Source organism: Macaca fascicularis, chromosome 15, assembly GCF_037993035.2.
Source record: "Macaca fascicularis isolate 582-1 chromosome 15, T2T-MFA8v1.1".
NCBI lineage: Eukaryota > Metazoa > Chordata > Mammalia > Primates > Cercopithecidae > Macaca > Macaca fascicularis.
Genome location: NC_088389.1, coordinates 100,945,504 through 101,186,515, shown reverse-complemented (window position 1 = coordinate 101,186,515; position 241,012 = coordinate 100,945,504). Strand labels below are relative to the sequence as shown.

The window sequence follows — 241,012 nt, the reverse complement described above, 5'->3', positions numbered from 1 at the left end:
CTTCAGCCTCCCAAGTAGCTGGAACCACAGGTGCATGCCACTATGCTCAGCTAATTTTTTAGTTTTTTGTAGAGACAGGGTTTTGCCATGTTACCCAGGTTGGCCTCAAACTCCTGGGCTCAAGCAAACTCCTGGTCTTGAGGAGTTCCTGGACTCTTTCTACCTGGGCCTCCCAAAGTGCTGGGATTACAGGCCTGAGCTACCATGCCTGGCCTTAAATTTTTTCTTCCCTGGGGAGATCACCTCCCTTCACTGCCCTGACCAGACCCTCCCTCAGAGAAGGCCCTATTTAAAATTTTGGCAGCAGAGAACCTGTCTCAAAAACACTTTTCTCCCAATTGAAGTTATTTGCCAAGGGCTGGTGCCAACTCCAGCCAGTCGTAGATAGAATTTCTCAGGCCAGGGTGTGCCTGGGGAAGTAAATGCAAAACCTTAAGGATCTGACCTGGACAAAGCTAAATAAATCCAGGAACTGGGCAAGTAACCAAGATCTCAGAAGGAGTAAATGAAGGGGAGTTCTCAAAGAATTAGCAAGAGTTTGCACCGACCCACACACACCTGGTGGGAGCAAAGACCTAAGAGAATGACATTTGTTGATCACACATAATGTATCAGGTACTTTACATGCATTCTCTCATTTCATCCCCACAGTAATCCTGTAGGGTAGGTGGTGATATCATCCCTGCTATAGATGAAGAAACCAAGACTCAAAGAGCTTAAATAACTTGTCCAAGATCATGCAGCTGTGGACATGGAAGAGCTGGTACTTGAACCCAAGTCTATCCAGGTTGAAAGCCCAGATTCCTTTGATTACACTATTCTGCCTCCCTGTATGCAAGAATCTTCTTTTTTTTTTTTAACAAAGTTTTTTCAAAAGAAAATGTTTTTCAGAATTGTGCTCCAGAGAATCTTATTAGAATACAATTAGAATTATCTTGTATATTTATCTTGATTTTTCAGAGACTGAGATCTCAAGTTGAAGTTCTGAGACAAAGTCCCACTCTCCAGTCTCATATAGTTTACCCTATCTCAGTATACATAATCAATCAGCAATAGTTACTGAGCATCCACAAGACCTTCTACTATGTTCTATAGGGGATAGAAAGGTGAGTTAAGCGTGTCCCCTGCCCTCAAGGAAATTATAGTCTGTCTGGATAGGATAGGTTGTGCTGCAGTAACAACCTCTGTATCTGAATGGCTTAACAAGGTATATTTACTGCCCTTACCAGATGCCCATTGTGAATCAGCTGACCCAGGCTAATGGGCAAACTGCCACATATCTCAAACATTGCTAATCAACATGCCAGAGGAAGGAAAGTGTGGTCGATCGCTCACCAGCTCTTAACATTTCTTCCCCTGAAAGCTTCTTTTCCAAAGGGACTCATGCCAATTCTGCTCACATTTCATTGACCAAAGCAAATCAGCCACACACAATGCCAAGTTATATACAACCCTCCTGCAAGTCTGGAAGTGGAGAAAACCTTGAAAAATGTTGTGAATAGCCCTAATAATGACCACAGTCTGAGAAGAGGAATGGCCTCAAAGCCTCATCCCCCACATTCCACAACAGAGCAAGCCAAATAACTAAGTGCCCTTAGAGTGAGTGCTTTCAAGGCTTGTATCCCAAGGACTTGACAGAGACTCATGCCTGGGCTGGAGACCTCAATGAAGTATCCGGAGGGATGAAGGCCTATGTTGAGTCTTGAAGAGTGGAAAGGATTTGGGTGAACCTACAAGACCAGACAAGTTGCATCCACTTTGAATTTCAATAGGGTGATGGTAACCCACCATCAATCACACTCATAAATGACATAGATTACTCCAGGCATGAAGGGGCAACCCAAACGAACACCTGATGGAAAGAATATGCAGTGTGGGCTTAAGGGAAAGAGGGCCCATCATTGCCGAGCAGAGTGCTGGAGTCAAGGAGAAATGGCAGTTGAAGCCAAGGCATTAATTGAGAAGGTGTAGAAAATCTTCAAACAGGAGAAAACCATGATTAGAGTAGAACTTTAGGGATTCTAACAGGTGGCTACATTCTTCTCTTTATTTCACAAACATTTAAATATTTTGCATTAGAGATGCAAAGGTGTATGAGGCTTGATTCTTGCCCTCAAGTTGCTCCAGTCTCTAGCAAGAGGAGAATACATTTGTTGCCTATTTACAATACCCTTGTACTTTAAGAGGGATTGATCTCAAAGAGATCTGATAAATATAATCTAAAGCTTCAAGGATGCCAGATAATGAAGCCGAAAGGGCTGAGTGCACTAAATTGCTAAATGGGATTGAGGTAGCTGTGAAGAATCCCGGGGTGGGAGGAGACTAGAGCCAGTGCAGCTGGAGGAGTGGAGAGAGGAGCGTTGGAAAGGATAGGGGAGATAAGGCAGCTGGCAGTGGGAGAAAAGGCTTTGGGAAAGAAGGAAGATTTTTAATGGGGATTTTTATAAAGTTTGGCCATATGGTATTCAGTGTAAGCCCTCCACTTTTCCCCCTTGTGAGCATTTCAGTCAAATCCACATTGCTGAAATGCTTTTGGGGTGGCTTGAGAGGTCACAAGGGGGTAAGTGGGTCTCAATGAAGTGTTGATTATGGCTTCCACGTGGGTACAGGGTGTGGGCAGGGACTTCCCAAAGGGCCCAGTCATTTCTTATTAAATAGATATGTGCAATCAAATTTGGACAGGATAGAGTGGCTCATTCTGGGTGTGGGAGAGTTAACCAAGAAAAGCTTCATAAAGGAGATGACATAAAGGAGATGACAGACAATCCTGGTGCCAGGTGTCGAAAGATCAGATGTCCTCAGCCCACTTGGATTAATGGAAAGCATTCCAATCCAGGCACCAAGGGCAGCACATGCAAAGGTACTGGGGTGTGGAACAGCCTGGCTTGTTCAAGCAACTCCAAGCAAACCTTGATGGACAGGTAAAGTCAGGAGGGGCAAGTTCAAGAATCTGACCCAATAATCAGGAGTACCTGTTCACCTTTGAAATTATTCATTCAGTATTTACTGACCCTCAACTACTTTCCAGCTTATACAGAGTGTCACAAAAATCTTTTTTTTTTTTTTTTTTTTTTTTTTTTTTTTTTTTTTTTTTTTTGAGACAGTCTTGCTCTGTTGCCCAGGCTGGAGTGCAGTGGTGCAATCTTGGCTCGCTGCAAGCTCTGCCTCCCGGGTTCACACCATTCTCCTGCCTCAGCCTCCCGAGTAGCTGGGACTACAGGCACCCACCACCACGCCTGGCTAATTTTTTGTATTTTTAGTAGAGACAGGGTTTCACCTTGTTAGCCAGGATGGTCTCAATCTCCTGACCTCATGATCCACCCACCTCAGCCTCCCAAAGTGCTGGGATTACAGGCGTGAGTCACTGTGCCCAGTCTTTGTTTTAATTTAGTAAAAACCTGAGAAATTCATGATTTCCTATTAGTCTATTGGTAAGGAAAGTGAGGATTCAGAGATAAAATTTTCTAAAGATGTCCTGACTTACTTATACTTGCCTCTCATATACACTGTATGACAATATTTACCTTGCTGCTAAGCACCATGTCTCCATGTGCAGTGATGACAAAAAGCCAAGATCCTTGAGGTCCTGTGTCCCAGCAGGTGAATGATTGCCTGAGACAGCAGCAAACAGGAGCAGAAATCTGGTGACTATTAAAACACACTGATTGATTTACAGTCAACTGTCAGGTCGGAAAATTTATCTCCACTGATCACAGCCTAAAGTATCCTGTGTGGGGGGTGTGAGTGTACATATGTGCCCACGTCTGTTTTAAGTATCCACCTGGGAAATCTCTCAATCAGCATTTATTTCAATAATCTCATACAGAGCTCTGGCACTTTTTTCCACAAACGCTTCCAAAGCGTTTGTGGAAAATTTTATATAGCCGGGGAGTTACTGCGGCAGGAATAGAAGGAAATAGATATTTATCAGCTTCCTAATGAGAACTGGGGACTCGGTGTACTGTTGTTGAGAAGAACAGGGATCCACGCATGTGTATTTCATTCAGAATGTGTGTGTATTTAAATGACATAGTATTTCATTAACAGGTTTTTCAGATTTCCGCCTAATCATCCATTCAAATTCTACACAATTTTCAAGGCCCACCCTCTAGAATCAGCTTCTAGTTGCTTAATTTTGGTCCTCTGGAGCAAAATACTGTCACGCTGCCCTGGATATTGCATTTCTGTAAACACCCCCAGAAGACTGGCAGGAGCGGGGAGACCTTGTGTCCCTCTCAGGGGTTTTATACTACGCATTTCCGGCTCATTTCTCAGCAGAGGCTGAAAAGTACTCATCCAGGAGGCCAATGGGCACCTGTGAGGAAACTGGAGAAACTTTAGATCATTCGTTCAGTCAGTCAACATTTACTAAGCAATTACTATGTTCTAGAAACTATGCCAGGGTGCTAGAGATACAGCTAAGAGCAAAAGACATGGATCCTGGCCTTCCAGAGCCAGCAGTCTAGTAGGGGAGATGGTCATTGATAGGATAATCACCCAGATCACTGTAAATCTAGCACCAAGATAAAGGGAAGCAAGGAATAATCTGAGAACATAAGCAGGGTAGCTGGGTTTCCTGGCCCATGCCTGTAATCCCAGCAATTCTGGAGGGCAAGGAGAGAGGGTCACTTGAGCCCAGGAACTTAAGATCAGCCTGGTCAACAAAGGGAGACTCTGCCTCTACAAAAAAAAAAAAAAAAATTTTTTTTTAATTAGCCAAGCATGATGGCACATGCCTGTAGTCCCAGCTACTTAAGAGGCTGAGGCAGGAGGATTGAGACCAGGAGTTCAAGGCTGCATGATAGGCCAGGCACAGTGGCTCACGCCTGTAATTCCAGCACTTTGGGAGGCCAAGGTGGGCAGATCACCTGAGGTCAAGAGTTCAAGACCAGCCTGGCCAAAATGGTGAAACCCTGTCTCTACTAAAAACACAAAAATTTGCCAGGTATGATGGCGGGCACCAGTAATCCCAGCTACTTGTGAGGCTGAGGCAGAGGAATCGCTTGAACCCAGAAGGCGGAGATTGCAGTGAGCCGATATCATGCCACATGCATTCCAGCCTGGGCAACAGAGCAAGACCCCATCTCAACTCAGCTGCATTATAGCTGAGTTATAATCATGTTACTGCCCTCCAGCTGGGTGACAGAGTAAGACCCTGTCTCAAAAATAATAATAAAATAGAAAAAGAGAAAAAGTAGAACATAAGCAAGAAACATTACCTAGACAAATGGATTGGAGAAGGCTGCCTAAGAAAACTTATCTGGAGGCTCAGCAGGAGTTATGGAGATGCATGTGTGTGGAACAGCCTTAGTTTCCTCATTTGCAAAATGACTGTACTAACAATACCTTCTCCAAGTGTGGAGTCCCTAGAAGTAGGCCCTGAGATAAGGACTCAAGATGAGGTGATTTATAAAAAAAGTGTCCCCCAGGGCTGGGCGTGGTGACTCATGCATGTAATCCCAGCATTTCGGGAGGCCGAGGCAGGCGGATCACGAGGTCAGGAGTTCGAGACCAGCCTGGCCAACACGGTGAAACCCCATCTCTACTAAAAATACAAAAATTAGTTGGGCATGGAGGCGTGCACTTGTAATCCCAGCTACTCAGGAGGTTGAGGCAGGAGAATGGCTTGAACCTGGGAGGCAGGGGTTGCTGTGAATTGAGATCGTGCCATTGCACTCCAGCCTGGGCGACAGGGTGAGACTCTGTCTCAAAAACAAAAACAAAAAAAAGAAATGTCCCCACTTGAACCTGGGAAGCAGAGGTTGCAGTGAGCCAAGAAGGCACCACTGCACTCTAGTCTGGGTAACAGAGAAAAAAAACAAAAAGTGTCCTTAAGGGAAACTGGTAGAGGAGGTAGAGAGTGGGACTAGGAAAGGAAGAGAGGCGTCCAAGCAAGGTTGACAACCGAATAAAGTTCACGCGGAGGCGTGATGGAGACAGGAGAGGTCACATGGGGAGCTGGGAACGTTTGTCCCACCATACCTGGTAGTCACAGGTGACGTCCCAGGCACTTCTGCTCTCTAGACTGAGAAGCAAAGCAGTTCTAGCAGCTCAAGGACCATCCTCCAACACAGAGCCATGGTGCTGGCTGCTGGGTGCGCAGCACAAAGTAATGAGGGTATACAGGACTATGCAAGAGCACACAAGAGGGTGTGGGCAGGGCATTGAGGCGCTGGTTACATAGGTACATAGGGAGGTACAGATGCAATGAAACAATGCATGAAAGGAACACAGCACAGTGCCTGACTCATAATAAGTGCTCAAGCAATATTAGCTCTCATTGTAATGTTTCTTTATTGAATATGTATCGATGCAGCCTGACACAGACTCTGCTCTGCCCAGTTATCTCTGCCTACTCAAATCCTCCAGGAAACCCACCCTTCCACCCGCCACTCCCCGCCAGGCCTCCCGAGACAAACACACATATAAATATAGCAATATATATTTATATTTCCCAGGATTGTCACATTTTGCTGAGCTCTTAACAGAACTGAACAAATAGCCCTGTCATCCTCTATAATATAGTCTATCATTCACCGGGGCTTCATCTCTCCCTGTCCTCCCGGGCTCCCGGAGCTCGGAAATTCATGTGCTCGGCTGCTTCTTCAGTGTGATCTGTACTAACCTGATGTAATTCTCAGGCCTTCATTTCCTGTGCAAGTTGATAGAATTTTTAGACCAGAGGGACTGCCTAGGTCTGCTCATCTTGCCGAGCAATTGGTTTGCTACTTCAAATATCTGCATTTTAAATAAAAAAGAATGAACTCTGATACCTACAACAACAAGGATGAATCTCGAAAACAAAAGAATACTCATGGTATGATTCCATTTATTGGAAATTCTAGAACAGCCAAAATTAATCTATGGTGACAGAAAGCAGGTCAGTAGTGCCTGGGGCTGGGGTGGGGGCAACTGCAAAAGGCACCAAAGAACTTTTAGAAGTTGAAAATGTCAGCATTGGCCGGGCATGGTGGCTCACGCCTGTAATCCCAACACTTTGGGAGGCCGAGGCAGGTGGATCATGAGGTCAGGAGTTCGAGACCAGCCTGACTAACATGGTGAAACCCCATCTCTACTAAAAATACAAAAATTAGCCAGGTGTGGTGGTGGGTGCCTATAATCCCAGCTACTCAGGAGGCTGAGGCAGGAGAATCACTTGAACCCGGGAGGTGGAGGTTGCAGTGAGCCAAGATGGCACCATTGGACCCCAGCCTGGGCTATAGAACGAGACTCTACCTCAAAAAAAAAAAAAAAAAAAAAGAAAGAAAGAAGGAAAATGTCTGTCTTGGTTATGGAGTTGTTACAGTGGTGTATACATTGGTCAACATTCATAGAACTGTATGCTTGAAATGGGTGCACTTATTGTATGTAAATTATACCTCAATAAAGTTGGTTTTAAAATTAAACAAATAGGCATTTTATTGCCTGACCAAGAGGTCAAAAGTAGATCCAAGACTAACCATAAGAAACAGCATAGACCAGACACACAGAAGCCTTTGTGTTGTTCCCCATCCCCACTCCGTTTTTTCTTTTGGCAAGAAGTTGGTCTTTATCATGTGTACTAGTGGAGGGGAACAATGGCAAGGAAATTCTAAAAAGAGAATAATGCACAAGTCATTTACATCTGGTGGCCCTGGAATGTGTTTTGCTGCTTTATGGAATTTGAACAGAGATGTGCCTGCTTGACATCCCAAAAAGACACTTCAAATGAAATAATAAAGTTTCCTATAAAGACCTGAACTACTTGTATCCAGGAAGCACTTTGCGTATCTTGCCTAACTTCACTTCTTCTTTCTCCTTTTTCCAAGCAGGAAATGCAATGATTTGCCTAATCCCAAACCTTCCTTCAAGCAGGCTCTCCAGTTTGGTGCCTCCACCTACGTTAGATTGGATGCCTCTGCATTAACGTGCAGCGTAAATAAAGGAAGTTGAGATGCTCAAGCCTTTGTAAAGAGGCTTGAAAAAAGTTTTCTTGCAAGTTGCTGAAACAATCTACTTGCAGACAATTGAGAACAGATTCTACAAGAAATAGTTTCTTATATCTAGCATGCAGTTTAGCTGTCTCTGGCTCTGGACAGTCTCTCCTGGCATACCACACTCCCCTCTCCCCTCTTCAAGCCCTGTCGCTTCTGAGATCGGGTTGGCTGCCTGCTATTTGCACCCCACCTCCCATCCCCAACACCCTGGACTTTGTCCTTCATGGCATTTACCACGTGGAAGCCAAATGCCTGTTTACTAATCTTTGTCCCAGACCAGACTGAGAGCTTTCTGAAAGCAGGGTCGGCTGAGGTCACTATTGTATCCCCAGCTGCCAAAACAGTGCCAGGCTCGTAGTAGGTGCTTAATAGTTGTTGAGTTGTTATTCTCCTGAACACATAACAGAGTTTATTTGAGGTTTTGAAAATCAACCGCACAAACAGGAAAACTCTGGCAACTTCCAAAGGGAACTCCACCCAAGCCGAGCTCCAGCAGGAAATACCAAAAAGTAAGTATCTAGCACAAAAATCACCATGCGTGTGCTTCAAGGCAATTCTCATGAGCTTATCTCCAAGAAGCTGTGGAATAGTCTGGAAAATCCAAGGCTTTAGGTCCTCCAAAGGCAGATGACTTATGAGGATGGAGGGAAGGGAGGAGAAGCTTCTTGTTATCTTGACACTCTGGGGCTGTGGAATAACACTGAGATTGGAGTCAACAGGCTACGCCAGAAGGCCTAGACTCTCAGAGCCTCTGTAAATGACCATACTAATACCTTCTCACATCTTACAGTCGTACCTGTAAGTTCTTAAGGGTGATACAAATTTTAGCTGCCTGGATTATCAGAAACATCAATAACAAGCTGGGCATATGGTATGCGCCTATGGTTCCAGCTACTCCAGAGGCTGGGGCAGGAGGATCACTTGAACCCAGGAGTTCGAGGCTGCAGTGAGCTATGATGGTGCCAATGCACACAGCCTAAGAATAACAGAATAAGGCCCTGTCTCAAAACAAGGCAAAAAACAAACAAACAGGCCAGGCATGGTGGCTCACACCTGTAATCCCAGCACTTTGGGAGGCCGAGGCGGGTGGATGACTTGAGTTCAGGAGTTCAAGAACACCCTGGTTAACAGGGTGAAACCCCATCTCTACTAAAAATAAAAATTAAAATTAAAAAATATTAGCTGGACACGGTGGCATGCACCTGTAATCCCAGCTACTCAGAAGGCTGAGGCACAAGAATCGCTTGAACCTGGGAGGCAGAGTTTGCAGTGAGCCAAGATAGTGCCATTGCACTCCAGCCAGGGCAACAGAACAAGACTATCTCAAAAAAAAAAAAAAAAAAAATGACCTTGTGAAATTAACAGATTCCTGTGGCCCATACCTGTCAAATAACTTACCTGGAATTTAGATAATAAATCATGCCAATACTTGAATACTTGGGGAAAGGCATAAAAGTTTCAGATCCTCAACAATTACATCAACTCCTGGTGAAACTTCAGCTTGTACTCACCACTGTGGTATCACCAGTCATGTACTCATTAAATCATTCATTCAGCAAAGGTGTAAGAACTTTGGAGTCTGATCTGAACCCCAGTTTAGCTTTTTACTAGGAATATATCTAGTCAATAGGGATAACCTTAGTCAAATGGCATGTGTCTTCCTTTGTAAACTGTAGGTCACAATAATTTCTACCTTGGAAATTTGCTTGTGAACACTAAATGAGTAGTTGTAATTATTTAATAATAATAGCTGGGCACGGTGGCTCATGCCTGTAATCCCCAGCACTTTGGGAGGCCGAGGTGGGCAGACCACCAGAGGTCAGGAGTTTGAGACCAACCTGGCCAACATGGTGAAACCCTGTCTCTACTAAAAATACAAAAAAATTAGCTGGGCATGGTGGCAGGCACCTGTAATCCCAGCTACTCAGGAGGTTGAGGCAGGAGAATGGTTTGAACCCAGGAGGTGGAAGTTACAGTGAGCTGAGATCGCACCATTGCACTCCAGCCTGGGCAAAAAGAGGAAAACCCTGTCTCAAAAAAAAAAAAAATTAAATTAATAACAATAGTAGGAATAACTGTTGCTCAGAGCCTAATGCATACACCAGAGACCAAGAGCCATTTTGCCTTCCCCTCAGGAGTCCCTATCCACGCATGGCAATAGTTGGGGCAGAGCTCCCTGCTGTTCACTTGGCACTTCACACTTGAAGACCATCCTTTCCAGCCTTAAGGCCTTCTGTGGATGTCACTGCCCTCCTGCTCATGTGCCACATGTGGACATTTAAGGGAATCTAGTACAAAACAAGTTTTGCAAAGTGCTGTGTTTCTAGCAAGAGGATGACAGGCCCATTAGACGTAGCCATCTGACTGGTTTTGGAGGGAGAGAAAAAGCTCACATGAGGAGAAGCCAGAAAAAGAGAAAGAAAGAAAAATAAAGAAAGAAAAGAAAAGAAAAGGAGAGGAGAGGAGAAGAGAAGAGAGGAGAGGAGAAAAGGAAGAAAAGAAAAGAGGACCAAGGCAAATGCTTAAGAAACACAATTTAAGAATCTTAAGTCAGATCTTTCTATCACAGGGTTGTGGTGGCACAAAACATTCTCTATACATGTCCCTGCCTAACCACAATTTAAGTACAGTGTTTTGTAAATAACGGGTGCCAACACAGTCAATACATATCCACTGCCTTCCCTAGGATAGGCAAGGTGAGAACCAAACAGGAGTCATATGGGGCCCTCCCCTGAAGAAATTTGTCTGGTAAATGCTTGATGACTTACATAGAAAGTTTTAGAAATCAGTCCTAGTTTATCAAAACTCCATAGTACTTTATCGGTCCCATTCTTAGGGAGCAGCTTCTCCGAAGCTTGCAGCTGACATCCCTTGCCAGAGATGCCAGGCAATTGTGAAGGGCTCACTCCTGTGTCCCTCATAAGAGTGCCAAACACACAGTGCATACTCAATACAGATTGTGCACTCTAATGAGAGTGTACATCTACAAAACTAAGAGGAACCGATGTAGCACAGCCACAGCCTGTACTTAATATGCAGTGACTCTCAGGCAGAGGAAGGAGGTTTGGTGCTCCAGGTCACACAGCCAGCAAGGTGGTCAGAAAAAGGACTCTGGTCCTTAACTTCTTGCTTTCCATATCCTCTCCTTCCAAGGAAATTAGATCCCAAGCTGGAAGAGGGATTTGTCCAAACCATAAGGACAGTAGAAATGTAAAAACAGTCCCATCCTTGTCTCTTTTGACATTGAATTTTTTTTTGAGACAGGGTCTTGCTATATTGCCCAGGCTGCAGTGCAGTGGCATCATCATAGCTCACGGCAGCCTCAACTTCCTGGGCTCAAGCAATCCTCCTGCCTCATTCAGCTTCCTGAGTAGCTAGGACTATAAGTGTGCACCAACACGCCCAGCTAGTTTTTGTACTTTTTGTAGAGACAGGGGTCACACTAGGTTGCACAGGCTAGTCTTGAACTTCAGGTTCTCAAACAGTCCTCCTGTCTTGGCCTCCTAAAGTGCTGGGATTATAGGTGTGAGCCACCATGCCCAGCCTCTGCCCACTCTTCTAGTTCTTTGTTCCTGAAGTCTCCTTCCCCCCCTATGGTGTTAGTCAAGCAGAAGATGCTGCCAGAAAGGTCTGCAGCTGCAGCAGCAGCAAAGGTTAACCTCCCATGGAGGGAAGGGAGCAGCAACTGTCAGGGAGTGCTTGGCAGTCCGCAAGGCAGGCACATGAAGAAAAGGGGATTGGTCCAGTGCAAACTGCGTAACGGCTGAGCCAAGGAAATGCAGTCTGTTTCCTCCTGGCCGGTTCAGCCAGATCAGCCCCCACTCCTACTGAAGCACTAGACTTCAGCTGTTGAGATTTGAAGAAGTCCCTTTTCCACCCAAACTTGGAACCGATTAAGACAGTCACAAGAGTCAGGCAGATGGAGATGAGACGCCACCCGTATTACTCATAAAGGCTGGGTGGGGAGATAGGCTGTAGGTGTACAGCAAGAGTGAGCTTTCTAATACTAAATCCCAGAATCAGGCAGACTCACCCGCCCAGTCACAGGCCGCTCTGGAGGCCTGCAGGCCCCCGCAGAGGCAAAGGTAAGTGGTGCTGGAGCAGAGCCTGATAGGTGCTCTCTGCTGGCTGGCCAGGCCCATGACAGGGAGGAACTGAGCCACAACACTTCCCACTACGAAACTCATCGCTCTATTAAGTCACCCATCTTCTCCTGGGAGGGGTGAGTCAAAGGATACGGAAAGTCCCGAAGATTACTGTAATAGAAGGCCCTGCTACATGGAAGCAACATCATGAGTGGTAAGCAAGCCCTCCCCCAACATGAGTCAAGACAAACCAAGCTGCATGTAACGGCGGAGGTTGTCTGAAAGGCTCAGGAAATAACGCTCTTTACTGGGCATGGTGGCCCATACCTGGAATCTCAGCACTTTGGGAGGCTGAGGTGGGAGGATGGGTTGCACCCAGGAGTTCAAGACCAGCCCGGGCAATGTGGCAAGATTCCATCTCTGTAATACACAAATAATAAAGAAGAAAATGGCCAGGCATGGTGGCTCATGCCCGTAATCCCAACACTTTGGGAGGCTAAGGTGGGCAGATCACTTCAGGTCAGGAGTTCAAGACCAGCCTAGCTAAACACAGTGAAACTCTGTCTCTAATAAAAATACAAAAATTAGCCTGGTGTCATGGTGCACGCCTATAATCCCAGCTACTCGGGAGGCTGAGGTGCCAGAATCACTTGAACCCGGGAGGTAGAGGTTGCAGTAAGCAGAGATCGTACCACTGCTCTCCAGCCTGGGTGACAGAGCAAGACTCTCACTCAAAAAAAAAAAAAGAAAGAAAAAAATAAAATGATGCTCTTCTTTTTCCCTAATCTTCTTCCTCTTCCCACAAACCATACTCCTGACTTTCCGGTACTCACTCTCCTTACAGCTGCCCCTCTGTAATTTGGGTCATGGCACTCTTGCATGAGGGGGAGGAGTAACAACTAAACCGGAAGTTTTTACTTCAGTGATGGTTGAAGCGGCACATTCCACAAGGTAGAGAATGAAGAAGTGATACAGGAGTGGGGGCAGGGAAGTGCTGGGAGGAGAAGGGTGGGGTCTCTGGCGAGGGATCCACCCTCGGGTCTGTGTCCACGCACCTAGGTGAGGACAGGCGCTCCTGTTTTTGCACCCAAATGTTGCATTTTCCAAGATGACCCTGGCCTGCCATGCCCCATTCTGTGCCTATAAAAACCCCAAGACCCTAGTGGGCAGAGACACAAGCAGCTGGCCGTCAGGAGGAGCACACCGGCAGAACACACTGGCAGGCACCAGCAGACCCTGGCAGGTCATCCACCGGCGGAACAACACAGAAGCCAACGGGAATTTGGCCGGGGTGGCTGGAGTTGAGTCTGGCTACTGAGCAGCAGACTCCAGGGAAAACCACCTTCCCACTCTGTCTCCCTTCTGGCTCCCCATCCATCTGCTGAGAGCTACTTCCACCATTCAGTAAAACCTTGCACTCATTCTCCATGTATTTTTGTATGTAGGATAAAATTCAAAACACTTAACTGTGCCCACATGTGATCCAATTTTTCTGATATACTAAGGCAAGAACCCCAAGACGAAAAGCCCTCTGTCCTTGCAATAAAGCAGAGGGTCTAATTGAGCTGGTTAACACAAGCCGCCCACAGATAGCGAAACTAAAAGAGCACACTGGAACACACGCCCCACTGGGGCTTCAGGAGCTGTAAACATTCCCCCTAGAGGCTGCCCTGGGGTCACAGCCCCACAACCCGCTCATCTGCCTGCTCCCCCTAGAGGTTTGAGCAGCAGGGCACTGAAGAAGCGAGTCACACCCCCATGGCATGCTCTGTGAGGGGGACGAGGAAACTTTTCCCATTTCAGACGGAGGAGCAGGTCAGATTGGTGTACTGGCTAAGGAGGACTGTCTCCTAACCTCTTCCCTTTCTTCCCAAAAGAATGCAGAACACAAGCAAAAATAATCTAAAATCATTTCATATTGCTGTTCAGAGCCAGAGGGGAATTCTGGTATAATATCAAATATATTTGGTGCTCCTGAAACTCTTGGAATAATTTCCTGAGTTACAGGAGTATATTTTGTTATTCATAATAAGCCCCTTTGGACCACACCTGAGTTTATGCTAATGAGGTGACTTAGGGTAGGGCCCCTGGAGAGCCTCAGGATGGGGTCTGTCACCAGAATAACCAAGTGATCAAAGGGCTGGAACTTGCAGCTCTCTCTGCAGATCTCTGGGAAAGAGAGGAGAAGAAGCTGGAGGTAAAGTTCTATAGAACCTGTTATACAATAAGATTTGAAAGCTTTAGGTTTGTGGAGCTTGTGGACATGGTTGGAGAGTGGAGCCCGAGGGCATGGAAGCTCCATGCTTCTTCTCACATACCTATGTGACTCTTCCATCCAGGCTGGAGTGCAGTGGTGCAATCTTGGCTTGCTGCTGCAACCTCTGCCTCCCGGGTTTAAGCAATTCTCCTGCCTCAGCCTCCCAAGTGACTGGGATTACAGGCACCCACCACCACGCTTGGTTAATTTTTGTTTATATTTTTAGTGAAGACGGGGTTTTCATCATGTGGGCCAGGCAGGTCTTGAACTCCTGACCTCAGGTGATCCGCCCGCCTTGGCCTCCCAAAGTGCTGGGATTACAGGCGTGAACCACCTCACTCAGGCTGTAATATCCTTTATAATAAAGTGATAAACGAGTTTTCCTCAGTTTTGTAAGCCATCCTGGCAAATTAATCAAACCCAAAGAGGGATAAGGAGAGCCATGATTTACAGTCAGCAGTTCGGAAGTACAGGTGATGGCCCTGCCTGGTGGTTAATGCGTGTAATCCCAGCCCTTTGGGAGGCCAAGGTGGGAGGATCACTTGAACCCAGGAGTTCAAGACCAGCCTGGGCGACATGGCAAAACCCCATCTCTATAAAAACTACAAAAATTAGCTGGGCATGATGGCATATGCCTGTAGTCCCAGCTACTTGAGAGGCTGATGTGGGAGGATCGCTTGAGCCCAGGAGTTCAAGACTACAGCGAGCCATGATTGCACCACTGTACTCCAGTCTGGGCTACAGAATGAAACCCTGTCTCAAAAAAAAAAAAAGAAAAAGAAAAACAGAAGTATAGGTGACCATTGGAGGTTGGCATGTGAGGATGTGAGGTGGGAAGCAGTCTTGTGGGACTGAGTCCATCATCTGTGGCTAATTGAACTGAAGTAGAGGACGCCCGGCAGGGCTGTGCTGGAGTGTTGTTTGGTGTGTGTGGATCTCCTCACCTCAGCCCCACTCACACATCTCATCATGGAAGTGTGCAGTGTTGAATGAGAGTAGACAGAGGAATAAAAGTTTGTTTTTTCCTCCCAAGGAATCAAATGAGTCAACCCTAGAGCACACTTCAGGATTTCCAAAGCTCAGTCTTCCCCTGTAATCTTCACTTGTGCGTTCATTCTATAAACATTTTCACGGAGCACCTACAAAGAAGGAGGCCCTATACTAGGCGCTGGGGACACATTGCAGCCCTCGTGAAATTTTTTTCAATCCATGAGTCAAACAAGAATCTGCTGAGCATCTATTACGCACCCCACCGTGCCAGGTACTCAGTGAACCCCTCTGAGACTTGCCCCCTCCAGTCTGCAACAGTAAAGCACCTGAAAGCCTGGTTTCCTTTACTTTGAGGAGAGATTTCTTCTTCACAGATTGCCTGGGGGTGGCAGACAGTTTAGGAAAACAATATACATGGCTGATCCTAGAAATTAAATGACGTGTCTCTCATGGAAGATTGCACAAATTCTGAAGAAGGGTTGGTGAGCATTACCCTTAAATAGGTAAAACCATTCTAAAAAATAACACCTTAGTGGCTTTAAAAACGTTAAAGGGGTGAAACTCTGCATCCCACTCTTTATGGGGGCGCAACTGCTGACCCCACCATGGCTCTTAGAGAGATAGATCTGTACATTTTTAGATACATAGAAAGAATTCTTTCTGCCTGAGCTTCTTCAGAGCATTGTACATTTTTATAAAATTGTAAAACAACACAGCAGGCAAAAGAATAAAAGCTTTTTCCCCCCTTTAGTCTCAATATAACTGTGTACGAAGGGCGGAGAGCCAAAAAGTTCACGTTCAGAAACTCAGGTGCTATTTGTAGCTCCCTAATAACCAAAACTTTTTTGGCCATCTACTCATCCATTCATTTTGTTATCTCCAAACCTCAAAACTCTGAGGGTAGGCACGTAGTAGGTGCTTAGTGAGGACTTATTGAATGAACAGATAAATGAATGAATAGATGGCTAAATGAATGAACGAAATATCCAGAGATCAGTCCATAGTAGATCCACCTTCCCACAAGCACAGAGTAACTTCGGGAGTGGGCATCAGAAACTCTTATTTACACCCCACTGGAGACTGGAAGCAGAGAAGTTCTTGTGTGCTGATCCTTAAGGGGAAGAAATTGAAGAGAGAAATACAATGGACTCATTCAAAAAGACTGCTGAATCCAAGAACTAGAGAACTGGAGAAACGTGCGATTCAATCTATTACCCACCCTCAGGTCAGTAATTACCTGTTAAGCTTGGTGTATAAGGCAGGAGGTCAGCCTGGGCAACACAGTGAGATCCTATCTCTAAAAAATAAAAATAAATAAATAAATATATATATATATATTTTTTTTTTTTACAAATTTTCATTACAAATATTCATTGAGCTTTTACTATGTGCCAGGAGCTATGTCTACCAAGGTTAATAAGACCACACACTCCTATTCCTCCAGCTTACATCCCACCATCTTTTCTCTGACCAACTGCTCATTCCTGCTTTCATTTTCCTGTCTATGAATTTAGAGTCCTTAGTTCAACATTACGCTAACCACTCCCTTGCAAATGTCTTCCACTCCCTTGCCCTCTCCCCCTGCTGCACAACGTAACAAACCTTTGCTTATGAATGAAATCTGAGACCCAACTCCTCTATGCCAACTCAGCATTGCTGGAGAAAGTCACACAACTGCGCCAACTGATGTCATTTATAATACATGACCCAAACTGATCCCTTTCCCAGTTATCTCATTTCAGTAAATGGCACCATGGCCCACCCAAATATTTAAACCAGAAATCACTCTTGAAATTCCCTTTTACCTCATACCCAATGTTCAAACCATCACCAAGGTATTGATACTATGTCCAACATAAATCTGAAGCCCACCTGTTCTCTCCATCTTCATCTGCCACCACCTTGTCCAGGTCTCTAATACCTCTCACCTGCACCACTGAAATGGACTCTGAATTGGTCTGCTGGTTTGTTCACTGAAAGAATGAAAGAGAAGTATTAACTTCTAAACTGGATTACGTTTGCAGCAGACACTATCTGCCATGTATCTTTACCTTTACCACTTCAGTATTCACTAACCTGACTTCCAACACCAGAACCCATATTTCTTTGCCAGAAGATTTTCTCTGGTAAAGAAGCTGTTTTGTCTACCCCTTGCAGCAGGCTAGAAATACCTGCTTGTGCCTCACAAGACATTTTCTTGTCCCTCAGACCTCAAGCAATGGCTTACAGGATTGGGTGGATAAATACTCCAGTTCTGGGCCAGTTGCAGTGGCTCACACCTGTAATCCCAACACTTTGGGAGGCTGAGGTGGGAAGACGACTTCAGGTCAGAGTTTGAAATTTGCTTGGGAAACATAGCAAGACTCTGTCTCTGGAAAAAAAAAAAAAAAAAAAATTAGCAAGGCGTGGTGCCCATCTGGGGTCCTAGCTATTGGGGAGGCTGAGACGGAAGGATCACTTGAGCCCAGGAGTTCCAGGCTGAGGTTAGCTATCATCATGCCACTGCACTGTAGTCTGGGCAACAGAGCCAGACCCTGTCTCTAAAATAAACAAAATAATTAATAAATAAATATATATTAGATGAGTGCAGTGGTTCATACCTGTAATCCCAGCACTGTGGGAGGCCGAGGTGGGCAGATCACTTGAGGTCAGGAGTTCAAGACCAGCCTGGCAAACATGGCAAAACCCCATTTCTACTAAAAATACAAAATTTAGCTGGACATGGTGGCACGTGCCTGTAACCCCAGCTGCTCAGGAGGTTGAGGCACAAGAATCACTTGAACCCTGGAGGCAGAGGTTGCAGTGAGCCAAGATTGTGCCACTGCTCTCCAGCCTGGGCAGCAGAGTGAAACTGCATCTCAAAAAAACAAATAGTAAATAAATAATAAATAAATAAATATCCGAGTTCTCTCAAACTCAAGTGGGATAACTTGAGAGGTACATTCAACAGTGGTTCCCAGAGCTCTTCAGAGGGATTAAGCTTCAGTTGTCCACAGTGATAACTTGATTTATAACTCATCCTTTGTTGGATTTCTTCCCCCTCTTGCCTCAATTTCCCACTCTTCTATTGATGCTTCCTTACACCACCTCCCAAACAGACTACTTTGATGTGGTCTTCTTCTAGGAGAAACCAGACGAAACCACTCTCTCTTTATACAGTCCTAACCACGGCATATTTATCCTTTAGGATAAAATTCAAAACACTTAACTTTTCTCCAGAACATCCCATATGCTACTCCTACATTCCTGCTTTAACTCCCTTTCCCACAACACTGGTTATGGGTTCCATATTGCCTCCTTTATTTTTTTCCCCCCAAAGCAGGTTCTTGCTCCGGCACCCAGGCTAAAGTGCAATGGCATGATCATAGCTCACTGCAGCCTCAACCTCTTAACCTCAATGAATCCTCCCACTTCAACCTCCTGAGTAGCTGGGACTACCCAGATGAGCACCACCATGCCTGTCTAGTTTTTGTATTTTTGTATGTAGAGACGGGGTTTCACCATGTTGCCCAGGCTGGTCTCGAACTCCTGAGCTCAAGCAGTCCTCCAGCCTTAGCCTCCCAAAGTGCTAGGATTACAGGCGTAAGCCACCACATCCAGCCTGCCTACTTTCAATCCTTTGAACATTCTCAGCCCTCTGCCACCTCAAGGCCTTTGCACACCCCATTCCCTGGGCCTGGATCACCCTTGCCCAGCTCTTCACATGCTGGTTTGGCCCTCTTCCTCCAAGTCTCAGTTCAAATGTCCTTTCTCAAAGAGTTAGTAAAGGCCTTCCTTTATTAATTCATCTAGTTTTTCCTGTTATTCTCTTCCTTTATTGGCTTCATGGCACTTACTACAACTTGTAATCCTGTTTGTGAGTTTGCTTAAGGTTTGTCTCCCAACTAGCCTGGAAGCTCCAAGGAAACAGAAATCTTAGCTTTCTTAACAAGGACATGGCAGAGGACCTAGCATATTGGAAGCCACCAATGCCAATTTTATTTTTAAGATCAAACAAAGGCATGGTTCTTAACCTCAAGGGGGGTTCACAGTACAATGGAAGAAATTTGTGTACAAACATGTAATTTCCATGGAGTTAAATTGCCGTGGAGAGAAGGCGCTAATGGATCACAAAGCTCACAGTGTCGGATAAAAGAAATGACACCTCATTTTATTGATCCAATAGTCTTTAAGTCCCATGAGGTACTGTGAACCCCCAAAATCTGAGACAGATCTCAGTTAATTTAGGAAGTATATTTTGCCAAAGTTAAGGACGCATGTCAGTGACATAGCCTCAGGAGGTGCTGACATGTGCCCAGGGTAGTTGGAGCACAGCCTGGTTGCCTTCTGCCGTGAATGTAAGCTCCCTGAGGCCTCCCCAGAAGCTGATGCTGCCATGCTTCCCATACAGCCTGCAGAGCCATGAGCCAATTAAACCTCATTTCTTTATAAATTACCCAGTCTCAAGTATTTATTTATAGCAGTTTGAGAACAGACTAACACAGATGTAGAGTTACTTTAAAAGAGCTTTACTACACAAACCATAACTACTCTCTCACCCACATTTATGTAAGTGCGCAGAAGCATAACACTCTGTTGTCCCACAATTCCCACCCCACTGCAAATATTCAGACCGTGTTCCTCCCTTGGCGTAAAAAGTCAGCAAATAGTTCCTTCCTTTTCTCCCCCTCTAACCCAACGTGGGACTAGTGCTAATGATTATTATGACAAGTATGTCAACTGATCACAACTTCACAGAATTGTATACTCAAAGAATCATAGGATTACAAAGAGCCGAATGAGATTTGTCTGATTATAAATTTAATAAAGGTAAAAATTATATGCCCAACTTGAGAGGAAATCCTTATTATTTTTTCCCTCCCCTACCAAAGAAAGTTAACAGAGGTAAGCATCCATTTAGGTCCTTCCTTTTTAAATTTGCTTAATAAAAATTTTCATCACAGAGAATTAGAGAGAGCTGGGCACAGTGACTCACGTCTGTAATCCCAGCACTTTGGGAGGCTGAGGTGGGAGGATCCTTTGAGCCCAGGAGTTCGAGACCAGCCTGGGCAACATGGTTGAGACCCCATCTCTGGAGAAAAAGGAAAAAATTAGCCAGAATGGTGACACACAACTGTGGTTCCAGCTACTCAGCAGACTGAGGTGGAAGGATTGCGCCAGAGACGTTGTGGTTGCAGTGAGCCATGATCACTCCAGCCTGGGCAACACAGCGAGACCCTGTCTCAAATAAAGAGAAATAGAATAATATCATGAAACCATCACTCCTGTATCCATCACTCATCTTCAACAATCACAAGGACCAATTTTATTTCATCTCTAACCTCCCTTCCTGCCCCCATACATTTAACCCCCTACCTTGACACTTTGGGATATATTTTTTAAATTTCAGATATCACAGATATCATGTCATTTCATCTATAAATACCTCATCTGTAATACATATCTCTTAAATTTTTTTTAACATTACTACAATCTAAATTTTTTAAATCTCTTAATGTCATCAAATATCCCTATGTACTTATTTCCCTATGTAAACCAAAAATAAAATTCTAAGGCCTCCCAACCATCCAAATGGACCCCTCCTCTCAACCAAGGGCATTTCAAAGTTAACCCGAAAAACTAGTTCAGGCCATAATGGAAGAGGGGGTCAAACATGTCTCATTATATCCTCCAGCATTAATATCAAAACAGAGCTTAAGTCTGAAAAGAAACATTTACAATCTACTCTCTCTGAAGCCTGCTACGTGGAGGCTTCAGCCGCATGATAAAACCTTGGTTTCCACAACCCTTTATCATAACTCAGATATTCCTTTCTATTGACAATAACTCTTTCAACCAATTGCCAATTAGAAAATTCTAAAATCTAGGCTGGGCGTGGTGGCTCACACCTGTAATCCCAGCACTTTGGAGGCTCAGGTGGGTGGATCACTTGAGGTCAGGAGTTTGAGACCAGCTTGGCCAACATGGTGAAAACCCATCTCTACTAAAAATACAAACAAACAAAAAAAATTAGCCGGGTGTGGTGGCGCATGCCTGTGATCTTAGCTACTCAGGAGGCTGAGGTGTGAGGATTGCTTGAACTCGGGAGGCAGAGGCTGCAGTAAGCCAAGACTGCACCACTGCACTCCAGCCTAGGCAACAGAGCGAGACTCCATCTCAAAAATAAATAAATAAAATCTACTTCTGACCTGGAAGCCCCCCTACTTTGAGTTGTCTTGCCCTTCCAGGTCAAACCAATGTAAATCTTCACATGCATTGATGGATGTATCGTGTTTCCCTAAATGCATAAAAGCTAGCTGTACCCCGACCACCATGGGCACGTGTCCTCAGGACCTCCCGAGGCTGTGTCATGGGCGTGTCCTTAATTTTGGCAAAATAAACTTTGTAAATCAACTGATAACCTGTCTCAGATACTTTTGGGTTCACATCTAATTGTCTCATGTTGTGTGTGTTTGTTTTATAGTTGGCTTGTTCAAATCAGGATCCAAACAAGGTCTACACTTACATTTGGTTGATAAGCCTCTTAAATCTGTTTTAATTTATGGCTTTTGCTTCCATTTGCCATGGCTCCCCACCCACCACACCCTGTACCAGGATTACATTTTGAGATAATCTTTCCAAGCCTTGTGAACACACAGTTTTCCAGTTTCAACTGACTCATCTCTCCTGCTAAACAGATAAAAACCTAATAGACAACCTTCTTTTTATTTAAATTTTTTTTTTTTTTTGCTGAGAAAGTGTCTCACCATGTTGGCCAGGTTAGTCTTGAACTCATGGCCTCAAGCAATCCTCTCTCCTCAGCCTCCCAAAGCACTGGGATTATAGGCGTGAGCCAACATGCCTGGCCTAGACTCCCTTCTTTAAGATATAACTTTCAGAGGTATGCTTGGATTTAGGTCCATGTTAAAGTATTAACATCTATCAATGAAAGATAGTCTGATTATACCTTATACTGGAGGAGATAAGAGTCAATTTCACACAACAGTTGCTATAACACTTTTTAAAAACTCTACTATCAGGGGATGTTTCACAAAAGTCAACAAATATTTTGCTCCATTGACGGTGCCTTTGCCATAGCTTTTAAATAATAAATAGGAAATGAGAAAATGTTTCAGTGGCAATACACATCAGTTACTTCCTGATGATGGTACCCTTTCTCCCTAGACCTCCTTAAGGTTACTTTTGTATTCTTCTCTCTACGAAGTGGCAAAAACTAATAGCTTCACAGGAAGAATCTCACTGAGACCTCTTGCCAAGTTTCCCCAAAGCTGAGTCGTATCTGTGGAGAATTGGTGTGAAGTGAAAACACAGGGGGTAACAGATATCTGTGAATTTATTTGGGTCAACTTGACTGTTAACTGCAGGCTTTGACGGAAATGCTGTGAGCCCTCCTCCCCGGTCTGGTTTCCTTGCGTAGGACCCAGGAGGAAGCACATTCTCAAGGTCTGTTTACTCTTCAAACCTGGTTCCCCTGGGCTTGCACCTCACCCCTGCACTTAACACCTGAACAGGCAAAGTTTTGCACTGTAAACTTGGAGGTGTGAGTCTCATTATTGGTTTTCCTATCGTGCTTGCCTGGGATTTGTCCAGCACTAGAGCAGGCAAGAGTTCAAAGCAGCCTTGATGGTACCTTTTCATGGCTTGAGTCAATTAGCAAGGGATTCCAAGCTGGCCTGGAAGTCCTGGCTACCAGAAAGTCCCCGGAGCAACAGTTGGAATAAAAATAATAAACACAACTACAGAGTCATTTGTGAAAATGCCAAGTACAGCGCAAACACACTGACTCTTGTAAACCTTGACATGAACTTGGAGAGGTGGGGCCCAGCATGCCTTCAGGATGGCACAGACGGGAGGCTGCTGCCTTCCTGCCAATTCTCCAGCCTTTCCAAATCTTCCTAACACCTTGTTCCATCGTCCAACCAAACTCTCCTACACCACTCACTCTACCTGACCAGACATCTGGGTCATCCCGTCTTTCATCTAAGCAGGCCCTCTCTCCACACTACGCCTTTCTTCCACAAATGAAAATGTTGCATGTATAAGGTAAGCCCAGAACCTGCGATTCTAACAGCCCGTTAAAAACAGCAGCTTTAAAAAGAGGGCCTGCTAAATAGCTCTTCAAGCCTCTAATGACTCCCAGAACCTAAATAAGTCAATATTAAACTTCCAGGCTCTACAATTTATCCTTTTCTCTTCTCCTTCCTCCCATTAAATGGTTCGGGATATACGCACCACTGTTTACAAAAAAGCAAATACTTCTCTTAAGATAAATGGACTTCTCTAAGCTCACAGCTGTGTAAGCTACAAAAAGCTACAGAAGTGATTGATAAACCACCACAGCTTAGTTTATACAGACACAATTAAAGCTAAGGACAGCCCAAATCACATTTTGTTAGTACTGTATATATTGAAATAAGGGCTATTTTAGGATCCCCACACTTGACCATATTAGGAAGGTGAGGAAAAAATAATCTAAATTGGAAAGGGGGAAATAAAGGAAGATTTGATTTTATTTCATATACATTTGCAATTTTTTAACTTTATTATTATTATTATTATTATTGAGACAGGGTCTCACTCTGTCGTCCAGGCTAGAGTACAATGGCATGATCTTAGCAACACTGCAACCTCTGCCTTCCAGGTTCAAGCAATTCTCCTGCCTCAGCCACCCGAGTAGCTGGAATTACAGGCATGCCGTGCCAGCCTACATTTTCAATTTTTTTTTTTTTTATCCTCATTGCAGTCCAGGCACAGTGGGTCACACCCGTAATCCCAGCACTTTAGGAGGCCGAGGTGGGTGAATCACCTGAGGTCAGGAGTTCAATAGCAGCCTGACCAATATGGTGAAACCCCATCTCTACTAAAAATACAAAAATTAGCCGGGCATGATGGCACATGTCTGTAGTCCCGGGTACTCAGGAGGCTGAGGCAGGAGAATCACTCGAACCTGGAAGGCAGAGGTTGCAGTGAGCTAAGATCGTGCCACTGCACTCCAGTCTGGGCAACAGAGTGAGACTCCATCTCAAAAAATAAATAAATAAATGAATAAATAAAAAATCCTCATTGTGGTTCTGCTGGGGGCAGGCCAGGGGACAAGAAAAAAGGTAGCAACCAACAAGAGACATAGATGGCGCTTCCAGGGGATCTGGTGATGTTCCCCATTTCTGAACTGGGATTTTTTTGTTTGTTGTATAGAGTCGAGGTCTCACTGTGTTGCCCAGACTGCTCTTGAACTCCTGGGCTCAAGCCATCCTCCTGTCTCAGCCTCCTAAAGTGCTGGGATTACAAGCATGAGCCTCCGCGTCTGGCCAAGGATCATTCTTGGTTTTCTGCCTTAGATAAGCTCCCAAAATACCACTTTCTCCCTTTCCTTCACCTCCCCCAAGTCTGTCTCAGTTGGGCTGGGGTGGGATGCAGCTATCTGCTTTTATAAAAGTCATATAATTCACAGGTTCTTGGGATTTGGAAAAATTAATAATAATAATAATAAAAGTCATATGAGATAACTTCTGAGCAGTTGGTTTAGGAACACACTAAGATACAGTGACTTCTTAGAGGCCTCCATAAGAAATACTTAAAAATAAACTTTTGCAATATAAATGTATTTATTACCACTACACTGAACACTTAAAAATGGTAAAGATGGTAAATTATATATGTATATTTTACTTCAATAAAAATAAATTTTAAAAAGTTAAAAAAGTTAAAAACTGTTCTGTGAAAAAAAAATAATAAACTCTACTCTAAATGTATTTGGGTGTTATAAACGCAGACCTCTGGATTCCACCTCAGCCCAACTGAGGTGGACTTGGGGGAGGGAAGGGAAAGGGGGAAACTGGTATTTCTCTAGTTTATCTGAGACAGAAAACCAAGAATAATCCTTGGCCAAATGCAGTAGCTCATGCCTGTAATCCCAGCTCTTTGGGAGGCTGAGGCAGGAGGATCACTTGAGTCCAAGAGTTGAAGACCAGCCTGAGCAACAAAGCAAGACCCCATCTTTACAAAAATAAAATGAAATAAAAAAAATTAGCCGGGCATGTTGGGGCATGCCTGTAATCCCAGCTACATGGGAGACTGAAGCAGGAGGATCCCCTGAGCCCAGAAGATTGAGGCTGCAGTGAGCTATGATTGTGCCACTGCACTCCAGCCAAGGCAAAAGAGTGAGACAAGACCCAATATCTTAAAAAAAAAAAAACAAAAACAAAAACAAAAAAAAAACCACCTTCCTCTCACACACACTGCCCATATCCAGACAGGCAACAGATTCATCCCATGGCCTAGCCTCTAGCCGCTGCCTCTCTTTCTTGATCTCCTAATATGTGTTCTGATTTTATTCTTGCCCTCTGCCTATTTGCCCTCCATATGGTTTCCAGAATAATATTTCAAAAACACAAACATGACTATTTAATAAAGAGCTCCCTTTACTAGCCTCCTAACACACACACCAAAATACACACAATTAAGCCCAGCTCCTTAGCAAGGTCTGCAGCCCTGCCTCTCCACCTTCCTCTCCCCTGAGTGTGCTCATCATCCTCACATCTGTAGCCTGCTTTCTGGTTCCCAAACACATCATGTTCTTCTGCAGCTTTTTGCCTTTGCTAATTTTGTCTCCTCTGCCTGGAAGGCCCATACATTCCCTTCTCCCCCTGGCAGAGTTCTACTCAAATGTCAGGCTAAGGCCACATCAAACGTCACCTCATCTGCCTTCCTTTCCTGCTGGAAGTTCCTTCCCTTGCTATCTGTCACCACTAGAATGAATAGAATGAATATATTACGTCTGTTTTTATGAAGAACTTCTCTACTAGATTATCATCCCCTAAAGAAATGGATCAATACCTTCTTCTCTATGAAGTTCTAAAACCTTACATAGTTTCTGATTGTATATTAGGTGCTCAATCAATGTTTCATCCACTGAATTTAATCAACTCTAACAAAAGAAAACCAAAAAAATCTATTACTTGGGCTGCGCGCAGTGGCTCATGCCTGTAATCCCAACACTGGAAGGCTGAGGCAGGCAAATCACGTTGAGGTCAGGAGTTCAAGACCAGCCTGGCCAACACGGCAAAAATTCATCTCTACTAAAAATACAAAAATTAGCCAGGAGTGGTGTCGTGTGCCTGTAATCCCAGCTACTTGGGAGCCTGAGGCAGGAGAATGGCTTGAACCCAGGAGGTGGAGGTTGCAGTGAGCCGAGGTTGCAGTGAGCCAAGATTGCACCATTGCACTCCAGCCTGGGTGACAGAGAGAGATTCTGTCTCAAAAAATAAATAAAATAAAATAAAATCTATTACTTGGCTCTTCAGTCTTGGGCTCTCTTACCTAAACTGCTTCCTTTCAGTTCCCTTTCAATTATGGTGAACACTGGTCATTTCTGGCCTACGAAGATGCTGCTGCAGAGGCCATCCTTCTTTGCTAAGCCTCTTCTCATTGGCCAGGCTTGGGCCTGAGCAGCTAACACCGGTGCCAGCAACTATAATTACACGCTTCTCCTGTTAACAGCAGCCATGACCCAGCGGCAAGGTGAGCACAGGAACTGGAAAGTGCTCCATCTTTGCCAGTTGTTAGACCCTTCTTCTGTCACCTTCTGAAGCACCAGGCAGCAGATAGAATTACCTCACCCAGAGCAGACATGTCTTATAGGATACTTAACTCCCTCCAAGCCAAATCACATTTTCTTCCAAACCTCACCTTCTCAGAGGTTGCTTTTCCAGCCTGAGATGTAGAGAATCATCTTGGAATGATTTGGGTTCTATGGGTAATCACACTGACTCAGTGGCTGGGCACAGCTTGGGGAGGCCCATGGCTGAAAACAGGTTCAGGTGGACAAGCACTGGGTCCATAGACAGCATTTCAAAAAATTAAGATGATGAACAGCTTTCGAATTATAGCATGTTCACATTTGAAAAGGACATCTAATAAATATCAAGTATCATAGAAGCAATTTAGAGATCAACAAGTCCACACCCTCATTTTACAGATGAGGAAACTGAGACTGAGACAAAGGGGGTGACTTGCCCAAGGTCACCCAGCTATTTGGCACTGAGCCTCATTCTATTCAGCGTTCTTTCCAGCTTCCACACTTAAGCCTGGGGACTCACTGGCAAAAACGAAATCCAGTGTTCCCCAGCATCTCTACCCAGTCCCTCTCTCATCTACTCACTTGTCTTTAAGAAGGTTGCACTTCTGGTCCCACAGCCTGTTTATTTAAACTGCACATTAGACCCCTCAGCAAATGCACAGGATGTCCCCTCTCCTACACACTTGGAAGCTTCCACTTAAGCCACGGTTTCTATACCTGCACCAGCCCACCCAAAGTGATTTTTTAAATTACAGAATTCTGGCCCTCTATATTAGTATTTTCCATTTCAGCAGATCTGGGATGGAGCTCAAGCAAGCATTTTTTTTTTTTTTTTTTTTTTTAACTCCTTCACTAAGTCTCCTGTGACTCAAAATTTCAGGACCACTAAACCAGCTGCCCTTTTCGGGTCCTTCCTGACTTAGAGATCTATGCTTCTACAGAATATGGAATCCCCCAACTGAGATTCACTGGTGTTCCATTATTTCTGATATTTCTTTAAAAAGGATAAAATCAGAAGTATGAGTTTGTTATCCAAACTTAAAGCAAGAAAACGGGCATCCAGAGAGAATGTGAAAGTTACTCAAGGTCACCGACAGACTGCCTCCATCGGCAGTAGGCATTTTAACTCAAAGACCACGAGGTGATGCTGTCCTATAGAATAAGCAGCAAAATAAAAAGAAGACCTGTGACCCTGAATGACTCAGCCATTGCCCTGCAAGGTGAAAGTCAATTAATGTCTGTGCACCATCTCTCCATCCATGACATGACAGTGATAATGTTTGCCTCCATTTCAGGCAACAGAGATGCTTATGAAACACTGAAAGGATAAAAGTGTTATGGGAAGACACAACTGCCTTTTTAAAATAACTCAGATGTGATATTCCCCCTTAAGTGGCCACATTGAGTAAAGTTTCCATTTAGATCCAGCATGGTCATATGAAATATGAGAGCACTGACATCTTAAACCCCTGTTCGTATAACTTAGGCTATGGCTAACCTCACTCAGTATGGTTACTTTAATTTATAATTTATAAAAATCAGCCTAACACCAAGATACAACTTTCTTAGGTCACTAGATTCTTAGTCTCCAGCAAATCCAAAATCCTATTATGAACTTTGCAAAAAGGGGGGTGCCTCCATGGGAAAAATCATAAACTTTTTCAACTATGAACACTGGACTCTAGGGGCTGGAAACCGAAGAGCTGGCTGAGGATCCTTGCTCAGTGACCCAAAGAATGTCCCTGGAATCATCACACACCCCTAAGAAAACCTTTATTTTAGCTTCATACACTGTCTTGTCCCAAATCCCACCAATTTATGAGCAAACAGAAACAGTGCTGTTCAATACAATGCCTTAGGTAGGATTGAAAGCTCAAGAAAGCCTTGAATACAATTCCACTGAGTGATATGAGATTTCAGTGGCTACCATCTCCTGGGACTGCAGCTTCTACAATGCTAAGGCTGTTTTGCAATTGATCATGTTCTTCCACCTCCATGCATGTAAAGCTCATACTGAGAGTTCCCTCTGGTCGTCAGGATGGGAAGCTCTCACTGATCTTCACTTACATACAGTGGGAAGCCCCAGAGACAGCAGTATAGAAAAAAGAGGCATCTGAAAAAATGGAGCACTGGGACAGAGCAGAGAGAAGTGGACACACAAGTTGAACAAGCTCATGGGCAAATACCAGAGAACCAATTGCAAAAACAGAGAAGGAGAGAAGAGGAAGAGAAAGGAGAATAAGGTATCTATTTTCGAGATAGATGGTAAGTACAAGAAATAGTTCTCAATTCCAGATTGCTTTGAGCTGAGGCAGTAGGAATAGAGGTAAAGGGTGATGGGTGACAGCTACAAGGAAGAGAAAAGTCATGTCATCCCATGCACTGACTGTACCAAGGCAGTGCTGGGACCAAGAAAGCTATAGCTGTCAGGCCTGGGTAAGTTCAGGCTGACCTGGCAGACTGAAATCACACAGCAGTGTGGCTGCACACGAGGTACCCGATATTCTAGTTTCCAAGCCCACAGGGAATACAGGGCCACAGCCTGTCCTAGGCCAGTCTTGGGGGAGGACAGAGAACTCCCAGTGGGCAAAATACATGAGTTTTTTCCCCTACCAAATGGACTGGAAGCTTCAGCAGATCCCAATTCTGCTCAACCTACTATGTGAACTCCAAAGAAGGTTTTCTAGAACAGGCACATAGAACAAGTCTCATCAGAGTGGTAAAACCAGATAATGTGCCTGTGCTCTCTGGAGAGCCTCGGAGGCTCTGGGAGGAACTTGAGGCTTGTGGGGGAAGCCACAGGTACCCACTTGTCCTAGGCGGCTTGGGCTACTATAAGACATGACAGACTGGGTGACTTGAAAAACAGAAATGTATTGCTTATGGTTCTGAAGGTTAAAAGTACAAGATCAAGGCACCACCAACTAATTCTGTTCATGGAGAGGAACCTCGTCCTGATTTGCAGCCAGTGATATCCTCACATGACAGAGAGAGATCCCTCTCATGTCTCTTCTTACAAAGGCACTAATCCCATTCATGAGGGCTCCACCCTCATGACCTAATCAACTCCCAGAGGCCCCACCTCCAAATATCACACTGGGGATTAGGGTTTCAACAGGAATTGGGGGCAATGGGGGAGATGACTGAACAAATATTCAGTCCATAGTATCACCAGTATTTTTCTCTTTTGTCTTACAAGGAAAGATGTCAACCTACAAAAAGGTGTAACAAACCAGTTTCCACCATGCAGATTTAACAAATGTTAATATTTTGCCCTATTACCTTTGCATCTTTATTCTAAATGTTACATCTACACTTGAACCTTATCTGGACTTTTCCCTGATCTTGTTTCCTGAGAAGTAGCCACAGTCACAAAATTTGTGTTTATCCTTTAAACCCCTCTTTTTAAATTTTTACTACATATATGTGTCTGTATAAACATTATTTGCTATTATTTGGAGGTATTTTTTAAATTTGCATAAAAGGTAGTACATATGATCCTGAAACTTGCTTTTTTAAAGTCAAACATTCTGTTTTTAAGATCTATCCATATTGCTACATGTAGGTATTTATTTATTTAAAGATAGGATCTCGATCTGTCATTCAGGCTGGAATATAGGGGTGTGATCATAGTTCATTGCATCCTTGAACTCCCGGGATCAGATGACCCTCTTGCCTCAGCCTCCCAAAGTGCTGGGATTACAGGCGTGAGCCACAACGCCTGGCGCATTCATTTCATTGTGGTATGTTCTTTGAATAGCCCTTGATTTATTCATTCATTCTTCTTTTGACAGACTTTCGGTTTTCATTTTTGCTGTTACAATACTGCAATGAAATCCTCGTTTCTCTAGGATATATGCCTGGTGATATATATTTACCTTCCACAAAAACTACCACATTTGCCCTGTAATGGCTCTTCCAATTTATGCTGACAATGTGTGAGGTTTACTTTTTCTCTGCACTCTAATATTATTGACCTTTAATTTTCATTGATCTGATGAGTGTGACATAACACCTGATTTTTATTTTAGTTTGCATTTCTATGACTACTGGTAAGACTGATCATCTTCACATATTTTTTCTTCAGATCAGCCTCTTCCGGGAATTGCCTGTTCGTAATCTTTTCTCATTGTTTTTTTTTTTCGGTAAGTTGTTTCTCAGTCATTTACAGGAGTTCTTTATATTCTTTGCGTACTCTGGATGCTAACTCTTTGTTGATTGTGTAGAACACAAAGTATTCTCCCAAAAGGTAAGTTGTATATTAACACTGTTTTGGGTATCTTTTGTCATTCAGAAGGGTTTTATTTCTTTTTTTTTTTTTTTTTTTTTTTTTTTTTTTTTTTTTTTGAGACGGAGTCTCGCTATGTCGCCCAGGGTGGATTGCAGTGGCCGGATCTCAGCTCACTGCAAGCTCCGCCTCCCGGGTTTTTTTACGCCATTCTCCTGCCTCAGCCTCCCGAGTAGCCGGGACTACAGGCGCCCACCACCTCGCCCGGCTAGTTTTTTGTATTTTTTAGTAGAGACGGGGTTTCACCGTGTTAGCCAGGATGGTCTCGAACTCCTGACCTCGTGATCCGCCCGTCTCGGCCTCCCAAAGTGCTGGGATTACAGGCTTGAGCCACCGCGCCCGGCCCAGAAGGGTTTTATTTCTTAATATAGTCAAGTGTATCGACTTTTTCTTTACGGTTATAATTTTTGTGTTTTATATAGAAATTCTTCCCTATCCTGCATGATAGTCTCCTATAATTCATTTTAGAGTTTTGCTTTATATAATTAGAGCTTTAGTTATTCTAAACTGTATTTTTGTGTGTGATAGATTATAGACATATATTTTTATTTTTTCTCATATAGCTATCCAGTTGCCACAGCAACATTTATTGAATAGGCCATCATTTTCCCTGATTTGTAATGTCTCTTTTATCACACGTCATGTTTCGTGTATGTTTGGGAGTCTTTGTGGGCTCTCTATTCTTTTCTATTAGTCTTTCTGCTTCATCATTCTGCCAGTATCACACTGTTTTTGATTAAATAGCTATTTAATGAGTCTTGATATCTGCCAAAGCAAGACTCCTCCCTTTCCCCTCCCATTTTCTTCTATTTTTTTTCAAAATTCTTAGCTTATTCTTAGCTTCTTCATCTTCCAAATTAATTTTTGTGTTAGCCTGTGAATTTCAATGAAATTTCTGTTTGGGATTGTGTTAGTTTAGGGGTTGATCAGAAACACAGGACCACTGTGAGTGATATAGAGTAAAGGATTTATTATAGGGCTGAGACCTCCTACAATTGTGGGAGGTAAACATTTTATGCAAGGTCATTGGTTCTATGTCTGGTGTCAGACCTCAAGTCACCAGAGCCAGCAGTAGGGAAAGAAGATGAACGGGAAAGACCAGGAATAATTAGGAACCTGTAAAGGCAAACCCATGTCTATCTGTCACTGTCTTCAACCTTTGTGATGACCAGCAGCATACACCAGCACCCTTCCTCATGGAGCTGCCACACAAAGCTGGTCCAGCTGCTATTTCATGAGCTGCAACAGGGCCTGGCCCTATACTGACCTTCAGGGCATAAAAATGGTTACTACTTCACCTCTACCTTCCAATCCCCAAGAAAATTTTTTCTCACGGCTGACCTTAACCCACAACCATTCAATGAAGGGATGCCTGGGTAACAAAATTCCTACTTCGCTAAGCTGACACTGTTCAAAGCTATCTCCAAGATTTTATTTGGAATGGCTTAAATGTATAGATGAATTTAGACCACTTGACAGCTTTAAAATATTGGCTCATTTCATCTATAATATTAGTTTATGTTTTCTTTTATTCAGATATTTATGATCCTTGAAATGTTTCATACATTTTTCCAGAACATTCTTACACATATTTTGAAACTTAAGAACTTTATAATTTTTTTAAGATGCACCTCACTATGTTGCCCAACCTGGTCTCAGACTCCTGGGGCCAAGTATTCCTCCCCTATTCGCTTGCCAAGTAGCTGAGGTTACAGGCATACACCACTGCACCCAGCTCAGGACCTTACAGTTTTTGTTTGATACTTTGAATGGGACCTTTTAAAATTATTGTTTTAATCTATTTTGTGCTCTCATAACAAAACACATGAGACTGGAAAGTCTCTCTGAACCTATTCTCGTCCAGGGGGTTGCCCAGAAGAAGAAGAAAAAAATATGTGAGACTGGTAATTTATAAAGAAGTTTCTTTGGCTCATAATTCTGGTGGCTGGGCAATCCAGAATTTGGTAGCCCATCTGGTGAGAGTCTCATGCACTTCAACTCATGGCAGAAAGCAGAAGAGGAAGCGGGCATGTGCAAAAAGACCAAATGTGAGAGGCAACAACCCGATCTCAGATAACCAATCCAGTCCCCAGAGATGGCATTAATCTATCCATGAGGGATCCACCCCGATGACTTTAACACTTCCCACTAGGCCCTACCTCCCAACACTGCTGCATCAAAACTTGAATTCCAACATGAGTTTCATCAGGAACAAACTACATCCAAACTATAGCAATTATGTAGACTAAATGATTTGTAAGAAAGGTTTTTATTTCTCTAAGTCTGTTGAAAGTGTACCTACTAGTATCTCTATTATTAGGTCTAATTGTGCACCTGGATTTTTCTGTTTAGACAATCCTATCATGTCCAATGTTGAAAATTTTGTGACCAGGTGTGGTGGCTCACGCCTGTAATCCCAGCACTTTGGGAGACGAGGGAGGATGAATCACATGAGGCCAGGAGTTCAAGACCAGACTGGCCAACATGGTGAAACCCTGTCTCTATTAAAACATGAAAATTAGCTGAGTGTGGTGGTGCACGTCTGTAATCCCAGCTGTTCAGAAGGCTGAAGCATAAGAATCGCTTGAACTGGGAAGGCAGAGGTTCCAGTGAGCCAAGATCGTACCGCTGTATTCTAGCTTGGTTGATAAAGAGTCTGTCTCAGAAAAATTTAAAAAAAAGAAGAAAGAAAATTTTGCCTCTTTTTCATTCCTATGCCTTTGTTTTTTTCTTGTGTTACTGCATTAGCTAGAACTTCTACAATTTTTTGCGGGGGCGGGAGGGAAACAGGGTCTCCCACTATCACCCAGGCTGGAGTGCAGTGGCAAGTTATAATAACTCACTGCAACTTCAACCTCCTGAGCTCAAGTCATCCTCCCACATCACTTTTCCTAGTAGCTGGGATTATAGGCATGCACCACCATGCCCAGCTGATTTTGTATTTATTGTAGATACGGGGTTTCACCATGTTGCCTAGGCTAGTCTCATACTCTTAGGCTCAAGCCATCCTCCTGCCTTGGCCTCCCAAATGCTGGGATTACACGCATGAGCCACTGTACCCAGCCTACGATCTTGATTAGTAGTGGTGAAGGGAACATTCTTGTCTGGTTTCTAACTTTAAGGATAAAGCATCTAGAATTTCACCATGAAGTATCACGTTTCTTATAGATTTTTAGAAACTATTAGTATAAAAACTTCTATTCCTAAGTCTTTTATTAATACATTTTACATTCTAACTAATGTTTTCCTTTCCTCTATAAGGTTAATTACATATTTTTCTTTATTCTGATGGTTGGTAGCCAGCCTGTAAGGTGCCCCCCAGTAATCCTGCCTCCTGGCATTCACACATTTCTGTAATGTCCTTCCATAATGAGAATGTGGCAGAAGTAATGTTATATCATTCCTGAAATTAGGCATAAAAAGATTTTTCTTGGTTTATACAGCAAATTAGTTTTCTATATTTTGCTGTTCTATAAACAGTTTTACAAAAAAAATTATTTCTTAAGATATGGTCAAACTTGCCTGTAAAATTATCTGGGTATCATTAAAATGATTACTTTTTTAAACTATCAAGCCACTATCTTGAATAGTTACTGATAATTATCATCAATTCACTTTTAATGTGTTACATTTTTCTAGAATATTATCCATTCTGTCAGAGATTCTATTTATTTTTTGAGACAAGGTCTCACTCTGTGACTCAGGCTGGAGTACAGTGGCACAATCTCAGCTCACTGCAACCTTTGCCTCCCAGGTTCAAGCAATCTCCTGCCTCAGCCTCCCAAGTAGCTGGAATTACAGGCACCCACCATAATGCCCGGCTAATTTTTGTATTTTTTGTAAAGATGGGGTTTCACCACGTTGGCCAGGCTGATCTTGAACTTCTGATCTCAAGTGATCCACCAGTCTCAGCCTCCCAAAGTGCTGGGATTGCAGGCATGAGCCATCCCACCCAGCCTGTCAGTTTTTAAATTTAGCATCATAAACTAGTTCATATTCATATTCATCACTTGTGAATTTTAAAAATCTGTATCTTTGGTATAATTTTACTATTGTTTATTTATGCTTTTCTCTTTGATCCCTTGATTAATCTTGCTAGAATTTTATTTTATTAAACTTTTCAAAAAGTCAGCTTTTGCCTTCCTGAGATCCTCTATTGTTCCTTAGTTTTCTATTTTATTTAATGTTAGCTTTATCATGACTATTTTCTTCATTCCACTTTCTTTAGATTTGCCCTATTATTCCCTCTTTACATTCTCAAGTACAATAATTTATTTTAAATCTTTCTTGAATGTGTCGAATGCTATAAATTTTATCGTTTGTTTTGTTTTGTTTTGTTTTTGACACAGTCTCACTCTGTCACCCAGGATGGAATGCAGTGTTGCAATCTCAGCTCACTGCAACCTCCACCTCCTGGATTCAAGCAATTCTCCTGCCTCAGCCTCCTAAGTAACTGGGATTACAGGCATTCCCCCATGATGCCCAGCTAATTTTTGCATTTTTTTTTTTTCCAGTAGAGACAGGGTTTCACCATGTTGGCCAAGCTGATTTCGAACTCCTGACCTCAAGTGATCCGCCCGCCTCAGCCTCCCAAAGAGTTGGGATTACAGGCGTGAGTCACTGCACCCGGCCCCCAATTTTTTTTTTTTTTTTGAGATGGAGTTTCGCTCTTGTTGCCCAGGCTGGAGTAATGACAAGATCTCAGCTCACTGCAACCTATGCCTCCAAGGTTCAAGCGATTCTCCTGCCTCAGCCTCCCAAGTAGCTGGGATTACAGGCATGTGCCACCTTGCCCAGCTAATTTTTTTTGTATTATTAATAGAGATGGGGTTTTACCATGTTGCCCAGGCTAGTCTGGAACTCCTGACCTCAGATGATCCACTGGCTTCAGACTCCCAAAGTGCTGGGATTATAGGCGTGAGCCACAGTGCCTGACTTTTTTGAGACAGAGTCTCACTCTGTCACCCAGGCTGGAGTATACAGTGGTGCAGTCTTGGCTCACTGCAACCTCTGCCTCCCAGGTTCAAGCATTTCTCCTGTCTCAGCCTCCTGAGTAGTTGGCTTTACAGGCGTGCAACACCACACCTGCCTAATTTTTGTTTTTTTTAGTAGAGACAGGGTTTTACCATATTGGCCAAGCTGGTCTTGACTCCTGACCTCAAGTGATCCATCCACCTTGGCCTCCCAAAGTGCTGGGATTACAGGTGTGAGCCACTGCACCCAGCCTATGGTCATTTTTAAATTGCTTTACTATTTTTATGTCACTTGCAATGAATTAATTTATCCACTATTGATTTTGTTTCTTCTTTAGTTTTTGCTTGCTTCTTGTGCTGAAATTTTTGGTTTGCAAGTTTATTTTTTATGGGAGGTTTTTGTTGTTCTCTCTCCTCACCATTCCTGGTCTAACAGTCTTGGAATTACCTCAACCCAGACCTACAGGATCCCCAAACTACAACTGGGTTTTATAATTGACAGCTCAGGAAAGATGTCCTAGGATAATATTGGTGATGTTGCTGTAAGGGGTTTCGTTTAGGTCCTAGCCAAAAGGGTCTGTCTGCTTCCCCCTACAGCACTACTCTGCCTTATATAACCTAGGGAATGGTCAGTTTCATTTATTTTAGACCCTCCTTTCAAAGATGTGGAGGGATAGAGAGTGCCTTTCTCCAGGCCCTGGTTTTAAGCAGTGAACATGTTTTTGGTTTTGTTGTATTTTGTTTTTAGAGACAGGGTCTTGCTATGTTGCCCAGGCTGGAGTGCAGTGGCTATTCACTATCATAATCACAGCCCACTGCAGCCTCAAACTCCTGGCCTGAAGCAATCCTCTGACCTCAGTCTGCCAAGCAGGCAGGACTACAGGCATGTACCACCATGCCTGGTTTGAACCTGGTTTTGATCACCTGCCTGGCAGGACACTTAGGGCCACATTTCAAGGAAGAGTTGATTAATTAACTGCTTCTGCTTAATTTTGTGCCTAAGGCCAAGCTGACCTATTGCTTCTTACTATTTTTCTGCTGCATTTCTGATTGACAAATGTTTATCTTATTTTTTAAAATAAAGACAGGGTCTTGCTATATTGCCCAGCTAGTCTCAAACGCCTGGGCTCAAGCAGTCCTCCTGCCTTAGCCTCCCAAAGTGCTAGGATTACAGGCATGAGCCACTGCTCCCAGCCTTATTTGTTAGCATGACTGTGTTATACTTTCTCATTATATAGTTTGTCTATTATTGGAATCATTGAAGCAAAGATAGTGATTGGAGCATAAATTTATAATACAGGGGGCACACCCAAGATGGTCGAATAGGAACAGCTCCAAGCTCCAGCTCCCAGCATGAGTGACACAGAAGATGGGTGATTTCTGCATTTTCAACTGAGGTACTGGGTTCATCACACTGGGGAGTGCTGGACAATCGGTGCAGGTCAGCTAGTGCAGCCCGACCAGCGAGAGCTGAAGCAGGGCGTGAGAGCTGAAGTAGGGTGAGACATCGCCTCACCTGGGAAGTGCAAGGGGGAAGGGAATCCCTTTTCCTACCAAGGGAAACAGACACAACACCTGGAAAATCGGGTAACTCCCACCCCAATACTGTGCTTTACCAAGGGTCTTAGCAAATGGCACACCAGGAGATTATATCCCACACCTGCCCCGGAGGGTCCCAGGCCCACAGAGCCTCCCTCATTGCTAGCACAGCAGTCTGAGATCTAACTGCAAGGCAGCAGCAAGGCTAGGGGAGGGGCACCTGCCATTGCTGAGGCTTAAGTGGGTAAACAAAGCTACCTGGAAGCTAGAATTGGGTGGAGCCCACCACAGCTCAAGGAGGCTGGCCTGCCTCTGTAGACTCCTCCTCTGGGGACAGGGCATAGCTAACAAAAAGCAGCAACCTCAGCAGAGGTAAATGCCCCTGTATGACAGCTTTGAAGAGAGCAGTGGATCTCCCAACACGGAGGCTGAGATCTGAGAACGGACAGACTGCCTGCTCATGTGGGTCCCTGACCCAAGTAGCCTAACTGGGAGACATCCCCCATTAGGTGCAGACCCACACCTCACACGGCAGGGTACACCCCTGAGACGAAGCTTCCAGAGCAAGAATCAGACAGCAACACTCGCTGGTCAGCAATATTCTATCTTCTGCAGCCTCTGCTGCTGATACCCAGGCAAACAGGGTCTGGAGTGGACCTCAAGCAAACTCAGACTTACAGCTGAGGGTCCTGACTGTTAGAAGGAAAACAAACAAACAGAAAGGACACCCACACCAAAACCCCATCAGTACATCACCATCATCAAAGACCAAAGGCAGATAAAACCACAAAGATGGGGAAAAAGCAGTGCAGAAAAGCAGGAAATTCAAAAAATCAGAGTGCATCTCCCCCTCCAAAGGAACACAGCTCATCGCCAGCAATACAACAAAGCTGGATGGAGAATGACTTTGACGAGTTGAAAGAAGAAGGCTTCAGTTGATCAAAATTCTCAGAGCTAAAGGAGGAACTACATAACCAGCACAAAGAAACTAAAACCTTGAAAAAAGAATGGATGAATGGATAACTAGAATAATCTGTGCAGAGAAGACCTTAAAAGAACTGACAGATGAAAACCATAACATGAGAAATACATGACAAATGCACAAGCTTCAGTAACCGACTAGATCAACTGGAAGAAAGAGTATCAGCGATTGAAGATCAAATGAATGAAATGAAGCGAGAAGAGAAGTGTGGAGGAAAAAGAGTAAAAAGAAATGAACAAAGCCTCCAAGAAGTATGGGATTATGTGAAAAGACCAAATCTACGTCTGATTGATGTGCCTGAAAGTCACAGGGAAAATGGAACTGAGTTGGAAAACACTCTGCAGGATATCATCCAGGAGAATTTCCCCAACCTAGTAAGGCTGAACATTTCCTGAACATTCAAATTCAGGAAATACAGAGAATGCCACAAAGATACTCCTCGAGAAGAGCAACTCCAAGACACATAATTGTCAGATTCACCAAAGTTGACACGAAGGAAAAGATGTTAAGGGCAGCCAGAGAGAAAGGTCAGGTTACACACAAAGGGAAGCCCATCAGACTAACAGCAGATCTCTTGGCAGAAACTCTCAAGCCAGAAGAGAGTGGGGGCCAATATTCAACATTCTTAAAGAAAAGAATTTTAAACCCAGAATTTCATATCCAGCCAAACTAAGTTTCATAAGTCAAGGAGAAATAAAATCCTTCACAGACAAGCAAATGCTTAGAGATTTTGTCACCACCAGGCCTGCCCTACAAGAGATCCTGAAGGAAGCACTAAACATGGAAAGGAACAACAGGTACCAGCCATTGCAAAAACATGTCAAAATGTAAACTCCATGGACGCTAGGAATAAACTGCATCAACTAGCAAACAAAATAACCAGCTAATATCATAATGACAGGATCAAGTTACACATAACAATATTAACCTTAAATGTAAATGGACTAAATGGTCCAATTAAAAGACACAGACTGGCAAATTGGATAAAGAGTCAAGACCCATCAGTTTGCTGTATTCAGGAGACCCATCTCACATGCAGAGACACACATAGGCTCAAAATAAAAGGATAGAGGAAGATCTACCAAGCAAATGGAAAACAAAAAAAAAGCAGGGGTTGCAATCCTAGTCTCTGATAAAACAGACTTTAAACCATCAAAGATCAAAAGAGACAAAGAAGGCCATTACATAATGGTAAAGGGATCAATTCATCAGGAAGAGCTAACTATCCTAAATATATAAGCACCCAATACAGGAGCACCCAGATTCATAAAGCAAGTCCTTAGAGACTTACAAAGAGACTTACACTCCCATACAATAATAATGGGAGACTAACACCCCACTGTCAATATTAGACAGATCAATGAGACAGAAAGTTAACAAGGATATCCAGGAATTGAACTCAACTCTGCACCAAGTGGACCTAATAGACATCTACTGAACTCTCCACCCCAAATCAACAGAATATACATTTTTCTCAGCACCACATTGCACTTATTCCAAAATTGACCACATAGTTGGAAGTAAAGCACTCCTCAGCAAATGTAAAAGAACAGAAATTATGACAAACTGTCTCTCAGACCACAGTACAATTAAACTAGAACTCAGGACTAAGAAACCCAATCAAAACCACTCAACTACATGGAAACTGAACAACCTGCTCCTGAATGACTACTGGGTACATAATGAAATGAAGGCAGAAATAAAGATGTTCTTTGAAACCAATCAGAACAAAGATACAACATACCAGAATCTCTGGGACACATTTAAAGCAGTGTGTAGAGGGAAATTTATAGTACTAAATGCCCACAAGAGAAAGCAGGAAAGCTCTAAAATTGACACCCTAATATCACAACTACAAGAACTAGAGAAGCAAGAGCAAACACATTCAAAAGCTAGCAGAAGGCAAGAAATAACTAAGATCAGAGCAGAACTGAACGAGATAGAGACACAAAAAAAAACCTCCAAAAAAAAATCAATGAATCCAGGAGCTGGTTTTTTGAGAAGATCAACAAAACTGATAGACCACTAGCAAGACTAATGAAGAAAAGAGAGAAGAATCAAATAGATGCAATAAAACATGATAAAGGGGATATCACCACCAACCCCACAGAAATACAAACTACCATCAGAGAATACTATAAACACCTCTATGCAAATAAACTAGAAAACATAGAAGAAATGGATAATTTCCTGGACACTTACACTCTCCCAAGACTAAACCAGGAAGAAGTTGAATCCCTGAATAGAACAATAGCAGGCTCTGAAATTGAGGCAATAATTAATAGCCTACCAACCAAAAAAACTCCAGGAGCAGACGGATTCACAGCCAAATTCTACCAGAGGTACAAGGAGGAGTTGGTACCATTCCTTCTGAAACTGTTCCAATCAATAGAAAAAGAGGGAATCCTCCCTAACTCATTTTATGAGGCCAACATCATCCTGATACCAAAGTCTGACAGAGACACAACAAAAAAAGAGAATTTTACACCAATATCCCTGATGAACATCAATGAAAAATCCTCAATAAAATACTGACAAACTGAATCCAGCAGCACATCAAAAAGCTTATCCACCATGATCAAGTGGGCTTCATCCCTGGGATGCAAGGCTAGTTCAACATATGCAAATCAATATACATAATCCAGCATATAAACAGAACCAAAGACAAAAACCACATGATTATCTCAATAGATGCAGAAAAGGCCTTTGACAAAATTCAATAGCCCTTCACGCTAAAAACTCTCAATAAATTTGGTGTTGATGGAACGTATCTCAAAATAAAAGAGCTATTTATGACAAACCCACAGCCAATATCATACTGAATGGGTAAAAACTGGAAGCATTCCCTTGGAAAACTGGCACAAGACAGAGATGCCCTCTCTCACCACTCCTGTTCAACATAGTGTTGGAAGTTCTGCCTAGGTCAATCAGGAAAAGAAAGAAATAAAGGGTATTCAGTTAGGAAAAGAAGAAGTCAAATTGTCCCTGTTTGCAGATGACATGATTGTATATTTAGAAAACCCCATTGTCTCAGCCCCAAATCTCCTTAAGCTGATAAGCAACTTTAGCAAAGTCTCAGGATACAAAATCAATGTGCAAAAATCACAAGCATTCTTATACACCAATAACACACAGAGAGCCAAATCATGAATGAACTCCCATTCACAATAGCTTCAAAGAGAATAAAAATACCTAGGAATCCAACTCACAAGGGATGTAAATGACCTCTTCAAGGAGAGCTACCAACCACTGCTCAGTGAAATAAAAGAGGACACAGACAAATGGAAGAACATACCATGCTCATGGATAGGAAGAATCAATATCGTGAAAATGGCCATACTGCCCAAGGTAATTTATAGATTCAATGCCATCCCCATTAAGCTACCAATGACTTTCTTCACAGAATTGGAAAAAACTGCTTTAAAGTTCATATGGAACCAAAAAAGTCCCCGCATTGCCAAGACAATCCCAAGCCAAAAGAACAAAGCTGGAGGCATCACGCTACCTGACTTCAAACTATACTACAAGGCTACAGTAACCAAAACAGCATGGTACTGGTACCAAAACAGAGATATAGACCAATGGAACAGAACAGAGGCCTCAGAAATAATACCACATATCTATAGCCATCTGATCTTTGACAAACCTGAGAGAAACAAGAAATGGGGAAAGGATTCCCTATTTAATAAATGGTGCTGGGAAAATTGACTAGCCATAAGTAGAAAGCTGAAACTGGATCCTTTCCTTACTCCTTATACGAAAATTAATTCAAGATGGATTAGAGACTTAAATGTTAGACCTAAAACCATAAAACCCCTTGAAGAAAACCTAGGTAACACCATTGAGGACATAGGCATGGGCAAGGACTTTATGCTAAAACACCAAAAGCAATGGCAACAGAAGCCAAAATTGACAAATGGGATGTAATTAAACTAAAGAGCTTCTGCACAGCAAAAGAAACTACCATCAGAGTGAACAGGCAACCTACAGAATGGGAGAAAATTTTTGCAATCTACTCATCTGACAAAGGGCTAATATCCAGAACCTACGAAGAACTCAATCAAATTTACAAGAAAAAAACAACCCCATCAAAAAGTGGGCAAAGGATATGAATAGACACTTCTCAAAAGAAGACATTCATGCAGCCAACAGACACATGAAAAAATGCTCATCATCACTCACCATCAGAGAAATGCAAATCAAAACCACAATGAGATACCATCTCACACCAGTTAGAATGACAATCATTAAAAAGTCAGGAAACAACAGGTGCTGGAGAGGATATGGAGAAATAGGAACACTTTTACACTGTTGGTGGGACTGTAAACTAGTTGAACCATTGTGGAAAACAGTGTGGCGATTCCTCAAGGATCTAGAAATAGAAATACCATTTAACCCAGCCATCCCATTACTGGGTATATACCCAAAGGATTATAAGTCATGCTGCTCTAAAGACACATGCACACATATGTTTATTGCGGCACTATTCACAATAGCAAAGCCTTGGAATCAGCCCAAATGTCCATCAGTGACAGACTGGATTGAGAAAATGTGGCACATATACACCATGGAATACTACGCAGCCATAGAAAAGGATGTGTTCATGTGCTTTGTAGGGACACGGATGCAGTTAGAAATCATCTCTCTCAGCAAACTATCTCAAGAACAGAAATCCAAATACCGCATATTCTCACTCATAGGTGGGAACTGAACAATGAGATCACTTGGACACAGGAAGAGGAGCATCACACACCAGGTCCTATTGTGGGGAGGGGGTAGGAGGGAGGGATAGCATTAGGAGATATACCTAATGTAAATGATGAGTTAATGGGTGCAGCACACCAACATGGCACATGTATATATATGTAACAAGCCTGCACATTGTGCACATGTACCCTAGAACTTAAAGTATAATTAAAAAAAAAAATTGTAATACAGTCTTGACAGAAGTCTCCTGCTAATTCTTGTGCCAGGCCTCAAGATGCAGAAGTCTTTATCTACATGGAAAATTTTAACATTCAAGGATGGGGCAGAGATATGCCAGAAGTTGACTCAAAACCTGTGTTTTGTAGGGCTGCAAACATTCAATGTTGGCCTGCATGTCCTCCTTAAGTGGGGGACATTTGTTCAGCTTTGCCACTAATTATGTGCCTGACCATTGAAGTGGTGGTGGCCAGTTACCATCACAGGGTTGACCCCAGTGACCCACTGCTTAATGATCCCTTGGTCTGGTAGAATCACCCTTCCCTGAGGTTTCCAGTTAAAGAAAAAGGAACAGAACTGCTGGTAAGTAAATACATGTTTAAAATGTTAAAACAACACTCAAATATTGATTTACCTTTCAACTCATAAGGATATGCATCCCAAATTAGGAATATGTGGTAATGACACAGCAATGGGGTGGGAGCTACATGAAAAGCCACCAGATAAATACTATCCACCAAGTCTTCCCGAGGTGACAATTTTACAATTAAATTTTGATAAGAAAATTATTTTTATACTAAAACAAATACAGACAGGTAGTATTAATACTAAAGCCATATGAGTTTTTATAACAAAGCACCACTCTTCAAAGAAATGAGATAAAAAAAATTGCTGTTTTCCTTTGAGTTCAGCCCCTAGAATCTCACAAGTTCACTCCTCTGCAATATTGGGATATTTTGGTGGAAAAGTTAGACAGGAATCATCATAAATGAATGAGTTAAAATACAAGACTAAAAGGTGGAATGAGAATGCCCACTTTGGGCCAGGCATGGTGGCTCACGCCTGTAATCCCAGCACTTTGGGAGGCCAACGTGGGCAGATCACTTGAGCCCAGGAGTTCCAGACCAGCCTGGGTAACATAGCGAGACCCTGTTTCTTTTTTTTGTTTTGTTTGAGACTGAGCCTCACTCTGTCGCCCAGGCTGGAGTACAGTGGCGCAACCTCGGCTCACTGCAACCTCCATCTCCCGCGTTCAAGCAATTCTCCTGCCTCAGCCTCCCTGACCTCAGGTGATCCACCCACCTTGGCCTCCTTTTGGTATTTCATCATTGCCACCATTACATGCTTCCCAGAGCTCTAAGCCTTCTCTAATAGAACAAAGCTTCCTACTGACAGGGAGCCCTACTGAGCATTCATTCATTTACCAAATCATTCATCTTTTTTTGTTTTATTTGTTATTCTTAGCCTGTTACTGTTTCATGGATTTACTCATCTTTTATATTTTCTCTTACATGTTAGCAATTTTTCATCATAAAAGCTCCCCAAGTGTTATGCCACTTTGTGACTTTCTTTCCTTTTCTTCCTTTTCTTCTTTCCTCCCCTCCCCTCTCCTCCCCTCCCCTCCTTTTTTATTTAAGTCTTTTGACTCAAAAACTCATTAAACAATGAACAAGAAGTAATATATCTTCACTGGGATTTCAAGCAAAAACCCACTCACCTTTTTTTTTTCTTTTTTGACACAATAGTTTATTTTAGAAAATACTATTTGGAACACATTTAAGTTGTGAGTCATGTTAGGTTAAACTCAAGATGTCTTGTGTGTACATATGCCCAATGAGAGGACTGAGAGGCAGCATCATCTATGGCTCTTTGATCTGCTGGGAACAGGCACTGTTTCCATATATTTCAAAGCACTCACACCTTTAACTTTTATGCTGTGTTGCCCTAGAGATAGTTTTCTGTGCTATAATTTTATTTTTAGTTCAGTATGGTGCAAAAGTAACCCAAAGGTTGAAAAATTGAAAAAGAGGAAAAAAAGAATAAGTACAATAAACGTTTAATATGTTACCTTTTATGTATAAACTATATTTAACTTTCTTTCTTTTTTGAGACAGAGTCTCACTATGTTGCCCAGGATGGTCTTGAGCAAACCCTTGGCTTAAGGGATCCTCCCACCTCAGTCTCCCAGGCAGCTGAGAATACAGGCACACGCCACTGCAACCAGCCTATATTTAACTTTCCAACTGTTGTTTATTACTTAATTTTTTTCATTCTTCTATTGATATATTTTTCTATCTGTGAAAACAGGCATCTTGGAGTGGGACACAGCATAATTTTTCCCATTAAAATGAATAGAGCTGTTTTTATTTTTATGTAACAGCTTTTGACTTGGTAGCAGAATTATAATGTACAAATTAGTCATTTGGTGGGAGATGAATATACTACGTTCGGGGCAGCCTATGAGGCACTGGAAATGCAAAGATGAATTGAACGCATATCCTGCCTGGAATGCAAAATCTAATAGGAGAAAGTGATAGGAAAAAGGCAACTTAAAAAGCAATGACACAAACGCTATACTAACAAAACAGGGAGAAACATTTCCTGCAACCAGAAGGAGGATGAACTTCAAGTGGACATATGAATTTGAGGTAGGGGGAGATGATTCGAGGCTTTTGCTTAGTCCCCTCCAGTAAAAGTACTTATATCTTACTCCTTTAGGACTCTGCAAGTTAACTAGGCTGCTAATCTGTAATAAAGTAACTTTAGGTGAACAGTTAGTAGCCAATAATTATCCAGCTCTCTACTAGGCAACTCCATGTGATGGTCCCACAGAGATCTCAAACTCAACTCCTCCAAACCCAATTCCTCCTCCTCACCTATAGATTTGTGATTTCCACAGTTGTCCAAGCCAGAAACCCAGGAGTCATCCTCATCCCTTCTCTTGCCCTTATCCACCAAATCAGATTCCCATGCTTCATCCATCTTTTTGCCATTCTCCTATTCCAAGGTACTTCCATTTGTTTTAGACTCTTATCTCCGCTCCTTGGTGCCCTTCAATTCAGCTTGCAGACAGAGAGGTATTTCTAAACACAAATCTTGGCTGGGTACAGTGGCTCAAGCCTGTAATTGCAGCACTTTGGGAGGCTGGGGTGGGAGTATATCTTGAGATCAGGAGTTCAAGACCAGCCTGGGCAATATAGTGAGAACTTGTCTCTATAAAAAAAAAAATTAGCCAGGTGTGGTGGTGCTTGCCTGTAGTCCCAGCTATTAGGGAGGCTGAAGCAAAAGGATTGCTTGAGCCCAGGAGTTGGAGGCTGCAGTGAGCTAAAATTGTGCCACTGTACTCCAGCCTGACTGTACTCCAGCAAGACTCTGTCTAAAAATAAATAAGATATAAATCTTACTTCTCTTTCCTGATTAAAGTCCCACATGGCTTGCTATTGCCCTTGGATAAAAGTCACAAATATGGGTATTCAAAGCCCCATAAGTTCTACCCAGAACCTTCCTTCCCAGCCTCCCCTCTCTCCACGGCTGCCTTCCTGTGAGTCACTTCCTTCAGTTCCTTACATGCAGCATAATTTCTCACCTCAGGAACTTTGTACTTGCTGTTCCCTCTTCCTGGAACATCCATCCCCCACCCATTTCCCTGCTTGCTTAGCTAACTCCTCCTCAGCCTAGCTCTCAAGTCCTCCCTGATCCTCTGACAAGATGTTATGTTTTCCTCCCAGCACCCTTGCATTCTCCTGTTACAGCCCTAATCACAATTGCTGCAATTGGTTATTTTCCTCTCCTTGTAGACTGTGGCATTTGGAAAGGCAGGGCTTATGTGTGCTCTGTTCACCATTATATCCCCAGTGCCAAGCCCAATGCTGACATAGAGGGAGGACCCAGCCTGTTGCTGACATAGAGGGAGGACCCCATCTGTTGAAGAATGAATGAATGAATTGCTTCCTTCACATGTAATTATAGAAAATTACCTACACCTCTATGCTTGCTTTTTTTTTTCTTTTTCTTTTTCTTTTTTTTTTTTTTTTTTTTTTGGAGACAGTTTCGCACTTGTTGCCCAGGCTGGAGTGCAATGGTGCAATCTTGTCTCACTCCAACCTCTGCCGCCCGGCCCAGGCTCTATGCTTTAACCTAAAGACAAGGATTGTCAAGAAGTACATTCTAGGCTGGGCGTGGTGGCTCCCACCTGTACTCCCAGCAGTTTGGGAGGCCAAGGTGGACAGATCACCTGAGGTCAGGAATTCCAGACCAGCCTGGCCAGCATGGCGAAACCCTGTCTCTACTAAAACTACAAAAATTAGCTGGGCATGGTAGCAGATGCCTGTAATCCCAGTTACTCAGGAGGTTGAAGCAGGAGAATCGCTTGAACCCAGGAGGCAGAGGTAGCAGTAAGCTGAGATTGTACCACTGCACTACATTCTGGTCAACACAGCAAGACTCCATCTCAAAAATAAAAATAAATACAATTAATTATTAATTTTCAAAAATTCAAAAATAAGTGGCTAGGGCCAGGCGCGGTGGCTCATGCCTGTAATCCCAGCACTTTGGGAGGCCGAGGCAGGCAGATCACCTGAGGTCAGGGGTTCAAGACCAGCCTGACCAACATATTGAAACCTCATCTCTACTAAAAATACAAAAATTAGCCAGGTATGGTGGCACACACCCATAGTCCCAGCTACCAGGGAGGCTGAGGTGGGAGGATGGCTTGAGCAACAGGAGGCCAAGCCTGCAGTGAGCTGTGAGTGTACTACTGCACTCCAGCCTGTGTAATAGAGACCCTGACTCAAAAAAAATAAAAATTCCAAAAGTAAACTAAGGCTAGGCATAGTAGCTTATTCCTGTAATCCCAGAATTTTGAGAGGCTGAGTTAAGAGGATCATTTGAGCCCAGGAGTTTGAGATTATGGTAAGCTATGACCATGTCACTGTACTCTAGCCTGGGTAACAGAGCAAGACCCTGTCTCTAAAATATAAATAAAGAAAACAAAATAATAAATTATTGATATAATTCACTACATTAACAGAATAAAAGCTCCCCAAAAAGTACAATTATCTCCATGGATATGGAAAAAGCACTTGTCAAAAATTCTTAGTAAAATCTCCCAACAAATTAGAAATAGAAGGGTACTTTCTCAATCTGATAAAGGATATCTACAAAAACCTACAGCCAACATCATACTTAATGGTTATGGTTTCCTAGGCAACTCCATACACTGCAGAGGAGTTCAAATTGGCATAAACTTTGTGCAGAGCAATCTGGTAAGACAGCCAATCAGTCATGTGCTGTTTGCTCTCAGGTAAGATCAAAAACAAGGTAAAAAGGCTCACTATCTCCACACTAGTCAACATTTTACTACAGGTCTTAGCAAATACAAGCTAAGAAAAAGAAAGCCATAAAGCTCAGGAAAGAAAAACTGTCTCTATTCAGACATGGCATGATAGTACATGTAAAAAATAAAATCAACACATGGGCCTGGGACGGTGCCTCACACCTGTAATCCCAGCACTTTGGGAGGCTGAGGCAGGAGGATCACTTGAGGCCAGGGGTTCAAGATATCATCTCTGTGAAAAATGCAATAAATAAATAAATAAACACATGGAATTGTGACAACTGGGTATCATTTGGAGAAAATTAAGTTGGGTACATCCTCACAAATTACACTAGAAAAACTTTTTTTTTTTTTTGAGATGGAGTGTGGCTGTGTTACCCAGGCTGGAGTGTAGCGGCATGATCTGTGCTCACTGCAACCTCTGCCTCCTGGGTTCACGCGATTCTCCCACCTCAGTCTCCCAAGTAGGTTGGACTACAGATGTGTACCACCATGCCTGGCTAATTTTTGCAATTTTTGTAGAGATGGGTTTTCACCATGTTGTCCAGGCTGGTCTCGAACTCCTGACATCAGGTGATGCACCTGCCTCAGCCTCCCAAAGAGTTGGGATTACAGGCATAAGCCACAGTACCCGGCATAGGAAAAACACTTTTTAATAGATAATGAAATCAAAGGCACTAGAGGAAATCATGGGACAATTATAATTTGTATGTGAAGGCCTTTCCAGAAGAATAAGAAACTAATAAATACAACAATAAAAAAAACTTCTGCATATCTTATTGTAGAAGGTAAGGGGGAAATAACTGCATGGCTAAAATACAATAAGTAAAGTTAAATGGCAGAAATTGAGAAAAATATTTGTGACTCATACCACAGGCAAAAGGCCAATATCCTAATATAGAGAGACTCTATAGGGGAAAAGCCTACAATCCAAAAGAAAACAGGCATAGATGAAAAAGGAAATACCAAAAGCTCTCAAGCATATGAATATGAAAAGCTTCTCAATCTCACCCATAATGAAAGAATGAAAATTAAAAGCACCCTGAAATACCATTTTTATCAGTAAGATTGGCAAAGCTCAAGCTTTTTCTTTGGGAACAGGGTCTTGCCATGTGCCCAGGCTAGAGTGCTGTGGCTGTTCTTCACAGGTGCAATCACAGTGCCTTGAATTCCTGGGCTCAAGTGATCCTCCTGCATCAGCCTCCCCAGTAGCTGGAACTATAGGTGCACACCACCTTGCCTGGCTTCAAACACATTGTTAACATACTCATTGCGGAGGATATGGAGGAACAGGCACTTTTATACATTGCTAGTAGGACTATCAACTTGTACAAACTCTAAGGAAGACAATCTGACAACGTCCATCAAAATTACAAACACGTGGACCTTTTAACCCAGCAATCAGATTTCAAGAACTTTATCGTACAGGTGTGCTGCCCCAATGTGAAAGAAGGTTATTTGCTGAAGTATTTTTGAAATTCCAAAAGACCCAAAGTAACCTAAATGCTGGGCAGTTTGTTAATAAATTTGTTAAATTAGGGTATATTTACATCAGAGTTCTATGGCAGCATTAAACATGAGAAAACGATTTATCAAAGTTCGATATATAGAGGACCTTCATGTAGTTACCCTGAAGATACATTATGTTATTAGGCCGGGTGCTCATGTCTGTAATCCCAACACTTGAGGAGGTCAAGGCCGAAGGATCGCTTGGGTCCAGGAGTTCAAGACCATCCTGGGCAACAGAGTGAGACCAGGAGACCCTGTTTCCATATTTTTTTTAAAAAAGATATACTATGTTAATAAATAAGGTGCAGAACAGTTTTTTAGTAACCATTTGTGTATAAATGTGGAAAATATATGTATTTGCTTGGATACACATAAAATATCTTGGGAAGGATTTAGAAAAAATTAATATTTGATTGCTTCTGGAAAAGGCATCTAGATAGCTGACAGAAGGTTGGGAAGAAAATTTTCCATTACATATCCTTTTATACTTTTTGAATTTTGACCTACATGAGTGTTTACTTATACAAAAGATAATTATTTTATTTTTATTTTTTAGAGATGAGATGAGATCTAACTATGTTGCCCAGGCTAGAGTGCAATGGCTATTAAGGTGTGACTATTGCATACTGCAGCCTCAAACTCCTGGCCTCATGCAATCCTCCTGCCTCAGCCTCCCAAGTAGCTGGCCCTATAGGCATATACCACTGTGCCTGGCTAAAGAAAAGCTATTTTTTAAATAGGGTAGGAGAATGTAAAATGAAGTAGAAAACATTCATAGAAACCTGTTAGCTAAAAAATAGATTTAAAAAAAAAGCCTGTGTTTTTAAAAAATGTGCTGTCAAAATACCAGTGAAATTCTTCACAGAAATAAGAGGAAAAAATCATAAAATTCATATGGAACTGGAGAAGGTCCCAAATAGCCAAACCATTCCTGAGCAAAAAGAACAAAGCTGGAGGCATCACACTACCTGACTTCAAAACATACTGCAAGGCTATAGTAGTCAAAACAGCATGGACCAGGCATAGTGGCTCATATCTGTAATCCCAGCACTTTGGGAGGCTGAGGTGGATCACTTGAGGTCAGGAGTTCGATACCAGCCTAGCCAACATGACAAAACCCCATCTCTACTAAAAATACAAAAATTAGGTGGGTGTGGTGGCAGATGCCTGTAATTCCAGCTACTCGATAGGCTGAGGCAAGAGAACTGCTTGAACCCAGGAGGCGGAAGTTGCAGTGAGCCAAGACTGTACCACTGCACTCCAGCCTGGGTGAAAGAGTGAGACTGTCTCAAAAAACAAAATGAAACAAAGAGAAAACGCAGGATACTGACATAAAAACAGGCTCACAGACCAAGGAACAGAATAGAAACCCAGGCCAGGTGCAGTGGCTCACACCTCCGTTTAAAAAAAAAAAAAAAAAAAGTTAGAGAACCCAGAGATAAATCCACATATTTGCACCCAATGGATTTTCAATAAAAGCACTGAACATTCAGTGGGGAAAGGACAATATCTTCAATTAATGGTGATGGAATGGACACTTAGGTTGATTCCATATCTTGGCTTTGTGAACAGTGCTGCAATAAACATGGGCACATGGATCTCTTCGATAATGCTGATTTCTTTTCTTTTAGGTATACACCCAGCAGTGGGATTGCTGGATCACATGGTAGATCTATCACTAGTTTTCTGAGGAACCTCTATACTGATGGGAAGACCTACACTGGGAAAACTGGATAATCATAGGCAGAAAAATGAAACTAAACTCCCCCATCTCTCACCATATATAAAAATCAAATCAAAATGGATTAAAGGCTTAAATGTAAGACCTGAAACTATGAAACTATTAGAGAAAAACAGTGGGAAAACACTTCAGGATACTGGTCTGGGCAAAGATTTTTTGGGTAGGACCTCAAGGACAAAGGCAAGAAAAGCAAAAATAGATAAATGGGATTGCATCAAGCTAAAAATGCTTCTGCACAGCAAAGGAAACAATCAGCAGAGTGAAAAGACAACCTTCAGAATAGGAGAAAATATTTGCAAACCATGCATCTAACAAGGGATTAACAACTAGAATATGTAAGAAATTCAAAGAACTCCATAGCAAAAAAAAAAAAAATCTAATTTTTAAAATAGGCAAATGATCTGAAGAAGACATACAAACCCAACAGGCTGAGCAGCAGCTCACACCTGTAATCTCAGCACTTTGGGAAGCCACGGTGGGCAGATCACTCGAGGTCAGGAGTTCAAAACCAGCCTGGCCAACATAGCAAACCCTGTCTCCACTAAAAATACAAAAATTATACAAAAATTAGCCAGGTGTGGTGGTGCTGTAATTCTAGCTACTTGGGAGGCTGAGGCAGGAGGATCACTTGAACCCGGGAGGTGGAGGTTGTAGTGAGCTGAGATCATGCCACTGCACTCCAACTGAGGCAACAGAGCGAGACTGTCTCAAAAAAAGAAAAAAGGAAAGAAAGAAACTATGGTACATACACACAATGCCGTACTATTCAACCTTTAAAAAGAATGAAACTCTCATTTGCAGCAACACAGATGAAACTGGAGGTCATTATATTAAGTGAAAAAAGCCAGGCACAGAAAGACAAATATCACATGTTCTCACTCCTACGTGGGAGCTAAAAAAGGTGATCTCGTGGAGGTAGAGAGAAGAATGATGGTTACCAGAGGCTAGGAAGGGTAAGGGTGGGGGAAGAGGATGAAGAGTAGTTAATGGGTATAAAAATATGGTTAGATAAAAGGAGTATGTTCTAGTGTTTAACAAAGCTATTACTCATATGGAGTCAACTCATTCTTTAGACAGACAGAACCTGTCATGTGCCAGGCACAGAGTAAGGAGATATAAATAATGTGGTTCATCCCAGTGACAGGCATTCCAGACAAACCCTTGCCGCTCTGCTCATGTCCTCCACCATATTCCCCATCACCTCACTTGTACATGCTACCACGCTCCAGTCCAACTTCACAGAAAAAACGGATGCCACCAGGCATGAATTCCCACGGCTTTTCTCTTTTCCATCTCCAAACTTCTCCAAATTTTCAGCTAGGCTCACATCCTTTTAAAAAAATAAAATAAAATAGGCCAGGTGCGGTGGCTCACGCCTGTAATCCCGGCACTTTGGGAGGCCAAGGCAGGTGGATCACTTGAGGTCAGGAGTTTGAGACCAGCCTGGCCAACAAGGTGAAACCCCATCTCTACTAAAAATGCAAAAAATTAGCCAGGCGTAGTGGCACACGTCTGTAATCCCAGCTACTTGGAAGCCTGAGGCAGGAGAATCGCTTGAACCCAGGAGGCAGAGGTGGCAATAAGATGAGATCATGCCACTGCACTCCAGCCTGGGTAAAAGGGCAAGACTCGAGCTCAAAAAATAAAAATAAAAAATGAATAGTGACGAGGTCTCATTATATCACCCAGGTTGGTCTCGATCTCCTGGGCTCAAGCAATCCTCCCACCTCAGCCTCCCAAAGTGGTGGGATCACAGGTGTGAATCATTGCACCCATCCTTCTTTCTACCTCCAAGGAAAACATGGCTTTCCTTTTCCTTCCTGGGTCCTTGAGACTCTGTTCCCTTCTCTACCTTGTTTTACCAATGATCTCATCCTTCATATATTTTTAATTTCTTTCTAATGACTAGCTCCTTTCCGTCAATTGAAACATATTCAAGTATGTACAATCTAGAAAATTATTCCCATCATCTTCCTTCCCTCAATATACCCCTACATCTGCTATTCTCCTTAACCTGCCATCTTCTTGAAAACTCATGCCATAGTCTCTGATGATATGTGTTTACTCCAGTTCACACCTCAGGTCATTGGAGTTTGACTAATGTCCCCACTAATCTACTAAAACTTTTCTTCCTAAATGTATCTGTTAGGGCTTGGCAGAGCAGTTCACACCCATAATCTCAGCACTTTGGGAGGCAGGAGGATACTTTGAGGCCAGGAGTTCAAGACCAGCCTGGTCAACATTGTGAAACCCTGTGTCCATCTAAAAAAATCAATCAGTTGATCAATCTATATATCTTTTAGGAATACTTTTTGGCTGCAAATAAGAGAACGTTCAACCAGCAATGGTTTAAACAAACAGTACGTAGGATCTTATATGACATGCCCAGAAGTAGGTCATTGCTGGCAATACTTAACAGATGACAGCGCTCTGGGTTGATATCCCAGAAATCCTCTTGACTTTCTAATCGTGCTCATAACAAAGCTAAATATCATATCCTCATGCAACCGCATTCCAAGGCAGGAGACCTGAAAAGTGGTTCAGTGAACGGAATTTCCCTGCATGTACCCGATTGTCAGCATGGAGGAAAAGCTTTCCTAGATGCTCTTACATAAACCTTACCCTTATCCCTCTGCTATGATCTGAAGGTTTATTTCCCTCCAACAGTCTTATGCTGAAACCTAATCACCAAGGTGATGGTATTGGAAGGTGGGGTCTCTAGCAGGTGATTCCATCATGAGAGCTCCACCCTAGTCAATGAGATTGGTGTCCTTATGAAAGAGGCTTCAGAGAGCTTCCTCCCACTTCCACTCCTCCCCCAAGTGAGAACACAGCAAGATGCCATCTTGAAAGCAGAGAGCAAAAAAAAAAACAAAAAGAAAATAAACAAACAAAAAAAAGAAAGCAGAGAGCAAGCCTTTACCAGACACCAAATCTCCCAGAACCTTGATCTTTACTTTCCAGCCTCCACGAGTGTGAACAATAAATTTCTATTATTTATTTATTCAGATGGAGTCTGTTACCCAGGCTGGAGTGCAGTGGCACAATCTCAGCTCACTACAACCTCCACCTCCCAGGTTAAAGTGATCTTCCCACCTCAGCCTCCCAAGTAGCTGGGACTACAGGCATGTGCCACCACACCTGGCTCATTTTGGTTTTTTGGGTTTTTTTTTTTTTTTTTTGAGACCAAGTCTTGTTCTGTCGCCCAGGCTGGAGTGCAGTGGCACAATCTCGGCTCACTGCAAACTCCACCTCCCGGGTTCAAGCTATTCTCCTGCCTCAGCCTCCCAAGTAGCTGGGACTATAAGCGTCCACCACCACACCCAGCTAATTTTTTCTATTTTTAGTATAGACAGGGTTTCACCATGTTAGCCAGGATGGTCTCGATCTCCTGACCTCGTGATCCGCCCACCTCGACCTCCCAAAGTGCTGGGATTACAGGCATGAGCCACTGCGCCCGGCCTCATTTTTGTATTTTTAGTAGAGACAAGGTTTCACCATGCTACTCAGGCTAATCACAAACTCCTGACCTCAAGTGATCCGCCCACCTTGGCCTCCCAAAGTGCTAGGATTACAGGCATGAGCACCTGGCCCAAATTTCTATTATAAACTACCCAGTCTGTGATATTCTGTTATAGCTGCACAAGCGAACTAAGACAAGGCCCTTCTTGACAGGTTTATAGTTCCTACCACTCCCAGAGGTAGAACTGGATGACTATTGGTGCTCTGACACATTCTGTACCATTTTGCTCTCACTTCTTTGCTCATGCTATTTGCCAAATGTGGGATGCCTTTCTTCTCATCTTCTAATCATCCTTCACAACTTAGCTCAAATACAACTTCTACTGGGAAGCCTTTACCTACCTACCCACAAAGGGCGCTAATCACGGATTCCTTGGAATCCTAGAGCTCTTTGTATAACTTTTCATGTTGCACATACCACACTGTGTTGTAATTATTTGGACGGATGTCCTCTTCTACCACACTGAACTATTTGGGAAGATATAGCATGGTAGTCATTAATTTGCTGTACATACAATATGTCCACTTGAAGTTAATATTATACCATTCATATACAATTTAGAAAATTTATCACAGTAGGTGGGGCACGGTGGCTCACACCTGTAATTCCAGCACTTTGGGAGGCCGAGGCGGGTGGATCACGAGGTCAGGAGATCGAGACCACCCTAATACGGTGAAACCCTGGCTCTACTAAAAATACAAAAAATTAGCCAGGCGTGGTGGCGGGCACCTGTAGTCCCAGCTACTCAGGAGGCTGAGGCAGGAGAATGGCGTGAACCCGGGAGGCAGAGCTTGCAGTGAGCCGAGATCGTGCAACCGTACTCCAACCTGGGAGACAGCGAGACTCTGTCTCGAAAAAAAAAAAAAAAAGAAAGAAAATTTATCACAGTAAACGTCCATTTACCCCTCTCCTATCCTTTATACTATGATGGTGATATATAGCGCATTTATTTGTTATAAACCCCACAAGACAATGTTATAATTTGGGTTTTAAATAGTTAATATGTATTTTAAAGAAATTTCTGTTGGTCAGGCGCGGTGGCTCATGCCTGTAATCCCAGCACTTTGGGAGACCAAGGTGGGTGGATCACCTGAGGTTGGCATTTCGAGACCAGCCTGACCATCATGGAGAAACCCCGGCTCTACTAAAAATACAAAAAAAGTAAGCCAGGCATGGTGGTGTCTGCCTGTAATCCCAGCTACTCGGGAAGCTGAGGCAGGAGAATCGCTTGAACCTGGGAGGTGAAGGTTTTGGTGAGCCGAGATCACACCATTGCACTCCAGCCTGGGCAACAAGAGCAAAACTCCGTCTCAAAAACAAAAAAATTGTTTTGTCTTCACCCACACATTGACCATAGTTTTACCTAACATATCCTGATAAAGACCTCACTTGGTTCACATTCGTATTAGCTTCTATAGCTATGTCACAACTTACCACAAACTTAGTGGGTTAAAAATCTCAAAAACATATTACCTTACAGTTCTAGAAGCCAGACGTCTAAAATGTGTCTGCAGGGCTTTATTCCTTTTGGAGGCTCTGGGTGAGCCTGTTTCCTTGCCTTTTATGCTACCAGAGGCTACCTTCATTCCTTGTCTCACAGCGGTCCTCCATCTTCAGAGCCAGCTGTATGGCATCTTCTCTCTCTCCAGCCTCCCACCTCCTTCTTATAAAATCCTGTGATTACATCAGGCCTACTCTAATTAGCCAAAATAATCTCTCCAGCTCAAGACCCTTAATTTAGCCAGGTACAGTGGCTCACACCTGTAATCTCAACACTTCAGGAGGTCAAGGAGGGAGAATTGCTTCAGCTCAGGAGTTTGGGACCAGCCTGGGCAACATGCCATCTTTAAAAATAAAATTTGGGCCAGGTGCAGTGGCTCACACCTGTAATCCCAGCCCTTAGGGAGGCCAAGGGAGGTGGATCACTTGAGGTCAGAAGTTTGAGAACAGTCTGGCCAACATGGCGAAACCCCGACCCTACTAAAACTACAAAAATTAGCCGGGCGTGGTGGTGGACATCTGTAATCCCAGCTACTAAGGAGGCTGAGGCAGGGAAATTACTTGAACTCAGGAGACAGAGGTTGCAGTGAGCTGAGATCATGCTACTGCACTCCAGCCTGAGCGACAGAGCAAGACTTCATCTCTAAATAAATAAATTGAAAAACAAAGACCCTTAATTTAGTTACATCTGAGACGTTCCTTTTACTACCTAAGGTGACATTCACAGATGGGGGATTAGGATGTGGATATCTTTGGGAAGACATTAATCAGCCTAGTATTATTCACAACATTTATCACTAGTATCTAGCACAGTAACAAAGATACATAGAAGGTGGTTGATAAATGTGCATCAATTAAATACATCTTTGCTAAAAAGTGGTCTGATGACCGTTAGTATTAGCATCACATGGGAGCTTGTTAAAATGTAGAACTCTGGCCCACCCCAAACATACTGAATCAAAATCTGCATTTTTAACAAGATCCCCAGGTGATTCTTATGCACAGTAAAGTATGAGACATACTGAATTAAATGATCTCATCTAACAGTTAAAATAACAATAGAAACAATATATTAAGCATCTGTAACAGATACTTTGCGTGTCTTCATGTGCTCTGACCCACCTCTAATTTCAGCCATGGCTGCATTAAAGATTGCTGGGAGAGTGCAGATTTCTGGCTGACTCCCTCCTCCAGTGTGTACTTTCTGCCCCAGGGACTTCACCAAAGGTATGAGAAGCTAGTGCAAGGGACAACACTCCTGGGACAACCCTTCACCAGTGAGGGCCCGGTGCTGGAGGGCAAATCCCTCTGTCTCCCATTCTTGGGATGGGCAATTCTAAGAAGCATTTCTATATCAGAGATTTTAATAATGCTCATGATGGTCACAGTGGCTCACACCTGTAATCCCAGCACTTTGGGAGGCTGAGGCAGGTGGATCACCATCTCTACTAAAAATACAAAAATTAGCTGGGCATGGCACGCTTGTAATCCCAGCTACTCAGGAGGCTGACGCATGAGAATTGCTTGAACCCGGGAGGCGGAGGTGGCAGTGAGCCGAGATCGTGCCACTGCACTCCAGCCTCAGTGACAGAGCTACAATCCATCTCAAAAATAAAGAAATAAAAGAAAAAATAATGCTCCCAAATATTGGCTTTTCTTCCTTCCCTGTGTCACTCTTCTTGCTCCCTCACCCCTGCTTCCTGGGATCACCTCCCAAATAAACCACTTGTCCCCAAGTCTTTGTCTTCAGCTTGGCTTTCCTGGCAATCTAAACCAAAGCAGTGTTTATTAAATACCAGGCACTCTACCATGAGTTTTATATGATTTATCTCATTTTATACTCACAACAACACTGTATTTCTGCCCTATTTTTACCCTCTTTCAGATGAAAACACTTTAAAAGCAGTTAAGTAATTTGCCCAGTTTCACAGAACTAATGTAGGACAGAACTGAAATGCTAGAGTCCAGGCAGCTTGACCCTGGGGTTTGTGTACTTCCTCAGCAAGTGCCTCCTCATGAGAACACACTGAGTCTTACATTTACATAGTATTTTCCAGATTTAAACTGAAAAGAATAAATCTCGTCATTCTCTAAACTGCTGGTCAACTGAAAGGAGAAATGGACTAGAAGTCCCCAGTAATACTGAAGACTAAACTTAAGCATAAAGCAAGTTCATCTCCGGTGGCCATGGAGAGAAACAGTGAACGAAGTGGATGGAGCATGCCGCAGAGGACCAGTGGGTTGGTTGCAGAGGCATAGTGGGAAGAAGGATGAGTTCTTCCTTTCTAAGAACATCCCATCTGCCATACCTTCCCGATGTAACTCAGGAGAAGGAGATCCACCTCCAGATCCAGGAGTACCTCCCAACCAGGACAGACCTCTCTTAGGAGGGGACATGTGAGCAAAGGCTCAGCGAAGGTCAGGGTGTGAGCCATGCTGAGATCTTGGAGAAGGGCATTCCAGGTAGAAGGAAGAGCCACTGTGAATGCTTATGAGACAGGAGTCCAGCTGGTTAGTTCTCAGATGAGCAAGGCGGGTAGTGGGGCTGGAGCGGAGTGAGGAATGGAGTACAGTAGGGGAGATCAGGACGTCTCCTTTCGGGCTCACAAGGAGGCTTACTCCACTGTGAGGACAGCAGCAATTTCTCTGAGTGAGACTAGAGTCACAGCTGTATTTTGAGCAGAAGAGTGCTGTGACCTGACATGTATTTTAAGAAGAGCACTTAGCTCTTAGCAGTTGTGTTGAGAAGAGAAGCAAGGTCAAGGGTGGAGGCAGGCAGAGCAGCTAGAAGGTTCCTGCAGTTATCAAGGCAAGAGAGGAAGGGACAGAAGGTGAGAAGGGCCAGTTTATGGAGATATTTGGAACACAGGACTAATAGGAGTTCTTGATGGATGATTAGCTATGGGTTACAGGTATCCATTTAAAAGAGGGATGAAGGATAACTCATTGGTTTTTGTCCTGAGCAACCAGAACACAGGAGTGTCTCTATCTAACATGGGAAACGCTGCCAATAGAGTCATGCATTGGGAGGGAATTATCGGCAGTTCAATTTTAATATGTTGAGTTGGAGATGCCCATCATATATTCAAGTAGAAATGATGACTAGATAGTTGGATGGTCATGTGTGAAGCTCAAGAGACAGGTATGGGCCGGGCACGGTGGCTCATGCCTGTAACCCCAGCACTTTGGGAGGCCAAGGCAGGTGGATCACTTGAGGTCAGGAGTTTGAGACAAGCCTGGCCAACATGGCAAAACCTTGTCTCTACTAAAAATACAAAAATTAGCCGGGAATGGTGCTGAGTGCCTGTTATCCCAGCTACTTGGGAGGCTAAGACACATGAATCTCTTGAACTCAGGAGGCAGAGGTTGCAGTGACCTGAGATCACGCCACTGCACTCCAGCCTGGATGAGAGAGCAAGCCTCCAAAAAAAAAAAAAAGAAAAGAAAAAAAGAAAGAAAGAGGTGTGAATTGAAGATAAAAATTGGGTAATCCCTGGCATGTAAAAGGTATTAAAGCCTGTCACCCAAGCTGGAATGCAGTGGTGCAGTCATAGATTATGGCAGCCTCAAATTCCAGGGCTAAAGCAATCCTCCCACCTTGGCCTTCCAAGGTGTTGGGATTATGGGCGTGAGCCACGGCACCAGCCTTGAAGGTATTAAAGCCTTGAGGCTGCATGAAACCACGAGGGGAGTGAGTATGGATGTGGAAGAGAGACAAGGACAAGGCTCCAGGTCAACTCGAGTTTAAGACAGCATGGAGAGGCAGGGAGCGGTGGTTCATGCCTGTAATCCCAGCACTTTGGGAGGCTAAGACAGGCGGATCACCTGAAGTCAGGAATTCGAGATCGGCCTGACCAACGTGGTGAAACCCCATCTCTACCAAAAATAGAAAACTTAGCCGGGCATGGTGGCACATGCATGTAATCCCAGCTACTCAGGAGGCTGAGGCAGGAGAATCGCTTGAACCTGGGAGGTGGAGGTTGCAGTGAACTGCTGAGATTGTACCACTGCACTCCAGCCTGGGTGACAAGAGTGAAACTCTGTCCAAAAAAAAAAGAGCCAGGAGAAGAACTGAAAGTAGCAAAGAAGAAAAAGAAGGAATCCACCTCTCTTCCTTTTCTTCTCTTGGCTTCTAGGATACCATAGTCTCTCTTTTCCTCTAGTTCACTGTCCAATCCTTAGTCTTCTTTGCTGTGATGTGAAGTGAAATAACTGCCCAATAGATTTGGCATCATGGAGGTCATCCGTGATCCTGAGCAGTTTCAGTCCAGTGACAGAAATGAATGTCTGGCACGGGATCAAGGGAGAACAGGAAGGTCGGACATGGTGGCTCACGCCTGTAATCCCAGCACTTTGGGAAGCTGAGGCGGGTGGATTACCTGAAGTCAGGAGTTAGAGACCAGCCTGGCCAATATGACGAAACCGCGTCTCTACTAAAAACATAAAAATTAACCAGGCGTAGTGGTGCATGCCTGTAGTCCCAGCTACTCGGGAGGCTGAGGTGGGAGAATCACTTGAACCCGGAAGGCGGAGGTTGCAGTGAGCTGAGATCACACCATTGCACTCCAGCGTGAGCGACAGAGTGAGACTCCATCTCAAAAATAAAGATAAAAATAAAAAGAGAACAGGGGTGTGCACATACAGACAGTACATAGAGGTAACTTTGAGATGTCTGCATACAAGGAAGATGGCAAATGGAGTAACAGTGCAGGAGGATATGGGGTCAAGGCGTCACACACACACAAGTATACATAGAAAGACAGGAGGGAGGACACTTTTTTGTGCTGAAGTGAATGATTTAGAATAGAGCAACAACTAGATAAGCAAGAGATGGGGTCATTTTAGAAACAGTCATTAAATAGCCCAGAGGGGAAGGGAACCTGGTGCCACATGGGAGGATTTGCCTTAGACAGGAGCAGGAACAGTGTATCAGGTGACAAGTGGGAAGGCAGCCTCTGGGTGGAGAGGTAGGTAGGATGGAAGCTATGATGGTAGGAAGAGGAGGTAGTTCTTGTCAAATTGCTTTTATTTTCTCAGTAAAATAAGCAGCAAGTTTCTCAGCTCAGAGTGAGGAAGGGAGGAGTGTTGGAAGTTTGAAGAGAGAAGGTGCAATGTAGTCATTTCAGGGTGCGGGAAAGTAAACTGACGAGGGAAATGCACACGGACAGTGTTGAGAGCCCACTCGAGATGGATGATCATAAATTTAGAGTGACAACAGTTAGCCCTGTCATTTTTGTCCAGTGTGTTAAGCTGGACGGAATCAAGAGTTTGGCCAGATGGTCCCAGGAATGAGAAAGTAGGGGGAGGTGCATGCAAAGGAATGATACAATGACAGACCATGAAATCTTAAGCTGGGTAGGAGAGATGTAAGAATGAAATGCCAATGACAGACGGTGAAAAAGTAGACTGGAAGTCAAAATAAGGTCAAAGAATTGTTCAAATGTGGTTATTTGAGCAAATAAGCTGGGAGAGAAAGAGGTGTTGGTCAGGAAAGAGGATGATGGTCAGAGGTGGTGCTGTTATTTGGTGATGAAAAGATTGAGGATACCCACATGACAGTGGGGTGGAGGAAAACAAGGATTGCAGTTCAGGTACTAGGGTTTCAGATAGGCCATTAATCTACTGGGATGCTAAATTAACCAAAAATGTTAATAGGAGTTGGGTGGAGGTTGGGGACTGTGAGTCAGGTGCTAGAATCTTCGGAGAATGAGGAGGAGTGCAGGAGAGCCTGCAGATGACAGCCACAAAGCGGAGGTGGTATAGTCTGATGGCAGGTACTTCAAAGCAGCTGGGGTGGAGGGGGAAGAAAGAAAGAGTCTAACTTGGGGAATAATTCTCCTGCCAAAGGTTTGTTCTGAATTCCACTCTCTAGTATCTCATCAAGCTTCCTTCCCTCTTTTGGCAGCTGAGAGGCCATCCAGGGTAAGGATTTTTCCAGGGTCGTGGGGTCAGAAGGAAACCAGCAAACAGTCAGGACTTTTATTCTCTCTTCTCTGCTACCAAAATACCAAGGCAGTGTTTTGGATATTTAAAAGAACATTGTAAATGTCCTTGTTTGTTTCTGTCTCTGTGCAACACTGTTCTGGGAAGGACAGGGAGCTGGTAACCATGGCAGTGGAGCAGAGGGTGGTGGTGAAGAGGTGGTTTTTAAATGGGGTGAACTTCAGGCAGGCAGCACCCAGAGCTGGAACCCCCACGGCCTCCTTGGAGTTCTTTGTTCATTCAGCTTACTTAGGGAGAGAGGCTGCATTCTTCCCCGCTGGGAAGCAAGCTTTGAAAGGAAAGGTTTTGCCAGACTCCATAAGGAGAGGGTGTGTCCCTAGGAGCAGGTTTTGGGGTTATGCCTGAAAACCTTGGTCGGCAGGGAACTTTGGGCACCCTGTTACGAACAGGACAGTCTCTGATGGCAAAGAAGCCAGCTCTGCAGCATCCTGGATGCAGAGTTCTTACACACCGTTAGCTGTCTCACCACTTCTCCCTGGACAGGTGGCCACTCGCGGGGGTGGCCCAGAATCCTGGCCAAAAAAGACAGCCAGGCAGGGCCCCCACAGGAAGGTAGCTGGCAGGGGAGCCAGGAGGAGAGGAAGGAGGAGGGAAGCAGTCACCTCTTCCACGTTCCTGGATAGGGAGCCCCAGGACCCTTTTCAGGACGAAGAAGTGCCCCCAAACAAGCGGACACAGGGCAAGGCAGGACAGGACAGGGCAAACCTGGGGCAAAGCTCGGGGCCAGGGAAGTCCCATGACTGCAGTGTTCAGCTGCAGGTTTCCCAGCTGCTCTGGGCGGGAAGCAGCGCTGGGAGATGGGGGCGGGGAGAAGGGAGGGGAAAAGAGGAGGAGGGAAGTAAACAGGAGACCACAGAGAGAGCCAGTTCCCGGCGTTCAGAGAACACTAGCCGCCTCCGGTCCCCGGTGGGTGGCTGTATGTGTGGAAATGAAACTGGGAGGAGGAGGGAGAGAGGGAAGCGCAGGCACGCACTTCTCGGCTGTCATCCACCTTGCCTCTCCCGACCCTCCAGCCCACTCCCCACCGGGGTAGGGGGTTGGGGGAGGTGGGAGGGAAACGGTTCAGCAAACGCTCACCCCCAAGTACCAGTAGCTGGTTCAGCTGTCGGTGAATCAGACACTGTCTCAGCAGCTCGTCACCTGCGCTCGGGAAGGGAACAGAGGGCAACCTTGTAACTTGGGAGGGGGAGGTTGGGAAAGTGCAGGATCCAGCACTGGGCCTGGGCCTGGGCGTAGGGGTGACGCCTACGGCTCGGAAAAGAGATATCCACCTCCCAACACCCACACACGTCTCGACCCAGCACCCGGACGCCGAGTAGAGGGGGTGGGACAGGAGCATGGGGGCCCTACAGAAGGGGGAACTGCAAGCAGGGGAGGGGAGAAGAATGGGGTGGGGGTGTTCTGCGGCGCGAAGCGCTGGGGGCGGGGTGGGCGCGGCCGCGGCCGCGGCCACGGGGAGAGCTGCTGCCCGGTGCCTGCCCGCGCGGGGTTATGCGAGGTAACCGCGCGGAGAGGAGGAGGGAGGCGGCGGGGGCCGCGGGCCGGGGTGTCTGGCACTCGTTGGACAAAGAGATGATGAAACGTGAGCGCTATATTTACCAAGGGGGTGGAGACGGGGCGGGGGGGCGGGGAGTAAAAAGGACAAACTGTTCCACAACAACCACAGGAAACACAGCCCATCTGACTCACTGGGAGGGCAGCACCGACCCCCTCGCAGGCTTATCCTGGAGGCAGACGCGGGGCGCGGGTGCTCCCGGGACCGGACCGAACCTGGGCACTACGGCTGGGGCTGAGTTGATTTATAAATAAAGGCACATTCGATCCAAGAGTGCGTGTGTGCGTGCGTGTGGTTCTTGTGGGGTAGGGGAGAGCACGGAATGGCAGGAATCTTTCCTAACCCCTTGGCCGGGCCATCGCGGGAGAGATCTGCCTGCAAACTCTGGGAGCACAATTCCTGCAAAGTCATCTCCTCCCGCACAGCCTGGCCGGCCTGCCCGCCCCGCCCCGCCCGGGGAGAGCAGCACCCGCCTCCCCCACTCCCTCCCCACTCCCGCAGCCCTTGGAGTTGGGGTGCGGTGCGGTGCTGGCTATGTTTAGAAGCTGATGTCATCTCGACACCCTACTCTGCAGTGTTCCCAGGAGGACCGCAGGGCAGGTTTTCCTCTTCCTCGCGGGCGTGGGGGATGGAAGGTGGCCAAGGTGGCCTGCCCTCTCCCCAACACACTCACCCCACACCCATCTACCCGGGAGATTAAAAGAAAAAAATGCAACACCGCCAGAGTTATGAAACAGAGTGGCGGGGGCGGTACGTGCACGCGGAGAGCGCAAAGCAAGGGCCCGGGCCGCACGGGGCTCCCCCCGGGTCCCCACCCACTCCCAGCCCCGCGCTCCCGGGTGCAGGGGCTAATTTCAAGGTTAGCTCACGTGGGCGTGGGCGCCCGGAGCTCCTTGCACGAGTTTGGGGCGGGTTCCTTGTCCCCCAATCTAGGGCAGTTTGTTCAACTGCAGTAAAGGGAGCTTGATGTTCCAGCAGGGAAGGGATTTCTGAGAACTGGGACTGTCCTCAGATGAACTCGCCTCCTCAGGCTGCTGCGGCGGCGGCCGCCTGCGGAAGACTTTTTAAAAGGGCGATGCCAGGCCGGGCCGCGCGGTCCGCGAGTGGCTGAGTCGCCCGCCAGTCCGCGGCCGGAGCCGAGCGCCCGCCCCCGAGCGCGGGTGATTCACCGACTGCCGCGCTGGGCCGGTCGGAGCGCGGGGGGCTGCGAGCTAAACTTATCCTCCTGCATATGCATGAACGGGCGGCCTTTCTGCGCTGCAGAGGAGGGCTGGAGTTTTGCGGAAGGCTGCTAAGTGGGGCAGGAGCAAAGTAGGGCGGCGTGCAAGTTTTCGCGCTTGCCTGAGCTCCCTTCCCCCTCTAGCCCCTGGGGTGTTAACTGTCATTATGGCCACGGGCGTTCCACCAGATCGGGCTTTACCTGATTGTATTTCAAAATCCAGGAACATCGCCATTGTTGGAAGCCTTATCCCTTTAGCCCCGCCTCTCCCCTCCTCAAGCTCGTCTGCTTCCCTAATTCCCCTTCTTTCACCAAAATGAACACTGGTTTCCTCCACATATGTTCCGTGTGCCTAGGTGGGGTCGCTGGAGCCGGAGGGGCTGGGCCCTGAAAGGGAGAGGTCTGGATCAAGCCCAGAATGAGGTCCAACACGTGATCCTCTACCCCCAGTGGGCCATCTGTTCTCCTCCTTCCTTCCCGCCTGGAGGCTGGCAGTTCTGCCCGGCACGGTCCACGTTTCCCAGCAGGAATGAGTGAGAAAAGCCAGAATTGGCAGAACCCAATACCTACAGAGTGTGATTTTAGCCTGAACTTCCCTGGTCCTTGAGCAGGGGTGACACCCGGCAATCTGTATTTTAAATCGAGCGCCAGGTGATTAGCTCCACCCTGCAAGGTGGGGAAACCCTGCCTTGGGGCACAGTTTGAATAAAAATCTCCAGGGGAGGGGCCTGGGAATCTGTGATGCATATGCCAGGAAATACCTTACTCCCCTCTAGGGTGAAAAATTTACCTTGGGCCAGGCGCGGTGGCTCACGCCTGTAATTCCAGCGCTTTGGGCGGCCGAGGCGGGCGGATCACCTGAGGTCAGGAGTTCGAGACCGGCCTGGCCAACATGGCGAAATCCCATCTCTACCAAAAATACAAAAATTAGCCGGGCATTGTGGTGCATGCCTGTAATCCCAGTTACTGGGGAGGCTGAGGCAGGAGAATCGCTTGAACCCGGGAGGCGGGGTTTGTTGCAGTGAGCCGAGATTGTGCCATTGCACACCAGCCTGGACGACAGAGCGAGACTGTCTCTCAAAAATAAATAAATAAATAAATATATAATAAAATTTGCCAGGGAAAAAGAATAGGTTATTTGAACCTCCATTCCACTTTCTACGAACCAGCTTGAAGAAAGAAAAATCGAGACCATAAAATTAAGGAAGGGATTTTGAACATTTATATTTGTGTCTGCTATCCATTAAATGTTGATTTAAGGTTTTCTGACCTTCACTGCCATAAAGAGCAGTATTTCTAGATGTACAGCAGATGAGATGGTATTTAAAGAACCCAAGTCTTGCTCCAGTTTTTTTCTCTAGGTTTTTTTTTTTCTTTAGATTCCTTGAGGTGTTTGGAGTTTGGGAGGAACTACTGGAGATGTATTAATCTAATCCCATCGATTTACAGATAAGGAAATAGCTCCTAGAGGTTGCCTGAGGTTACAGAGTTTATCTCAGACCCAGAGGCCAGTTCCTCACAGTGGTCTACAACCCTGAAAGAAACAGCTGACTGTAGGCACTACTGCTTATTAGAGCTAATAATGATAATACTGTAATTATTTTAGGATGCACAGAAAACAAGGCTTATATATTCTGGCTACAGGCACATAAGCCATTGTTTTGAGAACTTGGATAGTAAAGCAAATTGTTAGGCAGAATTTAGAGAGGAAAGCATAAACTAGAAGCACACTTACAGTCTGAATTTTCATGCTCCTTCCGGTTGGTTTGTGTGGATTTGAAAATGTGTATTTATAAAGACTAACTTGGGGGAAAACAGAGCTCTTACATCTATGTGGCATAATATATACTTCAGTGATATATTATTTTAATTGGGAATGATTCATATTAATTTGGGATCGTTTATTTTGCCAACATTTAATTGGGACAACCACATGCTGGCAAAACAGCCCAAGCTGGGTTTTAATCGTAAAACTATTATAAAACACATTCCAACACCCTCAAGGAAACTTCACTGTTGAAAATACAAGAAAAAAAATCCTGACATAGAAATTATTATTTGCTGATATGTTATTTTATATATATGTTTTTAACATATAAACTTCATGGAGGACAGAGTCTCTTTTCATTTCTGTATTCCCGCATGCCCAGCTCATTGCCAGGAACATAAATACTGGAGAATGAATGAGTGGAAAAGGAGAAAAAAGAGAAAGCATTCTACAGTTCTAGAATTGCTGGGTTTAAAAAGATAATTCTAAATCAAGTCAAGCAGCAGTTATGTTTGTAAATGTGTGAGAAATTCATGTGGATGAAATCTCAGTTTTCTTTTATTACTTTCTTTTATAATTCTGAAATGAGTGAGTTTGGAGAATTCAGTGTTTATGTCCAGTTCAAACAAAGTGAAAGTAAAGTGAATTAAAGAAAAGCTGGCAAGGAGTAAGGAAAGGAAAAGTTTATATTTTTAAAAAACCTAAAGTGATTGATGTATTCAAATTCCTGGATTATATAATCTTCAAGGAAAGATACAGACTTTTCCTCTATTCTGGAATAATGATGATGGTGGTCCTAGGGCTATCTATAGATGTCCAGGTCTGAGCAGTCTGTTTCACCCGTACAATCCCAGTTAAAATGCCAGTCTGAGGGGTTGTACAGGCCATGATCATAGGGATCCTGGAGAGATCCCGCTGTTATGTGCACTGGGCCTTAAGGAGGCAGGCAAAGGTGCAATTTCTAAGCGATCATGTATCCTACGGGACAAAATTTGTCCCAGAAAAATCATGAAGTAGGCAAACTCCCCTGGGCTTCAGTGCATTCTTTTCTAAAATTAAGAGATTAAGTTCTAAAAATGCAAGAACTCCAAGATGGCTTGGAGTTTTTTATACACTGTATAGCTACCTTACAGGGCTGTTGTAAGGGTGCATGCAAGGTGCTTGGTACAGGGCCTGACACATAGTAAGCCCTCCACGAAAGGGGTCAGTGATAATGATGCTGATGGTGATGATATTCTTGGTTGCCCAGTATTCCCCATCTATACCTTTCTTCCACCTGCAGTCACCTACTGCAATATCTTCCCTGTACCACTTTAATATTTTTTTGTTGTTTTCTTTATTTAAGGTGTGCACTTTTATTGAACTGGTCTCATCAGGTTTTTTGGTTTTTTTTAATTAGAATGTATTATACTCTTACTTACCTGAGCCACCCTTAATTATCATCATTATTATTTTTTTTATTTTTATTTATTATTTTTTTTTTTTTTAAGAAAAACAGGGCCTTGCTCTGCTGCCCAGGCTGGACTACAGTGGTGTGATCAGGGATCACTGCAGCCTTGACCTAGGCTGATGCAGTCCTTCAGCCTCAGCCTCCTGAGTAGCTGGGACTACAGGTGCGAGCCACCACGCCTGGCTAACTTTCTTTTTAAATTTTCTTTTCTTTTCTTTTCTTTTTTTTTTTGATGTACCACTTTAAAAACAAAGTCAAAAGAAACTACTGTAGACATCAAACTGGTAGAGTCAATTTGAGACCCTTCCCTTAGAGACCAGAACCTGGTGTAACTTTCTCTTAACAAAGGTTAATAGCCAGTGGAGGTCAGGGTGGGAACTCACTGAATCCGCATCACACAGAATCAGGTACCTCTCACATTCACGAAAGTGAATTATTTTTAATCAGTTGTGCTGACAGTATGCCTCTTGCAAAAAGAACTAGCCCTAGAGGCCGGGCGCAGTGGCTCACGCCTGTAATCTCAGCACTTTGGGAGGCCGAGGTGCGCGGATCACGAGGTCAGGAGATCGAGACCTTCCTGGCTAACATGGTGAAACCCCATCTCTACTAAAAATACAAAAAAAAAGTTAGCCGGGCATCGTGGCGGGAGCCTGTAGTCCCAGCTACTCGGGAGGCTGAGGCAGGAGAATGGCCTGAACCTGGGAGGCAGAGCTTGCAGTGAGCCAAGATCTTGCTACTGCACTCCAGTCTGGGCGACAGAGTGAGACTCAAGTCTCAAAAAAAAAATAAAATAAAATAAAAAATAAAAAAAACCTAGCCCTATATTCTTTCCTAGCTATCAAGATGGAAAACAACCACATCATTAATTCAGAGGAGGGGTAAACCAAGTTAATCAGACTCCAAGACCCATACTAATTGCTGACCAAGTAATGCCACAATATTTCATGGCTAAGGATCTCCGACTTGTTCCAGTCCCTAAAAATCTGTTCCGCACAGTTAATATTTCACAAAACCAAAAGGGCTTAGTTGCAATCACAAAGAGCTAGAAATCAGGAGACTCGTGGTTTCTATTGAGTTCTGTCATTATCTGTCTAATAAGATAAATAAGTCACTTTTCTGTATCTCAGTCTCCACATTTGTGAAGTGAGGGAAGAGAAACATGTCCTAAAAACCAAGCAGGGGCTCTGGAAAGAAAAAGAGCTAAGAATGGTGGGTTTTTATTAAAAGTTACACAAGTTAATGGTTTTTGTCTCCATTTATCTGAAAGTGGGTTAAAAATAGCTTCCAAATAAAGCAAAAAGAATTTATTTAGACTAAACTGCACCGGAGAAGTAGAGGAATTAAGAGATAGGACAAGCAAAGATGGGATGTTTCAGTGGAAGAATTTCAGGGAGTAAAAAGGCTATGCTGTAAAACCAGAACTTTTGTTAGCACTGCTTTTTTAAGATGAATTGGTCATAGTTAATGTATTGGATGGAAGAATTTTTAAACATCTGCCCCCAAAGTACGCTGCATCCAAAAAAATATATAACGAAACGAATTCTTACTCATTTGTGTTTATTCTTGGACTTATCCTGACATAATGGGGTTTTTAAAATTATAGACTCATACTGCGTTTATTCATCGCCCCTGTCCTCTCATCCATAACTCAAATTTACTACCAGCAACACAAAATACAAAGATGTGTCCAGTTTCACTACAGCTCTTCGCGTTTACAAGTATCGAGCGCTTGCTTTCGGAACGCCCTTCTGATTGGCCGAGCCAATGCCAGTGACATCAACCAACTTACTTTTGATTGGAAGGCTGGTTGCTGGGACTGTAGCGTTTGCAGGAAGTCACTTAACTGTTTGGGAGCTGGAAAACCGAAGCTGAAGTTCTCTTTTGCCATAGGAACGAGCGCAACTGACTAGGGAAGATGTGTCCCAGAGCTCCGCAAGCTGGAACGTGAGCCAGGAGGCCCGGACCGACCACGGGACCGCGAGGCACTCCGAAAGTGTGCGGCTGCTCCTTCCCTGCCTCCCAGCTGTTACCCTTTTAAATGTCAGTGTTCGAGGCTGTAGGGGTAGCACGAGGCAGTGAAACGGAACAGTCGGATTGGCCGCACGCCTCAGTTCTAGACGCACCTCTCCACTGAAAGGCCGTTCTGACTGGCAGGGGGAGAAAGTAAACAGAGTTGAATCACCCTCCCCACTGGCCAATTGGAGGGGGTTTGGTTTGTGACGTGATGGGATTCTGCGAAATTGTTACTGAGCAAGAGAATGCCGGAACGGTGCGGACCGGCCGGAGCAGGGGCTCAGAAGCCGTCCGTGGACTCGGGAAAAAGTGTCTCTTAGACCTGGCGCTCGGCGGGGCCCTCGCCACCCGCGTCGGGGTGATCGGGTGAATGTCCTGGGGCTTTGGCTCGACGGAGAGGCGGCCGAGGGCGTGCACCTCTCTTGCAGTTTCCTCTCCCAGCGCCTCGGGGGCGTTTTCAGTCGAATAAACTTGCGACCGCCACGTGTGGCATCTTTCCAAGGGAGCCGGCTCAGAGGGGCCGGCGCGCCCGTCGGGGGATCGCGGCCCGCGCGGGGCAGGGGCGGCGGCTAGAGGCGGCGGCGCGGCGGAGCCCGGGGCCGTGGATGCTGCGTGCGGAGGCGCTGCCGGTTACGTAAAGATGAGGGGCTGAGGTCGCCTCGGCGCTCCTGCGAGTCGGAAGCGCCCCGCGCCTCCGCCCCCTTGGCCGCCGCGCCGTGCCGCGCCGCGCCGCGCTCGTCGTCCGAGGCCAGGGCAGGGCGAGCCGAACCTCCGCAGCCACCGCCAAGTTTGGCCGCGCCGCCTGGGCTGCCGTCGCCCGCACCATGTCCGCGGCCGCCTACATGGACTTCGTGGCTGCCCAGTGTCTGGTTTCCATTTCGAACCGCGCTGCGGTGCCGGAGCATGGGGGCGCTCCGGACGCCGACCGGCTGCGACTACCTGAGCGCGAGGTGACCAAGGAGCACGGTGACCCGGGGGACACCTGGAAGGATTACTGCACGCTGGTCACCATCGCCAAGAGCTTGTTGGACCTGAACAAGTACCGACCCATCCAGACCCCCTCCGTGTGCAGCGACAGTCTGGAGAGTCCAGATGAGGATATGGGATCCGACAGCGACGTGACCACCGAATCTGGGTCGAGTCCTTCCCACAGCCCGGAGGAGAGACAGGATCCTGGCAGCGCGCCCAGCCCGCTCTCCCTCCTCCACCCTGGAGTGGCTGCGAAGGGGAAACACGCCTCCGAAAAGAGGCACAAGTGCCCCTACAGTGGCTGTGGGAAAGTCTATGGAAAATCCTCCCATCTCAAAGCCCATTACAGAGTGCATACAGGTTAGCGGCGTCGCCCTCTCCCCCGGAGCTCTGGGGTTAGTTAACCTTTGGCCAAGGCAGTGTTCCTGGGCATTCGGGACACTGCACTCGGCCGAAAGGGTGCAAACATGTTGGATAAGATGCGGTTTAACTCTTTAAATAATTTAAATGTGCATTGGCGGAAAGCTCACTCTCTCCTTAATTGTCCCCGGCCTTCGGGAGCCACGGAGAGCCTTAAACTGGCGGGCAGAGCGAGTGCGGTGCGTGGCTTCGCGGGGAGTGGTGTCCGCCCCTCCCCTGTCCCGCCCCGCCCCCGGGACTCCCGCACCCCGCGACGGTGGGGCCACCCCACCTGGGAAAGACGCTGGCAGCGGGGAAGTCAGATGGCGTATCTTTTATTTAATTCCCTTGTCGGGTTGCAGAGAAGTGGTTGAAACCGAGGGGGGACGCGGCGCACTTTACTTCGAGCCTTTTAGGGATGACTAAGGACTCATTTAGCTGGATGCCTGCTACTTTTCTGGGCTTGCCAAGGTGGTTTTAAATTTGGCCAGGAGTCCCCCGAGAGGTTTAAAATAACCCTGCTTCAGGCAGCAGAGGAGTTTGATCAAGTAATGGTGGTTAACTTCACTCATTAGCCTTCCTAATGAGCCAGATTTCAGAGCTGAGTTTTTTTTTTTTTTTTTTTTTTTGGCCATGTGACTTAGGTCGCACCCTCCACCCCTGAATCAGGCGGTTTGCAGGGAGGTGTGGTCCTTGCCGGAGGTCAACCTTGGTAATGAATGTTGGGCGGTTCTGGAGGCCTCAGGGAATAGTTCCTCCCAGGGAGGATGAGAGGAAGGGCCGGACAAGAATGTGGCCAGAAAGACATCTATCTGCCTTTTAAAATGGGCGTTGGAGACTTGCAGGGACCTGGGTCATCCAGTTCTCTTGGTTGTGTCTAACATGCACGGTGAAAGTTGGAAAGCATTCACATTTGGATATGCTGTCTGACCATCTTCCGAACGCTTCTCTCACAAACGCTATTCAGACGAGGTAGCGGGGCTTGGTCCTCTCAGATAAGCCTTTTGCTTCTGTCCTGTGACACCGTGTTTGAGGGGGTATTGTTGGAGTTAGTTGGAAAAGTGTTGTCATTTTTTGGTGTAATACTTCGATACTTTTAAGATGAGGTCTTGGGCCTGTGGTTTAAAAATGATACACGGAAAAAAAAAATGATACTTGATTGGGGTTTTTTGTTTTGTTTTGCTTTCCTTTTTAAAAGAAAGGTCACGTAACTGCTTCTCATTCCATTTCCTTTGGAAACTTCTTCTTGTGGAGGTGGCTGCTGGCACCGGAATCAGACTGAATTTCCTCCATGGTTAATGCAAAATCAGGTTCTGTTTGGGGTCATCATCTAGGTTGCCATAAAGCAGCACGTTTTAAGGTTTGTGTCTGTAAGGTTGCTGAAAGGCATGTGCCTGTGTTGGGGGATGTGACCTTTAGTGTGGCTCTGGGGGTGAAGTAGGGGTGTATTAACCGGAGGATGTTACTCACCAACAGCTGCTGGGCGGGCCTGGCTGTGTCAGCCATGTTCCCCGAGTTCGGTTGTTCCCATCGGCACCCACTGCCACCTTGAGCAAAGACATTTTCTCCTTCAGGGCGCTGCCCAGTCGTGCAGCCAGGGAGGCCTGCAGTGCCTCTGTGAGCTGCCAGAGTCTGTCCGACTCAGGAATAGGGTTTCCAGCGTTCTGGGCCATTCGGCTGAGTGATTTTTCTCAGGCATTTATAGAAATGGCTGCTTATGTGTGCGTGCATGCGTGCTGCTCCTTAATTCTCCATAAGGCAAGTCATTCGGCTCAGCTGTTTCAGGAGAACCTTTTTCCCAGTCAGGAGTGGAAAACGAAGTGAGATGTTCATTCAGCTTTAAGTGCTACAGTCCTTTGAACCTAGGGGATATGGTGATTGCAGGTGTCTGTGTTTTGGGGATCTCTAATCTTAGTGAATGGTTGAACAAAACCTCAGCCTGGGTTAATATTGTCAGAAGTGTCTTCCTGCTAGAGGAGGTATGTGTTAAGGTTACTTTAAATAAGAGACTTGGAGGTCTCATGCATTTGGAAGTTTCAGATACAACTTCAATTTAAATTGACTTTAGGGTAGGGTAAGGAGCTTTCCTAATTTTCTTTCTGCTGGTGTTAAATCAAGAAGGTGGGCAGAGATGGCATTTGGAATGTCTGCATTCTGTGAAGATTTTAAGAGCTGAACTCCCTGCCACACCCCCTTGTTCAGTGCTGCTAACATTCCTGTAAGAAACCCTCCAGCTTGCTCACTTCCTTATAGAGACACATACAGCTGCCACTTCCATAGACCACTTCTACACCAGCTTTAGAAGTTGAATCATTCAAACAGATTTTCTTCTAATTCAGTGCTGCTACTTCTGTAGTGTGCTGGGAGGAAAGACACAGTTGAAGCCGACTGAGCTGGGTTCTGATTTGTCCTATTGTGTTCTCGTTTGAGACCATAAGCAAGTTACTTTAATTCAGAGTTTGCAAACTGGAGGCTTGCTGCTGAATTTGCTTTGCAGATTTGTTTGGCTTGGCCAACACAGGGTTTATAAAAATTTAATTAGTTACCAACATCTAAAAATCAGAGGATTATGGCATGAGTCCAGATTTCTGACTTATCTGGAAAAATCAAAAGATCTGGCAAAACTGGGCCTGAATTCCAGCCTAGCAACAATTGGCTTGAACTGATCATGATATGGGGGCAGTACCTCGTATTTTAATAATTTACATGATGTCTTTTAGCCTTTAAGTTTGCAACCTCTGCTTTGTTTAAGCCTCACTTTCTTAATCCACAAGATAGGGCTACTGTCCTCAAGTCACAGGTTCTTGTGCAAAGATAACATCTGTAAAGCACCTAGTAGGGTTCCACACACAGTAGCCCCTTGAGAAATGCTGGGTCCTGTAGTTTGTGTATAATATACAGAACTTCACCTCAAACATCAGGAAACACTGGATAAACTTGTTTTTTGTTGTTGTTGTTGTTTTCTTTTTGAGACGGAGCGTCGCCCTGTTGCCCAGGCTGGAGTGCAGCCGTGGGATCTTGGCTCACTGCAAGGTCCGGCTCCCGGGTTACGCCATTCTCCTGCCTCAGCCTCCTGAGTAGCTGGGACTACAGGCGCCCGCCACCACGCCCGCCCGGCTAATTTTTTTATATTTTTAATAGAGACGGGGTTTCACCGTGTTAGCCAGGAAGGTCTCGATCTTCTGATCTTGTGATCCGCCCGCCTCAGCCTCCCAAAGTGCTGGGATTATGGGCGTGAGCCACTACGCCCGGCAGATAAACTTATTTTTAAGCAGTATGTTAATTTACATTTTCGAATAGTGTGTTCAGTTTGTTTTTCTTCAACCAGACCAGATCTTTTCCGGTGACATACCTCTAAAGTTTAAGCAGTGGATCCATTGTTAATCTAAAGAAAAAAAGATGCAACAAATATACTGTTTTTCCTGTTTCTAGACTTTTTGGACACTTTATGATGTATTTGTACTGTTTCAGATTAATTTTAGAACTATTGGAGTATTTTATGTGAAAATATATCAAGCATATTATTTGAAAATGTAATTAACATGAAGTTTATCCTAAGTCTCCTGACTTTGCGCATACCCTTCACATAGAGTATGGGCAGATTTTGGGGGGTGGGTGGTAAAGGCAGTGTTATCATTTGGAGAAGGAAACGACTACATTCTAATTCCAGCTCAGAAGTCATCAGAACAGGCTGATGTTGAATCATGCTGGGTTGATATCCGGATGATAGAAACCTTAGGCCTTGTTTCTATGCCAGGTGCCATCTTATTCTCTTTTTGGAGGGACTTAAGTCAGCTATCGCCAAGTGTTGACAATGGGTTGAGTTTGATAACACTGATTATAGGATTCTGAAGATGAGAAAACCCCAAATTCCAACATCACACCCGAGTTCTATGAAAAAATATTTTTGTGTATATATATTCCGTGTGTGTGTGTGTGTGTGTGTATATATATATATAGTGCAAAAAGAGGCTCATATAAAAAACCAGGAGAGATGGGAGCTACAAAAGCCCCGAGTGGCGGCTTGTGCTTCTCCTTAGCCTCTTCGAACACATTCTTGGGATCCTTGGCATACTTGGTGTGAGGGACCTGGACAGCCTCTGTTAGTAGAAGTTGTCCTCCAATATGGAAAACAGATTTTTTTGGCCCCTCTAGGAATGTTCATCACTGGCTAACTCTAACTTAGGTGGGAATTTGCTTAAAGGCATGAGGTTGCCCTGAGCTTCTTGCACTCTTCTCCCTTAATTACTGTAAAAGGCTTTGGAGTCAACTGTTTGGTCAAGGAGAGTCTGATGTCATCAGAGGTATGAGGAAAAACTCACCTTCATTGCCTGGGAGGTGGGGCCTTAGAGACAGGGCACGGCTTTGCCCTAGACTAGGGAGCCTTAGCTTGCTTGGCTGCCCATTAAGTAGGCCCTGCCCAGCCCTTACCGCCATTTCTTCTCTTCGTTAGTAGAATGGAAGCCCTGTGCCTGGATCCTTAGGGACACATTATCTCTACCCCATTTTTCTTTCCAGAGGGCTCCCCAAAGTGATGTGGAATGGCATTTCATAACCCAACTTGCTTCATCCAACATAGATTTACAACTAGGCCTGAGTGGGGCTTGCACAGGTAACCGTTTCTCTACCCTTTTCCCATAATTGACCCCTCCATTACTGATTCTCCTGCCTCAGCCTCCAGAGTAACTGGGATTATGGGTGTGTGCCACCACACCCGACTAATTTTTTGCATTTTTAGTAGAGACAGGGTTTCACCATGTTGGCCAGGCTAGTCTCGAACTCCTGACTTCAAGTGATCTGCTCACCTCGGCCTCCCAAAGTTCTGGGCTTACAGGCGTGAGCCACTGTGCCTGGCCTCCCCCATTACATTTTAATTCCACAGATACACTTGAGCTGTTTATGGACTATGCCCCTTTCTGAAAGCGACAAATCGTTGTAATAGCTAAGACTTTTTTCACCTGTCACAGAACCAATTTTTGCCCCCTGGGAGATGATACTGCCCCACCCCACTCAGCAATAGGAGTGATATCAAGTATCCTGTTAGGTAAGAGTAACAAGCTATGCAAAAGGCTGCATACACATAGCTTCTAGCTATAGAAGATGGGTTTCTAAGGCTGCAAGGGTTTGCTATAGGGTTTGCTTCTGGGTTTTAGACAAGAGGCTAAAACTCCCTTGAATATATTCTTCAGCCCGAGCTTTCTGCAGAAATCTGACCCTGGGGCTGTAGGCTGTCAGGACCCTACAGTTCTTATTGCTAGTGGCAAGGTAGGAGCCACCGGTTGCCTTTCTTCCCTCATTTCCTGCGTGTCCTGTGTCATCCTCCATCTATCTGCCCTAGCAAAAACAAAGTCAGGGAGCCTCTGAGAATCTTCTGCTGGCAAGATTACTGTTTCACAATAGAAAACACAAGTGGGGTCAGATTACAGAGTACGCACACTGTTTCCCTTGATTTTCCTCTCACATCTTCTGTGGGTGGTAAGAAGAGAGAGGGCAAGGATATAAGTGGGTTCCTGCGTGACAGAGGGAGATACCAGAGTAAATACAGTGCCGCTTGAATGGTGACACCCCATTACCTTCAGACACAAAGATGTAAGCTGAGGGAAATGAATTCTTGGATTCTGAACATGAGGGTCAGATTTACATTCCTGTCTCAATTGTTGACGCTTATCCCAAGGACTAGTCATTCTGCAACATCTGTGGGAAATTCCCAGATTGAACTTCCCAGGGAGAAACATCATATGACATATTGGGAAAATGACTGACAATGGTTTTCCTTAATAAGTTCATTGAGAAGAAAAGTGGGCGGATGATTTCCCGGTCTTCACTCTTTCAGAAGCCCCTAAAACAATCTGACATGCTCTAGTTGGAGCCTGCTTTCTATCCCATCAGTTTGATTTCTGAATGACTTATGATCATTACCATTCTTCATTTAAAAAAAAAAAAAAAAAGCTTTGTCGCATTTGTTAGTCTTGACTTCCAAATCTTCCGTGTTCTTTTTTTTTTTTTCTCTCTCTCTCTTTCCCCTTGGCTGTTCTCAGGCTTGGAGAAAAAGCTTGTAGCATGCCATTCCTTCCTCCACTGCTAGAATCCTCCCCCACATCCGACCCTCCCACCTTTTCCTAATGTTTCTCCAGCAAGCCCAGCGCCCACTGAAGAGCGTAAATTAGTGCCTAGTAATTGGTACAAAGGCACTTTCTGTTTCTATGCAACACACGCAGAAAGGAGGGGCAAAAGGAAGACGAAGAAAAAAACCCCACAGATGGTTAAAAAGGGAGAGAAGTGAGATCCTCTTTCAGTGGTCTTTGAGCAATCCTGGCTCTCTCTCCGCCCCACTTTTTGTTGGAAGTTAGTCACAGGCCTAGGCTTAACTCAGAGCACTTGGTGGCAGCAGTTGTTAGTATCAAAAGAATAGCACTTAGAGGTTGGAAGTGACCTTGGGAGGTCATCACATCCATCATTTTGTCTTTAAGAAAGCACATCCCCACCCTCTCTCAGAGAGATGGGGATTATTCTCTTGAAACGTTTTGGGGGGACTTGGAGGGCTTCGAAGCACACTACCAGGGTTCAAAAGCCACCTCTCTGCCTTGACTAGCATGGGAGTGGTCATACTGTGTAATCTCCCAGAGCCTCACCAGCTCATGAGGGTACTAGACAGTTGGAAGCATTTGTCAGCAGAACATGCTAAAGCCCCTAGCTTCAAGCTTGGCTCTCTGGGTGCCTAGAAATTTTTCCTTCCTTTTGAATTCTTTGCAGTACTTTCATTTGAATTCTTTTCCCCCCTTGCTCTCCTGGGACTTCAGTCTATGGTTAACATTTTTCTTTTTCACCTTAAAGAGCTGCTTCATGGAATTAACCAAGTGAAAGGGCAGAGGTGGAGTTAGGTGGGGTGGCCTATGCCCTTTTTATGGGAGCAGCACTCTCTGAAACAGTCCAAGGCAGAGCTGCTGAGAGGTTTCCTACCACTGCCTACCTGGAATCCTCCTGAAACTTTAATACCTTTTTGATGCATTAAGGCCACAAGTAAACATTTGTTTTATCCCAGCCTCAAGCAGTCCCCTCAGCAAATAATAGGACTAACATTATTATTCATAAGAATGTGATCCCCACTGAAGGAGTGAGATGCACCCAATTTTTTTTTTTAAATACGTGATACCTTCCCAGGGCATTCATTGCTGTGTGTGTCCAAAGCCTTTTTGATGGTGTGCCCGAAGGCTTCTCTTTTAATCTCAGTTTCTAGTGTGGCATAATTGACTTCAGAATCCTGAGATGAGAATTGAAGAATCTGGATCTGAAATCTAAAGGTTCTAGAGCTGAGAGAACCAGTTTGCTCACGATCTAAGCCAGAGCTGCTGCTACTGGGCCTTTGAATTTGTTTATTTTTATTTATTTATTTATTTTTTTTTGAGACGGAGTCTCACGCTGTTGCCCAGGCTGGAGTGCAGTGGCGCGATCTCGGCTCACTGCAAGCTCCGCCTCCCGGGTTCCCGCCATTCTCCTGCCTCAGCCTCCCGAGTAGCTGGGACTACAGGCGCCCACAACCGCGCCCGGCTAATTTTTTGTATTTTTAGTAGAGACGGGGTTTCGCTGTGGTCTCGATCTCCTGACCTTGTGATCCGCCCGCCTCGGCCTCCCAAAGTGCTGGGATTACAGGCTTGAGCCACCGCGCCCGGCGAATTTGTTTATTTTTTAATGAAACTGAGAATGATCACAAATTTGAACAGGAAAAAGGAATCTAGGAGAATTTGAACAGGAGAAAGACCAATCCTTAACTGGCCAGATTGAGTCTTTTTAAAAAGTGGGGACATTTATTTAAATAAGAGACGGGAGCTTAAGCCATACAAAATTAATGACAAGGATTTGAAATGCAGTCCGTGGTGTTATGTCTTCAATGAAGTTTGAACATTTTTCCAAGCTGAGCCTCCGTCGTTATGGAAGGGAGTGCCTCCCAAAGGGCCTGACTTGAACCAAAGTGGGAACCAGTGGAATAGGCAAGGGACAAAAACACCAAAGTCTCTCTTTGGACATTTTAGAACTGGGAGCAAAGTTACAGATCATCTTGGCCCAAAGAAATAGAGGGAGAAAAAAGGTTTCGCCGTCTCTCTCTTCCAGAGAGCGAGCTGTGATAAGACAGGCAGTTAGAAAGGAAGAGTTAAGGCCTGACCCATTTCATATTGAACAGCCAAGACTGAGGAACTGGAATGTGAGGGGTCTTTACGTTAGTACAGAGACAGTAGACAGAGTCGTCAGAGCACAGGCCTTCGGGTGCCTCAGACATGGGTTTTTGAATCCTGTCTTCACCATTCTATTTATGACAACTCATGCTCCACTTACCTTCTCTGAGCCTCAGGTTTCTCATCTGTAAAATGGAGCTCAGTAATTACATATTTATGAAGTTGTTATGAGGCTTAATTCAGACGAGGTGTTTAAATCATTTAGCACACCATTATAATTAAAAATAAAGAATTTATATGAGTGTCCAGGAAACCCTTGATTCCTAGAATTTTTGTTTAGAATTCCAGATTAGTCCAGCACTGCCTCATTCACTTATTTATTATTATCATTATTATTATTATTATTGTTTTGAGACTGAGTCTTACTCTGTCACCGAGGCTGGAGTGCAATGGCATGAAGGATCTTGGCTCACCGCTGCCTCTGCACTCTCCCCCTACTTCCCCCTGCCCCTCACTCAAGCAATCCTCCCACCTCAGCCTCCCAAGTAACTGGGACCACAGATGCACACCACCACGCCCAGCCTATTTTTGTATGTTTTGTAGAGACTGGGTTTCACTATGTTGTCCAGGCTGGTCTCAAACTTCTGAGCTCAAGCCATTTGCCCACCTCAGCCTCCCAAAGTGTTAGGATTATAGGCGTGAGCCACTGCACCTGGCCATCTCATTCACTTAAATTATTTATTGAGTGACTTACCTGCAAAAAGCTATGTAAAATGCTGGTACCAGGCACCTTGGATTTCGTGACTAATAGTGATGATAATGATAATATCTAACATTTATTATATGTCTGGTTCCAAGCTAAATGGTTTACATGCATTGTCACATTTAAACTCAACAGCAATCCTGTGAGAAAGGTGCTATTCTTCTCATTTAATAGGAGGAACCAGACTGGGAGTTGGTTAACCTAGTTCAAGGTTACACTGGAATTTTCCTAGTCTGTCTCTAGGTGGGTGGAGTTGGGCATGAGTGCTTGCTGATCTGGACCCCTTGGGTTTCCGCCAGTGGGAAGAGACCCTGTGTTTTACGTGGTTCTCTTGGGTTTGGTCCCAGAGCCACCAGTCTTCAGCTGTCTACTCTTTTGTTGTTCTAACTCTGGCTCGTGGTTGGTTTTCACGAACCTCAGTTAGGAGTGTCAGCAGAAATCTTGGACTCTGACCACACCTACTCTGTATTTTCCATAGTTATCCAGAAGCTGCTTCCTTCCTGTTGAAAAATAACCTGGTTGTGGGCCCGAAGCTGTATTAGTCAGGACAACAGAATCCAAACAGGGACTGGCTTAATAAAAAAAAATGAAACTTTATTGGTTCAGGTTACAAACACATCTAGGGGTAGCTCTCGTTTCGGTGTCTGTGGATACAGGCACTCAGTGTCTGCCTCGCTATGGCTCCGTTTTGCTGCCTTTTGCTATGGCCTCAATCGTGGGGTTGGCAGGGCTGTCTCCAAATAGTGGCGAGATGGCTGCCCACAGTTCCAGACTCATATCCTGCCACTTAAACCCCAAGGAAAGACGGTTTTCCATTCGCAATGATTCCAGCAAAAGTTCCAGGCTTTAAGCTCTATGACTAGTTCAGATTGTGTGCCCCATCCCTGAAATGAATCACTATGGCATGACTGGGTCACATCCAATCTCTGAGTCTGGAGGTGTGGGGTCACCCTCCCTGGAATTACATGTACCCAGAATGGGGAAGGAGTTGTTGCCAAAAGGAAATTTAATGTGTTATTTATTCTTCAAAAGGGAACAAATGCCAGACAGGCAAAACCCACACCTATTCACTCCATCTTCCCATTTCGTTATTTATTTATATCTATTTGTATTTTTTTGAGACAAAGTCTCGCCCTGCTGTCCAGGCTGGAGTGCTGCAGCACGATCTCGGCTCGCTGCAACTTCCACCTCACGGATTTAAGCCATTCTGGTGCCTCAGCCTCCCGAATAGCTGGTATTACAACCACATACCACCATGCCAGGCTAATTTTTGTATTTTTAGTAGAGATGGGGTTTCACCAGGTTGGCCAGGCTTGTCTTGAACTCCTGACCTCAGGTGATCCACCCCCCTCAGCCTCCCAAAGTGCTGGAATTACCCGTGTGAGCCACCATGCCCGGCTATCATCCGATTTAGAACTACCAATAGGATTTTCCAAAGAACAGAGTTTGACAAAATGAGAGGCAAACAGTGTGATAATTTTTTTTTTCTATATGTTTTTCTTTCTTTTGATGGGAAAGAGCTCTGAACTATCTCTGGAGTTCAGCCTGAAAGACAGATAGGCCATAAGTGAAGGTACAGAAGGGTCTTTGCAGAAGATAGATGGTTTTGACAGGTATTACATATGCTTGGGCAAACACCCACTGGCCCTCCTGAGTGGATGTTCTAGAAGCCGATACCAAAAGCCTCACATGGAACAAGTATAACAGCAGCAGGGTGAACTTCAAAGCCATTGACTTAGTTTTAATTCCAGCCTGTCCATTTTAATGTCCAGAGAAACAAATCATGTTTACAGGAACATTTATTATCCTATGTGCTAATAGATAAAAGCCTAGTCTGTACAAAGACGAGCTGTTTATATGGCAGTTCCCACTGAGGTTCGGAAATGTATTCAGTGTGCACAGTGCCCAAGAAAAACACTGTAATAAATCATAAGAGGCAAAAAGTCGAGCTTAAAAACAACTTAACAAAAACGCATAAAAGTGACTTAACTCCCTGTGCTACCGTAATTCTACAGTAGTTTTGTACCATTACCATTTTAATGAAAATAAGCAGAATGACAACCAAGCAGCTGGCTTTCTCTCGTATTGCAATCTATAGTCATGGCCAGCCCCAAAATGCTTGTTCAGTGAGCATTATCGCACTGAAGTGGGGGTTCCCAGTGTGAAAAACACAGGCTATTTTCTCTAACCTGAGGCATTTCTTTTTCTTTTTTTTCTAATTGATTTTATTTTATTTATTTTTTAAATTTTTTTAATTTTTTTTTTTTTTTTGAGACCCGGAGTCTCACTCTGTCGCCCAGGCTGGGGTGCAGTGGCCAGATCTCAGCTCACTGCAAGCACCGCCTCCTGGGTTTACGCCATTCTCCTGCCTCAGCCTCCCGAGTAGCCGGGACTACAGGTGCCCGCCACCTCGCCCGGCTAGTTTTTTGTATTTTTTAGTAGAGACGGGGTTTCACCGTGTTAGCCAGGATGGTCTCGATCTCCTGACCTCGTGATCCGCCCGTCTCGGCCTCCCAAAGTGCTGGGATTACAGGCTTGAGCCACCGCGCCTGGCCTTTTTTGTTTTTTTTGAGACAGTCTCACTCTGTTGCCCAGGCTGGAGTGCTGTGGCATGATCTCGCTCATTGCAACCTCCGCCTCCCAGATTCAAGCAATTCTCCTGCCTCAGCTTCCTGAGTAGCTGGGACTACAGGCACGTGCCACTACATCCAGCTAATTTTTGTATTTTTAGTAGAGACGGGTTTTACTATGTTGGCCAGGCTGGTCTCGAACTCCTGGCTCATGTGATCCACCCACCTTGCCCTCCCAAAGTGCTGGGATTACAGGCGTGAGCCACTGCAGCCAGACTAATTTTTTTTTTTTGTAACGGAGTCTTGCTCTGTTGCCCTGACTAGAGTGCAGTGGTACAATCTCTGCTCACTGCAACCTCCGCCTCCCGGGTTCACATGATTCTCCTGCCTCAGCCTCCCAAGTAGCTGGGATTACAGGTGCCAGCCACCACACCCAGCTAATTTTTGTATTTTTAGTAGAGACAGGGTTTCATCATGTTAGCCAGACTGGTCTCGAACTTCTGACCTTAAGTTATTTGCCCGCCTCGGCCTTCCAAAGTGCTGGGATTACAGGTGTGAGCCACAGCACCCAGCTAATTTTTGTATTTATAGTGGAGACGGGGTTTCACCATGTTGGCCAGGCTGGATTTCTTGAGACAGGGTCTCGCTCTGTTGCCCAGGCTGGAGTACAGTGGCACAATCATAGCTCATTGCATCCTTAAGCTCCTTGGCTCAAGTGATCTCTCACCTAGGTCTCCTGAATAGCTGGGACCGCAGGCACGCACCACCATGTCCAGCTAATTAAAAAAAAAATGTTTTTATTTTTCTTTTAGAGATGAGATTTTGCTATATTGCTCAGGCTGGTCTCGAACTCCTGGCCTCAAGTGATCCTCCTGCCCCAGTCTCCCAAACTGTTGAGATTACAGGCCTACACCCAGCCTAACCGAGGCATTTCTTCTCAAAGCCCTGCTTGCTCCTAATTTTCAAAACATGCCCAAAGGCATACATGCCTTTAAAACAACTTAATAAAAATGCATAAAAGTGACTTATGCCTTTGGGCATGTTTTGAATGGAATACATGCCCAAAGAGGGGACTGTGTTCCTTTTCTGAGATCTCCGGGGGAGGGTTGAGTGGGGGCTGTTTTGTGAAGGGTGGACAGCTCCGACCTGCAGTTCTTTGTGGTCTTTGGTGCCAAACACCAAGCCATGTGACTTAGTGGCTCACTTCATCCCAGGAGTAGAAGGGTTAAAAGCTTGAAAAGCTGCTGGTGGCCCATGTGGCATGTCTGAGTAGGATTTATGGTCACTGCAGCCATACTGTGGTGTGGGGGTTACATACCATACAGTGTGCATACAGTGTGCAGAGGCTGAGCCCAGAGGGAAAAAGCTGGATGAAACACTTGTTGGAGTGGCATCACTTTTCACCATGAGTCCTTATGAATGCCACAGCCCAGCAGGTAGAGTAGATGTTGACTAATCAGGCATCGGTCTCTCCATTTCTGCTGCTGGGGGACAATCATTTTCTTGGCAATTCAGGGTCTCAGTTACTTCTGTATTAAATTATATTCTCTTTTGGCTAAATGTTTGCAAAATCAGGTTCTCTCTGTCTGATTTAGGGTCCCTTGCCTTTCCTTCCCCTGACAGTGATCTTCTGTTTGGTGGGCTTGGGGCTCATCTCTTGTTTCAGCTGCATGGGAGAGCCATCCATGTTGCATGCTGTCCTTTGACCTTGTGATGATGTCCACTGAGATGTCTGTCATGCACTTGCCTGTGTCCCCATCCTCACAGGCTGACATCAGTGGCTCTAGGTGTTAGATCCTTGCACTGTGACCCAGTCCTCTTGTAGATTTCTCCAACAGCACAGTTTGGGGCTCAGGAACTCCATCCTTTTCCCCACCCTGCGCTTAGAAAGGTGCACGCACTGAGACCCCTCTCAGCTGTAGCTCCCCAACTCCTCAGGTGTCACGGCCTGTGCAGGGCTTCCGAGAGGGCCTTATTTGTATAAGACACCTCTGTGTCTCTAATACAGTCCTACCAGCTCTTTCTCTTTCTCTTTTTCTGCCCCTCATGTCTTAGTTGGAAGATCTGGCAAATTGAGAGTTTTTGAAGCTCACGGACTTTTTTTTTTTTTTAAACCAGAAAATAAACACCAACTTTATTAATATAATAGCAACAGAAAGAGTTTCCAATTTCTCAAAAGGAAAATGACATGACACCAGCACAAGTGTTAAATGAGTTTTCTAAATGCTACTTTGAAAATTAAAGCTCAGTGGCAACTTATTTATTCTAAACTATGTCTGACCACCCCCCTCCCCCGAGGCAACGCATATGGAAGGAAGGGCCTGGAAGGCAGAGAATTAGAAAAAAAGGCACTGTGAAAGGTCAGTCTCTGTGCTTTTAGTTTGAGTCTGGGCTCTTCTTTCACATCTAATCCCATTTTGTGCATAAAACTGAAGGAGCAATTTGAAACCTGGTTTTAATTTGGTCACACACTGTTGTGCAGGGCGTCCTTGGGCACATCATCTGCCCTCTGAGTTGGCTTCATCTAAAACATGACAGGTTTAATTCCCTGGTGATAAAAATCATCAAAAATGCAAAGATTCCAAGAATCTGTTCTTGGGATAGCTTTGCCATTAGGCATTTATATCTTGTTCAATATTTAATGCCTAGGTGGATATTTATTATCTATCTTTCCCACAATTAGCTGGACAGAGGCAGCAGAGTCTGGGATGGTGGGAATTACCTAGTCTGGGCCAGGATCTGGTCTTTGAAGGGCTAGCTGTGTGGTTGTGGGGAGGTTGCATCATCTCTCTGGGCCTTTGGAGGATCACTAAGATTTCATCCACCTCTAAATTCTGTGACTCTGACTTATATGGTCTTTTATCACACTACACCACGAGGCAGATCTTCATTGTGTTAAAAATGTATGTTTAGGGTCCGCATTTTGCCTCTGCACTATTTTTAGTTTTCAGGCAGGGCCATATAACTGAGACTTCAAGACCGCTCTTGGCCAGGTGCAGTGGCTCATGCCTGTAATCCCAGCACTTTGGAAGGCCGAGGCAGGAGGATTACTTGAGCCCAGGAGTTTGAGACCAGCCTGGACTACATAGTGAGACCCCTGTCTATACAAAAAATAAGCAAAATTAGCTGGGTGTGGTGGCATGCACCTGTGGTCCAGCTACTTGGGAGGCCGAGGTGGGAGGATCACTGGAGGCTGGGAGGTTGAGGCTGCAGTGAGCTGAGATCATGTCACTGGGTGACGGAGCAAGACCTTGCCTCACAGGAAAAAAAAAAAAATGTATAGCTTTTACTGAATCAAGAACCTAAAGAGTCAGGAATCTGTTGTCAGCCGGGCACGGTGGCTCATGCTTGTAATCTTAGCACTTTGGGAGGCCAAGGCAGGAGGATCACCTGAGGTCAGGAGTTCAAGACCAGCCTGGCCAGCATGGTGAAACCCTGTCTCTAATAAAAATACAAAAATTAGCTGGGTATGGTGGCAGGTGCCTGTAATCCCAGCTACTTGGGAGGCTGAGACACAAGAATTGCTTGAACCTGGGAGGCGGAGGTTGCAGTGAGCCGAGATCGCGCCACTGCACTCCAGCCTGGGTGACAGAGCAAGACTCCATCTCAAAAAAAAAAAAAAATTCTGTTGTCTGCTGTCTTTTGTTTGAGGTCTGCTGGGACCGCATGTGCTGTCTCACAGATAGCTGAGTTGGGAACGTGTGAATGATATTTGGATAGGCTTGCTTCTTAGACTCCAGCATGCTTCAATGAGGAAGTGGTGCGTACAGATGTCACAGACACACCCACTTACCATTTCAGAACCTAAAGCCTAGGACAAGTTGCTCTCTACAGATAAACATAGAGATCCAGAAGTAAAATCTCACACCTAAGCCCTACACTGTCTCTGTTTTATCAACAAATAAAATATAAACGGAAGCCAAATCACAAAAAGGATTCAGTGAGAGGTCAGAAGCAAATGGTAGTAATATGATGGGATGGCATTCAGGCAAGATTATTCTTACAAAGCCTATCCAACATTTTTATTCATTCAAAACATCTATATGCAAAGCAATATTTCTGCTAAACAGGAGACTTTTGAATGAATGATTTTTGAGTTCAGTGTTCATTGAAACGATGTATGCAGAAAAATGTGGACTCGTCTGTGCCCAGGAACGGCCTGCACACCTCTTCTGTAATGTGTTTTTTTTTTTTTTTTTTTTTGAGACGGAGTCTCGCTGTGTCTCCCAGGCTGGAGTGCAGTGGCGCGATCTCGGCTTACTGCAAGCTCCGCCTCCCGGGTTCACGCCATTCTCCCGCCTCAGCCTCCCAAGTAGCTGAGACTACAGGCGCCCGCCACCACGCCCGGCTAGTTTTTTGTATTTTTTAGTAGAGACGGGGTTTCACCATGTTAGCCAGGATAGTCTCGATCTCCTGACCTCGTGATCCACCCGCCTCGGCCTCCCAAAGTGCTGGGATTACAGGCTTGAGCCACCGCGCCCGGCCCTCTTCTGTAATGTGTATTGGTGGTTCTGCACATGAGGGTAATGGAGAATGGGAAAAAAGCAACTGTTCATGTTTCATACCTGCATGTCGACATTGCTTTTTGGTGGGGAGGGAAGCCAGATGGTGATGGACAATGGGGTGCTTGAGGCCTAGGGTCAGGGCAGGTCTGTGTGGATGCATGCCCCACCAGCCTGGCCCATGAAAAAATGCTTAGACTCAAATTTTTGCACTTCTTCACGATCTGACTCCTCATCTGCTTTCTAACTAGGATGCTCCTTTGATGGGCAACCCTACTGTTGCTGTTTGTGCAGCAAAGGAAGGAAGGAAGGTTCCTGTCCATTCTTATAAGAGGGCCATGTCCCTTTCACATATGGAAAAAGTAGGAGAGGTGGAAATAGAGGAGTGAGAAAACAGATATAGTATATTCAGGAAGTTTCTGACTTTCTCCTTTTTTTTTTTTTTTTTTTTGAGTCTGCGTCTCACTCTGTCACCCAGGCTGGAGTGCAATGGCACGATCTCAGCTCACTGCAACCTCCACCTCCTGGGTTCAAGTGATTCTCCTGCCTCAGCCTCCCGAGTAGCTGGGATTACAGGCGTGTGCCACCACGCCTGGCTAATTTTTGTATTTTTAGTAGAGATGGGGTTTTGCCATGTTGGCCAGGATGGTCTCAACCTCTTCACCTCAAGTGATCCACCTGCCTTGGCCTCCCAAAGTGCTGGATTACAGGCGTGAGCCATCACACTGGGCCAGAAAGTTTCTGACTTTCTGACAATAAATTTGAGAAGAAGACAAAATGACTCTTCTCCTCTCTTTGGTCATGGATCAATTACTGAAGTGTCCAGTAATTTCTCAATAGAAAATAAATCACCCCCTGCCCTCCACTTCCATGCCCATGGAATCTATTCCTTTACAAATTTTTAAGAGATGAGGTCTCACTAGGTTGCCTATGCTGGTCTTGAACCCTGGGCCTCAAGCAGTCCTCCCTCCTCAGCCTTCCAAAGTGCTGGGATTACAGGTATAAACCACCATACCTGGCCTGGAATATATTCTTGATCAAGCCATTTGTGGAACGGTTTAAACTCAGATGTACCACTGTTTTCAGTAAGACTTTTAAAAAATATTAAAATAACTTTTTCCGACCTTTTCTCATAAGAGAAATATATACTCACTGTTTAAAAAATCAGAAAACATAGGGAAAAATTACAAAAGGAAGTATAAGTTATTCTTTATCTCCTCACTGGAGGTAGATAGTAACTGTTCAAATTTTGTATATATTCTTTTTACTTAAAAAACTTTTTTTAAATTTTAAGTTGTAGTAGAGATGGGGTCTTACTGTGTTGCCCAAGCTGGTCTTGAACTCCTGACCTCAAATAGTCCTCCTGCCTCAGCCTCCCAAAGTGTTAGGATTACAGGCGTGAACCACCTCACTCAGCCCACATTTTGGGGGACAACAGGATATTTTCTCTCCATATATATTCACACACTTATGCAGCTGATCATACATCATTCTTCTCAGTTAGTAGTGTAGGGCTAACATCTTCCCATTTCATGATATAACAGTCTGGTACCTTTTTCACAGGTACATATTAGTCCCCTGTAAGGACATACTGTATGTATTAAACCAGCCCTTTATTGTTGAGCATTTAAGTTGTTACTACCTTTTAGCTCTCATGAGCAATGCTGGTATCCCTTTTCGTGTCTCTATCTAATTATTTATCAAATTAATTGCCAAAATAATCTGCAGGAGAATATTGCCAGATGGCCCTGGATTAATTATAAATCCCACCAGTGTGGTACAGGGCCTGTTTCCTCCTGCCTCCACCAGTGGTTGGTGTGAACAGATTTTTTAACGTTTTCACTGACCTCACAGATATCTTGCTGGTGTCTTCTTTGGCATGTTTTGATTACTTGTGAGATTGAATATATTTTCATATTTATTTCTTGGTCATTAGTATTTTATTTATTTATTTGTTCGTTTGTTTGTTTATTTATTTATTTAGAGGCAAGGTCTGGCTCTGTCACCGAGACTGGAGTGCAGTGACATGATCTCAGCTCACTGCAACCTCTGTCTCACAGAGATCAAGTGATCCTCCCACCTCAGCCTCCTGAGTAGCTGGGACTGTAGGTGTGCACCACAAAGCCTGGATAATATTTGCATTTTTAGTAGAGATGAGGTTTCGCCATGTTACCCAGGCTGGTCTCAAACTCCTGGGCTCAAGCAGTCTGCCCGCCTCGACCTCCCAAAGTGCTGAGATTACAGGCATGAGCCACCACGCCCGGCCAGTATTTCTTATTTTATAAATTATTTATTTGCATCCTTGCCCACTTTTATTAAGTTGGGCTATTCTTTTTGATTTGCAAGTCTTTTCTGTGTTACAGATTTTAACCTTTTGTCATATGCTACAATTTCTTTTATTCATTTATTATTTTGATTCTTAAATTTTTCTACCTATATATATTTTTAACATTTTTACGTATTCAGAACTATCCTTCAAGTAGGATTTTGCTTTTGGTTTCATGTTTAGAAAGTCTCTCTTCATTCCAGGATTCTAAAAATATTCACCTATATTTTATCGTTATGGCTTTATTTTTTACATTTACATTTATAACCCATTTGGAAATCATTTGAGTGAAAAGTATGAGGTAGGATTAAGATTTATTTTTTTTTTCTTTTACCTGATGTCTAAGCCACTTACTGAATTAAACATTTTTTGTTTCACTGATTTGAAATTCCCCATTTACCATTTACAGAATCCCTATAGATTCTTAGGGTTATTTTCAGACCCTACTCTGTTCCACTGATTTGTCTTTTCCTGTGCTGCTATCTCACTATCTTAATTATTACAGCTTTAATAATACATTTTAATAACTACTGTTGCAAGTGCTCAGTTATTATTTGTTCTTCTGCAAAATTTTCTTGGCAAGTTGGGCATGTTTATTCCTCCAAATGAACTTCAGAAATAATTTTGTCAAGTTCTAGAAAAAGAAATTCTTATGGTGTGTGTTAATTTCATAGATGAATTTGTACAGAATTGCCGTATTCACACCATTGAGCCTTACCATTCAGAGGCACAGGGAGCATTTCATTTGTTCATTTTCTTTTACATCAAGGCTTTTGCATTTCTTCACCAAGGTCCTGAACTTTTATTGTTAGGCTTATTCTGACTGGTTATGGCTAGCATGTAAGAAAACCAGTGCTCTTTTGTATAGTTACACCTGTGAATGCACTTTTAATTTAGATTAGATTTTTCAGTTATCTTGAACTTTTTTCAAAGAGAAAGTTATGTCAACTGCAAATAATTCTTATTTTATAAGCCCCCTTCTTCTCAATTTACTTCTTATTTTATCCAATTGCACTCATTAGTATTTCCTGGAAAATGTTAAATTATAGCAATGGGAGTGGGTGTCCATTTATGCTTTGGGCTAGACTTTAGTAGTAATACTACCTTTATTTTACTGTTGACCTTGCCGAGGAAAGGTTCCAGAGCTGATCTTTTATCCTGCTGAGGAATTATTTTATTTTCCTGAAAGCTTTTATTAGGGATGGTTGTTCAATTTTATCACATACTATTTTGTACATGATAAGTGTGTATATGATACTGTGTGTGTGTGTGTGTGTGTATGAGCTATTAAATGGAATATCAGTATGATTTAATAACATCAAGTTATCCTTTTGAAAATTACATTTCTTTTGTAGAGTTGGGGTCTTACTCTGTTGTCCAGGTTGGTCTTGATCTCCTGGGCTCAAGCAGTCCTCCCATCTCAACCTTCCAAAGTGCTGGGATTACAGGTGTGAGCCACACAACCAACCCAAATGATTCTTTTATCTATGGAATCCTAGTGCTGTTTTTGCAATCAGAAATACTCTTTTTTTTTGAGACAGGGTCTCACTCTCACCCAGGCTGGAGTGCAGTGGCACAATCACAGCTCACTGCAGCCTCTACATTTGGGCTCCAGCGATCTTCCCGCCTGAGCCTCCCAAGTAGTTGGGACCACAGGCAAGCACCACTATGCCTGGCTAATTTTTTGTATTTTTGGTAGAGATGGGGTTTCACCACATTGCCCAGGCTGGTCTTGAACTTCTGTGTTCAAGTGATCCATCTTGAACAGCTGAGCGTTATTTTTCTTCCAAAAGAAGACTTGATTTTGTACATCTGCAGGAAACCTTAATGCTTAATTGGCACTTTTTGAGTTCTCTTCTGAAAAGGAGGCCTAAATCCCTTAGATTTGTCTTTTACCAGATTGGTTTACTTTTGCTAGATGCAATGGAAGCTTTCGATTTTGTATTTTTGACCTTCCTGCCTCCATTCAAGTTAGACCCATCCCTATATTTGGGTGGGGCAGGGAAGATGAGAAGAACCAGGTAGGAAAGAGACGACATTCAGATGGTAGGCCTCCCTGACCCCAGGCAGGACTTCAGTGGCAGCCTGGACAGCTCAGGGAGCCTGGGGAGGGTTGCCTGTGTCCAGTGAGCAAGGCTGGCACTTGCCAAAGGCCCAGCCTCTGTCTTCTCTATGGAGATCTCACCTCCATTCATTTCAGGACTGCCCACAAAAAAATAGGCTTCGTTTGACATCATCAACTAATCAGCAGTTGAGGAGGCTCCCTCTCAAAAGCAGCAAGTGTCCTTTTGTGCTAAGTAGGCAAGCACAAAGCCAGGGGCCCCAGTCCGCTGCTCTCGCACCCTCCGTAGGCCCAGGAGAATTCTGGAGGCCTGATCTGTCTCTGCAAAGAAAGTCTTTTACACATTGTGCGCAGTGTTCAGTAGCTTTTTTGATCACATTTATTTTATACTCTGAACTGAGTCAGTCAGCGAGAGGTGCTTAGCTTGTTACTGAAAGGGGTGGGGAGTGGTATATAAATAATGAGAACTCAGAGAAACTTGTGCTGTTAACAGCTGTTCTCCAGTAAAGCAGAGTTTATTGTGTCACTGCCTCTGGGTGTGTTTTCCTGTGAAGGCCAGAAATAATGCAGTGGTACAAGTCTGTTGGGTACTTTTTTCCCTTTTCCCAGGAGGATGGTAACTCTCTCATTAATACTAAAGACAGGTTTAAAGATTCTCTAATTGATAATTGCATTGCTGTGTGGTTTGTTCGGCATGAAGGCTGACCATTCTCCTTTAAACCTTAGCACTGAGCCTCAAGGAGAGGGCCTGACTTGGTTTCCCCCAGGCTGCCAGCTGAAGGTCAAGTCGCCGTCTCTCTAGGCCAGTCCTCTCCCCCTCTGCAGATCATCTCTGGTCCCATTCAGCCTTAATTCTGTTCTTGTCTACCTGTGACTTCCCCATTCCATGCTATCTTAAGTGCAAAACATCTATCATTTTCTAAATAATGCCTTATTATATGACTGTCATTAACTTATATGCCGGGATGTTAGATTAAACATCACGGCCTCTTAGATCCAAACTCTCCACTGTGTTAAAAAGGTGGGAGATTTTTCAAAGGGCTGCAAATTGTAGGTCCCTCAGCAGAATCCAGCCTGCATACACACCACTGGGTGGCACCATAATTTATAATGTTGAACTTGAATGCCTCTAAGTAGCGGAAGCACCCTTCAGCCCACCATGGAATCCATTACGATCTATGATTGAATGCACCTGCTCCCACCCTGCCCCTGACCTTTTTTTAATGTGTCTGGCTCCTGAAGACATTTGCATTTACAAATTCTGGTGTATGCCAGTTAGAAGTTCAAGTCCTCTGTTATTTATTTATTTATTTATTTATTTGAGACAGGGTCTCACCCTGTTGCCCAGACTGGAGTGCAGTGGCGTGATCTTGGCTCACCACAACCTCCGCCCCTCGGGTTCAAGCGATTCTCATGCCTCAACCCCAGTAGCTGGGATTACAGGTGTGCAACACCATGCCCGGCTTCAAGTCTTTTGATTGAGATCAGGAATCAACTAACTTTTCGCAAAAGGGCCCGATAGTAAATATTTTCAGTTTTGCAGGTTGTACAGTCTCTGTGGGCAACTGCTCAACACTGCTGTTTTGAAAATGCAGCTGTAGATAATACTTAAACCAATGAGCATGGCTGTTTCCAATAAAACTATATGCAGACAAGGAAATTTTAATTTCATATAATTTTCTCCTGTCATGAAATATTCCTTTAATTTTTTTCAACCACTTAGTAAAAACCGAATATAAGAATCGTATAACTTTTCTTAGCTCATAGCAGGCCAGTTTTGGCCAGTGGGATGTGGATTGCTAGCCCCTGATTTAGATCACTGACCAAAAAGTTTTTAAAGGTTTTCCAAAGGATGCCAGATAAATCAAAATGATCCCGGGCCTTTTATACTAGCAACTCACTTCCAAGCAGATCTTTTTTAAATGCGTGAAAAACGGTAAACTTGAATTATACAAATTACATGAGCCTAACAAAGGCTTCTATTGGCTCTAGATTTTCTTGAGGCTCTGTGGGTGGCCCTCTCTGCTCTCTGTGAAACACTTCAGGGATAAGGATGCTAGGTCAATGACAGCACTTGGATTAGAAGCAATGAGAACCATCACAAAATGACAGCTCCAAGGGGCAGTCAAGAGAGTATCACTGTCAGCTAGATCGAAAGTGAATTCAGTGGGAACAGACCCTGATTACACTTGAAATATATGTAAGTCACAAGCATAGAAACTTAATAGTTCTCCTGTTCTGATGGCTTCATGCCAGTTTTCCACGATCACTTCTATAAAGCCATCTTCCGAACACAGCGAGAGTATCTTATTTCTTTTCCAATCCTAGCCCACAGCTGAATGGTCTTCTGTTCCATTTTCCCCGCAGTGGACACAGATCCCCTCAACTAAATGAACCCCCTCCTCTCACGACTCACTTGAAAGAAATGAGTACCTGCCAGTGAGGAGGCTAAGCCACATTAGCGCTCCTCCAAGAAAACCACTTCTAATGAGCTTTTGTCTTAACAAGCATTGAGAAAACACTGAGCTCTTCCTTTCATTGTTCTCCTCCCCGCCACATCAGAAAGGAGTGGAGAAAGGGCTCCAAAAAGGACCGAGCAGAGAGGGTATTTTGTTTTGGTTTGGTTTGGCTCTTTGCAACTTACCATTCTATGAGTTCTGACCCCTTGTTATATTTTTAATAGAACATGTTTAGAAAAACATTTCCGCCATAGCTGCTTCACTGGGGTTAAAGAGGACTTCACTGCAATCTAATTCTGGAATGGCTCAGGTTTCTCCAGTAACCAGTAATATCTGAGCAGATTTCAATGTGAGTGACCAGGAGAGAGAGAGAGAGAGAGAGAGAGAGAGAGAGAGAGAGAGAGAGAGTGTGTGTGTGTGTGTAAAGTTTGAGCATTTACCAAATGCTTGGCACCATGAGTAGGACAAAAGTCATCATACATGACATTGTTTTAGCCTCAAGAAGCCCAGCCTTGTTGGGTTGTAACAATCTGTATTTTGACTTTTGCTCAAAGGTCTGGTGAAGTGGGTTAAAATGCTGTTTCTCTAATAGAAGTTGCAGAAGTGTAGTTTTCAACTCCATGTCTTTGTTGAGTTTTTCAGGGGAGACTTTTTTTTTTCCTTTTTGCAGCCCCATCCCCGAGCATCAAAATGCATTAATAACCCTATCTCCTACCTTGAGTAGGACCCAGCATTCACTGGTCTGCTATTGCCTTTTGCTGCCGTAGCTTTTCAACTCAGAGTTCCATAAGGGTTTATACGTAGATCTGCACATAGAGAATCAACTGCTACAGATTCATTTTACCCACATTGGGTTTCCTCGAAAAGTACTTTGTACAGGGTGTTGTTATGACTATCATTCTGCTTAGAAGACAGCAGAGAGCCTTCATCATGAATAGATTATCACAAAGGTGATAGATTTGGTTGGTTTTGTTTTGTTTTATCATATTTCTGCATCTCATCAGCACAGGTTAAGAGAAGCTGGGGAAAATAGAATGAATAATTTTGGATGACTCAAATGCACCACACTGGACAGCTCCCAGCCTCTGCAGTTTCTCTATGGGTTCCAGGAAGGCCGGGACAGGAGTGAGAAAATATTCACTCCTCACACCTAGCCAAGGAGTGTCTGGAGAGTTCTGTGGAAACCAGGAGCCTGTGTGTCCTCTGTCTGTGCAGCAGCTGTTGTCGGCTGTGCTTGGAAAGGTGTAAAGAGTAGGCAGAGGCAGGCTTTTGGGAGCCGGGCGATGGCAGTCACTTACAAGGGGAGCAAATGAGGTTCTTATCTTCAACAGCTCGTCTGCTTGTCTGCCTGTGTGTGTCCTCCCCAAATGCGGACACAGACCCTCCCCTGCCTTCACCTTGTGGGTGGGGCACAGTAGGAGGTTCTGGATGCTGGCCTGATCACATCTGGCAGGCAGGGCTTAGCTGCATTTTCAGTGGGACACAGATGTTAGCATGAATCCAAGGAAAGCAATCGGAAAGAGGGATGTGGAAGCTGTCAAGTCCCCAGGACCCCCAGGAGTCAGGACAGCCATGTGGCCAAGAGCACAGGCCTTGGTAGACAGGGCCAGTTCATGACTCTGCTTTCCAGTTATGTGAGCCTGAGTACACAGTCTAACCCTCCAAGCCTCAGTTTTCTTATCTGTGAAATGGGGCAACCTTGTGGGGTGCTTGTGAGAATTCAGTGAAAAGGGCACAGGAAGCCCTTAGCTCTATGCTTAAACAATGTTAGTTTGTCTTTTATGAGGAATATGGAAGAAACTGGAATTGTTTGGAAACTGGAGAAGAGATTAGAGAAAGACGTATCTGCAGATTTTTAAAGGATTAATGTGTGGCACAAGGAACAAACTTTTTTTTTTTTTGAGACAGAGTCACTCTGTCGCCTAGGCTGGAGTGCAGTGGCATGATCTTGGCTCACTGCAACCTCCACTTCCTGGGTTCAAGCAATTCTCCTGTCTCAGCCTCCCAAGTAGCTGGGATTACGGGCACATGCTACCATACCTAGCTAGTTTTTGTATTTTTAGTAAAGGCAGGGTTTCATCATGTTGGTCAGGCTGGTCTCGAACTCCTGACCTCAGGTGATCCACCTGCCTCGGCCTCCCAAAGTGCTGGGATTACAGGCATGAGCCACCACGCCCAGCACAAACTTATTTCTGCTGTTAAGACAATATGACTTAAAGTATGGCCTTTGCAGGAAGGCAGATTTTATATCACTAAAAGATGTGACAGAGATGCTCAGGAACGGAGTGGCCCCTGCACTCAGGAGCTAAGGGAGAAACGCTCACTCCAGATGGGAGGTTGGTTGGACCCAATGCCAGTTCTCTTCCATCCTACGACACCAAGAAATTTAGCAAAGAGGCTTAGCTTTTTTACTCTTGAAAGAATTTATGAAACCAGCAATTGTGTGGAATAAAACAGAAAAAATAATTTCCAAGGGACCCATTGGGGACCAAATGGCAAGCTCATTTGCTTAGAAGTGTTAGTGACTTCCTCATTGTATTAGTTTGGGCTGCCGTGGCACACAACCACAGACTGGGTGGCTGAAACAACAGAACCTTATTTCCTCACAGTTCCGGAGACTGGGAGTCCAAGGTGGAGGCGGGGGACGGGTTGGTTTCTTTGGAGGCCTCTCTCCTTGGCTTGTAGATGGTGGCTTCATTGCTGTCTTCCCACCGTCTTCCCTAATCTTCACATGTCTGTGTCCTCGTCTCCTCTTATAAAGACACGAGTCGTGGATTAAGGCCCGCCCTCATGACCTTGTTTAACATCAGTTGCCTCTTTAAAGGCGTTAACTTCAAATGCAGTCATTTTCTGGGGTGCTGGGGGTTAAGGCTTCAACATAGGGATTTTGGGGAGGGGGACACATGACAGTCATCTCCAAGGGATTTATCCTTTGAGTCGTGGGGACTATTGACCATGACAGCCCTTCGGAATTTTTTTCATGTTCTTTAAACTGTATCCTGTCTGATTCCTTTCTCTTAGGTGAACGGCCCTTTCCCTGCACGTGGCCAGACTGCCTTAAAAAGTTCTCCCGCTCAGACGAGCTGACACGCCACTACCGGACCCACACTGGGGAAAAGCAGTTCCGCTGTCCGCTGTGTGAGAAGCGCTTCATGAGGAGTGACCACCTCACAAAGCACGCCCGGCGGCACACCGAGTTCCACCCCAGCATGATCAAGCGATCGAAAAAGGCGCTGGCCAGCGCTTTGTGAGGTGCTGCCCGTGGAAGCCAGGGAAGGATGGACCCCGAAAGGACAAAAGTACTCCCAGGAAGCAGACGCGTGAAAACTGAGCCCCGGAAGAGGCACACCGACGGCACAGGAAGTCACTGCTCTTTGATCAATGTTCTGATTTTCCTCTCCCTGCATTGTTTTTAAAAAGCACATTGTAGCCTAAGATCAAAGTCAACAACACTTGGTCCCCTTGAAGAGGCAACTCTCTGAACCCGTCTCTGACTGTTGGAGGGAAGGCGAATGCTTTTGGGTTTTTTGGTTTTGTTTTGTTTTTTTTTTTTCTCCTTTTATTTTTTTGGGGGGAGGGTAGGGGGTGGGCGGGGGGGGGGAGGGGGGTAAGGCCAAGACTGGGGTAGAATTTTAAAGATTCAACACTGGTGTACATATGTCCGACTGGGTGAGTTGACCTGTGGCCTCGCACAGTGATTCTGGGCCCTTTATGCTTGCTGTCTCACAGAATTGTTTTCTTACCTTTTAATGTAATGACGAGTGTGCTTCAGTTTGTTTAGCAAAACCACTCTCTTGAATCACGTTAACTTTTGAGATTAAAAAAAAAAAAAACCGCCATAGCACAGCTGTCTTTATGCAAGCAAGAGCACATCTACTCCAGCATGATCTGTCATCTAAAGACTTGAAAACAAAAATCAGTTACTTATAGTCAATGGGTAAGCAGAGTCTGAATTTATATTAATCAAGACAAACCTTTGAAAGGTTACACTAAGTACAGAACTTTTAAACCTTGCTTTGTATGAGTTGTACTTTTTGAACATAAGCTGCACTTTTATTTTCTAATGCAGAGGATGAATAAGTTAAATACATGCTTTGAGGATAGAAGCAGACATTCTGTTTGGCACCACGTTATAATCTGCTTATTTTACAATATACACGTTTCCCTAAGAAATCGTGGCAGAGATGTGAGGGCAGAATACACACAACAGATGCTGAAGGAGAAGGAGGGTAGTGTTTCGCAAAAGAAAAAGAAAAGAACCAACAGAATTTTAACTCTATTAACTTTTCCAAATTTTCCTATGCTTTTAGTTAACATCATTATTGTATCCTAATGCCACTAGGGGAGAGAGCTTTTGACTCTGTTGGGTTTTATGTAAATGTGTGCATATAGTAATGAGATCTGGAATTTTTTGGTGAAAAAGGTTTGTTGGTCTCCTTCCTGTGTTCCTACAAAACTCCCACTCTCAGGTGCAAGAGTTATGTAGAAGGAAAGGGAGCTGAAATAGAAACAGAAAAATCAACCTTTATAAGTAGTGAACGCCAAGGGAAAATACCACGATGATTTCAGAGGAGACTCTGCAAAATCGTCCCTTTTGGAGAACGTAGGCGACATGGAATACTACGAATGAAATCACATCACTGTATCTTTTACATCAGTAGCCTCACCACTAATATGTCTTGTATCTAGGTGTCTATAATGGCTGAAACCACTACATCCATATATGCCATTTACCTGAAAACTTAACTGTGGCCTTTACGAGGCCAGAAAAGTGAACTGAGTTTTCATAGTTAAGAAAAGACCTCAAATGAGGGGAGTCAGCAGTGATCACGGGGGAAATGTTTACATTTTTTTTTTCTTCAGAAGTAACTCTTTCTGATGATTTTATCTGATATTTAAAACAGGGAGCTATGGTGCACTCTAGTTTATACTTGTGCTCTGAAATGTGTTGTGTAAACATAGGGTGCCTACCTATTTCACCTGACACATACTCGTTTCTGATTCAGAATCAGTGTGGGCTCCTGCAGTGGGCGCGGGTCACGGCTGACTCCAACTTCCAATACAACAGCCATCACTAGCACGGTGTTTTTTTGTTTAACCAACGTAGTTGTATTAGTAGTTCTATAAAGAGAACTGCTTTTAACATTAGGGACTGGGAGCAGTCCATGGGATAAAAAGGAAAGTGTTTTCTCACGAGAAAACATGTCAGGAAAAATAAAGAACACTTTCTACCTCTGTTTCAGATTTTTGAAACACTTATTTTAAACCAAATTTTAATTTCTGTGTCCAAAATAAGTTTTAAGGACATCTGTTCTTCCATACGAAATAGGTTAGGCTGCCTATTTCTTACTGAGCTCATGGAATGGTTCTGCTTATGATACTCTGCACGCTGCCTTTTAGTGAGTGAGGAGTTTGGGGTTGCCTAGCAACTTGCTAACTTGTAAAAAGTCATCTTTCCCTCACAGAAAGAAACGAAAGAAAACAAAGTCAGTGAAAGACAATCTTTATAGTTTCAGGAGTAAATCTATATGTGGCTTTTGTCAAGCACTTAGATGGATATAAATGCAGCAACTTGTTTTAAAAAAATGCACAATTTACTTCCCAAAAAAGTTGTTACTTGCCTTTTCAAGTTGTTGACAAACACACATTTGATATTCTCCTATATGTTATAGTAATGTAACGTATAAACTCAATACTTTTTATTCTTTGTGATTAAATCCTGTTTTAAAATGTCACAAAACAGGAACCAGCATTCTAATTAGATTTACTATATCAAGATATGGTTCAAATAGGACTACTAGAGTTCGTTGAACACTAAAACTATGAAACAATTACTTTTTATATTAAAAAGACCATGGATTTAACTTATGAAAATCCAAATGCAGGATAGTAATTTTTGTTTACTTTTTTAACCAAACTGAATTTTTGAAAGACTATTGCAGGTGTTTAAAACGAAAGAAAAGCTGTTTTATCTAATACTGTAAGTAGTTGTCATATTCTGGAAAATTTAATAGTTTTAGAGTTAAGATATCTCCTCTCCTTGGTTAGGGAAGAAGAAAGCCCTTCACCATTGTGGAATGATGCCCTGGCTTTAAGGTTTAGCTCCACATCATGCTTCTTTTGAGAATTCTATTTGGTAGTTATAATTACAGAAACTGATTAGTTCGTCAGTTTGCAGATAGATTTAGCACAGTACTCATCACTCTGGATAGATTGAGATGTTCTTTCACAACAGATGATCTGTAACACTGTAAGATACTGATCTTTACAACTGTTTAATCAGTTTTATTTTTGTACAGTATTAGTGACCTAAGTTATTTTGCTGTCCCGTTTTTGTAAATCAAATGAAATTATAAAAGAGGATTCTGACAGTAGGTATTTTGTACATATGTATATATGTTGTCCAAATAAAAATAATAAATGATAAAGACTGAATTGTTCCAGCCATTATGTGTTGTAAAAGGGGGCTATTTCACCATAATGAAAGTTACTTCTTTAACCTGTGTTCACAGGATTTGGGGATGAGTGCAAAGATGATTTTACCCTGTACCTCTTAACACTCGCAATATTTATATAGACTTCTGTGTATATACAAGACCTCTGAGGAAGTAGATGGAATAGAGGTCACTGGAAACCGTTATGTTATGCTGGAGGGGAATATTTATATTTTGGGAGATAAATCACTTTAAGAGGCTTTTAGAGCTCATAAGTGTGCAGGGTGTACTAGGAACTGGTCAGAGAAAGTTGTAAGCTCAGATTGTCCTCCTGAGATACGATATTAATAAGAACACACAAGTTGAGGTTTCATTGGCTCCACAGTAGAAACTAATACCAAGCAAAACAAGCATCAAAGTGTGTGTGTGTGTGTGTGTGTGTGTGTGTGTGTGTGTGTGATTTATGCAGATGTGTACTAGCTATTACGTATTAATTAAGCTTTTATTGTAAACTAATCATGGTGTTGGGTGTTTAGGTTTTTCTCGTTTAATCCTTATAGCAGCTCTGTATAGTAGATAATTATTATTATGTACCTATTTCTGATGAGGAAATTGAGGATTGGATAACTTGCCAAGAGGTACATCTAATAAGTGGCACTAACTGTGTAAATTTAGATCTGCTGAATCCAACCCTCCATCTTTCTTTGCCTGCATCACAGCAGCAAGGGATTTACTGGAGTGTACCATTCATTTGACCCATTTTATTGAGCACAGCTATTCATGCCAGGCACTGTTGTCACTGTGGATACAAAGGTGAAAAAACAGACAAGGTCCCTGTGTTCAGGGAGCTTCTGTTAGTAGAGGGAAATACATACCAAGTAAACAGATTATCCATGTACTCTCAGATAGGGATAAGCATAGTGGTGAGAATAGAATAGGGTGATGTGATTGTGACTTGGAGGGTGGGGAGAGGGTACTACAGATTGAGGAGGCAGGGAAGACCTCCCTGAGGGTCTTCACATTTAAGCTGGGACCTAGATGACAAGAAGGAGCTAGCCTCAGAAAATGTGTAGGGAGTGTGGAAGGAGTTTGACAGGAATGTGACCAGCGTTTGGAGGAACAGGATGACAGTGGGGTGGCTGCAATATAAACTGGACGAGAAGAGAAGGGAAGTGCTGGGGCCCAGTTCACAAGGGCCATGTATTGCAGGTTGTAACACGGCGTTTGCTTTTGATTCTAAGGGGAGGGGCAATCTGTTGGAAGTTTTAAAGCAGAAGAATGCTACGATCCCACTTGTATTTCAGCAAGCTCTTTCTGAGTGCTAAGGAAAATGGATTTTAGAGGGACAAGAGTGGAAGCTGGGAAACTAGCCAGGAGACTTCTATTTGTCCAGGCAAAAGATGATGGTTTTCCAGACCAGGCGGTTAGCAATGGAGATGGAAAGAAATGAAGGGTTTCAAGAAATACATCAGAGGCAGAGTCATTTGGATTTGGTTATGTTAGGATGTCGGGGGTAAGGCATAAAAAAGTCCAGTAATGACCCTCAAGTCTATGGCCTGAGCAACAAGTAGATGTTACTGCAGAGTGGTGAGGGTGGAGGAAAGGGGGAGAAAGTGGGTGGATGAGGGAAAGGGCATGGGTTCATCTTTGGACATGTTGAGGTTGCAGTGCCTGTCAACTGGGAATGTCAAGAGAACGATTGTATGTATTAGTTCAGATCTCAAAAGAAGTGGACTGGACTGGAAATTTGGATGTCGTAGTCATATTTGACAGTAATTGGAGCCAAAGAAGTGCACGACATCACCTGGGAGAAGAAGTAGTTAGAGCCTAGAACCAAAGAGGAGGAGAAGGAGGAGGCAGAAACGTAGCTCAGGAAATAACAGGACAAACAAAACCCAGAAAATTGCAGGGCTGTTGAGTAAGGGATGGGGTGGGTTAGTCAATTGTGCTGCATGGCATTGAGGAGTATAGTAAGACCAGTGCTGAAAAGTGTCCCCTGAATTTAGGAATCTGAGGTTATTGGTGACTGATTAGAGCCATTTTATTAGAATGGCAGAAATAAACAGCTGGTTGGGGAGGGGGAGAAGTAATCTTGAGGTGAAAATTATAAATAGAAAGTATAGTCAATTCTTGCATAGTTTGCAGAAAACAAAAGCAGACTTATTTATAAACAGCAAAAGACAGGAAAAAGAGGAGGCACAAGAAAAACAAAGACAAAATAAGACGAAGGAAAATAGAATACACATGCCACTTAAACCTCCTTACTAAAAGTTAGATTCTCAATTTGGATCAAAAGCAAAGTCACAGCACCTCAAGAGGCTGAGACAGAAGGATGGCTTGAGCTCAGGAGTTCAAGGCTGCAATGAGCTGTGATCATGCACTGTACTCCAGCCTGAGTGACAGAGAGAGACACTGTCTCTAAAAAAAGACTGCATTTTTTATCACTAGACAATAAAATGAGCAATTAATAACAAAAGGATAATTTTGAAAGACTAAAAATAGTAGAGATTAAAATACTGTCAAAATTTTTAGATCAAGACAGAAAATACAAATTATAATCAGTTTAAAACAATAGAAAAAACAGTATATCTATAATATATCCCATACCCTAAAGCAGTACTTACAGAAAAGTTCAGAGCCCCCATATGCTTCATTATCATCTATGAAAAAATAAAACTAAGCCAAGCGATCAATTTATGTTTGAAAATGAACAGTATCTAGGAAAAGCATGAGAAAATAAAATGAGATTAACATAGAAACCCAAGCAGTGGATCTTTGAAAAGAACAATAAAATAGACACACTTTTGATAAAGCCAAACAAAAAAAGAGAAAATCTAAATATATATTATGAATGAGAAGAGAGGTGTAACTATAGATAAAATCAACTAATAATTTTGGCCATCTTGATAAAATGTCCTAGAAAACTTTTCAAGGGTGGCACAGTTGTATAGACTGAAAACTACCTTTTTAACTGACAAGAGTTTTGATGGGTGGTACAGTTGTATAGACTGAGAACTAATTTTTTGATTGACAAATATCAGAGAACTTCAGCACCCAGATTATATAGACAACATCTTTCAAATCTTTAAGGAACCAATAATTTCTCTAAACGATTAGAGGCCAGGGGCAGAGGCTCACACTTGTAAGCCCAGCATTTTGGGAGACTGAGGTGGCAGGATCGCTTGAGGCTGGGAGTTTTAAACTAGCCAACTAAGTGGGATCCTTTCTCTACAAAAACTAAAATAAAATATTAGCTGGGCACATGACTGTATTTCCATCTACTTGAGAGGCTGAGATAGGAGGATCACTTGAGTCCAGGAGCTTGAGGCTATAGTGAGATGTGATCACGTCACTGCACTCCAGCCTGGGCGACATAGCAAGACTCCATTTCTAAAAATATATGTAAGTAAATTAAAAAACAAACAAACAAACAAAAAACTGTTAGAACATAGACCATAAAAAATAATGGAAAACATCTTGATTCATCCAAATAATGGAAAACCTTCTTAATTCATAGTTTAACTCTTGACCTACAAGAATAGTCAAGAATATTTTACAAAGGAAAAGTAACTTAGGGGAATGTGCCTTACCAGAAATGATAGTCTATTTTGAAGACATAAGAATGTATAATAATCGGCGGGGTGCAGTGGCTCACGCCTTAATCCCAGCACTTTGGGAGACTGAGGCAGGCAGATCACGAGGTCAGGAGTTCAAGACCAGCCTGGCCAACATGGTGAAACCCCGTCTCTACTAAAAATAAAAAAATTAGCTGGGTGTGGTGGTACGTGCCTGTAGTCTCAGCTACTCAGGAGGCTGAGGCAGGAGAATCGCTTGAACCCGGGAGGTGGAGGTTGCAGTGAGCCAAGATTGTGCCACAGAACTCCAGCTTGGGCAACAGAGTGAGACTTCACGTCAAAAAAAAAAAAAAGTACAAAAATTTTATGTATTTTTTAAGAGTGGTGGTCAGGTGCAGGGCCCATGCCTGTACTCCCAGCACTTTGGGAGGCTGAGGTAGGAGGATGGCTTGAAGCCAGGAGTTCGAGACCAGTCTAGGCAGCAAAGTGGGCTTGGTGGTGTGCGCTTGTAGTCCCAGCTGCTCAGGAGGCTGAGGTGGGAGGATAATTTAAACTCAGGAGTGTGAGGCTGCAGTGAGCTATAATAGAGCTACTATACTCCAACCTGGGCAACAGACTGAGACTCCATCTAAAGAAAAAAAACGTGGCATCACAAATCAGTGGGGAAATACATGTATTATCTACTAAATTTTGTTTAGATAAAATATTATCCAGGAATAATTCAAATTATATCACACTGTATATCAAAATAAATTCTATATACATTAAAGATGTAAGTAAAATGATAAAAGCATTTAAAATATAGGTGAAGATTAATAAATCATGATTTGCACAAAACTAAAGGTAGAAACTTTTAAAGATGTGAAACTATTATAAATGAAAAATTAGCCTAAACAAAGTTAAAAAGTATGGATATGGATATGGAAAAATTCACATTAATAGGATTAATATCTTTACAACTTACAAGTCAGTATGAAAAAATGAACGCATATTTAGAAAAATCTGGCAAATGATACAAACTGACATTTTATAAAATAAGAAATAAAAACAGCCAATAAACTTTTCTTAAATATTTGCTATTCTTTCAAAGAAATTTATTATAAAATAGTGAGGTACAGTTATCTGCCTATGCTGGTACAGATTAAAAAATATAAAATACCCTTTTGGTTAAGAACTGGGGGAAAAGGACATATTGCTAGTGGGGATCCAAACTGGCACAATTTTTCTAGGAGATAATTGGGCCATAAGAATTTAAAAACTACACAAATGTTCATGTACTTTTCAAAGCAATTGCATGCCCAACGAATTATCACGAAAGTTTGCAAAGATTTAGCTGCAAAAAAAAAAAAAAAAAAAAAGTACATGGTAGCATTTTTTATAATAGTGAAAATTTGAAAACAATATCAATGTTCAGTTCTCATGGATGGTTTAAATAACAGCAGGGGCCAGGCGCGGTGGCTCACTCATGTAATCCCAGCACTTTGGGAGGCCCAGGTGGGTGGATCACCTGAGGTCAGGAGTTTGAGACCAGCCTGGCCAACATGGCAAAACCCTGTCTCTACTAAAAATACAAAGAGTAGCTGGGCATGGTGGCATGTGCCTGTAATCCCAGCTACTCAGGAAGCCAAGGCAGGAGAATCGCTTGAACCCGGGAGGTGGAGGTTGCAATGACTTGAGATCCCCGCACTGCACTCCAGCCTGGGTGACAGAGTGAGGCTCTGTCTCAAATAAATACATAAATAAATACCAGTAGAATAGTATGCATCCATTACAAATTGATGTAGAATAGCTTCTCACCAAGGATATTCTGTAGTACATTAACTTCGTAAATGTTACCTTATAGGAGGATCCTATGATTAGATAAGCGTGCGATACCCAGGTGAGGTGAACCAAGTTTCTCTACTGAATTTCTTTGCAGAGTTTTTGTTGTGATCCAGTATGCATCATTCATATCCCAGGGGCTGATGCATCTTGCAGAATGGCACAAACTTATTTGACTATGGTCATTTGGCCCTAGTTTGTTTGTTTGTTTTTAGAGACATTATGAAAATCAGACTTTGAGAAATGACATAGAAATATGTTCACAATATATTTCTATAAAAAGCAGCTAACCCAAAATAGTCTCACTTTAAAACATGTATATGTGCTCAGAAAAAAAAAAAGGCTAGAAGGATTTAAAGGATACTATACAAGAATGTTAACCGTGATTATCTTGACACATAAGAGTAGGGATAATTTTAAATTTATACTCCTTATCTATATTATGCTAAGGTTTCTACGAAAAGAATATATATTACACTTGTAAAAAGAGGGGAGAAAAAAGGAAATGCCCAGAAGTCAATGTAAATGCGATATTTTATTCACTTATTTATTCTGCAATACAAATGCAGTCATGCATAAATGCCATATTTTAGAACAGCAACATGAAGCCCCTAGCTCTTGCATGAGGGTCAACTTGCCCAACTATGGGGTCACAACCAGAAGTCAGTTTGGGTTGATTTGGGGTGGCCTCTGTGGCTGCTGCCCTGGCAGAGCAGCGAATTCTTGATATCTCTCATCTGTTCTCTAGTTCATGTGGCCTTTGTTCACCCTGGCAATGAGACAGTTGCTTCTTGAGTTTCAACTCAAGTAAAGAGTTGAATGCAGTTTTTACTCCTGGTTTTCACTACAAACTCAATTCTTCCTAAGTCAAATGGTATCGTTTAGGGTTTTCTCAAAAGACCAACCTGTGTTAGGCCGTTCTCACATTGCATTGCTATAAAGAAATACCTGAGACTGGGTGATTTATAAAGAAGAGGTATGATTGGCTCATGGTCTGCAGGCTGTACAGGAAGCATGGTGCTGGCATCTGCTCAGAAACTGTCTTTTTTTTTTTTTGAGATGAGTCTTGATCCGTCGCCCAGGCTGGAGTGCAGTGGCACGATCTCAGCTCACTGCCACCTCCACCTCCTGGGTGCAAGCAATTCTCCTGTCTCAGCCTCCCAACAACTGGGTTACAGGTGCCCACCACTACATCCGGCTAATTTTTGTATTTTTTTTTTTTTTTTGAGACGGAGTCTCGCTCTGTCGGGCGCCCAGGCTGGAGTGCAGTGGCCGGATCTCAGCTAACTGCAAGCTCCGCCTCCCAGGTTCACGCCATTCTCCTGCCTCAGCCTCCCGAGCAGCTGGGACTACAGGCGCCCGCCACCTCGCCCAGCTAGTTTTTTTTTTTTGTATTTTTTAGTAGAGACGGGGTTTCACCGGGTTAGCCAGGATGGTCTCGATCTCCTGACGTCGTGATCCACCCACCTCGGCCTCCCAAAGTGCTGGGATTACAGGCTCAAGCTAGAGACAGGGTTTTGCCACATTGGCTAGGCTGCTCTCGAACTCCTGACCTCAAGTGACACTCCTGCCTCGGCCTCCCAAAGTGCTGGGATTACAGATGTGAGCCACCATACCTGGCCAGAAAATTTTCAATCATGGTGGAAGGCAAACGGGGAGCAGCCACATCACATGGCCAGAGCAGGCACCAGAGAGAGGGGAGAGGTGCTACACTTTTTTTTTTTTTTTTTTTTTTGAGAAGGAGTTTTGCTCTTGTCACCCAGGCTGGAGGGCAATGGCATGGTCTTGACTCACTGCAACTTCCACCTCCCAGGTTCAAGTGATTCTCCTGCCTCAGCCTCCTGAGTAGCTGGGATTACGGGCATCCACCACTATGCCCAGCTAATTTTTGTATTTTTAGTAGGGATGGGGTTCTGCCATGTTGCCTGGCTAGTCTCAAGCTCCTGACCTCAGGTGTGATCCTCCTGCCTCGGCCTCCCAAAGTCCTGAGAATACAGGCATGAGCCACCATCCCTGGCCAACTACACACTTTTAAACAACCAGATCTCATGAGAACTCACCATCACAAGAACACCATGCAGCAGATGGTGCTAAACTATTCTTGAAGGATCAACTCCTGTGATCCAATCACTTCCCACCAGGCCCCACCTCCCACACTGGGAATTACAATTCAACATGAGATTTGGGTGGGGACACAGATCCAAATCATATCATGACCCATGTTCAAATCCTAGCTGGGTACCAGGTCCAAGCAAGTTATTTAATTTCTCTGAGACTCAGTTTGTGTGGATGTATGTGTAATATCCCATAGCATCCTTGTGAAGAGTAAATCAATAAAATACGTAAACTGTTAGCTCAATGCCCCTACACAAGGCTAACAGTTTTGAAACACTAGGTTTCCAACAAATATTTGTTCTTTTCATTTCTCGCATTCAGAGTGAATATGGCCCTCAATGAATAATAACAGTTTCAACCCATTTTCTCTTTCTTGAGTGGGTCCAGTTTTCTTACATCAGCCTTTGCTTATACAAATGAGTGTTGGTGTCTGCAGACTACAGCCCCAAGTGAAATTTGGCCTATAGTCTGTTTTTGTAGGGTTAGTGAACTAATAATGTTTTTTACATTTTTAAATGGTTGAAGAAACAAAAATATTTTTAAATAAAAAGATATTTTGTGTATTTGTCAAATACATAAAGATTATGTGAAATTCAAATTTCAGCATTCATGAATAAAGTTTTATTGGAATGCAGCTCTTCTTATACACTTATTGCCTGTGGCTGCAGTCACACACACTAGGTTTTGGCCCTCAAAGTCTAAAACATTTACTCTCTGGTCCTTTGCAGAAAATAAACAATAACAAAACACAAAAAAAGCTAACTTCAGCTCTCGGCAATCTATTACATAAGTGTTTCTTGAAGGCCAGCATTAAAAAGAAGGAAGTTTCTGCTTCTCAGAAATGAAAACAAAGATGAGAAAGATGTTGCTCATTGGATTGCATTTTTTTTTTAAAGTACACAAAATAATGTTTTTTGAAGGCTTAATTTTTGAAATCTCAGCCGGGTGTGGTGACTCACACCTGTAATCCCAGCACTTTGGGAGGCTGAGGTGGGAGGATCAGTTGAGCCAGGAGTTCAAAACCTGCCTGGGCAACAGAGCGAGACCCCTGTCTTTTAATAAAAATAAATAAATCTCCATTTCCATCACATTTCTTCAACTCCTATGAATTCTGTGATAGGTTTGGGTTCACAAACCTTGGCACAGCTAAGATTGCGTGTTTCCTTCTGTATTCTCTGCCTGCCCATTGGTTAGGAGCCACCACATTGACGGTTAAAGTGTTTTTATGGTTAAGCTTTTAGGTTGGTTATCTCCATTTTAAAATGATTCTTACTTGCTTATCAGTTCTAAGTTCTGATTTATTTTTGTTTTTTGTATTTGCTTCTGTACTGATTGATATTTAATCAGCAGTACTGTAGGAATTTTTTTTTTTTTTTTTTTTTTTTTTTTGTCATTAGCCTCCCCTATTTAGTGATTTATAGACAAACACCTGAGAAGACCCTGTGATTATTTTGTAATGCGAGGATTCTGGTGAAATGTGGCCGGCTTCACCTTCTCATTCACCTGTAGGTAGGTAAGATAGTCCATACTAATGGCAGGTATTTTGTTTAACACAGCAAAAGGCATCCCCAGGAACAAGGATGTAGAGTCCCTTAGGTAGAGCCTCTGTAGGAAGATTACTTTTTTCTCCTTTCCCCTATGGTAATGAGTATTTTGGTAGAGACTCTGCAACCGTGCCCAGCTGCATAAATCAGGCTTATGCTGAGTTTAAATAATTGGAGGGCAAATCTAGCACACCATTTATTCCATTATGCTTTTTCTACAAAAGTAAAAAATCTTTTTATTTTTTTTTTCTCCCCGCGAGACAAAGTCTCGCTCTGTCACCCAGGCTGCAGTGCAGTGCGTGCGATTTCCCCTCACTGCAACTTCCGCCTCCCGGGGTCAAGTGATTCTGGTGCTTCTGCCTCCAGAGTATCTGGGATTACAGGTGCGTGCCACCACGCCCGGCTAATTTTTTTTTTTTTTTTTTTGTATTTTTAGTAGAGACAGGGTTTCACCATGTTGTCCAGGCTGGTCTCCAACTGCTGACCTCAAGTGATCTGCCGACCTTGGCTTCCCAAAGTGGTGGCTTACAGGTGTGAGCCAACGCGCCTGGCCAGTAAAAAAGTCTTTATTAAACACAACTAACTCTAAACAAAGCAGTACACATGAAAAGAGGACATAAGGAGCTGGAGCCACTGAAGTACAAGTGGTACCTCTCTACTGTGTTTTGGGTGCTGATAATCACCACCAAACCCAACTTGATTGGCTTACTTTGAGCGAGACCTTTATGTCATTTTCAGGCTGTCTCAGGCAGAAAAACCACACTCCTTGGAGACTCAGATATGCAGGTTTTCTTCTGATGCCAGCTCTAAACAGTCATATTTGCCCACTGTTAGAGCAAGCTTCCTTTCTGTTCATCCTAGGAAAAGCCTTACAGTCTTGTATATTTGCATTTTTACTAGCCAATGTTGCAGAATTTCCATTTTCCTAAAGCAGCCCGATTCCAGCCCTTCCTAACTCATTGCAGCCCCGCCAGTTGTGGAGCCTCTTCTCTGGAGGAGTCCTTTTCCTTAAGTGCTCCCAGGGATTTTATACCCCTGCCTAGGCCACTCTTCACTGTTTTGCATATTTAAATCCATTTGACAAATCAGAACCGTTCTAAAATAGACAGGAAATTTCCCATAGAGGAAGTGCTAAATTGTTTGTAGTTTCTTCAAGCTCTTTTGTTTTGTTTTGTTTCCTGGGATGTATTTAGTAATTTCATTATATAGTGTTTTATGCTGTCCAAGATTCCAAGTACCCTCCACATATTTAGAGGAGCCACGGATAAGTGCATGTTAAATGACTCGTTTCTCCATCTTTCTGAGTTGAGATCCACATTGATGTGCAATTTGTTGTTCCTAAGTGGCTTAGATAATGGCTAAAAATATGTTTTCTTTTTCTATAGAAATCAAAGTAACTTTAAAAGCTTGCAATCACCTTCTGTGTTTCTATGTTGGTGTTAAGGCAATCGGCTTTGGGCATACTAAAAAATCGTTTTCTGTTATCACCACCCATTGAAATGCCAATTGGCCTCCAAGGAATTTACCTGAACAAACCAACTTTTATGCATGTTTCATTTGTGTTTATTTTTATTATAAAAATTTATCATTTGCATTTGCTTCACTTCAGAATCCTATGATGGAATGTCTCAACTTTTAAATACTTGCTTTTTAAGTGTTCTCCAATTTGAACATCTGATATTTTTATATGTACTCCAAAAGGCATTTCTGAATGAGACTGCCTAAAGTTTACTTTTGAAACTGGCATTTATTGAACTCTCCTAGTGCTTTTGCTTTCCTTCACTCTGACCCCACTCCAATACAATTTGCAATACAAATTTTTTTAGATCCTGCATAGAGAGCAAAAACAATTTGCAATCTTAATGATGATAATGTATACATGAACACAAGGAAAAAATAAACCCACAGCATTTCTTTCTTTCTTTCCTTCCTTCCTTCCTTCCTTTCTTTCTTTCTTTCTTTCTTTCTTTCTTTCTTTCTTTCTTTCTTTCTTTCTTTCTTTCTTTCTTTCTTTCTTTCTTTCTTTCTTTCTCTTTCTTTCTTTCTCTTTCTTTCTTTCTTTCTTTCTTTCTCTCTTTCTTCCTTCCTTCCTTCCTTCCTTCCTTCCTTCCTTCCTTCCTTCCTTCCTTCCCTCCCTCCCTCCCTCCCTCCCTTCCTTCCCTTCCTTCTCTCTCTTTCTTTCTTTCTTTCTTTCTTTCTTTCTTTCTTTCTTTCTTTCTTTCTTTCTTTCTTTCTTTCTTTCTTTCTTTCTTTCTTTCTCTCTCTCTCTTTCTTTCTTTCTTTCTCCCTCTTTCTCTCTTTCTCTCTTTCCTTCTTTCCTTCTTTCCTTCTTTCTTTTTGAGACAAAGTCTTGCTCTGTCACCCAGGTTGGAGTGCAGTGTCGCGATCTCAGCTCACCGAAACCTCCGCCTCCTGGGTTCAAGCAATTCTCCTGCCTCAGCCTCCCGAGCTGGGACTACAGGTGCCTGCCACCATGCCCAACAACTTTTTTTTTTTTTTGTATTTTTAGTAGAGACGGGGTTTCACCATATTGGCCAGGCTGGTCTCGAACTCCTGACCTCAAGTGATCCACCCGTCTTAGCCTCCCAAAGTGCTGGGATTACAGGCATGAGCCACTGTGCCCGACCACAACATTTTCATTGTTTAAAATTGCCTAAGAGCCAACTGGTAAGAAAAAACCAGTCAACATTTCCTACAATTAATTCACATATTGATAACATCTGTTCACTTTTACAGATTTCCTTTTTTTTTTTCTTGCTCTGCCACCCAGGCTGGAGTGCAGTGGCACAATCACAGCTCACTTCAGCCTCAGCCTCCTGTGCTCAAGATCTTCCCACCTCAGCATCCTGATAGCTGGACTACAGGCGTGTGCCACCATGTCTGGCTATTTTTTTTTTTCTTTTTTTTGTAGATAGGGGATCTCACTATGTTGCCCAGGCTGGTCTTGAACTCCTGTGCTCAAGTGATTCTCCTGCCTCGGCCTCCCAAAACTCTGGGATTACAGGCATGAGCCAACACACCCAACATACGAGTCAAAACAAAAAAATTTTTTTTTAAAGCAGCCACTTTCTTCTCTAAGTTACTTAATATTCTTTTCAGTCAGAGATGCTACTTTGTCTATCAATACTTCCATTTTCTTTCTCTCTCTCTTTCTTCCTTTGTTTTTCCCTTCCTTTTTTTTTTTTTTTTTTTTCTTTTTCTTTTCTTGAGATGGGAGTCTCGCTCTGTCACCCAGGCTGGAGTGCAATGGTGCCATCTCGGCTCACTGCAACCCCTGCCATCAGGGTTCAACCTCCTGAGTAGCTGGGCTTAGAGGCACCCACCACCACGCCTGGCCAATTCTTGTATTTTTGGTAGAGACGGGTTTCACTGTGTTGGCCAGGCTGGTCAACACTTATGTATTCATTGTCTCTTAATGTCAAATGACTATATATATATTTTCTACTCAATATAATTCATAAATTCACACAACATGACTATATTCTAAGTCTCAGAGCATGGCATTATTTTTTGGATGTACACACAAAATTTATGCCTCCAGCAATCAATCCCAATCCCAGTTTTTCAACAGTTTATGATTTTCTGTGCATCTCACAGGTTGCTACAGTATTCTCACTTTAAATTCCTAATATTTTGTTTCTGAAAATTCACACATTTGGCATTGAGGAGCAAGGAAGAGAATGTGAAGAGAATATCACAACATGAAAAGAGGAATGGTGCGCCATGATTCCAGATTAATGCAAAGAGCAGTCAACCAGCAAAGTCCGCAGGAACAAGCCTTTGGGGTCCACTTTTGCCCTCGGACGAGTTCATCTGACTTTTGTTGTGCTCACTGAGACAGAACTCAGCTCTCTCTTTATTATCCTCCACTGTGTTCACTTCTACCCAAATCTGACATATATTGTACTCCATGGTAATACAACCTCTCTATACAGAGCTTTTATCCATTTGGAGTCTATGGCACAGGCTGGAGGCAGGAGGACAGATAACGAACAGAAAGAATCTCTCCACCTGGGCCCCCTGAGTCCAAAGGTTTCAGGCTTATTTTTGTAAACTGAATCCAGTCTTATACAGAGCAGATTTATATTTCCACATTCTGATAAGAAAGATAAAAAGAAACAGAATTAACTTTCTGATCTCCATCAGGAGACACATGGTAATTAATTCATTAATCTCAGCATTCTCCTTCCCTGGTTTATATAGTCAGAGAGGAATGATTTGTAAGACTAGACTTTGGCTCTAAACTCACAACAAGTATGGGTTATGATCAGCTGAGAAATTGTTCTTCTCCCTCTACAATGATGACAAATGAGTCATTTAGAATTTTAAAGGCGAGGACATTTTCTAGAGGATTTTTGGGTCTGGGTTTTTGCTTGCTCTATATTAAAAGAGCCTTATGGCGACTCCCAGGAAGTAGTATCAACAAGAGATACTCTGTATGATATGTTACCCCAAACTTTCCTCTTTAGTTCCAAGAACCATAATGAAGATTAATCATTGTCATCATGGGTATGCAACCATGCAGTCATACAGGGCCCAGCACAGGCTTTTTGGAACATGAAACCCTGTCTCTACTAAAAATACAAAATTAGCTGGGGGTGGTGGCAGGTGCCTGTAATCCTAGTTACTCAGGAGGCTGAGGCAGGAGAATTGCTTGAGCCCGGGAGACAGAGGTTGCAGTGAGCCGAGATGGTGCCACTGCACTCCAGCCTGCACGACAGAGCAAGACTCTGTCTCAAAAATAAATAAATAATATAAATAAATAAATAAATAAATATAATAAAATAAAATAGCTCCGCTCCCCCACATTTTTCTCATTCCATCTGCCACAAACCAAAGTGATCACTGATCTAGTTTTTGTTACTCTAAATTAGTACACATTTCCTAGAATTGTAGATATATGAAATGAAACAGCATATTCTGTTTTGGGGGGTGGAAGGGTCTGACTTCTGTTACTGAGCATAATTATTTGAGATTATCCATGCAATATTCCATTGCATGAATTTACAATAGCTTGCTTATCTCTTCATCTATTAACAGATATTTGGGTTATTTTCATTTATGGGTTAACAAATAAACATCCATGTAAAAATCTTTGCACAGAATTATGCATTCAATTATCTTGAGTAAATACCTAGGAATAGAATAGCTGTATCCTATGATGGGTGTATATTTAACTTTTTAAGGAACTGGTAAATTGTTTTCCAAAATGATTGTATGTACCATTTTACATTCCCACCAACCTTGTATGAGAGTTTCAGTTCCTTTACATCCTTGTCAACACTTGGTTTATCTTTTACATTTTAGACATTTTAGGGAGTGTGTAGTAATATTGCATTATGGTTTAAATTTGCATTTTTCTAATGACTAATGATGTTGAGTACTTCTTATTGTGCTTATTTGTCATCTATGTATCTTCTTTGGTGAATTTTTTGTTGAAAATTTTGCTCATTTAAAAATTGTGTTATTTTCTAAATTATTGAGTTTTAAGAGTACTTTATATATTCTGCATACAGACATATGCTCTGAAACTATTTTCTACCAGTCTGTAGTTTTTTTTTTTTTTTCTTAATAGTGTCTTTCAATGAGCAGAAGTTTATTTAATTTTGATGAAATACAATTGAACAATCTATTTTATGAATTGTGCTTTTGACATCACATCTAAGAAATCTTGCAAAGCCAAGGTCACAAAAACTTTCCCCTGTTTCCTTCTAAGAGTTTTATAGTTTGGTTTCTACATTTAGGTCTATGATCTGAATTATTATTATTGCTTAGAGATGGGATCTTACTATGTTGCCCAGGCTGGAGTGCAGTGCCTATTCACAGGCATGATCATAATGCAAGATAGCTTCAAACTCCTGAGCTCAAGCCATCCTCCTGCCTCAGACTCCCAAGTAGCTGGGAATATAGGCACCTGTCACCATGCCTGGCCTTGAGTTAGTTTACATATGTTGCAAAATTTGGATTGAAGTTCATTTTTTTTACATATGGATATCCAGTTGTTCCAGATGAAAAGACTGTCATTTCTCCACTAAATTGTTTTGGCAGTTTATTTGAAAATTAGTTGCTCATAGGAGTGTGTATCTGTTTCTGGACTCTTTTTTTTTTTTTTAGACAGTGTCTTGATCAGTTGTCCAGGCTGAAGTGCAGTGGCATGATTTAAGCTCACTGCAACCTCCGCTCATTGCTTGAGCAATCCTACTTCCTCAGTTTCATGAGTAGCTGGGACCACAGGCATGTGCCACCATGTCTGGCTAATTCTTGTAGCTTTTGGTAGAGACATGGTTTTGCCATATTGCCCAGGCTGATCTCGAACTTCTGGGCTCAAGGGATTCATCTGCCTTGGCCTCCCATAGTACTGGTATTACAGGCATGAGCCACCGCGCCTGGCCTGGACTGTTGGTTCTGTTCTATTAATTTATCTACTGTTATTCCAATACCCTCGGTATATTGATTACTTGAGTTTTTAATAATAATTCTTGAAATCTGATAGTGTTAGTCCTCCAATGTTGTTTTCTTTTTCAAAGTTGTTTTGAATACTTGACTTTTGAATTTCCATATCAATTTTGGAATCAGCTTGTTGATTTCTACAACAATGAAAGCTAGGATTTTGATTGGATTGCGTTGAATCTAGAGATCATTTTGAGAGAATTGATATCTTAACAGTATTGAATTTCTGATTTATGAGCAAGGTGTCTCTCTCCATTTACTTAGGTCTTTAATTTCTCTCACTGTTTTGTAGGTTTCAGTGTATAAGGTTTTCCTATCTTTTGTTAGGTTTGTTCCTAATAATTTCATGTTTTTTAGGCCATTGCAAATAATATTGTTTTTTTATGTTCAATTTCTGATTATTTATTGCTAGTCTATAGACATACAGTTAATACTTGTACGTTTATCTTGTGTCCCACAAACTCAGTAAACTCATTGGTTCTAGTAAGGTTTTTATAGGTTTCATCAGATTTTCTACATGAGTTGTTATTAGTTTTTTACTACCTTATTTTATCGAATTGATAAGGTATACTAGAGCATACCATTAAAAAACTCTACAACTAACTCATATTTACTTAGGTCTTTTAAAATTTCTCTCCTGTCATTAGAAAAAAAGATAGCTTTATTCCTTCTTTTCCTGTTACGAATATTTTTTCCCCTTGCACTGCCTAGAATCTTCATCACTGAAAATGAGCATCTTTATCTTGTTCCTGATTTTAGGAACAAAAATTTCAAATTTTCACAAATAAGTGTGATGGTACCTGTAGGATTTCATGAATGGACTACTGGGAAAGAGCTCATATGAGTTAGTTTTAGTTTCTTTATGGTATGCTCCAGTGTACACTATCAATTCAGTAAAATAAATCAGTGAACAACAAATAATCTGTGGTTGGTTTAATCTGTGGTTGGTTGAATCCCCAGTTGCAGAACTCATAGATACAGAGGACCAACTGGATCTCCATCATCAAGGACATGGAGGGCAGAGGTGAGGTCAGCTAGACTTCCTGGGGCCACTGGGGACTTGGGGAATTTCCTATCTTACAAGAGGCTTGTAAAACATACCAATCAGGAACTTTCCAGTCTTACAAGAGGTTTGTAAAATGCACCAATCAGCACTCCGTAAAATGCACCAATCAGTGCTCTACAAAATGCACCAGTCAGTGCTCTGTAAAACGCATCCATCAGTGCTCTGTAAAATGCACCAGTCAGCAGGATTCTAAAAGTAGCCAATCATGGGGATGATTGAAAAAAGGGCATTCTGATAGGACAGAAACAGAACATGGGAGGGGACAAATAAGGGAATAAAAGCAGGCCACTTCAGCCAGCAGCTGCAACCTGCTGCGGTTGCTTTCCACGCTGTGGAAACTTTGTTCTTTTGCTCTTTACAATAAACCTTGCTACCGCTCACGTGTTGGATCCGTGCCATCTTTTAAGAGCTGTAACGCTCACCTTTAAGAGCTGTGACACTCATCGCGAAGGTCCACGGCTTCATTCTTGAAGTCAGCGAGACCATGAACCCATCGGCAGGAACCAACTGCGGACACACAGCTACCTCCTTCATTGCGTGTCGTACAGTGTCACCTTATAGGGGATATCATATACATCTCTTAAAACTCAGCCTCAAAAAGTCCCTAGTAGAAAACAGTGGGCACAGAACATTAATAGGCACTTGAGAGAAGAAACACAATTGATCAAGAAACATAAATACAGGCTCAACCTTACTAAAAGCAAAAATAAAGTACCATTTTTTTTTATCAGAGTATGACAATGAAAAAGGTTGGTAATATCCGACATATGGGAGCATATTAATTACAATATTTCCGCACTACTGTAACAGAGAACAAATAAGAAAGTGGCTTAAAAACAATGCTCATTTCTCTTCTTTTTAATACTGCCATTGTGACTAGTCCAAATCAATTTGGACAGTTTTGCAAACGGGTAACTTGCCCTGGGCCCCATGACTCAGTGCCCCCTCCTTTACAGGCTTTGTGCTCTGTATCAGGCAGTCCTCCAGGGGTGACCTGGCTGCCTCCTTCTAGGGCTTTGGAGACTTTTGCTACACAATGCCAACGGGCTCTATCAATTGATGGTCCTATCTTACCTCTGATCGTGTGGCCACATCGTGTCCTCCCAGGCCAGCCTCAAGTCGTGCCAAGAAGGGACAGACATTTCTTGTGTGAACGGGGCTGCCACTCTGACTTTGCCCATGGGCCCCTGGTTTATCCTTCTTTCTCCTGGCAGTATGTGTAAGGTAGCGGGGTGGTCAACAGTGATTATGGCTTAAAGAGCTCAAGAGAAGGCGCTGTTGGAAAATGTGTTGTTCCACCTTTATGTGATAAAATTTCAAATGGCAAATTTAACATGACTAGAAAATGAATTAGGGTTCATATCTTCCTGCATACTCTGGTTAAGACTTGCATTTGTCTTTATCATCAATGAAGCACGGTAACAATCTTTGACAGTGTCATTGGAAGTCACTGTATGATGCACAGTCAGGAGTAATAAGGTAACCAGCATTAAATAATTAGCACTAGGGAACTGCATAGCCACGATAACCTGTATTGTTTCAACACAAACAAATTCCCAAGAGCTATGGCATTTAAAGCAGTAACAGTGTTGATTCTTTTTTCTCAGGGTGGGATATGATATTAGCCAGAAAGGATGCATTGAGAATTCATGGACCTGAGCAGGAAAATATGGTGCACTTATTGAACAATAAGCAAATATGTAAGTACTTCTCTACTTATTATTCTAAAGCTTCATCAATAAATCACTATACTTTACAGGGGCCAATGAATGCTGTACTATGTTTTAAAATTAAATTGTTTACTTTGAAATAAAAAAATGAGGATTTTTTAAAAGACCAGGAAGAATTATACCCAAGTTAAATTGTGTCTGAGTGTTGGTTTCATATGAGAGTTTGTTTCTTTTCATATGTTCTATAACGTGGTCACATTAAATTAGAAAATAACTTGGCCATGGTCAATTAGCCGGGTGTGGTGGCACATGCCTGTAATCCCAGCTACTTGGGAGGCTGAGGCAGGAGAATCCCTTGAACTCGGGAGGCAGAGGTTGCAGTGAGCTGAGATCACGCCATTGCACTCCAGCCTGGGCAAAAAGAGCAAAACACCGTCTCAATAATAATAATAATAATAAATTCTCTTTGAATGCAAATCTCATGCTCTTTTATTTAAAAAAAGGTAATATAAGGTACATCTTTCAAAAGATACAAAAAGGCATATATGGTGAAAAATAAATCTTCCTCTTAGCCTGTTCTTCAGTCACCTAGTTCCTTTTCCCAGAGGCAATCACTGTTAGTTTCTTTGAATCTTTGAAGAGATGGAAAATCTATCTCTGTATGTGTTTGTGTGTGTGTGTAAATTTTCTTTTTAAAGGAAAACGATTTAAAAAATACATACACACACAGTTCTGTACTTTGCTAATTTGATTAATATGGTTTGGATCTGATCCTATCAGTCCATAAAGAACATACTCTTTAATAATTATATTTTATTAAATGGGTATATGCAATATAATTTATTAACTAGCTCTCAACCTATTGTTATTTCAACAATGTTGAAATTAATATTCTCACACATAGGTCTGGAAATATCTGTGAGTTAAAATAGGAAATATGTAAGTGGATTTGCTAGATCAAAGGGCATAGTCACTTAAAATACATTGGAAAACTGCTCACTAGAGACGTTGTAGCAATTTTACACCAACAGTGCATGTGTATCTCTCACTACAAGTTAGCCAACTTCTGGAATCTTGCCATTCCCTATGCTCTTTTCAGTGTAGAACACTGCCTGCCTCTGAGTCTCAGTTCCAGCATCATATGCTAGGTTTGTGACTTTAGACAAGTCAATTTAATCTCTCTGAACCATCTTCCTTAATGGAAAGGAATATCCATTTTCTTTTCTTTTCTTTTCTTTTTCTTTCTTTCTTTCTTTTTTTTTTTTTGAGACGGAGTTTCACTCTTATTGCCCAGGCTGGAGTGCAGTGGTGTGATCTTGGCTCACCACAAACTCCACCTCCTGGGTTGAAGTGATTCTCCTGCTTCAGCCTCCCAAGTAGCTGGGATTACAGGCATGCGCCACCATGCCCGGCTAATTTTGTATTTTTAGTAGAGACGAGGGTTCTCCATGTTGGTCAGGCTGGTCTTGAACTCCCGACGTCAGGTGATCCACCCGCCTCGGCCTCCCAAAGTGCTGGAATTACAGGCATGAGTCACCGCGCCCAGCCAGAATATCCATTTTCTAAAGCTCCTATAAAAATTAAAGGAGATATGCTAAAGGCCAACCATTACACAAATGAGAGGCAGAATCAATTTTTTTTTTTTTTTTTTTTTGAGACGGAGTCTCGCTCGTCGCCCAGGCTGGAGTGCTGTGGCGCGATCTTGGCTCACTGCAAGCTCCGCCTCCCGGGTTCACGCCATTCTCATGCCTCAGCCTCCCGAGTAGCTGGGACTACAGGCGCCCGCCACCACGTCCGGCTAATTTTTTGTATTTTTAGTAGAGACAGGGTTTCACCGTTTTAGCCAGGGTGGTTTCTGTGTCCTGACCTCGTGATCCGCCCGCCTCGGCCTCCCAAAGTGCTGGGATTACAGGTATGAGTCACCGTGCCCGGCCAAATCAATATTTTTATATATTCTACGTATAAATGTTAGGTGTGAAAGTGATCATGGTTTTTGCCATTACTAAAAACCGCAATTGCTTTTGCACCAACATAACAGCCCTTGTACTTTTCCTCCACTTCTGTTCTTATCAGGGCAACAGTTCTGGCTTTATTATTCATCTACTTGCTTTTTGTTTCTTTCTCACACACTCAGTCCCTCTGCCCCCAAATCCGAAGATCAAATAAATGAATCTTACTGAAGTTTGATTTGTGCTATCTGCCACTTAAAAAACAAAATAAAAACAAAACTTTGCCAGGTGTGGTGGCTCACACCTGTAATCCCAGCACTTTGGGAGGGCGAGCCAGATCACTTGAAGTCAGGAGTTCAAGACCAGCCTAACCAACATGGCAAAACACTGTCTCTACTAAAAATACAGAAATTAGCAGAGCGGGCCAGGAGCAGTGGCTCACACCTGTAATACCAGCACTTTGGGAGGCCGAGGCAGGCGGATCACCTGAGGTCAGAAGTTCAAGATCAGCCTGGTCAACATGGTAAAACCCCATCTCTACCAAAAATACAAAAATTAGCCGGGCGTAGTGGCATGCGCCTGTAGTCCCAGCTACTCAGGAAGCTGAGGCAGGAGAATTGCTTGAACCCAGGAGGCAGAGGTTGCAGTGAGCTGAGAATGCGCCATTGCACTCCAGCCTGGGTGACAGAAACAGACTTGGTCTCAAAAAAAAAAAAAAAAAAAGAAAGAAAGAAAGAAATTAGCCAGGCGTGGTGGCAGGCGCCTGTTATCCCAGCTACTTGAGAGGCTGAGGCAGGAGAATCGCTTGAACCCAGGAGGTGGAGGTTGCAGTGAGTCAAGATTTTATCACTGCACTCCAGCCTGGGCAACAGAGCAATTCCTCTCAAAAACAAACAAACAAAAAAAAACTCTAAAGCTAAGAGGAAATTCTGTACCTTGTCCTCCATTACCTAGCCCCACCCTAGGGGCTACTTACCTTCCTAAGTATTATTATTATTTTTTTACTACTGCCTTTAGCCATTGTTATAAAACCATTAAAATATTCCAGCATAAGCAGCATGATATTACACACTAGGTTAAATTACTAGTGCAGTCAGTTGCCCTAATTAGTAGTTCATGTAAAGCCCATACTAGAGTGGTAGCTATCATAAGTGCTGCTAATATTGATTAATAGCACACAGCAGGTTTGTTAATTAGCACCATGAATATCAGAAATTGGTTTTTTATTAAATTGATAGTTGTAATAAGCATGAAGAATGTTAAAAATGGGTTCTGAGAAATTAAATGTTTTCAAGATATGTATTAATAGAGTGGTTAAAATGTTCAGACAGTCCCCATTATTTCATGATCTGGGTTTAAGAATCCAGGAAGGCCAATATCCCCCACATCCTTAGGGATGATTTCCGAAGCCTAAACACCCGAGAGTCCTACGATCAGACAATAGGTCTAAGGATTTCTAGTTGTTTCAGGCTCATTTAAAGGAGGCTGAGGTGGGCGGATCACGAGGTCAGGAGAGCGAGACCATCCTGGCAAACATGGTGAAACCCCGTTTCTATTAAAAAATTACAAAAAATTAGCTGGGCATTGTGGCACGCGCCTCTAATCTCAGCAATTCAGGAGGCTGGGGCAGGAGAATCACTTGAACCTGGGAGGCAGAGGGTGCAGTGAGCCAAGATCGTACCATTGCACTCCAGCCTGGGCAACAAGAGCGAAACTCCGTCCAAAAAAAAAATTAAATAAATAAATAAATAAAAATAAAATAAAATAAAATAAAATTTAAAAAATAATAAAATAAAATTAAAAAAACAATAATAAAATAAAAAAAAATGAAGGATAACCAGCCTCAGGAATGTCATCACATTTGGTATAAGTGAACCTTTCATGTGTGATCAAATTACCCTAAATGATAAAGAGCTAGAACTCTACCATGCTTACAAAACAAGTTATAATGAACAGTTTTGTGCTTGCTTGTAATAGATGTTTAACAAATGTCTGTATGCGTCACAGAATTTGACCTAAGACTTACTTTTATTGTAACCTGCTAACATGGTTGTGGAGAAATAGCTAATTCTCATCTGCATTAGACTTGGTTAGTCTTTTACCAACAAAACCCTGAGTTGCCCATGACCAAATTGTCTCATCAGTTGACTGTTTATTTTTTAACCTTTCTACTTCCTATAAAGCACCCTATGACAGCCTGCCTGCATGCTGTTTCCCTCTTTCACTGTGAATACCCACATTCTATAACTTCAGGAAGTCTTCCAGATGCCAGGTAGATCCCAATCCCTCTCAATTCCAGTAGTGTTCAATCTGTTACTTACAGCACTTTGAAATTTGTCTTCTATCTTTGTGATCCACTTTATAGCGCTTGCTAGGTTTTCTTCAGAGTGGAATAACATGCAGACCATATTTTTCATTCCTCAAACTATGTAGTATAGTGCTTTGCTTACCGTACAGATAAATAAGGATTAAATGAATAATGGAATATGCTCAAATCATTGTCAGTGTTGGGAGAAAGAGCTACATTACTTCATTCTTTCATGCTACAGTTACTGAGTCCTTACTATGTGCTCAGCATTTTTCTAGGCTCTGGGCTGGAAGCAATCAACACAACCAAGTCTCTGCCTTCAGAGAACTTATATTTTAATGGAGAAGACAAAATATATCATGGTAGGTAATGACAAAGGTTATGAAGAAAAAGAATGCATAATAAGACAGTTGAGTGGGGCAGGCGTGCTACTTCAGATGGGGCAGACAGGGTTAATAAGTAGGAACCTTGAAGGCTGTGATGACTCGATTTTTATGTGTGATGGAAAAGCTACCAGGTCCTTGCTTTGAATACATTCTCAGTAGGCCACAGGGTAACTACTTATTTCTTAGGTCTTGTGGCAGACTCCTGAGTGTCCTCCAATATTCACCCTCCCCGTATTAACAGGGTGGCTGGACTTTATGTATACACACAGTCATACAGCTACAGGTGACATATTCAATTCTCTCTTGCAGCTAGCTCAGGCTATGTAGCTAAGTTCTGGACAAGAGCAAAAGTAATGTGTGCCTCTTGCAGATCATGCTCTTAAAAGAAGTGATCACAGTCTCCCCTTATCCCTCTCTCTTTTTTTTTTTTTTAAGAGACATGGTCTTGTCATCTTGCTCAGGCTGGTCTTGAATTCCTGGCCTCGTGATCCTCCTACCTCAGCCTCCAGAATAGCTGGGATTACAGGCATGAGCTACAGTGCCAGCTCTTTATTCCTTTAGATGGTCTGGATACAGATATGCTGGCAAGAACTAAAGCAGCCGTCTTGGACTATGAGAGGGAACACACAGGTTCCTGAGGAGAGCAGAGCAACCAACAGAAGTTGAGAGAGGAGTCGGCCTATCAGCCCCAGCATGCTTATGCTCTGTTAAGAATAAACTTCTATCTTGTATACATTATATTTTGGTCTTTGTTACAGTAGAAGAAATCTGTACCCTGATTTGGGGGCATATTGGAGAAGCAGTACCTTACCCACAAGGAAGTTAATTACAAAAGTAGGGACTGCTTATGTAATAATTCCAACAACTCAAAAAGCCAAGGTAGTTTGATATTTGATAGCAAGGCATGATGGCATTTTCTAAGAGAAAAAAAAATCCGTTGGACCTGGTTCTTCAGTCTCACCTCTGCCATTTACCAACAGTAAGAACTTGAGGCTGGGTGTGGTGACTCAGGCTTGTAATCTCAGTACTTTGGGAGACTGAGGCAGGAGAATAGCTTGAGGCCAGGAGTTTGAGGCTAGCCCGGGCAACCAAAGCAATAAACAGTCTTAAAGAGAAAGAATAAAAAAAGAACTTGAAAGACTAAACATTGTTAAGTCCCTTTTGCTCCATCAACAGTACAGAGTTGTTATATATGACAATGTAGATTTAAATACTTACAAAGAAAAAAAAAATCTCCTTTAGGGGCCGGGTGTAGTGGCTCACGCCTGTAATCCTGGCACTTTGGGAAGCCGAGGCAGGCAGATCACCTGAGGTCAGGAGTTCAAGACCAGTGTGGTAAACATAGTGAAACCTCGTCTCTACTAAAAATACAAAAATTTAGCTGGGCATGGTGGTGCACACCTGTAATCCCAGCTACTTGGGAGGCTGAGGTAGGAGAACTGCTTGAACCCAGGAGGAGGTTGCAGTGAACCGAGATTGCACCATTGCACTCCAGCTTGGGCAACAAGAGCAAGACTCTGTCTCAGACAAACAAAAAACTTTTCAAATAACTTCTTTCCATGATTTCTGACTGAAAAGACGGGGATGGCCTAAATCACTCAGAAGGTCCCTCCTAAATCTAACAACTAATCTCTGATGGCACAGAATTTCACAGGGCCAGGGCCAGAGCTGTTTTTAGGGTGCCCTCAGCTTCACCAAGTTCTCTTAGCAGAGCTTAGAATGAAGCTAACCAGAGGAGCCCTGCTCTCTCTCTTTGGGATTATACAAAGCCGGCTTTTTTGAAAATATCTGAATCTTCCAGCCAATCACCAGTTATTTATTTTGCAGCAATAAACAGTTATAATTCAACATTAAAAAATAAATAAAATCCCCCATACCTAAGCTTTTCGGTGAAAATAAAAAGCCCAAATTGTCAACATAGTCAAATCTCCCAAATGTGCAAATTCTATTAATTATAAATTTTCCAAGGCATGTATCAATATAAAATAATGAGATGGAATGTCTTTAAAGAAGCTCATTTGACTAAATTCTATTTGAATTTAACAAGGTAACAAGATCTATAAAAACACAGACTCTTTGAGCACTCTCCAGTGCTCAAAGTCTGTAGGTATCGGCATCCTTTGAACTATTTATCAATAGACTACAAAATAGTTAATCTCTACATTCACTTTATTTAGAATTCTCAGACCTAGGTGTATAAAATTCACAGTACATTTTTCTAGGTTTAAAATATGAGAAGATGGCCGGGCGCGGTGGCTCAAGCCTGTAATCCCAGCACTTTGGGAGGCCGGGGCGGGCGGATCACAAGGTCAGGAGATCGAGACCACAGTGAAACCCCGTCTCTACTAAAAATACAAAAAATTAGCAGGGCGCGGTGGCGGGCGCCTGTAGTCCTAGCTACTCAGGAGGCTGAGGCAGGAGAATGGCGTGAACCCAGGAGGCGGAGCTTGCAGTGAGCCGAGATCGTGCCACTGCACTCCAGCCTGGGCAACAGCGTGAGACTCCGTCTCAAAAAAAAATAATAATAAAAAATAAATAAATAAATAAGAGAAGATACATAAACATTAGTTATGTACTCACTATAACGCTATGTGCCCCAATAGGCCCTGATCTCATTTGCTCCTCTCAACAACTCTGTGAATTAGGTATGATTCTCATTTCACCAATGATGAGACTGTCAAGTAACTTGTAAGTGAAAAAGTCTGCCTGACTAAAAAATATATTTCAAAAAGATTACTTTATATAGTAGCTTAATGTAAGGAGTAATAAGTGAAAATTGGCTATTGGGCATGTTAGTAAACTTAGTGTTTAAACCTAAAAACAGCTAACCTATGTTGCAGCCTCTCTGATGAATACTTGGCCCTGTAACTTGACTTCTTTACATTGTTTAAACCTTTTTTTCATGAGTGTTTATTGCTTCTATTAGACTGTGATTTCATTGCAGGCAGACAAGGGACTAAAATTTCTACCCTTTTGAACACTAATAGACTGCTGAACACTATTTTGTAAATGTGGGTTACTCAACAGACTTTTTTTGGTAAATCTGAAAACCAAAATGACTCTTAATAAGGTTCAGAGTATAAAAAATAGTTCTCACTTAAAATAACATACACCAAAAGAATATGAAAATATTGATTTATTACCAACAAAGTAGGATTTCCCACAAAGTTTTTTTCAATTACACACACACGCACACACAGCAGCAGAATGAAATTACATTTTTCACATCTAAAGGTTTATACCCCAAAGAAAATAGGCCTGTGTCCAAGAGACAATTAGAAAGCAAGAAGTCTTTTCTTTTACTTTGAATATGGAAAACCTTTTAACAGAGACTCTTCCAAGGCAAACCAATGAAGATTCAGGCATAGAAAATGGTTGTCACCTTAAGGTTTTTAAATACCAGTGTATTCACCAAATCAAGTTTTTACTAGAAGGTTTTACAATTTTTATGTAATTAAAAATCAACTTTTGGCCAGGTGCAGTGGCTCACGCCTATAATCCCAGCACTTTGGGAGGCCGAAGTGGGTGGATCACGAGGTCAGGAGTTCGAGACCAGCCTGGCCAATATACTGAAACCCCATCTCTACTAAAAGTATAAAAAATTAGCCGAGTGTGGTGGCACGTGTCTGTTGTCGCAGTTACTCGGGAGGCTGAGGCAGGAGAATCACTTGAACCCAGGAGGCGGAGGTTGCAGTGAGCTGAGATCACGTCACTGCACTCCAGCCTGGGCAACGGAGCGAGACTCCATCTCAAAACAAACAAACAAACAAACAAACAACAACTTTTGCAGAAAATAAAGTTTTAAGTGGCTGAGACTATGTGCTAGACTTACTACCGTTTAATATGCTAAAATGATACATAATTTATTCTTCACAGCTCAAAATTCAATGTAAAGCCAAATATTAATTTTGCCCCGTAGAGAAATTAAATGTTTACAAACAAAGTATGGAACAGTTGTTGGTCTATGTAAATTGAAATGTAACTGACCATTTTATTTTCAAGCATGCTTAATCTTGACGCTTCTTTTTCACATTGATACTCATTTTGCAGAAATAAGATGACTGGCACTAATTTAGACAATAAACAAACTACACCAAGCACATTTTAGTAAAGATATTTTGGTGGAAAGCAAAGTAATTAACAATGAAAACATTTGGTAATATCCATTTACTAATATGTTACCAAGTTCTTCAATGTTTACATGACTTGCTCATATTACTAAAAATGTCATTTTAAAATATTTTCATACTTCATGCACTGGAGCTAAAGAAGGGAAGGCTCTTTTAAAATTTTTATAAAAAAGAAAACACCTTTTTGAAGAGAAAATGTCTAAGTGAGAGGACATAAACTTATGGTTCACCATTTTTTGACCTAATAAGATTATAAATTTCAATGGCTACTTAAGAATATACAAAACCCAAACTGAAAGCAATTCTTCAATTTATTCAGGCAAACAAGTAAAAAAAAAATAATTTTGTCATTACTGGCACAGATCCAATCCACTGTTCAAAGACATGACCGTGGACTGTCTATTTTCTTATAAGATTTATTTTTTAAAAGAAGAGAATTTGTTTGGCTCTACTAATTAGTATAACTTCAACAAATGATTTTCCCATTTAATTCTTTTGCGCTGAAAGAAAACAGTTTAAACTAGATTTTCTAAGATAATGGGTACATCAACATTGTAAGAAAGGCCCTATAAGCTTAAGTTCTAAAAACATTATGGTTTTAAAGAAATCAATGCTTTTCTGTCACTCTTTACATAACACTGAGAAATTTCAAATATAAATTGTAGAAACCAGTATATGAAATTTTAAGAAAAATCTTACTAAAAATAATTATAAAAATGCTTTTAGAAATTTAAGATGTAAAATACAATTGACTTTAAATAAAATAAAAAAAAGCAACCCCTGCCCCCACACTTTACAAGGTTATTCTTTAAAAATGCTTGTCACCTAATTTTATTCTCTGTCAAAATTTTGGTTGTATTTTGCATCATCTAGTGGCCACCTTGTAGCATTTCAAAGCAGTTCTACTACGATTTTTGAACCCCAGTGTTTTTTTCCCCTTGAAATACCAATAAAATTATAGCATCAAGTTTCATAAAACTTTCTTTTAAAGGCCCATAAAATTCCATTTCCTACTGGAGATAAGGTAATCTTTTTTAATAGGAAGAAAGGAATAGATCTGTCATAAATTATTACTATACATTAGACGTTTTCATATCAATTTTTAAAAATTAAATATAACACTGGGAGAAACTAGGACTTACGCTCTAGTCATCTTTAGGCTCTAAAAGTAATTAAAGTTACTCTGCAATTAAAGCTCAGGGCTACCATATAAGTAACTTCTTGTGATTAACCCCTCTTCCACTGTACCTTTGATTTGTAATATTAAGTACCTTTTAACATGAGAACTCAATGACTCATGGTCAGAATGCCAAGGACTCAAGTTCAACCAACACTGAAGAAGACTTAACTTTTACTACCAGATGATATTTTGGAAAGGTCATTAAGGTTTCCATTATCAACCTATTTGTATTTAAAAGCAGGTTTCCAAAAATAACTGCTTTTCGTTTTAATCAATCTCCTAACTTTTATTCAGTTGAGCCATACTTATAAACAGAATTTAACAAAAAAATTCCCAAGTTCCCTCTCTTTACTTTTATTAAGAAGGTTGAGTGAATGTAATACGGCGCCGCCGCCTTTGGAAAGCCTTTAAATTCCATCTGTTTGGTTCCAGCATATGAGGGCCATTGTAGACAAACAAAACTGTCATCTTTTCAGAATAAGGAAGATTTTGCAGGAGCTGTAAGTATTAAAACAAATTGTCATATAAGCTACATACTGAGAAGTATAGTTTTCCAACCTTACATGTGTACAGTCAAATGTATGATTTTATTTGTAATATTAATAAAACTTTTTTTCCCCACTCTGCTGCCCAGGCCAGAGTACAGAGGTGCGATCTCAGCTCGCTGCAACTTCCACCACCCAGATTCAAGAGATTCTCATGCCTCTTAGCCAGCCTCCAGAGTAGCTGGAATTACAGGCACGCACCACCTGGCCCAGCTAGTTTTTTGTATTTTTAGTAGAGACGGGGTTTCACCATGTTGGCCAGGCTGGTCTCGAACTCCTGACCTCAGGTGATCCATCCGCCTTGGCCTCCCAAAGTACTGGGATGACAGGTGTGAGCCACTACGCCCAGTCAATAAGAGCCTTAAGAAGCTCTTAAACACCTCAATATAAACCTTGCCAGACTGTAATCCTTACCTAAATTAGCATACCTGTAGCCTGGCCTAAAGAACAATCAAAATAAGGAATAATTGAGCCCTCTAGATTCACAAGATAACTGGGATTATTCAACTTCCTTGGCAGACCTTGGAAAAGAGTATGTCCTCCATAATTTTCCTAGGGTAGATACTTTTACTTTTTATTTATAAACACTTCTCAAGCAACTTCTTTGATAGCCTGGTATCCTGAAAAGTGTGTAAGAGGGACATTTGTAGGCTAAGGTATTTGGCAAGCAGTAGGGTATTAACAGATGTGACTATTCCACAAGACTATCTGTGAAAAAAAGAATACAGATGACACTATTTAATAAAAATCTGAATGTAGGATGGGTAAAAACAATTTTTTTCTTTTTTTTTTGGGTGGGGGGGGGAACAAGGTCTCATTCTGTCACCCAGGCTGCAGTGCAGTGGTGTGATCTCAGCTCACTGAAACCTCCGCCTCCTAGGCTCAAGCAATCTTCATGCCTGAGCCTCCCAAGTAGCTGGGGCTACAGGCGCATGCTGCCATGTCCAGCTAATTTTCGCATTTTTTTTTTTGTAGAGATGGGGTTTGGCCATGCTGCCCAGGCTGGTCTTGAACTCCTGGGCTCAAGCGATCCACCTGCCTTGGCCTCAAAAAGTAGTGGGATTACAGGTGTGAGCCACTGCACGTGGCCAAAATTTTTCATGAATACTTAAAAAGGAAAAAATCTGATTATATTAATAAACACATCTTTGAATATATATGCTTTTTAATTTACTCACAACACTAGATTTAACAAAAGAAAATTTCCCATTGTAATGGTTCTAGATTATGAAAAATTATCTACAAACATAATTCTGTTTTTATGAGAATTAACCTGTGAGCAGAAGATGTTGGGATACTTAAACTTCCCCTGGGCCAGCATAGTGTTAGTGGCAAATAAAGAGGAAGGGCAGTATATGACAAGAGAGGCTTTTTTGGGAAAATGAAGAACCAGAGTCTTAGCGGTTGTATTCCCCAGTCATCTTTTAGTGCTGAAAGAGTACCTTTTCTAGAAGAGGAATGAGAAAATCTCAATTTTAGAACATAATAATATGTCTCCTACATGTCTTCCTCTGATTAAGCATGACACTGGAACTTGTCCCTTTAATAATGTAGATATTACTGTTAACCTTTTAAATTCCTTTTTTGGGAGTGTTCCTGCTAATATGAACATATTGAGACAAAAACTATATGATTAAGTCACAGGGAATTTCCGAGTATATGACCACTTTTAGGTTACTTTTTACCTACCTTTGGTGTTATGAAAAAGTATTGAGATGTATTTTCTTTACAGGCAGTATTTACAACCATTTCAAACACTCTCCGTTCATTGATTGGGTCCATTCCCTAAACAATGGCAATAATAATGATTATATTTATTTCTATTATAGGATATAAGTAGATCCAAATAACAGAACAATCACCATACCTGATTGATTTCATCAACTACTCTGAATGGACATCTATTTAGCTCCTGGAGTGCCATCAAGTATAACATGGTAGAAACACTTCTTTCACCTCCACTTTGATGATGAGGAGTTAATTCATGTAGTTGAGTACTACTGCGAAATTTGACTCTAATTCGAATTCCATATTTATCATAATCTTCCTATAAAACATTTAAAAAGTTGATGAAAAATGAGTTTCCTCTGGTAATGTCATTCTATTATTTGAAAATGGATTGAATTAACTAAGAGTAAAGAATTCAATATTTAGTGACACTAGTTTATATAACAATAAATATATATGTATTTTTAAAAATAATATTAAGCAAACAGTTACCAGCTAAAAGCTCTAAGGGTTTTCAAGGATCTATTTAGATAAGGAAAATATTCAGATTAAATTAACATTTTCCTCCTCTATACCATTCTATTCAAGTTTACTAGGCTTCCCCAAGAGTTTTTAGAAATTACTGAGTGAGGAACTCTGTCCTGGAAAGGCACTATCTATTCTAGTTCCAAAGTGCTAGGTTCTTAAACTGCAGGTGAAAGCAATTAGAATGTAATGGAGTGCTATGCTCTCTTGTGCTAGAGAAGTGGCTGTGTATGATAACTGCAGAGGGCCAAGAATCCCCCTAACTTCTTCAGTTGGTTAAGAAGGAAAAAACAAGGTAGGAATTACACATATACTTTGAAAACTTAAGTCATACATACACACAATACTCAGCAAAAAGCAAGCCTGGCATATAATAGGTGCTCAATAAATATTTGTTGTAATGAGTACATTAGTGTTTTATAAATGTTGCCAAAACTGAGGATGCTCTAAGTTTTATTTACTATTCTTATTGATGGCATTTCTATGTCAGGTTCAGATTTACCTTAAAAATGAGGTATATAACTTACTAATTAGGCTGGGTGCGGTGGCTCATGCCTGTAATTCCAGCAATTTGGGAGGCCGATGGGGGTGAATCACTTGAGGTCAGGAGTTTGAGACCAGCCTGGCCAACATGAGAAAACCCCGTCTCTACTAAAAATACAAAAATCAGCCGGGCGTGGTGGCGGGCGTCTGTAATCCCAGCTACTTAGGAGTCTGAGGCAGAAGAATAGCTTGAACCCAGGAGGTGGAGGTTGCAGTGAGCCAAGATCGTGCCACTGCACTCCAGTCTGGGTGACACAGCGAGACTTTGTCTCAAAAAAACCAAAACAAAAAACATGAAACTTACTAATTAAAGGTTACCTATTAATTGAATAGAGCTTTAAGGTCTAAGATAGTACTGACCAAGAGAAAGATACAACGCAATCCACATATGTAATTTTCAATTTTCTAGTAGTTACTTTTGTTTTGAGACAGAGTCTCTGTCTCACTGTGTTGCCCAGGCTGGTCTCAAATGCCTGAATTCAAGTGATCCTCCTGCCTTGGCCTCCCAAAGTGGGAACAGGCACAAGCCACAGCACCTGGCCTTTGCCTGTCTTAACGAAAAATTAATTTTAGCCCAAATTGCAATGCATAAAGTTATAGCACAAGAAATTAGTAGCAAATTTCCCAATATTTTCATTCTCATGAATTCTTAAATTCTTTTTTTTTTTGAGACGTCTGGTTTTGTTGCCCAGGCTGGAGTGCAGTGGCACCATTTTGGCTCACTGGAACCTCCACCTTCCAGGCTCAAGCCATCCCTGTACTTCAGCCTCCAAAGTAGCTGGGACCACAGGTGCATACCACCACACCCAGCTAATTTTTGTATTTTTATAGAGATGGGGTTTGCCATGTTGCCCAGGCTGGTCTCAAACCCTTCAGCTCAAGCTATCTGCCTGCCTCGGCCTCACAAAGTGCTGGGGATTACAGGCGTGAGCCACCACACCCAACCATGAATTCTTAAATTATTAAAAAAAGACACTGATATATACTATATTTCAAACTAATCTGTTTATGAGTCTTCTAACTCCAGTTGTGGTAGCTTTATAAAGTAACATATTTATTCAATACAACTGAATAACCATTACTCAGATTGTATAAAAAGAGTTACAAGGTATTAGTTACTAATTCCAAACATCACCCCCCACCAAAAAAAGTGACCCTAATAGAATCCCATAGGTGATTTTCTCCTTTCTTTCAACATTTTGGTAAACAAAACTTTTCACAGATATAACTCTAAAGTAAATAAATAATTTATATGTACTTTAAGCATATAATTAAAATTACTTGCCAGAAATATATTTCAAATGCAATTTTACCTCATTTTCTGTATGGAGATCAACTTCACCAGCACACTGCATAGAACTAAAAAAATTGCTGAATTTTTCATTAATTTTTTCTACCAGCTCTTTTAAAGGATTAAGCCACCTTTCTTTTACCTACAAATAAACACAATATAAAAACATAATTTAAAAGCAGTATTACTATATTGTGACACAAAATTTCACGTAAATTTTATATCAGTATCAGTCTGGGCATAACACACTTCTCTTAAGCATGTCATCTCATTTTCCATTATTCTACATTCCCATTTCATTAATAATCACATGATAAAAAGTAAAGATTAAAAACTAAAAAAATTACCTGTGAAATGTTTTCCCTGTATTGATCTAGTTCAACTTTCTTTCCCTTTAGTTCCTCAGTTAACTGCTCTATTTCTTCTTCTCTTTTTGTATACTCCTGAACAATCTGGCAGGGGGAAAAAAAAACTTCTTTAAGATAAATCTACCAAAGTATAAAAGTATATACAATTTTGCATTGATTAAAACATTAACTGAAAATGGCAATTGTGCTGTATTGTTTGTATGCAAATAATTTATGTTCTTATTACATACTGAAAGTGACATTTTTTATCCTTGAAAAACTAGACATTGCAGTATTTCAGGTTAGCCCGACTATTCTTTTTATAAAGAAAAGGCACAGAACATTGTGTTCCTTAGGAAGAATCTATTTAAAATTCTAATAGATTCAGAATCTGGCATTTAAAGCACATTGTTCCTGCTGTCTAGCTTATCATTACCAAGAGCTCTAGTACAGAGTGGGAGGCAAGTACTGGAGGGAACTCTGTGTGTGTATGTGTGTGTATGGGGAGGGTGGTGGTGGTGGTGGCTGGATGCAGAATGGGAGTAGAGAAACAGGCATACTGTAGGATTCAGTCCCGTGAAGCAGGAAGCTCTTGATCTTTCTTCAGTTAATAAAGCATCAATTTCATCCAATGTGTTTGGAAGGTCTTGGAAAACCTAAAGAAAAAAATTGCCCATCATTATAGATACAATGAAAACGGTTCCATTCAAATAGTTAAAAGAAAAATAATCTGCTGAATAAGTTATCTACTATCTGTTCTACAGCATGCTGGTACACAAGGATACAAAGGAATAATAAACAGGGTCATTTGCCTTCGAAAGTTTGTATTTTAAAGAAAACAAAATGTATGTACTGGATAACACCTTAAGGCAACGTATTGATGTTGAGTATTCAAACAAGCAGTACATATCTTATAGGCTAGGGAATTTAGAGAAAAGAAGTATCAGTTCATGCTATAGGAGAGTTAAGAGAATCCAAAGGCCTAGAATTCATCTCTGGGCCTTAAAGCAAATGGCTAGGGAGGAGCAAGGCAGAGGGAAGACAGGAGCTTGGGAAAAAAGAATGAGTACTGCATACCATGGGGAGTGAGGAGTTGTGTCCATTTGGAATGGTGGGTACTTGCTGAATTGGTAGAATGGGTCCAGAATATGTGGGGCATTGAAAGAGAGCAAGAAGTTAGAACTTTATACTGCACTTATGAAGAACTAAAAAAGCATCCTTAGTATCTAATTACTTTGACAGTTGAATTTCACCACGGTACTATCTTCTGAGTCCATGCCATGGGGACAAATTAGAACAGACACTTTTTTTTTTGAGGGGAGGCAAACAATTACATTGTTTGACTTAGCACGACCTGCAAAGGCTGTATACTACATGGTACAAAATGAATCCTGAAACCCTGAAAAAGATCTTGACATATTAATCTAATATCTTCAGCTTATTATTTTAACCTCTTAGAAAGCAGTTCAACTTCTATAGACCTTCAAATATTCCTTTGTTGAATCTCTGACGTACTCACTGAGATTTAAGCTCATGTGTCCAACATTTATTTACTCGATATCCTCACTTGACTCTAACAGGCATCTTAAATTTAAGATGGTGAAACAGAATCTGGATTTCACCCACCTTACCTACCACTTCAAGCAACCCTGTTTCTCCTTCAATCTTCTCCATTCCAGTAAATAGCACCGTAATTTGTTCGGGTGAAAAATTTAGGGGTTCTCTCTCTTATCCTTCATGTCAAATCCATCAGCAAGTCTTGCTGGCTCTGTCACTAAAAGATATCTAAGATCTGTCAACTTCTCCCTCTCTCTCTTCAGTGCTATCACCCTAATTCATGCCATTATATATCTCTTGCGTGGTCCAAAGAAATGACCTCCTAAATGGTTTCATTGCTTCCATTCTTGTATCCCTACTTTATCCTCCATCTAGAAGAACAGAAGTTAAGAGTGCTCTTTCATAAAAGTAGTAATGTCACTTTTCTGTTTAAGATCCTCCACTGGAGTCCATCCCAAAAGAATACAACCTTAATTCCTTGTATGGTCTAAAAGCCCTACATAATCTTGGCCTCTGCCTTCTTCTCTGCTTGGATAATTTTTAACCCCAATGAGATTCCTTTTATTCTGAAATGTCCCAAACATACTTCTGTTCTGGGCTTTGTCTAAGTTGTTTTCTCTGTCTGGAATACTTTTCCCTCACATCTTCACTTGACTGATCTGTTCTCTTCATTCAGGACTGTTATAAAATGGTATCTTTTCAAAGGAGGCTTCCCTTACCAAGTTCCCATCCATGTCACTCCATCTCCTCACCCTGTTTTATTTTTCTTAGCATTTCTTGTTATCTGACATTATCTGATTTTTGATTTGTGTTTTCATCTACCTAATCTTCCAGACTAGAATATAAGTTTCAGCTGAGATGGAAGTATGTCTGTCTTGTTCAATGCTTGCCATATAGGAGGTAATTAATACATTTTAATGATTAATCATCTTCTAATTTTGATTCAAAAACAGTATGACTTATCAAGAACAGAATCATGCTTTTTCTGAAAGAAAAAATTAGTACAGATTGTACTTATATTTATTTTATAACAACACAATGTATTCTGAAGATATTCTACTGTTTTTAGAAATAAGCTTCTCAATTTGTTTTAAAGATATCTACTGAGTTCCTAGTATGTATCCAAATAGTCGAATCCATTCTCTGTGATTCTGTGTCTGATATCATAAAATAAATCAGTTGAGGATTTGAAAATTATAATCCATTAATTTTTTTCCAGTTGTTTATATCTTTAGTAGTCATTTCATTATCTATTGAAATAGATAACATTTGAAATTAAGAATTTTAAAAAGACACACCAATACTAGATATTTTAAAATTTATTTTATAATTTCATTTTGACATTATTCTGAATAGGTATGCAGGCAAAGTATCATCCCCACTTGTCACAGAGGTATGTAAATTAACAGTGGGATGTGACTAAAGGGCAGCATCTCCTAATTTTACTGAGTGGTATGTCAGCATAAAACATATAATGGAAGTAAGACCTCTTTTTTTCCTTTTCTTATTGGCAGATGTTAGTCCTAAATATTCAGCTCCCATTGAACCCTAATTAAACACCCCAATTTCCGGGGAAACATTTTCATTTTCCCTTTATTTTTAAAATGTCCTATTTGTTATTTCTGATATACCAATTACTGGCACAATATTTCCATGGAAAACTGTATGTTCCAACTGTACCCATTAAAAGGCATTTGTATTGGAAGAATAAATGTTATAGTACCAATAACATTGATCTGTTAAGCAACATTATTTTATATATCTATTCAGTTTAAAAATGTGGAAAAACTCCCTATTTTTTATGACACATCATATTTTTCATGGCCTGTTACAATGCTTAAGATCCTATAATCTTAAAAATATGTTAAATATGGCAATTGTAGCATTATATACTTTTTATACTTACTGTCTGGTATTCTTGAGGAAGAGTCTGCTCTGCACCCAGGTTACATACTTGCCTAGCTCTCTTCATAAGTTCCTTGCATTTCTGCAATAATCTCTGTCTGTTTTCATCCAACTCAATGAAATGTTGCTATTAAAAAAATTTATTTCGAAAATTTGAATGTTACTGTTAAAGCAGAGGGCTGTTTTATTAAACTACCACATATTAAATACATTGTTGAATTCTGATTATAATGATAATCAAATTATCTGAAACCGTATCTCAAATAATGACTCTTTTTATTATAAAGGTTAAATTTGAACTTTAAAATACATCAGCACATCAATAACCTGGCATTTCTCTAATCCATAAGAGGTGTAAAATTTAAATTTTACTGCCTTTTTCTGAAAGTTTAGCTTAGCTCCAGGTAATTGTATTTATTTATTTATTTACTTATTTATTTTTTTTTTTTGAGAGTCTTGCTCTGTCACCCAGGCTGGAGTGCAGTGACGTGATCTCAGTTCACTGCAACCTCCGCCTCCCAGATTCAAGGGATTATCACGTCCCAGCCTCCCGAGCAGCTGAGATTACAGATGTGCACCACCATGCCTGGCTAATTTTTGTGTTTTTAGTAGAGACAAGGTTTCACCATGTTGGCCAGGCTGGTCTCCAACTCCTGGCCTCAAGTGATCCATCCGCCTTGGCCTCTCAAAAGTGCTGGGATTACAGGAGTGAGCCACCAGGCCCGGTCATGTATTTATATTATAATCAGATTTGAGTTACACAGTACACAGGCTTCATATCAGAAAACTCAGCACTCAAATGTAGTTAGGACCTTGAAATCATGCTTGATAGTGTTCCAAGTACCTTCCATGTGGTTATTTATTCATGGACCTATTCATTCCTTTACCAAATAATTACCGAGAACCTATTAAATGCCAGTATTATAATCTGCATTGGTCACAGAAAGGTGAATAAGGAGAAAGAGACACAGGATCATTACCATAACAGAAACAGGTACTCTTTACTGAATGCTTATGTGCTAGGCCCTTGGCTAGGTGCTTCGCATACATTATTCCCTTTATTTCTCACAAGCATAGCACAGTAATATTATCCTCATTTAGTGCATTAAAAAAAAAAAAAGAGAGAGAGAGAGACTGAAAGGAATTAAGTAACTTGCCCAAGCCCACACATTTAGAGACTGTCATGATTCAGATCCCTGTCTGCTTACAGGACACATGCTCTTTTCATTACAGCATGGCACCTCTCAGCAGGAGCAGATTGGACAGAGTATGTATGTAGGGAAGGTCAGAGTGGTCACAGAAGCTATGACAACTTAACAGCCTTAAATGACAAGAAATAAGTAACAGCAGCAGATGACCATTCCAAGGATAGGTGATTATGAATTTTTTATTTTAAGAAACAAGTAATCTAATGTGGTTGGAGGAGAGGAATTTTTAAGGATGTAAAAGATCAGAGTTGGTAAAATGGACAAGGGCCAGACTGTAAGAATTTCACATGTAATAGGGAAGGTATCTCATCTACTAAATGTCTTCTATAGGTCAAGCACTGTTACAACCACTATCCTGTTAATTGTTCTAATCCCAATTATGATCTTAAAGAAAAGTGTCATCTCTATTTGTAGAGGTGGCTCAGACACATTAAGAAACTTGCCCAAGGTTACAGAACTAGCAGATTTCTGAGAAATAAAACAGGTCTGGTTTGCTCTTTTCACTAACCCTCAAACTCTGGTTGGCACAAAAAACACTTGGAATGGCCTAAGCACATTCCAGATCTATTTGATTAATATCTCTGGGGCTGAGGTCTGGACACCTGTATTATTAAGGGGGCCTTCAGGTGACTTTTATGCACACGTGTTTGATAGCAAATAAACTAAACCAAGACAATAGTTATGAAAAGTAAAAGGATATATACTGGACCAAACTGAAAATACAGGCAATCCTTTATACTAACCACTTAGTACTATGGTTTTCTTGAATAAATTCCTCAGTCCCTATAGCTTGAGAGAAATAAAAGAAAATGTTAAAGACTCCCAATCACCCCTACTCTGCTGAGGACCATTGTACTCAGGCAAATGCAAAACAAGGAACAGCTGGATACAAACTAAATACTCCTAATTTCTTCTATTCCTGATTCTTGTTCCTCTGGACTTTGCTAAAAATAAAGTATTAGAACATTATGGAAAAGAAATATCAATGAGTTGATAATTTGAAGCTCTGGACTTAGATAAAACCTCATTTAATAGTTTCTGTTTGGTGGCATATGTGCAATAAAATATTTATATGAGAAAATATTCTTTCTATACATACGTGTTTGTGACACAGATCTTCATGTAGCACCTGTTTTGCTTTTTGTTTTTAAAACCACAATTCTTGCTGAGCTTTTTAAGAGTGGAAGTGGGAAGGCATATATAATTATATCAGATAATGCTGTAAAGTCAGACTTGTGAAAAGGCTTTATCTACATTTCTGCTTAGAGTCTAGCCTTTAATAGTTAATAGAGAATAGAAAATACTCCATAGGTTTAAGATATAAGAGAATAAGTGAAATGTACAAAATATCCCCCACTAACATCTCAAAAAAGATTACTTTGTAGTTATATATCCTAGAAAAAATTTGTGTTATCTTTTTTTCTAAAATTCTTTTTGTGAAAGTTCATTTGTCATGGAAATTGTACAGAAATACCTCGACATTAAATAAGAAAAAGCTTTTCGAAGAAGGCCCTCTTGTGGAAGAAGTAAGAATTATTCACAGAATTTCTTATGAAAACTATATATATTAAAACTGTTATTTTAGTAACAGTTCATTACAATAAGAATCAAATAAAATGAAAACCATTTTCTACATGAGTAAAATTAAGTCACAGGTATCATCAACTTTTACTAAAACATTAGCTGTAAATTAACACACTTCTTCCTTTAATAAAATTTCATTCCAATTTAGTTGATTTCAAATTCAAATGCTAACCATTTGTTTCAGTTACCAGAAAGAATACACATTTAAAAATATAAAAATCATTCATTTTTTTTAAAAAGTCAACTTTAAATTTTAATGTAATACTTGAAATTTAGAAAATAATAATCTTAACTTTTAATACACAAGACCATAAATTCTACTTACACTAATTTAATCATAAACAATAAAATAATGGGAATAATACTATTTCCTTGTAAAATGTTTTCTTCAAAATTATACACATCTAAGTAAAAAAAAAAAATGTCTCCTCTGAAATTCAGTTCTTTTTTGAGGGAGTGGCAAGCAGGTAGCCTGAAGAGAGGTCATATGAAAAGCACAGAACTCCTAAATTTGGTATTAGTATAAGCAAATAAATGTAACAACTTTCCATTTTTATAACTAATATTAATTCTGATGTAAATCTGTACTTTTAAAGGAAACATGGCTTCATGCTAAGCACCACACTAGGCAACTTGATGTATATTATTAAACTGAGTATCATAATATCCCTCTAAATTAGATAGGTATCATACTCATGGCTGCAGATAATGATTAAGCTTGGAGTGGTCAGGAAACCTGCCCACGGTCAAAAACAAAATAACAGAAATTTTTACCAATCTCTGTGTGTGGATTTACAGACAGCTTACTAACTTGTCCTAAAAATAGTCCATAAGTTAGTGACATTACCAAAGAGAGGCTTCCAACCATTTGCCTTTCTCAGGGGATGTTTTATAGGTCTGTTGCCCTATTTATCTTCCAAAAATCTGAGAAAGTATCAAACTCCATGGTGGTTAGTTACCTCTAAGTCCCCTCATGAATACAATCTCTACTGAAATTTTGTCAATCTTCTTTTGTGAATTTATTTTCATGACAGAAAAAAGGACAAAACCAAATGGTAGCAATAGTTCCTCAGAGCAACCTGCCATGTGTTCAAAGGGACAAGTAGGAAAAAAAATTTCTCTTTGGTTCAAATGAAGCTGCATAGCAGGAACAGATAAGACAGATAAAATCATGTGCAGATAAACAGCAGCAAACACGTGAAGAAAACAAGAGTAGGTAAAAGAGAAAGTGAACTACCATACACGTATTCTACTACATACTTTTAGTCATCATTCTTGACTCTCTCAAATGTGTGGCAAATGACTAGGATCAGACAGCAACAAACATGTATCAAGTATGCACAACAAGAAATGAAAGAACCTTACAAAAGGGCTGGTAAAGTATTTATAAATGAGAAGCATTTAACATTTTATTTTTTATTTTTTTAGAGATACGGTCTTACAATGTTGCCCAGGCTGGACTTGAACTCCTGGACTCAAGTGATCCTCCTATCTCAGCCTCTGAAGTAGTCGGGACTATAGGTACACTCAGATCATTTAAGAACTTTCAAATCAACATATGAATAAGAAAAACAGAGTGGTATAAAATATTGCTGAGGAAATGCAAAATAAAGTCAGAGGTAGTGTTAAGTAAGGTTACTTATGTATGTCAAGGAAGAGTTCTGGTTTTAAAAGCAGCAATGGACTCAGAATGACAAAGGTGAACAAACGATACAGGAAAGACACAGAGGTTATGAACAATGGTAGGAACACTGGAACAGTCAACCAAGGTAAAAAAGGCTAGAAGTTGGAAGTAGACATTAGAAGACTACTGTAAAGCTTTGGATCATGTATAACATTATAAAGCTGTAGATTTCTGCAGCAGAATATAAAAATGAGTACAATTTTTTTTCCCGGTAGTTAAATGAGTACAAAATTAGTAAAAAGTGAGGCCACAGCTATTAGGACTTAATGCCTAGACAGGGCAGTAGCCGTGATAGTTAGAAAGAGGTGAATTAGGAATGTGGTAATGGCTAAATTGGGCAAAGGGCAAGGAAAAGGATCAAGAACAAAAAGAATCAAAATGTGCTAAGTTTCTCCAGTTAACTTTAAAATTATGCAAATGGCTGGGTATGGTGGCACAGGCCAGTACTTTGGGAGGCTGAGGTGGGAAGATTGCTTGAGGTTAGGAGTTTGAGACCAGCCAGGGCAACATAGTGAGAACTATCTCTACAAATAAAAAATAATTAGCCAGGTGTGTGGAATGCACCTGTAGTCCTAGATACCTGGAAAGGCTGAGGCAGGAGGACTGCTTGAGCCCAGGATTTCCAGGCTGCAGCAAGCTGTTGACCGTGCCACCGCACTTCAGCCTGGGTGAGAGAGTAAGACCCTGTTCTCAAGGAAACAAAACAAAACAGCAAATGTGTTGAGAAATTACACATCATTAAAATATAATCAAAATAATACATAATAAGTTATGTTGGCTATTTGTGCTTTCTGAATACCCAAAATGCATTCAACTACAGGAATTTTAACTTTAACTTTGAAAGTGGCTGTCTTTGTTAAAAAAAAAAAAATTAGTAATTCACTGATTAAAAACAAAACCCCCTCCCCAAAAAACTTTCCTACTTTCCAGAAACACAGCAGTCAGCTCTACTCAAAACAGTATTTCTTGGCCAGGTGTGGTGGCTCACACCTGTAATCCCAGCACTTTGGGAAGCCGAGGTGGGTGGATCATTTGATGTCAGGAGTTTGAGGCATCAAACACCATCTCTATTAAAAATGCAAACATTAGCCGATTAGCTGGGTGTGGTGGTGCACGCCTGTAGTCCCAGCTACTTGGGAGGCTGAAGCAGGTGAATCACCTGAACCCAGGGGACCGAGGTTGCAGTGAGCTGAGATTGTGCTACTGCACTGCAGCCTGAGCGACAGAGTGAGATTGTCTCCAAAAAAAACCCAAACACAGTATTTATCCTATTTACTAACAAAATGGATCAGAGGAGAACACCATGCCAACCTGTACTAATCTCAATCCATTTATAAGGGCTATTGGAAGAGTATCTCTCACTGTGTCAAGAGTGGGTTAAAGTTTAGGAGCGTACTTACTCTAAAGCCATTGATTTCATACTTCTGTAAATATGACACAAACAAATCATTTTCTTCTCGTTAATACTGATGTAAGAGTAAAACTTCAGGCACCAGAATCAAATATTGTATTGTTGATACGGTTTGGCTGTGTCCCCACCCAAATTTCATCTTGAATTCTCACATGTTGTGGGAGGGACCTGGTGGGAAGCAACTGAATCATGGGGGCAGGTCCTTCCCATGCTGTTTTCATGACAGTAAGTCTCATGAGATCTGATGGTTCTATAAGGGGGAGCTTCCCTGTACAAGCTCTGTCTTTGCCTGCCACCATCCATGTAAGATGTGACTTGCTCCTCCTTGTCTTCCACCATGATTGTGAAGCCTCCCCAGCCATAAGGAGCTGTAAGTCCATTAAACCTCCTTCTTTTGTAAACTGCCCAGTCTCAGGTATGTCTTTACCAGCAGCATGAAAACGGACTAATACAACTGTGTTATTGGATTTAAAGCTATACATATTAATAGTATCTGCCTGATGGGTCAACTTCTTCATGAAACCTCTTTTATAACAACATTTCCTATATGGAACAACCACATTCATAAGCTCAATTAATGAAGTAACTTCAGCATGGACTCTACAATTACTTACCAATAGAACAGATGAATAAGCAGCAGATGACATTCCCCATATGCCCAGGAAATAAGCCCTGATGAGGCTCTCCTCTGGTAGCTAGTTCATTTTCTTCACTCCCCATTCCCATTTGGGACTTACCTTTGATTGCTCTTTGCTGGACACCGACTACCTATTTAGAATACTACTGCTATTCATTCTGCTATGCTTTCCTTCCTTTGTTCTTGGTGAAGGTGGGGAGTGGGGGAGAGGACTCTCCTGTCTTTCACATCTGTGGCTTTTGCCCAGTCCTAGCATATCAAACCTAATCTTCAGCTTTGTTTGGTTATGTGTGTTTGTGCCTGCATACTCCTAGTTGCTTATCTGCTAGCAAAATTGTTTTTCTTAAGTCAAAGGGTCTGAAGAGGTTGGCTTCAGAATAAAGTTGCTACTTTACTCTGATTTAATCTTTCCATTCACCTGTGCAGTCCTATGTCTACATTTCCTAAAATCTACCCTCTATGGATGCTTTCCACAAAAAGCCACCCCTATATAATTCATATTTATGTAACAAATACATTTATTACATTTAAATTAAGTGTACAGTGAATCACGTACATAACCCTGCCAAAGAGTGCCAGACTCTGGGGAAGTAGAATAGATGGGGAAGGGTAAAAAGAGACTCTGAATACATGAATAGGTTTAAAAATCTACAACAAATATGACAAGGGTTAACATTCGTTAAAGAGGGGTAGTGGACACATGGATGTTATGTTACTCTTCATATTCTTGTATATGTTTAAAATGACATAATAAAAATACTAATAAAAAGACAAGTGAAATAAATGATAAAACTCTAACTTAATTTTTTTTGTAACTCATTTCAGTTTTCCTCCCTAACTTTTGGGGTGTAACCAAGGAATCATAAACTGCAATATTTAAAGGAGACAACTTGATGAATTCTGACAAATATATACATCTGTAAAGCTATTACCATCAAGATAATAAACATACCTATCACCCTCAAAAGCTTTGAAATTACATAGTGCAGGCTCTCTTTTGGTCTGGTTTCTTCCACTCAGCTTCACTGAGATTCATTCATGTGTGTATCAGTAATTCATTTCTTTTTGTGGCAGAGTAATATTCCACATACCATAATTTGTTTAATCATTCAGGTGTTGCTGGGCATTAACCTCCATTTTTGTTGTTGTTTCTTTGTTTTGAGATAGGGTCTTGTTCTACTGCCTAGGCTAGATCACAGTTCACTGCAGCCTCAACCTCCCAGGCTCAAGTGATTCTCTAACCTCAGCCTCCCGAGTAGCTGGGACTACAGGCATTCACAATCATGCCAGGCAAATTTTTAATTTTTTGTAGAAACAGAGTCTTGCTATGTTGCCCAGGCTGGTCTCAAACTCCTGGGCATGATTCTCCTGCCTTGGCCTCCTAAAGTGCTGGGATTATAGGTATGAGCCACTGCACCTGGTCTTATTTCCAGTTTTTAGCTATTACAAAGACAGCTGTTATATATTAGTGTACCAGTCTTTCATAGACATATCCTTTCATTTCATATGTCAGGTATATATTTAGCCCTTAAACTCCCAAATGATTTTCCACAGTGATGATATACATTTTAAATTCCCACCAGCAGTGTATGACAGTTCCAGCTGCTCCAAATTCTCAGCAATTTAGTATGATCAGTCTTTAAAAATTTTAGCGATTCTAGTGAGTTTATGGTGTAACTCATGTCTTTAATATAAACTTCCCTACTGACTAATAAGGTTGGGCAGCTTTTCTTTTATATATATATATATATATATATATATATATATATATATACTTTTTCTTTTCTATCTAAGACCAGTAAAGTCCGGCTGGGAATCTTTCACGTGCTTATTTACTATTCATATACTTCCTTTAGTATGGTGAAGTTCTTTGCCCACTTTTTGACTGGGTTGGTCTTCTTTGTATTGATAGTTGAAATTATTTTTATAGCATCCATCAGTGGTCAGCAAACTTTAAATGCCAATAAGGAAATTAGGCTTTGAGAGCCACATGAGGGCCATATAAAGTCTCTGTCACATTACACACACACACGCTCTCTCTTTCTCTCTCTCTCAAACATATGAAAACTATTCTTAGCTCACAGGGACTTTACAAAAACTAGACCTTGGGCTAGATTTGGCCCACAGGCATAGTCCTCTTGGTCTACACACAAGTCCTCTGTGAGGTGTATTGCAAATATATTCTCCCAGTTTGTAGCTTGCCTTTTTGTAACAGCATTTATGGAAAAGCAGAAGTTGTTCATTTTGATGAATGCAATGATTCTTTTTCTCTTATAATTTGTGCTTTTTCTATTTTATCCGAGAAATCCTTGCCAAAACCAAGGTCACTAAGATTTTCTCTTACATTTTCTTCAAGAAATTTTATAATTTTAGCTCTTACATTTAAGTCTGTGACTCATTTGTATATGATACGAGGTAAAGGTATGGTTAATTTTTTACATATGACTATGCAATTGTTCCAGCACTACTTGTTACAAAGATTACTCTTTCCCCATTGAATTCCCTGGGCATCTTTCTCAAAAAAAAACCAAAAAAACAAAAAAACAAAAAAACAACTGACCATAAATACGTGGATGTATTTCTAGATTCTCTATTCTGTTCCACTGATCCATATATATCTGCTTTAATACAGATACAATGTCTTGATTGTTGTAACGTCATAATAAATTTTAAAATTAGTGGGAGTCCTGCAACTTATTTTTCAAAGTTGTTTTTGCTCTTCTAAGTCTATTGCATTTTAGAATAAGTCAATTTCTATAATCTGGCTGGGAATTTTACTGAATTTATAGATTTGGAAGAGAAATGACATTTTAAGAAATCCTGAATTTTTGATTCACAATGTATTTAGTTTCTCTCAGAAAAGTTTTCTCTCATCAAAGTTTCGTAGTTTTCAGGATACAAGTCTTGTAAATATATACCTAGTATTTTTTTCCTTTTTTTTTTTGGGGGGGGGACAGCATCTTACTCTGTCACACAGGCTGGAGTGCAGTGACATGATCTTGGCTCACTGCAACCTCTGCCTTCTGGGATCAAGTGATCCTCCTGTATCAGCCTCCCGAGTCGCTGGGATTACAGGCGTGTGCCACCATGCCCAGCTAATTTTTGTATTTTTAGTAAAGATGGGGTTTCGCCATGTTGGCCAGGCTGGTCTCGAACTCCTGACCTCTAATTATCTGGCCATCTCGGCCTCCCAAAGCCTTTCTTTTTAACGACAGGGTTTCACTCCCTTGTCCAGGCTGAAGTGCAGTGGTGAAATCACAGCTTGTGGCAGCCTTGACCTTCCGAGCTCAAGTCATTCTCCAGTCTCGGCCTCTCAAAGTGCTAGAATTATAGGTTTGAGCCACCATGCCCAGTCAGGTATTTCATTTTTGATGCTATTGTAAATAGTACTGTTTAAAATTGCAATTGCCAATTGTTTATTGTAGGTGGGGCCACAATGAACTTCTATATATTGAACTTATCTCCTACAATCTTCCTAATGTTCACTGATGGTTCTAGCAGCATTTTTGTAGATTCCTTAAGATTTTCCACAGAGATGATCATGTTTGGAGGTTTTTTTTTTTTTAAACATTTAATACATTTAATTTTTCTAGCCTTACTGCACTGACTAGAACTTCCAGTACAATGTGGACTAGAAGTGGTGATAGTAGGCATTTTCCTCATCCCCAATCGTAAGGGGACAGTTTACAGTTTTCCACTAAGATTGATATGAGCTGTTGGTTTCCAGATATCCTTTATCAGAATGATGAAGTCTCCTTCGATTGCTAGCTGCAAAAAGTTTTTATAACGAAGGGATGCTGAATTTTGACATTTTTTCTGTATATACTGAAATGATCTAGATTTTCAGTTTCAGTCTGTTAATATGGTGAATTATATTGATGAATATCCCAATATTAAACCAACCTTATATATCTGAGATAAAACTTAATTGGTTACAATGTATTACTTTTTATATATTGTTGGATCTGACCTGCCAACATTTTATTAAGAATTTTCAGGTCTATGTTCATGATAGGTATTAGTCTTTAGTTCTCCTATCTTTAGTATCAGGTAATGCTGGCCTCATATAATGCTTCAAGAAGTATTCCCTCCTCTTCACTTCTGGAAAATCTTAAGTAGAACTGGTATTAATTTTTTTTTTTGAGACAGGGTCTTATTCTGTCACCCAGGTTGAAGTACAGCAGTCCAATCATATCTTAGTGCAGCCTTGACCTCCCAGGCTCAAGTGAGCCTCCCACCTCAGCCTCCTGAGTAGCTACTGAGATTACAGGTGCATTCCATCATGCCTGGATAATTTTTGTATTTTTTGTAGAGACAAGGTTTTGCCACACTGCCCAGATTGGTCTTGAACTCTTGACTCAAAGGTTCCACCTGCCTCGGCCTCCCAAAGTGCTGAGATTACAGTGTCAGCCATTACACCCAGCTGGGATTAATTCTTTTACAAATGCTTGGTAGAATTCACCAGCGAAGATTTTGGGACTGAAGTTCTCTTTGCGGTAAAGTTTTTAATAAGAAATTCAATTTTTAAAATAAATATAAAGTTAGTGTAGTTACCTATTATCTTCTTGAGTGACCTTTGGTAGTTTTGTGTCTTTTAAGAAATGTGTCCATTTCATCAAAGTTGTCAAATTTATTGGCATAAGGTTTTTAATCATATTCTCTTAATATCCTTTAATGTCTATAGGATCTGTAGTGCTATTCTGTCACGTTCCTTGCATTGTGGTGTGGAAACTCTTTCCAAGCAGTAAGATGAGGCAATCATAGAGCTCACTTTGCTTTTTACCCCTTCTCTCAAGGATCACTGTCCTGTGCTGCCTGTTGTCCAATGTCTGAAAACCTCTATTTGACATAGTTTGCCACATCTTTTAGTGGTTTCAAGTGAGACAGGAAATATGGTTCCTGTTACTTCATCATCGCCAAGAATGGAGGCTTTACTTTTTGTAATGAAAAATTTCAAACATATACGAAAGTAGAGAGAATGGTATAAACCTTCACATACCTATTATCCAGCTTCAACAATTATCAACTCATAACCAATATTGTTTCATGTATACTCCCGTCCTAAATGGCCCTCTCTCTGGAATATTTTGAAGCAATCTCAGACAGCCTATCATTTCCTTCATAAATATTGTGGCAATATATCTTTAAAAGACAAAGACTTTAAAAAAAAAAAAAACCCATAACCATAATACTACTATCAAACCTAAAAATATTATCAATAAATTCTATTATCAAGTACTGAGTCAGTATTAAAATCTCCCTGTTTTTTTCTACCTTTTAAAAGTAGTTGATTTGTTTAAATCAGAATCAAAATAAGGTGTACCCATTATATTTGGTTAATACATTTCTTAAGTCCTTTTAAACTTTTAGGTTTCCCCTTCCATTTTTCCTTGAAATATATTTCAGAAACTGTACTGCCCAATAAAATAGAAACTAGTCACATGTGGCTATAAAGCACTAAAATGTGGCTAAATCGACTGAGAAACTGAATTTTAAATTTGAATTTAAATTTAAAATTAAAAACTGATACTTGTTCCTAGCTATTGGAAAATGGAACAGCTTGGGTATGTGAACCTAACTTTTTCAACTGTCAGTTTTAGAAAATCAAAATATAGATCAAGTATTTTTGATGAAAATTTACTGACTTGAGATGTGTTTTAAGCATAAAGTATTTTGAAGACAATATGAGATACAAAATAGCTTATTAGTAAATTTTCAATATTGCTTATAAGTTGAAATGACAATATTTTGGATATACTGTGTAAAATATATTGTAATTCATTTAACCCATTTCTTTTTGCTTTGTAAAATCTGGCTACTACAAAGTTACATGCAGGCTGGGTGCGGTGGCTCATGCCTATAAATCCAGGCTTTGGGAGGCTGAGGTGGGTGGATAACCCGAGGTCAGGAGTTTGAAACCAGCCTGGCCAACATAGTGAAACACCATCTCTACCAAATATACAAAAAAATTGGCAGGGCATGGTGGTACGCCTGTAGTCCCAGCTACTTGGGAGGCTGAGACAGGAAAATCGCCTGAACCCAGAAGGTGGACGTTGCAGTGAGCCGAGACTGCACTCCAGCCTGGGCAACAGAGTGAAGATTCTGTCTCCAAAAAAAAAAAAAAAAAAAGTTACATGTAGAGTTTACACTGTATTTCTATTGAAGAGTGCTGAAGTAAATATTTGCCCTACAGAGTTCCTTATATTCTAGGTTTTGCTGACTGTATTCCTCAGTGTCATCTAATATATTTCTTGCTCTCCTGTATTTATTGTAACCTGGTAGTTTTAGACCAGTGGTTCTGAACCAGAGGTACTTTTGCTCCCCAGGGGGCAAATGTCTGGAGACATTTTTGATTGTAACAACTGGGGTGAGGTGTGTGTGTGTGTGTGTACTACTGACATCTAACAGGCAGAGGCTAGGGATGCTGCTAAACATTCTAAAAAGCACAAAAAATTTATCCATTCTAAAATGTCAATAATGCTGAGATGAGAAACCCTGTTTTAGCGACTTACACTGCAATTTGATTTTTTTCATAAGACTATTTGATATGGTTTGGCTCTGTGTCCCAATCCAAATCTCATGTCGAACCATAATCCTCAATGTTGGGGGAGGAATCTAGTGGGAGGTGATTGGCTCATGAGGGTGGATTTCCTCCTTGCTGATCTCATGATATTGAGTTCTCACAAGATCTGGTTGTTTAAAAGTGTGCAGCACTTTCCCCATTCACTCTCTCTCTCTCTCGCCGTCATGGTAAGACACGCTTGATTCCTCTTCACCTTCCCTATGATTTTAAGTTTCCTGAGGCCTCCCAGCCATGCATCTTGTACAGCCTGAAAAACTGTGATTCAAATAAACCTTTTCTTTATAAATTACCCAGTCTCAGGTAGTTCCTTATAGAAGTGTGAGAATGTACTAACACAGAAAATTGATACAAGAGAAGTGGGGCACTGCTATAAAGATATCTGAAAATGTGGAAACAACTTTGGAACTGGGTAATAAGCAGAGGCTGGAACAGTTTGGAAGTCTCAGAAGACAGGAGGATGAGGGAAAGTTTGGAACTTCAAAACTTGTTGAGCGGTTGTGACCAAAATGCTGACAAGGATATGGAGAGTGAAGTCCATGTTGAGGTGGTCTCAGAAGGAGATGAGGAACTTACTGGAAACTGGAGTAAAGGGCACTCTTGGTATGTTTTTGCAAAGAGACTGGCAGCACTGTGCCCCTGCTCAAGAGATCTGTGGAACTCTGAACTTGAGAGATGATTTAGGGCATCCGGTGGAAGAAATTTCTAAGCAGCAAAGCACTCAAGATGTGGCCTGGCTGCTTCTAACAGCCTATGCTCATTTGCATAAACAAAAACGACCTGAAACTAGAACTTTAAAAGGAAAGCAGAGCATGAAAGTTTGGAAAACTTGCAGCCCAACCATGCAGTAGAAAAGAAAAACCCATTTCCTGGGGAAGGAATTCAAGGCTGCAGAAACTTGTGTAAGTAAATTAGAGCCAAATGTTAATGGCCAAGACAATGAGGAAAATGCCTCCAGGGCATGTCAGAAGCAGCCCCTCCCATCACAGGCCTGGCGGTCTAGGAAGGAAAACTTGTTTTCTGGGCCAGGTCCAGGGCCCTGCTGCTCTGTACAGCCCTGGGGCGTGCTGCCCTACATCCTAGCCACTCCAGGTGTGGCTAAAAGGGGCCAAGATACAGCTCAGGCCATTACTTCAGGGGGTGCAAGCCCCAAGCCTTGGCAGTTTCCACAAGGTGTTGGTCCTGTGGGTGTGCAGAAGGCAAGAGTTGAGGTTTGGAGGAGACACTACTTAGGTTTCAAAGGATGTATGGAAATGCCTGGATGTCCAGGCAGAAGTCTGCTGCAGGGGCAAAGCCCTCATGGAGAACCTCTACTAGGGCAGTGTGGAAAAGAAATGAGGGGTTGGAGCCCCCACACAGAGTCCCCACTGGGACACTGCCTAGTGGAGCTGTGAGAAGAGGGCCATTGTCCTCCAGACCCCAGAATAGTAGATCCACTGACAGCTTGCACCGCGTGCCTGGAAAGTTGCATGCATTCAATGTCAGCCCATGAAAGCAGCTGTGGGGGATGTACCCTGCACAGCCACAGGGGTGGAGCTGCCCAAAGACTTGGGAGTCCATTCCTTGCATCAGTGTGGCCTTGATGTGAGACATGGAGTCAAAGGAGATTTTTTTGGGGCATTAAGACTTACATGTTTGCCCTGCAGGGTTTCAGACATGTGTGGGGCCCGTAGCTCCTTCGTTTTGGCTGATTTCTCCCTTTTTGAAAGTGGGTATTTACCTAATGCCTGTGCCCCCATTATATCTTAGAAGCAACTAGCTTGTTTTTGATTTTACAGGTTCATAGATGGAAGGGGCTTGCCTTGTCTCTGATAAAACTTGTACTTAGACTTTTGAGTTAATGCTAGAACGAGTTAAGACTTTGGGGGACTGCTGGGAGGGCATGACTGTGTGAAATGTGAAAAGGACACGAGATTTGGGAAGGGCAAGGGGCAGAATGATATGGTTGGCTCTGTGTTCCCGGCCAAATCACATGTTGAATTGTAATTCCCAATGTTGAGGGAGGATCTTGGTGGGAGGTGATTGGATAATGGAGGCGGATTCCCCCTGTAGTTCTTGTGATAGTGAGTGAGTTCTCACAAGATCCAGTTGTTTAAAAGTGTGTAACATTTCCCCCTCTTCCTCTGCCATGGTAAGATGTGCTTGCTTCCCCTTCACCTTACACCATGATTGTTAAGTGTCCTGAGGCCTCCCAGCCACGCTTCCTATACAGCCTGTGGAACTGAGTCAACTAAACCTCTTCATAAACTACCCAGTCTCAGGTAGTTCTTTTTAGCAGTGTGAGAAGAGATACCCTATTCCATATTGGTGGTGTGTCCTTTCATTAGGATACACATAAATATCTGGTTATCTTTTTGTGATGCTGGAAACTAATGTAATCTGATTCATTAGCAGCTGCAAAGTAGTAACAGCCTAATTCCTTTATTGTTTATAAATTACTTCTTTAAAGAGAAATTTCTCATCATTTATTTATTTTCAGGATAAATGCAAAATTCTCTAACCATTTTTCAAATTCACGAGTCAGTTCCCAAGTATCCTCCCAAGTGACCAATATTATTTTATTTTAGCATCATTATATAAACTTGTACATTTAGACATTTTTTATAAGTTTCAATCTATTATCTCTTCATGTATGGTGGGTAAAAGATTCTTCATGTAGGCTCCTGGGTCCTGTTGATAACCAAGTCATCTGTGATAATTTTTTTGATTTTTGTTATGACAAGATGATCATGGTTAATCTTATATAAACATTTCTTCTCCTGGACCTGAAATCAGCCATTTTTCCAATGGGCCACTTTAGTGAAAAATAGTATTGAGAGGTCATAATCTAGGTCTTTTGAGTAGACAAAGCTAGGAAATGTTTGTTTTTTTGAGAAAATACATTGAGTTCATTCTGATATTTACATTCAAATTAAAAGCTTTAAGGTTTTATTACTTTTCTTCTTCTATATCTGAATCCCTTTTCTCTTATGCTAAAAACAGTAATTACATTAACGTAACTACTTATTTGTTTTACTCTATAATATTTTCAGAATAACATTACAAATATTAACATTGTGATTACTGAAAACAGTACATGATTTTTTTTTGCAATTTTTTTTTTTGCCCTTAGAATCATTACAGTGTTTTACAGTCATTTGGAATAACTTTTCTCTGTTAGGCTATGTTGCTAACAAAACAAAGTTAGATGCATTTGTTTCACTGTGCTTTTACTAAGCTTGTCTTTTTGGAAAATTTCATTTAGTTTTGTTGGCAGATGGTTCCAAAGTGGAAAAAATGTAAGATCTATTTAGATGAGTGTAGCTTTTAACCTTGTCATTTCCCACCCCCAGTTAAAAAAAAAAAAAAGATTCTGGTATATCACTGTAGTTTTTAAATAAGCCAACATAAAGGCATAGTAATCACTTTCCCTGATCCTTTCTTTGATAGTAACATACTATAAAGTTTTCTCTCCTTTCTTTTTTAGACCTAAGAATATATATATATCACTCCATAGCAGCATATTGAGATATTTAAGCTTTTTAAAATTTATATTTCCATTTGCCTGGTATACCTTTGCTCCTCCATTTACTTAAGTTTTCATGAGGTATAATTTACATACCATAAAATTCGCTCATTTGAAGTGTACAATTCAATGACTGTTAGTAAATTTACAGAGCTAGGTAAACACCACCACAGTCCAACTTCACATTTCCATGACCCGAAAAGATCCCTTGCACCCATTCATCCTTTTATTTTAAAGCTTTCTCAAACTCTTTTAGATGTAACTCTCACATTCTGCACAATGTTGGAATTTACTTCCAAAAAATATTTTCATAGGTGAATTATATCCATTTGCATTTAATAATATGACTGATGTTTGGCTTAGCTCTGCCACTGTTTTACGTTGTATTTGTTTTTATGTCTCTTACATCTGTAAATAAAATATCTAGTCTTTAGTTATGTGATCTTTTTGCCCTGCCAGTCTCTTGTCTTTGTATATTTTTTTGGTATTTAGGAAGGCTTTTATTTTTATTTCAAAGGTTATTATCATGCAAATATCTTACATAATATCCTTATGTCCTTAATAATTTTGGGGGATACTATCTATTGGCTCCCCACTATAAATAATTTTGAAATTCTCCCTTATTTTCCTCTCCCAAAACATCTAATTTGAAGCAATAACTTTTTATTTCCTGAAAATATCTATAGGACAATCAGTAAATATATTTTACTTGCATTATTTCCTTTCTTACATTTTCAGAGAAATGTGCTTTAGTTACACTGTCAGACTTATAACCATAGAATAGATATTTTATGATCTCCTTTATCATGTAGCTCTAGTTCTCTTCAGTAAGGAGTTTTGTTCTGCAAAGGAGTTTCAGTTAGTTTGAGAGTTCACAAGGCTAGATCACCCCAGCACTATCCAGCCTTTCTGAAGTCTATAAAGTTGCCTCCCAGTTTTAGCTGCTCTCAAATTGGTCTCTAAGCGTTCTACAACTAATGGGACCTTTAGATATGATCAGGATGCTGGCAATCTGATATTTAGATTCTCTGAGCCCTCCCTTGCTGATACTATGCTAGTCTTGATGCTGCTGCTGATTTATTTTACCCACTTGTATTCTGGAGTTCACAGGTGTTGTATAATAAAGAATTTGACTGGGCTTTGTTGCTGGTTCCTCTAAAGTTCTTGGAATTGAGCAACAGGAAAGTCTGTAATACTCATGAGCCCCTTGGATCACTCCTGAGTTAATGCTAAGAATAAGACTCAGGATGAGGGTAGAAAATGCCACAAAGATCAACTGCATGATTTGAGCAATACACATGTCTTTGAGCCACATGATTTCAGCCCAACTTCCCAAACTCCAGGGAAGAGGGCTGATGATCAAGCTCAATCACATGGCCAATGATTCAATCAACTTTGTCTACATAATGAAACCCCAATAAGAAAACTGAGTACTGAAGCTTCGTAGAGCCTCCTGGTTGATGAATCAGGAGATATGTGAGGAGGGTGATGCACCCTAATTGCACAAGAAAAGAGTAAAGAAACTTTCGAGTTTAGGACCCTCCAAGATGTTGGTTGCCCTGTGTCTCTTAATTTTGCTAGTCCTGATTATATCTTTTATAATAAAATTATAATCATTAAGAAGTGTTTTCTTGAATTCTGAGTTGTTTTATCAAATTACTGAATCTGAGGGGGGGTCATAGGAACTCCTGAATTTGTAGCTAGTTGGTCAGAAATACAAGTGACCTGGGGACCCCTAAACTTGAGGATGGTGTCTGAAGTAAGGGAACCGTGCCCCTATGGTATACAGTTTGATAGTGACTCAGGATGATTAGTGTCAGAATAGTACTGCAGTACACCCGTATGGATACCTTGAAACTTAGTTTTGTTATACGTGTTGTCCATAGGTTTGCTGTTACATTATTCTAGTTGCTCTTCTATTTTTGGGAAGGGATTCTGGAGATTCAAAAACTATGCCACTGTCACTACCATCTTATTGCCAGCTCTCCTTTAGGTTTTAAGTTAATGTGGTATATCACATGTTCTCCCTTCCACCCAGTATTTCTGTGTTTATCATTTCACAGTTAGATATTAACAAAAGATTAAATTGCTGAAGTTACTCAACCAGTCTTAAGTATTTTAAGTATTGCTTCCTCATCAACATGATGCATTAAATTTGTGAGTTAAATAGAATAAAACAACAAACTATATATTGCTAGTGATGACACATGATACATATTTTCAAACTAGTCTGAGGTTAGAACCTCAAAATAAAAAGTAAAGGCAAACATTTTACCTCTGTAAGACGGAGTTGTGAAGATGCAGCCATATAATCTGATTCTAATTTGTTTTTCTCAGAGATCACTGTAGTATTTTGGAGAATTAAATCTACTTTTTGTATATGCAAAGAAGTACAAATCTAGGAACAAAAACCCCTAAGAGTTAATTTTTATGTTACCTATGTTTTAGAAATAAAAAATAGTTTTGTAAAACAAAATTATAAACCATGAAAAAATAATTTTCCTATTGTGCCTGACATCTCTCTCAAACAGTTCTTATAACAATTTTTTAGAAAGTATTTTCCTTTGTTTTTAAGGGAGTCATCTGGAATAAACACATTTAGCTTAATGAGTGCTTTTATCCTATCTATTACCTCTAAAGAAAATGTCAAGCAACTAAGCAAGCTGAAACTGATCTCTTGCTTATATAACCAAAATGTCAAAAACCTTATATCAAAACCTTCCCTCCCTCTAAAGGTTTTACTATCTTATCTACCCGCTATTTTCTGTAAAAAAATGACTAAAATTAAAACAATACCTTACCTTTATTAGGTTTGTTAATTCAGTAACAAGTTTTGCTTTTTGAACATTTATTTCTTTGATTTTGGTACTTGCTTTTCGCTCTTCCTCTTCAAGGTTGCAAGTATCCTGTTCCATCAGTTTTAAACTGTATGACACATATAATGATGAAGAAATCAGGGTTAAACACAAGCATTGAGCCCAAATTCTTCGGTCTCCCGCAGTTTTCTGGGATATATTTAGCAATACTTTTCAGATATATGAACTGCTAGTTCCTAGATTAAACAATCATTTTGTGTAATCAGTCAGGATTAAAAAATATCTGTTGAGATATATTATGTGCCCCAGCATAGTCCAGGTAATGCCTGTGTTAATTATTTAGGATCTGGAGTCAGAAAGATGGCTTTGTTGCCTCTTTGACATTCACTAATGAGCAGTTTAACTCTGAACAAGTTACTCTTCTGAGCCTCAGTTTCCTCATCTATAAATTATAGATAATAACAGTACTTCCTCCATAGGGCTGTGGTGAAGCTTAAAAAGGTACTACATTGTTTCCTTATGTATGGGGGGGGTAACACATGTAACACACTAAATATAGTGCCTGGCCCATCACTGATCAATCAATACAGGTTGTTTCTGTTGCTATTAATATTGTTTACAAAACAGTCACTTCCCTTAAGGAGCGTAAGTGGGGAGAGTCAATAGCTAAAAAACAGAAACAAAAAATAAAACACAACACAATAATCCTAAAAGTTAATAGTATGCTCTCAATTTTAAGATGAAGAAACTAAGCCTCAGGTAAGTGAAGTAAATTGCCTAAAATCACAGATATTAAGTGTTAAGATGTGTTTGGTACCAAAGTCCATGTTCTTTCCACTACACCATGTTGCCTCCAAGGGAAAAGAACAAAGGATGGAAGCAATAATAAATAAGTTCAGTGGGTGCTGTAGAGAGTGGCCAGAATGGTACAAGGAAGGGTATGTTGGGGAGGGGAGGGAGAAAAGTTGGAATGGGTAGAGCGAAACAAGATTTTGAATAATCATAAAAGTTTGCCAAAAGGAGAGTAGTGTTTAATTAAATTTCATGTAGTAACTGTAGAAAGCCATAATGAATTTTTTTTTTTTTTTTTTTTTTTTGAGATAGGAGTCTTACTCTGTTGCCTAGGCTGGAGTGCAGTGGCACAATCTCAGCTCACTGCAACTTCCACTTCCCAGCTCAAGTAATTCTCCTGCCTCAGCCTTCCAAGTAACTGGGATCACAGGCGCCCACCACCATGCCTGGATAATTTTTATATTTTTAGTAGAGACAGGGTTTCACCCTGTTGGCTAGGCTGGTCTCAAACTCCTGACCTCAAGTGATCCACCCGCCTGGGCCTCCCAAAGTGCTGGGATTACAGGCGTGAGCCACAGCACCCGGCCTCATAATGAATATTCTTGAATGTGGTAGGAACATGCAAAGAAAATATATTTTACAACAGTCTTTTGGATGAATTAAATAGAGAAGTGACCAGTCAGGCAGAGTCCACTAACTAGGTCACCACTGCAGTAGTCCAAAGTGAATAGAAGTAGGAGATAGTAGGCTAGTAACAGGTATGAAAAGTCATCTCACTGTGAAAAATCAACATTACTTTATGAGGAGAAAGTTTAGTTTTAGACAATGGGTTCAATACAGCAGTTGCACAGTAAAAGTTGAGCACTTTGCAGAAGATTGAATAGGAATGAAGGAAAGGGTTAAAAGTTTTTAAAAAAAAAGGTTTAAAGTTGAAAAAAGTTCTGGGAAGCTAGACTAAATAGATATATCTTGATTTAAACAACCAAGGCACATTACCAATTTTAAAAATAGAAGTTAATGGGCAATTGTTTGCTTTAAAAAAACATAAACAACAAAGAACAAATCTTCCTAATACATTTCAAATATGATTCAATTTTTAAATGTGTTTAGGAATACAAACTATATTAAGTCAAAGTAAAATACCTTATTCAAGATGAGCTGTTACTTATTATTAAAGATTATGTCACTAATATCTACCTTTAGTCTATAGACAAGAAGTCAGAACAACAACAAAAAGCTGTGGGCTGTGTTATGGTAGGATATGGAAAAAACCTTGAAACTGGAAACCATGTGCCTTTTCCCCAGACTTGATACCCTAATAGCTTTTATCCTACCTTATATATTCTGGTTTCTACAAAAGATCTAAAAGTTACAATCGTTCTGAGAATGGGTGACTGGGCTTTCACAACAAGCCAGTAGTTTTCCATTTAGAAAAGACTTTTGGCTGGGTGTGGTGGCTCATGCCTGTAATTCTAGCACTTTGGGAGGCTGAGGTGGGAGGACTGATTGAGGTCTGGCGTTCGAGACCAGCCCCAGCAACATAGCAAGATCCCATCTCTACAAATAAGCTGGGCATAGTGGTGCACACCTGTGGTCCCAGCTACTCAGGAGGCTGAGGCGTGAGGATCGCTTGAGCCCGAGTTCAAAGCTGCAGTGAGCTGTGATCATGCCACTGCACTCCAGCCTGGGTAGCAGAGCAAGACCCTGTCCCAAAAAAAAAAAAAAAAAAGACATTCGACAATACTATATTCATATTTTGCACAGAATTCTGTGACCCATTAAGGCCAAGCAGACATAATTCTAATTGTCACAAGGAAGACTGCAACTAAATGAGATAAACCCTCAGGTGTCAAATCTATTCTGTAAAAATCAATATAACCTCTTTCCCTATTACTCTGTTTCAGAATGAGAGAGAAAATAACCAATTTGACAATTTTTCTGCCTACACCTTCCCTCCCCTCTCCTACCATTCAGAACTCAATGGACATAGTGTTTTGGATAATCATGTAGGGCGGTGGTTCTCAAAGTGTGGTCCACAGACTCCTGGGGATACCTGAAACTATTTCAGGAGTCTGTGAGTTAAAAACTGTTTTCATGGTAATAACAGGGCATCATTTGCCTTTCTCACCATGCTGACATTTGCACTGATGGTGTAAAAGCAATGGAGAGTAAAAATGCTAGTGTTTTAGAATAAAGGTAAGTCTACCAAAACTAGTGCACCAAAGTATACTAGTTCTTAGATTCTTCACTGCCATGCACTTGAAATTTTTAAAAATGCCAAATTCCCTTAATATCCTTGATGAAGCAGTAAAATTCATAAATTTTATTAAACCTCAAAATCTCAAGTATATATATTTTTAATATTCAATGTCATGACATAGGACGTACATAATATAGTTATCCCCTAGTATCCATCAGAGATTGGTTTCAGGACTCCATAAGGATTCCAAAATCCACAGATGCTTAAGTTCCTTATATAAAATGATGTAGTATTTGCATATGGCCTATGCACACCCTCCCATATATTTTATATTATCTCTAGATTACTTATAATACCTAATACAACATAAATGCTATGTAAATAGTTGTTATATTGTATTGCTTAAGGAAAAATGACAAGAAAAAAGTCTGTACATGTTCCATACAGACATAACCATCCATTTTTGTCACCCTGAATATTTTTCTTTCTTCCCTCCTCCCTGCCCTGCCTAAAGAGATGAGGTCTTGCCATGTTGCCCAGGCTGGTCTCAAACTCCTGGACTCAAGTAATCCTTCCGCCTTGGCCTCACAAACTGTTGGGATTATAAGTATGAGACACTGCACCTGGCCTTCTGAATATTTTTGATCTGTGGTTGGTTGAATCCACGGATGTGGAACCCACGAATATAGAGGGCAGGCTGTACTTATTACACATCTGTAGAATATTCAAAAGTATAAATGTTGTTTCAAGGAAAAGCACTTGTGTGATTAAGTTTGGAGTTATACTAGACACTTTTTTCATGGAATACCATTTTTACTTAAAAAAATGACAAACTATAATTGTTTGGACTTGGCTATTTGGTCATTTTTCTTTTTCCAAAAAGGAATAAAGGGAGCTTGTCATTTCAAGGAAAATAACTGACATTTGTTGCCAATGATAAAGTTCATTTGAAATATCTATGTGACTTGATGAACCAGTATTTTCCAAATGACCAATGCATGCTATAACTAAATCATTCATGAGTAAAAGCGCCATCTAAAGTGCAATGGATTTTAATGTAACAGAGTACGCAAGATCACTGATATGGTTTCAGACTCTACACTGCAATTAAACTTTAATAAACTACACTTTGGCAAGTTTTGATGTAGTATTAAAGAAGAATATCCACAATTATCTGAAGTCTAAAATACTCCTCCCTTTTCCAACTGCATATTTATGGGAAGCTGGATTTCCTTCACATACTTCAACTCAAACATTTCACTACAAACTCAATACAGAATTAAGTAGGGAAAAACCTACTGACTTCAACTAAAGAAATCTGCAAAAATGTTAAACAATGCCACTCTTCTCACTAAATGTATTTTGTCGGGAAAACAGTTATTTTTAATACATTTTTATGTTAACATATAATGGGCTTGTCATTTTTAAAATAAATTACTGTCCCATCTCTACCTAAAAAAATAAATTAATGAATATTTTAAACATTCTCAGTTTTAATTTCTAATATGGTAAATATCAATAAATACAATCCAGGTAAACAAAACCTCTTCAAGGTCCTCATTAATTTTTAAGCATATAAAGGAGTTCAGAGACTGGAATAACAGATCAAAGAACAGAAGAACTTGTAACACTCAACATTCATCTCCTTTTGCCCTATGGACTAAAATTGTATTTTATGTAGTAAGATTAAAGATTAAAGAGAAATTACTACAAAGCGTGCTTGTGGAAATGCTGTTGTTATTACAGTATATAATTAATATTCTCCCATACAGTAATTTGTGCCTCCCCCCTGAACAGGCTAAAAGATACCTTCCTAGTTTGGAACTGATTTTCTGTTCCAGTTGTCTTTTCTTGGTTTTTCTCTCAAGAAGCTCCTTCTTCTTTTGTCTAAGTTCATTGTCTTTGTGCTCCAGATGTTTGCTTGTTTCACGTAAGGCAATCAACCTTGAATCCACTGCTTGCAATTTTCTACTAATTTCCTATAAAATATTTAAAAATTGTTAACATATTTAAAAACCCGTTCCAGTGAAAGTATTAGAAATCCAGTTAATATTTTCTAATATTCGGATCAAATTAACCAACCTTTAGCTGTTCTTCTAAGTGTCTTCTTTGCTCTAGGTCCACAGTGACAGTGAGAAACTGGGCTACTTTTAGAGATGTGTTACTAGAAATAATTTTGTTTGAATAAAAAGAAGTTTTCACCACATACTTTTCTTCTGCTGTATAAATTTGTTTTAATCGGGTTTCTTGTATTACCTATAATGTAAAACAACAATTAGTGCACATCTAATATAAATTATATGTTTTAAAGTACTAAATAATTAGAAATACAGACCAACTGAATTTTGGAGGATCAAAATACAGTAGATATACCTTTTTTTTTTTTTTGAGACAGGGTCTCGTTCTGTCACCCAGGCTGGAATGCAGTGGCACGATCTCAGCTTACTCCAGCCTCAACCTCCCAGGCTCAAGTGATCCTCCCACTTCAGTCTCCTGAGTAGCTGGGACTAGAGGCATGTGCCACCACGCCCGGTTAATTAAAAAAAATTTTTGTAGAAATGGAGTTTTTCCATGCTTCCTATGGGGGCTGGTCTTGAATTCCTGCCTCTGAGATTCTCCCGCCATGGTCTTCCAAAGTGCCGGGATTACAGGTGTGAGCCACTGAGTGTAGCAATTTTTTTTTAACCTATCCAACAAAATTTCAAACAAGGTGGCCCATACAACTAGCAAAGTCAGCTATACTTCTACGCCACTATATGACTCTCCCAAGTAGTTTTGGAGCTTTGTTACATCTAAAGAAGAGATACCAGGAGAGAAGGGTGCTCAGTACATTTAACTATGTTATCTTGGGTAAGTCATTTACTCTCCCTTCCTCTCAGTTATACTGTTCGAAGATACATAATCTTATGTTTAGTTCCTGTGTATTTGAGAATAATCATCAAATGAAACATTTTTCATAGATTTCAAAGCCTTTTCTTATTTTAAAAGTTTTTTTAGAACTTTTCTCTCAAGAATTTATACATGGATTTCATAAACTAAAATATATTATAAATACCATAAGCATACCATTATTTGATCTATTTCTGTATATTTATAGATAGGCTGCTGCAATGCAGAGCATTTTTAGAGGTTGTTTTCAATCTCTAAAAACCTTTAGATACTATTGTAATACTACTGTGGCTTGTTTCCTTCCAGAAGTTTATAGTCTAAGTGAAGAGGTAAGACATATTTAAGCACACTAGGTCAACAGGTGTAAATCCTAAATCCCGACTAATCTGAAATAAAGGGATAGACTGGAAGACTTTAGCGTATCGAAGTCTCCTAAAAATGAGTTTTAAACTGGATTTGAACTGACAGAGTTAGTGAAGGAAGGGCACTTCCCATAAAAGTGACATCTCAAGCTAAATAAGTCAGCAGACAATTTAACCAAAGGGAGAATCTTAGAAATTAATGAGAGAACAATTCCGTAAATAGGGTATACTGTTAGAGAACGTAAAATGTTAAGAGTTAATAATAAAGGAAAACATAAAGAATATATTTTTATTGTATTCTGAGGAAGAGATACAGCCATTATTGCCATTATCTAGCCATTATTGTCTCAAACAGAAGGACTGCAGATATAAAGGTAGTAAATTTCCTCAATAAAGGTTTTCATCTTCTGAAAGATAGCTAAGATAATCTTTACTAGGTGCTTGAAACACTTTCTAACTTGGTTTTCTTGTACATACACATGTCTGAAAAGTATATCATCATAAATTATATACAACATAGAACTGAGGCATTGGGACAATAAGGTATTTGATGTGTTTGAGAATTTAAAAAATACAGTATATAACACCAAAGTGATTAAGATTAATGAAAACACCTGAAAAAGAAATGAGAAGAAAAGAATTTCACTTTTAATATAAATAATATGAATTCCAAAGCTATTTCTCTAGTACAAACAGCAGTGTCAAAGCTCCGTAGGTGACTTAAAATGTTAAAAGCAAAAGTACACGAAAATAACTCAACTTGAAGCAATGTTCAAAAAGGAAAATAAATTTCCAAAAAAAGTAATTGCTCCTTTCTGCCCCAAAGTGAAGTTTAAAAGTCCTTATCAACCTTTTTATTGTCTCTCTGCGTTAGTAAAAAAGTCCTACTAATCTTACTTTCAGAGAGAGCCCCACCTACTTTTAAAACTTTGACAAAAATTGGTTTGGTCTATGCATATGGTCTTGTCCTCTTTTCTAAACCTCAGTGAATTAATAAAAAAAAGTAGTATACCCACACAGAGACTTCTACTTTTGGTTTTCACAAGTGATTACCATAATACGATACAATTCTAACCAAAGGCAGGCAACTTACTGTGACTTGTTTTTGCGAAATGAGTTGGTAATGAGCTCTCATTTTTCTATCTTCTGTTAATGAAGTATAGACAGCCCCCAAATGAATCATCTTAGGAATATTTATATACTGGTTGTTAGAAATTTAAAACATATTTTTAAATAAATTCAATATTATAAGTAGTAGTCAGGTCTATAATTGGTTATTAGATGCTTATAAGCAGTATTAATACAGCAACTTGGTATTAATATTGGAAAAATCTGTTTCAGGAGAGATTTCCTTTCTGTTTCTGCCTGTGATAAAAGTGCATAGGGTTTGGAGTCACGGAGATTGCTTTAAAGAATAAAATTCCAAACAGTACTAGCAGAATACAGAAACTAGGAGTTTCTGTGGCTGTATGTACTAGTCAAACAAATCCTATGAGTGGTCATTCATACGTGAGATAATCTTAATTATAAGTTTTAAGAAAAGGAAGGTTGACCAAAAACAGTTTTATACCCCAGCCTGCCATTCTAAAGTATAATTTGTCTTAAAAATAATCTCACATATAATAATTTAAAAGACTAAACTACTAATACAATGCTTTAACATAGGTTTACCAAGCAAGGCAGAATCAGGTTAGTGTACCAGGTATCTCTTTTCAGGTTTTAACTTTACTGAATTACCCTAAATGTATTAACTATTTATTCTAGTTAACTCCTCATCACTCCTCTCATAATGTATTAGTTAACAGTCAATGTTTTATGTCACATGGAAAATAATACAAAGATAATTTCTGCATGATTAAAAACAACTGACTTACTTAAATTCTGAAACATTTTGCTTGCCTTTAGCTAAGAAGTTTTAACAAAACTACATTTTTGGTACATGATTCAGTACATGATTCACTACTTCCTTACCCGTTCAATTCTTTCTCTGGTCTTTTCAGTTCCTACAGGAACTTCGTGAATATGATACTGACAGCAAAGGTAACTCATTACAGGATCAGGTGCATCAAATAATTCTCTCAAATAAGAGAAAAATCCGTATTGTCTGAAAGGAAAAGTATTGATTAGATTTTTCTTCTTAAAATATCGTTAAAAGAACTGAGAGTTGATAAACCACCAAAAAACAATAAGTAAAACACACATTATTTCAACAATGACACAGGAAAACTCTTTTTTCTTTTTTTTATATTTTAAAAATCACTTATGAACTATTCACTTACCAGAAAAGCTTAAGCTTTTTATGATTACAAACTACTCTTTTTAAATTTCTTCCATTATGTTTAGAATGCTTATTTATATTCCAAGTTAAGATATTTACTTATAATTATTTTATAATTAAAATTTTTTATATTTAGTCCTTTTGGAAATTATTTCTGCATTATGAAGTGATAATTTATCATTTCAGTTTTCCCAATAACTAACCAACTACTTTAGCATCTTTTATTAAATAGTTTAGTATTGTTCTGCAAATTTGAAACATCATATCGCATCACACTCGCTGTGTGCTAACTACATCATGGTCTTATGCCTAAATTTTTCCTTATATTTGACTTAAGAGATCTTAAAAGGAAATAATACAGCTTGTAATAGCTTATTTATGTAACAATAAATGTTGAATAATTCAATATTTAAATAAATCTTAATATTTTCAAGACTTACTTAAGTTCATTTAAAGATCTTGAAGGTGCTTTGTCTGCATACGAACTCTTGGGAGCAATAACAGCATTTACTCTTAATTTTTTGTTGTCACGAACCTGAATATAGGGAAAAGAAAATATTATTTTAATTACCATATATTCTCTACTGAAATGATTTATAGTTACCATATTCCTACTGACATTTGTAGGATGGATAAGAAACTCAAACATGGCATATTAGATGTTAGTATAAATTTTTTTACTGTGATAATACTATAGTTACGTGTTTTTATAAAAAGAGTCCACTTCTTTTAGAGATACATACCAAAATATTTACAGGTGAAATAGAATGTCTGGGACTTACTTCAAAATAATATAGAAGGGAGATAGTTATGCTTACATTATTGGCAGATTATCTTGTATTGGACTAACTTTTCTACAAACAATGATTGTAAACTCTGGCCAAAATCTTAAAAACAATTATTTTAAGGCACTGGAGATGGACAAAAGAAGAAGTTGGAAAGGAGTTGACATCTGAAAGAATAGCACTAGGTGAGATTTGTGTTTATGTGGCTTGTGGCTTGGGGGCATTCCCCAATCTGGAGCATCAGGAGTGGGGAAAGAATTCCGGTAGAAAGCTGCAGTCTTTCTGGCTGGAGGGATCATAGGATGGAAGGATGGAGTTTGGGGTGACTAGAACGACTGTAAACTGAGAGGGTAAATTCTTGGAAGAAGGGAGTTGCAAAGTGAGAAGCCTCAAAATCTGCCTATAAACGCCCATCGATTTAAAATCTTTGGCTGCCTCATGAACTATGAGTGTAAAAATTCCAGGGGATTGGAGGAAAGCAACAAGTGGAAGGCTAAAACTAAAACAACAACGACAACAACAACAATAACAACCACCATCTCCACTGACCGGAGATTTCAGTTGCTGTCCACTGCTTGACAGACAGAGTTTGGAGTTTAAATCCAGCTAAGTTAACTGCCTTCTAGTTTCTTTGGAAGAAGACAATTGAATCCAGTCTCTACAGTGTTATTACCTATGATTCCAGAATATAATAAAAAATTACTGGTCGGGCACAGTAGCTCACACCTGTAACCCCAGCACTTTGGCAGACCGAGGTGGGCAGATCAACTGAGGTCAGGAGTTCAAGATCAGCCTGACCAACACGGTGAAACCCCGTCTCTACTGAAAATATAAAAAAATTAGCTGGGTGTGGTATGGGGCACCTGTAATCTCAGCGACTTGGGAGGGTGAGGCAGGAGAATTGCTTCAACCCAGGAGGCGGCGGTTGCAATGAGCCGAGATCACGCCATTGCACTCCAGCCTGGGCAACAAGAGCGAAACTCTGTCTCAAAACAAAAACAAAAACAAAAAACCCAACTACTAAGCATAAGAATAAAATGCCACCATCGTCAAGAGAAAAAGCAACTAAGAGGAACTGATTCCACAAAGACCTAGATGTTAGAACTAGCAAAGAAGTTTAACGTAGCTATTTTATTTTTATATATATATATATATACACACACACACACATATGTTCAAGAAAACTATGGTTTATTATCATCAACAGGCGGAGAATCTCAGCAGACAGAATAAAAAGAATTAAATGAAAATTCTAGAACTAAAATATGCAGTAGCTGAAATGAAAAATTCACTGATGGGTTTACTGATGAAAGATCCTAAAACATTAAAAAGATAATATCATGAAAAACTAATATCATGAATAACTTAGATGAATTGGAAAAAAATCCTTAAAAACACAATTTGCCAAATTTAAAGCAAGATTAAAAAAAAAGCTGAAATAGCCTTTACATGTATTAGAGAAACTCAATTTGCTATAAAAATTCTAATGAAGAAAAAGTCTATACTAAGATGTTTTCACTGATAAATTTGATAAAACAGTTAAGGAAGCAATAATACCAAGACTCTGCAGAAAACAGAAGGATGAAACACTTCCCAAGTCATTTTATGATACCAACATAACTCTTATGCCAAACTCTTGACAAAAACATTACAAAAAAGTCTATAAACCAATATCCCTCAGGAATACAAAAGCAAAAATCCTTTGTAAAATACTGGTAAACAGAATCCAGCAATGTATGAACAGTATACATGACCAAGTGGAGTTTATGCCAGGAATGCCAGACTGATGTAACAGTCAAAAATCAACCAATCTAATTTATCATACTAACAAAATAAAATGTAAAAGCCATATGATCATCTTAGCAGATGCAGGAAACCATCTGACAAAACTTGACATCCATTTATGATAAAAATTCTCAGTAAAACAGGTAGACAAGGGAACTTTCTCAATCTAACAAAGAGCATTTGTGGAAAATCTACAGCAAACCTCATACCTAATGATGAAATATTAAGTGCTTTCCTCCTAAGTCTGGAAACACGTAAGGGTGTCCAATCTTGTCATTTGATATAGTTTGGCTCTGTGTTCCCATCCAAATCTCATTCCAAAGTACAATCCCACATGCTGAGGGAGGGACCTGGTGGGAGGTGATTGGATCATGGGGGCGGTTTCCCCCACGCTGTTCTCATGATAGTCAGTTCTCACACAATCTGATGGTTTAAAAGTCTGTTGCAGTTCCCTGCCCACACTCTCTCTCCTGCTGCCATGTAAGATGTGCCTTACTTCTTCCCTTTCCGCCATGATTGTAAGCTTCCTGAGGCCTCCTCAACCATGCAGAACTGTGAGTCAATTAAACCTCTTTTGTTTATAAATTACCCAGTCTCAGGCAGTTCTTTTTTTTTTTTTTTTTTTTTTTTTTTGAGATAGTGTCTTCACTCTGTCACCCAGGCTGGACTGCAGTAGCACAATCTCAGCTCGCTGCAACCTCTGCCTCCCAGGTTCAAGTGATTCTCCTGTCTCAGCCTCTTGCATAGCTGGGATTACAGGTGTCCGCCACCATGCCCGGCTAATACAAGCAGTTCTTTGTAGCAGTGTGAAAATGGACTAATACATCATTTCTCCTCAACACTGTCCTGGAGGTATGAGTAAATGTAATAATGCACAATAAAGAAATAAAAGATTGGGAAAAAAAAGTAAAATGACCTATGTGCAAAAGACAGGACTTTCTACACAGAAAGTCCTATGGACTCTACAAAGCAACCATAGGCATACCTCATTTTATTGTGCTTTGCTTTACTGACCTTCAAAGATATTGCGTTAAAAAACATTTTTTTTTTGGCTGGTCCAATGGTAGTGGGTTATCAGAAGTTATTAACATAGTGTCATTAAAGTTGGTATACAACCCCCCACTACTAAATTTGACTGGTTTAAAAACAATTTTTTTTTTTAACACATTCAAGGTTTGCAGCAACCCTATGTCAAAAAAAGTCTATAGTGCCATTTTTCCAATAGGATGTGCTCATCTTGTTGTGTCTCTGTGTCATACTCTGGTAATTCTCCCAACTTTTTTATTATTGTTGTATGTGTTATATAGTGATCTATGATCTTTGATACTGCCATTGTAACTGGAATGCCACATACCACACCTAGATAAGACAGTGAACTTAATCGATAAATGCTGTGTATGTTCTGACTGTTCCAATGACCATCTGTTCTCCAGTCCCTCTCCCTCTCCTTGGGTCTCCCTATTCCCTGACACACAACATTTCCCTGACTGAAACCAGACCAATTAATAACCCTACAATGGCCTCTAAGTGTTCAAGGGAAAAGAAGAGTCACATGTCTCTCACTTTAAATCAAAAGCTAAAAATAAAGCTTACTGGGGAAGGCATGACAAAAGCTGAGCTAGGCTGAAAGCTAGCCAAGATGTGAACGCAAAGGAAGAGTTCTTGAAGGAAATTAGAAGTGCTACTCCAGTGTACACACAAAAAAGAAAGCAAACTTGCCTTATTGCAGATCTGAAGAAAGTTTTAGTGGTCTGAATAGATGATCAAAGCAGTCACAACATCCCTTTAAGCCAAATCCTAATCCAGAGCAAGCCTGAACTCTTTTCAATTATTTGATGGCTGAAAGAGGTGAGAGAAGTAAGCTTGAAGCTAGCAGAGGTTGGTTCATGACGTTTAAGGGAAGAAGCCATTTCCATAACATAAAAGTGTAAGCTGAAACAGCAAATGCTGATGTAGAAGCTGCAGCAAGTTATCCAGAAGATCTAGCTAAGATCACTGATGAAGGTGGCTACACTAAATGACAGATTTTCAATGTAGAACCAACAGCCTTCCATTGGAAGGGAATGCCATCTAGGACTTTTATAACTAGAGAAAAGAAATCAATGACTGGATTCAAAACTTCAAAGGAAAGCTGACTCTTGCTAGGGATGAATACATCTACTGACTTTTAAGTTGAAGCCAATGCTTATTTAACCATTCCAAAAAATCCTAGGGCCCATTAGAATTATGCTAAATCTACTCTCCCTGTGCTCTATAAGTTGAACAACGAAGCGTGGATGACAGCACATCTATTTACAGCATGGTTTACTGAGTATTTTAAGCCCACTGTTGAGACCTACTCCTCAGAAAAAAAAGACGCCTGTCCAAATATTACTGATCACTGACAATGTACCTAGTCACCCAAGAGGTCTGATGGAGATGTACATGTAGATTAATGTTGTTTTCATGTCTGCTAACACAATATCCAATCTGCAGCCCATGGATCAAGGAGTAATTATGACTTTCAAGTCTTATTAAGAAACACAATTCACAAGGCTACTTATGGCAGCCACAGATAATGACTCCTCTGATGGATCTGGGCAAAGTAAACAAAAAGCCTTCTAAAAAAGATTCATCGGCCGGGTGCGGTGGCTCACACCTGTAATCCCAGCACTTCGGGAGGCTGAGGTGGGCAGATCACCTGAAGTCAGGAGTTTGAGACCAGCCTGACCAACATGACAAAACCCCATCTCTACTAAAAAATGCAAAAATCAGCTGGGCGTGGTGGCACATACCTGTAATCCCAGCTACTCAGGAAGCTAAGGCAGAATTGCTTGTACCCAGGAGGTGGAGGTGCAGGTGCAGTGAGCCAAGATTGTGCCACTGCACTCCAGCCTGGGCAACAGAGCAAGACCCTGTCTCCAGAAAAAAAAAAAAAAGAAAAAAAAAAATTCATCATTCTAAATGCCATTAAGAACATGTTTGATTCATGGGAGGAGGTCTCAAGATATCAACATTAACAGAAGTTTGAAAGAAACTGATTCCAGCCTTCAGGGATGACTCTGAGAGGTTCAAGACTTCTTTGGAAGAAGTAACAGCAGATGTGGTGGAAATAGCAAGAGAACTAGAATTAGAAGTGAAGCCCAAAGATGTAACTGAATTGCTGCAATCTCAGGATAAAACCTGAATGGAGAAGGAGTAGCTTCTTATGGATGAGCAAAGAAAATGGTTTTTTGAGATGGAAAGTACTTCTGGTGAAGATGCTGGGAACACTGTTGAAATTACAACAAATGATTTAGAATATGTCATAAATTTAGGTGATAAAGTACAGGCAGGGTTTGAAAGGATCAACTCCAATTCTGAAAGAAATTCTAGGCTGGGCGCGGTGGCTCATGCCTGTAATTCCAGCACTTTGGGAGGTCATTCCACTCTAGTCTGCGTGACAGAGGAAGACCCTGTCTCAAAAAAAAAAAAAAAAAAAAAGGAAAAAGAAATTCTGCTATAGGTAAAATTGCTATCGCATGCTACAGAGAGATCTTTTGTGAAAGGAAGAGTTGATCAATGTGGTAAACTTTATTGTTACCTTATTTAAGAAAATGCCACTGCCACTCCAACCTTCAGCAACCATCACCTTAATCAGTCAGCAGCTATCAATATGGAAGCAAAATCCTCCACTACTAACAAGATTAAACTCACTGAAGGCTCAGATGATTGTTAATATTTTTTAGCAAGAAAGTGTTTTTAAAGTATGTACATTTTATAGACATAATGCTATTCACACTTAATAGACATAAATAGTATAAACATAACTTTTATATATACTGGGAAGCCAAAAAGTTTGTTATGACTTGCTTTACAGCAATATTTGCTTTATAAATCTGTTATATCTCTTGTATGTCTGTACTAGAATTTAATGTAAATTCAATAGTGTCACCGGATATAAGGTCAATGTTTAAAAAAATCGATATGTCTACGTACTAGCAATGTACAATTAGAAAATGCATTTTAGAAACCCATTTATGATAGTGTTAAAAAATGTATTTTAAAATTAGACAGTGAAATACACATTTAACAAGAGATGTGTAAAACCTATACAATGAAAAAGAAAAAATGTTGAGAGACATTAATAGAGGCATAGTGGGATGCAGTAATTTCATGGTAGCACAGATTAGCAATTCTTGAACTATTTTCAGAGGATTCTAGGCTTGAACAAAGTACTAAATATATTGACGGTAAGGGGAGCTATGTTTTTCACTAATACAGAAGAGAATTACAAATATGCAAAGGAGAAAGACTAGAAGGTACTCCAAAGTTGGACTGCAACTGTAAGCAGTAGCGTGAATTCATGGTGCACATATGGTATCTAGTCTCTAGATAAATATGGAAATAAATATAGACATAAGGGTTTGCATGTTAGGACTTAGAAGCAAGAAAATAGGATTTTTGGTTAAAGGACTGATTATAAGGCCCAAAAGGATACATTCAAGATGCGCCTGTAACATCTTACTATGGCAAAACGAAAGAAATGCTCAAAATACAATGGCAACATATCAAAATGACACAGGAGTCAACCTGAAAATGGTCTCACTGGCCAAATATGGGGCAATTTGAGCATTAAAATAGTAATGAATTGGCCGGGCGTGGTGGTTCACATCTGTAATTCCAGCACTTTGGGAGGCCGAGGCAGGCGGATCACTTGAGGTCAGGAGTTCAAGACCAGCCTGGACAACATGGCGAAACCCCGTCTCCACTAAAAATATAAAGAATTAGCTGGGCATGGTGGTGGATACCTGTAATCCCAGCTACTCGAGATTCTGAGGCAGGATAATTGCTTGAACCTGGGAAGCAGAAGTTGGAGTGAGCCAAGAGCATGCCATTGCACTCCAGCCTGGGCAACAAGAGCAAAACTCCATCTCAAAAAAAAAAAAAGTAATGAATTAAAATACGTAAAACAATTCTATGAATCTATACTGATACAACAAACAAATAAATGGAAGAGAAGAAAAGTTCTTTCTTATAGGTAGAATGCTAACTAATAAACACAGAAGGAATGACAGCGCTAGAATCACTAATGGCTCTTAAACCTACTAGGTAGGATTTCATGAGGAACAGAATATCTGCAATCTCAAAGTAAACAATTACAAAGGGAAAAAATAGTGCACACCACCCCACCCGGTTAATTTTTGTATTTGTAACAGAGATGGGATTTCGACACATTGGCCAGGCTGGTCTCGAACTCCTGACCTCAAGTGATCTGTCTGCCTTGGCCTCCAAAAGTGCTGGGATTAGAGGCATAAGCCAACACACCGGGCCTATTATTTGTTTTTAACTTTGTAATGATGTATTTCCTTTTAGAAGATTTTGTTTGAGTAACAAAAAGTGAGGTGACTGAAAGAAAAACAAGAAATAAAACTATAGATAGTACTCAGATTTGGCAAAATTTACGTTGCACATAATAGTATGTAGCAATGGCAAAAATTGTGAAGATGATTTGTAATTTACTGAAGGATGAGAAATGGTACTGTAGTATATACAATTACAGGAGAAGGTCATATAGAATAAATTTCACAATTTAAAATACACACACAAATTATAGGAGAAAGTTCTGATTCTATCTGATAAGCAGCTATGGAAAAGTGTTACAATACAAGAAAAAAGAATCCAGGTCAAATGATCAGGAATCTATATTGTATCATCAACATATGGTTTAAATCCTTAGTGCAGAGGCAGAATGAGTTTTTGACACAAGGAGAAGTAACAGGCTAAGCGGGCCATTTGCAAAATAGAGATCATTTAATTACACCTGACTGCATGCACTTTACAACGTATCATGTCTTAAAAGACATGCAACCCAAGCAACTTGACTTCTCCACTGAGCTCTTTCATCAGATTGATAAATCACTGGTTAAGCTTAAACACCTCTAACATACACAAATTTTTAACTTTTTGGAGTCTATTTTATAATTTTATACAGCCAACCTTTTTATCCAGTCACCTTTATGTTCACATACCTTGCCACTCCCAAACCAGAAGTAGGGTAATATGATAAAAGCCAAAGCAAGTCAAGACTCTTTCCGAGCACTTGTGTACCAGAGAAACACAGGACCACTTGAGCTGATTCAGAATCCTCTCCTCACTTAGACCAATTAACAAAATTGTTGAAACAAGATATACAAAAAAAATCTAAACTTAACTTTTCTTTATAAGCCTTTTAAAGAAACAGAAGACATGCAAAAGGAGTAGGAAGTCTTACAGACAACATATAACTAACCATATATATATAAGAATGTCATATATAGCTAACAATATATTATACTACATGTTATGTGGATTATATAACATTATAATAACGATAAGAGTTAATAACTACTGCTATAAGTACCTTTACATTTATTAACTGACTTAATCCTTACAACCATCTCTTGAAGTAGATAATGTTACCCTTCATTTTATAGACGAGAAAACTGAGGCATAAAACATTTAGGCAATTTGCCCAATCCCAGAATTAGAAGCAATCCCAGAATTCAAATCCTGGTAGCCCAGCTACAAAGTATACATTCTTAACTACTAAGCCTTACTGTCTTTCAGTGGCTTAGAGTTTTGGTCAGTGGCCTTTCTCTAGACAGATACAGGGTTCTCATTCTTTTTAAAGAAGTTTTATTTATATTAATAAGCAACATTGTACTGATTTTCCTTTCAAAGTAAAACTAAGTTCATTACATTTTCACAAAAAGGATATCCAAGACCAAAGGTCCATTATGTTTTGTTTTCTTAAAACATGATAGAATTACTCTTCACATTAATTTCAAATGATAATTTCAAAATGTTACAGATGGAATATTATGGGATGGTTTCCTTTTATAAAGCAAATCAATTGACCCACAATGCCATAAATAGGAAAGAAATTAGCAAAACTGATTTTGCATGAGAGTGAACTGGTGGTAAAATTAGCTGTCACATTTTGCTCTAGTGAAGTTAAAACTTCAGTGCTGAAAGGTAAGAGTCAAGTGAATCAAAGTGTTATGTTGGTTAGTACTTGCCTCTTTGAGGAAAACCTCCATATCTTCTTGACTTTCAAATACAAAGGCTCTTAAGTCATTTGATGGAATATGATTTTCAATATATTTGGCATTTTTATTATCTTTCATATTGATCTAAACAAACAAACAAAAGGTCGAATTTCATGAAACCCAACTGATTATTAAAACATGTTTATATTAAAATTGGATTTAATTAGATTGTAATACTTGAGAGAAGATAAAAAAAGAAGTTGGTATCAAAGAGTTATTTTAAAACGTCTAATCCATTACTCAGAAACAATTAATACAGTACGTGGTTAAACAAAGGCCAAGATTTGAACAGTGCATATTGATTTTGATACTATCTAAGAAATAACTTTAGTTCCTTTCTAGTCAACACATTGAAAATATTTCAAACAGTCTTAGATTGTGACTTGAGTGTAAACATTTCTTATCCTTCCCTACACTTTTCATATTTTCTTAATCAAGAGAACTTCATAGATGGAATAACTGATAGGTACAAAAACACAAAGAACTTTAAACTTTATAAAACTAATGGAAAAAAAAAAAACTTTGCTATGATTTATTTGTAACTATTACTGCCCTCAAGAGAAACTTGCAGTTTATATCACCGTAACATAATCTTATTGATCTATTTTACTTTTTTCTTCATTTTTTAATTTTTTTGAGACAGAGTCTCTCTCTGTCACCAAGGCTGGAATGCAATGGCGTGATCTCAGCTCACTGAAACCTCTCCCTCCCGGGTTCAAGCAATTCCCGTGCCTTAGCCTCCCGAGTAGCTGGGACTACAGGCATCTGTCACCATGCCCAGCTAATTTTTGTATTTTTAGTAGAGACAGGGTTTAATCATATTGACCAGGCTGGTCTCAAACTCCTGACCTCAAGTGACTGGCATGCCTTGGCCTCCCAAAGTGCTGGAATTACAGGCGTGAGCCACCGTGCCCGACCTATTGATCTATTTTAAAAACATCAACTGGGTCAGGCGTGGTAGCACTGATAACCCCAACACTTTGGGAGGCCAAGACAGGAGGATAACTAACACTGGAAGCCAGAGTTTGAGACCAGCCCAGGAAACAAAGTGAGACCCTGTCTCTAAAAAAATTAAAAAAAAAAAAAATTAGCCAGGTGTGATGGCTCTACCTGAGAGGCTGAGGTGGGAAGATCGCATAAGCCCAGGAGTTTGAGGTTACAGTGAGGTATGATGGTGACACTGCACTCCATCCTGGGCGACAGAGGGAAACTGTCTCTAAAAGGTAAAATAAAGTAAAAATGTGAATTAGACAATTCTGCATGTGAGGCTCAATGCTATGGAAGACACTAAGATAGGTTAGGGAAAAAGCTACTTTTGGAAGTACATAATCTATTATTTATTGCAGATGAATAAGTATGTCAAAAGCAGAGCATGATAAAACTCCCATTAAGAGAAGCATATAAATATAAAAAGTACTATCTATGGAATTTTAGAGATCGATTATTTCCAAAACATGGAAATCAGCTTTCTTGAAAAAATAATAAAAGGGGAGGTATTTATGTACTATAATCTATTACAAAGCAAACTAGCTAAGAGTTTGCGCTCTGAGGTCAGACAGATGTCCTTTCAAATCATATGCTTGATCTTGCTCAAGTACTACCTAAATCTCAAAAACTTTCATTACTTTCATCTGTAAGATGGACATAGTAAAACAGTTTACACCTCATAGAACTAAATATGGATTAAGAGATAACATAATTAAAATAATAGTACAGTGCTTGTCACATAAATGTTGGCCAATAGTGCTATTTTAAGTTATACAATATCAATCAGTATAGAAAAATGAGAAAACAGATACACACAAAAATTAAAACCACATGAAAACCATCATCCAGGCATAAACACTATAAACAACGAGCCTATTGTTTCACAATTTCAGGCGGGGGGCGGGAGGTACTAAATTACTTTATTGGAAGAAATGACACAAATAAAAGAAAATGTATGTGGGTGTTTACGATAACTTATAGAAAGGGTAAAAGTAACCCCAAAATGACCACAGAAAGTCATCTTAAAAAAAAAAAATAGTTATAGACAAGCCAGCCTAGGACTTAGCTCTCATGATCACATTCTCCCAGATTATATTGGTTTTTTTCTATTTTATTTTGAGACAGGGTCTCACTCTGTGTTGCCCAGGCTGAGTGCAGTGGTGTGATCACAGCTCATTGCAGCCTCGACCTCCCAGGCTCAAGCAATCCTCTCATCTCAGCCTCCTGAGTTGCTAAGACTATAGGTGCATGCCACCACGCCCAGCTAATTTTTATTTTTGTAGAGACAGGGTCTCACTATGTTGCCTAGGCTGGTATCAAACTCTTGGACTCAAGTGGTCCTCCTGCCTCGGCCTCCCAAAATGCTGGAATTATAGGCATGAGCCAACGCTTCTGGCCCCAAGGTATATTTATTAGAAATATTCTGCCACATCAGATTCCAAGGCCCCCAGCTTATATAAACTGGTTTACATGGCAATTCAATTCTTTGATGGAATTTACCTGCTAAGGAAGACTCAAGGAAGTCACATAAGTAGGGGTCATTTTGGTCACTGGCCAGTTTGTGTGGTTCCAGTAGTGACTTACTTACACTTTTTTCCAATGTAATACACAGTCTATTGCATTCACAGTTTGGAGGTTTCCCTGATATCCTTAAGGATGATTTATTTATTTGTTTATTTATTTTTATAAGATGGAGTCTCAGCCTTCACCCAGGCTGGTGTGCAGTGGCGCGATCTTGGGTAACTGCAACCTCCGCCTCCTGGGTTCAAGCTATTCTCCTGCCTCGGCCTCCCAAGTAGCTGGGACTACAGGCACATGCCACCACGCCCAGCTAATTTTTATATTTTTTTTCTTGAGACGGAGTCTAGCTGTCACCAGCCTGGATTGCAGTGGCGTGATCTCAGCTCACTGCAACCTCCAACTCCTTGGTTCAAGTGATTCTCCTGCCTCAGTCTCCCGAGTAGCTGGGATTACAGGCATGCACCACCATGCCCTACTAATTTTTGGATTTTTAGTAGAGATGGGGTTTCACCATGTTGGCCAGGATGGTCTCGATCTTCTGACCTCATGATCCGCCCCTTCAGTCTCTCAAAGTGCTGGGATTATAGGCGTGAGCCACCGTGCCCGACCTATTTTTATATTTTCAGTAGAGATGAGGTTTCACCATGTTAGCCAGGCTGGTCTTGAACTCCTGACCTTAGGTGATCCGCCCATCTCGGCCTCCCAAAGTGTTGGATTACAGGCGTGAGCCATCGTGCCCAGCCCTTAAGGAAGATTTAGACACCTTGTTGGCTCTGTAGGTTCCAGTTTCTTGGGATGTTCCCTCTCTTCATGAGTTCAGTGAATAAAGTATTTGTCAAAGTTCTCCAAAGAATTTCACAGTCATATCATCACAACCAAAGTAGCAAGATACAGATAGGTAGATATAGGAGACGCAGCACTCTGTGATATCTGGTGGTTGATGGCAGCTTTCTGCTTTATGATTTTTTAAACAAAATTTTTCCATACATCCTATTCCATAACCTATTTTATGATCTACTAACATGTCACAAATTTATTTTTATATTAGTAAAAAGAGACCTACAGCAGCATTTTAAGGGCTGCATAGTATTCCATTATAAGGATATAAAGTAATTTATTTAATCAGTATCTTCATAAATTTTCTTTTTTTGCTCCATCATTTTGCTATAACTACTACTGTGAGGAGTTCATATGGAAATCTTTGTACACTTCTCCAATTCTAGATTGGAATTGTTAAAAATAAATCCTAGAAATAGACTGCTAAATAACCATTTATACGACTAAAATTTTAAGTCTGCATATTGCTCACTTGTGTATGTGGTAGTGGCATTTCAACTAGACCTAGAAAAGTGAGTAAACTGCATGGAAGATATGAATGTAGGAAGGTGGCAGGAAAGGTGAAAGGTTAGTTTGAAAAGGGTAAAAAGCAGAATATATCTCTTTATCTCAAAGATTCGAATGTAATTTAAAATGGAAATATATGCCAGCTAGTAATCTGATTTGGTGATATATGCTACTATTAGAAAATCAAATGACAAGAAGAGACAAATCTAATACAGTTCTGAAGTATTATTTTGACACTGGCATTTTAGTAAAAATGTTAACAATTACACCTGCATTATAACTTTCATAAGGGTCAAAATATTTTTTCTTACACTTTCTTTCAATCCTCATCAGACTAATCAAATGTCTGCTATTTTATGTCTGCATCTAAAATAGAAATTATCTTCTTGATCTAGCAAAAATATTCTAATATTCTAATAACACGTGAATAAGACAGTGTTACGAATATTAACTTTGCTAATTTAAGATATGGTAAAAAATTGAAAACTATATAAAATGATTTTTAATAAAGTATAATACAAACATGAGTTACAGAGAATAGAATTTTTCAAGAATCCTGAAAGGATGTATTCTTTTCTAACGAAAAAAAATTATCTAGCAAAAATAATCCTTACGTAATCTTAGGATAAGCTTTAAGTTTGCTCTAACATATCATTATCAAAGAATGTTAGTTTTTTACTATTTCATCTTTTTATGTGTGCAAAACTTACTATTTTAAAGAGTCTGGATGGCAATCATCTTAGTAAATCCATGGTCACACTTCACTAGATGATTTATTAAATAGAGCTTCACCTATTCTTGATGACGCACAATCATCAATAAAAGCTATCAAATATTTTATGATATCGATAAAGTACTGGTTTCATTTTCGAAATCCTAAGAACGCCCTTTCTTTGTAGCAGGTGATTTTCTTGCCTATCCTCTTAGATTTCTTCCTTTAATCAACATATTTACAGCAGCTTTCTACCTCTTCAGCAGGTTTTAATCTAATCCCTACTATAATCTAATAACAAGTGCCTAAAGGAACCAGCTAACCATACTAATTTTCTACATGATTCTAGGTCAATAAGTTGCTGGTTTTATACCTCTTTCTAGAAAAAAGCACAGGTTTTATGACAGTTATTACCCTCATTAATCAGGGAACCTTTAAAAAGCTCATGGATGGATTCAGCAGTATGCCAGATGCCACAAGTCAGATCAGGTAAAACCAGGGTAACATTGGGACTAAACATCTTAAAACAAAAATCTATAATGATTACAATAATAAAACAAATACCACCAAGATGAACAAAGTTTCTTACCGTGAGCATTATGGGCTCACAGACTCTTTGTTTAAATTTGTCTCTGTTACTTCTTAGCCATAAAACAGCATCATACGTATCACGGAATCTCTGTCTTAGCTTATCTTCCTTCTGATTCATAAGATTGTCAAAACGTACAATATGATCGTCCACACCTAAAATTGTAAAACAAAACAAAGTCTTGTTTCTCTGAAAATTTTAATTAGTGGAATAATCTAATAATAATACAAAAGAATACCCTAGATCTAAAGGTTACAAACACCATTCAGCAAGTACTTCATATAGTGGAAAAGATGTGACCTGAACAAATCATTCTATAATGTCCAAAAACCTGGGAAAACACAAAATCCTGAAACTATCAAATATAAAAAACAGGTAACCTACAAAAACAAACAAACCAACCCACAAGGAAAACACTACATTTCCTATCAAAAGACAAATAGCAATAGACCCTCAAAATTCTGGAAGAAAAATCAATATTTTCATTCTAGAACTGTATATACAACACAACTAAAAAAGGGGGGATGATGAAATAAGAATATTTTAAAGGGTGAAAAGACTCTGAAGTTAATTCCCAAATATGTCTTCTTAGAAGGTTACCTGAAAATGTACTCCAACAAAATAAGGCCATGATGTAAGAAAATGAGACATGGAATTCAGGAATAGGTTTATAACACAGAAAAGGCATGAGAGAAATTACAAATGATAAGCATGCAGGCCTCAAGATCAACCAGTTTAAATGCAAGGAGAAGGACAGAAGGCTACAGAACTCAAGAGAATGCCTGATAAGACAGCTTTTTTCCCCCTCTTCCATTTAAGAAAATGCTGAAGCAAATTAAAAAAAAAAAAAAGTTAAAAGCTTTTTAAAAGCTATCAATGAAGGGAAATTTAATTATAACACACTACTTGGTTCAACCATGAGCAAGTTTAATAAACAATACTTAGTATTTCTAAACTTCTAGAATTAACCCATAAATAAAGCACATAAAACACTAATGTTTTCGGCCTTGAAAATATAAAAACCGGAGTATAAATGAGATAATTTGGAATGTGAGAAGGGAGGGAAGTAAGAAGCCAGGATGGGAGGGAGTACGTATAGCTTATGAAGTGTGGATTGAAGCAATACTGACAATTGTTAAATGACCAAAAAAAGATATGTATATTATTTATAATAATAAAAATTATTAATAATCCCATTTGAAGAATTGTAATAGAGATGTTTTATAAGGTAAAATCTACATCTAGAGTAAATACAAAAAGATAGTGTCTAAAGTTGATTAATCAAGCAATAGTGAAATAAGAACATGACATATATGGAAGGACTACTAGAAAAAATCTGCTTAAAGAGTTAAAAGTGCTTACTCTTGATTGGCTTTGGAGGTAAAAAAAAAAGGGGCTGTGCCACCCTTCTAATCCTTCTAGTTCTTCTTTTTTTTTTTTTGTTCACCATACACATCTAATACTTTGATAAACATATAAAAATGTTTTTTTTTAAACTGATCTTAGTCATATATATTGAGCAGACAGAATATAAAATCCCTATCCAAATACCATAGATCTATTCACATGGTCTACAAAAAAGAAAACCAAAGATGAAATTGGACAGGTTTCAAGGAACTAAGCTAACAGAAGGTTATGAAGGCTAGAATAAAGAGCTTAAATTTGATATGAGTAATACTGAGTGACTCTGTAAAGAAAATAAAGCTAGGCACTTATAGAGAATTAAATCAACTGCCATAATCTGACAGAAGACAGTGGTCAGCTATCATGGGAAATTACAGTATATGATAGATACAGGTAATTAAGGTATGAAGCTGGAAGAACTGAGTCGAGCTTCCTCAAGAAGGCAACTTGAACATTTTATAGAAAATAATTACCAGCGAAAGAAGAAAGCCCATCAACAGAGATATATCTACATTTTATAAACATTTCATTCTAACTTTATGAAAACTTACTCTTTTTCTCCTTCTCTAGAGTTTCCCTCTCTCTTCGCTTATCAATTATCTCGCCTTCACATAATGCCTTTTCATCCTGAATCCGTCTCAGATCATTTGTAATGGCATCAATCTGGGGCTGAAGATTCTCGCAGTTTTCCGTGGTCTTTAGTTCATTTTGCAAATCCTCTATCATTTTGCGGGTATTACTTATTCTCCTCTGTCGGTCAAGCTCTTCATTTTGCTTTACTGTTAAAGCCTGCTGAATTTCCTCAATCTAATAAAACAAAAGTACGTTAGTACTTGAGACTGTTTTTCTCTTGGTTTATAAGACTTTTGTAGTAATATAGCTTTTAAAATGCAAACAATATAACATAGGTGTTTTCCTCACTAAAATGTGTCCTGTGAGAATTAGACTAGCACATTACCAGTTCTACCAGACTACCTGTATCTTTGTTTTACACATTCACTAATATATCTCAAATACTTCAAGTGGTGCTCAGTATATAATCAGCACTCATTAAATATTTCCTAAATAAAAAAAATATTTTAAAAGCCCAACGGATTTCTAGGTATTTACAGGAAATACATACTACCTGCCATAAGACCAAAATTAAAACAGTCATGTGGCATATGTGATACAGTTTCCATAAATAATAAAAATGATAATAAAGATTACAAGTCACCCCATTACAGGTTGAATATCCCTAATCCAAAAATCCCAAACCCAAAATTCTCCAAAATCTGAAATTTTTTTAGTGCTGACATGACACCACAAATTACCCAGAACACATTATTTTTTCACTATATTAGTTGTATGTCAGTTTTTACTGTTAAGCATTTATGTGTGAATAAGTATTTAAAAATGATTGTTTATGAGTAGCATATAAATACAGAGTCAGGAATGATGGTGATGCCATCCACCACAGATCATTCACATGGGTGGCTGAAACAGCGATACCTTTATTTCCTGATGGTTCAACATACACAAACTTTGGTTCATACACAAAATTAGTAAAAACATCATTCAAAATTACCTTCAGGCTATGTGTATAAGGTGTATGTGAAATATAAATGAATTTTGTGTTTAGACTTGGGTCGTATTCTCATGATACCACATTATGTATATGCAAACATTCCAAAATCTGAAAAAATCTGAAATCCAAACACTTCTGGTCCCAAGTATTTTGGATAAGAGATACTCAACCTCTCATTTGAAACAGAAATAAACTATTTTCTTCCAATGGAAATATTTTCTACCAATACTTCAGACTAATATTGTGAGATTTTAATCATCAACCTATGTGTTTAGATTCCTTCACTTATATTCAGGGTAAATTATATTTTTAAAACCAGCTATGTAAGTTGCCACTTGATGTCAGTGAAATTTTTATCAAAACCATGGTCTACCTAAGACAGAGTAAAGATTTTCTTTAAGACTCACACATATAAACAAATATACACGTATACACCCAATTTACATTTTACAACTAGAATTTTGCATTAAAATAGATAAATTTAACACATTACGTAATCTGTTTTAGCCGGCTTTATTTCCAAGCCAGATTTACTCCCTTTCCTTCCTCATTATAAAAGTTATAATGCATTCACTACTGAAAATACAGAGACTTACAACAAATAAAAATAACTTAAAATCTTAATGTCCTTACACTTTTTTTTGAGACAGAGTCTCACTCTATCGCCCAGGCTGGAGTGCAGTGGTGTGATCTCGGTTCACTGCAACCTGGGTTCAAGTGATTCTTGTGCCTCAGCCTCCCGAGTAGCTCGGACCACAGGCATGTGCAGCCACCATGCCCGGCTAATTTTTGTATTTTAATAGAGCTGGGTTTTCTCCATGTTGGCCAGCTGGTGATCTGCCTGCCTTGGTAAACTTTTACATTTTAATGCCTCCTTATATCTGCCTGTAGAATATATATTCTTTTTACTAAATGGCATCACTAAAAATGTATTGAGAGCAATTTTCCATTATCCCTCATGTCCTTGCAAAATAAAATTCTAACATCTTGTGCATGATGTGATACGGATATATCACGTTTTATCCCATCTCCTATTGAAATGCGGGTATTGATTTTTCCTTTCTAAAAATTTAGCTTTGGCAGTAACAAAATGCACATATCCCCAAATCCTCTCTCCTATAACCAAACATACAGAAGCAAAAGAAAATATATCTGAAAAAATTAAGATACATTCATGTTTGTCACTGAACATTAACAATGTTCAATGGGCCTAAAAGCAGGTAACAGGAAATTCAAGGGATTCAGGAAAATAAATGGGTATGTCACAGATGACAATATAGAATTAAGAATCACTAAACACTAAAGACGATACAGAATTAAGAATTACTAACAAATAGAACCTCTGCAATCTCAGCAAAACAGGGACCACCAAACTACTGAAAATCACTGGCCTACCATATAAAGTCGTACCAAGAGAAGGTCTTTGTCTGATAATGACCTGAAAAACTGAAAAGCAGCCCAATGATCCCTTACCTTTCAGTTAAGTTTTCTGAACACTACCTCATTTGTCACCTTCATCCAAGAAACTACCATGACTAATCACATTAGTCCGACTCTGACTAATATCCATGTTTAGCTCAGGTACAGTAAGTCTAAACCTCTTAGATCACCTACTTTCACTAGGATACTGTCTCCATACTGCTCTATATCCGCAATTTCTCTGAATGTTCCCTCTTCTTTTTTTTTTTTTTTTTGAGACAGAGTGTCGCTCTGTTGCCTAGGCTGGAGTGCAGTGGTGCGATCTCAGCTCACTGCAAGCTCCGCCTCCTGGGTTCACACCATTCTTCTGCCTCAGCCTCCCGAGTAGCTGGGACTACAGGCACCCGCCACCACACCCGGCTAATTTTTTGTATTTTTTTTTAGTAGAGATGGGGTTTCACTGTGTTGGCCAGGATGGTCTTGATCTTCTGACCTCGTGATCTGCCCACCTTGGCCTCCCAAAGTGCTGGGATTACAGGCGTGAGCCACCATGCCCAGCCTGAATGTTCCCTCTTCTTGTTCTAAAGGAAACTTGGCTATTTCTGGAAGACACCTGTTCTCCCCAGAGCCCTCTCCAGTGGTGACCTTTTCCTGCCATAAACCATTATTTCAGGACACAGAGCTGGGGAAGGGGTCCTCATTAATCCCCACTGTACTCCTTCCTCCTTTAATTGATACCCACGTTGGTTCCTCTGAACACCAGGGGGTCAGACTTGGTCACCCATTACCCCTTTGCTATGTTAACTACCTCCCTGAAAATCCTCCCCAACCTTATCCATTCAGGGGCGACTTTGGCACCTGATTCACTGTCTTCCTCTCTCCATGATTATGCCTGTCATCATGTGACTTAAACATATGTATAGAAAATCAATCTAACTCTTTGGACTCTGTGTTCCCTTACTTCTTCAACTTCAATAATCTTTTCCCTAACCTTTCCTCAGCCACCTGTCTACTGAACTAAGGAGGGTTATGTTCTAGATCATAAAGCCCTCCAAATCATACCACTTCTGAAAAATGTATTTCCATAATTCTATTCTTTGGTCACTATTTCCTTTTCTTCCATTTTACTTACTCTGGTATTCCTACTCCATCTTTTGACCCCCACGAGGTTGTGCAATCCATTAACCCCACTACCTTGTTACATTTGTTTTCCTTAATCAGCTGAGGTTCCACAATGCAACACTATAACCACTCCCTTGCAAAGATCCCTTGACCTTTCTTGTCACACTGGCCAGGAAAAAGCCCAGTTCCAATTAAACCTATCTATATACCTTCTAACGATCTATATCTAAGCAACCGAACTAATGAAAGAAACCCTCAAAAACTGGTCTCACTTTAAATCTATGGCCACAAAACTTAAACGGACACTCAAAACTACCAGATAAACTTATTACACTTCTTTAACAAACTTGTGCTCTCTTTCTGAGATGAGTTAATACCTTTTGCTCCTTTAATCCTTTATTGCTGCCTTCCTTCTACTCACTCAGCTAATGACCTTGCCTCATATTCATTCCATTAATAGAAGTTATAATGAGAGTACTCCCTCCTTCTCTTGCTTTTAAATCTATCACTTTACCTACATCCTTACTCATTGTTTTACTTTGTACAATGTAAGGAGACTCCATTTAGCTACCTAAATCTAACCCCTCCAAGGCTACTCCAGAGAAATGTTTGGCTACTCCAGAGAAATGTTTCTCAAATTACACCGTAAGAAGGTGTAATTTTTCATGGAGGACCGTTAAAAACAAAAATTCCAAGCCATCACAAGTCAACTTTTATTAATTACAATTAATTTACAAAAATTCTGGAAAAGTTTGGCAATTCCTTAAAAAACTGAATGCACACCTATGATATTCTACTCCTAGGAAATTATCCAAGAGAAATAAAAGCATATGACCATACAAAAAGTGGTAGAAGAATATCTATGGCAGATCTACTGGTAGTAGCTTCAAACTAGAAATGATCTAAATGTCTAATACCAGGTTACTGAATAAACAAATTGTGTGATCTCAAGAAAAATGAAAAGAAAAATACAATAAACTGAATGAAAATAAAAATATCACATATCAAAATTTGTGGGGCACAGCTAATGCAGTGATAACAGGAAAATGTATAACACTAAGTGTATACATAAAAGCATCAAATCAATAATCTATGCTTCCACCTCAAGAACCTATAAAAAATGAGCCCATCTACATCAGGCAGAAGGGGAATCATAAAGATAAGAACAGATATCAATGAAACAGAAAACAGAGAGAAAAATCAATAAAACCAACAACTGCCTCCTCGAAAAAAATCAATACAATTAGCAAACCTTTTCAAGATTAACTAAAAAAAGAGTTGGGGGGTTGGGGAGGGGGGAATTGCCAGTATCAGGAATGACATAGGGTTATCACTACAGATTCTATACATATCAAAGGATAAGAGAATTTATGCATACATAAATTTGACAACTTAGACGAAAGGACCAATTCACCTAATATGAAATAGATTATTTGACTAGTCTAATAGCTATTAAGGAAGTTGAAAACAAAATTTTGAAACTCCCTCCAAGAAGAAATCTATATGCCCAGAGAATTTCAGTTGAGAATTACACAAAATGTTTAAAGTATATAAACATCAATTCTATACAATCACTTTCAGAAAGTAGAAAAGGAAGGATCACTTCCCAACTCATTTTATGAAGCTAGTTATTATCCTAATATCAAAGCAGACAGAGAATACAAACACTACAAAACAGTATCACTCATGAATACAGACGCAAAAATCCTTTAACACAGAATTCAGCAATATGTAAAAAGAATTATACACTTATACACCACAACCAAGTGGGGTTTATTTGAGGGATGCAACATTGATTTGGTAGTCAAAAATCAATCAATATAATCCATCACTTATTAACCACCTAAAAACTTATACTATCATATCAATAGATGCAGAAAAGCATTTGACAAAATTGAATATGCACTCAACATAAAAATTCCCAGAAACACAGGAATATGTGTAAGAATTTCCTGAATCTGACAGAGCATATATATATATATTTTAAAACCTGCTATTATTACATACTGAATAATGAAAAACTGAATGCTTTCTTCCTACGATCAAGAATAAGGTGAAGATTTCGGTGCTCACCACTCTTATTTGAGTGCTGAAGTTGTAGCCAATGCAATAAGGCAAGAAAACTAAATGCATACAAAACAGAAAGAAAGAAAGTTGTCCCCATTTGTAGTTGACATGACTGCCTATGTAGAAACTGCCAAAATATCTACCAAAGAAGAAAAAAAAGAAACTAAGTCAGAGGTATGAATCTAACAAAACACACAGAGGACTTGTTGCTAAAACCACATAATGCTAATGAAAGAATCAAAAATCTAAATAAATAGAAACATACCATGTTCATAGATCAGAAGATTCAACATAGTAAAGATTTCAATTCTTCCCAAACGTTAATGAAATTCCTATTAAAATCCCAGCCACATATTTCTGTAGATACAGAAAAGATTTGGATATCATCAGGAATGAAGTAAGGAACTCCAGAAATCTTCTCCTCCATAAAAGTGATGAGAACACTGACAAAAATTGTCAAAATTAACTCTTTCAGGACTCTGGAATTTAACCAAACGCTTGTAACAATCTGGGAAGCCTTTATTCAAGAAAAATGGCTGAATCTCAGTTAAAAACAGCAAGCTCTGTAGAATTTTGAACTTGCTTCATTCCTAAATCCCTTGTTCCATTCATGTGGTATCCCTGAAAAGCAACAGCCCACAATCATAGTGAAAACCTGCAGTCTAGTGTTGTGGGAAGTCAGGCACCCTGAATGGAGGGACCAGCTGAAGCCACGGCAGAAGAACACAAATTGTGAAGATTTCATGGACATTTATTAGCTTCCCAAATTAATACTTTTATAATTTCTTACACCTGTCTTTACTGCAATCTCTGAACATAAATTGTGAAGATTTCATGGACATTTATCACTTCCCCAGTCAACACCCTTGTGATTTCCTGTCTTTAATCTCTTAATCCCATCATCTTCGTAAACTGAGGAGGACGTATGTGGCCTCAGGACCCTGTGATGATTGCATTAACTGCACAAATTGTTTGTAGAGCATGTGTGCGTGAACAATATGAAATCTGGGCACCTTGAAAAAGGAACAGGATAACAGCAATGTTCAGGGAACAAGGGAGATGGCCTTGGACTTTGACTGCCGGTGAGCCGGGCGTAACAGAGCCATATTTCTCTTCTTTCAAAAGCAAATAGGAGAAATATCGCTGAATTCTTTTTCTCAGCAAGGAACATCCCTGAGAAAGAGAATGCGTCCCTGAGGGTAGGCCTATGAATGGCCCCCGTGGGGGCAGTCATCTTTTACAATCGAAGCCAAAGAGATGAAATAAGCCCCAGTCTCCTGTAGCGCTCCCAGGCTTATTAGGATGAGGAAATTCCCGCCTAATAAATTTTGGTCAGACAGGTTGTCTGCTCTCAAACCCTGTCTCCTGATAAAATGTTATCAATGACTACGTGTGCCCAAAACTTCATTAGCAATTTTAATTTCACCCCCTCCTGTGGTCCTGTGATCTCGCCCTGCCTCCATTTGCTTTGTGATACTTATTACCTTGTGACGCATGTGATCTCTGTGACCCACACCCTATTCGTACACTCCCTCCCCTTTTGAAAATTGCTAATAAAAACTTGCTGGTTTTATGGCTCAGGGAGTATCAAGGAACCTGCCGACATGTGATGTCTTCCCTGGACACCCAGCTTTAAAATTTCTTTCTTTTGTACTCTTTCCCTTTATTTCTCAGACCAGCCAACGTTTAGGGAAATAGAAAAGAACCCATGTTGAATATCGGGGGTGGGGTTCCCTGATAGTCTAGCAACCACTGGAGAGGTATGAACAGGTCTGGAGCTCCTTTATAAGGCCAAAAAATGCAACTACTTTTGCACCAACCTAATAAATCCTCATTCTTAGAGAAATGTCATTATCTGATCTACCTGGCAGTTTCCTGAGAAAACTTACTTGTATAAGGCTTGTCTGTATTTGACCTGATTCACAGCTCACCATTACAAAACAGCCTTTTCCTTGGATGCATTTGTCAAAAACAATCAGAAGCAACTGTTTAACAACACAGCTGCGTGAAGCAGATAACAGTTACAGCAAACAATAAGCTAACCAAAAATCTTAAAAGAAAAGGCTGGAGAATGAGTTTCTCCCCAAACCATATGAGGTTTTGGAAGCTCCTGGGATTCTAGAAGGTCATGTCCATTAGCAGGACTGTGTGCATGCCCAGGGCTATATACATGATCCAGAAACGCCTGAGAAGACCCTAAGTTCTCATCTCTGTTTCACTCTGAGGTTGTGTGCAAATAGGAAGCGAAGGTTGAGACAGAGTTAACCAAAGTTTTCAACAATCTTAGGAGCATTTATTCAAGAAAAATGACTGAATCTCAGTAAAGTGCAAATAGTGCCTGGCTGAATGTTGAACGCATGACCCAACATACACACAGAGATCCTCAACAAAGACTGGGAAACATATGGGTTCCAGGCATTTAAGGGAATACAGATTCAGTCATTAGCTAACCACTAAACTAACCTAGTAGTGACTTCAGTAGCCACAAATGACCAAGAATAAGAACTTTAAAGAACTAGCAAAGTCACTAAACAAACAAACACCAACAACATATTCAAAGAAATAGCAACAACATCAAGCCCTGGGTAGGGGAATGGGACTGATTTCCAGAGTTGCTAGAGTATGTGACTTAAACTGTTCAGTTTCAACAAAAACTTGTAACACATTCAAATAAAGGAGAAAAGCATGGCCCATACTCAGGAAAAAAGCAGCCAATAGAAAAAGTCCCTGGGGAAGTACAGAAATGGACTTATAAGACAAAGGGGCTTTAACCCTTTTTTCGCTTGCCCTGAGAATACTTGCCGGCGGTGCTTACTTTCACATTGAAAATTAGTCACATTTCCTTAGGTCTCAGAGTGTGTTTATGCAAAATTAAATGAATGCTGGCAGTAAGCTGCATGTACTTTTTTTCTAAATAGGAAAAGGATTAAAACAGCTATTTTAAATATGTTCAATGAACTAAAAGAAACCATATCAAAAAAAACTAAAGGAAAGGAAGAGAACAATATCTCACTGAATATGGAGTATCAATAAAAGCACAAAAATTATAAAAAAGAGTCAACTAGAAAAATGTAGATTTGAAAAATGCAGAAACTGAAATGAAAGATTAACAGAGGGTCTTAATAGCAAATCCAAACAGGCAGAAGAAAGAATAAGTGAATTTGAAGACAGGTTGATTGAGATTATCCAGCTTGAGGGACAGGAAGAAAAAAGAATCAAGAAAAATAAACAGAGGGCCAGGTGTGGTGGCTCACGCCTGCAATCCCAGCACTTTGGGAGGCCGAGGTGGGTGGATCACCTGAGGTTAGGATGTTTGAGACCAGCCTGGTCAACATGGTGAAACCCTGTCTCTACTAAAAATACAAAATATTAGCTGGTTGTGATGGTGGGTGCCTATAATCCCAGCTACTCAGGAGGCTGAGGTAGGATAATCGCTTGAATCTGGGAGGCGGAGGTTGCAGTGAGCCAAGGTTGTGCCATTGCACTCCAGCCTGGGCAACAAGAATTAAAGTCCATCTCAGAAAAAAAAAAAAAATTAACAGTCTCTGAGATTTGTGGGATACCATCAAGCATATCAAAATATGTAAGTCTCAAAAAAGAAAAGAGACAGAAAGAATATATGAAGAAATACTGAAAACTGACTTCTTAACTTTGATGAAAAACATTAATCTGCACATTTAAGAAGCTCAATGAATTCCAAACAGGATAAACTCAAGGAGACTCCCATCTAGAAATATGATTAGCCATTGAAAAACAAACAAAGAGAAAACTTTAAAAGCAAGAAAAAAGTGACTCATCATGTACCAAGATCCTCAATAAGATTAACAACTGACTTATCAGAAACCATGGAGGCCAGAAGGCAGTGGGACAACATATTCAAAGTGCTGGAAAAAAAAAAAAAACCCAAGAATTCTATATCCAGCAAAATTATCCTTCAAAAACAAAAACTTAAGACATCCCTAGATAAACAAAAAAGCAATTTGTCACTAGCAGACCTCCCCTACAAGAAATACTAAAAGGCATCTTTAAGGCTGAAATGAAAGGACCCTAGACAGTACTCTGAATCTACACAAAGAAATCAAGAGAACCAGTAAAGGTAATTAAATAGATAAATGTAAAATATAACATAAATGTAGTTTGTTGTTTATAACTTTTTTTCCTTCCTATCCAATATAAAAGAACTGTTGTGGTGTAAATATATATATTTAGCCTTTGTTCCTAGGTTCCTGGCACAAAGTTCTTAAAACCCTTGGAATTTTCTGAGTGACAGGAGTGTCTTTTATTATTCATAACAAGACCCCTTCTGCAATATCTGATTTTATGCTAATGAGGACTAAAAAATCATGGTCCAACTATCTACTATTTATAGGAGGCACATTTTAGATGCAAAGACACATATAGGCATAAAGTAAAAGGATGGAACTTTAGGCCGGGCGCGGTGGCTCAAGCCTGTAATCCCAGCACTTTGGGAGGCCGAGACGGGCGGATCACGAGGTCAGGAGTTCGAGACCATCCTGGCTAACACGGTGAAACCCCGTCTCTACTAAAAAATACAAAAAACTAGCCGGGCGAGGTGGCGGGCGCCTGTAGTCCCGGCTACTCGGGAGGCTGAGGCAGGAGAATGGCGTAAAAACCCGGGAGGCAGAGCTTGCAGTGAGCTGAGATCCGGCCACTGCACTCCAGCCTGGGCGACACAGCGAGACTCCGTCTCAAAAAAAAAAAAAAAAAAAAAAAAAAAAAAGGATGGAACTTTAGTCAAAAGAGAACTCTTTATTTCTCCTTTCCTAGCAAGCCAGAGGGAGTATAATACAAAAGCAACACGATCAAATAAACCAACAAAACATATTATTAAATCTAAACACAGGTTGATTATCCTTTATCCAAAATGCTTGGGACCAGAAGTGGTTTGGATTTCAAATTTTTTAAGACCTTTGAATATCTGCATTATACTTACAGGTTCAGCTTCCCTAATCCAGAAATCCAAAATGCTTTAAAGCACATTTCCTTTCAGTATCATGTCAACACACTCAAAACAGTTTTGGGTTCTGGAGCATTTTTAGATTTCATATTAGAGATACCCAACATGTAAATACTGGCAATAAAAAAAAAATAACATTTTAAATAACCACAAGTCAAATTTCTGATGATACTGACATGGGAGTACAGAAAGAGAAAACATAAGCTTGCTAATTTTTTTTTTTCTTAATTAGGTGGGAGAATAAAGATACTGATGAGCTCTTTTGTTAGAAATGTGTCACTTAAAATTTTAAGATAATCACTAGAATAGAACTAAATAGAACTTTCCACCTATAGAATAAAAAATAGAATGAGAAAACCTTGGTTAACAAAAACAGAAAATATAAAGAGAAGAGGAATCAAGTAAAAAATGTAACAAGTAGAAAACAAAACAGTAAATGTGAACTGTTTAAACTTCTTCATCTGTTTAAACTCCTTAATTTCCCATCAAATTGAAAAAAATTTCAACACAAACCCAGTATTATTTACAGCACATAAAGCAAAACATGGTACAGAAATAAAAACAAAATAAGAAAGCTTTAAAATCTAGGAAGCAAAAACTGATATAATTACAAGGAAAAACAGACAAATCTATACTCATAGAAGGAGATACTGACGCCTTAAAAATAACTAAATCAGGCCAGGTGCGGTGGCTCACACTTGTCATTCTAGCACTTTGGGAGGCCAAGGCAGGTGGATCACTTGAGGTCAGGTGTTTGAGACCAGCCTGGCCAATAGGATGAAACTCTGTCTCTATTAAAAATACAAAAATTAGCCAGGCGTGGTGGTGTATGCCTGTAGTCTCAGCTACTTGGGAGGTTCAGGCAGGAGAATCGCTTGAACCTGGGAGGCGGAAGCTGCAGTGAGCCGAGACTGTGCCACTGCACTCCAACCTTGGAGATAGAGCAAGACTCCATCTCATAACAACAACAGCAGCAACAACAACAAAAACTAAATCGAGTAGGTTAACAAAAAAGTAGAACATATGAGTATACATAATTATAGTAAGCCTATTCTAATGTATGTATGTATGTGGGTGTACACATATCTCCACACCTGAAGACAGAATGCACATTGTTTTCAAAGAATAGGTACAAAAATCAAATATACAATAAAAGCCAAAAAAAGTCTTAAAAAATTCTTTAAAAAAGTTGTAAGGCCACATTTACTGACCATAAAGCAGTATAAGAACTTGACATTTTTTTAAAAGCCTAAAAAATTCCATATCCATGGAAATTAAAACAGTAAGAACTGCTAGGTAACCTCAAATGAATGAAAATATTCAAATAAAAATTATAATATCTTAAACTGAAACGAAGAGCTTTCTAATCAATACATGTGAGATGTAGCCAAACGATGCCCAGAAAAAAATTTATATCCTACAATGCCTTTATTAAAAATTAGGAAAGATGAAAAATAAAAGAAACATGCTTTTTACAATTCAAGAACGTTAAAAAATACTCAAAGCAGAAAAAATGAATTAAGAAAGAGGAAATTATTAGTCAACAAAAAATAAAGTTGATTTAAAAAAAAATTGGTTGAAAAGACTTATCAAAGTGACAAGTCCTGGCAAATATGATAAGGGGAAAAAAATGGATACACAAATATCAGTGACAGGAAGAGAAGGAATATAAACGATTGAAACTGATTCAAGGAATAGTAAATTATATACCAGGTCTGCACAAGCCTGAAAACAAAACCAATTAAGAATAGAACAAAAAATAAAATTATAGGCCAATCTCACAAAGTTCAAAAAATCCTAAATACAAAATTTCATAGTTGAATACAGCAATATATTAAAACATCAATTAAAATTTATGACAGGAATGCAAGGGAAGTTTAACATGAGGCAATCTACCAACCTTGTATTTGTGTCTGGGGATACAGGATGAGTTTTATGTATTTTTCTGCCTAACTCTAATAAAATAATAGGAATGGAGTAAAAAGGGATCCATCCCATCAGGACAAAAGGAAGGGAAGAGAGATCAGTAAATGGAAAGTTTAATAAATACTTAGAAGATGAAAAACAAATAACTAATTTAGTAGTATATTATATTATAGGAACCATAGTGTAAAGGGTGAGTGAAAAAGAAAGGGATGTGAAGAACTGATTATTCCTTCTAAAAAATAAAAACAAATAAAAACCCCAGAGATTCTTAGGACTAGGAAATGCCAAGTACAAACAACATCACATAGAATGCAATTATCTATATCCTCCTTCTTATCCCAATACCCTTACCCCAACATACACAACCCTAAGCACATAACACTGACAACCAAGCTGTTTCTGTGAACATCTGCGATTAATTCTTTGGAGAAATTAAGTGAGCCACCTGGGACTTAAAATAAAGGGATAGAAAAAGCGGCGAGGCTGAAAACTAGGAGATTAACATAATGCTTCAACTACCAGAAATGCCTGAAGTTACATGTCTACCCCCAAGGCAGGTAATTTCAAAATTTAGTCTCAGAATGGTGCTGAAGAATACAAACACACATATATTTGGGCGCCTGTTAGCAAAAGAGCCCACTTTCTTACCTAATATCCTAACATAATTTTGTCATCAGGCCCACCCACACATAAAAAATTTGTAATCAGCCTTTCAATGCCTTACCCTTAACTATAAAGAGAACCAAAGGCTCCCAGATACAAGGAAAGACTCCAGGAAGAAAGCACGAAACCAAATAAGAAAAGAAACAAAAATCTACCAAGAGAAAACAATATTATAAAGGAAAAAAACCTTTAAAAACTTTTAATTTATATTCTCAGATTGAGAAGCTGCATATATCAAAAACAACAGGATACTACAAATTAAAACAAGATATTTCCTTAGCAATAATTTACCTGCAGTAGGTTAAAGTTTTACGTGTCTTCATTTCTAGAAATTGAAGCTATAAACCAAGATTATATCAAAACAGAATAAAACTCAACAATAAAAATATAATAAAAAGTTCCAGCCAGGGGCAGTGGCTCGTGCCTGTAATCCCAGCACTTTGGGAAGCTGAGGCAGGTGGATAGTTTGAGCTCAGGAGTTCAAGGCCAGCCTGGGCAACACGGCAAAAACTCATCTCTACAAAAATTCAAAAAAGTACTTGGGTGTGGTGGCATGCACCTGTGGTCCCAGCTACTCAGGAGGCTGAGGTGGGGGGATTATTTGAGCCTGGGAGGCAGAGGCTGCAGTGAGCCAAGATGACGCCACTGTACTCCGACCTGGGTAACAGAGACCCTGTCTCAAAAAAACAAAAACAAAAACAAAACAAAACAAAACTAAACTAAAAAAAAGACGAAAAGTTCCACAGTTTAAGTATACTTTGTCTCATTAATTTCAATCATGCATAAAGGTACATATGCATTTTCTACATAAATGTCATCACTGATTTTTCAAAATAAAAGGTCTATTTCTGTGTTTAAAAAAAATAATAAATCCCTTAGATCTTAACTTTTGCTATTAAGGTAACCAAATCCACCATTATCCTATTAAAAAAGTACAGCCACTCAGCTACAAAGATCGTAAGGCACAGCTACTAGCAGCTTTGAGAAATTATTCACAATTGTCCTCTGAGCAACTACTATACTTCCAAATCTTACTTTCCCTCAGATTAAGAAATAGAGAATGCAGAGGATCTTGGCCATTCCCCAACAAGAATCTGTCCCATCATCCGTATTTGAAAACAAAAGTTAGAGCAAATTTTAATGTAATAAAAATTTTAGTAGTATGAAACCTTACATGTTTATCTTTCCTTTCTATAACATCTTGCTTCTGTTTGCATTTTTGAGATGCCTCCTTAATATCTGTTGCCTGTAAAATTAAACCAGAGGAGGAGGGACAGTTAGTTAAAAACTCATGCAAGCAAATTATATGGCCCTGTCCATTCAAATAGAGGTAACCCAGAACAATTTATTTCAAGCAAAATGCATAATTATCAACAAAATACCAACAGTTATTTGCAAGTCTATAAAAGGTTATTCCTAATGATATTAATAAACAGTTGCAGTAATACGCATGCATGTTTTTCTCTTTACATTTATCTTCCTGTCTTATTTCATCTGATCCTAAAAACAACCCTACAGGATAATCAGGACAAATATTACTGACTGGTAGGGATCAAAAGAGGCCAAGTAACCTGTATACATAGCTAAAAAATGGAAACTAATTATAAAAAATCAGGTCTGATTTCAAATATAGAGTTCTATCATACCACATGTTACCTCCTTGATATTTTTCATTAACACATAAAACACATACATGACATATTACAGACACATTATACATCATTAACACATATAATATGTAATTCAAACACAGTAGAGAATAGGGCTATACAGAAAAGAATTAACATTATAGGCTAAGACTACTACTCTTGGAAAGGCTTGTTTGCAAGGTCGGTCCTTTGTTGTTGTCTGGAAACATGGATTTTGGGAGTGTTTCTACCATTTTCTAACTGATAAGAGTGGCTCACTGTGCACGTTTGTACAAACAATGTGGTTGATGTAGAACATCTGCTTCCTTCTTGCATTCTGGAAGTTGAGTACGTGCTGCTAGAATGCCTAGTTGCCCAATGCACATAAAAACCTTGGGTGCCGAGTCTGTAATGCACTTCCCCTGTAGACAGGACTTTAAAAGTGTTGCCACAATTTGATGATGGAAGAATTAAGCACATTCTGTGTGACTTCTCTGGGGGAGGACCCCTGGAAGCTTGTGCCTGGTTTCTTCCAGACTTTGTTCTCAGGGCATTTTCCCTTTACTGACTGTTTTGCATCCTTTTGCTGTAATAAATCTTAGCTGTGAGTTCTCCTAGGAAATCCCATCTCTGGTGGATCTCTTATGCCAAGAGACAATAGTTTCTTCCCATAGAGGAAAACTAATTTTCTGATGCTAGTAACACTGATGTATGTATGCTTAAATCATACACGCTCATCATGTAAGATAAAGATTACTATTACTGTCCTCACCTGACTGAGGAGAATAAAACTCAGAGAGACTAAACGATTTGCTGAAGGTCAGACAGCTGAGTGAGGATTTAAAATACAGGTCTGTGTGACCCAAAAGGCTATGCCCTGTCCATAACACTTTATCACCTGCCTGGAATTACAAAAAAAAAAAAAAAAAAAAAATTACAAGTGTTGGAAAAAGTTTTCTGCTGGAACAGAGCGAGCAAGAAGAAGAATAGCATGAGTATTGGCCGGGCGCGGTGGCTCAAGCCTGTAATCCCAGCACTTTGGGAGGCCGAGATGGGCGGATCACAAGGTCAGGAGATCGAGACCATCCTGGCTAACATGGTGAAACCCCGTCTCTACTAAAAATACAAAAAACTAGCCGGGCGAGGTGGCGGGCGCCTGTAGTCCCAGCTACGCGGGAGGCTGAGGCAGGAGAATGGCGTAAACCCGGGAAGCGGAGCTTGCAGTGAGCTGAGATCCAGCCACTGCACTCCAGCCTGGGCGACAGAGCGAGACTCCGTCTCAAAAAAAAAAAAAAAAAAAAAAAAGAATAGCATGAGTATTAAACAAAATTAACCATTGTATTCCTGTTGCAAGGCTATGGGTGCTAATAACTACTTTTACTAGAGACTGACATAAGGAGGTACCACTTCAGAATCCAGGATCACTTCTTTAGGAAAATAATTCTGAAACATCTTAGGCCATGCAGATTTTCACATAAATAAATTAGGCTCATGGATGTTTGACAATGAGCCTAATATAACAATAGCTGGGCTTCTGTTATAAATAGACCAAAGAAAGGGTTAAATATGTTTCCTTAATTAAGAGATTTGAAATTTATTATGTACATATTTTCCACTACAAAGGTAGTTTTGCAGTAACAGAAAATTCAAGAACCAAAAAAAGAAGCAATTACAAATTCACAACTTAACTACAACCAACCATCATTAACATAACAATGACTGCCAACTATTAGTTTCATATCCTTGAGGAAGTTGTGTTATCACTGGTATTCAGTATCTTTAACAATAAAATGAGGGGACTTGTCTAGATAATGTCTACAACTCCTTTTCCCCCTAACATTTAAAATGACCAATAGCAACTCTCTTTCAGAATCAGACCTGATCAAGTCCTAAAACCTTTATCTGATCTTAGTAACTGTTTAATTTTCTGGACTTGAGTGCAATAATTTTAACTCACTTTAACCTGTATTAGAATTAAGATATAGTGGAGCTTTTCTGACATGATAGTAGCAAAGTCAAAACTGTTGATTCATTTCCTCTGTTACAAAGTTTACTTTATATTCCTAGATATGGCCTTTCTCACTCAGTAAGCATTGCTCAACATAGTATCTGGTAAAATCTAGCTCAAGAAGTCATTTTTCTGACTTTCAGTAGCCTAAAAAGAGAAAGTACAATCACATCTCGAAATCAAAGAGCTCCACATAACTTCTTTTTTACAAACAAAAGATAAAACTTATATTAGTCAAACCTGTATAAATGGCAATCTTAAATTCAGTAACAAAAAACCTGGAGTAGCATATGCACATGAGAAGAAAACACAATCTTCAAAAATAGAGAAGATGACTAAAAAAAAAATACTGCTAAGTTTGTAACACACTCTCTCCTAAATGACCTTTCAATAGCAGAAATCATGTTTCACACAATTTTTTCCCAATAGCACTGCCAGGCTAAGATTCACCCTTTATGATCACTGACACCCATGTTCAAGCAGTGACCAACATCGAGGTATACAGTCCACAAAGATTGTGAATGGTTTTCTGGTTTCATAGAATTAACCTATATATAGCATAAATTCCACTGTTCTAATTACAAATAATTCTACATACTTGAGCCAACTGACAATTGATATCAGAAATTCTTTATTTTTAAATTTTTATCATATATATTTTTTGAGATAGGGCCTCGCTCTATCACCCACACTGGAGAGCAGTGACAAGATCTCAGCTCACTGCAACCTCTGCCTCATAGGCACAAGTGATCCTCCTGTTTCAGCCTCACGAGTAGCAGGGACTTATAGGCTTGCACCACCATGCCTGGACTAACTTTTTTGTATTTTTCATAGAGACAGGATTTCACCATGTTGGTCAAGCTGGTCTTGAACTCCTGAGTTCAAATGATCTGCCCACCTCAGCCTCCTAAAATGCTGGGATTAGTATAAGCCACTGTGCCCAGCCACATCAGAACTTCTTAAGTAGGGGTCAGTATCTTGACTTCAGTGCATCCATGAATCTCCAAAATCTCATGCACAATTTTGGATCTGCCTATATTGTTTTATTTCAGAAGCAGGAATGTAAACAATTCTCAAATAATCTCTAACTTCAAAATCCACCAAAGGTTTCTAGAAGCCATAGTCATAAAAAAATCTATTCTTTTAAAATATAGGGTATTATTCTATACCCATTCCAAAAACATCAGATTTTCTATATTGCCTTCCTTCAAAAGGGTGTATAATTACAAAGCAGATATATAACATATTCACAAAAAAAGCTCAGTGTTTCCAGGAATACCACTATGAATCCTCTTGTAACTAAAAAAAAAAAAAAAATCGTATTTCACTTTTCTCTCTTTATATCTTGGAAGTCCTATAAAGCAGCAACACTTCAATAGTAATGAGTATGTCCTTGAAAGTCCTATGGTGGCAGAATTCCTGGTTAAAAAACTTAAGAAATGAGAGATACAAGAAACCCTTGAAAATATTTTCAAACACCTGCAAAATATTTTTATATTTGCTAAACTAAAATTCAGATAATCCAAAACTGAACCCAAAAAGTACCTTTTCTTTGATTCGAGCCTCCAAATTGTGACGCTCGTTTTCCATTTCTTCAATTCGACGTGTTATAGGAATCTGCCCTTCTTTAAGTTTTCTGACCTCTTCCTTCACTCGGTCACGAACTAGTTTTACTTCTTCGTATTCCTGACGAACATTTTCATATTCCTTGCAAATAATTCAACAAACAGAAGTTAATGCCCTAGCTTAAACTAACACATATACTAAAAATCAAGATACAGGCAGAAACCAAATCTAAGAAAAGACTGTTTTGATATCAAAACAGGTTTATTAATGTAAAATTTGTCCTCTGGGACAACTTCAGAAATAGTAAATACCAATGTAATGATTTAATAACAGTGTTGATAATCACTAAGCGTTTATGTCTATCACTAGTTCAGATTCTCAGATGTCCACCCTGTTCTCTGAAACATATCCTAATGGCTATGAAAATGCAACTTACCTCTAATCTGTCAATAAAGAAGAGATACAGGGATGTATAAAGAAGTAAAAGAAACTCAAGTATAAAAGATAAAAATGAAAAAAAAAAAGAACAAAATGAAAATGGGTCAAAAGAAAAACAAAAAGCAGCATGGAGGTGAAAGTGATGCCTGTCATGTCATAGGAGTATTTGTTAAAAAAAAAAATAACTGGCACACTAAGACAACATTATATAAGAGTGAATGGGATGATGGTAAGAAAAGAAAAAATAAACATACGAGTAAATCAAAAAAGAAGAAAAATGAAAAACGCAAATCAATCTTAGAAAAAATAAGGAAAATCAAAAGACAAAGTGAGAGAAGCAGTAATAATGGACACAGGATACATGAAATTTAGAAAAACCAAAGAAGGAAAATTTAAGAATCATGAGATGATGGAATAGGGTAGGGAGAAGGGGGAAGACAGAACAAGAATGCCACAAATACAGCCATATATTTTTTCAAGCAAGTAACAATTGTTTCCATTCTAACCTTGGAACAAACACCACAAAACTTTCTTACCTATTTTGTTCTACCAATTATAAAGTAATGCAATGAGGGAATTGAATCTTTAACCCGAACTGTAGTCTTAATAAAATACACATTACACAGTGATTAGAAGTAACAGATTAGCTTCAGAAAAATTATAAAACATATGAGTAGAAGATTACAGTTAAGACACATCAGCCACATCTGTAACTGAGGCTGATATTAGTGGCAAACCCCAAGTAAATTCTCAGTGACCTGACTGAGGACACCCAAAGATTTAATTTTCTGATCATTAACATCTATAAAAAAACAATCAAAGAACTAGCCCTTGAGGACTAAAATCTGGAAGAATTAAGAGCACTGTATTAATTATTATTTATTAAACAATAAAAATGAGCACACAGCTAATGTAATAAACTAGTAAAAGAAAGCCTGGCGTGGTAGCTCATGCCTGCAATCCCAGTACTTTGGGAGGTGGAGCGAGGCAGATCACCTGAGGTAAGGAGCTCAAGACCAGCCTGGCCAACATGGTGAGACCCTGTCTCTACCAAAAATACAAAAAGAAAAAAAACTTAGCCAGGTGTGGTGGCACATACCTATAATCCCAACTACTGGGATGCTGAGGCAGGATAACTGCTTGAACCTAGGAGGTAGAGGGTGCAGCGAGCCGAGATCGCACCACTGTACCCCAGCATGGGAGAAAGAGCAAGACTCTGTCTCAAAAAAAAGACATGGGTGAGCAGTTTCAAGATGGCCGAATAGGAACCACTCCAGGCTACGGCTCTCAGCATGAGTGACACAGAAGATAGGTGATTTCGACATTTCCAACTGAGGTACCAGGTTCATCTCACTGGGGCGTGTCAGACAGTGGGTGCCAGACAATGGGTACAGGTCACTGAGCGAGAGCCGAAGCAGGGCGAGGCATCGCCTCACCCAGGAAGCACAAGGGGTAAGGGAATTCCCTTTCCTAGCCAACGGAAAACATGACACACAGCACCTGGAAAATCAGGTCACTCCCACCCTAATACTGTGCTTTTCCAAGGGTCTTAGCAAAAGGCACACCAGGAGATTATATCCCGCGCCTGGCTCAAAAGGTCCCACACCCACGGGGCCTCCCTCATGGCTAGCACAGTAGTCTGAGATCTAACTGCAAAGCACCAGCGAGGCTGGGGGAGGGGCGCCCGCCATTGCTGAGGCTTGAGTAGGTAAACAAAGCGGCCAGGAAGTTCAAACTGGGTGGAGCCCACCACAGATCAAGGAGGCCTGCATGCCTCTGTAGACTCCACCTCTGGGGACAGGGCATAGCCAAACAAAAGGTAGCAGAAACCTCTGCAGATACAAATCTCCCTGTCTCACAGCTTAGAAGAGAGTAGTGGTTCTTCCAGCATGGAGTTTGAGATCTGAAAACGGAGACTGCCTCCTCAAGTGGGTCCCTGACCCCTGAGTAGCCTAACCACAAGGCACCCCCGAGTAGGGGCAGACACCTCACAAGGCCGGGTACCCCTGTAAGACGAAGCTTCCAGAGGAACGATCAGCAGTAACATTTGCTGTTCAGCAATATTCACTCTTCTGCTGCCTCTGCTGCTGATACCCAGGCAAACAGGGTCTGGAGTGGACCTCGAGTAAACTCCAACAGACCTGCAGCTGAGGGTCCTGACTGTTAGAAGGAAAACTAAAACAGAAAGGACATCCACACCAAAACCCCATGTGTACGTCACCATCATCAAAAACCAAAGGTAGATAAAACCACAAAGATGGGGAAAAAACAGAGCAGAAAGCTGAAAATTCTAAAAATCAGAGCATCTCTCCCCCTTCAAAGGAACGCAGCTCCTCACCAGAGATGGAACAAAGCTGGATGGAGAATGACTTTGACGAGTTGAGAGAAGAAGGCTTCAGAAGATCAAAGTTCTCTGAGGTAAAGGAAGAAGTTCGAACCCATCGCAAAGAAGCTAAAAACCTTGAAAAAAGATTAGACGAATGGCTAACTAGAATAACCAATGTAGAGAAGTCCTTAAAAGACCCGATAGAGCTGAAAACCATGGCACGAAAACTACATGACAAATGCACAAGCTTCAGTAACCGATTCAATCAAGTGGAAGAAAGGGTATCAGGGACTGAAGATCAAATTAATGAAATAAAGTGAGAAGAGAAGTTTAGAGAAAAAAGAGTAAAAAGAAACGAACAAAGTCTCTAAGAAATATGGGACTATGTGAAAAGACCAAATCTACGTCTGATTGGTGTACCTGAAAGTGACGGACAGAATGGAAACAAGTTGGAAAATACTCTGCAGGATATTATCCAGGAGGACTTACCCAACCTAGCAAGGAAGGTCAACATTCAAATTCAGGAAATACAGAGAATGCCGCAAAGATACTCCTGGAGAAGAGCAACTTCAAAACACATAATTATCAGATTTGAAATGAAGTTGAAATGAAGGAAAAAATGTTAAGGTCAGTCAGAGAGAAAGGTCAGGTTACCCACAAAGGGAAGCCCATCAGACTTACAGCAAATCTCTCTGCAGAAACTCGACAAGCCAGAAGAGAGTGGGGGCCAATTTCAACATTCTTAAAGAAAATAATTTCACTCCAGAATTTCATATCCAACCAAACTAAGCTTCACAAGTGAAGGAGAAATAAAATCCTTTACAGACAAGCAAATGCTGAGAGATTTTGTCATCACCAGGCCTGCCTTACAGGAGTTCCTGAAGGAAGCACTAAACATGGAAAGGAACAACCAGTACCAGTCACTGCAAAAACATGCCAAAATGTAAAGACCATCGATGCTACGAAGAAACTGCTCCAACTAACGAGCAAAATAATCAGCTAACGTCATAATTACAGGATCAAATTCAAACTTAACAATATTAACCTTAAATGTAAATGGTCTAAATGTTCCAATTAAAAGACACAGACTGGCAATGGATAAAGAGTCAAGACCCATCAGTTTGCTGTATTCAGGAGACCCATCTCACATGCAGAGACACACATAGGCTCAAAATAAAGGGATAGAGGAAGATCTACCAAGCAAATGAAAAACAAAAAAAGGCAGGGGTTGCAATCCTAGTCTCTGATAAAACAGACTTTAAATCAACAAAAATCAAGAGACAAGTCATTACATAATGGTAAAGGGATCAATTCAGCAAGAAGAGCTAACTATCCTAAATATATATGCACCCAATACAGGAGCACCCAGATTCATAAAGCAAGTCCTTAGAGACTTACAAAGAGACTGAGACTCTGTCACAAGAATAATAGGAGATTTTAACACCCCACTGTCAACATTAGATCAACGAGACAGAAAGTTAACAAAGATATCCAGGAATTGAACTCAGCTCTGCACCAAGCGCACCTAATAGACATCTACAGAACTCTCCACCCCAAAATCAACAGAATATACATTCTTCGCAGCAACACATCGCACTTATTCCAAAATTGACCACATAGTTGGAAGTAAAGCACTCCTCAGCTGATGTAAAAGAACAGAAATTGTAACAAATTGTCTCTCAGACCACAGTGCAATCAAACTAGAACTCAGGATTAAGAAACTCACTCAAAACCACACAACTACACGGAAACTGAACAACCTGCTCCTGAATGACTACTGGATACATAACAAAATGAAGGCAGAAATAAAGATGTTCTTTGAAACCAATGAGAACAAAGATACAACATACCAGAATCTCTGGGACACATTTAAAGCAGTGTGTAGAGGGAAATTTATAGCACTAAATGTCCACAAGAGAAAGCAGGAAAGATCTAAAATTGACACCCTAACGTCACAATTACAAGAACTAGAGAAGCAAGAGAAAACATATTTAAAAGCTAGCAGAAGGCAAGAAATAACTAAGATCAGAGCAGAACTGAAGGAGGTAGAGACACAAAAAACCCTTCAAAAAATCAATGAATCCAGGAGCTGGCTTTTTGAACAGATCAACAAAACTGACAGACCGCTAGCAAGACTAATAAAGAACAGAGAGAAGAATCAAATAGATGCAATAAAAAATGATAAAGGGAATATCACCACCGACCTCACAGAAATACAAACTACCGTCAGAGAATACTATAAACACCTCTACGCAAATAAACTACAAAACCTAGAAGAGATCTCATTGTTCAGTTCCCACCTATGAGTGAGAACATGCGGTGTTTGGTTTTCTGTTCTTGTGATAGTTTGCTAAGAATGATGGTTTCCAGCTGCATCCATGTCCCTACAAAGGACACAAACTCATCCTTTTTTATGGCTGCATAGTATTCCATGGTGTATATGTGCCACATTTTCTTTTTTTTTTTTTTTCTTTTTTTTTATTTTTATTTATTTATTTTTTTTGAGACGGAGTCTCGCTGTGTCGCCCAGGCTGGAGTGCAGTGGCCGGATCTCAGCTCACTGCAAGCTCCGCCTCCCGGGTTCACGCCATTCTCCTGCCTCAGCCTCCCGAGTAGCTGGGACTACAGGCGCCCGCCACCTCGCCCGGCTATTTTTTTGTATTTTTTTAGTAGAGACAGGGTTTCACCGTGTTAGCCAGGATGGTCTCGATCTCCTGACCTCGTGATCCACCCGTCTCGGCCTCCCAAAGTGCTGGGATTACAGGCTTGAGCCACCGCGCCCGGCCTGTGCCACATTTTCTTAATCCAGTCTGTCACTGATGGACATTTGGGTTGATTCAAAGTCTTTGCTATTGTGAATAGTGCCGCAATAAACATACATGTGCATGTGTCTTTATAGCAGCATGATTTATAATCCTTTGGGTATATACCCAGTAATGGGACGGCTGGGTCATATGGTACATCTAGTTCTAGATCTTTGAGGAATCTCCATACTGTTTTCCATAATGGTTGAACTAGTTTACAATCCCACCAACAGTGTAAAAGTGTTCCTATTTCTCCACATCCGCTCCAGCACCTGTTGTTTCCTGACTTTTTAATGATGGGTGCTGATGAGTTGATGGGTGCAGCACACCAACATGGCACAAGTATACATATGTAACAAACCTGCACGTTATGCACATGTACCCTAGAACTTAAAGTATAATAATAATAATAAATTAAAAAAAAAAAAGAAAACCTAGAAGAAATGGATAAATTCCTGGACACATACACTCTCCCAAGACTAAACCAGGAAGAAGTTGAATCCCTGAATAGACCAATAACAGGCTCTGAAATTGAGGCAATAATTAATAGCCTACCAACCAAAAAAAGTTCAGGACTAGACGGATTCACAGCCAAATTCTACCAGAGCTACAAGCAAGATCTGGTACCATTCCTTCTGAAATTATTCCAATCAATAGAAAAAGAAGGAATCCTCCCTAACTCATTTTATAAGGCCAGCATCATCCTGATACCAAAGCCTGGCAGAGACGCAACAATAAAAGAGCATTTTAGACCAACATCCCTGATGAATGTTGATGCAAAAATCCTCAATAAAATACAGGCAAACCGAATCCAGCAGTACACCAAAAAACTTATCCACCATGATCAAGTGGGCTTCATCCCTGGGATGCAAGGCTGCTTCAACACACGCAAATCAATAAACATAATCCAGCATATAAACAGAACCAAAGACAAAAAACCACATGATTATCTCAATAGATGGAGAAAAGGCCTTTGACAAAATTCAACAGTCCTTCATGCTAAAAACTCTCAATAAATTCAGTATTGATGGAACGTATCTCAAAATAATAGGAGCTATTTATGACAAACCCACAGCCAGTATCACACTGAATGGGCAAAACCTGGAAGCATTCCCTTTGAAAACTGGCACAATACAGGGATGCCCTTTCTCATCACTCCTATTCAACATAGTATTTGAAGTTCTGGCCAGGGCAATCAGGCAGGAGAAAGAAATAAAGGGTATTCAATTAGGAAAAGAGGAAGTCAAATTGTCCCTGTTTGCAGATGACATGATTGTATATTTAGAAAACCCCACTGTCTCAGCCCAGAATCTCCTTAAGCTGGTAAGGAACTTCAGCAAAGTCTCAGGATACAAAATCAATGTGCAAAAGTCACTAGCATTCTTATACACCACTAACAGACAAACAGAGAGCCAAATCAGGAGTGAACTCCCATTCACAACTGCTTCAAAGAGAATAAAATACTTAGGAATCCAACTTACAAGGGATGTGAAGGACCTCTTCAAGGAAACTACAAACCACTGCTCAGTGAAATAAAAGAGGACACAAATAGAAGAACATTCCATGCTCATGGATAGGAAGAATCAACATCATGAAAATGGCCATATTGCCCAAAGTAATTTATAGATTCAATGCCATTCCCATTAAGTTACCAATGACTTTCTTCACAGAGTTGGAAAAAACTACTTTAAAGTTCATATGGAACCAAAATAGAGCCCCGAATTGCCAAGACAATCCTAAGCCAAAAGAACAAAGCTGGAGGCATCATGCTACCTGACTTCAAACTATACTACAAAACCCCAGTAACCAAAAGAGCATGGTACTGGTACCAAAACAGAGATATAGACCAATGGAACAGAACAGAGGCCTCAGAAATAATACCACACATCTACAACCATCTGATCTTTGACAAACCTGACAAAAACAAGAAATGGGGAAAGGATTCCCTATTTAATAAATGGTGCTGGGAAAACTGGCTAGCCATATGTAGAAAGCTAAAACTGGATCCCTTCCTTACATCTTATACAAAAATTAATTCAAGATGGATTAGAGACTTAAATGTTAATCCTAAAACCATAAAAGCCCTAGAAGAAAGCCTAGGCAATACCATTCAGGACATAGGCATAGGCAAGGACTTCATGTCTAAAACACCAAAAGCAATGGCAACAAAAGCCAAAATTGACAAATGGGATCTAATTAAACTAAAGAGCTTCTGCACAGCAAAAGAAACTACCATCAGAGTGAACAGGCAACCTACAGAATGGGAGAAAATTTTTGCAATCTACTCATCTGACAAAGGGCTGATATCCAGAACCTACAAAGAAGTCAAACAAATTTACAAGAAAAAAAATACAACTCCATCAAAAAGTGGGCAAAGGATATGAACAGACAATTGTCAAAAGAAGACATTTTTGCAGACAACAGACACATGAAAAAAATGCTCATCCTCCCTCGCCATCAGAGAAATGCAAATCAAAACCACAATGAGATACCATCTCACACCAGTTAGAATGGCGATCATTAAAAAGTCAGGAAATAACAGATGCTGGAGAGGATGTGGAGAAATAGGAACACTTTTACACTGTTGGTGGGACTGTAAACTAGTTCAACCATCGTGGAAGACAGTGTGGCGATTTCTCAAGGATCTAGAACCAGAAATACCATTTGACCCAGCCATCCCATTACTGGATATATACCCAAAGGATTATAAATTATGCTGCTATAAAGACACATGCACACGTATGTTTATTGTGGCACTATTCACAACACTAAAGACTTGGAACCAACCCAAATGTCCATCAATGACAGAATGGATTAAGAAAATGTGGCAAATATACACCATTGAATACTATGCAGCCATAAAAAAGGAGTCCTTTGTGGGGACATGGATACAGCTGGAAACCATCATTCTCAGCAAACTATTGCAAGAACAGAAAACCAAACACCGCATGTTCTCACTCGTGGGTGGGAACTGAACAATGAGAACACCTGGACACAGGAAGGGAGACATCACACACTGGGGTTTGTCATTGGGTTGGGGGAGGGGGAAGGGGGGAGGGATCGCATTAGGAGATATACCTAATGTAAATGAGTTAATGGGTGCAGCACACCAACATGGCACATGTATACATATGTAACAAACCTGCAGGTTGTGCACATGTACCCTAGAACTTAAAGTATAATAAAAAATTAAGAAAAAAAATACATGAATTTTATTGTGTATAACATATAAAGCCAAAAATGAAAAAGGAGCACCTAACTTGAATACACAGTAACTAATACTGTCATCATAATTACTCTGCTACTTAAAGAAACACCTATTTTTCCTCCAGAAATTATGACTTACCACCCATGGCCTTTTTGCTTCAAGCATCTCAATTAAATCTAAATGTCGCTTCCGTTCGTAGAACCTCTCCACATCTTGTTTATATCTTTCATTCCTCTGAACCATTTTCTGTAGATATTCAGTTTTCTCTTTGCATGAGGTCTACAATAAATATATGTTGAACAATCAGTTTAACAGAAAAATGACAACAGGTCACATCTTCTAACAATGAAAAATAAACAACGATAGCAAAATTTCACAATAAAGAATTCACAGGAGTTCTTAAGAACTATGTAGACTCCAGGTTGGGCAACAGTGAGATCCCGTCTCAACAAAACCCCTAAAACCTGTGTAAAAGCAACATTCCCACCCAAGTTCTGGTCTAGGGTCTACAATTTATTAGTCCTAACTGTAATGAAGCCCTGCCACATCTGAGCCCAGGCTCTTCTTCCCCAAATATCTGCTGCATCCACTTGAAGGATAGAAGCAATTCACTTAATATAGATGAAAGCTAAACAAAAGCTGTAAAAGTGATATACAAATGAATAGTAGTATTACTAGGATTAGTATGTTAAATGAACACTCATGACTGAAAGGTCTTAGAAATGATATGAAAGAAAGCTAAGAATTAGCCTTTATGTTGTGAATTAATAAATACAAAGATGTACTCAGAACATAGTAGAATATATGCTTGTATGCTTGTCTTCTTTCAGAGGATAGTCGAGAGTGTAGGTGAGTGTTTCAAGTGAAAGTATTTGATTGTTTGACATAGAGAAAGGTAAAAGAACAGAATATCTGAAGATAAAGTAACTATAAAAAGCTCAGAACAACTCCTTTGATTATTCACTTTGAATAAGTATAATAAAAACATGTTTTTCCTTGTCTGGTGGACAAAGGCAAAAAATAACATTTAATTACAGTAAAATATATATTATAAGTCATACTTTGAGAGAAAGCAATTGGTTACAAGATTTCTATGCTTATTTCCTGGGTGACACAGCTAACCTCTGTGACACAATGTGCCTATGTAATGAACCTACACATGTATCCCTGAACCTAAAATTAAAAAACAAACCAAAAAAACCCAACAGATTTCCTTTTTCTTTTTTTTGAGACGGAGTTTCGCTCTTGTTGCCCAGGCTGGAGTGTAATGGTGTTCTCAGCTCACTCCAACCTCCGTCTCCCAGGTTCAAATGATTCTCCTGCCTCAGCCTCCCAAGTAGCTGGGATTACAGATTACAGGCTCCCACCAGCACGCCCGGCTAATTTTTGTTTTTTAGTAGAGACAGGGTTTCACCATGTTGGCCAGGCTGGTCTTGAACTCCTGACCTCAGGTGATCTACCTGCCTTGGCCTCCTAAAGTACTAGGATGACAGGTGTGAGCCACCACACCCAGCCAGATTTCCTTTTTTTTGAGACAGGGTCTTGCTCTGTCACCCAGGCTGGAATGCAGTGGTGCAATCACAGCTCACTGCAACCTTGACCTCCTTGGCTGAAGCAATCCTCCCACCTTAGCCTCCCAAGTGCTGGAAGTACAGGCATGCGCCACCATGCCTGGCTAACTTTTGTTATTTCTTTTCATGTAGAGACAGGGTCTCCCTGTTGCCCAGGCTGGTCTCGAACTCCTGAACTCAAGCGATTCTCCTGCCTCAGTCTCCCAAAGTACTGGGATTGCAGGTCTGAGCCACCACACCCAGACTAATAATTTCTTATTATGAAAATTTACTGTATTTATTTTAGTTGCTGGGATGTAGAAAAAAGATACATTAAATAAAACACCTTTATGAAGGATATGCTATAAAAGTACATTTTTATGTTTATTAATGGTGAAAATAACCAACAACATTCCAACTAAATGTGTAATTCTCTTCCAAAGTCTACCTTCAGATGACTGAAAAAAATACATGAGAGAACTGGTTCAACAAAAGTGCCATATTAAATGGCACATGGTATCTCTTCTATTACTGAAAGCCTTACACAGTGTCTGACACATAGTAGGTGTTTAATAGATACTGAATGAATGAAAGAATACTGTAACTTCCTGAGATAATTTTTTTAATAATACTGTTATTGGTTCCTTAAAAATTCAATTAATAATATGTATTTGCTGAAATAGTCAACCTTTTCAAACTTCATATTATCAGATCCATTCTCACTCTGTCACTTGAACTGATATTAGCAGTATAATTCTAAGTGAAAATCAATCAAATACGAATTGACTCAATGAATCAATACTACTACTCTCTCTCCCATGTTTTGAGATACAGAAATCAATAAGAAACAAGACAAATGAGCTGCCTATTTTAAAGTACCTCGAGCTGTTTTTCTTTCTCCCTGAAGTTTTTGAGTTCACAGTGATATCTGTGCATTTCTGGGGGACCAATTGACTTTTCAGTGGCTTCGAGGAGTTCAATTTTGCTGAGTTTAGCAAATTCTCCAACTTTGTCCTAGAGCACAAAAATTAAATATTAGCAACTATCATTCATTTACAAATATCTTCAAAATGTATTTCACCCAATGCTTACACTTGTCAAGGTGAAACTCATTAAAAAAAACCTTTGAGATATAAACCTTCTGTGCATTATTCTTTAGAATAATGAAGATAAACTTAGGGTATAAATTGTTATCTTTTTGATCATCTTTAAAAATTTTCTGCACCAATATTTCAAGGTTGAAATGTTTACATATGTATAATAAAAGTTTGGGAATAAAAGAACACATAGTCTGAAGATGAAAATGATCACTGTTTATTACATATCAGTTGAAATGTTAGAGGGTTTAAAAAGAAAAAAAAGGCAATTTCAAACATCTACTTCCGGAGATAATCTGACACCAGCTGATAAGTGTTAAAATAAACAAAAAACTTTTTAATGTTTAAGTTTTATTTAATTTGCACATTATGAAATCATCATTGTGTTTCTAAAGAAAAATGAAATTAATCAATAAGTACTAGTTACCTAGTTAATGCTGTCACTAGACAGCATTCAAAGTCAAATTTAAGAGGTAATATGACTAACATTTAACATACATTGTCAGCATTTTTTATTTTTAATAAACAAACTATAACATGATTTTAGAAGGTATACTTATAGGAGTTTTATTATATCAAATATTTTGTAAACTCAAATATATCAAATATTATATAACATCTACAAACAAAAACATTGACTAAAAAGTTGTTCATTAATAACATTTTAAGGGTCTACAAATAGAAGCACATAGCTATCTGAGCTACTGTCTGAACTCAAAAAATAATACTTTATTTCAAAATACTCTAATTTAGACTTTTTTTAACTAATTGAAATTTTCCAAATTACTACAAATTAATAACATTATACTCTAAGTGATGAAATAATACTTTTACAAAGAACTATAAGAGTGCTATGTTCAATTTAAATAATACCCTTTCTATGGCATAGAAAGGAAACACTATATACAAAATTTTCCCATCTTTACATTTATTTCTGTCATACCTGAGGGAGAAACTGGCAAAGATTCCCCACTTGAATATTTAAGGCTGCAACTTGCTCTTCCACTACTTTCTGGGTTGTAGATTTTTTGTTGATGAACCAAAACGACTGATTTTTTGCCACATCAATCTCACGGGTGATTACAAGATTTCCAGAAGCTCTGAACCTAATTAAAAAATAATTTAAGAATCTTTATATTCAAAATATATAATTAGTTTAGAGATAAAATTTCAGAAATTCTCTTGCACCAAAGGTGCCAGATAGAATTATTATTATGATTTTTATTCCTTTTGATATTTTGGCCCCTTCCAAGAAGGAAACTTCGGCATTTTATTAGTCATAATACCATAATTGACCACATCAGTTACTTACTCAACATTCAAAATTATTTAAACTGTTAAAATTAAAGCAAATGTGAATACTAATTCATAAACACTACTAGAGGAGTCACATATGTGGAGCTGTTTATCCTTTAATTATTATGCTATTCTTTAATCACATGTGTTGACTGCAATTCAAAATGTGTTAGTATATTAAAGGGTAGAGCAGTTAAATCTTGAAACTCCCCCTGCTCAGAAAACGTATGAATGAAAACTGACTCTTAGGCATTTCCAGAAATAAAAACTACCCATACAGGTAGTCCATGGATTCCTCACCACGTACTCCACTCTGAATTCAGAGAGGATTACCTCACATGGATATAAAGGAACATTAAGCAATATAGAATCTGAAAGAAGGCTATTTACTTATTTCTTGCTTTTAGAAGTACTACTGCTCCACACCTCCCATCTATTCATCTTCTTCACTGGGATTCAGCAGCATGTGGTAGAAAGATAAATTATTGGTATCCAATCGCTAAATGACAATAATAACTTATAAATGTTGTATGTATATATTACATTGTAATCAGACCACTTGAAACAGTAAGATTGTAGGACTTTAAAGGAAGTAGTTTTAAACTTTCATTTCCAGCAGAATGACTAATAAAGTACCCTTACTGATCCTCCTGCTGTAAACAACTAAAAATAATAAAATATTAAAATATCTTCATAAATCAATTTATCAGTTAGCATGAAAGTAAGGAATTCTGGCTAACATCCTAGTATAGGTGAAAACTCAGAGTGGAAAAATAAAATTGGCTTTCATCTTGAAGGCATTCGCCCAATCAAGTGATCTTGAGGATTCACTTTCATGATCTGCTGGTAGAGGACAAAAATAGACAAAGCCCACAGCTATCCAAGGTGGAGAGTCCAATAGAAAGCCATACCTAAGCGATACACCCTTGCTGTAAGGGTAAACTAGAAATATTTCATTGCTACCACCACAAGCTGAAAATTCTGTACACTGTGATTCTGAATTGAAAGTATTCAATGGTCTCTGGCAGAAGTTAATAATTTACTCTGCCGGAATCTATGTTATCTTAAAATAATTAACACAGATAAAGTTCTAAGAAGAGTAGTTCACTACAAACACACACACAAGAAAACAAAGTATCAAGAACACTAGCAGAAATAACATAATGCAGAATCATAAATGAAAAATTTGAAAGATATTTGGATGACTAAGAAAGCATAATATGTCTAATAAGAATTCTAGGACAGGAGACAAAGAATGGGTCAATGGCAATATTAAAAGAGATAATAAATAAGAACTTTCAAAAACTGATGAAAGACACCAAACCATAGGTTTAAGAGTATCATTAAAACCAAGAAAAGTAAATAAAAAATAAACCCACACCTAAATATATATGAAACTAAAACACTTAAAAAAAAGAAATGAGTTTACAAGCATCTCAGAAAAAGAGAATGATTACTATCAAATAAACTAAGATCAGATTCACATCAGAAGACAACAATGAGAAAAAAAGAATGATTGCTATCAAATAAACTGAGATTAGATTCACATCAGAAGACAACAATGGGGCCAGATGTGGTGGCTCACGCCTGTAATCTCAGTATTCTGGAAGGCCAAGGTGGGAGGATCACTTGAGCCTAGGAGTTCAAGAGCTGTCTGGGCAACATAGTGAGTGAGACCCCATTCTCTACAAAAAATAGTAATAATAAAAAAAGCCAGGCATGGTGGTGAGTGCCTGTAGGCTGAGGCAGGAGGATCACTTGAACCAGGGAGGTGTCAAAGATGCAGTAAGTCATGATCATGACAGGGTGAGACCCTGTCACCAAAACAAAAACAAAAACAAGAAGACAACAATGATATTATACTATACTGTGAATATGAGAAAAGAGACCTGTCAATATAGAATGTTATATCCATGAAACACATCTTTCAAGATTTAGAGCAAAATAGTATCATTTTCAGATTAAAAACTGAGTGTTCCAACAGAAAACTCTCATAAAAGAAAACTTTACAGAATATCCTTTTGGCAGAAAGTGATCCCAGAAAGAAAATCAGAAATGGAAGAAGGAATGAAAAGCAAAACAAACAGAAATATCTGAGGTAAATTCTAAATAAACATTGACAGCATAATATATTATATTAATAATAATGTTTTGAGGAGTTTTAAAAAGATAGAAATTTAAAAGCATGTAAGTTCAGAGAAGTTATTAAGAAGAAAGTACTGTAAAATCTTTGTTTAGCAGGAAGACAGATATTAAGTCTGAACTCAAACAAGTATTCCTGCTAAAATTCCAGTAATCACTAAAACAAAAGAATGCATAATTTCCAAGACAAAAGAGAAGGAAAAATGAAACAAATACCCAACAAAAATAAGAAAGAAAAGAAATGCTGAAGAGTGTGAAAAATAAAAAGCAGAGAATAAGACAGTAAAAATAAGTTCAAACATATATTTGTAAATTGATTATATGCTTTACTTAAAAGATTCCAGAAAAAATAACACAGCTCTACCAGTTTAAATGAGGTAACAAAAGATATTAAAAACATGAAAAGAATGAAAAAAGACAACTAGAAAAATACTGGGGTGGGGGGAACTGCCAACTACATTAATGGTAAACTAAATGGACTTTAAGGCAAAAGAAAGATAGAGGTCAGTATCTAACAACAGAAAGTTGAATTCACCAGGAAGATAAACAATTTTAATCTTAGATGCAACTAATAATGTCCTAGAAATACATAAGGCAAAAATTGACAGGACAAGGATAATTAACAAATCTGCATAGAGGAATAGTGTAATACACCTTTGTCAGTAATCAAGGTATCAATCGGACAACTGAAATCAGCAAAAATATAGAAGATGTGACAATATAACTAATAAACTTGCACTAATGGACAAATACAGAACACTGCAGGTATCTGCAAAAGAAAACTTATTTTTTCAGCCAAAGAACAATTACAAAAGTTCACTACAAAAAGAAAGAAATTTCAAAGGATTAGTAACATAAAACCAGTATCTCTATATATATAACTTCACTACAAAGTGGAAACCAATACTAATAAGAAAATCCCTACATTAGAATTAGAAACAATTTGTAATTATGAACTCATAAAGAAAATATTCAGAACTGAAAAACAGTAAATACTATATACTAAAATTTGAGAGATAGCGCTAAAGGAGTAAGTGGGGTATTTTTAACCTTAACTGTTCATATTAAGGTAAACAAAAGACTAAAATTAGTGCAATAAATATCCATTTCAAAAAATGAGAATCAGTAAAGAATAGAAATTAATGAAATAGAAAACCATAATATAAGACAAATGCAAAAGTTGGTTCATCGGAAAAAACTACTAAAATTGACAAATCAATTTTTAGAAGACAAATACTGCTTTATATAAAATAATACACATATAATGAACTCATATAAGAGGGTAATATTCATGTCAATAAAATTTAAAACTAAGAAGAATGGGAAAATCCTTTATGAAGTATAAAAAATCACAGTGATACAAGAATAAACAGAAAAATCTAAGCAACCGATTGCTATAAATAAATGAAATCAGCAGTTAGAAAAAAATTAAATCAGTATAGTTAGAAAAAAAAGCCAGATGATTTTTTTTGCAAGACCCCCTACAATTCACATCAGATTATTTTTAACAGTAAGATTAACCAAACATTCAAACCACAAGTATCTTTTTTTTTTTTTTTTTTTTTTTTTTTTTTTTTTTGAGACAGAGTCTCGCTCTGTCGCCCAGGCTGGAGTGCAGTGGCCGGATCTCAGCTCACTGCAAGCTCCGCCTCCCAGGTTTATGCCATTCTCCTGCCTCAGCCTCCCGAGTAGCTGGGACTACAGGCGCCCGCCACCTCGCCCGGCTAGAAACCACAAGTATCTTTCACAAACAAAATACAGATGTCAAAATCCTAAATAAAATACTAGAAAACCAATCTAGCAATGCATCAAAAAAAAAACTACGACCAAACTGGGTTATTCTAAGAATGCAATATTGAGCAAACATCAGGGAATTAATTAATTCTTCAACTTAAATGATATAACCAACTCAATAAATACTGATAATAAATTCTTTGTTCTCAATTTACTTGACCTATCTAGCAGTATCACACACAGGTGATAGACAACGGACTCCTCCTGAAGTTGTTCCAAGTACTGGTTTCCAAGTACTGTATTCTCCTGACTCACCAGCCAATTCTCAGTTTCCTTTCCTAGGTTTCCCTATGTTCAATCTCTAAACGGTGCACTGTAGCAGATACGTTCTTAGAACTCTTATTTGTTTTATCTATCTCTGCTTCACTGGCGATTTAATCCATCATAATACTAATGATTTCCCAAATGTGTTATCTTCAGCCCAGACTTCTCCAGGAATGACAGGTTTATATATCTAACTGCCCACTAAAAACATTTTTACCTGAATCTCAGACCTTTTTGTATGCGTGTGGAGACGGAGTCTCGCTATGTTGCCCAGGTTGGTCGAATTCCTGAGTTCAAGCAATCCTCCCGCCTCTGCCTCCCTAACTGCTGGGATTACAGGTATGAGCCACCGTGCCCAGCTCTGCCCGAGTATCTACTAGGCATCTCAAACTTTACCATGTTTGTTTTTGAAAAGTTCTTTTTTTAAAAAAACATTTTAACACATCTGAAATTGGGATGCACATTTCAAACTATCTGTGCTAGTTTAATTTTAATTGGAAGCTACAAGTAGTGGCATCTTGGTTCAATGATGTATGATCTACCGCCAAAACCTTGTGCAGTAGGTCTGTCTACCTCAGTTAATGGAAACTCTACCCTTAATCATGCCAGACACCCTGGAGTCCTCCCTGATGTCTTGCTCCTTCTCCCATACCCTGTATATAATTCATAAGCGAATCATAATATAATTCATAAGCAAATCATAAGCTACCATCATCTCTCATAGGATTGTTCTATTAGCCACTTAACTGATATTCTTGCTTTTGCCTTTGCTCTCTTAAAGTTTACTTTCCATACAGCAACCCAATCTGGTTAAACTTTTTATGTTACATCACATCATTCCTCTGCTAAAAACCAGGTGGCTTCACGGCTTATGCAAAATAAATGCCAAGTCCTTACAATGAATACGGGCTTTACTTCTTGATATTTTCACAGCTTATCTTTCACTATTCTCCTCCTTCAATGTGATCCAGTCACTGTGGGTACCACTTTAGAGCCTTGGCATTTGCAGATCTCCATACCTGAAATACTATTTCCCCATTTATCTCCATGCTCATTACCTTCCCTCCTTCAGGTCTTTGCTTAAATGCTATCTTCTCAGTGAGATCTTTCCTGATCAGGCTATTCAAAACTGTAAAACTCCACTCTGTCACTCCTATCCTCCTTTTCTGCTTTATTCTATGTAGCACTTATCATCACCTAACATAATATGTATTTTACTTATCTAACTGTCCCTCCTTATGCCCCAACTATAAATTCCATGAGGGAAGAGTATCCCCAGTGTACAGGTACTCAATAAATATCTGGAAAATGACTACATAAATATATGCCACAGATTATTCTACCCACCATTCTACTCAAGGAATACATGGCCAGTTAGTACATTTGTTTAATAGCAATAATTTCAACAACTAATGATGAGCTGTTTTACATTTGGTACTCTCAAGGCCACGTGAACCTTCGTGGAAAAAGTGCTTGACATTTATACACTTAAATTTTATTTATGTGTAGGGTGTTAGGTAAAGCTCTAAATTTATCTTTAAAAAATTAACAGATAATTATCACAGCTCAATTTGAATAATTTACACTATGATACTGTGATATACAGGTTGAGTATCCCTAGTCCAAAAATCTGAAATGCTCCAAAATACAAAGCTTCCTGCGTGCCAACATGACATTCAATGGTAATGGTCATTGGGGTGTTTCATATTTCAGATTTTCAGATTAGGGATGTTGAACCGATACGTGTAACGCAAATATTCTAAACTCAAAACAAATCCAAAGTCCAAAACACTTCTAGTCCCAAGCATTGCAGATAAGGGATACTCAACCTGTATAAAGAAATATGTAGGCTGGGTATGGTGGCTCATGCCTGTAATCCCTGCACTTTGGGAGGCCAAGGCGGGCAGATCACTTGAGGTCAGGAGTTCAAGATCAGCCTGGCCAACAGGGCAAAACCCCGTCTCTACTAAAAATACAAAAAGTAGCCAGGCGTGGTGGTGGGTGCCTGTAATCCCAGCTACCTGGAAGGCTGAGGTGGAAGAATCGCTTGAGCCCGGGAATTGCAGTGAGCCGAGATGGTGCCACTGCACTCCAGCCTGGGCGACAGTGACACTCCATCTCAAAAAAAAAGAAAAAAAATGTATTTAGTCTCTGTCCTCAATTCCTGACACATAACTCCTAATCCCTTGGAATTTCCTAGGTGACAAGTGTGTCTTTTTCTAATGAGGCAACTCTCGGTGGGCTTCTGGATGTAGGCTGGTCACTAGAAAGATAAAAGCCACGAACAGAAGCTTAGAACCTTCAGCCCCACCAACCTACCCCTCATCCTCTGGGAAGGGAAGCAGGACTAGAGATTGAGTTTCTTATACCCATGTGATGAAGTCTCCATAAAATTCCCTGAACCACGGGTTTCAGAGAGCTCCCAGGTTGAGGAACACATCCATATCCTGGGAAAGTCTGGAAAGAAGCTCCTGCACTCTGGACTCTTCCAGACCTCGCCCCGTATTTTGCTAATCATCTGCACCTTCTGTAGAATCCTTTATAATATATGGGTAAACCTAAGTGATTCCCTGAGTTTCATGAGCCATCCTAGCAAATAACTGAACCAACAAAGGGGTCCTGAGAACCTCAATTTACAGCTGGTTGGTCAAAAGTACAGGGCACAACCTAAGACTTGCAAATGGCTTATGAAGTGGAGGGCAGTCCTGTACGACTGAGCCCCTAACTATGGGTCCTGCACTAATTTTTGGTTAGTGTCAGAATTGAACTGAATTGTAGGGTGTGGGGAAAAAACCCACACATCTGGTGCAGAAGTGTTCTGTGCTGTGTTGAGTTTGAGAACAGCAAAAACAAGTTTGGTTTTTCCTATCTCTTAAAATATCCCACACTTAATTAAACTGCCACTTTTATAGTAAGTTCTCATGTACATTTAGATCTGTTCCTGGTTTCCACATTCTGCTCCTCTCATCTTCTATACCAGTATCACATTTATTTTAAATCAACAACTTTACAGTATACTTCAACATGTGGTAGACAAAAATCTTATTTACAACTTTGCTTTTTAAAAATCTCCTTGGGTTTTCTGGCACATTTATTCTTCAAGATGAAGTTCAGAATCAACTTATAAACTTACCTGTTGAGACTCTCATTGTATCAAATGTATATATTAATTTAGAAAGGATTGACTTTTTTTGTTGTTTTTTTGCAGACAGAGTCTCACTCTGACACTCAGGCTGGAGTGCGGTGGCACAATCATGGCTCACTACATCCTCTACCTCCCCAGGCTCAGGTGATTCTCTCACCTCAGTTTCCTGAGTCTATAGATGCGCATCACTAGGCCTGGCTAATTTTTGTATTTTTTGTAGAGATGGGGTTTTGCCATGTTGCTCAGGCTGGTCTCCAACAGCTGGACTCAAGCAATCACTTGCCTTGGCCACCCACAGTGCTGGGATTACTTGCATGAGCCACTGCACCTGGTCTGACATGTTAATAATAATATGTTAATAATGACATTAACTTTATGTTTCTAGGAACATATCACTCGTCTCCATTTCTTCAGGTCTTGATTTTATATTCTTCAGTAAAATTTTATCATATTTTAATAAGTTGGGTATTTTAAAATTTTCTTTTTACTTCCATGTGTATCTTTCCCATCTCTATATAAATAAAAACTTTCTGAGTGAATTTTTATAAAAGATCGTTTCCTCATCTCATATCAAATGGTACGGCTATCAGATAATCTTTGAAGGCTTGTCAGCTAAAAAATGCCACAACTTTCCACTAATATTCCAAAAGCAACAGTCTCTAAAAAATCACCTAAACAATGTGCACATTTATGTGTAAAGGATTAAAATTATATATACCAAGGACGGTCAACTGGTTTCATCATAAACATCAACTTTAGTCCATCAAAAATAGCTGCCAAGAATGGCCAATTGAGAATATCCAAGCTCAAGGGAAAAGAATACCATGATGAATTACTGGTGTCATAAGGGAGAAAATAAAAAATGGTGGCACAAGTACCAAGTCCTTGTCATACATAAGATTCACCACACTATTAACAGTAGTTATTTACAGAATTAGGAATAATAGCAAGAAGGCTTTTATTTTCAACATTATACACTTCTACATTGTTTGCATTTTTTAAAAACAAGCAACTATTACTTTCAAGATCAGCAAAAAAAAAAAAAAACCAAAAACCAAAAAAAAAAAACCCAGATACTTTAAATTTGTGAAAAACATTGCAACTTCATCATGACTACTTAATATAGTTCTATTTCATTACCTGCTATAAACTTATTTCCCTGATAATTTTTTTTAAATAAAACTCTCACAAGTTTTGTTTTTGTTTTTTTTGGGGGGGACGGGGGGCAGAGTCTAGCTCTGTCTCCCCGGCTGGAGTGCAGTGGCGCCATCTCAGCTCACTGTAACCTTTGCCTCCCAGGTTCCAGCAATTCTCCTGCCTCAGACTCCCCAGTAGCTGGGATTACAGGCATGCGCCTAGATAATTTTTCTATTTTTAGGAGAAACGGGGCTTCCTCATGTTGGCCAGGCTGGTCTCCAACTCCTGATCTCAGGTGATCTACCCACCTCAGCCTCCCCAAAGTGCTCAGATTATAGGAGTGAGCCATCACAGATGGCCTACAATTTAAGTTTTAAAAATGTATTTTTTAAACCACTTACTTATCTGGATTAATTATTCTTTAAATATTATTTCCAATATTTATGCCATAATACTATATTAATACTTTTTTCTAATCATCAGAAAAACATGAATATAAACTAAGAATTTTATAGGAAAAAGGAGTTTTAGCACTTCTAACACTTACAATTCAATTTCAACCATGCCTCTGGAACATCCTCTCTTCACAAAAAAACCAACCTAAGACATAAAAAAGAAAGTGAGCTGTGTAATGACATTCCCAGGTTAACAATCCGAGATTTAGCAGTCATTATTATTTGTCAAATTAAGATTTTTTCAGGTACCACTTATATGTGCACTCCCGTCACTTTCTAAGGTATCCCTCCCAGATCTGGGTTCCTCCATTGTTCCCTCCCACAAATAACAACAATAATAATATTAGGTAAAATTTATTGAACTCCTATGCACTCCATAGCCTCTTACAAACTTCGTGACAAAGCCAGTAAGTGCCAGAAAAAGGATCTGAACCCAGGAAATCTGGCTCCACAGCCTGTGTACTTGGACACTATATTAAACACCCAGAGAGAAGAGAAAATGCCTGTGGGAAAACACGTCCTATAGTATAACCACTGAGCACTCAAACCTCCTTATTGCCATTGAAGACTTCCTACAGTCGCGCAGGTGATATATTAACAACCATGCTAATATTACCTATCCCCTTAATGATGTAATTGCCACCAAGCATCGTTTTAAAAGGAGCAATACAATTGAAATTTACATGATAAAGTAGACATATCTGTGCCAGTTTCTATATGCTTATGAGTCTAAGCCCGAAAACAAAGTCTGAGCCTAAAAAAATCAGACTGGATCTTAAATCAGTCTATAAATAAGTGATAAATATTAAAAAAGGTAGAAAATACACCTCGCAAGTAACTTTTTTAATAGTGATGACAGTGATGACAACAGCTAGCATTTATCAAGCATTTACTATATACTGTTGTGCTAAGCACTAAACATGTATTTTCTCATTTAACACTCATAAGCAACCTTGAAGTATACATTCATTTTATAGATGATAAAGCTGAGTCCCAGAAAGATGAAGGAAAAAAAAAAAAAGCCTTATCTTGTAACCACCAGGTATAGCCTAATACTTAAAAGTACGGATTTTAACATCTACTATCTAGGTTCAAATCTCAACCCCATCACATACAAGTTGCTAGACATTGGACAGTTGCTTAACCTGCCTGTTTCCTCACAGGGAAACAAGGACATCTATGTAGGAATGCTATCTGCCTATTAGCTTGTAAGAATTAAAATACTTGGTACCAATGAGGAGGAAAAAAAAAAGTCAGGAGGCAGTTCTTATCATAAAGTATCCATACATGTGGTGTAGAGTATGTTTTTGTTATATTTTTATATTAGCATTTAAACAAAAATAAATTAAATATTCTTGCTGAGAACTTGGGCATCCCATAAATACAGCTGTGCACTCAAAGGGCTGCAACCTGTCATCTAGGAAACACTGCACTCCACAGCCTCCTTAAAAATCCTATCACTCAAAGATGAGAAGAGATGTGTTTTCATGACAAAAATCAACATGAAAAAGTTAGTAAAAATTGTTATAGCCAATTCATTCCTACTGTACAGCCCCTGGAGTACAATCCAACAGACCATTACAAAGAGATAGGGATTAAATGATCTGATAATTAAAAAACTATATATCAATATTCATAAAAATCTCAGTTGGTCCTTGGATGCTATCTGTTCCAACTCTCCCATCTTTGAAATGAAGAAAAACTGAAGTTCAGATAATTGCTCAAGGTCACAAGGTTAGTTATTAACAGAGAAAAGTATCTTCTACCTAATAAATGTCTCCCATATAGCACTAAACACACGCATACACATTTTAAATAATTTATAATCTTAAGGGGAATTTGCTTCCATTTTGTAACCGTCCATTAAATTTTAATTTTTTGTTATTATTTCTATCTTAATAGCATTGTGGTCAGTATATGGTCTATGTGGTGTCCATTTCTTGAAATATTTTGACACTTGCTTTATGACTCAGTATACAATTAACTTTTAGAAATGTTAACTTGTGCTTGAAAAGAATGCAGAGTCTCCAATTGTTGAGTGTACTTTTTATAATATAGCCATTAGTTCAAGCTTAACTTTATTGTTCAAATCTTTTGTAGTCTAATTTTTTTATCTGATTGATCTACTATTATTGATAGCTCTCCCAGTACAGTTATGGATATGTCAACTGCTTGTTAGCATTCCGCAGATTTTGCCTATACATTTTGGAGCTAGATTATAAAGTGAGTTGGGAACTGAATTATCTTCTAGTGAATTAAAACTTTCGTCAGTGTTTAATGACCACTATTATCTCTAAAAAGACTTTTTGCTCTAAAGTCTGTCTTGCCTAGTATTAATCCAGCTACACCTACTTTCTTTTGTATATTTGCCTGGCATGTATTTTTTTTCATCCTTTCACTCTTAACTTTTCTGTAACACTTTATTTTAGATATGCTTATTAAAAACAAAAGAACTAAACATTGTTTCATTTCTCCATTCTAACAGACTTTATAATGAGTTTAGATCATTTATAATTAGTGTGTTTATATCTGCACATATTTCTACCATCTCATTTTGTGATTTTTATTTTATTTTTCTTGAGACAGAGTCTCGCTCTTGTTGCCCAGGCTGGAGTGCAACAGCGTGATCTTGGCTCACTATAACCTCCACCTCCTGGGTTCAAGCAATTCTCCCGCCTCAGCCTCCCGAGTAGCTGGGATTACAGGCACCCGCCACCATGCCTGGCTAATTTTTGCAGTTTTAATAGAGACAGGGTTTCACCATGTTGGCCAGATCCTGACCATGGCCTCACAAAGTGCTGGGATTACAGGCGTGAGCTACCACACCCAGCCAACGTTTTGTCATTTTTAATGATCTCATTTTTTGAATCTGTTTCTTATCTCCTCCTCCTCCTCCTTTCTCAAGACTCCCTCCCTGTTCGGGCAGTATTTTTCCGCCACCCACTCTCATGAATATGATTAAGTGCCCTACACAGGTGTACCATTTTTATCTTTTACACTGTATTTTTACTGTACCTTTTCTATATTTAGAGATGTTTACATAAGTACAATGTAGGCCATTGTGTTACAACTGTCCACAGTATTCAGTACAGTAACATGCTCTACAGGAGTGTAGTCTAGGAGCAATAGGCTACACCATATAGCCTAAGTGGATAGTAGGCTATACCATCTAGGTTTGTGTAAATACTCTCTATTATGCTCACACAATGACAAAATTGTCTAAAGATGCATTTTCTCAGAATATATCCCCATCATTAAGCAACATATGACTGGATTTTGTTTCTGCCCTTTCTAAATTTACTCTACGGTTCCACAAGCCAAGCGCTGCATTTAAAAAAAAAAAGGCATCATTTCTAGCATTTTAGGTGTAAGGGACTTGGAGAATCCTCTAGCATTATCGTCCAAAATACTTCTAGAAATGAAAATCTCCTTCCAGTTTCTTTACCTGCCAAATTTATTCCTTACATTCACGCACTATTAAGTTTGCTATACCCAAGGAACTGAGGTGTAGAAATTGATGTTACTAAAAGCAATTAATAGTTCTGAATTTTCTTAAAAAGTAATTATGTTAACTCACCTTATCCGCTCGTCCCATGAAAGCAGGTTTCCCAGCTAAACCAAGGCAAATGGCACACACAATGCTCGACTTCCCTGTTCCATTGGCTCCAATGATCATATTCAAGTGGGGTCCAGGAGATACTTCACAAATATCATATGTTCTGAATTATAAAGAGATGAAATTACTAAGGAGAGATACAAAACCACTTTTTCTTGCTTTACATTATTTATGAGATTCCTCAAATTCCTCTAAAAACTAGCTAACCTTGCAAATTTAATTTTTTAATAGGTTTTCAATAAACAACTTTAGAAAGAAAATCTACCAATAGAAGAAATGAAAAGGCAGTAATGCATAACTAAAGAATATAATTTCATATAGTTTCTTCAAAAGTTTGCTGAAAAAAGTGAAGTTTGATACTTTGTTCTTTTTTAATAATTACAAAACACTGGACACTATATCAAAGATATTACACAAAATAATTTTAAAACAAATTTTATAGGAGAGGCCATGACTTACCTTAAATCTGAATTTTACATTCATATTTCTTTTAAATTATAATGCTTAATGGTTATTCATATTTTAATATTTCAAACAATCTAAGCAAATTTTTAATTACAAAACTGAAGATATATCTCAACCCAAAGGTTCCATTTTATTAACTTTTAAAAATTATTTTCCAAGCCAGGCACCATGGTATGTGCCTATAGTCCCAGCTATGAGGGAGGCTGAGGCCAGAGGACCAGTTGAGCCTAGGAGGTCAAGGCCAGCCTAGGTATCACAGAGACACACCAACCTACAAAACAAACAAAAGTTGAAAGTTGTCTAGTATTCTAATTACAGTTAGCATCTAATCTTTATTAGTTACTAGTGACAATTATGACAAAATGTGAAACAAACTCTGACTCAGACATTCTTTTAACTCGCCTTTGAATACTCTTAATTTGAACCCATAAAAAGTGTCCTTTGTCCACAGCATTTCAGTTAGCTCTCAGGAAGCTGCCAACTAATTCCTCATGAATAAATGCTTAGCCTGCTATTCACCTGCTAAGTATATAAATAACCAAGCGCACATTAATATTTTAAGAAAATAATGATTTTGAAATGTCAGGTGGTAATCAAAATACAGGTGGAAAAGAAGTATTTTCTGGCAGGTTTGCTAATCCCATACCTCTACACAGCATGTGCTATATCTTTTTAGCCATTTTGTTCTGCTAGCACCTGGGTCCCAAAAGAGCTCTTTATAATGGTTACAATAAAACCAGTTTGGGAACTTCAGAAATGTAGAAAATTATCTGACATAGAACTTCTTACTCTCAACACATGAAGTCCCATTCTTTTAACACTTGGATTTCCTGTTGTGAAATCTCTGTGTGAATGCTATACTAAAACAATGATGTAACTGGTATTTAAGAAAACTGAACAGGAAAAAGCATGAGAATTTCTGGCCTATAAGATATGCATCAATATTATAAATAGGGAGAGTAGCCAAAAACAAAGCTCCTGTATTTTTTTTTTTTCGGCGGGGTTGGGCGGGGGGATTTTTCTTGCCTTCAACTACCCAAATCAAGCCTCTGCACTGTTTAAAATCGTTCTTCTGACTCTATGATGTATTTATGGGGAATTCCCTTATTATGAGCTTCTTTTCCTCTGAGCTCCCTCTGAAAGAGCTATTGGTAAAGACCCACCTTCTTATCATTCCATATACTTCACAAGGTATCTCATGTATTCTCTATGGCCTCAATGATTCCCTCTTTCTACAAGTCTTTGAATACTATCTACATGCTGAAAGTAGTCCAGATGACCTCTATGTGCAATGATCACCTCAATAATGCTATTTGAATGTCCCACAACAGTCAACTTAAACTTAACACATTTAAAACTAAACCCACCATCTTTCCCATCCAAAATCACTCTTGCGGTCTCTTAGTGAATGGTATTATCATTGACACCATTGCCCAAATCAGAAACCTCGGCATTAGTTTTGCATCATCTTTGGTTCTTTTATTGCTTTTGACTCCACCCAAACCACCACTCCATCATCCAATCAATCACTAAGTAATGCTGGTAGAACTGTAAATCTGATGTCACTTGTTAAAAAAGAAAAATTAAAGAAAAAGGAGGACCTATCATAGCTGAGTTTCATCTTTTTCTACTTTTTATCTCCCTTCCCTATTTTCTACTCAGACCTCTAAATTCTACCTATAATGTACTTCTTTCAGTTTTGTGACTGTAATTCCTTATTTCTCTTAAGTCTTTGCGTGTGTTATTCCTTCAGCCTCCAAGTCTCTCCCTCCACTCCCAACTCCATTTGACTTGGTTCACTCCCTACTCTCTTCCAGGCCATTTAAATTATCTGACTACCCCTCTTATTTCCTTGCTAATTCTCCAAGCCCACCTTTCTCTACCTCTTGCCTAAAACTCAAAGGCCCCTCATTAAAATAAACAATAATATCTCACCAACCTCTGCACTTCCAGCTACTTTTTCTTTCTTCTCTTTACATCCAAGTTTTACTTTCTCACCCTCATTCATTCTTCTATGGCCTGCAAAGTTTTCTGCTTCCACTGCTTCATTAAAAGGTCAAAGATTCCTCAATTGCTAAATACAGTGGGCTCTTTTCAACCCCGCTATCTGACTTCAATGTAGCAGGTGATATTTTTGAAACATTGTTTTTCCTTGGCTTCTCTGATAATTGCCTCCCATTGTTTTCATCTTACCTCCCTGAATAGTTCCTTCTGGCTTTGAGTCCTTCCTCCTTTCACCCTTAAAAGCAGGCATTCTCCCAAGACCCTGTACATGGTCTTCTAGTCCTTCAATTTATAATTCCTATTGAGCAATCATAACCAGTTCTGCAACTTCATCAATCACCTGTATGCATGACTCCCAAATCTCTCATCCGTTCATACTTTCCTCTAAGCTCCAGACTCTTATATTCTGCCTATAGAACATCTCTCTTAGATACTCCAAAGGAAACTTCAAATCACAGGATCTAAGAGGCATTTATTATTCTCCTCAAACTGCTCTCTCTTCTGAATAGCATCTGACCAATTAGCTAAGGCAAACACCTGGGAAAAATGCTGCATTCCTCCCTTTCCCCCATGCCTCAATTATTCTGTAGCTGGATCCTGCCAAATCTCATTCCTTCACACTCTGATCATCTCTTGCCTTCGTATTGTCTTTTTGCTTCCAATCTTGCACCCTTTCTAAATCATCCTCCGCAGTGCTTCCAGAATAACATAAAACACATGTCATTCCCTGTTGAAAACACACCGTGGCTGCCTACAGGATGCTGCTGGAACTTCTTAGCATAGTAAACATACAGGTCTCTCAATGGTTGCTTACCCTGTCCAAATACTCACTCACATCCTATACTCTTGCCTTACTAAAACACTTGACACTTTCTAAATATACCAAACTATTTCAGACCGTTCCTTCTGTCTTCAATGCTCTTCACTTCTTTTAAGACTTTCCTATCTTCTCAGGCGGGTGCAGTGGCTCACGCCTGTAATCCCAGCACTTTGGGAGGCCGAGGTGAGTTGCTTGAGCCCAGAAGTTCGAGACTTGCCTGGGCAACATGGTGACACCCCATCTCTACAAAAAATTTTTAAAACATTAGCCAGGTATGGTATGCGCCTATAGTCCCAGCTACCTGAAAGGCTGAGGTAGGAGGATCACTTGAGAAGGGGAGGTACAGGCTTCACTGAGCCCTGATCATGCCACTGAGCTCCAGCGTGGGCAACAGAGCAAGAACAAAGACTTTCATATCTTCTCTACAAAGCCCTTTCTCATACTCGTGGACAAAACTAACCACTTCATCCTTTGTGAAGGATCCTGATATATATGTTGTTATGGTATCTAACTCATTTGATTACATTTATCTTTCCTGATCTGGATTCAAATAGCAATGCAACTACTTAACAGCTGTGTAAAACTGGGCAAAACAACCTACTGAGCTTCTTTCAGCAATGGAAATTATCAAGATAGAGTTGTTATGAAGAAAGAATGAGTGCACTGTGTACCTGGCACACAACAGGTGCCTGAAAACAAAAAAGGTAGTATTGTTAAAATACAATTCTGTTATCCTTATGCCACTATGTGCAAGTTTAAAAAAGACTTCAGGGCGGACACGGTGGCTCACGCCTATAATCCCAGCACCATGGGGGCGTGCAGATCCCCTGAAGTCAAAAGTTCCAGATCAGCCTGGTCAGCATGGTGAAACCCCGTGTCTACTAAAAATACAACAACAACAACAAAAAAATTGCTGGGCGTGGTGGGGGGTGCCTGTAATCCCAGCTACTCGGTGAGGCAGGAGAATCGCTTGAAACTGGGAGGCGGAGGTTGCAGTGGGCCGAGATTGCGCCACTATCCTCCAGCCCGGACGACAGTATGAGATTCCGTCTCAAAAACAAAAATTAGCCGGGCGTGGTGGCGCGCACCTACAGTCCCAGCTACTCGGGAGGCTGACCCAGGAGCCTGAAACCGAGAGGCAGAAGTTGCAGCGGGCCGAGGTAGCGCCACAGCACTCCATCCACCGTGGGCGACAAGAGCGAAACTCCGTCTCAAAAAAAAAAAAAAAGACGACTTGGAACAGATTCACTGTGAGGTGCTAGACAAATACATGATATATTTAAAACTTACTAAATTCTAAAGTGATAACTAGTTGTCTGAAGGAGAGAGGGAGGAACCAGGGAAGAAAGCTGGGTTTAGAGGGGTCAAGGGTCAAGATCCAACAATTGCCAGGAAGGTTTAATTTTTTTGTACTTGTAACCTCCCATCCCAAACAACCTTTACCGTCTTATCTACTCCTCTGTGGCAAATGCCTACCCTAAGAATCTGCCACAGCATCCCCACCACGCCGAATTAACTGTTGCCTCCTCGTAAATTCCCGGGGACAATACTTCTGTGAATTACAGACCAGGGCCGCTATGGATCGCGACTCCCAGCGGGCAGAGACCTACTCCCTCGTACAACTACTACCTGCTACAAGACGCTTTTGGAAAACCTTGGCGGACTAAATTTAAAAACCACATCACGTAAGGCACACATCTACATCATACACGTCAATCTCCACAGCCTTCGTAGAAAAATCCTCATGGGAACCCCGGCACGAATTCAAGGCCAGACCCACAAGCCAGGTACACACCCACACGCCCACGCCCGCGCGCAGCCGGCGCCCCGGGGCCTGCTGGACCGCACGCCTCCACACCCGCGGCGCGGCCTCCCGGCCACTCACAGGAAGTTCTCCATCGAGATACGGACGATAGAGCCCTCCACGAAAGGCCCGGACGACTGCACCAGCGGCAGCTGCGGGGCCGGATTCTTCCTCTTGCTCGGGACCTCCGACGAAGGGTCTCTCGGGAGAGCTCTCTTGGAAGCCTGGGGGCTTGGAGTTGACGTCTTCTTGCTTGGAGTCGCCATCCTGGCTTTCTCAGCGCCCCACAGCGACTTCCGTTCCCACCGTCCGGCAGCCCAGGCGCCCAAGCGCCCCAGCGCCCGGCTCCCGCGCGAACTGCCGCGAACTGCTCCCGCGCGCTCGCTCCCGCGATCTCGCGCCGCGCCTGCTCAGTTCAGATCCGGAGCGTCAGCGGGCCCACCCAGCGCCTCCTGCTCTCCGCCTCGCAGAACTAGGGCCCGACTAAGGGCGGAGCAGCAGACGGGACTGAGTGGGGACCTCGGGGGACGTGGCAACGGGAGTTTCTTCTCTGTATATTTCAGCATTCAGATCCTTTTTTGTTTTTTTTCCACTCAGGAAAAGATGTCAATTGCATTTAGTATTTTGAAAGCCACTTTATTGCTTCCCGAGCCTCAGTCATGTGTGGTGGGAGGCAGCTGTGGGGGGCACCAGGGGCGTCCAGGGCCGCCAAGGCCAGGGGTACGTTAGGCCCTGCTTGCTCCCACCCCTTCCAGGTGCCCACCTGAGAGCTCCCGGGCACGCCCATCCTTGGCTCTTCGTCCTCTTGGTTTTCTTCCCCGTTGCTTCAAATCAGGTCCCTGTCTCAAAAACCCCGAAAAAGAAATACTCTCAAATAACTCTGCCCGACGCTCCGTGAAGGCATCGTGCTAGGCGTTCTCAAACTCGTGGAACGACTACACTGCACAGGTTATCCTCATTGCTTCTCTGCTCCTTGCTTCCTAATTCTCTGGTTAAACTTCCGCCCCCGAGGTTTCTAGAAATCCCTGAGCTAGAATGCGCAGCCTTCATTAACAGGGTGGTTCTGCTTCCGTCTGCTCACATTCATCTAGTAAGCCCTCGCTTTAAAGAGGAGGCGGCGCACCGAGGCCTGCCTAGATCTTTCCTTCAACTAATAATGAGTGTCTAACCTACAAGAAACTGGAGCCGTGGCAGTTTAGAAGCCTGCCAAGGTTGCATCCCTGGGAACTTATTTTCTGTTGTGGGAGACAGGAAAAGAACAAGTGAATCAACTGAAATTAAAAAATTCCAACTTAAAGCTGTTGGAACTTGAAATTATTCAGAGCCTTGCGAAGAATGTGGCTACGGGGCCTGAGTCCTATGGCGTACAGCTGCAATGTCTGCCTTGTTTTTTCCTGTAAATAATCAGGAAGACCAAACAGAGACAGAGGTAAGACCCCCTCAGATCACTATCCCTCTTCATAGATTAATATAGTTATCCTCCTTGGAATGGAGATATCTATAACTAATCTAGTCGCTGTGTTTTATGCTTTGGTCTTGTATTGAAAATGTACTCCTGCTGAACCTTCTCTGCTTCTGCCTACGTAAATGAAACCTTAACTTCACTTTGGAACATTGACCTTATTTGTTTGGAGTTGGTGTTTCCAGGTGGCTGTCCTCAAGCTTTGCGTTAGAATAAACTCTACTTAATGTTATTTTATAAATTTCACTACTTAAGGTTGACACAACAAATGATTAGGATAATTTCAGACTGTGACAGGTGTTAGGAAGAAAACAAAATGAACCTGATGGGTGGGAGGTACGGAAGGTCTCTTAGAGGTGGTGATGTTTAAGATAAACCCTGAAGGACAAGAGGAAACTGTGGCATCTGAGAAAAGAGCACCCCAGGCAAAAGAATTTTGCTGGAACATTCCAGTAAGGACGAAAGCTCTGAGGTGGGAAGGCCCGTGTGGCTGCAGAGCAGTGAACAAGGTTGCATAGCAGAACCTTGTCCATCGTGGAAAAGCCTGAATTTTATTTTTAAAGCAGTGGAAAGCCATTGCATAGTTTTAAGCAGGAGAGGGCCATGATCTGATTAAAGCTTTTATTTTTTATTTTTTTATTTGTTTTTTTTTTGAGACAGTCTCACCCAGTTTCCCAGGCTGGAGTGCAGTAGTGCCACCTCAGCTCACTGCAACCACTGCCTCCCTGGTTCAAGCGATTCACCTGCCTCAACCTCCTGAATAGTTGGGATTACAGGCGCATGCCACCACGTCTGGCTAATTTTTGTATTTTTAGTAGAGACGGGCTTTCACCATTTTGACCAGGCTGGTCTGTAACTCCTGACCTCGAGTGATCCGCCCTCCTCAGCGTCCCGAAGTGCTGGCATTACAGGCATGAACCACAGTGCCTGGCCTTAAAATTTTAAAATAATCATTCTGGTTGCTGCGTGGAAAATGGATTAGAGGGAACCAAATGTGGAAGTGGAAGGCCACTTAGAAGGCTGTTACAGTAGAACCCTGATTCCTGACTCCTACAACAAAGCTCCTTTTCCAGGTCCCTGCTTCTTCCTCTCACAGAAGGACTCTGCTCTCTCCAAAAGTTATAACAGAAAAAATTAGAGTAAGTAAAAAGCATGTGAACTTGTAGTTACTGGAAATTTTCTTAAATGCAAATGAAAATGAGAGAGACGGAAAGGAAAATCATGAAAAAATTCAGACTGCAGAAGCAGCCTGCCTGAAAAGTCACAGCAACAGGCAAAAAATAAAACAACCTTGGGAAAACCTCAGGTTGCACCTGGACAGATAGACAGCTCTAAACACAGATAAACAAGCACAGAAGGAGTGGGGGAGTCTCGACTTCATACTCATACAATGGGCCCCAGTAAAAACTGGGGGCCTTAATAAGTACATTCCTTTCCCTTTAGGCACACTAAGATAGGGAAGCTAGAAACTTATGCAGGGAGGGTGGGGGGGAGGCCTGCAGCTGCAAAAAAATATCTGGGAACAGACACAGAAGCTTAAGCGACACAAAGCACAGAGCAACACAAACTAAAAGCCTGCTTATGTGATCAAGGAATTGGGTAAAGGCTGATAGAAACTCTGCTCTATGCGGGTAGCACACCTGGTCCCAACTAAATCTTCAGGCCCTAGGAAAATAAGACACCCTCTCCTCAGTAATCCGTTTATAAAAACCCTGACGTCTTTACTACAACTTGGTAGTCCACTCCGACTGCCCTCTCCAATGTGGAGAGGAGCTTTTCTTTCTTTCACTCTAATAACTTTTGCTGCAACCCCACCTTTGTGTCCATGTTCCTTAATTTTCTTGGACATAAGGACGAAGAACCCAGGGTACTAATTCAGACAATGAGAAACTGCTACGTTAAGGTGCATTGGTGAGACTGCAACAAAAATAAAGAATAGTTTTTAAACTGTTCAAATGGCGAGCAGTAATGAAAAAACTCAGTGCTCAGGAGAGCACAATACTGTCCTTCACTGCATTGCTAGCATGAATTTTTTGGAAAGTAAAGGTTCTGCTTCAAGAACTAGAAAAGTCAGATTGTTTGATGAAGTACTTACATTTAGGGGAGTCTACCCTAATACATAAGAATTATAGACATTAGTAATGGGAGCTGAGGGCAGGGAGCTAGTCATCATTTTTGTACAATGATCAGCCCTTTTTCTTCCTTCCCTTTTTTGGCAATCAATAGCAACATTTATTTCCTAGATCCCACAGGAGAGGGGTAAGGAGCCAAGAAATCCCGCATTATAAGATATGCAGCCTCTGAAGTAGCTGTGTAAATAGCATGATTAAATAATTTCAGGTTTTCTCTGTCTTCTTGAGTCAGTTTTAATAGGTTGTGTTTTTCAAGTAATTTGTCCATTTCATCTAAGTTGTCAAATTTATTACATGAAGTTATGTGTTAATATCCATTAATGTTTGTAGCATCTGTGGTGATGCTTCCTCTTTCACACTGATACTGTTAAGTTGTTCATTTCTTCCTCTCATTTCTTAATTAATCTAGTAGAGGTGACGTATGTTTCATTAATCTTTTTAAAGGAACAACCTGTTGATTTTTGCTATTGTTGGCTTTTGATTTCATAATTTCTACTTATCTTTGTAATTAACTTTCTGTTAAAGTTTAATTCGTTCTTTCCCCTCCAGCTTTTTAAAATTTGTTCTTTCCCCCTCAGCTTTTTAAAAATTATTTTTTGAATATATATGTTTGTACATATTAATGCATTACATGTGCAATTTTGTTACATGCATAGGCGATGTAATAATTAACTCAGGGTATTTATAATGTCTATGTGATGGGTCCCTTTCAAATCTTCTAGCTATTTTGAAAAATACAATAGATAATTGTTAACTATAGTCAGTCTACTGTGCTATCAAACATTAGAATGTATTCCTTCTATGTGATTAGTCTTTAGTGAACTAATCGAATTGTGTTTCTAAACTTGAAATTTGAGAATGAGTTCCTGAACTTGTGATGACTCCACAAATGTAGACGCTCTACAAGTTTTAAAGCTACTCAGTCATGCTGTAACGCCATCCTTTTAAAAAGGAAATGTTACTGGTTTTAGCTCTGGTTACCATAGCAACACGTGTTAAATGCAGAAAATTTGGGAAAACACACAGAAAAACAAACACATGCAAAGGAAAAACTTATAATTTCTCTACCCGGACTAATCATTGTTAAAATTTTGGTGTGTATTTTGACATATTTTTTTCTTGTATACTTGTACATATGGTATGCGCCTTTTGTTTTAAAAAAGGATGATACTGGCCGGGCGCAGTGGCTCAAGCCTGTGATCCCAGCACTTTGGGAGGCCGAGACGGGCGGATCACAAGGTCAGGAGATGAAGACCATCCTGGCTAACACGGTGAAACCCCGTCTCTACTAAAAAATACAAAAAACTAGCTGGGCCAGGTGGCGGGCGCCTGTAGTCCCAGCTACTCGGGAGGCTGAGGCTGGAGAATGGCGTAAACCCGGGAGGCGGAGCTTGCAGTGAGCTGAGATCTGGCCAGTGCACTCCAGCTTGGGCAACAGAGCGAGACTCCGTCTCAAAAAAAAAAAAAAAAAAAAAAGGATGATACTGCACAAATTGTACTATATATACCTCTTTCCCCCACTTAATATATTATGAATAACTTTCCTTGCCATTAACTATTTTTCTGTGATGTAGTTTTAAGTAATCACATAGTATTCCATTAAACAAATGTACCATTCTTGATTTAAATATTTCTCTTTTTTGGATTCTGTATGACTGGAAGTTAGCATGAACCAAAGATGCTCTGGCAAACTATACTAGCTCAGTGCTTTTTAACACTTTGAAAATTTCATGCCCCTGTCAGAGTATACACATTATCTTGCCACATCTCGATTATTTAATTCCACTTTTGCAAACCATCTTGAAAGAGGTGGTTTTAAAAAGGCAGAGAGAGATCTTTGGAAATAAAATATCAATTAACCTGAATTTGATGCTAATTAACGAGTGAGCCACAACAGAGCCAATGCTACTTTTCAGGGCTTAAAGTCAGTCATCAGCTAATAGGCATGGCAAAGCAATTGTATTTAATTTTCTACTGACCAAAGAGTAAGTAAGCAGGGCCATTTTGAGTGACAGCCTTCCAATTCTGCAGGAACTTTAAAAACTGACACAAATAAAAAGTTGACAGAAATCGGCAGGGTCAAGGATTATACATATATTTCACCTCACTGTCACAATACACTGTTTTAATACTTTTGGGTTGGGCTGCTCTAAGAAAATACCATAGACTGTGTAGCTTATAAAAATAGAAATTTATTTCTAGCAGTTCTAGAGCTTGAGAGGTCCAAGATCAAGGAACCAGCAGATTTGGTGTCTGGTGAGGGCTTACATCCTCATAGACAGTGCCTTCTCACTGTGTCCTACCATGGGGGAGAGGAAGAGCTTTCGTCTCTGTAGCCTCTTATAAGGGCACTGATCCTATTTATGGGGGCTCTGCCCTCATGACCTAATCACTTCCCAAAGCTCCCACCTCCTAATACCATCATAATGGGGGTTAAGTTTCAACATATAAATTTTGAAGGGACACAAACATTCAGACCATAACAACTATCTTCTATGGTCTCTTTTTTGGCTTCACTCCAAGCTCTTGATAATGGTGCCACAAGAAATTGGAACAAAGATGCATGTAATAGAACCCTGTGAGACCATCTCTAACTGAGGGCATATTACTTTTGCTTTTGGAAAACTCATAAAGTGAATAAGTGAACCCTCATGGCCTGAAAGGGAGGGAAGAAGGCAGATGCTAAAACTCAAGTCCTTGGTACCCAGGACCAAGTCCCATTCCATCCCCGCCACCTGCACCTCCCAAACACTGAACAAAACCACACACTTTCTAACCAACCTTGTTAAAGAATTGGTGGAACAGATCTAGGCAGGGATTAGGGGTCTGAGGAAAACTAGTGCCCCTCCCACAGGGGAACTAAAACCCCATACAGCAGACTTCTGCTGGAGATAGGAATAGCTTCTAAAGTTTTTCATTTTTAAACATTTGTTTCACACATCATACAAAAGTTTAAAATGATCAAAATGTCTGCCGCTTCTTACTGTAGTAGTATTAACATTGGAACTGGTTGTAGTAATAGCTAATACAACAGCGTTTACCACACACCAGCTATGGTTCTAAGCACCTTTACTGATTTCATTTCTATATGCTGGATCAATGTCTCAACAGACTGGTCTCTTTCTAAAATTCCTATTTATTGGGTGCAGAAACCGATGGAAAGATTCAAAAAAATCATCAGAATTAATGTAACACTTCAGGTGTTCTTTGTGATGTGTTACAATAGAGAGCCTAAAGATGAATGGACCTTCATCTCTTTCAAGGATAGAAAATGAGAAAACAGTATTAAATTGTTCCAGAAGAACTGACCTTCAGTTTCAGAAAGATCATGAATGAGTTGCTAAAGCACTGTGTAATCTCCTTTCCTGGAGGTCTGTGCTTTCTGAACTCACAGCCCTTCTTACCCAATGAAGGCCAGGAACATAAGCAGAGCCCTAGGAGGACGTCAGGAGTGGGCGAGTGTTTCTTCTCCTACCCTATTAATTCCCAAAGGAAAGAAAATTGGTAGTTGTCAGAACTGGTAAGACTTCAGAAACCAGCTACCTAAATTATAAAACGAGTCTTTTGGAATCAGTCTCCTAGAGTGACACTTTCATCCCAGTATTGTTCTAACAAGCTAGGATGCTGCTGAGCTCCCCCAGAAACAGGCTGGTTTTAAGTTCTCATTTCCACTGCTTTCATTAGTAGACATAATTTTTTTTAGAATTAAAATTATTTTCGCTTTTTTGTTATTATTTTAGGGAATTTGAAAATCCAGAAAGCACAGAGCAGAAACCAATCACCACTCATCCACATTCCTACAATCAAAAAAATTAACACATGGCAATTTGACATTTCTTCTAGTTTTTTTTTTTTTTCTTTCCTATTATCTACTTTTAAAAAAATTACATGTGGGGCTGGGCGCAGTGGCTCATGCTTGTAATCCCAGCACTTTGGGAGGCAGGTGGATCACTTGAGGCCAGGAGTTCAAGACCAGCCTGGCCAACATGGCGAAACCCTGTCTCTACTAAAACTACAAAAAAATTAGCTGGGCGTGGTGGCATGTGCCTATGGTCCCAGCTACTCAGGAGGCTGAGGCATGAGAATTGCTTGAACCCAGGAGGTAGAGGTCGCAGTGAGCCGAGATTGTGCCACTGCACTCCAGCCTGGGCAACAGAGCGAGACTCTGCTTCAAAATAAAAAATTACGTGTGAAACATATGACTACGTTCCCTTTTTAAAAGCGAGAATAATACAAATAAAACTAGTGCATTTGACATTTATCTCTCAGTCTTTTTTCTTTATCCTTCATCCTCCAGAGTTAACTACTCTTATGCACTTGTGCAGTGTATAATGTCCTTTCAGGCCATTTTTATATTTTACATGCATTTTTTCTATAGAGAATATGTAGTAATATTTTGAGTACAAACGTATTACATAAACACAATGTATTAAATACATAAATGTATAAAAATACACTAAGAATAGTTTTACAGTTTGATTTTATATTAAAAAGTATATATTTTGATGTGTGTCCATGTTGATACATATAAATCTAGTTCCCTTTTATTGCTGTAGAGTTTTTATATGAGTATATGACACTTTATCCATTACTCTACTGATTTAACATATAGATTGCTTCCAGTTTTTTATTTTTACAGTGTTTCAGGGATATGTCTTTATGTACATGTGCAACCATTTCTGTAGGATAGATACCAAGGTTTAGAATTGCTAGACTGTATACCACACTTATTAATCTCCTTCAGTTTCTTGGTATTGTGGATGATATTGCTTGTGGCAAGTTTCTTGGTAACTGATAATTTGAGAATTATATCAGTACAGGCCTGACTCAGTGACTCGTGCCTGTAATCTTAGCACTTCGGGAGGCCAAGGAGGGTGAATTGCTTGAGCCCAGGAGTTGGAGTCCAGCCTGGGCAACATGGCAAAAACCTCGTCTCTACTAAAAGTGAAAAATTGTGGCTGGGCACGGTGGTTCACACCTGTAATCCCAGCTCTTAGGGAGGCAGAGGCAGGAGGATAGCCTGAGCCCAGGAGTTTGAGACCTGCCTGGGCAATACAGCAAGACCCATTTGACACAAAAAAGAAAAAAACAAAAACTGAGGGGGGAGGATCACCTGAGCCTGGGGAGGTCAAGGCTGCAGTGGGCCATGATGACACCACTACACTACAGCCTGGGTAACAGAGCAATACCTGGTTTAAAAAAAAAAATTCTATCAGAACACAATCTCTCTCATTTCCTCTCTCTACCATTGTCTTTAGTTCATCTCTCTCTCTTTTTGTCCCCATCTGTCTCGCTTCCTCTCGCTACCATTGTATTTAGTTGGTCTCTCTCTGTGTGTATGTGTATGTCTCTGTCTCTGTCTCTCTTTCCCTCCCATGCACCTGCATATACACCTACAGACACACATATCCCACTGCTTCACAGTGTCCTTTCTTTCCTCCACCATATTTTGGTTCTCTGGGGACTGAAGCTTATATAATTTTTGAAGTATCCTCTGAAAAAAGACAAAATTACAAGTACAAATTCTGATTATTCAGAATGGGAGAAGAACTCACACCCTCAGCACTATTAACATTTGGAGTTAGCTAGAGTTCTTTGTTGGGGGAAGTGAGGCACTGTCTTGTGCATTGCAGGATGTTCAACCGCATCCCTGACCTCCACTCACTAGATGTCAGTAGCACCTCCCTTATTTTGACAACCTAAAATGTC

General features: G+C 40.4%; 2 protein-coding genes and 1 long non-coding RNA gene across 19 annotated transcripts; 1 reads left to right on the top strand and 2 right to left on the bottom strand.

The window, feature by feature from the left end:
- Nucleotides 1-16,545: 16,545 nt before the first annotated feature.
- LOC102134749 (uncharacterized) lies at nucleotides 16,546-70,989 on the bottom strand. 3 transcript variants are annotated; one of them, XR_010581603.2, is made up of 4 exons: nucleotides 64,061-64,154; nucleotides 17,536-17,679; nucleotides 17,181-17,281; nucleotides 16,546-16,605 (listed from the first exon to the last, which is right to left on the bottom strand). It is a non-coding gene; the product is annotated as an uncharacterized lncRNA (long non-coding RNA). The 3 variants fall into 3 exon arrangements; XR_006692865.3 differs by lacking the exon at nucleotides 64,061-64,154 and adding an exon at nucleotides 56,954-57,120; XR_012424785.1 differs by lacking the exons at nucleotides 17,536-17,679; nucleotides 64,061-64,154 and adding an exon at nucleotides 70,765-70,989.
- Nucleotides 70,990-71,223: 234 nt separating this feature from the next.
- KLF9 (KLF transcription factor 9) lies at nucleotides 71,224-101,637 on the top strand. The gene is made up of 2 exons (XM_045373129.2): nucleotides 71,224-72,317; nucleotides 98,231-101,637. Exons 1-2 carry the CDS (start codon nucleotides 71,813-71,815, stop codon nucleotides 98,458-98,460), a joined length of 735 nt encoding a protein of 244 aa, XP_045229064.1. The 5' UTR covers nucleotides 71,224-71,812; the 3' UTR covers nucleotides 98,461-101,637.
- A 26,008-nt stretch (nucleotides 101,638-127,645) lies between these two features.
- SMC5 (structural maintenance of chromosomes 5) lies at nucleotides 127,646-232,078 on the bottom strand. Of its 15 annotated transcripts, none has more exons than XR_012424780.1 (25): nucleotides 231,791-232,078; nucleotides 226,578-226,719; nucleotides 223,093-223,145; nucleotides 213,711-213,873; nucleotides 212,550-212,684; nucleotides 210,259-210,399; nucleotides 201,324-201,485; nucleotides 197,317-197,388; nucleotides 182,952-183,207; nucleotides 180,997-181,151; nucleotides 175,814-175,927; nucleotides 166,665-166,759; nucleotides 165,918-166,050; nucleotides 162,778-162,951; nucleotides 162,505-162,674; nucleotides 157,689-157,812; nucleotides 157,163-157,285; nucleotides 138,280-138,405; nucleotides 135,894-135,964; nucleotides 135,377-135,472; nucleotides 134,817-134,921; nucleotides 134,492-134,611; nucleotides 132,250-132,429; nucleotides 132,072-132,167; nucleotides 127,646-130,335 (listed from the first exon to the last, which is right to left on the bottom strand). XR_012424780.1 is itself a non-coding variant. In XM_074017636.1 (25 exons), exons 2-25 carry the CDS (start codon nucleotides 226,674-226,676, stop codon nucleotides 130,195-130,197), a joined length of 3,078 nt encoding a protein of 1,025 aa, XP_073873737.1. In that variant the 5' UTR covers nucleotides 226,677-227,352; nucleotides 231,791-232,078; the 3' UTR covers nucleotides 127,646-130,194. The 15 variants fall into 15 exon arrangements, 10 of the variants coding, with proteins under 10 accessions (XP_073873737.1, XP_005581952.2, XP_005581953.2 ...); XM_074017636.1 differs by having other exon boundaries at nucleotides 135,894-135,938; nucleotides 226,578-227,352; XM_005581895.4 differs by having other exon boundaries at nucleotides 135,894-135,938.
- Nucleotides 232,079-241,012: the final 8,934 nt, after the last annotated feature.

What these genes read in the sequence shown, in the direction of transcription:
- KLF9 (XM_045373129.2), top strand. Translation starts at nt 71,813, where the DNA reads ATGTCCGCGGCCGCCTACATGGACTTCGTGGCTGCCCAGTGTCTGGTT. An exon ending in CCATTACAGAGTGCATACAG is followed by an intron (nt 72,318 to 98,230) that starts GTTAGCGGCGTC and finishes CCTTTCTCTTAG; the next exon opens with GTGAACGGCCCTTTCCCTGC.
- SMC5 (XM_005581895.4), bottom strand. Translation starts at nt 231,975, where the DNA reads ATGGCGACTCCAAGCAAGAAGACGTCAACTCCAAGCCCCCAGGCTTCC. An exon ending in GTGAGCCCATAATGCTCACG is followed by an intron (nt 175,928 to 180,996) that starts GTAAGAAACTTT and finishes TTGTTTGTTTAG; the next exon opens with ATCAATATGAAAGATAATAA. An exon ending in CCAGAGAAAGAATTGAACGG is followed by an intron (nt 162,952 to 165,917) that starts GTAAGGAAGTAG and finishes TTTACATTATAG; the next exon opens with GTAATACAAGAAACCCGATT.